The sequence below is a fragment of the Lycium barbarum genome, chromosome 12 (genome assembly GCF_019175385.1).
Source record: "Lycium barbarum isolate Lr01 chromosome 12, ASM1917538v2, whole genome shotgun sequence".
In the NCBI taxonomy this organism is placed as follows: Eukaryota; Viridiplantae; Streptophyta; class Magnoliopsida; order Solanales; family Solanaceae; genus Lycium; species Lycium barbarum.
Window position 1 is genome coordinate 106,049,850 of NC_083348.1, and position 252,624 is coordinate 106,302,473.

Here is a 252,624-nt window from a genome sequence, read left to right on the forward strand (position 1 = left end):
ATTACATAGTCATGCGTAAATATGGAACATCACCACAGCAAAATCAACAAAATAGGTAAGGCCTTCCGCATTTCCTAATATAGTACTATTACTGTTTTTAAGCGGGGCTTGAAGATCTTAAAGGACCCAACTTTTGCAAATAGGTACATCCACTGTCTGCAAAATTACTATATATAATAAGGGTCAATTTAATTTTTTTTTTAGTACTTAGTTAAAGTCCTTGATTACATTATAATTAAGATTGCCAACTAAATGTTTTCTCTTCCAAATTTACCCCTATATTTGTCTTTTATTATTTTCTCTACTATGGGATGTTTTAGAAATATTAAGGCACTTTTAAACCTTTTTGATCATAGAAAATCCCTTAGACTAACTTTTTGAAGGTGATGACATGTACTAGAACTTCTTCATATGGCTTAATTTTACTCCTACTTTATTTCTTTATTAATTAAGGTGTCACACCCAATTTTGGTAAATTTAGAAAATTTTAAGGTTCTCTTAAAACGCTTAAGAAATTGTGAATTGTGATGATGTCAATTAAAAAAAAACACGTCACTATACATAATTTGATTGAGAGAATACACCGCAATGCTTCCAAGATTTTCCGTTCTAAGTAAAAAATTAGTAGGTTCACTACCAATTATAATGTTTAGTATTGCATTCAAAAATACATATTTAATGTGCCATTAGATCATATTAATTATGTGCTAAGAAAATTTGATACAGGTTATACTTCTCTAATTAAAATATTATTAATTTTATATTTTGAGTTTAGGCCCGAGCTTAGCACGAGCTTGCAGTAACTAGTGTTTTATCTAAACTAAAAAAAATTTATACTATGATCACCGCCCAAATACTCAATGAAGTGTTTGTTCCTTTTATATTACAGCTCAATTCATGTACCTTTACTTGGTATCCTAATTAATCTATTTAACGAAGATTCACAACATAAACGTTGGGGGTGTTACATTAATTTAAACAATAAAAACATAACTCTTCTAATCCGTTCATATTTAGGCTATATAGGTAATGGGCGAAAGTCATTTACACTCCCAACTTTGCTTTAAATATCAAACTCCCCCCTCAACTTTGAACAATAGTCATTCTCACCCCTTTATTCTAATTGACCTTTTTAAATTCCTATTTTACCCTTACATGAACAACTTTTGTCTTCTTCTTTTTTTTACTTTTTAAAATCAAGATATTCTTCATTTTTTAAAATCTATGTAACAAATTCCCTATAAAAAATAAATATTATCTTCTGGGTGAAAAAAAAAGTGGGAAATATTATTGAGTATATAAGTTAATAATGTTTTATAATGAAATAAATTATCAGAATAAAAATAATAAATTTTATTAATAACAATCAAAACTCTAATATCTATTTATACAACTAAAAATAATAGGTAAAAATAGTTCTATAAATATATTTTAATGCAACTCACACACAAAAAAAAAAAATACAATAGAGACAAATTCTTAAAAATTGTTTATTTATATTATAAATGAATTTTAAATTATAATTTAAGAAATATTCCATTAATTACAATCAATTTTTTTTTATGGAGAATAGAGAATAAGAGAGACGTTAAATTTTAATTATACATAGACATGCTTGTACATACATATATTTAATGCATAGGTAGAAATAATTTATAAATATTACTACTATACTTTGGTAATAAAATTTCTAGTTAAAAAAAATTGAGATAACAATAATAAAAAAGAGCATTAGATTTCGTGACAAATTCATAAAAGTATTATTCCACTTAATATGTTAATGAAATTAAATAAAGTTATAAATACCTAAGTTAAAAAAAATAAACATTACATATAATATAAAAATGTATTATATAAATGGAGGATTGAAAATAACAAAGACGAAATAGACATTGCATAGGATAAAAGGGGAAGAAGAACTATTGTTCAAAGTTGAGGAGGGAGTTTGATTTTTAAAACAAATTTGGGGGTGTAAATAAATTTCACCCTATATGTAATTCATATTGTCCCAGAGAAAAACTTATTAGTCATGATTTTTTTAAAAATAATCATGATAAATAATAGAAAAAACTTTTTTTAGTTCAAATTAGGAAAAACAAAACCAACAAATGCGAAATAATTTTGAGTTCACAAGGTGGGTAATGATTCGTTGTTTCGCTTGAATCGACCCGTACTGTTTTGACTCCTTTTAACCCGTCAAATGTAATTTAACCTGCACCCAAATTAGGCCGAGACTCTAGATTTTGCACCTATCGAGAGAAGGGGGAAAAAGTCAGCAACTTAATGTTAGTGGTGACATAGGCATGCTATAACAGTAATAGGGGTAGATAGATAGGATTTGGTTCGAATTTTTTAAACATTAAACTAAACCAATTGCGTCGAGTTTTTAAATTTATACATCAAACCAAATCAATAAAATTCGAGTTTTCTCGGGTTATTCGGTTTCGGATTTTTCGGTTTTTTTTTTAGAATAGTCTTGACCCAAAACATATAATTTTTACTTCAAATATTTCTTTAGTCCTATAATTAAGGTGTTTCTTAAGAAAATAACATAAAATATGAGAAAAGTGATGACATTGTATTAAAATATTTAACAAAAGCTAATAAAATCGGTTAAAATAAATATTGATAATTAACAAGCCATAAAGAAAATGACCATAATCTAAAAATATTAAGTCATGCTAAAATAAGTACGACCAATAAGTATTAATTACATGACAGAAAAAAAAACTTAAGTTATGTATTTTCATTTTCTAAATTAATTATGCAAAACTAAAGAATAGATATCCAACATTATTGTCATTCCTAACGGTAAATTGAATTTCTTTTGTAAGCATTAGTGTTGAGTTGGTTTTGGTTTGAACTTTATTTGAGTTACTAACATCCATAGGATATAAAACTTATTGACGTTATTGTCATTCCTAACGGTAAATTGAATTTCTTTTGTAAGCATTAGTGTTGAGTTGGTTTTGGTTTGAACTTTATTTGAGTTACTAACATCCATAGGATATAAAACTTATTGACGTTCAAAATTCTAAGTTCAAGCTTGAATAATATGATAATAGATAAAAAAAACTACGAAAAAATTTAAGACATATTTATAAATTACATTACAAATAAATATTTTTATGTATAAAATATTTTTAAAATTGAATGCATGTAATGTCTGGTTGGTTTGGTTCTGTTTGACTTTTTTTAGTTAAAACCAAACCAAATCAATTATGATGAATTTTTTTTTTCAACACCAGATCAAGTTAAACCAAACCACTAGACGGGTTTTTTTCTCGATTTGACTCCATTTATCGATTTGATGCAATTTGTCGGTTTACTTTGTACGCCCCTAGCAACAGAGTCCCTTAATACGAGTAATTCAGCACAGCAGCAGTACCAACTACCAAACTTTGTGATAGATCCATATTGTAGCGGAGTGGCCTTTTCCATTTTTCGCAGTTGCTATATTTTTGGTACCAAAATAATAACGGTGGATCCACCTAACCTCTAACTGGAATAACAATAAATAAATCAATCCAATATTTTCAACTGGACACGAGATTCCAATAAATGTGTACAAGTTCCAAAACACTCTTCCGGTGGTTGATAAAAACAGTAAAGTATTACGTACAAAGGATAAAGGGTTGGAAGTGGCTGGCAAAAGTAGACAAATCCAGAAAGAGTGCTGCCAGAACTGCGGAGTGCGCGTTGCTTGTTCATTATTCTATCCATACATGTCAGCATCTCGTGGCTACATATCATCTTTTATCCTCACCAATTAATAATTCAATAGTATAATTTATACAATCTTACGTATTACAACGGCAGTATTTAGTTTAGGATTTAAGAGTCTCCTCTTCAAATTTAAACTCTTTCCGATATTACTACTAGGTCTATAGATAACGTTTCGAATTTAAAAGAATTACTAAAAAGATTTGATCTTATGGACGCCATAATATTTGTCGCTTCTACGCACGTCTAGCCTCGCATACTAGCTACTTATGTTTGAGTTCAAATTGGCGTTTGGCTAGAGAAATTAAAATATTTTTCATTTTATTTGGAATTTTTGATATTTGAGTTGTGTTTGGTTATAATTTTTTACAAAAAATATTTGGTTGTTTGAATATACTGAAAGTCGAAAAAGATAGAAAATTGAAAGTAAGGTGTTAGTTATTTTTCAAATTTCAAATAAAGTGAAAAAAAGTTCCGGAAAAAGGTGAAAAATTATCATGGCCAAAAAAATTCCGGAAAATTGTAGTTAATTTTCTCTATTGATACCACCAAGTATGGAATCACCAATTCCAAATTTACGAAAATCTTAAGGTTGAGTTCATCAATCATGGCAAGCAATAGTTAAGAAGCTAAGTTTATTTATTTATTTGTCAAGTCGAAAAGAATGGAGTATATTTGGATCTTAGCTGTTCATTCGCATCTGATGGGATTCCAATCCTTCTTGGTTTTTTTGTTTTTCTCCCGATCATTTCGTCTAGAAGAAGAACTAGTAGTAATGACATTCACGAGCAAGTCAAACCGCATGGATAAATTTGGGGGTGTACAAAGTAAACCGACAAATCGCACCAAATCGCTAAACCGAGTCAAACCGAGAAAAAAACCCGATTAGTGGTTTGGTTTGACTTGGTTTGGTGTCGAAAAAAAAACCCGACCATAATTGGTTTGGTTTGGTTTTAACTAAAAAAAGTCAAACCGAACCAAACCAACCCGACATTACTTGTATTCAATTTCTAAATTATTTTATACATAAAAATATTTATTTGTAACGTAATTTATAAATATTTCTTAAATGTTTTCGTAGTTTTTTTTATCTATTATCATATTATTCAAACTTGAAATTAGAATTTTGAATGTCAATAAGTTTTATATCCTATGGATGTTAGTAACTCAAATAAAGTCCAAGCCAAAACCAACTCAACACTAATGCTAACAAAAGAAATTCAGTTTACCACTAGGAATAACAATAATGTTGTATATCTATTCTTTAGTTTTGTATAATTGATTTAGAGAGTGAAAATACATAACTTAAGTTTTTTTTCTTTGTCATGTAATTAATACTTATTTAGCCGTACTTATTTTAGCATGACTTAGTATTTTTAGATTATGGTCATTTTCTTTATGGCTTGTTAATTAGCAATATTTATTTTAAATGATTTTATTAGCTTTTGTTGAATATTTTAATACAACGTCATCACTCTTCTCACATTTTGTGTTATTTTCTTAAGAAACACCTTAATTATATAGTTGTATCTTACTAGGACTAAAGAAATATTTAAAGTAAAAGTTATATCTTTTGTATCAAGACTATTCCGAAAAAAAAACCCCGAAAAATCCAAGAAAACCGAATAACCCGAGAAAACCCAAGGTTGACAAACCCGAATTTTATTGGTTTGGTTTGGTGTATAAATTTAAAAACCCGACACAATTGGTTTGGTTTGGTGTTTAAAAAATCCGAACTAACCCGATCCATGTATACCGCTAGATAAATTGATACGGTAATGATATTCAAAATTTCAAATCTTTGCACGTTTTACATCTGCCTAGTCGTCCAACGCGGCCAAAAGGAAAGCAATTAGCTGTAAGGTGACTCATTTGAAAAGTTCCCAATACTAGGTACTAGTATTAATTGTAGATATCCTTTTCAAAATAGGATCAGAATCCATTTCGGAATATAATTCGCATATGCTTCCTTTATTCTAAATGCATTGCGGTAAAATATCAAAATTAACACTATTATTATTATTTTTTAATGAAAACGCGTAACACTATTATTCAATAGAGTAGTTATTTTCATTTTACAGTCAGTGGCCTAATAACGTCAATATCATTACTCTAGAGAATTAATTACGTACTAAGATACTTTTCCGAGCCTATTGTGCCAGGTTTGATGCATGCACAGCACAAAGTGTCAGAACCATTATATTGAACATAAATTGACTTAGGAATTGATAAGCAAATATTAAATTTGGAAAAAACTAAAAATAAGGTACAGAGAAGTTAGGGAGTATTAGATTTAAGAATATAGTTTGAAAAATAATTGCTTATTTCAGTAATTTAGTCAGCAATATTGGATGGATTTTTCTTTTTAAATTTTTTCTAATATTGGGACATAACAAAGCACGACGTATTCCCCTTAAGTCTTAATTTATGTTTTGATTATTTTTTGTGGTCTTAATGTATGTCTTGATCACCAAGGAAAAGAAATAAAAAAATGTAAGTAAGAAAAGAGATGGAGAAAATGAAGATGAGTTAAGTACGCGTCTGATCTACGTGGGAATTCATAAGGAATATCCAATGGCATAACCCCGTTGTGGATTGGGAATATTCTTTCTTGGTTATGCAGATCCCATTATAATTCGAACCTCCTTAAATACCATTATTATTGCGCATTACATTCAAAACATCTCATTCTATTTCCCTTTATTTGTCCAATATATCTCTTCCCGTTTTCTCTCTTTATTATTTTTTCTATACACAAATGGCTCTTAAAGCCGTTCATGTTTCCGATGTTCCTTATCTAGATCAAGTCCCTGAGAAAGCTTCTCTTGCTTTATATTCCACCCGTTTCTCTCAAGGTTTGTGCTTATTTAATGAATCTGTATTTTTTTATTCGTATTATGGGGATGGAATTGATAGAATATTTAATTTTTGCAGGGGTTGAAATTGGAAGAACATCGTTCAAGCCATCGAAATTTCTAGTGGTTGGCCACAGAGGGAACGGGATGAATTTGTTGCAATCGGCTGACAGGAGAATGAAGGCCGTTAAGGAAAATTCCATTCTTTCATTCAATGCAGCTGCTAATTACCCCATCGATTTTATTGAATTTGACGTTCAGGTATAATATAATACGTTCTCTCTCTCTCTCTCTCTCTCTCTTTATTTTCTTGGGTTTTCCGGCGAAAAGACGTGTACGTACTTCCGCGTACAATATTTGTTTTTGTTTTTTCTTCGTATCCACCCTGTAACAAACCGAAAAGTAAGAAACTTTTTACGTAATAGTCACGACAAATTTTGGAAAGAAACAAAGGCCGTCTTTATTTTAGCCCCTTTTGAATTTGTTTCCATGTAAACCACACAAGTTTATAGCGCTATTCTGAAATGATACTGATTGGTCTCTCTTTTTCTCTGGGATTGCAAATTAATAGATGTGTAAAGCGTCTTGCATGAACTATGCCTGATTACTTGGAGTAAAAAGCCTTTGGGCTTTGACGGGAAAGTAAAGAAGTAAATGTCATTTTTTGTAGGTGACAAAGGATGATTGCCCTGTCATTTTTCACGACGACTTCATCCTCACTCAAGAAAATGTAAGCTCTTTTAATTTCTATTCCCCTTATGATGATTTAACTTTTCTTTTTATCTACACTGAGCTGATTCTCATGTTATTTTTGTAGGGTACAATTTATGAAAGGAGAGTTACCGAATTGACCCTCGCTGAATTTCTTAGCTATGGACCCCAAAGAGAAGAGGGTCTCGCTGGAAAACCTTTAATGAGGAAAACGAAAGATGGAAAGATTGTTAGCTGGACTGTTGAAACTGATGATTCAGCATGTACCTTAAAAGAAGCGTTTGAGAAAGTTAATCCATCTGTTGGCTTCAACATCGAGCTCAAATTTGATGACCACATTGTTTATCAACAAGACTACCTCGTCCGCGTTCTTCAAGCTGTCTTACATGTTGTCTTAGAGTATGCTAATGGAAGACCAATTATTTTCTCAAGTTTCCAGCCTGATGCTGCTCTGCTTGTCAAGAAACTCCAGACTACTTATCCTGTAAGTCCCATTTTGTTAAAGTTCAAAAATTTTATTTTGACTTTTTCAAGTGATTTTGACTTTTGGCATTACAATCTTGCAGGTATTTTTCCTAACAAATGGAGGTACAGAGATTTACTATGATGTTAGAAGGAACTCCTTGGAGGAGGCCACTAAATTGTGTTTAGAGGGTGGTCTGGAAGGGATTGTTTCAGAAGTTAAAGGCATCTTTAGGAATCCAGGAGCAGTTAACCAGATCAAAGAGTCGAAGCTATCTCTTTTGACATATGGCAAATTGAAGTAAGTACTAATACTATCAATATTGATTCACAATGTTGTGCCTGAATTAGTAGTATATACCCAGTACTCACACTAACTGTTTTATTTATGTATTTCAGTAATGTGCCTGAAGCTGTGTATATGCAACATTTGATGGGAATTGATGGAGTGATAGTGGATTTTGTTGAAGAAGTAACAGAGGCTGTGTGTAAGTTAGTGAAGAAGCCAGAGGATGTTGAAGATGAGATATTGCTGGAAGGGGAGGAAAAAGTTCAAAATAGACCTCAATTCTCACAAAGGGAATTGTCTTTTCTGCTCAAGCTTATCCCTGAATTGATACAATAAACACTTTCTGCTTGTATCTCAACCTATTCCAACAAGGATATTCCCAAGTTCGATGATTGTAGATAAATTTTTAAGCCTTGTTTTACAAGCCTGAATGAGTGCACTCTTATTTGTACTTCATTTAACACCCTTGTCGCTGGGATTGTCATACTTATAACAGTCTAGAGATGTAGATAGAGGATCTTCTACTTTTTTTTTTCTTCCTTTTTTCTTATTAACCTTTAATACCCCCTCTTGTTCTGTCATTTTTTATGGTCATACTGGCTACTCTGTAATCGTGTGGTACCATAACTTTGAACAAGAGATAAAGAAGCAAAGGTTCCATATCAAAATATTCTACTATTGTTTTTGTTCATAGTTTCATGTGCAAATTACGCCTGCCATCTCCATTACTATTACAGGATTCTACTATTTGTGTGAATAGTCGTCTCATCAAAGCGTTTGGGGCAATTTGCAGGATCGGCCTTGGGGTGGTCTTTAATTTTTGTCCCTCAAATTGGTGGTCTTTTAACTTTTACCAGTCCCAAGTCCTAAATGCATGGGCAGAATTCTGCCTTGCCATTTTTTTTTTGACTGAGCTATGGTTCGAACTCACGACTTCGGGGTATTAGGCGAATGGCAAAACTTAAAAGACCACCAATTTTAAGGGTAAAAATTAAAGACCACCCCAAGTGAAGGACAATCCGCACACACAAAAAATAAAAAGGCGTTTGAATATTCGGGTGTCAAATGTTTGAATTGGGCTAATTTTAGACGGATCAAAATAACGGAATTGGCCCAATTTGACTTATGAATATGATATTGGGAAATCTACATGGTGTAGATAACATTAGGCCTTATTTATATCTAGTAGCTATACTTTAATTCAATTACATCTCATAGCTAAAAGGTGTATGTCAATTACACTATATACTAAAACATTTAAACACGGTTAAAATTAAAAAGCAACCGCAACATAAGGCCTGCATTCACAATTTTCCTCTATTCAAACCATTTTCCCTCAATCTCTTCCCATTTTTTCTCCATTTTAACTATACACGATCCTCCACCGATTTTGGTTACCTAAATTGTAGTTGTGCATTTGTAGCTAAGTTGTTTAGATGTTTTATACAACTCTGTGTTTATTTTGTTAAATATCTTCTTCCATTTTTGTGATTTTAAGCCATTGTTAGGGTTTCCGCCATTGTTAGGGTTTTTACTGCAATTGCTTCGATTTTGGGTGTAATGGCGGACAAAAGCACTCCATGCAGAGTTACTAGAGGTATACCCAATTATGTACACCATTATGATGATGGTCCATCTTTTGATTTGTGTATCACTCAAAATGAAAAAGAAATTGCAGGCTCTATTGCTAGAATGGATGCCGAGAGTAGTGTGGAAACAATGGGTATACCATGACCCGGTAAGTATGGAAACAATGGGAGAGGAAGGTTCAAAATCTACCAAACGAAAAAAATGTCGTTCAGCCATCGATTGCCGGAGCCTCCGTACCAAGTATTGGAATGCGGAGAAAGGTCATCGATGGTGCTTCAGTTAGCAAGGGGAAATTTTTTGTTGAAGATGTTCCTTCAAAAACAGTGGAGGTACTCTATTTATTTCATATTTATGAATACAATGTTTATTTGTAATTAGTCTTTTATTTTGATACACTTTGTATTGCACATTTTAGTGTTGAATACAATATATAATGTGTAAAAGAAGATAACACCCCGGTAATATGATGTACTCAACTTTGTTATATCATTTCCGTTCATGTCTTTAAATTTTTATTATTTCTTTCTTTTTTCTTTTGACAAATACATTATATTTTCTTGTTATAATCATAATTATGGAAGTACTGTTTCTGACACTATTTTGATAAAATGCAGTCAAAGACACAGTGTATCAACTTTATACTTGACTATAGTCTATGTTGCATTTCTTGTTATATTCATAAATCTGCAATACATTTCTTGGATACACTCTAAACTTGACTGTAGTATATACTTGATACACTGTATACTTGACAATCTTGTATCCAAAAATAGTTTATACATGACAAATATTAAAAACTACTTATATTTTGTATTTTGATACAAGTTCTGACAGTATTAAAATGGTGCTTACGAGATGCGTATTTTTGCTAACATAGTCCTGACGGTCAATGAGAGTGCTTGTCTTCAATTGCTGTCACGCCCCGAATCTGGGCATGGACGTCACACGGCACCTGGTGCCTGACTGCATGTGACCGAGCGAACCAACTGGCTGGCTGAATCAACATGTGATATCAAAACATAACTGAATCCTGAAAGCAACGAAACACATGCTGATATACTAAAGGTCTGACTGAGATCATAATGCGGAAATACTTAGACAATTTGAAATATCTGAACGTAGCCAACATGACTAAACCAAAACAACTGAACAACTGCCAACAAGGCTAACATAATAAATATCTGACTGTCTGGACTTTGTCTATGAAACCTCTAATGAATAGAAAAAGGTAACTGTCTAGAAAGCTGTAAGAACTGCATGACTGATATCGCCCCGAAGGAAACTGGGGCTCACCAAAGTAGATGATACGAACACTCCTAAGTAGCTGGATTGTCAACCTGTATGTCGTTACCTGCATCGCGAGATGCAGGCCCCCAAGCAATAAAAAGGGACTTCAGCACATTTAAATTGTACTGGTATGTAAAGCAACTGAAGCAATAAAATACTGAAACTGAAACTGAAACTGAACTAAATAGGAAAGCAAGAAGTTGAAGTATTCCCTATTCTGGATAAAGAATCACCTGTAAAACTGTAAATATAACTGTGGCCTAGGGCCCAAATAATGTGCACAAAAATTGTGGCCTCAGGCCCAAGCAATATGTATGCATAAACTGTGGCGTAGGGCCCAAAACTACAGATACAGGTGTTCAACATTAACAATTTACAAGACTGAGACTGGCTATAACTGATAGCATGATAACTGTTTCTGATTATAGGACTCATGCAAATAACTAGTTATACACTGACTAAGACTCATCTGATAATAATGCATAAGTCTATAAAGATTACGTGTTGAGTTCATGACGTTCAAAGTGACAACCATGAACGAATTCTGTAACTGCAACCCTAGAAGATAACAGTTCTATATCATATCATGAAACTAGGGCTAAACTATATTCTGAGTCAAATTATTGACAAATATGAAGAATGAGGCGTAGGGAGAATCATGAATATTCCCTAACGTAGATAGTTAGCCTCACATACCTTAATTCCAGCCTTTGAACGTAATACAACATTCGTCAACCCTTTTAACTTTGATCTATATCAATACAAGTCAAACGGATTCTATATTAACAATAATATCCATGCTTTGGTCATCTAAGTATTTTATCAAACACTTGGTGGGCATAAAGGTGCACAATCTCCATTAATGGTGTTTCTTCACCCCATTCTCATTCTATTACTTTTAGGTGATTCTACAATCTAAATTTGATGAAAGTAACATCATTCTTCATCACCCATATGACTAGTACAATCCTAAGTTAATAATCCAAAACCCTAGCATAGTTCATATGATACTCTCTATCAAACCCATTTACGATTCTCCTAAGAACTCATCAATTCACAACTATAAGTGATTAGAGAGTAGAAGTACTACCTTTTTGAAGTTCAATCCTCTTGAATTCGGATTCTAGGGTTCCTTTGTACAAGACGAAGATTCAATTAATAATCTAGGGAATAGATTGGGATTCTAGCGTTAATCTTTGTTAGATCGATGTAATAATCAATGGGGTTGGAGTAGGAACTCACCTTGTATGATTTGTGGAAGCCCTAGAATGTTTTCTTTCCAAAAAGACGGCTTAGAAAGAAATGGGAAAAGTTTTTCAGAGTTAGGTACATATAGAATTCAAAAAGGACGTTTCAGGCATAATTTGGCTTGGTGCATCGCCCAAGGCAGGGCACTAGGCCTATACTATAGGCCCCGATGAAAATTACATTTTTTGCAAATTTTTTCTTGGGGCAGCGCCTTAGGCCATTCTGACAACGTTCGGTAACATGGGCATAACTCCTAGCACAAAACTCCATTTTGGGCTATAATATATCGTTAGAAAGATATTTCAAAGGGCTACAACTTTCATGTTTTAAGTTTTCTAAAATTCTCAACGGATTTTCACGAAATTGGGCTGGAAGGCAGACGTATCGAAAAATTAGCCGATTCTATAGAATTTGAGCACCCCTCTATTAGCCATTTTGAGACGATCATATCTCCTTGATCCGGACCCCGATTGGCCTGATCCTTATATCCTTGGAAAGGTATTTCTACGTACTACAACTTTCATTAAGGGTACTTTCCCAAATTCCCAACTAATAAAGGGTTTATGGTTTCCCGAAGTGGGTCTGTCGATCATTTTCGCAAAACGTTCAAACCTTTAGTTTTTCCACAAAAACTCTAATGATACGAGCCTAATCTTAGCTCTAAGATACGGGGTGTAACATTTGACTGTAAGGCTTGCCTTAGGGGAATCCCACATCGATTTAGGCGAATCGCACATCGGTTTAGGCGAATCCCACATCGATTGGGGAGGAGAACGAAGAGTGCTTTATAAGTGCTTAGATACCTCTCCCTTGTAGACGCGCTTTAAAACCGTGAGGGGCAAAGGCTCCAAAGCGGACAAATTCTACAAGAGGTAGCCTGGGATGTTGCAGTTGGTATCAAAGCCGGTGCCGGGCCGGTGGTGGGGCAAACTCGATGGTGGGGCAAACCTCAACGAGGACGCTGATTCCCAAGGGGGGGGGGTGAGTGTAGGATTGCCTTAGGCGAATCCCACATCGATTGGGGAGAAGAACGAAGAGTGCTTTATAAGTGCTTGGATACCTCTCCCTTCTAGACGCGTTTTAAAACCATGAGGGGCGAAGGCTCCAAAGCAGACAATTTCTACAAGCGGTGGCCTGAGCTGTTACAATTACCCCCGCTTGTCAATGGTGTAGCAGAAACTACCACTGCCCCGTCCTTGATGATGATGATTTTGCTTCTACACCACCCCATAATGACACACATCACAATCTGAATCTCCACCTTCGAAGAAAAGTAGGCAGATGTCTATTAGGAATTCATCATCATAGAAAGTAAATCTGTAGCCTGAAACAATTCCAATTTCCAACATTGCTCCCCGTAGGAAGACGCCTGTTATACAAACAAGAAAGTCAGCTTCTCCAATTGGAAATGAACAAGTGCATCCAAACACCCCATCTGTCCAGCGTGATGTCCCGACATCCAGCAAACAAGACTAGTTGTCTCTCATGAGGTAAGAACTTGATGAACTAAAGAAGCCGGTGAGTGTAATTTATAGCTTTTTCTTTAATGTGTCTCTCCTGTATTTGATTTTTCTTTCTTATTTTATGTGAAGGCTGAGTTCAAGAATCTCCGCGAATTGATCAATGACAACTTGAGAACTGTTTTTCAAGCGATTGAAGCAATTAAAGGGAATAAGGATTCTGAAAAGGTAAACGAAAAATAATTTAAAATATGTTTAATTGAAATAATCATACATAAATGAATTTTTTTTCTTTAAGGGTGCTGCCAGCGAATCTCCATTTCAGCAACATGATAGTGGCATACACGATAAATCACCGATACAAAATAAGAGTAATAAGGCTCATTTTCAAACAGAGGTAATCTTTTACAAAATACTTTGAATACATTACAATCATAGGGTTTGGTATCTGATGGGTTGCCTATATCAGTATTTTCAGTATCTAAATACTTAACTGTATCAATATTTTTTTCCACCAATCATTGTATACATGTTTTCAATTGTATTCAGACTTTCATTTTTATGATACAGTTAAGTGATTGTATTCATATATAACTGACTATATTCATAAATATAACTGCTTATATTTTACTGAAACAGTTTAAATGACTGTATTCATATTTCAGTTCTGTATACAAATAGTTGAAAGTTTTGTATACACATATTTGAAGGTTTTGTAATGCTTGTTCATTACAAAATTTTAATGTTTTTTTTTTCCTTTACATTTTAGGGCCTAGTGGGAGATGTTGGTGTGACCAAGGTTAATTCTACTGGTGATACATTAAGGGCTTCAGCACAAGAGGTTCAGGAACCATGTGACATTTTGGGAGAATATGTCCAACCAGAGGTACTACATTAATCTTTTATTCAACTCTTGGTTCAAATTTTGTTATATGATTAATACATTTCAGAATACTATTAAAAATTGTCATCTATTTGTTTATAGCCATTTGGATCTCAGATCCCTATCGAGACATATGATGTTATCATCGTTACTTCAGCAGCCATACCTATCAATGAAGGAAGTCCCATGTTAGTTCACAATAAAATTGTGCAAGGTGTATCTTCCACTTTATTTTGTGCCGGTACAGATAATTCAAATCGAGAGACGCTGCACAATGTCATTGTTGAGTTTGAGGACATTCAGGCTGGTTAGGAACTGGAACATGTGGTTCACTATGAGTTGGTAGATGAATTGCTTCCAACACAGAATACTATAACAAAAATTGTGTAAAGAGATGTCACACCCTAGCAATGGTAGGGCATGACGGGCACCCGACTCTCATCAGAGTCGAGCGAACCCTTAGACATTCACTCTATTAAAACCTGTCATTTCAAAAACTTTTGAGAATATAAAATTTTTCCAAATAGAAATCATTATCTCTATAACGATTATGAAAACTTTCAATCAATAAGTACTTTAGACCAATCTAAATCATCTAAAATACATACTCTTTTAAAATCCATAAATGACTCAACTGATATCACTTTGTCGACATCTCGACAAACATACCACAGGACACTGTCTGCAGAAGCCTCTAAGAAGTGAACTGGACATTATGAGTCAGGACAGGGCCCTGACATACCCATAATCATGCATATCTATACATGACTCAACACAGCTCCAGAATGAGGTGGAACTTGTCAATCCCAGCAGACGTCAGAGCATCCTAGCTATACACTTAACCTGCCAAACAATCTGGGGCTGCAGGCATGAACGCAACGTCCCCAGGCAAAAGGACGTCAGTACGGACAATGTACTCAGTATGTAAGGTGGTAACAAATCATAATCATAATTTGATTTAGGAGAGAAGAAATCACAATCTAGCTCAATACCTGCAGCCCTCGCTGGAAGAAACATAAATGTATACACGAAGTCTCCAAAACAATCTTTAAGTAAATAATGCAATCTAACACACATTCTTTAAGTAAATAATGCAATCTAACACACATGCCGCTTCCGACATATTAACAAAATGGTCCCTTCGGACAGCCGCTTCCGGCTAGTATCACAATAGTCCCTTCGGACGGCCGCTTCCGGCAAAATAATGATGGCCCCTTCGGGCAGCCGCTTCCGGCTTAGTATAACAATCATGTCAACACAAATTTAATCCACAAATATCAATACAAGAGATGATGCTATGGAATGTAAACATAAGTCGTAAATGAAATGAAATAGTAAAACCTCGCACCCCCTTCGGAGTGGTTTTGAAATCTAAGTAGTAAAATCTCGCACCCCCTTCGAAGTGGTTTTGAAAGTCTAACTTTATATTTCCTTTAGTATAAAACTAATTTCCTCGAAATCATTAGTAAAACCATATACACAATTCAACTGGCACCTTATGGGTGTTCCCTTCGGAACAGAATAGGAGTACATATAGAATGAATAGCACGAGAATCATGAATCACATTCGGAACCTATGAATAGAGTTACCCCAAAGTTCATATCATTCATCACTTACATCTAAGACATGCCAAAAGAAAGAAGGGTTAGCCTTACATACCATTGTCGCTTCTCAAGTTAACCATAACTTAGGTCTCGGGCTTCACCAATCTACAAACAATACCAATTATGCCAATAATCAAATTAGGATACTCTTTTAAACCAATCCTTAATTACTTAGAAATCTAACGATATTCGGGTAGCATCTTCCTTAAAAACTTAATAATCCTCATGATTCCAATTTAGCCAAAATATCAATCCCAGTACTAATATCAATATCAACAAATACATGCCCAAATAGAATCAAATCCATTCTTAAATCACTTCCCAACAACCCACATGGTAATAGTAACAATTTATCCAATTTCCAATATAGTTTTCGTAATTCTCGTCCCACGATATAATTATGACCTAGATGAATTTAAATATACGTAGGAGAGGAGAATTATTACCTTATATGCCAAGAAGTAATCTTTTTCCTCCTTACTTCACTTCGAAGAAAACCCGAATTCAACAGCACGATAAGACGGAACAACGAGATTGAAGCGACGTGCAAAACCCGTAAAAAATCGAATAGCGTCGTTGCTTAAACTTCCAAACACTGAATGTACTAGTACGTTTCTGCCCATATCCTTAAATTCACGATGCAGCTATATAAATTAGCTGCTGTCCTCATCTTTCAGAAGTGAACTTTCACGATTTAAGTTGACAAGAATGAACATATATTTATGTCTCTACACTAGCAAAAATGTTGCTGCTATGGTTCTTTTATTGGAAGGGAAAACATTGGTGCTATTGACCATATTATAGCATAGTCTTGTATGAGCAGCCCATTGTGAATTTAATATGAAAAAGAATGACCAGCACATACCTTGTGCTTACAAACGTGTCAAGGAAAGTAATGGCAAAAGAATGAATATGCCTTTTATGTAAAAAGAATAAGCGGTGGTGCAATTTCCCACAAAGGACACTTGTTCAATGATAACAATATCAAGGACAAACACTAATCAAGGTTAAAAATAATTTAACACCAATATTTAATGAATACATACACGGATAAGATTTTACATAGACCATACGTCCTTTTATCTCCATGTCTTACATAATCACTAATTATCTCCCTGTCTTCCATTAATTCAATATTTATCTAATTGCACACCTAATTAATTCCTTGATCACAATTAACTTAAATAGCAATCATTTTTAATACACTTCATACATATCATTTTAGTAAATTCCATTAGAACAAGTTGATGCATGTAACGTTTTCCTCATGAAAAGGAATTACTACACCTTCATTCTACTTGAAACTTTCTCCGGCCAAAGTAATCTCCATATAACAACCTTGCAAGTGGATTATGGGACCCACTTCTTCTTATTATAATGATTAGTGCCCTACAACAATAGGTGCCACCACTATCATATGTAGAGATAAATAAATCTACACTTGCTGTCACTTGTTTCCATACGTCAGCCACATGGGTTGGTCTATCTAACTTATCCATTGATCTAAATTTAATACTTATTTTCCACTATAAATCCCCATTTAACCAATTACATACATAACTAATTTCTTGATTTCAATTCACTTAAAGATGAACCACTTTTAACACAGTTCGTATAATCATTATCATAATCATGTGATATAGCAATAGTCCATAGCCTCATTTGCCACACATAAAATATTATTTTCAATCATTGCTGTCACATTTTTTTTTTCATCTTAAATCATTTCAGGACTTTATTCTTTTTGTACACCGAGCTCTTGGTTTTCATCCTTGGATATGATCGAATTCTCCGGGCTTGAGTAAATTTACTCATGTTGGACGGTCCAATTTCCTAGTCCAAAAAAAATACGGGGTGTAACAAGAGAGGCGTCCTGGCCCTTTCAGAATATCTCCTTACATGACAAATTTTGGGTCAGCTTCGGGTAAGTATTATGACATATTTTGTTTTTCAGATTTGTATTCCACTCTGCTTGTATTTAATGTGATTTAAGATTGTATTCCACCTTGCTTGTATTCAATCAGGTAGTTCAGTTAAGTTGATAGAGATATTTGATAAAAAAAACACCCATTTGAGAATAATTGCATCACAGGGGGACATGACGCCAAGCTATTCGGTGAATTCTCAAAATGGGTTAGGGAGGGGCTGCTTGTTAGGCATGATATCAGGTAAATTAGTTGATCTATCGTACTTAATTACTGTATAGACATAGTTTCAATAATGTTTGATATATATTTTGTATGTATTTTATAGAAAGAACAAAGAGGACCACTACAAAAAGGGGAAGACAAAACTGCCAAGATTCATGGATTGTGGTATTAAGAAATTCAATGATAAAAATTGGTTCTACCTTTCATCAATGGATGGTCTGATGTGGAATGACGAGGTGCGATATACCTTCTTTTTTCACATACAGTATAATGGTTTGTGTTTTCAATATTAACTGTTTCTATTTGTTTTTATTGCAACACCTTGATGTCATGTTTTACTACTTCCGGAAAAAAGCCAAATATGATACAAATAGCACATACAAGTTTACCGCTGTAGATTGTGTTTTCAATTCCAAAATTAATGCTATTCACAAAGCCTATGCTGACTCGAATAGTGCCATAAGCGTTGGAAAACAAGAAGATGTTTTATGTGAATACGTGAAAGACCATCGGTTGCTATGCACTGTCCCGTGGCATTTGGTTGACAATGTATTCATCCCCGTCAACACTGAAGAAAAAAATCATTGGTTGCTAGTAGTCCTTTCATTCATTGACAGACGTCTATATGTATATGACTAGTACCGAGCGTCGGGTCATGATGCAACTGTTAGGTCTGAAATAGACAAACTGTTAGGTCTGAAATAGACAAACTCGTCAATCTATTACCATTGTATTTACATATAACAGACTTCTATCAGTCCAAGAGAGGAATTGATTGGAATCATTACCATCCATACAAAGACAAAGCATCGGCTGTCAGGTTCGAGGTCGTGTTTGTTGACAATTTGCCACAACAAAGGCCTGGGAGCATGTATGTCAATTTATGATTTTTTAAACTTACATATATGAAGATAATACATCATTTTAAATACACTTTTTTCTTTCTTTCTTGCGTGTAGGGATTGTGGAATATATGTTGTTGTATATGTGAAGTATTTGAGTCAGGGAGAAGGTATTCCAGCCGAAGACCTTGATGTAGAATTACTCCGTACGAGATATGGTGCTCTTTTGTGGGATTAAGCTAAGCGAAAGATGGAATCAAATGCCGAAAGCGATAATGAGGCACCTCCAAAGTCAGTTAGACCAAAGATAGATTTTGATGAAGTCGAAAAAATTATAGTTAATTAGTTTGTAGGCAGGGGCGGTCCTAAGTAGAGTCAAGAGGGTTCAACTGAACCCACTTCGTTTAAAAATTTTACCGATTACATGTGTATAATCATCATGCAAATTGATATATAAATTGAATGAACCCGCATAAACTAAAGATGAAGCGTGGATCAGCGGTTAAGAGCCCGTTTGGATTAATTGGCTTATAAGTTGCTGAAAACAACTTATAAGTTATTTTCAGCTTTTTTGAATGTTTGACTAGTCAGCTTAAAGCTATTTTGTTCTTAAAATAATCCCAAAAAAATAATTGAGCCCGTTTGGCTTAATTTATCTAAAGCAGCTTATAAGTTGTTTTCAGCTTATAAGCTATTTTTTTTAAGCACATCCAAACAGGCTCTAAGTGGGTTCAATTATGGCCTAGTTGTCCAGGATCGAGCCTGGACTATTCTTTTGTTTTGTTTTGCAAAGTTACGAAAGAAGTGTTAAAGAATGGACAAACTCTAGTCCTAGGGCAGTGAGTAGCAGATTCTCTATTGTGTTTGTGGTATTATTTTTGTCAAATTAATTCAATGTAAGAATATATTAATATTATTAGCTAGTTTTCCTTTAAAATCTATTATTTGAGAATTATATCAAAATTGTTTTAAATTGTTAGATAATGTATTTATACTTCATAAATAGTACCTCTTATTTTACTTTGTTTAAATTCTTCTTTGATTTATTAAGTATCTTTTTCCTCCTCCTTTGGTATACATAAAAAGTTATTTAGATCGTTTTTATTTATTTTAATTTTTCGTTTGTTTGTTTTGTTTTTATCTTATGGTATTTCAAAATTTTGATATAAGAGTAAAACGTAAACGTTTAAATTGCACTGGAGAAAAATTTGCAGTTCTATAAGTGGTTAAAATTTGATACATTTTTGTTTCGGGAAAATACACAAATACCCCCCCCCCCCAACGTATACTCGGATTAATTATGACGCACCCAACCTTTGCGGGCGACCTATTACCCCCCCGGCCTTATTTTTTCTGTATTTTTGTACCCTTTTTCGGTTGACGTGGCACAATCAAAATTTGATACCCAGTTGCACAGTGGAGAGTGTTGCACACTCTCCGTCACATTGGCGCCACGTCACTGCCACGTCGTCGTCTTCTTCTTCTTCTTCTTCTTCTTTTTCTTCTTCTTCATTTCAAGAAATCAATCCTATTTCCCTCCATTAGCACACACACATTCAATTTCATCATCAATCATAAAAAGATTATTTTCAAGAAATCAACCAATATTCTTCCTCCATTAACACACACACATTCAACCCATTTTCTTCCTCCATTAGCACACACACATTCAACCCATTTTCTTCCTCCATTAACACACACCATTCAACCCATTTTCTTCCTCCATTAACACACACACATTCAATTTCATCATCAATCATAAATATCTTTTCAAGAAATCAATCAACCCATTTTCTTCCTCCATTAACACACACACATTCAACTCATTTTCTTCCTCCATTAACACACACACATTGAAGGGCAACCAGTCCATTTGAAGGGCAGTTCATGCAATTTCTTCATTGTTTATGTTGAAGAAATAAACAATGAAGGGCAGTTTGTGCAATAAACATTTTTGAGCAACCAGTCCATTTGAAGGCCAATTCGTACAATTTCTTCATACCTGTTAAAAGTCCATTTGAAGGGCAGTTCGTGCGATTTCTTCATTGTTTATTTTGATGAAATAAAGCAAACCAATATTTGTGGCAGTTCGTGCAATTTCTTCATTGTTTATTTGAGAAAATAGTCAAATGCCCCCTCAACTTAATGGAGGAAGAAAATGGGTTGGTTAATTTTGTTGAAAAGATATTTATGATTGATGATGAAATTGAATGTGTGTGTGTTAATGGAGGAAGAAAATGGGTTGAATGTGCGTGTGTTAATGGAGGAAAAATATGAGTTGGTTGATTTCTTGAAAATAAGTTTTTTATGATTGATGGTGAAACTGAATGTGTGTGTGTGTGTTAATGGAGGAAAATGGGTTAATTGATTTCTTGAGAAGAAGAAGAAGAAGAAGACGACGACGTGGTAGTGACGTGGCGCCAATGTGGCGGAGAGTGTGCAACAGTCTCCACTGTGCAACTGGACATCAAATTTTGATTGTGCCACGTCAGCCGAAAAGGGTACAAAAATACAGAAACAATAAGGCCATGGGGGTAATAGGTCGCTCGCAATGGTTGGGTGCGTCATAATTAACCCAAGTATATGTTGGGGGGGGGGGGGTGTTTGTGTATTTTCCCTTTTTTTTTTCTTGTTACAAATTTGTTTTATTTCTTTATTTTTCTTTGTAATTTGGCTAATGCATGAATGTATACAATTTATAGAATTGAAAATGGTGTTATTTTGTCTAATTATTTATTAATTTTTAAATAAAACACCACCGCAAAACGATATTTTTTAGGGGAATTAGGGAAATACAAGTATCTATGTAAAATTTATATGGCTAAGAATGATGTTTGTCTAACTATTTATTTATTGTTAGAAATAAAGGACCACCTCAAAATATCATTTTCAAGGTATTATGGGAACTAAAAAAAATATGGTCACTCCAATTGTTGACTATCGCATTGGCAGTTTCAGTGTAAATATTTGAACCCACTTGATCAAAATCCTAGGTCCGCCACTATTTGTAGGTGTGTAGATCTAAATCAGATTATGATATTTTTATTATCTTATTTTTGTAAGGAGTTTTGCTGGCTAAATGGCAGTGTTAGTATGAATACACAATATAAAATTTTAATATTTTATGAATACAATTCATTGTTTTTACATGGTTGAGTTAATCATTTATGGGATGCCATCATTTACAGATTTTGTTAAGTTTGTCCATTGTTGTATACAGAGATTTTACAATACTATATTCAAAGTTAATACAGAGCTGTATTCAGAATTGTTACTGATGCAATTGGTTTCTTACTTAGGAAACATATACATATGTTCAATACACAATATACAGTTTTAATATTTTATGAATACAAAACAGTGTTTTTACATTGTTGAGTTAATCACTTATGGGATGCCATAATTTACAGATTTTGTTAACTTTGGCCATTGCTGTATCTAAAGATTTGACAATACTATTAGTTGTATTCAGAATTATTACACTAATGTATACAGAGTTAACACATAACTATATATCAGTCAGCAATGCATACAGTTTTATTGTCTATCTCTGGTTACTTGGAAATGATTTTGCCTATCTCTGGTTTTTGAAATTGATGAACTGACCATGATGCAATTGGTTTCTCACTTGGGAAACAGATGCATATGTTGAATACACAGTATACCGGTCAAGTATAGACATCCAACATAATAAAGCGGAAATATTACAAGTTATTCATATAGAATTTCTTTATTTTCAGTCATCCAAAATCAATAAAAAAGAACATAATCAGTCATCCAAAACCAACAAAAAAGAACAGAAATGTCATGACGCTTTAAAGTTGCCTTAGTCCAATACAGAAACCAGAAAACAGAACAAATTACTAAGCAAACAACAACTACTTTCTTTGAGGGTCATTCCTACAAGAGCGCCTATTGTGCCCTGCATGTCCACATATACTGCATGAGTTTGTACGTGTATTTGAAAACAATTCAGATAAAGACTTATCGCGCTTCTTTTTTGGCCTTCCAGGAGGTCTCATGTACCTCGGTGGAAAAACTACCTCATCTGAAATGTATACAGGCACATTCCACTCACTCTGATCTGGTAACGAATAAATTGGGACATCATAAGTCTTCATCACAGTTTCTGGTTTGTACAAGTTTGAGCAGTAGTTGTCGACAGTGAGAATTTTCCTCTCAAGAACAACCCAAGCATGGGGGCAGGGTTGGAACATTTTGCAACTGCAAGTTTTCTTTTCAATACAAACAATGAAACTCCTCCCTTCATCAATTATCATGCACAAGTATTCTGTTGATGGAATTACCTCAGCAACAATATAAAAACAGATTCACATCAAGTATATATTACAAACACAATACGCCATATCAATATACAGTTTTTTTGAAAAAAATATACTTTTGTATAAGAAACATAAAGATGAAATATACCCAATAAAATAAATACATAATCAGATGCACGAAAACAAACCTTCATGCGCGTATATTTATGCTCATTAATGGATAACAATACTTGAAATTGTTTCTCAAGCGTTGTGAATGTAGACGAACCATTTTGTCGGTTTGTGCAATTCCATCATCCATACATCAACCTAACTTCCTCCAGAAAATTATATATTAGTAATTCTCTAGCAGATACGAGTTCCGCATTAATGGACTCAGCAATATTTGATGTTAATGTCCATGCTCGGTTAACTGGACAATAAAGCCTAGCCCACTTTGCCCTTCCCACTGAATCCAAGTACTCCTTCACACGAATATCCTCCTTCTCAACCTTTCCCATTAGCATAACAATTTCCTTCTCCGTGTATGCTGTTACATCCCGTACTTTTGTACGTTGGATTTGTCAAAAGTTAATCAACATAAATTCAAGGACAAGATTATTTTTGAGGTTATAAGTATTTATGCTATGTTTAACAAGTGATAAGTAAGTGTCGTGAAGGGTAGATGTTAAACGAATTGGAGAAAATAAGTTTCGTCTAGGTTCGACATTTATTTGAACGAAACACAGTCCAAGAGGGACGAGGAAATTGAACCGTCAGACATGAGAAAATTTACCTGAGCACGGAGAATATTGGTCATATTCAAGTATGCAAATAAAGAGATCGGTGGTTAGGATGAAGTCCCGAAATTATTTAAGACTCGAAAGTGGAATGACAGTGATTGGAAATAATATTTTGTGTGTTCCAAAAGGTGGTACGGACTAGCTCTATATCTCATGATCATCATTATGAGTATAGGAAGTGTGTTAAAAACAAATTGGTAAATAAGCAAATTGATATCAAAAGAGTTAATTATGTGTAAAGTTTAGGGTGTCGGGAAAGAATTTCAAAAAAAAAAATAGAAAAAGACAAGAAAGGAAACTTACCTTAATTAGGTGTGCCACCTTTCCACACGTGGGCTTGATGCAAAATATTAAAGTGACTCGTATCAATATCTTTAGGTGATCTGTTGCTATTTTAAGAGGTATACAATTCATTTATATTATTTAGGGAAAGTGGACCCCACAATCCAAAGGCTTTGGAGTTAATTTGACATAGTACTTGAATTAAAGTCATTTTCTTTTGAGAGTTGAACAGAACGCAAGCAGTGGCAACAGAAGCAATGTTTTGCTCTTTATTTCATGGCATAAACAATTTATTTTATTCCATTTTTCTTTAAAAATCCCGAGCTCTCGTCGTCCTCTCTCTCTCGTGGTTGTCGTAGTTACGTGTTTCTTGAAAGTTCAGGGTAGACTACGCGGTTGTTTGCTTGTATAAGGTATGTGTTCTTCATCCTAAGGTATGATTCTACACTTAAGTTATTGTTTTGGATTGGTTTTGGGAGATTATAGTATAGAATAATGAAGGAGATTATAGTGTAGTGTTGGAATGAAATTGTGTATATAGAATGTATATTATGGGATTATGAGAAGATGTATGGTACTATTTTCTTATGGATTGGATATTGATAATGTTGTTGGTATTGTTGTGGCGATTTGGGATTGATTCGAGATTTGGTTGGAGCAGGTTATATAGAGGAGATGTTGTCCGATTTTTTGTTAAGCCCTTAGTTAATCAAAATTGGATTATGAAAGTATGGTTGAGGGTTTATTCTTATATGTGTTGAGATTGTAGATTCATAAAGTTCGGGAAGCCGACGTTATGTTTGAAATGTGACAAGGCATGTAAGGGAAACCTTTCTTCCTTTGGCATGATTCTTGTTATTATTCATTCTATATGTACTCCATATGATTCTATTCTTAGACGAGTAAGGTCTAAATGTTTGTTGTGATGGCTTATTGATATTATACTCCAGTCTGTTCCGAAGGGAACACCCATAAGGTTCCAAGTTGAGTTGTGTGTATGGTTTTACTAATGATTTCGAGGAAATGAGTTTTATACTAAAGGAAACATAAAGTTTGATTTTCAAAACCACTCCGAAGGGGGTGCGAGATTTTACTACTTCATTTCATTTACGATTTATGTTTACATTCCATAGTATCATCCCTTTGTATTGATATGATCAAATATTCTTTGGGTAGGGCAATAAGATAAATTGAGTAGAATATAAGTAGTAAGAATTTCAGAACAATTCTACCCTTAAACCTGGAAGTATATCCTCCTAAGTCTAGTGAGATACAATTTTGATAACTTCTTATAAAAGACTAAGGCTAATAACTAGATTGTGATGACTTAATTAGTCACTTATGATATGAATTGAAATTGATATTTGTGGATTGAGTTTGTGTTGATATGATGGTGATATTAAGCCTGAAGCGTCTATCCGAAGGGGCCATCATTATTATGCCGGAAGCGGCCGTCCGAAGGGACTATTGTGATACTAGCCGGAAGCGGCTGTCCGAAGAGATCATTATGTTAACATTTCGGAAGCAGCATGTGTGTGTGGATTGCATTATTTACTTAAAGATTGTTTTGAGAGTTCGTGTGCACATTTATATTTCTTCCAGCGAAGGCTGCAGGTATTGAGTTAGATTGTGATTTATTCTCTCCTAAGTCAAATTATGATTGTGATTTGTTACCACCTTATATACTCAGTACATTGTCCGTACTGACGTCCTTTTGCCTAGGGACGCTGCGTTCATGCCCGCAGCCCAGATTGTTGGCAGGTTAAGTGTATAGCTAGGATACTTAGACGTCAGCTAGGATTGGCAAGTTCCACCTCATTCTGGTGCTATGCTGAGTAATGTATAGATATGTATGATTATGGGTATGTCAGGGCCCTGTCCTGACTCATAATGTTTAGTTTACTTCTTAGAGACTTCTGCAGACAGTGTCCTGTAGTATGTTTGTCGAGATGTCGACAAAGTGATGTCAGTTGAGTCATTTGTGGATTTTAAAAGAGTATGTATTTTAGATGATTTCAATTGGTTTAAAGTACTTATTTGATTGAAAGTTTTCAAAATCGTTATAAAGATAATGATTCCTATTTGGAAAAGTTTTATGTTTTTGAAATGACAGGTTTTGATAGAGCGAATGTCTAAGTGTTCGCTCGACTCTGATGAGAGTCGGGTGCGCGTCATGCCCTACCACTGTTAGGGTGTGACATATGCTTTTGCCATTTTATAGTACACACCACTCAACACTTCATGACTCTTCGTATAGTTATTATATACATTCTTCCAAAGATGCCATATGCATGCTAAATGCGGAACAGTAGGATAAATTCTAGCAACGGCCTTGACGATGCTTTCTTGTCTATCAGATACAATACACATGTTATCCCTTACCCCATACGCTTCTTTGAACCGTTGAAAGAACCATGACCAAGACTTATCGTTCTCAGAATCGATCACGCCATATGCGAGAGGCAGTATATTACCTACAAATTCAATTGAGAAAAGCAAAAAGTTACTGATTTTTACTCAATTGTATGCATTGTATACAAAAAAACAGTACATTTGTATATGAAACACTTGCACCATCCAAAGTGCTTGCTGAAACAATGTGCATTCTTATATGAGAACCTCGGTACGTTTTATCCAAAATGTATATGTATCCAGGTAACTTCTCGTAAGAATTTGCTGGGTCTCCCCTCAACTCCGTCATAGCCTTTTCTTTAGCACAATAAGCCTTCATGTAATTCACATCCACACCAATTTCATTTTTCACATCATCTATTATATCCTCTGGCGTATACTTCCTCTTATGATTTGTTAATTTTGGTTTAATAATGCCTGCTATAAAATCACTACTTGCTTGATTACAAGAATACACCTTATCCTTCAATGGACATGTATGTTTGTCCACAAACTCTCTGACGTTGAACACTGCAGATTTGTTAATGCTCGAAGCTTTCAATATCCACTCACATTGTTCTGATAGACATACAATGGTGTAGCTGTGAATCTGCAATTGTATACTTATACATTCAGTTGCCAACACATATCAAATCATTATGCAAAAATTGAATACAATTCATATACCGATCTAAATTAGACAGTCAGATATATGTAAGAAATATCAACTAGTTAAATACACATCACTTAATGAAAAAAGATACAATTTTATTGCTATACACAAATAAATCACAGAATGTTATTAACATGCTTACCTTATAGAATTTGACCTCTATGTACGGAACTGAAACCTATTGTCAATTGCATATTTCTTCATCAGAGCCTTAAAAGTATCCTTGTCATTGTATACCTGATTTACCATGATCCTTTGTAATTATGATTTGAAATGATCAAATCATTATACACAGCTATTTGCTGACTAGAAGTTGATGCTGGCAGTTCTATCGAATCATTTGTATTCATAACTTGTATTTGACGATTGTATTCTAATTGCGGTAGATCACCTTCAATAACACTTTCACCAGACACACTGTATTCACTCACCTTATTAGTTGTGGTGATACACAAAGGATACATCCCAAACTGCCTACTATCTTTCTTCAATTCAACATACACCATGACACTCATGTCATTGTGTATTTCACGAGGCATAGAATCACTTTCGATCATGTATTTACTATTAGTTGTTTTGTTACTCGTATCTATTCTCACCTGTTTCGCTATTACATCAACCTCCTCATACGAGGCATAATCTTTGAAAACTATTGCATCGATTGTGTAATTCACAAAACGATTCTCATCGTTCCAAATCCCGAAATGTCGAATTACTGCCGGTATGTTAGACATTTTGTTTGAATTTAGGACTGTTAATGATTAGCAACAAATTCAATGTACAACTACTCGTTTGATTATGAACATCAGCTGAACTATTATTTACCTTCAAAATGCAGAATCAATCCAACAATTTCTCTATACAACAACTCTAATGAATCCCGTAAAAACTCATACGAACAACAACAAATTCAAATAAGACAATCGAAATTGAAATCGCAATTGATTTTTGAGATTGTATTCTGAACGTATTCTGTATATTTGAATTGAATTTACTGTTAGGAGGATAAGCTCTGTTTTCTCCGTTTTTGTATATGAAATTTTGATTTTGAATTTGAGATAATTGGAATAGAAAAGAACCGTGTGAAATTTGGAAGCCAGGTCATTGAGAGTGATTCTAGGAAGATTTTATTTAGTTTGCCATGTTTAGGAGATTTCATCCCACGATTTCAGCAAAATTTAATGATTGTATTCATGAATACAGCGACGCACCATAATGAATACAATAAAAAACAAACGCTTAGTTTAGCTATATGTTTTTACTACGGGATGTAATAGGTGAATTGTAGCTATGCAGCAAAAATAACTCTTAAAAAGTAGTCATTTATGAAATTTTTCCAATGGTATTCTTAGTCAAGTCCTTGTTTGGACAAGTTGCATGTGTTCCACTTTTGTCAGCTGAGAGTATGAGATTGACACCTTAATGTAGGTGTTTTGAGTACGTATAATCAAGACAAGACAGATTTCATGTTTTTTTTTTTTTTTAAATTTCATGTTTGCAAAGAGAAAATACTCTAAGGAAAACCGGTCTTTGAAACAATGTGGACCTCAAAAATTTAAAAAAAGGGAAACATCACCCACCTTATTGACAAATGGAGAAAGCTTTTAGAAATGGTGAAAGAGGAAGAATCAATTTAGAAGAGGTAAAAAGGCTGTAAAATGTCAGAGTACCTGAAATTAATAGTCCCTGTGCATGATATTCATATTTTAAATTGACATATCTAACTTTCTCGAGAAACAAGTGTGAGTAGGACTATAACGTAATATAAAATAACGGATGTCGATTATTCCAAAGTAGAGGAAGCCGTTTGTGACATCTCTAAAGTATAGAGGAAAAGGCTATCCCTCATCACATGATAGAAATATTCACTCGCAAAGCAACTTAAACCGATGTATAGGTGACGTCCCAGTGCAATTTATACTTCCGGCCATACTATTGGAGGAATGGTGTAACTTCTAACAGATGCATGATATATCAAATTATTTGTTTTTATTAAGAAATAATTTACTCGTATTGTGTATAAATAAGATTGTAAATATATAACTAGGTGGACACCTCATAATTAAGCCAAAGGGCAAAGATGTAAATATACCCCTCAACTTTACGATTTAGAGCAGATATACCCCTCGTTAAAAAAGTGGTATATACATATTCTTGCCGTTACAAAATGGTGCAAATATATCCCTGCCTTTACACAAATAGTGCCAATATACCCTTTTCACTAACGGGATTTTAAAAAAAAATCATTTAGCTTATTTTTTAATTTAAAAAAAAGTCTACCCATTTTTTTAGTAGACATATTTTTCTAACGCCACATGGTAATTTTATTTTTCTGGTGGGTCGAGTCTGGTTCGTTTAAAAAAATATTTCTACGGCTTATAAGTCTACCGATTTTTTTAAAAGAACCAGACCCGACCCACCATGGAAAAACATTATCATGTGGCTTTAGAAAATATGTCTACTCAAAAAAAATGGGTAGACTATTTTTAAAGCCATGTGGTATTTTTTTAATTTAAAAATAAATTAAATGATTTTAAAAAAAAAATCGTCAGCAAAAAAAATATATTTGTACCATTTTATAACGACAGAGGTATATTTACACTACTTTTAAAATAAAAAATGTATCTATTCTAAATCGCAAAGTTTAGGGGAGCAGGTGCACCTTTTCTCTGAGCCAAATAATAACCTTTTGTGGATTCATTGTGCAATGCAGCAATGATTCCTTAAAAGATTTAACAAAATCAAATAGTCAACAAAATAAGGCTTTAGGATTTATTGGGCTGTAGCCTTAAGCAGTTGGGCAGCCTTTACAGCAAAGGTATGTTAAAGAAAGGATTTGTAATTGGAAAGTACTAGTACATTTTTGTGTGGATTCTCTTTCAAAGGCACTGGTCTTTAATTTTTGACCCCGGTCTTTAATTTTTGGCCTTTACCTAATAGATTAAGTTTTTGAGGTTTTGGATTCGAACTCTAGCTTAGTAAAAAAAAATAAAAGAATTTCGTAAGTCAGAGATTTATACCAAAATTAGGCTTATTCGACCAAAAGTTAGGTCTTAAGATAGAGGTAAACTTTTACTCAAAATTAGGCCTTAAGACCTAACTTTTGCCCAAAATTAGATCTATTCGGGCAAAAGTTAGGCCTTAAGGCAGAGATTTGTAAAATTCCAACTAAATAAAAAAAAATTGCCTAAAGGCAAAATTCTGTCTTGCTATTCCAAACTCTATCTTGCTATTTTTTTTTTAATTTTTAACTGACCCAAAACCAAATTTTTTTAATGAATGACAAAAATTAAAGACCAATGCCTTTTAAGTTTTAAGGGCAATCAGTGCAAATGACCCGTACTAGTACTCATGTTGATAATTAAAGGGAAAATAACCTAACAATACCTATTTAAGACTCTATATTACAAAACATAAGAATACTTTTTCTTATTTACAAAACATATCAATAAAATTACAAAGTATACCAGATTTAGGCTTAATGGGATATCCACGATTTTAGGTTTTTTTTAAGGAAGAAAATCTGATTTTAAATGTGGACTTAATTCTACGATAGTTACCATTCAACTTCTTCTTCTTTTTAAAAATATTTCTCTCTCTCTCTCCCCCTATGATAGACACCATTTTCATACCTAAAATCCATCTTCTCTCCTAGTATATTTTCAAACCAATATTACAAAGTATTTTTTATTACTAACTTGTGTATTAATTGTATATAAAAATTGATTTGCATCGTCTTGAGATATATATGATCATTGTGTGTTTTGAAAATCTGTATAAATTATATAAACTGTAGTTTTAAAAAATATTGAAAACATATATACTTTCTCATAGTCTATACATACTTTGATAAGATTTTATACAATTTATATGTACTTTATCATAATCACAATATACATACAACTTTTATATATATTTCATACGTAGAAATTATAACGAATTTATACATATTGCATACAACAATTAATATATATTTATTTTCTAATGTGTGAACTTTGTATGGAATCTGGTTTGTATCAATTATAAGTTTATTATACATATTTTTCTCAAAATTTATACATACTTTGATTAGATTTTATACAATTTATATGTACTTTGTAATAATCAAAATACACATACAATTTTTATACATATTTCATATATAAAAATTATAAGAATCTATACAGTTATTCATATTGCATACGAAAATTATACATATATGTTTTGTGGTGTATGAACTTTTTACATAAAAAGTTACCGATTATAATGGACTTTTTTGAGTAAAAGTTGGAGAAAATTAGGTAACAATATCTCTTAATTTTGAATGGTGAGAGAAAAGTGGATGAAATAAGGAAGCAAAAGTTGGAGAAAATCGGAGAACTATATCTCTAAATTTTGAATGGAGAGAGAAATGTGGATAAAATAAGTAAAACAATTTCCTTACCTTATTTAATGTGTTTTATTTGATTCTTTTTAATTTACCTAATTCGTATAGATTTTGTAACAAGTGGAGAGAGAAATATAGATAAAATAAGTAAAATAATTTCCTTACCTTATTTAATGTGTTTTATTTGGTTCTTTTTAATTTACCTAATTCGTATAGATTTTGTAACAAGTCTATTGATATATTTTGTTAACTGAAAAATATCGTCATATTCTGTAAATATACCCTCTTATCATGTACATATATGTTTTTTGCTATTAATTAAATGGCCCCATCAAATGGAAGCTCCATTAAAAACAATACTATTTAATTAATTCATAATATAATCAAACTGTGATGGTACTGGGACTAGACAGTAGTCAGTACCTATGTCTTCTTTATTTTTTATTTATTGAGATGAGGGGCATCTGAGAAGAGCACATGGCACAATACGTTGGGGCGATGGCCGGTGCTTCTTGAATATTGACCAAGCACATCTTTTGGGGCTTGGGTTGTTGTTATATACTACACGTTTCCCACTGTCTACTTATTTACCAGTAGTCAATCTTGGAGATGATGGTTATGGTCATGGTCATGGAAACCGTGTTGATACAACTTTCAACTTTGTTTCTTTTCTATTCCCTAAGACATATATAAGACCTTTGCTATTTTTCTTGCTGGAGGATGCGGTCGTTGGCTTGAAAGGAAAAATTTCAAACTCCAGTAAGCAGTCCGAAATATGCAGGAGGCAAAATCTGGGAAAGTTGGGAGCTTAAATCTGCCCATTGGATTTAGGTTTCATCCCACTGATGAAGAGCTCTTGGTTCACTACTTGACCAGAAAAATATTTTCCATGCCTTTGCCTGCCTTAATCATCCCTGAAGTACTGGATGTTTTCGACTCTTTTCCTTATGACTTGCCTGGTAAAGTTGCGCTGCTATTCTATTATTTTTTCTTGAACAAGACTGGTCTTTTGTTTCACTTTGAGATAGTGCAGTCTTTTTTTCATCTTTTGTTGTATGTCTGTGTAGCCTTTTTATTTTTAATCCAATGTTAATGTTGTACTACAATAGATGTCATTTTCTGTTTCTTTAGATGGTGCGTAAATATGCAGCAAACATTTATTAGTGAATGACATTATAGCAGGGGACTTAAGGGAGAAGAGGTATTTTTTCAGCAAAACAAATGGAGATATAAACAGCAAGGGGTGCAGCAGATTGATCGCTGGCAGGGATTGTTCTGGTTACTGGAAGGCCGTTGGCCAAGACCAGCTAATTGTTGTGCCAATTTCGGGTACTGGAACTGGAATAAGCAGCCAACAACAACAGCTAGTTATTGGGACGTTAAAAACCCTTCGATTTTACCAAGCAAAGCATTCTGGATTTTTAAGAACTCGTTGGTGTATGCACCAGTATTCCCTTGTTAACCTTTCCCCATCTGATCAGGTATGAACACTAGCCACTGCCATTTCCTCTCGTCCTATTAAGTTCACATTTTTAATATAAAAACACAACTTTGTTCGTGCTGCAGAATGTTAACATGACTCAAGTAGGAGATTGGAGCATCTTTCGCATATACCAGAAGAAATTACTAATATCCAAGAACGGAAGGGCTAAGGCTAATGTTGTTGTTGAGCAATGTAACAAAACTAGTACGCGAAAGAGGCCTATTAATGCAGTGTTGCAGGACAAGGAGGAGTTCCAATTAGGCATTCCTCCACCCTCTTCTACTTCCTCTACAAAATCAGCAGTAACTGATATCTCTTCTAATCAATCACTGGAATTAGATCAAGAAGTAACCAGTTGCCACTTCAGATTTTGATTTTTTTATTTTTTTGTGAGCATCCACAAAAGCTTGCTTTAGTTGTTTTTTTCGAATAACAACAAAAGGAAAATTGGCAGGACTCTGTGTTGTCTTATATCTATTTGGTTTTCGTTTGTTTCTTGTATGGTTGAACAATATACGTCCAATCCGATTTATTTTCTTAGTTCTTAATTTCGCGGTGGTCGGAGTGAAAGACTAAGTGGTCGTTTGGTGCATGGCCAAAATTATCTCGGGATTATAATTTCGGGATTAATTTATTTCATATCTTAGGACTATTTTATACCATCAGGATAAGTGGTATAAGAACTAAGAAGGTATATCTCAGCTTATATCATGGAATGCATTTTATACTTTATTTGGTACAAAATATAAATACCTTCTACCAAATATGATATAAAAAATTAGTGTTGGGATATCCCAGTTTATACACCAAACGACCCCTAAAAGCTTAAAAGATGACCTGAAGAAAGATGTGTAATAGGAGGAACACAGAGAGAAGGAACAAGCAACACTTTAGCTCGCAGTAGCATAATTGGACCAAGAATATAATGATAGTGGATTTTAAACAATAACCGTGCTCGATGGCATCTTTCCACTGCCATAAGAAAGCAACAATTCAATCTCTTCCATCATGTATCCAATATTTCTGCCTTTTTTCTATCAAACTTATAGCAACTTTTAGCTTTAATTTAGATTAATGTAAAGATTAAAAGGGATTAAGGTAAACGTAGTCTTGACCTAAAAGGTGGAGAGATATAGATCACAAAAATAGTGCAGGTAATAGGCATAGCTACAATGTTCGGGAGCCGCTGCGCACGCACAATAATAGTCTTCAATTTCACCAATTCCAATTATGTACAAGTATTATGTTTAAAATCTCAAGATTCCCAATGTCCAATCTTCGATTCGTGATTAGTACTAGTTGCTTAATATATGAATATTTTAAAGCCAAATAATTACGAATGTGCCAGACACGGACTGGAAAGTCAAATTCGATACAGAGACAGTAACATTGTTCTCGACTCTCCAGAAGACAGAGTGGTAGACAAAAGAGTCTCTCTGACTAGTGTGCACTAAATTTTTTTAAATTAATAAAAGTTGAAAACAGACCAGATCGATTTTTTAGATCAGAAAACTTTTGCCTCATTGGTTGTGGAAACTGGCATTTATTACAAGTACTGGATGGCTTAGCAAGGCCAAACATTTCGGATTATAGTGTATCTATGTATACGTAATTGTATTTAAATATATATATATATATATATATATATATATATACTATGTTAAAATACGATTAATATAACATTGTAATTTGTGCTCCGTATCTAAAACTTTATTTTATTCGTGTTTGCTATGAAAATTTCCTCTCTTTGAGATAAAATAATAGCAATATTTAAGCATCAGTTGATATTTTCAATTTTAATTCGATTAATTTAAAAGTGTAAAATACTTATTATTTTTTATCAAATTTTCATTTGGATAATTCTAATTCACATTATTAAATTAATTTTACATGTTTGAAACGAAACAAAATAGAAATTAATTTTCTATTTAAACGAAGAAATGCTATTTTTAAATTTATAGTAAATATTTTCGGTTTAACTATTTTACTTGTCATGTTGTCTTTTGCATGGTTTTTTAAGGAAATGTGAATTAGAATTATAATTTGACTAATTTATCTTATTCATTATTTGATCTTCATTTGATATTAATCTCTTTTCACATTTATTAAAGTAAGAATAAAAATAAAAAAAGTAATTAAATTGTATCTTATTTTTTAAATATATATATATATATTTTAAGTATATTTATTTTAGTAAACATAATAAATAAATGACATGGCGGAATAGCAAATACAGCAATTAAATATTTTGAAGAAAAGTAATAATATGAGGTCCATGTTTTTTGTTGTGCAATAATTTCATTTGTTCTCACTAATGGTTAATATACATGTGGCAATGAATCCACTCTTATTGACTTGATGGGGATATTTTGGGAATTACATGAATATTGTTTGATTTTTAGTATATGGGGTGCACCTTTTTTTTTTTAATATGGGTCCATTTTTTTTCATGAGTATTTTAAGTATGTTGTTGTACAATAATTTCATTTGCTCCCACTAATGGGTTGATACACATGTGGCAATGAGTCCATCATTATTGATTTAATTGTTTGATTTTCTAAGCATTTGTTTTTTTAACATTATTTGTTTTATTAATATGGGATTCACTTTTTTTTTAATATTGCTTGATTCTATTAATATGGGGTCCACTTTTTTTTTCCCGTGAGTTTGGATGTGGTGAGTTCCACTTTTTTTTCTTCCTTTTTTTTATTGCTCGGTGTTATTTAGTATGGGGCCCACCCTTTTTTTAAGGGACAACAGACCATGAAGCATGGGTCTAAACCCATGCTTTATATAGTTTTTTTTATTATTATTTTTTATTTTTATATTACTTGGTGTTGTTTAGTATGGGCTCGTCCTTTTGGACATTATTAGTTTGCACTATTTTTATGCATATAATATATGTATATATATATATATACTATGTTCAAAACACGATTGATATAACATTGTAATTTGTGCTCCGTATCTAAAACTTTATTATATTAGTGTTTGCTAAGAATACAAAGTCTGCATTTTTTTTTTTGACATTGTTTATTTTTTTAATATGGGATTCACTTTTTTTATTTATTTATATATATATTGCTTGATTTTGTCAATATGAGATACTATGTTCAAAACACGATTAATATAACATTGTAGTTTATGCTCCGTATTTAAAAATTTATTATATTAGTGTTTGCTTCGAATACGCATGGTGTTTAATATGGGGCCCATAATTTTTTTCACATTTATTAGAGTAAGGAAAAAATGGAAAAATAATTAAATTCTATCTTATTTTAATATATGAGTATTTTAAGTACGTTGCTGTACAATAATTTCATTTGCTCCCACTAATGGGTTGATACGCATGTGGCAATGAGGCCATCATTATTGATTTAATTGTTTGATTTTCTAAGCATTTGTTTATTAACATTGTTTGTTTTATTAATATGGGATTCACTTTTGTTTTTTAATATTGCTTGATTCTGTTAATATAGGGTCCACTTTTTTGTTCTTGTGAGTTTGGATGTGGTGAGTTCCACTTTTTTTTTTTTTTATTGCTCGGTGTTATTTAGTATGGGGCCCACCCTTGTTTTAAGGGATAACGGACGATGAAGCATGGGCCTAAACCCGTGCTTTATATAGTTTTTTTATTTATTTTTTATATTGTCTGGTGTTGTTTAGTATGAAGCCCGCCCTTTTGGACATTATTAGTTTGCACTATTTTTATGCATATTATATATATATATATATATATACACACTATGTTCAGAACACGATTGATATAACATTGTAATTTGTGCTCCGTATCTAAAACTTTATTATATTAGTGTTTGCTAAGAATACAAAGTCTGCACTTTTTTTTTACACTGTTTATTTTTTTAATATGGGATTCACTTTTTTTTTTACTACTATTAAGAAGCATGGGTTGTGGCTCCTTTTTCGTCGTCCTTTATTATATTAGTGTTTGCTATGAATACGTATGGTGTTTAATATTGGGCCCACATTTTTTTTGACACTGTTTATTTTTTTAATATGAGATTCACTTCCTTTTTTTTTTTATATATATATTGCTTGATTTTGTCAATATGGGAAACTATGTTCAAAACACGATTAATATAACATTGTAGTTTGTGCTCCGTATTTAAAACTTTATTATATTAGTGATTGTTATGAATACGCATGGTGTTTAATATGGGGCCCACATTTTTTTTAACATTGTTTGTTTTTTTAATATGGGATTCACTTTTTTTTGTAATATTGCTTAATGTTGGTAATATAGGGTCCACTTTTTTTTCCCGTGAGTTTGGATGTGGTGGGTTCTAGTTTTTTTTTTTTTTTTTTTTTTTAATACTGGTTGGTGTTTAATATGGGGCTCACAATTTTTTTTTTAATATTAGTTGTTGTTTAATATATATGGGGCCCTCAATTTTTTTTATATTTTTTTTATTAGGGGGCCCCACAACGGACGACGAAAATGAGCCCCACCCGTGCTTCTTAATTGTAGTAAAAATAAATGCAATTACAGATGGATCCTTGGGCTGGTCAATATATGTCTGCCTCCAAGGCCCAAGCCTGAAAGGACAAGTAACGGGAAAAAAGGAAGGGCAAAATACATATATGTACATGATAAGAGGGTATATTTACATAACATGACGATATTTTTCAGTTAACAAAATATATCAATAGACTTGTTACAAAATCTATACGAATTAGGTAAATTAAAAAGAACCAAATAAAACACATTAAATAAGGTAAGGAAATTGTTTTACTTATTTTATCCACATTTTTCTCTCCATTCAAAATTTAGAGATATATTTCCCTGATTTTCTCCAACTTTTTCTTCCTTATTTCATTCACTTTTCTCTCACCATTCAAAATTAAGAGATATTGTTACCTAATTTTCTCCAACTTTTACTCAAAAAGTCCATTATAATCGGTAATTTTTATGTAAAAAGTTCAAACACCAAAAAGCATATATGTATAATTTTCGTATGCAATATGAATAACTGTATAGATTCTTATAATTTTTATATATGAAATATGTATAAAAATTGTATGTGTATTTTGATTATTATAAAGTATATATAAATTGTATAAAATCTAATTAAAATATGTATAAATTTTGAGAAAAGTATGCATAATAAACTTGTAATTGATATAAACCAGATTCCATACAAAGTTCATACACAGAAAATAAATATATATTAATTGTTGTATGCAATATGTATAAATTCGTTGTAATTTCTACGTATGAAATATGTATAAAAGTTGTATGTATATTGTGATTATGATAAAGTACATATAAATTGTATAAAATCTTATCAAAGTATGTATAGATTATGAGAAAGTATATATGTTTTCAATATTTTTTAAAACTACAGTTTATATAATTTATACAGATTTTCAAAACACACAATGATCATATATATCTCAAGACGATGCAAATCAATTTTTATATACAATTAATACACAAGTTAGTAATAAAAAATACTTTGTAATATTGGTTTGAAAATTTATACTAGGAGAGAAGATGGATTTTAGGTATGAAAATGGTGTCTATCATAGGGGGGGGGGGGGGGGGGGAGAAATGTTTTTAAAAAGAAGAAGAAGTTGAATGATAACTATCCTAGAATAAAGTCCACATTTAAAATCAGATTTTCTTCCTTAAAAAAAGCCTAAAATCGTGGGTATCCCATTAAGCCTAAATCTCGTATACTTTGTAATTTTATTGATATGTTTCGTAAATAAGGAAAAGTATTCTCATATTTTGTAATATAGAGTCTTAAATAGGTATTGTTAGGTTATTTTCCCAAAAAGGAAACTGCAAATCTGCACTGCGCTATAAAGAAGAAGAAAGAAGATTGTTAGTCCTGTGTATAGAAGGTTACATCCTCATTTACTAAGAATATACGAGTTTTGAATAATTCCCATAATGAACTACTAGCTTTTAGAGTTGAATTAGTCTTGAGATAATAATTTTTGTTTTTGCTCAACTCAATTCAAGATGATTAAAACTTATAGTGCAGTATTGTACTAAAAGTTCGAATTTATGTATGCTCAGTTGGGTTCTCTCTTTACGGTGTATGTAATTGTGGAAAATTAAAATTTAGTGACGCACGTAATAATGTGTACTTAATTGTTACTTTGTTGACTAACACAAAACAAGAAAAATAAGAAGAACACTATGGCAATTCACAAGAAAACATTTCTTATCTCTCCTTAAATCAACCAAACCCAAAATACCTCACCTTTTTTCTTATATTTCATTTTTCGTTTATTTAATCCCCTCCAAACCAGAATTACGTCAACCAACCAATATGAACTAGGCCCTGCTTTGTTGAGACTAGAGAGTAACACGAGCAAGAAGCCCAGGCCCAAATCACGTGCTTGGATCCTCAACATTCCCCAAGGCTCTATTGAACCTGCAAATTCACTCACTGATCTTTATCGTTTGGCCCGGTCCATTTTCATTTTCATGTTTGGATCTTGTGGGACTTGGTCATCCGTCCAACTCTCACTATTCTTCTGACATATTCTGAGATAATATTGGCTCTTTCTCCCACATTGGTTTTGTTTGAAGTAATTGCACGGTTAATCCTTAAAATGTGTTGGTTTTAACTTTTTTCCTTTAAAATCGAACTTATATCTAGCGAATCATAGATGCTTTAAGACACTGCATAACTTGTGGATATTATAATGCGTAATTTATGCTCCTTTAGGAATAAGTTCTATTTGAAGGACCAAAATTAAAAACCAGCCATTTGAAGGACAAAAATTAAAGACAAGCACAAAATAGGGTTGCTTGGGTCATCCGTCCAACTCTCACTATTCTTCTGAGATATAGGCTCTTTCCCACACATTGGTTTTGGATGTATTGCTCTAGTGTAGTCACATGTATTTATTAGGATGCACCACTTATGGATACGAACCATGTTATATGAAAATCTTGGTCAAACTTTTCCATGCTAAATTGTTCTTGTTTAGAATGATTTCTTCCACTAATCCCCTGTTTGGATGGCGGTTTCCCATGGTTCATTAATGTATGGTTTTGTATGAAATCATGTTTGTTTCCATTATTCTTAAAATTATGTGATATGGTGTTGTAAACCCGTGGTTCATCCCATGGTTATATAATCATGAAAAGTCTCAATTTTTGTAACCACGAATTTAGTGATTTTTCCGTGGTTACATATTTCATTTTCCCATTATACCCCACCCTCCACAATCCACCCCACCCTACCACTCACCCCACTCCCACCCTCCACCATCCATCCCACCCCCACCCTACCACTCACCCCACCCCTACCCTTATCCCACAACCACCCCTCCACCACCCATTACCCCTCACCACCACCCACTACCCCTCACCACCACCCAACCCCCACCCTACCACCCACTACCCCCACCCTACCACCCACTACCCCCATCCTCATCCCACCTCAGACCACCCACCCCTCCACCACCCCACTCACTACTTACTTATTTTTTAAAATTTCTATTTTATTCTTTACCTGAGTTTTATTAATATATATAAACTAATTTCTAATTAAGAGTTAAGGGTATTTTAGTAAACTTACAAGTTATTATACAATATCATACAGTCAAACCAAACAATACAAATGTTATTAAACCACAACAAGCGATACAGTCTATCCAAACATTGTGTTCATTAATACAGTACGAGAAGATACAACACCATATTGTACCATACCATACTGTACATTAATGAACCACGGGAAACAACCATCCAAACAGAGGGTAAGGAAAGAGAAAGAATGATTTCTTCTACTACATAATTGTTGTTGCCTTGCTGGTATATGTGTTTGGAAAAGGGTGGAAATGATTTTCATCCTCCAACTTTGCTTTAAAAAATAAACTCTCCTCTCAACTTTGAGCAATAGACATTCTCCCCCCTTTATCTTACGCAATGACTATTTCACCCTTATTTTTTTTTAATCCTCTATTTATGCAATATATTTTTATACTGTATAAAATATTTATTTATTTATTTAATCTAGGTATTTATAGATTCTTATTTAAGTTCATTAACATTATAAATAGAATAATAATTTTATGAATTTGTAACAAACTCTACTACTATTTTTTATAATTGTTATTTCAATATTATATGCAATAATTATGTATATATGTATGTACATGCATGTGTGTATATTGAAGTATCACTTCTCTCTTATTCTCTATTGTTTATACAAATAAATAAGTTTTGGTTGTCAATAATGGAATATTTCTTAGGGCCCGTTTGTCCATGAGAATTATTCACTTTTTTCTGGAATATTTTTTCACTTTATGGTGTTTAGCCATAAAAATTTCAAATACAACTTGAAGTTATATTTGGAATTTGAAAAACAACCGAAACTTGTTTTTCACTTTTTTCACTTTCAATACATTCAAACAACCAAATATTCCTTGAAAAAACTATAACCAAACACAACTCCATCTTCAACTCCAACTCCAAAATACCAAATAAAGTGAAAAATATTTAGTTTTCACGGCCAAACGCCTACTTAAATTATAATAAAATTCATTTACAGTATAAATAAACAAATTTTAAAAATTTGCCTCTTTTTTTAATTTTCTTGTAGTACCTGCATAGAAATATATTTATAAAGTTACTGTTATTTTTCGCTTGTACAAATAATTAGTAAAGTTTTGATTATTTTTAATAAAATTAATTTATTGTTTATTCTGCTAATTTAATTTTATTATAGAATATCATTAACTTATATACTCAATTAGTGTTTCTCACTTTTTTCTTCGCATAGAAGATAATATTTATTTTTTATAAGAAATTTGTTACATAAGTTAAAAAAAAATGAAAAATATCATGATTTTAAAGAAGTAAAAAAAGAAGACAAAAGTTGATAATAGACATTTAAAAAAGTCAATAAGGATAAAGGGGGGAAGAATGTCTATTATTTAAAGTTGAGGAAGGAGTTTGATTTTTAAAGTAAAATTAGGGAGCGTAAATGATTGTGAGTTGTGACCGGTTTGGAAAATCCAATTAAACTGTTTGAAGAATGGTGCAAGGTAAATAAGGTTGCAAAAAGTATAGTGTTAGTATGCAGAGTAATAAAAATAAGCGGTAGAAGCGGAGACGAAATTAGAAAATGGGTCAAAGTAGAGACGTGTTAAGGAAGAGAGGCAGTTGCCTTTCTGACTTGGGCGCATGACATTAGAATTTTCTTGGTAAAACTAATTAGCTCCTTTATTTTCAATTACCAGTAATTTATTTTATTTCAGTTCCAATAAATCTAATAATTTTCTCCGGCCTCCGGTATAGAGCAGCCCGTGAAAATTAAAACAGAGAGAGAAAGAGAGAGTGTGTGTGATTAGGTGAGAAGGAGAGATCAATAGTAAATCTGATTTAGAGATGAAGTCGTCTTTGGGAATGCTCAAGAAATTTGCACTTCACAAGGAGAAGAAGGATCAGCACATTCTGTTGCATTTGGATGGCCTCTCTCAGGCTTCACAGGTCCCCTTCTTCCCAATTAGGGTTTCCGATTCCTCTTTCTTTCTTTCTTTGCTTTTTACCCGACCCGTATCCATTTGTGCCCACTGCTGGTTGGGGATTATTTCTTTTTCAGTTTTTCGCCCTAATATGTTCATTTCTGCTCAACTTACAAATCTGATTTATCAGTCAACTCCAGCGTTTCATTTAACTCTGTTGTAATTTAAGGGTATTCTCCTTTTTCCAGGATATGAAAGACATGAGAGATTGCTATGACAGCTTACTATCTGCAGCAGCTGCTGCGGCTAATAGTGCTTATGGTATTAATTTATTTGCTCTCTTCACTCTTAGTCTACTGTAAATCTCAGATTATATGATCAAGAAAGGAAAAATATGATAAGTAACATTACTTTTGTAATGGGTTGTATGGAAGCATCTAAAGTTCACTTCCCTATTTGTTCAAAGAGTTTTATCAATTGTTTGATAACAAGAGTCGCCTTATGGGAAAGATCACTTCTTTTGCATTATGTAACAGGTTCAAGAAGTGAAATCCTTTTCCCAGTTTTATTTTAGTCTTTTAAGATGGTCTATAACTGAAAGCCTTTATATGCATTGCATATTTAGTTACTTCATAAAAAGAATTCCATATTTAGCTCTTTCAATTTGCTGGATTACTTTTGCAGAATTTTCAGAATCCTTGATGGAAATGGGAACCTGCCTATTGGAGAAAATTGCATTGAATGGTGATGGAGAAAATGGTAAGTGAACCAATGTTTAGGTCTCCCTGTGTAATTCTATAGTGGTTTTCACTATGGGGTTCTGCCTGAGCAATTAGTCTGGGATCATTTTTACTGCTTAAATAAGTTATCAGCTTAACGGGCGGTTCCGTGCAAAACATATTTGAGCATTAACATGTTTGGGTAATGTATGCTTAGTCGTTTCCAGTTCTAATGAACTCCGTAGAGCTTGAACAAAAAATGATAAGGCACCAATTTTAGTTAATTCCTTGGAACTTTTCGGTTACAAAAGATATATTGGTTTGCGCTTTGTGGTTCTGGAGTGAATGTTACACTTTCCACGCTGTTATACCTGTGCCTTGCAGAAGCTCTATCTTTCACTGGTTCGGAGCTTTTTATTTGGGGTCTCAGGCTCTCAGCAGTAGCAGAGCCAGAAATTCATACAAGATTTAAAAAAGATAAAGAGTGTTATACCCTGGGTTTGAATCTGTGTTCCAAGGCAATAGTTGAACCCCCTTTCCACTAACTAGAATTTTTTCTTACGTCGAGGGGATTCAACAATTCATATATAACCAAAATAATTGTTTTTCCACAAAATTTTCCGGCGAAGAGGATTCAATTGAACCCCCTTGGCTCCTTTAGCTCCGCCCACTGTGTCTCAGATTGTCAATTCTATCACAATCTCCCCATCAATTCAAATGATATTAGGAACTGTTAGAAGTGTTAATTTCCCACTGATCATTGTGTTCTCGGAAGTCCACCCACAGTGTAAGGAATGTAGAAATGAAAAAGAATAGAGTAGTACCAAATGGAAATAGAAGCACACATTCTTGTCTTATTTTCCAGTGTCTGATGTAGTTAATTTATGATATATGTTCTGTTGTTCTCTTGTTGAAAATCTGATTGCAACATCTGTTTTTTTGATGAAGGCACACGGATAACATCAGTTCTCTTTCCATTTTTCTTCACTTTTCTGTTTGTTAGTTTTCATTTTCTTTTTTCCGTGGCAGAAGATTTTTTAAGACGTGCCTTTTGCTGCTAAAAATATTTAATCTACTGTTCAAAATGAACTCGCCTATCATTCCTCATTCTGTTTTGTGATTATTTTTTTTGGTCAAATACTATCTATATGCAGGTAAAGCATTGTCAATGCTTGGGGGAGTACAATTAGAACTTCAGAAACTCGTAGACAGCTATGTCAGTGCCTGTTCTTTCTCTCATTTATAATCATTCTACCTATTTAAAGTGAATGTGGTTATGACTTTTGCTTTCTGTATCGCAGCGTTCCCATATCATCCTAACTATCACAAACCCATCTGAATCTCTTCTTAGTGAACTTCGGAAAGTGGAGGTTTGTTCTTTTGTGATTCTGTTATTCACCTCTAGATCTTTTTGATAGCATTTAAGTTTCCTCATCCTTTTCCCCCTTTTCTTTATTAATTGTTAACTGTATATGTCTTGCTATTTCTGCACTATATTTTCTTATCCACATTTTAGATAATTTGGAGACCAAATGCTCATCCATCCATCTTGCTTGCTCAAAAGCTTTGAATATTCTACTCGAAAGCTTGCTTCTAGCTTTGGGCACCTCTGACATAAACAGACCTTTCCAATAGTAGAGGGTTGAGGCGATTGCCTTTTATTTTCTTTGTTATTCTCAATAACCCCAGTTTTAATGGAGCCCCATCCTTAGGTTCCCATTTTTTTGTACCAGTCATATGCTGCAACCAATTAGCATACCAACTCGAGTGGTTGAGTCCAAGCAATCTTGTCATAGTGATTCAGTCTAACATATTCTTAAATGAATAAGATGTCATCAAGTTAATGGTAGCCAAATTGTTTCAGTAGCTATGATGACGATGTACCAAGAAGATAGAGAGATCCAGAATGAATCTGTTCTGCATGCTATTTGAAATTTCTTTTAATCTTATTTCCATTTCTTTGGTGCATATGAAACTGATGCAGGTTTATCTTTGTTGATCTTCATTGCTAGTTTCATTTGACTCCTATAATTTGGAAACTGTTTAATTATAAGCCATGCTAATTTGGTCCTGACTGATAGTTGTTGCTCTATAACTGGTTGAAACTTTTGAAAGTAATATTGGTTTATGATGTTTCTCTCCTTTTCATTGTTATTGTCACAAGTTGTGATGAATGTGATGAACTTTTAATGCCTTTGACCTAGGTACAACTTGAGCTTATGCTGAGTTGTTACTTGATAATCTTCAGTGTCTCCCTTTTGTGACCTTAGTTGAAGATCTCCTGCATTAAGAGCTAATAAAGTCTTAATTGGGCGGGCTTGGAGTTGCTAGTAGATGCATCGCAACTTTGGCGTTTTAGCTATCTGATAGTGTTTGAAAATAGCAACAATATTTCTATTTTTATACCAAATATCCCAATAAATGAGAGGGCTTGGTTGGTTGGTTTGGATTATTTCAATTACCTTGTTGATTTCTTTTTCTCATTAATTTGGTCGCTTTAATCAGAGTAGTGTTTGCCAATCCTATTAAACATATAGCTAAGTATTACTCAATCAGATGAGCAGAAACAATTTTGTTGATCAAACCAAACAGATCTGGTAATTTGAATCAACCGCCAGACTGATGCACCTTTGGAGGCTGATTATAGAACACGTGTATGTAAGAATTTTTGCATTGTTTCCTCATTACTCAGTCGGTTGTATTGACTTCCTTGATGCAGGAGATGAAACTGCAGTGTGATGAAAAAAGGTATCCCTCTCCACATGTCTTTTGACATGGTACAGAAATCCTTTTTTCAAAAATAATTCAATCAAGTCTTGCTAACACTAGGCATGATCTGCAGGGAGGTGTACGAGTATATGGCAAAAAGGGGAAAGGGTGGAAAGGGGGAGAACTTTACTTCTCAGCAGTTACAAGCAGCTCGGGAGGACTATCAGGAAACGGCAAGACTTTGCATTTTCCGTGTACAATCTCTGAAGCAAGGGCAGTGTCGCAGCCTTTTGACCCAGGCAGCTCGTCACCACGGTGCACAGGTGCCCTTTTGCATTTTCATAGCTCCATTTATTTCATTATTGGTTATTCAACTTTTTCTTGAATCGGGTAAATTACTTGTCTGCCTAATTTCTCTTTTCCGGAACAGTTGAATTTCTTCCGCAAAGGACTTAAATCTCTTGAAGCTGTTGAACCGCAAATAAGGATGGTTGCTGGAAACCAACACATTGACTATCAACCTGTTGAATTGGATGATAGCGAGGATGGAGGCAAGAACTATGAGGCTAATGATGATGGTGAATTGAGTTTTGATTATAGAAAAAATAAGCAGGAACTAAATGACCCTTTCCCATTGAGGGATTCAATGGAGGTAAGTTACCATATTGCTGTCATTCTTCTTTTTCCCTTCGTGGAAGAGTGTGAACTGCCTACTACCTTCTATTGGTAGCATGTCGATTCTTAAACCCTCTTGCTTGTAATACTAATAACCACAATAGAACTGGCTGATGACTATATGTTCTAGTTCACACGCCACATCCAATTTTTTTGGCGTATTGGTGAAGTGACATGGCATTTCTACACAAACTGATTTCAATAACTCTACTGCTTAACCAGTTAAGCCTTTTTATTACTGCATTTGTCCTTCAGTGACATTTCATCTTTGATCAATTTCTTGTGCTCATTCAATGCACATCTGAATCTGTCTGCCTGTGTGTGTATATATATCTATAGTGATATTATAGGCATTATTGCACTTTGATCTTAGATGATGACTTGCTAAATTTGCCAAATGTTGGATTTTGGTCTAATATTGCTGAATTTGGCAGTTTGATCCCACGGATGCTCCAAGTACCCTAGCCTCTGGGATGGAGGAAGTGGAGGTAAAGTTCTGCCCTTGTGGCTGTATTTTAGTAAACATTATATGAGCTACATATTTTCCCCGTATGGCTTGTATATGGTCTTTCAAAAGGGTTCTATTAAAGTTTTGAGCTACTCCACACGTTGCCTTGAGATTTTCGGTTGGGGGCTCAGATTCTTGTGTCCTTTGTGCACTTCTTATTGTCAACTTGTGAGGCGTTGCTTGTTTAATTTGAAAGACCTTTTCTTGCAGTTGGATTTTAGACCAAACCAAGAGCAGGTTTATACCAGACAACAGCATGTAGGCAGTCATTCTGCCCCAATATTTGCAGAGAAATTGGACATTTCTGATAGAATCAAACAAGCACAGACGTCTGTCCGGAATTTTCACACATACGCCTTACCGACTCCAGCTGATGCTAAAAGTTCGGGTTCAAGGACAAGTGTTTCCCTTCTTCACTCAAGTACCACGAATACTAGTGGAGGCAGCAATAATCCGTGGCATTCTTCCCCACTTAATATGGATAAATACTCTAAATTTGCAGATGACAACTTGTCAACAGACAGTCTTGCAAAAGGCCAATCCACTGCTCAAGAGATTAAAGATCATAGTCTCTCCACCCCACTACCCCCTCCTCTTGCTGAGGGAACTTCTCTCCCGCAAAATGATTTACAAAATGGAATCGATGCCAGAAAAATAAGAAGACCTTCTTTCTCAGGTCCATTAGCAAGTAAGCCTTCATCCAGCAAGCCGTTGTTGTTATCTGCCAGCGGACCTATTGGCTTGGCTGAACGGCCTCTTCTAGAACCTGGATTGGCTTCAGGAATACCAATAACTCAGCCACCATCGACTCTAGATGTATCCCACAGTGCTTCACCTCCCCTTGTTTCTTCACCAAAAATAAGTGAGCTTCATGAGCTCCCGCGCCCCCCTGGCTTATTGGCCTCCAAGCCATCGAGTTCAACTGCATTTGGGCACTCTGCGCCCTTAGTCAACAGAAATCAAGAAACATCACCAACAAATCAGAGCCCTGTGCTGGCATCAAATACGGGTTCTCCACTACCACTTCCTCCACTAACAATTCCTCGAAGTTTCTCTATACCTTCCAACAATCAGAGAGCAATGGCACTACATGTAGCCCAGCTACTAGAATCTCCTCAAAGAAAGGGCAAGGGTGATGGGATGTGCTCTCCTCCATTAACACCTATCTCTATTTCAAACGCTTCAAATTCTGGCCAAATCAGAGGTAAAATACTTTGATTAATGATAAGTAGTTTCTTTCTTTTTCAGAGTTAATGGTAAATTCTACAGTGAACCTCGTATCTGTGATTCTGATTACGAAGATCTGCCTGAGTCATTTTGGAAGGTGGAAAGAAAGGATTATTTATAAGTATAAATGAAAAAGTTGTGTTTGAATCTTGTATAATCTTCCACCCTCCACCTGGTCAAATTTTCACTGGAAAACTATGTCAGCTTGGTCGGTTGTTTGAGTGGGGGATTGAGGGTGTGGGATAAATGGTTGTTAAGTAATTTAAGTATCTCTATGCTAAAAGAGGCTCTAGATATATCATGGTTAGGAGTGTGAATTGTTTTTTTAATGTGCGACTGCCAAAACTCATATCCTCCCAGTTATCTTTTGACATCTCATTTTTGGTGAATGCAGGTAGGAGCTGATTTATTTAAGCCTTGTAGACAGTGATGTATTTTTTCTTTAGCTTTGGGGTGTAGAGTTTGATTTCCACAAGCTTTATTGCGGGAGTGGGATTTGTATATATGTTATTAATGTAAGGTTTTATTTTGTTCATTTGAATGTTCTCCATACATCTTACAAGAATGTAATGGGATCTCCCTGCCACAATTTTGATCTCGCGGTGTTCAAATTCGCCTTCCCCACCCCTTCTAGCGTCTGGGGAAGCCCTCGAGAAGAAAAGGCAAATTAAGAACGAATCTCAGTTATGTTCTTTTAAAAGGGCTAATTTAGTCCAGTATTATTCAGTAATCGTGCATTTGGTGGATTAGTCAAAGGTATGCAAATTGATTTTGACATCACTGTTGTCAAAGAAAAAGTAGCAACGTTTAGCTGGTAATTGAGCACAATGCAGTTTGATTTTTCGTCCTTGGGAAAATGATATATGTTCTTTAAATTTAACTGTTTATTTATTTTCAAGATCCGGATGCTGACAAAAAAAATTATGCGGGAAATAAGTGTTTCAGTGAGCGGTATATATTAGAGCGGGATTTACCTTTTTGGGCAATATGAATTGAGGTAGTAACAAAGATTATTTGAAGTCTGACCTTTATTTAGATTTGAGGCAATGCAAATTCCAAAAAAGTCTATTATTTATACACCTATTATTTATTTAGATATTGAGATAAGGTAAACCCTGATTTTTTAATTTTATTTTGCGTAATCTTTTTTATTTTTTTATTTTTTTGTCGGAATGTTTTGTTTGTAGAGGGCTGGGTATGTCCCTTTTGCTAAAGAAGCATCGTCGATCGTCATGCCTATTTTATGTTAAAAAAAACGGACGTGGAAAATTTCAAAATTTGAACTTCAGTTTGCATGACTAATACAAACTACGGAAAGGGTTAAAAATATCCCTAACTTTCAAATATTATTTATTCATCCCTTTAGTTATACTTTTCATCCACTTATGCCCTACTGTTATACTTTGACACCGATTTGCTCCTAATTTAAACGAAACACGTGACAGCTTGAGAATAAAATGACTCATCTCTATTTTAATATCAGTTTCAATTAAACCCAACCCAAATTTTGACCCACTACCGTCACACCAAACCCTCATCTTCGTCATCTCTGAAAAAAGCACACCATTTCTCTCTGTCTTCTCCGGCCGAGCTCTGAACAAATGACCATGGGCACAACCCATCTCCCTTTCAGTGCTAGCTCCCTCTCTTCTCGTCTCCCAAACTCCACCACAGCAGAGCCACTTTTGTTTGCTCTCTTGCCGCCGTCGAAGCACCAGAGAAGGTAGTCATCTCCAATATAACCCTCGCTAAACTTTTGTATCACATGCTAGTTCGATCTAGTTCTATTCTTCAACGTTACAATCGCTTCCTGAATCATTTGCATAATTCAACACAAAATTAGCTAACCGGCAAATTAAAAAATTAGATCTCAATTTAGCAATCAATTTTCTTAATCTATACCTCAAAATAAGGAGGATGAGTAGGAGGGTGGCTCTTCTCCGAATCAACTGATTTTTTAGCCTTTGATTCCTTCGTTTTCTTTGGTTGATCGAACTCGCCGACGATTTTTCTTCATTGGACGGTTCAACCACTTTTAAATGAGTTGAAGATGATGAGGGCTTGGTGCGGGTCCCACATTTGCCATGTGTTTGTGTTTGATTGGTTGTTTATGAATTTAATAAGTTTGGGGGCAATTGGGTCGGGTAGTGGATCAAATTTGGGTTGGGTTTTAATTAGAACCGGATATTAAAATTGGGGATGTGTCATTTATTCCCAAGCTGTTAAGTGTCACTCCGTTTAAATTAGGGGCAAATTAATGCCAAAGTATAACGATAGAGGTATAATTGGACGAAAAATATAATGAAGGGTACGAATAAAGAAGGGCTCCCAATAAACAATATCTGAAGGTTCAGGGTATTTTTAACCCTTTTCTGTATAAACTACTACGCATAAACTTAGGACAAACCAGTAAAAGTAATTTGTAGAAAATTTAAATTTTTTAAATGCTGGCAATTTAATGGTACAAGTGGTTACTATCTTTTCACTTGTAATAATTTACCTTGAAATTAGGCTTTCCAAAAAAAAAAAAAAAGAGAGAGAGAGAGAGAGAGAGAAGAAAAATAGTGAAGTTGATAAGGGGAAGAAGAAGTGTGGATAAAGAGGCGAAAAGCATTTGGGAATAGAAAATGGAGCTGCTCCTCCAATTACCTCAGCCACTCCTCGGCAAGTCTCATACTATTTGCCATTCAATTCCGTCCTTCATGCCCCGAGCACTTTCCAACAATCGTGAGCTATACATTCTTCATTCCTTCTCTCTTACTTACTAGTTGTTATTATGCCTAGTAATTTCTTTAATCTGTCTTTTCCTATTTTCAGATTCCACGACCCAGTTTGATCTTTCCTTAACCGTGAAGGTAACAAACCAAACATTGGATGGTATTAGTCTATTCTTTTCTAACTACTCTTTACTTGTGAATTCAGAGGAAAGCATCAGAGATATCCCCTGACTTGAAAGGAACTTGTTTATTCCTTGTTGGTGGGCATTACCTTTCTCCCTTCATTCTAACTTTCTCTTTGTTTCATCTCTCCTCTCTCTCTCAATCCCAAATTTGTTGGGGTTAGCTATATAAATCCCTCGTAGTTATACTATCTTTATATTACATGTCATCCTACTACACCCCTCCTCGTAGTTATACTATCCTCATTTGTTCAGGCTTGTGACTGGTTATGCTTTGCCAAAACTCACTTATCCAAAGTTATCTCATCCAATTTGTGTTGCTTTTAATTGAAAGGCATAAACAGCTCCATCAAATCCAACTCGGCGAAACTTCTTGCAGATGCACTGCGCTATTATTATTTTGACAGGTCATAAGTTTACGTCTTTTTGCAAACAGCCTGCACTGCGATGATAACCATGTCCAGTAACTCATGTTATTACATTAATCTATTGCAGTGATAGTGTCGTTGAAGAAGCTTTGGGAGGAAAGGATGCTGTCAGGTCGTTAATGAAGACAGACTTGAAAGGCTTTCGAGACTCAGAGGTAGCTTTCAATGTTCATATGCAATGTTTTCCTGTCTTTTAAACCTTTTCCGTATTGAGATTTATGATCAAAACCAATTTTTAAAGTGCAGACAGAAGTACTGAAGCAGTTGTCATCCATGGGTCGCCTTGTTGTTTGTGCTGGGAATGGTGCAGTTCAGCGTGCAGCTAATCTGTATGTCTGCTGCTAACTATATATTTTTCTCTCCTATCATGAAGAATAAAAAAAGAAAAAGAAAAAAGAGTCACTTGTTCTTGATCCATACTTGATGTTTATAGGGCGCTTATGAGACATGGCATATCAATATGGATCGATGTGCCCTTGGATATGGTAGCCAAGCAGATTGTGGAGGAGAATTTTCAAATTCCTGCTGCTGAAACAATAAATGGATCATACCCTGAGGTCTATTTCGGATGACTTCCACCCAAAAAGCTAGACAATAACAAAAGATATTTTGCTCATATTTATTGTTAATCATCCTTCTCTAACCTGATGGTGCCTCTTGTTTGTGGATTTCGTCAGCTGTTGGGCTATGCTGATTTTTAAGCCTACCATGGTAACAGGTGTTGACTCAATTAAATGCTATTTATGAAGATAGCCGTAATGGATATGCTACAGCTGATACAACTATTGCACTACAGAGTAATTTGCTATTTGCTTCATAATCGGTAGCATTAACATCACTTTTACTGTACGTTAACAGTTTATTTTTCCTTTGCAGAGGTTGCTTCTCGGTTAGGCTATGATACATTGGAGGCGGTGACTACAGAGGATATGGTTTTGGAGGTAAAAGAAAATTCTCCATGAAGTGGGAGGATATATATCTATTTTATTTTTTGTTCTTTTCTAAGTGAAAGCTTTCTACTTTATTGTGATTTTAGACTCTGAAGGAGATAGAGAGATTGATGAGATCAAAGAAGTTGATGGAAGAAGCTGCCAGGCCATTTTAGTTTCAATCACCACCAGTACCAATTATTTTGGTTAGTTCTTATCAGCGTTGTTCACAGCGGTGTTTGGTGATTTTCTTTTAACCTCATCCTTCCAGTTAACTGGACTTTGAATTTATATGTCGTAATCTATTTAGAAAAGCTAACATTATTCTTGAGGTCTCATACCTCTTGCTGGGCTTGCTCTTTTAGATGATGGCAACTCAAGGCAACCAAACTATCAAGTCAAATGATCGTTCCACTCATCACATATTTTCAATTTCTACCAATGTTGGTGATGATACATTAGCTGCATCTAACATTATGGTATCTCGAATCTTTATGTGGAAAAAGAATTAGATCAAATAAAATAGTACATAACAGACTGTGATATGCTGAATTGTGAAAAAAGTTACACTTTTGGATGTGACTAAGTTGCTCAGAGGAGTTGGAGAGGGAAGACTAAGAAGAAGATAAAGGGAGGGTGCAGGAAGGTAAAATAGGGGTTCCCTTAAGAGGTTTTGACTACAAGGACATATTTTTTAATGAAGCTGTCCAAGAGGGATGTCTTTTTTCAGGGAAAACAGAGAAAACCAGCATTACTTCCTGGCTTCCTGCTAATTGCACTTACTCATTTAAAATTCAAGTTAACCAAATGCAGAGCTTAAGAATGAGTTAGAAAAAGTATATTGTTGACCAAAATAATCATATTGAACAAGTCTTAGATGTACAATTGGCTTATAAAAAAGCCTTAAATATACAATTGACTACGATAATTGTTTATCAGAAGATCTAATGAAAGATTTGAAGTTATTCAAATTATTATGTGCAGAATCAACACTTATTGTTTGGAGCCGCAAGTGCTGTGCTGAAGTTGGAGAATGATGCAATGCTGAAGCTCTTGTAGTTGAATGACTCTGGTATTGTGAGATTAATTCTTAAGCGGCATGTATGTTGTGAGTATTGTAAATGTCGTATTTTTTTGCACATTTGTATCTTACTTTGGTCGGATGAAACTCTCGTCTGATTGTCAATCTGCAACTAAGTTTCAACCACCAAATCTTTGTTCACTTAAAAAAAATAGCTAACCAGCAACTCCCACCTCCGAATCTTTGCCTACTAAAATGTAACAAGTATATCATCCAATCGCATAAGAGGTGGATCTAACCTTATTTACTGGTTTCAGTTTAACATTAAAATTTTAACACGGAGCGTAAATGTATGTGAATAGTTAGTAATTGCTAAAGTGCCGTGGATTCAGTGGTAAGAACTTAGAAGTTGAAGTCATCCATTTTAAATTTTGGATCCGCCTTCGGAATCAGATCACTTTAGCTTATGCTGAAATGCCTATGCTTTTTAAGTGAAATGTAAATTGGGAATATGTATGTATCTATATCCTGGTGCGCCTAGATGTATACGAGGAAATGTCATTGGGAGAATTGAGAGATTCTTATACAACCAGCAAGATATTTGATCGCTTTCCTCTACTTGATATCAAATTATCAATACTAGCTCCTTTGATGATCCTGAAGCTTTTTGATTTTACTCAATACTACTCACGACACACAGCTAGTTAAATTTTCAACTATACATATTATATGTCGTCCTTCAGATAATGTTTTAAGCCGGAACTTGACTAAATTCGTTTGACAAATTTAATAGTTTGCTTTGCGCATTATTTGACTATTTATGTTATTCTTCACCATAAGAATGCAACTCACACTTACTGATTCCTTCGCCCCCTAGTACCAACATGCTTAAGTTTCAAGAACGTAAGTCTTCCAATAATATGTTAGAAAAAGGAATTGAAACAATCAATCAAATTCCTGGGAATCATGAGCAGAAGACGCCAGAAAAATGGTTCTCTCAGGTCTTCCAGGGGTTAGTGAAAATATAGCGTTAATTCTCACGTATTGGAAGCGTTTATGAGAAGATTCAGATTTACTATGGAACTCTGACATCTATTGCTGGGTTTCACCCAATTAGATCTGGGCCTTTAACATACAATATTGATGGATAGAAACAACCGGTAAACGATTTTTTCAAAGCTAATCTAACATGAAGGTATTTAACAGAATAAATAAATTAAACTCGGCTTTTGGGTTGCATTGACATGATCATGATATGAGCTGTGTTCCTGGGCCTATCGTGCTTAGAGCTTGAGAGGCTTAGGGGCCTATACAATCTTGAATGGACCAGTCAAACCATTGGTGAAAGATGGCAACTCTAACTTTGTTCAAACCTATAACTTGATGTTAGTAACTCTGAACTGGTTGGTGAAACATTCCTTAATCCATTTTCAGAAAGGCTTGTCCAAATTCGACGTACAAGGTTCCCACTCTTTCTCTTTCTGATTATATTTTCTTTTTGGGTGTAAGCAAGAAGTGATGTTGTGGAAATTAAAGGAGATTGAAGTTCTTTCCTGGTACGTTTCACAAAAGGGAAGAGCGTAGGAGTAGGCGTACTGATCAGGATGACGCAGTGGCTGAAATTTTCACGCAGAGGCCACACAGCCTTGTGCTGATGCCAATGCTATTGAATTCCTTATTATTTTGCCTAAGTGGGTCTCTCTTTAATTAATTTTAGGCAGAATACCTAATACCCGCTAAACTTTGAGCGTTCTATTCAGATCCCCTTTAATTATATATGGTTCTAAATACCTTATGTAGTTGGCAATCACTACCCTCTCAATCAATAATTGGTCCTAATTACCCCCTTATACTTGGCTTTCTGTAATTGTTATCCCCTCAAAAGAAAAATGATAAAAAAAAAAAAGGAAAAAATGGTAGCAGTATTTTAATGGAGGAATGGAGAAGGTATATGGAAGGATATAAGGAAATAGGCGTTATATAAGGAAATGGTATTTTAGATTTTCTTTTAAGGAGATAATTAAGACCAATTATTGTTTGAGGAGGGTTAATGATTATAAACAAACCAAATATAAAGGGTAATTAGGACCAGACATAATTGAAATTTCAAATAAAACGCGTCAAATTTAAGGGTGTTTAGTTATTCTGCCTTAATTTTATATAAGCATGTACATTGGGATGGGAGGTTCAGCACACGTCACATTCACACGTCTTGTTAAGGGGCTACTTAAGCAGCTTGGTATATATATGAGTGTATAATATATGAAGTATAGGTGCTTTGCTTAGGCACATGTGAGAGGGAATATATAGCAGTTTTGGAAACTCCGACAGAAATTGGATGATGATAATTATAGGCTCATCTCGTTGTGATTCCACTTCCCACTCCCACTCACATCTATTCAGCACTAGCTAGTTACTTCAGTTCCCTCCTCTCCATCATATGGGAGTATCATTAATTTCAACTTATTTCTTAGACACGTGTCTACTAATTGTCATCTACTGTAACAAATTGCAGCAGTGGGGTGGGTTTGTACGACATAACAATTTCTTTTGTCCAGTCCTCACTCCCCCTCCACTTCCCAGTCCTTTTGTACACATCATATTCTTTTTTTTTTTCTTTTCTGTAAAATAAAACCCCCGAGACGTTTATTGATTACTGTAACTAATACATCACATATCTTTACTATAATTTTAGCTTTTCTTTTTCATCGTCTTGTAATCAGTCTTTCAATTATCGTAACATCAAAGAAGAAAATAAAAACATACAAAGTTTTAATCTATTGGCTTCCTTCTCGGGAAATTCACACCTACATTTAGTTTAGTTCTGAGAATTTTCAAAATATTGCATTATGCTTGTTAATTCCTTTAATTTAAATAATAGATTATTTAAGCTAAAAATTCTCCTTCTCGTAAAAGACTAGTTTCTGCACGCACAAACTAAAAAAAAAAAAAATGGAGAAAAAAAAGGAGGATTAGTACAGATCTCAGGTTGTCATTGAGGAGTAGGTTAACATAACTTAGGTGTGTACAGTATCACCATGCCTCTGGAACAGGTGTAGGAATCCATTTTAGGATTGTTTAGGAGTTGTAGGCATATTGGATAGGGTGTCATGTTAATGATTTTATTTGAATTCAAAGTTGAATATGATTAGACTTCGCTTCAATTTTTGTGTGTCAGAATTATAATATGGTACAAGGAATTGCTGAATACAAATCACACTAGGCAACACACACATTTCCTCACACCATCTTGTCAATCACTCTTCACCTTAAATTAAAGAAAGATATGAATGTTGTTAAACCAGTCTCACGTACTAGCCATACCTCGTACATCATTTAAACAGACCGATGCGTATCTATTCTCTTAAAGAGTGTTACTGATCTAGTGATATTTCCTATCTAAAAATGTAATTAAGAGCTTCCATAATATTAGATTACTAAAAACCCAACTATATGAATTTAAATTTATACAATAAATGTGGATTGAGAACCTGAAAATTAAATTGATAAATCTTTTACTAGTACACAACTTATTAACTACGTAAACTGCTAAACATAATAGTCTGTAGCTAGGTTGTAAGTGGTCGTTTGATAGGTAGCCAAAATTATCCCGGGATTACAATCCCGGGACTAACTTATCCCATCTCTTGGGATTATTTTATCCCATCTTCTAGATGGGATAAAATAATCTCAGGATAAGTGGGATGAGAAGGGATATCCCATCTTTTAAGTTAGGATGCACTTTATGCTTCGTTTGGTACAAAGTATAAATTTATATCTTCTACCAAATATGATATAAAAAATTAGTGCTGGGATATTCCAGTTTATATCATGCATCAAACGACCCCTAAGTATATAGTATAACTCTTTAAATGCCTAACTTTTAACTCCAGAAAAGGTTTGCTATTAGTATGAGTTCATTAGTGATTACACGCATTATGTGTACTTTGTGAAGATAAGTGTACTATTCTATATTAGGATGGGTAATTTAGCATGCATGCAGGGCATTGTAAACTATGAGAAAATAGTAAAAATGTAATGACATGCCCCTGCTGTACAGGTGTACACTTGAACAACTGTAGTACTAAAGCGGGGGGTGGCGGGGTAGAGATACAAACAAACAAAATAAACAGCCAGTGACACTCTCTCCCTCTGCTCTGCCAAAATCTGTCACCATTCCTGCTAATTCAGTGTTCTCCTCCCCCTTCCACTTTTTTCAGATAAGTAGTCTCTACAACTCCTATATAACACTACACTTTGTATCATCACCACATATTCACACATTCCTTCTTAATCTCCAAAGAGCTCGAGAGAAAAATGGCGGACCCCAGCCTAGTTTATGATTTCTTTAACCAGTCGTCTAATTCCACTGCCGCCACAGAGATGGTGATTTCTGATATCAATGTTCTGGATGATCAACACCCACACATCCCAAAACCTAAACCAAAGGTTCCATCTTCAAGAATGTTTTCTTGCCTCTACTGTTCTCGCAAGTTTTGCACTTCTCAAGCTCTAGGTGGACACCAAAATGCTCACAAACGTGAAAGAGCCGCTTCTCGTCGTACTATGTTCTCCACCACTGACTCCGACCGTAATAATAACATGGTACGCTTCCATTTTGTTCAGAACAACAACGACAAGATGGAGCCCACTATGATGCCTGAACAAAACATCATGGACAATGGTAACACTAATTCCCCTTTCACTAATTACTGCTGTCTCCAAGCACCACCTTCAAACAATAACAACTTTAACCCTTTCTCTTCCACCTCTGACGGGTTTTATGCTCCTCCTCCACCGAATCTCGGACATCATGTTTATTTTAGTACTGGTGATGCTGCTACTCTTTCGACTCCACAGGATTTGTCTTCCTTTGATGAACGCCAACTCGACCTTACTCTTCGTTTGTAGGAGAAACTGGGTATTGTGGGCTGCTCTGTGTTTTTGTTTTTTTCCTTTTCTGGTCTTAGTTAGAGGAAAATTTTCAGGGGTATTCGAGTTTTTTCCCCTTCTTTTTAGTATAGCCAGCAACTGAAGCAGTCAGGCGTCAGATCTAGTGTATTGCTCCACTACTAGCTAGGTACTAAAAGTAGAGTCTTAATTCCATGTAGTTCAGAACTCTTTTACAGAGATGATATGGTCTGCTCATTTCATGTTTAAGTTTTACATGTACTTATCCTTAAGCAATTATAGCAAGTTCTAGCTATTTAGCTAATGTCTTCTTTCTTCTCTTAATTTTTTTAAAATTTCTTATGAACTGCTTGTTCATGTACAACAAGTATATCTAAGTTCTGGAGAAACCGGGGTTTGGGGAGGGGTAGAAGGACTATAAAGCAGAAAAAGTGATGATGGTGGCTCCCACTTATTAAAAGTTTAAATTAAATTCAATTAATTGATTAATGATTTTATTTTGTTTGAAAAGAGTATTCATGAAGAAATCTGATAGTTGGGGATATAATATCAACAATTTTGAGTAGGAATAATATATTAATGTGGGTAGTTATTTATAGCTGCATGCATGCATGGTTCGGAAGGATAGCCCTGGATGTTTGTTAGCAGCTTGAACAGAGAGAGCACTGTGTAATTAATGCGAATGTGATGGTATATGTCTTTACTAACTACTTGTGTTATCAATCATGGAGCAGAGAAGTGAGTAAAAATGGTAACAGGTCGGTTGTCTTTATTAATTGATCAAGTACCACTTAATTAATTTTTCGTGTGTTTCTGCACTGGATAACATTATACAGTGAGATACCCCATTTATTCTACTCTGTCGTGTAGCCCCAAGAAAGTGAGCATTCTGTTGAGCTTCAAAACAACCCATTTCCCCCTTACTATTACAAAGTAAAAAACCAATCCAAACTTGTTCATTCTTCTGATTTCCTTTATTACTCAAATGTATACACTAGTAGTAGCTCTGAAATTCCTTAACCTGCAACACAACAACTTCCGCTACCACCAGAATAGGAAAATCAAAAATCAAATATCATGTTGTTAAGTACGTCCTATACTAGTTTCATCTTAACGGCAATTGTACTATTGGCGTTAATTAGACTTGCTACAAATGGTTTTGACCGATTTCAGAACTACTATACTTTGAACGACCGACGGAGGGACCACTTCACCCAAACGTTTTTTGCCTAATCAATTTTGGTCTCTTTTTCTTTTTGTTTCTACAGTTCAACTAGAGCAAACAATTGTCTGATTCTATTTTTTTTTTTTTTTAATTCTATTTTTGATTACCCTGTTGTTGAGGTGTGCAAATGAGATTATGTGATTATGTCCCCTACCCAAAGAGACCATCCGTGTTTTTGGCCATAGTTAAAGAAATGATTAAAACTTAATTCTTGTTATATAAGTTTGGCTTTCACTTCTCAAAACTTCGCACAAAATACAAAAACAAAAAAACTCAACTGATCAACCAATATTAACGTAAACATTTGGCACAGGTAATGGATGGTAATAAGTGGTCTTCCTCAAACTTAGCGTTTAACCCTGCCTTATGACTATGAGCTACTGACTGAGCTCTCCACACTATGTAAAGATTGATCAACTCGCTGCAAAATGCGATCTGCTTTATAGTAAATACCCAAGTAAATAACTTGTATACTAAATGATGCATAGCTTCTTATACAAAAGTAGGAGAGAGAACGGTGGGCATTATCATTATTATTTTTTATTTTTTTTGTCAAGAAGGTGCACATTTTATCCAGGGGAAAGAAAGAATTAAATATGTGAAAAATAACTATAGGTCAAATGTGGGAACTTCAGAATCAAAGCCATGGCTAGCCTGGTAAGGGAGGCGGGCCATGATGCTCCTATACGGATCTTTTTCTCTTTTCTCCTTCAGGTAACCAATGCATCTCTCAACCTCAGACTTCACTTCCAAGTATAATTCATGTGCTTTCTCCCTGCTTTTTAGTTCCTCCTTCCTCCCTGCAACAAGTAAAAGGTCATCAAATATCACCTCCAGGCTTCCCCAGCATATGTTACGTTAATACAGTGAGATACTTCAGGAATTACCTTCTGTTTCAATTGGCTTGCCGAAGTAGAAGTAAAAACGACCAGGAACTTTTGGAAGAATGATTGGAAGATGTACATCTTGGTTTGAAACCTCTCCTTCAGTGTCATTTCTGGGTTCACATGCAAGACAGCATCCCTCCGTGAAATTTAAGTATTACTGAACTAAGTGGTTTGCGAAGTGGACCAAAATAAATAGAGAGAATAACCGCAAATAAGAGACTAGTAGCATCAACTTCTATTTTGGCCAGACTATCAATGTTAAAAGTTTGACCAACTTGTAAGTAGTCCTCCTTATGCACAGGCCACTCTTTTTGCTCAACTGACTTCCATAGCCTACCTTTCTTCAAATTTTTAATGTTTTAGGCTAAGATGCAACATTGTCATTGATAAATTAAACAGTCAAATAGGTGATATCCATTATTAGCACCACCACATGCTAAGTAGATGATATCGCATGGCACAAATTATGCTTTAAGTGGTCTAAAAAGGTTGAACATGTTAGGTTTTCAACAGTAATGGACATTTCTAGTCTTCTAGCAAGAAGAAAGAACCACCATGGATTTCCACCTTGCGTGCAGCAAACAAACTTCAATGTCCATTGGCTAATACAACATATATAGAGATTAACGGCGTGGATGGTAAGAGAAGTCATTTTCCACGAAAATGTTTTCTGTGAAGAAATCATTTTCGGTGTTTGGTTGATAGAATTCAAAGGGAAAGGGGAAGGAAGGGGGGGGGGGGGGGGGGGTTGCGATGATTTCCTTCATTGATGGGCAAAAATCATTTTCTTACAACTATGTAGACTTTTAAACTTCATATTACTTGTTTCAACTTACACAGAAAATTATTAGTAATCCGTAGTTCTGAAAATTTTCATCAAACCACTCTCCGATTAGCTAATATTATTATTAATCTTTAATATATTATTTTTTCGAAAAACATTTCCTAACCACTCTCCGATTTGCTAATATTATTATTAATCTTTAATATATTATTTTTTCGAAAAACATTTCCTATTCGCCAACCAGACAACGGAAAACGTTTTCCAGGTAAACATTTACCATGATATGACTTCCATCATACCAAACACACACTAAGTCGGATAAACTAAGGAAAGAACAAACTCAGATACCTTAGCTTCTCCACTTGACCAGTTAACTCCTCTATGCCAGCCTTGAAATAGGGAATCTTCATCAGGTCATCGTAATCAAGGAGCATCTGATTGAAAGATTGGTGAGTGAACAAGAGGATGACTTTTGTGATATAAAAGTTGCTATTTCCTCCAATAAGGAAAACTATCTCAATGTTAATCAGAGCAAGTTTAGAATAACAGCCGGTCATAGAGAAGCATTATCTGTTTAATTGTTTCTTAAGGAAAGAGCTTCGGGGTAGTCAGATCTCTCCACGTGCTTGAACCAAATTTTCCTCTTTATCTTTCAACATAAAAGCAAAAGAACATGTTCTCCATGCTCAAAACTCTGTTTTGGAGGGATGTATTAGTAGATGAAAGTCTTTTTATAATGAGAAAAATATCATCACCAGCCAAACATAAGATATGACTCATACTTTATAACTCGGCCTTCTTAGCATGTAGAGCACTTTTAATCTTACCGCGAAGGTACGGGTTATTACATAGCTCATATTTCATGCTCATGAGGTTCATAACATAATTGTCATAAAAAAGAATTCAGCTTCATGATTTCTTTCTTAGAATCTTCTTATGGTAGTTACTAGACAAGTTTTAATATATCCATTTGTAAACTCTTTTTCTTTTCCCTTTCGAGCCATCTGAATTGGGTAACCTCAGCACTAGAAAAAACCTAAAGGATTCAGTTCAACTATTAAAATACAACTGAAGCAACAAGCTGTTCTGTGCCATCACACCTTATCCATTCGCCCTTCAACAATGATTTTCATCTGGTCGTCGTAAGTATGCAATATTGCTTTAGGCAATTGTTTTTATATTATATTTATGCATCCCAAATAAAACTAACTCAACTTTTGTAGTGAAACAGATCCACCAGAATAGATGTTGCATGTTCTCATTAAAATATTTCAAGAAACTATTTAACTCGAGAGACTACCTGGCCAATATCATCTTCTCCCACTGAACCAAAAGGTATAATTTTAGCTCCAAATCTAGCTGCCATTCTGACAAATTCAGACTGTTCTGGCCAGAACAATTTGTACTCCTCCCCCTGAAGTCAGAATACCAAATTATTAGAAAAGCAGGCATGCTTTTATCTTCTTGTCATTGGCTATTTAATAACCTTATTCAACATTTAGAACTGCAAGGATTACTGCTATTGTTCCAAGTCAATCTCCCATTTCTTAAGCAAATATCTTTCAACAACTTATTTCAGTACTTAACCTTGGCCTTATATGTTAGATATACACTTATCAAGCTTTCCCTAAAACCAGAGACAAAAAAATATATAGCATCTTGAGAAATCAACAGGTTTATAAATTTCAATTTTGATTTCATCAATATGAAAATGACCATTTAATTCTACATTTAGTGACCGGGTCAATTTCCTATCATAATTAGTATCTTCAGAACATGTAAATATTGACTCATTAATCGTTTCACCTGATTTTATGTTTCAAGTGGAGCAGAGACAAAATCACACAAATTAATCACAAACTTTTAAAGAAATGCAACCCTTAGATTCTTAAATAATATTTTTTTCCTGAGAAGTTAACGTTTGTTGTATATAACTATATATATGGACTGCAAGTCACTAAATATAGAAATATTTTAAGTAGAGCATTTCTAAGCAAGATGTTTTAACTAGATAATACCTTCCGGTGAAGAGCTTCCCGCATGCCCCCGGGATACAGCAACATGTGGGATTTTGATGATAAAAGTTTATAGAAGTTAGTTGCCGACACGGGAACTGCACCCATAAATCGGTAATCATCATACATTGATAACGCAGGCATATTTCCCACTCTTGCTCTCTTAAACATCAATGGATGTGCTATGCCTCGTAGGACAATCTTATGTTCATTCCACAAACGGGACACCAAAGGAACTAGTTCAAGTCCAAGCATCATGTGATAACCAACAAGTAAGACTGGGCCTTCAGTAGGAATTCCAGTCAGACCCCGAACAACATTCCCATTTTCGAGAGTTGATATCATCACAGGGTTGAAGGCAACTTCCATCCACCTGTGTTTTAATCAGTCACACAAGTACAAACAATTAAATAAGCTTGCAGTATTTGTGTTATTTATCAAATGAACAAAGTACACGTTAAATAGCAGATGCAGAAGACTTGATTCACTATGCCAATAAGAGCTTCTGATTAGCTTAGCCATAGTTAAGTAGTCCAAAGGTAGCATCTTATATAGAGAAGCAAGACCGCCATTAAAATATTTTGTCAGCGTGGAACCTCATTAACTAGATATCCTGTCTATGCACTTAGAGCACAATATACAACTGTCAGTGACTAGGAAGCAAATTATGCGTCCTACAGTTCCAACATAGAGCAGGACAATATACCTGTACGGTTTATACACGTTGTCAAACTCAGAAGTGCTTGGCGGCACAAAATCTGTGACGAAGTCAAGGTGTCTTCCACGTCGATAAAAATTGGCACCCGTCATGACAGTTACCAAATTAAAGTCTGCTTCCTGCACAAAAAATTCAACTTATCATATACCCCAGCATGATTCGGTATGAATGCTTTAAAAGTTGGAGTATTATCTTTGTGGGTACCCGAAGTAACCAGTTATATGTATGGAGCACTTAGAGCGTACAGGTAGGCTATTGCAGGACTATACAGCCTATTATACAAACTGCCATGGCACTGATTCTTTCTGTAGGACGTAAGGCATATAATATGCTACTATGTGACATATTTATGGAATCACACTGATAGAGTAAATCTGTTGGAAGGCAACATTGAAGTTTGCACTTTTTATCTTCCATCTTGGCGAAGAAGAAAAAAAGTGCAATATCAGGACTGTAGCATACCTGACCTGATATCCTAAACTACAGCAGATATTAGAAAATGAGAGAAAAAGCTACAAACTTCAGCTGATATACAAACTGCAAGGAAGACTCCAAGTTGGAAGAGTGCAGCGAATATCCCAATAATCAATAACATAAAATGAATGACAAGGACCTACATTTTTCCTAAGCAGCTAGAAAGCACACTCTTAACAGAAAATTGCAAGGGCCAAACACAGAGGGCTTGCTATCATCTTACCTCACTATGCCCATAACTGATCCTTGAGGTCCCATCTCCTACTTCACTTATTCCTAAGCCTATTCATTCACTAAGGGGCATGTTTTTTGCTCCATTTTACAAAAAAAAAACATTTTTTCTTTTTGTTTTTCATTATCTTTGTCATTGCATAAACCTCAACGAGACTTCAGGTACAGGGTTTTTGAAAAGAAATCTATCTATATTTGATGCAGAGTCTACTCAAGAAGTTCTCTGCTTTGTTTCGTTGTTTGTTGACAAAGATTACTCCAAAGAAAGTCTCTGAACTATTACCGTTTGCATTAGCAGTTATCAATCTGGTATAGAACTGAAGTCATTTGTGGAAGTTGGAAAGAGGAATTGGTTCTCAATTGGTTTGGAAAAGAAGAACAGCCTACCAGGAGAAGGACATGACCACTGTTATTAAATCTCCGGATCTCACAGTTTGGAAGCATCTGATGAAGCTTCTCAGATTCCTCAAGGCTGGGTATCAAGTGATCCTTTCCGCTGCATAGAAATATAACTCTTAGCCACGCATAGTGCAGTTGTGAAAGCTAACCAGAATTAGGTATTGCTCGAAATGTCTGGAAAAAGAAGAGAATGCAACAATTCTAGTCTACACTAATAAACTTCTTGTAAAGATGTCAATAGAGAGAGAGAAAATCAACTATTTCCCGGGAGGGAGTAGGCGTTTAAAAATCTCGCTCTCATCAAATTTTACCACTGACACACTGGAATTCTGAAGAATTACCTCGAAAGTACCAGAGTTTGTGCTTTGACAGCATGGAGGCGGGAACTGACAAAAGCTGCGGCTGCTTTGAGCATCTTCAGCCGCCAGATAAGTGTTCCTACAGGTAACACATCAGCCAGCACCTGCGACCTTTTTCATCATTTTCTTGCTCAAACTGACAACAAGAACAAACTCTAACTGAACATATCAACTAATAATGGTTATCTAAGTTAAAGTCTTCGAAGTATCAAAGCTAGAGTGGAAAAAGAAGATACCAACATGGATAGACATGGTCAACATAAGGGAATGTCATCAATGCTAAGAAGATGCCACAAAGAATAAATTGATGAAAATGTCCGAATGCAACATTTTTTTCTAGGATGACCAGACTTTAAGAGTAAGAGGGATGACTTTCACATTTAACCTACTGACTTTAAGACTTTTGGACCTTACAGATAAGTAGGATGAAAATGCTACATCACCACGAAATAACTCTGCTGCTGCTTGTTGCAAAGGGTGTACGCTGCCAGGAATTGCCACTGCCACCCTTGCAGGAACACCTAATCATTTAATTGAATCAGTTGTCAATTTCATCTAAAAGTTTACCACAAAGTAAACTCAGCTAACCAATTTAAGCAAGAAAAATGGCAAGTATCCACTGAAGTTATTTAGTTCCAATCAACAACTAACACCTCAATCCCAAGCAAGTTGGTCGGCTATATGAATCGTCACTCCATTTTGAGCACTTCACAGTCCAATATTAAGGAGGGATTTAGTCCCAATCAACATGATAAATAAAACTAAGAAGATGTAAATTTATTCTTGCAAGCACTAAAAGAACAGGTGATGATGTATTAACATTACAAATCAGATGCATATGAACATATACATATACTTCATCAAGAGAAGTTTAAAAGACAGGCTGTAATAACAAGATGAGGTGTTTTTCTAAATCTATTTCTTCTCAAAGAATTATGCATACAGCAAACATATCTGAATGATTTGTTCAATATTGGGATTAAGTTCTTCAAGTTATTGGTTTTTCTGACTCAGCAGTCAAACCTTTCAAGTTGAATGGAAGTTTGTGGTGCAAGTTAGAAAAAACAAAGACCAGAATAAGTTGCTGCACACTTTGAAGAAGTATGGTTTGTCTCAACAGATACACACATCTTTTGGAGCAAGATACAACGTGAAGTGAGAGATATGTGATTATATATAGTGAAATAGATAGGCAAGTAAAACATCTTAATTAGTGACAGGAGAGCATGTTTAGCATGTTTCCTCCTACGGCCTTAAAAGGCAACTCATACAATTCTAGTCAACAAGATTTCTGATAAAAAAATTCAGAAGAAATAAATAGTCCTGAAGCTAGGATCATTTATCTACCAAACCAAACAGTTTACATTTAGCACGGAAACCAAGTACATGTAGGAAAAACAACTTCTCTTTTGGTAGATTTCTGGAAAAACTGAGTTCGGGAGTATTTAAAAAAAAAAAAAGTTAACCTTTTCTGGAAAAATCATTCAAACAAACAGTTTTTAAAAAAACTCAAAACAAACTCCATTTCTGGGAACTTCAAAACATATGCCACCAAAATATACAACTACGAATTGTTAGCAGTTATCATAATGCTAGTTTAGCAAGTCAAAATTCCATCCACTTGAACTATAATTCTCATAAATCAGAGGATGAAGGTAATTATTACCTGTAGTCACACTTAGCATTTTAACCATGCTTGGATGAAGTTGCTCAGGAATGACTTCTGACAACGTTATCAGATTTTGCAGCTGAGACTCCCGTAAACGTGTGGCTGAGACACATCATTGCAATAAGAACTATGAAATGATTCAGGAAATATAAAATTTTCTCACATAATGATAATGACATGCTTTTCAACCTGGGTTTGACAAAATTAGAGCAAGATCAATATGTGGATTACGAGCAGCAACAGCAAGTGCTAGACATCCGCCAAAAGATTCTCCAAGAAGATAGATGGGACGTCTTGGTGCATGGTGATTCTCTGACCTAACAGTTGCTTCAACCAGGTGCACCAGGTCTGAAGGACAGTTAAGGGGAAGTATATTCCACTTTTACTTTCATTCAAATGATAAAACTAGCACACATTCACAAGTTTAAAAAGAAAAACTGCTTAAGATGGAAACAGGACAGGTTTGTCTAGTAACATTGTCCAAACTTTAAAGTGGACACGAGTTAAATTACATATTACAAAGAAAGGCAAAAATGAAAAAAGCACAAGATATCAGGGCATAGACATTTCATTTTAATGTTTAAAGAGTAACTGCATGGCTTTCCCAAATGCACCGCGTGCTCAGATTTGTTAGCTGATTCATAACTCTCTCATTCAGCTGAATCTAAAGGGATCTTTTTCACAAATTACATAAGATCTATACCTGTTATGCAACACTAAGAAAGAGAATTTGACTTCAGTATATGATAATAGTAGTAATACATCCTCAGATCATCGCTTCTGAATTTCCATGTAGATCATACAACGAGCCAAAATTTAGAGGCAACAGCTCTTACTACCATTTCTACTCTTTAAAATATTCTTATTCAGATGTTTGGTTTCCATTTATTAAAATTCAAGCAAGCAATTTTGCCTAAGAACACAACAGGGAGATGAGGAAGGAGAGACCTGAGAACGATGTTCGATCTGTAACTGGAACATGGAGACACCATATATTGAAGATCCTTCATGTACGCAAAGCACCGCCCAAAAAGAAAAAAAAGAAAAAAAGAAGAAGATAACTTAACAGGATATTTTTTTCAGGTACAACACAAATTTCTTAAGGACAGTAGTGCTGAAAATCAAACATTTTAAATTCTGACATTGTGCGAAAAAGTTCAATTCACAAACTTACCTTCCAAGTCTTCTGTGATGCTTTATAAGGCCAAGTCCAATACCATCAATCCCTGCAATGTTCCAAGTAAATAGAACCTAGCTTAATTAACTGACAGAGTAGCTATTTAGATCACTGTATGAACAGTTCATAGACGATGATATAGAGAAGGATATCTGTCCAGCGTGTGCTACATATCAATATTTGCACTATGGCTTTGTTCACGAACAATCAGTTACAAACTTTGCCATTACAGCGAGTTGAGAGGATTTTAATGTTATTATATAAGAGGATCAGTAAGCTAGAGCCTATTATTATGTCCAACAACTTAATATTTGTTTAATTCCTTTTGTAAAACCAAAACATAGTTGAGACAATAATCGAAGTCCAACATAAGATAATCCCAAAATTATTACTCAATGTCTAATAGACATACTTAACATTCTACAAACAATATTATTTTATACAATTTTCACAAGTTTGGAAAATTCAATCTATTAACTATTCAACTTTAAGAATGAAAATTTTATTTTACTATTCTTTCATAAGTACTTTTACATATAGAAGTTAAACTAATATCCTAAACTTTGTACTTACTCAAATAAGTAACATAAAGTGTGGGACGGAGGGAGAATCCTTCTGGAGCTAGGAATCTAACAAAACCACAAGACAGATATATAGTACAATATAACAATGCAATACATCAAAATTGAGGCATGTAAAATTCAAAAGTTAGCTACAATAAACAGCATATAGTTAGTGCTCTTTATTTCCTCGTTCAAATGTTTTTTTTACAGTTATGTCTTCTATATGCTGTCTTGTTCATAAAAGGTGGAATACTAAGATGTTCGGACCTTAGCTTTACTGCGGTTGTATAACAATCATGAGGAGTTGAGTATGACGAGGAAGTAATGTAAATGATAAAAGGAAAATATACTGCCTCGTCGAGATCGGTAGCAGCTATATTATCAGTGACTAATACCGTCCCATGTTTGATGATGACTGCAAAAACGTGGACAGTTAGGTAGGTAGAAGACACAATCGAAACTTTCTACTCTCACTAATTAGCATGTCCTGATCTTAGATATATATAGGAAGATTTGGAGGTTGAGGATTAGGATAGAAGTAGTTGAGTTTCGTAGTGTGTGTGAGAGATGGGGCTAGCCTTTCCATATCTTCTTCTTCCTTTTCTTAGTAGTATTATCTTTATTTTAGTATCGTGTAGATCACTATGTTTCTCTTACATTTTTGCATTTGACTATGTTTTTTTAGCCGAGAGTCCACTTTTAAAACTACACTAGCTATGTTGTTACATTTTTGCATTTGACTATGCTTTTTTAGCCGAGAGTCCACTTTTAAAACTACACTTGCTATGTTATGTTGTTGTTGTTGTAATACTGCATGTCCTAATCCAAATCGTTTTTTCCTCTCCTTTTATTGTCTTAATTTATTTGAACTTATTTTTTTTTAATTCATGCTAAAATGAACCTCTCTTTTCTAATTTAGAAATAACGGTCATATAAATTTTCAAGGCTTATTTTGAATCACAAATTTTAAAAAATTTCCCTCTTTTTTAAATATCATGTCCAGTTAAATAAATTCGTATAAATTGAAAAGGGGAGTATATATTAGCAGAAGATAGAAAATGAGTAAAGTTGGTGATTCATTTAATTAAATGACCTGGTAAATAGAGCAAGAGAGGGGAGTCTTTGATAGGTGGACCGCACTCCAAGGGGGAAAACCAGCGTGGTGGCCCACCGGAGCCAATCATATCCTTGCTCCATTCCATGTAATCTTTCATAATCAAACTTGTTTTCTCAGTTATGGAGTTGCTGCTTCCCTTGTTGCTCGACAGAGCAGGCGTCATCTGTGCTGGCGGTTGTGATGCACGCACCAAATAATTGAATCTGACGTGGAGGCATGATGAGTTCCGATATTGGAGCAGCGGCGAAACACCGGCCGCCGTGTAAGCGCCAGCAGCCATTGGACAAAAATCAAAATGCCTTTCCTTTCTGCAATAAGCTTTTTGCACTATATGTACCGTAAGAAAAAGTATTGAAATGGAAAGCTCGTCATCTTTGACTTTTACTCCTTTACTTATGAATTCATGACTACCAAATTACCAATATGTAGAGATGTCTTCTGGACCCCACACCCCACTTAATCACTTTTTCAAACTTTTGATCAAGTACGTAAAAGCCAACCTTTATTAACCCATCCACATGTTAATTGTTACTCTTAAAGGGTTAAGACAAGTAATACAAGGATTAGTAATGCAATGATTGTAATATTGAGATTATTTTTTATCAAGTGTTTAGTTCATTGTATTAAAAATTAGATATATAATGTATAATCTAAGCTTGTGTTTGGTTTAAAATTGTAAAAAATCTTCTTTGCAATTATACCCTGAATATTTGTGGGATTTTCCATTTCATGAATTGAAAAAAGGGTTTGAGGGGTAGTTTAATCATCATCGGGGTCTTATCTAGATATAGTTAAACCTGGTATAAGTAATCCCTTAATTTTCTCGGTATTAGATAAGCCTCCTCGGTTAGATAAGTCCCCTATGTGTATATAAGTAATCCATATATTAGGTATGATTAAATTGAATTGAGTAACCAAACATTATATTGGATGGATTAAATTTTAATACAAAGACTATTTTGATTAGTAAAGCCGACCAAACGACCCCACCAAACGACCCCCACCAAATAATGCTTGTAGTACTTAATTTGGATGGGCGGTACAGGCTGCTTTTATATGAACTCTGTCTAGTTGTTGCATGCCACACAATTTCTTCGGTAACCAACCTTAAAAGGCGTATTGGGAAACAACTTTCTTATTGAAACAACAACAGGTCAGCAAATTAGATTATTAGGATGAAGCATATTTCAATAAATTTGAATTTTAACCACTTGATAACTAAATGATGATGCTGTCTATTTTGTACACACCACACGCTAATAAATATCCGATTTGGTTTTTGATATATGAAGGGATTGCTCTATCAAAAGTATATGAAATTAAACACCGAGAATATTCTGCTCGAATCCACTATGAGCTATTATGCGTAATAATAGATATTAAAATTAATTTTCTTCTCAAGTGAAAGGGTAATTGGAATGGCAACCGCGCTAAAGAGAAGAGATATTAAAATATTTGTTCTTCTCTAATTTGTGACTGCTCAATAACTATAATAGAGGACAAAATCCTTCTAAAATCATATTACGAATAATTACATATTATGCGTCTGTCTGGGTCAGATATGGATCCTTTTATTTGCTTTAATTGCTTGACACTGATTTATCTTATCTACGCTGATAAGATATAAATATTACTCCAATCCAATTTAGCTTGATTTTCAAATGAATGTTACGACGAACCGCCAACTTAATAAAGGAAGCTAGTTCTCGTTCTTTGGACCAAACCTATAATTGAATAAAAATGAGTTCGGCACTATTTTTCACAGATGGGGAGAGAAGGTTACGATAGCAAGTGCTTTCCCGCCCGAAGAGCCTCCAAAACAAGATATGATGTTAGGGTTGGGTGGCCAATTTCTGGCGATCATTAGATTTTTGTGACAAGGCAGCTTGAAGATTTTATGTTAATCCACTAGAATAATCAAGATTTGGAATCCAAAATTTGGCGGTGAGTAGAATTTGTGACAAGATTACTATTCTACGGAGATCCACCAATATCGTGAAGATTTAGTGGCCATGGTGATTTTTGGTTGTAAATCTATTTTTATACTTTTTTTAAAATAAGGTCAAAACTTAAATAGTGACATGGAAGGATCACATTTGTCCAATTCACCTTATTAAATGAGAAACTTCCCAAAATAGTTGCCCGCCAAAATAATAGCCAACAAATGTATATATTAATATATATATATAAAATATACATTTTCATATATAATTAGTTGTACTTTTGGCTGGTGAATGTAATTAATTTTTACCGACGGGCCAAATGTGTAATTTATCCATTTATTAAGAGAACAACTTGAAACATGGGCTTAATCCATCATCAAGTGGCCCATATGTGTTTAGGTTCAGTCCAGTTTAGAGCAACGTCACTGGAAAAAATTAGACGAATGATATTGGAACATGTGGCTAATCTCCGATGCATAATGCTATGAAATACACGACTCGAGAAGCTGAAAAGTCTCGTCATCTTCTGTATCTGAATCTGAATCTGAATCTGAGCATGGCGGAGAAGTTCATCTTAGCTACCGTATTAGCTGTATTATGTTTGTCATGGACAATCTCAGCCTCCGACGGGCCATTCATCGTGGCACACAAGAAAGCCCTTCTTACTCGCGTCAAATCAGACATCGAACGTCTTTCCATCTCCATCGACATCTACAACCAAGGATCTGCGTATGCCTTCCCTCTTTTACTCTTCCTGCATCTCTATTCTCTTGTTAGGATCTCATGCATTGCTTCCCTAAATCCGGGTTTGTTTCCTCTTTCCATATTAGGAAAAGGATTCGATTTAGAGATAATCCGCAGTAATTAGCATTAATTATGAGAGCGAGCTGCCTCTCTCCGACCTTACTTGTGGAGTCAAAGCTAATAGATATAACCATAGTTTGCTCAATTGGTAAGGATATTAAGTTCTATGCTACATGCTAGCCTAATCTCAGTTTTCTTCTTGTTTCATTTCCAAATAGGGATACGAATTTTCTTGATCTGATTATTTTATTGGGTTACTAAATGTAATTTATGGAATTATCTTCTTCCTTTCTTGTTGTTTTTTTCCCTTCCCTATTGCTGTATAGGGGAAGTGCAACTTCAAATCGGGAAATCTGATTCTTTTCTTATCGAAATCCCTATAAGATGTTTTATTGCTATCTTCTTCTTGTTGAAGGTGAAGCATCTCTTTTGAAAAAGAGACAACAAATTGCAAAATGATCTTTACTGGAATCCCCTTTTGACTTTACCTCCCATCCTCAGTAATTAAGCATTATATTTGTATGTTGCCAGGAATAAAAAGAGTAAAAGATTCTTATCGCACTTTAGATTAGCTTTCATCTCTGTGTCTATTGTCATCTGATTTTTACGGTTTGTTGATCTTTAGGGTGTAGTAAGACCCTTCTTAATGGTTGTAATTGTAGTTTGATACAACTGATTTGTCACCAACAGGCAACAGTTGAGTAAACTTTATCAAGCTTGATGAACAAACACTGAGATGAATTAAATGAAGGGTTAAATGTTTTAGTTCCAGTCTTTGATTGATAATAGTAGGCTGTAGCTGATAGTTTGGAGTGTAAAATCATTGTCTGCAATCCTTATCTGCTAATTTTTGTGAAAAATGTGAAAGGACAACACATGGGACCAGTTAAAGTTTAATGGGCAAAAATTAAAGACCAATCCAAAATAAGGACATTCCTGCGAATTGCCCATTTATTAACGGGCAACTTGAAACTTGGGCTTAATCCATCATGCTAAAGTAAGCAATCAAGTGGCCCATATCTGTTTAGGTTCAGTCCAGTTTAGAGCAACGTCACTGGAAAGAATTAGACCAAGGATATTCGAACATGTGGCTAATCTCCGATGCATAATGCTAAGAACCCTCGCTATGAAATACACGACTCGAGAAGCTGAAAAGTCTGTCATCTTCTGTATCTGAATCTGAATCTCAGCATGGCGGAGAAGTTCCTCTTAGCTACCGTATTAGACTGTCTGCAATCCTTAGCTGCTACCTGAAGTCCTATCTTCTGAACCTTGATTCTGCTATGACATCTTTTGGTTAATGACCACCTGAAGATTTAATTAACATCTATATTTTTATGTGCGAGGAAGTATAAAGGGTTACCTCTGCATTGTGGAAATTTAAGACACTGTTTCTGTGACTTAGATTTCCATTTCATCAGGACAGATTTAAGCATCATTCTGGTTGAGTGTTAGCTTTTTCCTGGTTTCTCCAATATGAGAGGGCAATTTAACATGTGAGATCACATTATTCATGGGGCGCTTTAATCAAAGTGCTCATCTGTTGCCTAAAATAGTATAGGAGACTAGATATCTAAGGGGTGCTATATGGTGCGTGGCCCTATGACTTGCCATGTACATTGTGCATGTGGGGTTTGGGGTTTACATAATTAAGTTTTGTCCTAGTGCCTTTCTCTTTTTATTTTACCTTTGAGTATGGAAAGTTAGAAGCTGCACTATCTAACTAACTTCTTGGTTTATTTTGTAAGAAACTTGGATTTAGTATTAGAAAAAGGTTTAGTTCTGGGAAAACTGATTTTTGTTTCGTTTTTCCGCAAACAAATCTTAATATTTGGATTAATTTCAGTAGAATTGGTTCTGTTTATTTGAAGATGGTCTTCAGTCTGTTTCTTTGGAAAAAATATCACTGGAACCATTATGTATATTTTTAGTAGCTTTTATATAAAAAAAATCTTTACTACAATAAAATTCAGTCGCCTTGGAATAAAATTTGGTTGTTAAGTCTTCGGGGTAAGAGTAAGACAGTAAACCACTAGTGATATTCAGTGAAAATAGTATTTTTCCTTTTTCAATAATAATGTGTTTCTTACTTTCTTTTCACGCCGTCAGCAATCTCTCGGTACATTTCGACATGATTCAAACCTTGTGCTCGTTCCCAAACCATGTGTGGGATAGACTAGTTCCTTGGTTTCAATGTGGTGATAAGTTAAGGAATATAAGAATCTCATCAGCTAATTTAGAGAACGACTTGCGGGATTGTTTTTATCCTTTCTTGTGCAACCGACATCACTCTAAATTGTTCTCAAAATTCCACCTCTAGATTTCTGCCATTTGCTATATACATTATCATTTGCCGATGATGTGCCTTTGACATGAACAAGCTCTTTTTATTCAGGACGGCATATGATGTGAGTCTTTATGATGACAACTGGTCTCAAGATGTATTTGAAATTGTCGCTGGTAACACATCCATGTCATGGGAAAGGCTGGACGCGTGAGTCCTCTCATTATTGGTGGCATCTGACAATTTAATTTCTTTATCTCGTCTCTGTTTTTTCATGTTGGTTTGTTTGTCTGATGTCAGTGGGGCTTCTCTCTCCCATTCCTTTGAGTTGGAAGCTCAGAAAAAAACAGTGTTTCATGCGGCACCAGCGGTCATAACATTCCGCATTCCCACTAAGGCTGCTCTACAGGTTTGACATTCTTGCTTATATGCTTCTACTTGATATGCTTGATGTGGATAGGTGTTGATCAATAATGTCCTCGTTTTAGGAGGCATTCTCAACTCCAATCCTCCCGCTTGAAATACTCGCTGATAGGCCTCCAGAGAAGAAGTTTGACTGGGTAAGCTTGAATACTAGTAGCTGCAGCTGGACAAACTACATAACACATATTTTGTTAATTATAGTTTGCTAAGAGATGAATTTCCTTTTTTTGCATGGACTGTCCAAAACTCTTGGTGAATATTCACAGGCAAAGGTATGACATCTTCCTACAATAATGTTTAGATTTGATAATGCTTATTATTATTACCTGAGATTACATACAAAACTGGAGAAATAAGCCGTTACTAGGTTATCAGTCAATATCTGATATAGAAAAGACGTATCTGAATTTAGAAAGAATGAGGACTACATGGATGGAAAACATGTCTTATATCTCTGTAATAGCTCCCCTAAGTTCGACATGTTAAGTTGAATCTAGAATTTCTGTATCTTACATGTCCAATGTGTTTGCCTTTGCAAAAGGCAGTATGGGTTTTCTATGATTAAATGATGGCACTTTATAGAAATATTTGTAAGTTCTGAGAATTAGGGCCTCATTTTGTTTCACCTTGTTTGCAGAAGTTGATGGCAAAATATGGTTCCTTGGTTTCTGTGATCTCAATTGTGGTTCTATTTGTGTACCTGATTGCGACCCCTTCAAAGGCAAGCAAAAAGAAACGCTGAATACAAATTAGCTGGCTTGCAACTTGGTCATTATTCAGGGAAGAATGCTTGGAACCTTCAGGCTTATCCTGTTTGTCCTTGTTAGTCAAACAGTTTATGTACCAGTTTTAACTTTTACACTTGTAACAAATCCAAGCAGGTAATTAGACTGAGATGTTAGTCTTATCTCTTAGCTAAGATTTTCACTTCTATGAGAATTTTGTACTGGGTTCCTTGAAAACCTAAGTTTTGTTTTTTTGTCGGTTTGCTTGCTTCTTGAGCATCAATGATTTCATTTTTCTCACACTTCCAAATGTGCCTTTTCATTATTAAGAGGTGCGAAATATTGCTGGTCGGTTGGATGATGGGTCGATTAGAATTGTTTATCTGACAAGGACGACCTGGTTTAAGTAAGGTTCTAATCATTTCAGGATGTTTGTAATATTATAGGTAACCAGTATTTGATGCACGAGTTCCGTTGGATATATTATGTCTTCTGCTGATGGGTAGTTTACATCCGCAGAGCATAATTCCTTATTTTGAATGTCTTAAAATATGTTTTGGTGACGTAATTTAGATCAACTTATGAAACTGCAAGGTACTCTAAAATTCTCTGGAGTTGTTCGACTATGCTTTTACAAACAAAACTGTTAAGAAGCATTCTTGTCTTGCTCAACAGTTGCCCAAGTTTTTGAAATGAGTACTGACGAAATCCAGACCGTTGAGGAAAGAAACATCTTTCCTTCAAGCCTTTATACCCACTAGTTAAAATGCCTTGCTGCCCATTGACCTCTGCCTCGGCACTCTTCTTCCAAACCCTTACTCCTTCCTTACAAATAACAAAGTTCCCCTGTTTTACTCACCTATTTTCCAGCCCGGAATTACAAGAATGGTCATTTTGTTGATAAGGTGAACGAGGGAACAGATATCCAGAGTACTATGTCCAGTTAATTACATGTATCAGTCATATAGGGAGGATAATGCAATAAAAACTGACAAGATATTGATTGATTTGGCCCTCCACTAGAGGAATCAAAGACGAAGCAAATATGTAGATTATAGAATAAAAGAAGTTCTAATGAATTACCCAATTCACCACTCTCGCAGTCGCAAGAGCCACATCGACTAGTAATAGTACAAACACCACAAGAAATGAGCAAAAGAACGAAGAGAAAAGGAGGTGGAGTATCAGATCTCGAACTAAAGAAGTCTCCACTATATGTAGATACAAACTCTCCGGCCGCTCAATGTTATTGTAAAGAGACTCGGTCTCGAGTTAAGCTAGGGCGTCATTCACATAACGAGAAATAGTCTAGTTTGGTTTCACCGATACAAGAGATTGGCCCCAAAGATTGGCCCCGAAGTAAGATAAGGTGGGTGCCGGAAGAGACCCAAAGTTTATGAGAAGATGACTTGTACTATACAACGAGGATTACAAATCAACGTAAAAGGAGCAGTAGATATAATCAAGATTTGAGGGAAAGCTTTTATTCGACATCTCCGGAGAGGACATATTTATTGGTTTGCCGCGTTTGACAGATGTCAACAAGAGCAGGAGAAATTCACACTAAGGCCAGCTGCTTTCAACTAGCGGACGAAATCGATTCTTCTCATTCCAATAAATAAATGAAGTTTAATTCGCCGGTAGATTACGATTGCATAACAGTTTATCAAAATAAACTACACAAACAACTGCAGATGCACACGAGTTATCCTCTACAACGTCTGAACAAAATTAGGTGCATCTCTCCTTGGCCCAACCAGTGTGCGATACAAGTACATCTTCTCTATTTTATCATCATTACCATCAGGGCTAGTGATCTCCACATTGAGTGTTGGCATCTCCTGAGCCAGTGCCTTGCATGCTCCAAGGGTCACTTGGCAGGACAACATACAAAGGGATCGCATTGTTTCATACTTCCTCACGTCTGCCAGGAGTGCCACATTACCAAAAGGGCTATTCTTGATATCAAGTTTTTTCAGTTTTTTGCACCCATTCAACACATATAACATCCCGTCATCACTGTCTCCAGCAAAGTGTATGGCTAGTGTCTTGAGCTGCTCAGCATACATTCCTATGTAAAGGAATACTTGATCAGTTAAAAGACCAGAGAGTCTCAGCCGCTTAAGGCCTTTGCATGACTGTACAATCGCCCCAAAACCTTCATCAAGTGGCTCTTTAGTCATTGCATCTGGCATTTTTGGGTTCACAGTCTGCAACATGAAACAAACTAAATTGGGGCAATTTTTTGCCACAGTTATCAGTGCAGCATTAGTCATCTGTCTGCACGTATACGACAATGATTTAAGCTTAGGGCAACCAGTTGATACAGCAACCAAGCCTTCTTCAGTAACACCAGAAAACTCTGTCGAATAAAGGAAGACCCTTAATTCCTGCAACTCTTTACATGTAGAAGCCACAATGCCGAGACCTTTATCTCCAATGATATCTCGAATCTATAGAAAGAAGTTTCTGTTATGTCATGTAATTATCAAGAAAAGAAAGCAGATAAGGGGGCTAGAATCGTACCCATAGGCACTCTAGCTTCCGGCAATGATGAATCAGTTCACAAAGTTTACTACTGCTGATAGGCGAGCGGCTCAAATTCAAGGATGTCAAACTCTTGCAGACTGGATAAATAGCACGTAGGCAGGAAGGATCCACTGTACTGAGAAATCCAGACAAGCTCCTAATTGAAGTACACTTCTGAAGAGCATTCTTTAGTTTATTGTAAGTCTCTGAAACTGGATTAGTGGCAAAGGACCCCACCCCCAAGTCCACCAACTGAGGAGCTTGAAGTAAAATCCTCTGAAGAACAGGAAGAGGCACGAGACAATTTACCCTCAGACTTCTTAGGTTCGGACATCTGGCCACCAGTTTCACGAGAGCTACAAAGTTAACTTGTCCTCTGAGAGAAGCAAAATTTAATGAGACAAGGGTGGTGCAGTCGTCCGGGAAACAACTAAGCCACTGTCCTCTGGCATCATCTGCTAGAGTTTCTTGCAAGTCCAACTCTCTTAAAAACCTGCATTTTAGTGGAACTTCATCAAAAAACCAAACTATTGAAAACAAAGTGAAGTTCTGGCCAAAGACAACCTGTCCCAACTTAATTCCACTTAATCATCTTTCATTATCTGTTGTTCTAAATGTGTGAAAAATCTCGTTAATTGCTTCTGAGTGCAAAGCTCTCCTACAAATAGACATGCTCCACCAGAGTATCTGGCGGTGTGAGAGCTGATAAACAGTACTCCTTCCGGTCCAGAATAAATGAATTTTACAAAGCCCAAGAGGTTATTAATTTTTTTTTTCTTTTTCAAAGTAAACCTTCTCTCCTTGATGGGTTTTTCAACTATTTTTCAAATCACAAACGCTGACTACTTGTACCTTTAAGAAAAGTTTGGGGAACGCAGAAGGGTAATATTGCCAAATAACCCTTTGAGTAGTGTAATAAATTACTTAAGTTTCACTTATTTTGGGCAAATTGCAGCCAAATAAGGTGCGTTTCACATTAGCAATATCGGCAGGAATTAAACACACACCACCAGGAGCCCCCACGATATAGGAAGAAACAAGGAAGAGAATTGGGGTTAAAATATAGCTTGTGAGTCTGATATGTAGCATCATCATAAAGCATGGCAACAAATTTGAGGGACTATTGCAAAGCAGGGGCTGGCACAAGGTTACCTGCAATTGGAAGCAATAGCGGCAATACCATCGGTGGAGAAACCTTGACATCCGACCAAAACCAAAGATTTGAAATTAGGAAAGGATTGAGAAATCAAGTGGAGGCTCTTATCGGAAACCAGCATCCTCTTCAATCGAAGCTCCTCCAAATGAAGTCCGGTGGAGACGATGGTCTCAATCCAAGGGCGAAGAAAGCCTCCCCAGTGAGGTGGGGCCCGGCTGAACACATAAGAATCAGGCTTCCCCTTCAGGGTTAGGGATTTCAGCCTCGGAAACCGTGCAATCACCCTCTCAGGAGTGACGGCGTAGCAGTTACCGACCAAGACCTTGTCTCTGCTGAGCCTTTCGATGCTGTACCAGGACTTGCACACCAGAGACACAGCATTCCGATCCCTGTGACACGTCAGGTAATGGAACACGTGCTCCACCACCTCCTCCGGGAAGTAATAGTAGTTCGTCATAACCACGATCAACTGTTCTAACCCTAATTATACAATTCTACAAAGCGACTGACCTGAGTTACCCATAAAGAGTGGTAAGTAAAGTTGATCATCCAAAATACACATCAACGGGCAGATCTAAAACCAACAAATCTCCTTGCTAGGTAAATGGCAAACTTTTCGCGAAATATGAAATAGTAGCGGACAAGATATACATACGAAGAGACAAACGCAAAACAAGCTTTCCCATTTTTGCTCGCCTAATTTCCCTACGATAATTCTTTTTTTAAAGTTTAACATATTTTCATATCAGCCATTAACTGATTAATTAACTTAATTATAAAAGAAACTTATGTGATTTCCAAAAAACCAAAGGCTGGTTGGCCTGATATACTGTTATTTTTACCAAAAGAAAAATTTAATAATTAAAATAAGAATACATATGAGTAAGTGAGGAGTGTGTGCATAAGAAACAAATCTCTTGTATTATCCAACCCCATCAGATAATAGCTTACGACTAAGCTAGTCTTGAATACTGCCGACTTGACTACTTTATTTTTTCACCGAGTATATAACAAGATTTTTTTGGTATCTAAACTGCCAAAGTGATTGATCAAGGGCTTTCCTTAAGCACCCGCTTGGCCATATGAATTTTTCATTTTTTCCCGGAAAACGTTTTCACTTTATTTGGATATCAACGTTTAGTCATGAAAATTCTTTGATAAACTCATAAAATTTATTTTCACTTTCAGTACATTCAAACAACCAAGTATTCTTTGCAAAAACTATGACCAAACACAACTCCATCTTCAACTCCAACTTCAAAATTCCAAATAAAGTGAAAAATATTTGATTTTCATGGCCAAACGCCTACTTAATTAAATAAATAGAAGAGGAATCCCAACGCTACGCTCAACTCCATGCTTTTATGATAGTACTATAATAGACTTGGATTATTTGGCTGGCAGGGCCCCAAAATTTTTTTCCTAAGTGGCAGGAAATAGAAGAGGAATCCCAACGCTACGCTCAACTCCGTGCTTTTATGATAGTACTATACTATAATAGACTTGGATTATTTGGGTGGCAGGACCCAAATTTTTGGATAATAGACATGGCTGACTTTATTTTGGTAACATTAAGATGGTATTATAGTGGCGTTTTAGATTTAAGTAGTGGGGAACCAAATTATATAGGTAGTGAATTTACTGAATTTCTAGATGTATACGTGGATATGATGTCCTATTTTGAGTTGAGAGACTACATTAAACAACTAGGATACACTACAACTTGCACATTTAGTATTAAGCTACCTAACAGTGGCATTTTGGTAGATGTTGTGAGTGATAAGGATATTTTAGACATGTGTATGTCTTTGGAAGATGGAGACATAGTGGAGGTATATGTGCACCACATGATTGATTGATGAACCAATTCTTGTGGACCCCCCTTTATTAGAAAATGTTAGTCATGGGGAGAGGGAGGAATCTGGTTCAGCTTTTAATAAAGGGGCTGATGACATAAGGGCTTATGAAAGGGTTGGTGAGGAGCCCTTAAATGGTACTAACACGCCTGCTTCCTTTTCTACTCAAACTGCTACTAATACAGCAGCTCCTTCAAGTTCTGCACCTGCTGATAATACAGTTGCAACTACTAGTTCTGCACTGCTGATAATACAATTGCTTTTACTGCAAATGGTGCTAATGAAGATGATCTAAATCTAGGTCTAGTTGGATCTGATTTTGTAGAGGAATCTGATTACTCAACTGCTGATAGTGAACAATCTGTAGATGATATAGGTGGGGAAGATGAGGAACACATTGGAAGTGATGTGCACGAGGAGGTTAGGGAGTTGAGGGTTGAAAGAAGAACTTTTCAGAGGAGAAAAGAAGGGAGAGGGCAAAACCTGATAGTGAAGAGGTACCGACAGGTGAAGCTGGTATAGATCTAGGATTTGATGAAACTGAAACAGGTAAAGTAAGTCTTGATGGAAGGTTATGAGGTGATGAGCCTTACTATGCAAGTTATGATGATGATAGTTTTGTAATAGATGAGGGTGAGTGTTAGGATGATGAAGAAGGTGTTGAATCTGGGGTAAATGTGCCAAGAAGGGAAAGGTTTTCAAGAAGGAGGTCAGAAAAGACCAAAATCATTCATGACCCCACTGCCAAAAAGGTTGTGTGGCAGTTAGGTATGGTCTTTAAAGATGTGGATGAGTTTAGAGCAACAGTAACTAAATATGTTGTTCAAAGGAGGGTTCAAGTAGAAAAGTGGGAGAATGAGCCAAAAAGGGTTAGGGTTAGGTGTAAGGATGGTTGTCCATGACTTTTGTATGCATGTCTTGACAAAACCACAAATGATTTCCAAATAAAAACTTACATTCCAAAGCATACTTGCAACTAACCAGAAATTACTTGTGTAATGCAAAATTTATTACTGATGTGTATAGAAAGAGAATAACAGAGCAGCCAAACATATGAGTTTTCAAAATGCAAGAGCTAATTTGGAAAAAAAATTATAATTCATGTTGGAAAGACTACTGTTAGGAGAGCAAGAGCAAATTTTTTGAAAGAGATCATGGGTGATCATATTCAGAAATTTGGAAGAATTCTTGACTATAAAGATGAACTGTTAAGGACCAATCCTGGGAGCACTTGTGTTGTTAAACTTGGTGAACCTGATGCATCTGGTAGGCCTATTTTTCAGAGCTTTTACATATGTTGTGATGCAATGAAGAAGGCATTTGTGCACTGTAGGAAATCTATAAGTTTAGATGGATGTTTCCTAAAAGGGGTTTGTAAAAGGCAGTTGTTGGTTACTGTGTGTAAGGATGGTAATAACCAAATGTTTCCTCTTGCATGGGTTGTAGTTGAGTATGAAAACAAGAATACATGGACTTGGTTTGTCAGAATTCTGAAGGAAGATTTTGCACTTAGAGATGGGGCAAACTTAACCTTGATAACAGATATGCAAAAGGTATGTGTGGTTGTTTATTTTTTTATTTTGTTTCATATTCACTTATGTGTATTCATCTTGATTAATGATTGCTCTGTTTCAGAGACTGTTTGTAGCAATTCAGTATCATTTATGTCACACCCCAAACTTGGGGGGTGTGACCGGCACCCGAAGGCCCGAGCGAACCAATCCTGATATATGAACTCTGTAATATAAATCATAAGCTAACAAGGCCTAATAACATATATATATATATATATGCATAATTGAGGCCGACTAGGCCAACAAAACACATCAATACTAAATGATAGTTTGTAAGCCTCTAAGAGTACTAAAATGCAACAACTGGTCGGGACAAGGTCCCGCCGTACCCAACCTCATCTAAATATATGTATATACATGCATGCATCCTATTTGATGACTCTGACCAGCATCTCCGGAGAATGGAGTGCGAACATCCCTACTGAGAAAGGTACACCAATCCGTCTACCAGTACATGTGGGCATGATCACAGCGTCCCTAAACAAAAGGACGTCAGTACGAATAATGTACTGAGTATATAAGACATGAATAACAACATAATGAAAGTATGGAAGGAACATGAGATAGGAGGAGTAACTTGTACATCTGGTTGCCTCTTAAGGCGGATATCATGCATGCTTTTAAAAAAAAACATTTTCATACATATATAATATAAGTGTTAATGCTGCGGAACGTGCAGGCCGATCCATATATCATATCATCCCGCGTTCGGGGTATCATCATAACCTGCCCACTGCAGTGGTGTGCATAATAGGTGCCGTGCCCGGACGACTATAGCACGGCTCGGTAATGAAAATAAATAAATATATATATATATATATATATATATATATATATATATATATATATATATATATATATATATATATATATATATATATATATATATATATATATATATATATAAGTTCAATGCAAGACTGACCTCAGAAGAGATATCATAAGAAGAGTCGGAGTGACCTATCGTCGTTACCCTCCGACTATCGTTATTGTCGCTACGTTCTTTATCTTTTCAATTCAAGAAACAACACGTGGAGAATAGGAGATATACTTCAATAATGATTATATAAGTGATAAAGATCTACTCAACTGAATAAAATACCATTAGCTCAACTTGAACATAAAAAATAACATATTGAACAACCTTTTTCCCAATCGACAAGAAAGATACTAGGTGCGGGAAAGTACTACAACACAAGCCATATATAAATCAAGGAAACAACTTTCACCATTAGGGAATGAAATCAACTCAACTTTAACGGGGAAAGTACCACGATGAACATTATACTTCTCTCTGTAAACAAGAAGGATTTTCACAAAAGCCACATAAGCAGGTTGATATGTACTTCAATATACGAAATATAGGATTTTCTACACTAGTTACTAAAACGGGGGAAAAAAAGGAAAGGACTATGAAGATTTAAGAGTGAGAAAGGGGGTCCGGCCATCTCAACCATATAGCACTCGCCTGGCTTATTTTTTTGTAACACCTCGTACTTTTGGACTAAGGACTTACTTGTAAGACGGGATTATAGGGAACCAAGATGGGGAATGCAGGAATTATGTTCGTTTTCGAATCAGTGATTGGTTGAGTGGGAAGTACGGACAGGAAAATCGTTAGAATAATTATAATTTACCATTAAAAGGGGAGGGTTTTGGGGCGGATTATCTAAATAGGTAGGGGTGAGAGATGAAAAGGAAACGAAAACATACAATTTGATGCCAACATGAATATTTGAGGATTTTGCTGCAGAACGATTTTTGAGAATTGTTTGATGAATAACGAAGGTTCTATAGATATCAGAACCCACGACCAGTCCGGCATTTTGATTGGGAATTGGATTTGGATTTAGAAGAATTTTGGATCTCTTTTTCATTTTGCACCATATCTTTTACGTATTTATTTGTCAAGAAAAACAGTGTTTTTATTATTTTACAAGGTAATAAATTAGAATGTAAATTATTAAAAATAATAGGATTGCAATCACAAAATGAAGCACACATTAAAGGTGCAAAATGCTAAGAACTCTACTATAATGGACTGGACTTAAGTTTGACCTACAGTCCACCTAATCTATTTTCTGACGAGGAGGATTCCACAGATAATTATCTCAGTAATAAAATCGTGCAGTCGGCAAAGTTAGTCATATTTAATCAGTAAAGCTCGAGCACAGAATTCATTTCCTCCATTTTAAGTATTGGACTCTTCATCTTGCCTGCAGGATATGATTAACAAAAAGAAGTAGATCCTACAGTCATCCGTCACAGACAAGTTTCACACATTTGAAGAGTATTCATCCAAAATCGTGAAGCACTCAGCAATCAATGCTAGTCTGTATCCTACGCATCGCCTAAAACTTAATAGCACCAATAACATTAACTGCAACCCCACTACCAAGTTGAACAAAGGTTCTCAGATCCCGAATCCAACTTCCAAGCTCAATCTTCTCCAACTTTTACAGCCCGACAATAGACAGCAGTTAACCAGCTGCCTTCCGTTGGATCATCAAAGTACACAAATCTATTTACCGACTCCTTTATATAAAAAATAAAGCATTATCCAGCATATTTCGAGTAAGTGCACAAGCAAATGTTCCTACAGAGTACAGACTACCATATACACTGCTTACACCCATCATCCAAGTGATGGTTAAAGCACTTAACTATCATCAAAGATAAAAGTACAAAACAATTTAAAGGCTGATAAAAACTGCAGTTTTTCCGTACGTTCATTAGCAAGAAGGTAAGAAGAAAGAACCAGAGTACTACTCCACTTCATTACATGTATCTGTTATCCAAGGAGGACAATGCAACAAAAAACTGTCAACATCACGCGTTCATTCGCCCCCCTCTGGAGGAAATAAAGTCAAAGAAAACAGCTGAATTGTCGATAACTAGATATTATGATATGAAGAGTCACCCGGTTCACCACTCTCCCAGTCGTAAGAATATCTAGCCACATTGACTGGTAATAATACAACGCCATAAGAAATGACCACAGAATGAAGGAAAAGGACATTGATGTTGGTGAAAGGAAGAGGTGCTCCACTATGGCCAAAATGGTCATACTCTCATCTCTTACAGGTTAACCCACATAGTTTCTTCAACGCAATTAACTACATCAGTTTCCACATATATTCAAACTTTGATCAAAACAGATCAGCAACTTTCGTTATAAAATCCAACGTGTCACTGGAAAGACGAGAAAAAACAAATCTTTTGCATAAACAGAGTATCCTAAATGGAGCATAATCCACCATCTCTCCCCCATCTTCCTTTTTTCCTTTTCAGAAGTCAATATCTTGTTGGAAACACATATGCGGTAATTATCCTATTCCACGTCAAACTTTGGTCTATCAGTTCAATAGACTGTTATGTCAAACCAAGTTGTCAAGTGATCGTCTTGATCCCTATCAAGTTGTCAAGTGATTTAACCGACATAAGTTATCTTACTTAGGTTCAGATTAGAGCTGTTAGGCACAAACCCTGCAGTCATAACCTGTCATGTATGCGCTCCTTCTTGTAGATTTCTGCTGAGTTCCAGAATCCCAAATGCTTACTATCATATGACGAATTACTCCTTTTTCCTAACAAAAATCATATCCTAGGCAGAGGGCCTCTTTCAACTTACTGCTGATGAACCAAGAATGATAATCAGTCAAGCTAGGTCAAGCAGAGAGCACACACTTGATTTTGTAGATGCTGGCTTTCCTTGAACAACCAAAATTAGTGGTTAAGAGAAACATTATCAACAACATAATTTTTCATGAATGAAATAGAACTGAGATGACAAAATCAGCAGTTAAAGCTTGGTATACAAACTTGCTACACATCAAGAATCATATTCCATCCAAAGAAATAGTTCTGACAACACAAAACCACCTGACTGCCATTAAAGGTAACGATTGCATCAAACAAAGACCTGTTCTTCCTTTAGAAATGCATGTACATACACATGAGTGACAACATCATGTTAAACATCTGTTAGACAATTCAGTACCCAAATTAGACATGAAACTTAAAGATTGCATCCAAAAATTAGCTTTTGCGAGAAAATTTTCCAAGTGATACTCCATTTACACAATCATAGAGTAACCTCGGCATGTTAGACTATTCAGTGCCTATCATAGACAGGAAACATTGATGTCAAATAAACATTTATTTTCAGAGATTAGCCTATTACCGAGATCATATAAACATATCTCATAGACTGCATAGAAGATGCAGCACTTGCTACATATAGCAATTTGTGAAGCATATCTAGAGATTTAATATTTGAAACAATGAGGGAAATAAACAAGAGCAAGAAACCAACTGTAAGAGAGAGATTAATAACAATTGTTAAGGGTAGCTCAGTTGCTCTACTACACGAGAAATATAGATCCAAGTCGAAATACAGGAGGAGTGCAACTATTCGACCACATTGCTAAAGACTTAGGCTTATCTAAAGACTCGATTTTGTTCAAAATTAAAATGGCTTTTTCCAGAGATCAAAACTCAATTAAGCATCAGGTTTAACGGGATCATCAGATATCTTAAGGCTGGGCTGATGGGTACGCCTTCGAGTCCTGGAGGGAATGATGTTACCCAAATCGACCTCGGCCAGTAGGTCATCAGAGAGGTCAGTATCAGTGTCAACATCAGATTGGCTTCCAAAATCACTAGAATCATCATCAGCATCATCCTCCTCCTCAATCATCTTCCCCTTGCCCTTGTCATCCCTTAAAATCCCCTTTCCCTTACGATCCACTTCCACCTCACCATTAGACGGCTCATCCTCCTCCTCCTCCTCCTCGTCATCCTCACCTTCATAGTCCTCTTCGTCTTCGTCTTCTTCTTCTTCGTCCTGCGCGAGTGAAGAAGCAGTAGTGGAGAGTTTTTGCTTCTTGTTTACATCGTCGTCTTCGTGAGAGTTGGCAATGGCTTCTTCTTCTTCTACTTCTACTTCTCCAGCAGGAATATCTCGGGGCTTTCTTTTTAAGGGGAATGTTGTGTGTTCTTCTTCGTCTTGCCCTGCTTCTGCCATTTTTGTTTTACTGAGGAACCCAAACTAGGGTTTTTCCTTTGCGGAGAGTGAGAACTCGAGCCTTTGAACCCAAACTCGGTTCTCGTGTCCGGTCCCTTTCGTTTTATAAAAGTAAATATTCTAAACTCTAATAACTTCAATTTAAATCAAAGGATTTCTAATCTAGTGAGAGCTTTGAATTAGTTGCTTGTTTTGGAGCATTTTATTTCTTCATCAAATACCGCAGTTGGTTTTATACATGTCACTCGCTATCAAAATTGTAATAGCCAAATGGTGATTAGCAATTTCAGTCAGTCACACACCCTTAGTTACTTAATCCAATCCTCCACGAAAAGTAAGAAAGTCCGCATATGACTAATTTAAGGTGAAAAATTGGGTTGCTCCCACGACATTTCCACCCAAGAGAAGCAAACAAAAGACGTTCATAAAAATTCTCGTAAAATCGAGAATCATTTTGTACATGCCATATCATGATTTTTTTTTTTCATTCTTAACATAAGGTTTAAATTTGAATCTTTAATATAAAGTTACGTTTATTAGGGAGCTCTTTCCTCCAATAAAAGATTTTTCTGAAACAAATTCGAATTTAACCAAACTCAATAATAATATCGGACATCAAAATAAAAAGATAATCTCATCATGTGTTTATCATCGTGAATGGACACCAAGTTAGTAATTACTTCATTAATCCATATAGTTTAATTGACCTTTTTATGTTTATATGCACATAATATGTTTTATTTTACAAACTAAGGTTTTGTAATACGAATTGGAGTTGTCCCAAATCTTAATGGAATGATTTTATTTGAGATGACTATCATGTTAAAACTAGATCCAATTTAATTGATTTTTTTTAATGTTTGTATATTACATAAATATGTTACATATTAAAAAGTTAGATTTTAAGAGAGAAGCTAGGGTTGTCTCAAAATCTTTGAAGAACGATTTTATTTTGAGATAACCGTGAAGGTAAAACTAGATTTCGGCCTCATTTGTTTGCATGTCTGAATCTGAATAGTTCAGACCCTAAGCCATTAAGTATATTTATTTACATTAAGATCTAACCACTTATTTGGTCTGAATAGGTCTTAATCATTAAGATCTTGAACAAACTCTGAATATATTTAAGAGGTATTTTATACCGATAATTTTTACCCCCGACTCCACCCATCTCCACCCCCACTCCCACCACCCGTCACACACCCAACCCTTCACTACCCCAACCCTTGTACCAACCCCCACAACCCAACCCCCTACTTACCAAACCCACCCCACCACCCACCTACCTTACCCCCCAACCACCCCCTTTACCACTACCCAACCTCACCCTAACCCCAGACCCACCACACCACCACCACTAACCCCCTACCCCTACAACCCTCCCACCCTTACCTACCCCCACCCACCACCACGCACTCACCCCACCCTTCACTATCACAAAGCATTTCCGCAATGACTAGCGAACATAAATGTTTCATTTTTTTTGTCAAATAATATTATTATCTTATTAAATTTGTATTTATTTTCTAATATTTTGTTACTTTTTTATTTAAATTGTATATTTATTATGTTTAAAAAAATATGTTAAGCACATTCAGATGTTGAAAAACAAACAGTTTTAATCATTTAGTATTCAAATCTAGAAACAACATCTTAATCATTCAGATGTGCATTCAGATTCAGACGTCTTAGTGTTAATGCAAATAAATGAGGCCTTAGATAATTGATTTTTTTTTAATGTGACATGATGTGTTATACATACTCCCTCCGGTTTATATTACTCGGTCCATGTTGACTTGACACTCTCTTTAAGAAAGTACTACTCCATTTATTAGGGATTTAATTTACTAAATTAATCTTATTAAATATGCTTTGAAAACTCAAATTTGACTATTATTACTTTATTTAGTTATTTAATGACGAGGGTAGTTTTGGAAGAAAATAATAAGTTTCTCTTGATTTGCTAAAATGGATAAGTAAAAAAATTATTTTGAGGGTTAAGGCCAAGTAAAATGAAAGAGAAGAGTAATAATTATGATTTCTTATAGAATCACTTGTTGGTACTTTTCATTTTAATTCGATTCTATAATTAGGTATCGGCGAGGCTTGGGTACTATAATTGTTGTTAAAGCTAAAGTAACACCTTTTAGTTTAGAACATATACATAAGTTGGACTTGTCCAAAAATCTTTGTGGGACTAGATTTAATTTAGTTGATTTTCTTATGTTCATATATGCGCATAACACATGTTCTATATGACAACTATGATTTTAAAGGAAAAATTGGAATTAATTTTTTGTTAATATATGCACATAAATATTACCATATATGACAACTAACCGTTTGAATGACAGGTTAGAGTCATTTCAAATCTTCACGGGATAATTGTATTTGAGATGATCATGACTCATGAGGTAAAATTAGATGTAATTTGGTCAATATTTTTAGGCGGAATTACTACTTGAACTAGAACTACTAGAACTTATTTTAATTGAGCAGACACACTATAAATTGTTACCATTATATAATTTCGCGTCAAATTTTTAAAAAGCTTTTGTGCATGTTCTCAAGCGCCTACTATATCAATAATTTAATCACATAAAAATTATTTGTGCACATTGGACATATTTGAATTTAAGACCAAAATTCTAAAATCTTTCTCGTTTTTCTTAAAATTTATGTCTAATCAAATTAAAATGAGTAAAATGAAATGAAGGGAGTTATTACAAGCGATTTGGAAACACAGCCCGAATCAGATATTGAAACCGAATCGGGGCTCCATTTGAAAAAGAGGGAGGTGTGGACGTGGCAGCAAGAGAGGAGAAGCGGGATTGAAAATGCTGACGTCCATCATATTTGAAGCCATATATGAATAGAGAATAGGGTGAGTGAGTGTAATAGTTACAACGGAAAAGGTCCAAAAATATCCTAACTTATGGAAAATGGTTCACAAATACTCTTCATTCATCTATTGGTCCAAAAATACCTCTTCATCTATCTATTTGGTCCAAAAATATCCCAACCTATTTTTTGGCTCAAGAATACCCCTCAAACTAACACCCTAATTTTGATGGTATTTTTTCAATTTTAAAATGCCACGTGACTTGTTTTGATTGAACACATATATTATTTTTTTTTGCATTTCGTGAATTAATCAACGAAATATGTTTTTTTTTTTTTTTTTTTTGCATTTCGTGAATAAAAAAATGAAATAGGAAATTATAATTTTAATAAAAAATTTATCCTATTTCGTTTTTTAATACACGAAATGCAAAAAAAAAAAATTATAATTTCCTATTTCGTTTTTTTATTCACGAAATACAAAAAAAAAAACATATTTCGTTGATTAATTCACGAAATGCAAAAAAAAAATATATATATATGTCCAATCAAAACAAGCCACGTGGCATTTTAAAATTGAAAAAATACCATCAAAATTAGAGTGTTAGTTTGAGAGATATTCTTGAGCCAAAAAAATATGTTAAAAATATTTTTGGACCAAATAGATGGATGGAAGAATATTTTTGGACCAATAGATGAATAGAGGGTATTTACGAGCCATTTTCCATACGTTAGGTTATTTTTTAACCTTTTCCGTAGTTACAAAAGCAGAAATGACGGAAACTCCAAAGCAAAACCAAAAAACACCATTGATTTCAGTTAGCAAGATATCAGAGCTTTTTCAACACCTGGCTTCCCTCCTCTTCTCCATCCGTCCCTCACACACTTCTAAATTTGCTTTTCATTTTTCGACCGTTCACACTTACTAACAGAGACAAAATGACAACCCCTCACCCACTTAAACTTTTATTATGAACGAACCTCGTTCCCCGTCATTAAAGATTGGAAATCTTCCCAAGTCCCAACTTCCCCTGCCCCCACTCCTAGCTATATTTCTCTCATCTTTTGGCTCAATGCACAAACTCCTCCTCTAAAAATTTTAAAAAGGAAAAAAGGCTCCCTTGAATGAACATTGCACAAATGTCAGTCTCATCACTGCCATGGATGTACATTTGGTCGCAAAACGCCAGACCCACTAATCTCATCCTCTTTGGTCATAATTACACTAACCTCCACCCACTCACCGAAAACTCCATTTTTCAATATCACAAAAAGAGAGGAAAGAGTACAGACACACACAAAGAAAAAAGAGAGAGAAAAGGAAAGCAGAAGGCTTTTTACAGTAGCAGAAGCAGCATTGGCTTGGAGGTGATTATGGCGATGATGGAGATTACCGAGGCGTATGGTGTGTTGGCAGATGGAAATGCATCATTTGTTGTAGGGGACATGACCAACACTAACACTAGTCCTCCTATGAATAATGTTGTTGGGGCTACTCCTCAAAGCACCAAAAGAAGTCGCAGCCAGAGGCGTAGGCGCTCTTCCCTCAACTTCGGCTCCCTGGATTTTCCATCCTTCCCTTCCCACGTGCCACCACCTCCTCCTCCTTTGCCCCTCGCACGTGTATGCTCTCCACCCCACCTTTTTCACTTACTTCTCTTTTCCTCTTATTTTTTATCTTCCTGCCTAGTGCCTCTTCTTTACTACTACTGTAACTCTACCATTTTTTCTGATGTCAACTAAATTAGACTTTCCTTTTTATACTGCCTTTGTTTGTTGCCCAAGAGAAAACTGAAGAGTATTGGTGCTCATGGGTAAGGGGCGGATCCAGGCATAGCCAAGGGTGTTCATCTGAACCCCCTTGGGCGAAAAATTATACTGTTTATACATGGTTAAAATTATCTTTTATGTATATTTAGTAGATGTTGAACCCCTCGACTTCTTTCATGTGTTCACTTCTACAAATTTTGACCCCCTTAGTGAAAATTCTGATTCCGCCACTGCTGATGATGATTGAAATTCCTACAGACGCAGGTAGCTTATGCGCCTATGTGATATATGGAGAAACCATAACTTATTTAGTAGCCGTTTGGCCATAGATACTAAAAATAAATTCATTTTTTTTGAAATTTTTGAAGTTGGAGTTGTGTTTGGCCATAGTTTTTGAAATTATAGTTTTTGGTGAAATGTAGTTATAAAAAAGTGAAAAAAGTGATTTTTTTTTAAAAAATATTTTTTTTATATTCCGGAATACAACTTCAAGTTGTATTCGGAATATTTATGGCCAAACACCCAAAAGTGAAAAAAAAAATCCGGAATAAAGTGAATAATTTTTACGGCCAAACGGCACCTTAGTTTGTTGATACCTTTTTTATCTTTCAAATTAATTAGCAGACGCACCATAAATTAGAGTTTTAATTTGTGCTATATATGATACCTCTTCTCAATTTCTTTTCTCTTCATATATAGGTAGGGTAGCTACTACATTTTTCCTTTAATTTGGGGGAAGACTACAGTCTATATCTTGTGCTTAATGTTGCTCTTTTCTATTTTTGGAGGGTGGGGTCCTCTGCTCTCTTTGATGGTATAGAAGCCCCAGTGGCCAGTGGGTACACAGATTGGAGTGTACCGCTGATTTCTACTTTAGTAAGTATAAATATTGACAATATTGCTATGCCTCTGGAGTCTCTGCAGTCTAGCAATTTATATAATGCCTCTTCGACCCTGAGCTGCTATAGCTGTTTCTCCCATTAGTGTGACAAACTTATTTTCTCAAGACTACAGTATAGCTCACTAGACGGGTTAGTGGATGGGCCTGGACCAGCCCACCCCCCTATATAGGGGGTCTCTGTTGCACGTCGAAATTCATTTAATCGTGTAATTAAGCTCCTTCACCCTGTCCATCCTTAACTAACTGGAATAAAGGAAAGAGCAACGTAGAGCTTACTTTCCAACTTTACATTATCTTTACTACATAAATACCTTGTCTCTGCCTGCCTTTTGTTCATGCTGCATCTATAAATACCATTGTTATGCTTAACTTGGTAAAAAAAAAAAATGGATTTAAAGCATGGAGATACAATCTCCAGTGCTACTTATGGAATTAGATATAAGTTCTGTACATTTTGGATTTAACCTGTGAAAGAGTTACCTGGGAAGATTGAGATTAGAATTTTCGAGGGTTCAATATATGGGGATGACCTAGGCCGCGGCGTTAACAACATTTGGAAGAGGACCGAAAAGGCAAAGTAGGTCCTTACTTTGAAAAATCTGGCATCTTTGCGACTTTGTCGGTAATGCCCACTTTTGTAAGATCAAGTTATACTTGCGATTGTTTGAGTCCATCATTCATTGCAACTATGCAAGGTGTAGTGTGATAGTCAATTAAGCCTTTTAGAGTGGTGGAGTATATGTATAGTAAAACTTCTCATTTGAACCGATTAACAACCAGTTCAATTAAAAGATGACTAAGTTGTAAATACACTAATAACTTGCCTGGTAGTTTAGATGCTTGACTAGATGATGCATCATTGAGTTATATACGAAAGATTAGGAAGATGAATGTGCACTAAATTACTCTTACGATCAAAGGGTGAAACCACAAAGATTAAAGGCATTGCAAAATGAGCGAAGCTTGTTATTGCAAGAAGCCTGAATTTTATAGCTTAACGTGATAACAACCAATTGATGCCTCCGCGTGAAGCACATGAAAATAAGATTTTAATTTCAAGAATATCATCTTCTTGCTTGACTAGAAGATAAAGCATTAAATAATATGCCAAACTCCAATAACTGATGATAAGATGATATGGCTATCTAACCCTCAGGGGTTGGCCTGGTGGTAATTGACTTGAGCCTTGGGGTGCTCCCTTTCAAGGTCTCAAGTTCGAAACCCACTGGGTGCAAACAATTTCCGAGGGCCATCGGACTGGGGTAAAACCCTGAATTACCCGTGGTGCACTTGCGGGAAACTCCTTGCCGAGGGCCTGTGCACCCCCGAGATTAGTCGGGGCTCAAAGAGACCCGGACACCCGGTGCTTAATCAAAAAAAAAAAGATGATATGGCTATCTGCCGAACAATTGCATTAGTCATCACGTGCGAGCACATGGTTTCTTCCTTTATGAGAAATATTCATATCAATGGATCTCATCTCCCGTCATCAAGGCAAAACTCCAATTCATATCGGCCACCTCAGTAATGTTGAAATACAAGGAAAGAAGACATTTTCATACCAAGAAGATGAATAGTATCTTAAAGATGAAGCATTAATTGATGCGCCGAGCTCTAGAGCATGATAAGATGAAAGGTTTACTGAGTTCGGAAAAATATTCGATCTTTGAAATGGAGATTAGAGGATACATCTAATCGGTCACCTCTAGTCTGATACACTCCCTCACAATTATATGATCAACGGGATCAATCGGTTAGAGAGTAGTGCTAGTGACCAAATGACAATATAAACATAGAAAAGGAAGAGTCGTCATTCAGCTGAGCCACCTAGTGGTGTGGTATATATTGGTTAAGCTGTGAGTGATTAGCTTAATTTTGTAAATCAAGAACATTGATGCAAAAGAAAAGCCTGTTATTGTTGTCCGCTCGAGGCTATTTTCTCCGTGACTCGTGAGAATTGAATACCTACATACAAAAAACTAGTTAACATAGCCTATCAACTACTTCATGTCTTGAGTGTCTTCTCAAAAAATTCTTAAAGTTACAAGATGTCTAGCATATATTATTTGATGTCTTTTGGTTGAAAGATCATGTCATCTTTGGTGTTTGAGGTTCATAATAAGTGTGACAAAATGAGCCAAGATGACAACGATATCCATTTATTATTCACTACTAAAGAAAAGTCCCTTTCTTTTTCGAATCCAAGAAGACATTGGATTGACATGACTTATGAGGAAATTATATTTGAAAAAGTCAAGATCATAAATTGAGGAAGATCCTTTTATGCCGTATAAGGATGAAGATACTTTAGAATGACTTTATGGGTCGATTATGAAGCAATAACTAAATAGACAACACTTGCAAGAATGCATTATTAAGCACCCAACCTAATCTTCAAAGATCAATATCAACACCTTCCTCACCACGACCTATCCTAAAGTTGACATGATCCAAGGGGTAGCGGGCTTGATATCAATAATGCACTTACCTCCTCACCATGACCTAAGAAAATTCAAAATCGCATGAGTAATGTTTATTGAGATATTGGACTCATAAGATATGAGTAGGATTTACACAACAACAACAACAACCTACCCAGATGAGTAAGATTTACACATCAAATAGAAACCTACATAAACTACTCATGTTGGGGCCAGTTAAATTGTACCATTAGATATGTATTGGGTAGTTGGCGAAAGATATTGATAACTATAGTGTAGATATAATGGTAAAAGTAGTCGACTTGATGGTAATTAGTGCACTTCTCTAGTTCCAAGCCTTGCGAGTTTGTGCCATTATTAGTCAAATCTTGAATCGCATGAGTGAAGTCATCTACGGTCAGATTTATTTGAAGGAGTGCAAATAGAGAAATATCCTCTATTACATTTTCTTTGAAATCCTAAGCTGTCAATCAGCAAAATTAGAATCTAAAATATAATGAGAGGCTAGAAGAACTTCATTCAAGAAATAGCTACAGATGTAATAGTTGTGTCGCTACATGCTACTACCAAACTATAAGTCACAAGTAGCATCTAGTCGCCACATCCTTTGAGGAAGGTCACGCATTTGGACATAGTTGGATTCCCTTCAACGAATAACGAAAAACATGAAATACTTAGCTTATCTCAGTCCACATATAGCAAAAAGCCAGATGCAAGGTGATCCAATAATTTGGAGCATTACATGGATATAGCCTATAGGTATGATAAAAATCTGTTTTATATGTGTTCACTTCGTAAAAGACAATGAAGCTGAAAATTTAATCATTCTCAATGGAGCTGAAAATTTAATCATTCTGTTGAAGCAAACTAATTGCAGTGAATTCTTGAACATTTCGGTGAAAATGTTTGATGTTTATTTATCTATCCTTTGCAGTGTAGTTCATTTGATTCATTCCCATCTCTTTCTGGTAAGCAGACATTTTCCTTGTCGTCTGTACCATCTCTTATTAGAAACTGGCAGGTTATCTTGCAATCACAATTCAGCTAAATTTGGCCCTGGGCATTATTAAGTCCTCTAACGGGTTGTTTATGCTTCAGGCACTTGAACCAACAGGGTTCAGATTTCTCTTTGACAAGCAGCTTCATAACAGTGATGTCAGCTCCCTGAGGAGAATCGTTGTGCCCAAGGTTTGGTCTTTTGATAGCACGGTCGTTAATGCATTTAGAACACTAGTTCTTTTGCTTACCATTTTTTTATTTGGAATATACATAAGTAATAATTAATGTCGCTATCATTTTAGATTTCCATACTAATGATTTAGCAGTTGTCAACATTGTGTATGACATAGTCTGCCGCTACAGAGTAATTTTATACCGTGGTTGATTTCAGAAAGCAGCTGAGGAATATCTTCCAGCTCTTGAGATCAAGGAAGGGTTTCCCATCACCATGGATGACATGGACGGTATCCATGTTTGGACTTTCAGATACAGGTCTGAGGTTATTTTGTTTTTGCAAATTTACTTGAGCGGGTGATATTTATAAGTCAGAGAAGCAATATAAATTGAAGTGTGCTGACTAAATTGAAGTGTGCTGACCAAGGATGTGAAGACCAGCATACTTGATAGGCGCAATTAACTTTTTGACGTTGGTTATCCTTGAGCTAGATCAAATTCTTAAATGCCTGGCAATGTGGTGATATTTTGGTAGTACCTTAACAAATTGGTTGATTAAATCAGCTAATTGGGGTGGGGGTTAAGAAGAACGTAGAAAACATGGTTGCTTGTGCTATTTTTTACATTTCTGACATAATTCCCCCACCCAGTTTATGAGTCGTTAAGACATACTTCTCTTCAAAGTTATGCTTTTCTTATAGGTATTGGCCAAATAACAGCAGCCGAATGTATGTGCTGGAAAATACTGGTGAGATCTCCAGATCCCTTCCTTTTCCAAGTTTATTACTTCTGTTCTGGTTCTTAGAGAGCTAAAAATAAAAAGATTAATGTTGTTGGATTTGAAATTTGATGGTCAGGTGACTTTGTCCAAAGACATGGATTGCGCCAAGGAGACTACTTTGCACTCCACTACAATGATCAAAAGCAGATATATGTAAGCTTGCTCATTGAGAATCTTGTAGGTGTAGTTACTCTCAAAGGCTATTGTTTGTTGTGACCTATATGTTTGTGTATAGGGCATTGAAGCAAGGAAAGCTGGAAGTGGAGCAGTATTCCGTGGTTATGAAGCGGAGGACATGATTTTAACTGATTATGGACAGGCTGCAGGTGATGGGAATCAGGTGCTTATGAATGAACCAGAAATGGATATGTCCAGCTTTTACTTCCCTGCAATGGACAATGAGATGGGCATGTCCTTCATTTATGATACCAGCTTCTGGAACGAGCCAGCCTTCGATTTTGTAGGGGGTCCTACGACCTATTACTCAACTAATGTGTTCCCAATGCCAAGCTTTGGATCCATTGAAGACAGCTTCTCTGTTGATGATTTCTATTGAGGTCTGCACGGGCATAGTGAAATAGGGGGATACATACTACTAATCCTGTGCAAACCTTGTAATCTAATGCATACTCCTACCGTAATGTTTTGAAGTAAAAAGCGGATACTCCAGTTACTAGCACAAGGAACTTTACTAGTAAGTTAAGGTTTCTGTTTTTTGTTTTTCTGGTAAGGGCGGGCTGAGACTTCTTTGGTTGTTTTGTACTTTCTTTGGTTGATGGCTTCTGTAGTGAAGTTGGGGTCAAAAACTCTTTACCGCCGTAAATGTAATAAGCTGGAGACTTTAGAAATGGAAAAATATGAAATAAGAAGGTGCATAGTTCGGGCTTATGATCTTGTCATCAAGCTTTGTTTGATTTGTCATGTGTAGAAATCATGCTCTACTCTTAGCATAATCCCTACTAAAATGTTTTGATGTTTGCTTTGTCTGATGAACGTTTTAAAGGAAAGGCAGAGGTGTTTAACAATTATTTCGTTACAATTGCTGCTTTACAGCTCTATAAGACTGTCTTGTAGATTGTCACTTCCTCTTTTCTCAGTCTAAGAGGAGTTTTCATAGTTTTCCCTCATTTTTGTTTTGTTTGGCTCAAGGTAAGAAGAGGTAGGAAAAATTAAGGTAGGAAAAATTAAGTGCCGATTGAACTTTGTACCTCATCCATATAAGATAATAATTTTATCAAAAAACTTCCAGTCAATTCTCCAGATATTTTACTTCAATAACTATTTCGGTTATCCGCAGAGGAGGTTGCTGACCCTTGAGGTTCGCCTTCCTTCGAGTCTAAAGAGTGGGAGAACAGTACGGTATAACGATTTAGCCTAAACTTTTGGAAAGATGAAATAACCCCATGACTAACCTAGTCGAATTTATATAAAACCGCCTACCTCATCACAAGCTCAACTTATTAACAGCTAACCTGAAGCCTGTTAATGGTTTTTCAAGCCAACTTTTGGTGCTTACTGATTGATGCTAACCAACTAATGTAACTTGATCAGCACATGATGTTCCATGCGCAGCTAACGTTAATTCTTTAAGCTTCTTTCTACTGCTTCTAAGCTCTAACTAATGCCCGCTCTTCTGTACCTTGGATTGCATCAAATCACTAAAACTCTTGATAGATTCCGACCAACAGTAATTCTAAAGATAAGTAACTGCACCGCACTCTTTTAGAAGATTGTGTTGAGAGTCGCATTGTCCAGTCTTTTATTTCAACATGGAAGGCACTCCATTTGGTGTGTCCATCTTAGATTCGGTAGTTGATCTTCCTTCATTCCTCGCAAAATGAAGCCGCCAACAATACCTTATGAGAAGTACCATTGTTTTCTTGGCCAGTTCCCGGTCTTGTATGTTTGACTTTCCTAGATGCAAGTATGCAACCTTGGGCAGTTGACATGACACACCTTCTTGGGTCTAGAGGTTATTCGTCTTTTTTTATTATTAAATCAATTTCATTGATCATAATAATTTACCTTTTCCTTTTGCTGCATCTAGATGCTACTACAAACGCGAACTTCTGATATTCAGAGACTGGGAACACAGGAATAGCACAAGAAATGACCAAGTACCTACGGATCCATTTATCAGGTGCGAAACCCACAAACAGAGATGGGTCGCTGCAGTGGCCTCACAAAACTAGCTCCCGAAACAGAAGGATTTAGAAAACCAAAATCAGAAAACAGCAATAAAAGAGTCATCATTCAGCAGCTGCCGCTCAGGAAAGTTTTTTTTTTTAAAAAAAAAAAAAAAATTTGGTACATTGGGAAAGTGAAAATGAACAAAGCAAATATATAGCCCCAAATATGCTTGTTATTCCCATGTTCAAAAGGGAAACACTGAGCATCAAATTGATTTTGTATCTATTCTAAGCAAAAAAAAAAACATCCGCAATGCTTAAGTTTTAGGGGGACTTCCCCTCTCCAAAATCTCAAAATCAGAGAAATATAAAATTAAAGATTGTTGTGTAAGAATACTCTCCAGCTTACTATGAAAGAGCACTAAAGAAACATGGGCAATCTATGTTTATTGTTTCATCTGGAGAAGTCTTCTCTTACTACTACTTCTAGGCTTGGCAAAGAATTAGTTTGTACTCAATCCTACACCTTTGCAACTTCGGAGTCAGCAGGTGCTACAGGAGGAGCTCCACCAGTTGTTGGCCTGAAATGGCATCAGAAAAAATAAACCAAACATATCTATTAAGTTACTCAAAGTAGACAGATACGGAAAAGGCGTAAAGGTTTAGAATGTTCAGCTATGTGTTAGAAGAAGACACTTACAGCCCAACAAAAACCTTGAAAGCATCATAGATTCCCCATTGAGCACCAGTAAGAGTTCCAATCATGACAATACGTAGAGGGAGCCCACGGGTAAAGAGACCCAATACTCCCATCTTCTTCACGGCCTGAGGAAATAGTTTTTTTTTTTATCAGAAAGAAATAGGGAGTGTCACATGGCGGATTAATGACTTGAGGACATTTAAGAAAATTGAAGGGGAAGAGAAAGAGATGGTCCAACAAACGACACAAACTACTAAATGCTTACATCACCAACAGTTGCACCCTTGGCATTATTGAGGAATGAGACAAGATTGTCTGCAGGATGGGATACAATAGCACAGAAGACACCAGCTATATATCCACCAGCAAAGCTAATACCAAGTTGCATAGGTTTGCTGCACTCATTTTTAGGCTTTGGGACTGCATGCTTGTAGATCAACTCCACAATAGTCTCAAAGGACGCAAACTTCATCATAGTATCTGCAATTTAAGGAGTTTATTCCTTAGTGTCCAATAAATAGTAACTCAAACAAGGTCACATTAGAAGAACAATAGCACAACCAGATATGCACTAATAAAACAAATACACAGTGGTGTAATAATAAACGCCTCATAATTCAGGCTCTGCAACATCCCAGGATAATACTTGTATTTGGGCCGTGCAAGTAGAAGGAGAGAAAAAAGTATATGAAAGACCGAATGAAGAAGGAAAGCTTTAGGTAAATTACTAGGACCACTATACTTTAACCAAAAAGGGACCACCCTCTAATACCTTACCAATAGCAGAAAACATCATGAAATGGGCCTACCCAGCCCTTAATCTGTATTACTTTACATCACAGGGGTAGATTTCTAACCAAAAGGAAGCCATTACCACAACGAGAAAGAGGCAACTAATTTTCAACAGATATGACAATTAATTTACTGCTGCATCCAAACAAAAGCCCTTATCTAGGAATTTTCCATTCCCAGGCCTTCCGGGGCCTAATAGATCATAATTACAGAAACTTTTGCAATTCTAAGTAAGGCAATGTCCCAATTTAATAAACAGAGATGTAGAAAATCTCTATTTGTTCCATTTAATAGAGAAAGGAAAAGGTTATTTTGCTCAAATATCTATTCCAAACCAGCACGATCTTTTTTTGGGGGTAGCGATGTGAGGTCCTCATTTGGAGGGGTTCTATTTTTTTAAGACAGGTCCAACTAAACAACCATAAGTTTAATGAATTCTAGCAAACATCAAAATTTTCACTCTTTTGGATAATCATATGGACATCAAACCCCTACTCGCATAATTAGATTGCCCAGGTAATAAACAAGTTCTTAGATAATAATAATATTAAACAATAGAAAACAGATGGTTCCACTTACATGGAATTTGACGCCCCCAAAGAGGAACCAAACCTTTGTACAGGCTGCAAAAATATAGCAAAATATAAAAATCCATTCTATAAGGTACAGGCTAAGGAATGTGCAAAACAACGATAATACCATACCCCATGGTGCCTTCAGCTCTAACAAATTTCGGCATTCCATCTGACAATCCCCTAGCAAAACCAGGCTGTGTCTGAACACGAACCTTTACAGCTTCAAATGGGCAAAGAGCAATATCTGCAATCACTTCAGCAGATGCAGAACCAGCAAGGTATATCAGAGTCTTGTACTTTACAGCATTTTCTGCTCCGGCAAGGTCAGAGTAGTACTTCTTGAAGAACTCATAGAATCCGAACTTGCATGCACCCTGAGCACTGTAACCTAAAAGGGTTGGAACCCATCCCCTGAAGAATCCCCTGGCACCTTGCTCCTTAAGCAGCACCCCAAATCCAGATGATATGCTCTTGTATTTAGCTGGGTCAATCTACAAATTTATGAAATTTCAGTCAGTTTAGATCTTAATGAGTACTAGAAACAATATGATAACTAAGGGAATAGTTTCACACATAAAGACAATCCTCCCACAGTCGAAAAAAGCAAAGGGGAAAATAAAATTACACCGGAAGCGGCACTAGCTAGCAAACGAGAAACTATCCCATTGATAAGGAGAGTCAGAACAGTAAAGGAGTAGCACCATTATGAGCACAAATATCCAAATACATAACAAAGAGGCGATTTAATCACCAATCTAAGAAAAAGTGAGCCAAGTTTCATATGTCTTTTCCTATATCTAGTTGAAAGCCTTTAGCTGATGCTGCAGAGAAGACTGTCAACCACACGGTGACTGAGCAGGATAGTGTAGCAAGGTTCAGGCTTAAAAGGAAGTAAGAGTAGTGTTGAATCAGGAAAGGTGACATGGGAAACAACCAACACACCTTCCCCTTCCCATATATCTAAAGTCTAAAGATAATAGAGATATAATTAAATGAAAAGGCCGCCGAGTTTTGTGACATGTACAGGGGACAAACAATCACCATTTCACATTGAAAATCATTCAAACTACACATGATAGACTAAGATCCGCGAGTTTTGCCACACACAGAGAAACGACCAGTCACCACTTAAAACATTTACCAATAAAATGAAGATCTAGAAGATGCGCAAGTGAGATCGGATATACATAGAGACGATGAAGAAGTTGGGATCGGAACAGATCTGAAAAGGGTGATACCTGCATGTTACATTTGACGAGATCAAGAGGAGTGACAGCCATGTGAGTGAGTCCACAACTGAGGATACCACCAAAGGTGCAGGCAGCATAGAACTGAGGAGAGTACATCTCGATCTTGCCAGGCTCGCTAGGTGCGGGGATGAGGAAGCTCTTGTTGGCAACATTGGGGTTTTCAGGGACAGAAAGGGTTTTGGGAGTGAAGGAAGATGTTGGTGAGTAGAGGAAGCTTGGGAGAAGAGACCGACGGCGTGAGTTCTCCATCACGATTCGCGGCGCAGCTGACTCAGAGCCTAAAATGAAATCGTTTATTCTCGTCTCTCGCTCTCCCAATACCTCTTTGGACCTAAATCACAATCCAATGAATGACTCCATTTTCCACCTTTTATACCACCCAATCAACCTAACCATTCACTTTGCGTTATATATACGGAGTGACCAATAATCGCCCTAATGTCTCTATTTACCTTTATGCCCATGCCCCCGCTTCATTTTCATTTTTATTTTTCCGAATCAAAATCAAATGACCCACTTATCATGCCATCGTAGTGTTACCAAAATTGTTACTACTACAATTTTCCCAATCACCTTTTTACCCACTAAAAAAAATGAATACAATTGCTTTGCCTTTCTACCTTTTACTAGTAAATTTATATTTATGCTACTGCATAAGCGGCTAGAAGCAGGCAGTTGTCCGTTGACACTCCTGCTTCCGTCGAGGTTATACGGTTGCTTTTCTACCCCAATATATAATTGGTGTTCTTAATATTTTTACCAACATTAATAGTAATATTTATCCGTTATTCATTTTACGCGTAATGAGATAATTTACTATCACACAAATATATAACTTTTCAAAGCATTTCAAATAATTTGAAATATTATAACACAAATTATTAAACCCGTGCTCCCAAAACTTCTAGCTTTTCACTTGTGACTTTCAAGAAACGTCGTAGAATATGTTGAAAAACTCTTAAAATTGCATAGAGATAAAATTATAAATATATTGGCCCGTGCTAGCACGGGTTCCGGTATCTAGTACACATAGAAATATTTAAGAAAATTAGAGAAGTTGATAAAAATATTTACAATTCTACTAGGATAATTTAGGCAAGAAAGACAAGATTTTCAACGTAACTTTCTTTTTTCTTCTCTCTCCTTTCCCTTAATCCCACATGCCTCATTCGATTTTGTGCCATTTTGCTAAACAAGAGGAGTGAAGGTACCATGAATATGATATTTATGGTAACAAAGTAGGGGCGACTCAACAAATTTGATTGGTTAAAGCCAAAATATATTAAAAGTTCCTTAATTTACTCATAAAATTTATACTACAACGAGACATAAAAAAAAGTCCATATGGCTTTAATATGATCAGAGTGTAGCACCTAATGCGTGGGTTAGGCGGATGTCGCAGTATTGAACTATCTCATGTACAAAAACATGGCATTTAAGTATAAAACGGCAGAGAAGCGAGCCCATCATTTGTCGAGCTTCGGACCTTACGACACTTGCCTCGGGAATTTCTTAATTAAAAGGATGAGACACAAAATATATACTCTCTGATGTATCGATCGATCAAATATGACATAGATAATATCTCAGATGGTCACTCAACTTTGTTTTTTAACCCAAAAGTCACTCAGCTAAGGGTAATTCACTTAGAAAGTCATTCAACTTTATTTTCTAATCCAAAAGTCACTCAACTATTAGTATTTCAACTAGAAAGTCACCCAACCTATTTAAGTGATTTTTTCATTAATTTTGTTGACATGAAATGTTTATTTAAAGTCAAATTTTGAGTTAACTTTGGGATATGTAACTTTTTCAAAAAATAAAATGAAATTATTAAGTAATTCTGGCTCGAATTTGGAAAGTTCTCAGGGCTTAAGCCTAGAACGTTGGGGCTTACACCTAGGTGAACGTCCGGAAGGTTGGGCTTACGCCTCACGATACTTACGCCCCGTCAGTACATCTCATTGCGTTTTTGGTACAGTTTGTCCCAGAGCTCGCTCAAAAAAGCCTTTTAAAATATCGAGGAAAATAAAGGTTCACTAGTTTAATAGGCAAATCTAACAGGAAGAGTATTTCAATGTTAACTTGAATTTGATAGAGTGACTTGCCGCTGCCGGGACATTTGTTTTGATTTCTCGTTGCTTGAAAAGTCATGAAGTGTTTGCACAAAATACTTTTTTTTTTCCCACGGTCGGTGCGCAATACAATTGACATTTGGGCACGGCAAATTGGTAATGCGCATGATGCAGGTGTGCACTGTTTTATTTGTTAATAAATAAATAAATGACGTAAATGAGAAACAGTAGACCGAATTAAAGAACGCAAGTATGGGCACGATGGTAAATGCAAAAGAATTAAATTGGCCTTAAACGGAGGACCTTAGCAGTATATTCCTTTGGGGTGTTGCATTGGCAGAATCGATACAGTTACTCCAGTGGAGCCGGAAATGCAATTGGAGCACTCACTCACATAATTTAGTAGGCGTTTGGCCATGAAAATCAAATATTTTTTACTTTATTTGTAATTTTGAAATTGGTGTTGAAGATGGAATTGTGTTTAGTTATAGTTTTTACAAAGAACATCTTGTTGTTTGATTGTATTAAAAGTGAAAAAAGTGAAAATGAGGTTTTGGGTGTTTTTCAAATTCCAAATACAACTTCAAGTTGTATATGACTTTTCATGGCCAAACATTGATTTTGAAATAAAGTGAAATAATTTTCAGGAAAAAGTGAAAAATTCTCATGGCCAAACGGGTCCTTAGAATACATTTACACAGAACCACTTGGAAGTTTTCTCTTCTTTTTTCCCCCCTTTTTTTAGATCTAATTTAGTAACGGTCATACGACATGAAATTACGATTTTATATTTTGATTTCAAATTAGCGTTGGTTTTATGCAATTTACACAAAATTTCAACTTCATATCATGATTTTAAATTCCAAATTTTCCTTGGAATTCCAAATTATGATTTCAATTTTTTTTAAGCGTAAAGCTTGAGCCATAAGTTTATATTTTGTAAAAAAGATTCATAAGCTGGTAGATATATTTACAAACCATTTATATCAAATATTAAAAGATCTGCAAGTTTCAAATTGATGTTCTATTCTTTAAAAAGTTATTCTAGTAGCGTATTGATTTTGTTATGAAACATGATTTGCTTATTTGGTAAGATTGTATAATGATTAGGAAAATTTTGATGGTTTTCACAATTTGTGGGGCTTTTATGTGCAAATTGCATGTTCAAACAAAACTTCACTTTCAAATCATTATGATTTTAAATCATTAATTTCATATGAAAATTTCAAATCATGTCCAAACGGCTCCTTAGAGTAGCCAAAAGGCAAGAGAAAATAAAGGTCAAGAGAAAGAAAAAAGATGAGAGAAAAAAAGGTTGCAATCCTACTTTTTTTCTTTTTTTAATCTCTTGAATATAGTAATATGCGACATGTTTTTATCTATTCGGTATGACAATATTCCTAGAAATTATTCTTAAAGACATGTTTAATCTCTAAATATTGGTTATTTTAATGTTCTATTCAACAAGAATATTTTGCACAAAATAGAGAAAAATGTTTGTCATTTCATATCACTTGCTTAAATACAATACTCAAAATCAAAACGATCACCAAAAAATTTACTGTTTCCCACCTTCAATGCAAATACTAATTTACTGTTTCCCACACGTAACATACTCCTAATAAAAAGCTTTCAAGGTGAAAAAAGATAGCTAATGCTGCCAGAATTCCTTAATTGATGTAACGGGATTAGCCATAAAAACCTGCAAAGCACAAATGTTTCAAACAAACATAATTCAGTGTTCTCTGCAGTGTATAAAAGAGGTTGAATAATGAAGAATAGAGTGAGACGATGAATTCACAGAGAGAAGTTCCAAATTCTGCTTATGGATCCGCTCTCTCTTTTGCTCTTGAGATACGACAGAACAGGGGAATAACGTTCGATACTAATTCTTTCGCGAATATCTTATCAGATTATGCACCACTGCTTATCATACGACAACTCCTCTTAAGTCGATTAGTAGGTGAAGACAAAATTTTGTTCAATGCTTAAATCACCAATAGTCCCCACATGAGCAAAAGCCATCCTTAAAATGGTGAAATCTCTTTGCATCTCTGACCACGATTTCCCTATTAACAATCTTGGCAATTAGCTTAATTGTTGTATGACAGTCTCCACATATCCTAAGATTCTTAATCACCTGAATTGTACTGCCAGGGACGGAATTCATAACCCCAAAAGCAACAGCGAGCTTCTCACTATGAACTCGTAATGTCAGTCCTTTCTCTTCTTCCTCAACATCATGAAGATCATATGTCGTGTTAGGTACATAGCCAGCTATCTGCAGCTTTACAGATAATTCTTCCAAATAAGCATAAATCCTGTCATGTTGAGGGTGTTCTCTATCACCGACCAGAAATACATGAACCCTGCCTTTGAGTTCAAGCAGGCTGAACCCAGGAGGTTTACTTAATCCACGATTTTTCATAAGTATCCTCATCTTGTCTACATCTTCCCACCTTCCAGCATCAGCATATATGTTCGACAGCAAAACATAATACCCACAGTTTGTTGGGTCTAATTCAAACAAGTTCCTAGCAGAAACCTCCCCAACCTCGACATTCTTGTGCATCCTGCATGCAGCTAGAAGGGAACCCCAAATGACAAAGTCAGGCGTCACCTTCATCTCTTTTATCAAATTATATGCCTTGGCAAGGAAACCAGCACGTCCAAGAAGATCAACCATACAAGCATAATGCTCCACTCCTGGCTGTATACAAAATCTAGGCTCCATGGCATTAAACCAATACCAACCTTCATCCAGCAACCCAGCATGGCTACAAGCTGCTAGAACAGAGACAAAAGTAATGTAATTTGGTTTTACCCCAGCTGAGTTCATCTCATAAAACACTTGAAGGGCTTCCCTGGCTCTCCCGTGCATACCATAGCCTGCAATCAAAGCAGACCATGATTTCACATTCTTTTCCTTCATCCTATTGAAGGCATTCCTTGCCATCCTTAATCTCCCACATTTGCAGTACATGTCAATCATGGATGTGCCCACATATATATTATCCTCTAGGTTCATTTTTATAACCTAAATAGTGAAATAGACATCTAGAAACATCAATACAGTGGAAAAATAAGGAGTCAGAAAGAATGCAGTAAATGGAACAGTGGTTAGACCTGGAAGTACCTGATCATGTATGCACTTGCCAGCCTGAAGAGCTCCTGAATGTGCACAAGCCAACAACACGGCTGACAAGGTGACAGCATTGTAGTCAACCTCTCTATCCCATGCCAGGGAACGAAAAATTTCCATTGCCTGAGCTGAAAGTCCGTGCTGGGCGTAAACTGCAATCATAGAGTTCCACGAAATGATGTCCTTGTCAGGCATCACGTCGAACATCTTCCTAGAGAAATCAACCTCACCGCACTTGGCATAGGCATCAATCAATGTGTTCCCAACTCCCATGTCTTCATCGAATCCTCTTTTCATAACAAAGCCATGAAGCCCTTGGGTAAGTGTCATCCCCGAAACACGAGAACAAGCGGAGAGCACGGAAACCATAGCAACCGAGTCAAGAGAAACTAGTTCCTGATCTTGGCCTGCTAAGAGCTCTTTAAAAAGCAAGAGTGCTTCTTGCGGGTGGTCATTTTGGACGTAGCCAGTTATCATGGAGGTCCAAGAAACAACATTCTTTTGAGGAATTTGATCAAACAGCTTTCTTGCATCAGCAAGTTGACCACACTTGGAGTACATATCAATGAGAGCGGAGGATACAAAAAGGTCGGTGTCATAACCAAAGATGAGAGCTTGTTGGTGGGTCTGCTTGCCGGAAGTGAGATCCGAAAGGGAGGAACATGATTTGACGGCGCAGGGGAAGGTGGATCGGTTTGGTTTGAGAGAGAGCTTTCGCATGGAATAGAAAGCTCGAAGGGCTTCCACGGAGTCACCACCCCGAGCCAAGTCGGCAATGATACAGTTCCACGAGAACACATCCGATTTGTCTAAGTATCTGTTGAAGAACTTGGCGACGTTAGGACTTGTAGAAAAGCCGCGTCTATACAAGTAGGAGAGTGAACCCAATTTAGTCATTCATCCAGTGAACCTATGTTGCTCTTACGGTTTGAGCTGTTCAAATTGTTTACCCAGTTTAGACGACTACTGATGTGTTTTTGAAATTTTGTTCGGATATGCCACGTAGTATTAATGAATACAATGTTGGATGGTTGTTTCTCGTGGTTCATTAATGTATAGTATGGTATTGTATTAATGAATATAATGTTTGGATAGACTGTATCGTTTGTTGTGGTTTAATAACATTTGTATTGTTTGGTTTGACTGTATGATACTGTATAATAACTTGTAAGTTTACTAAAATACCTTAACTCTTAATTAGAAATAATTTATATATATTAATAAAACTCAGGTAAAGAATAAAATATGAACTTTAAAAAATAAGTAGGTAGTGGGTGGGGGAGGGGTGTGTGGTGTGAGGTGGGTGATTGTGAGATGAGAGTGGGGGTAGTGGGTAGTAGGGTGGGGGTGAGTGGTTGTAGGAGTGGGGTTGCGTGGTGGTGAGGGGTAGTGGGTAGGGGTGGTGGAGAGGTGGGTAGTGTGGGATGAGGGTGGGGGTGAGTTGTTGTGGAGTGGGGTTGGGCGGTAGTGAGGGGTAGTGGGTGGTGGGGGTGGGTGGCAGAGGAGTGGGGTAATTGAGGGTAAGGGTGAGTGGTAGGACGGGGGTGGGGTTGGGGTGAGTGGCGGGGGGTGGGTGGGGGTGAGTGGTAGCATGGGGCATGGGTGGGGGTGGGGGTGGGGGTGAGTGGTAGGGTGGGGTGGGGTGAGTGGTGGAGGGTATAATGGAGAAATGAAATACGTAACCACAGAAAAATCACCAAATTCGTGGTTTCAAAAATTGAAATTTTTCATGGTTATATAACCATGGAATGAACCACAGGTTTACAATACCATATCACATAATTTTAAGAACAATGAAAACAAACATGATTTCTTAGAAAATCATACATTAATGAACCACGAGAAATCACCATCCAAGCAGGGGGTTAGTACTAGGCGCCTAATTACTACTCAGATTTGGGGGGTTCGAAATTTCTCAAGCATTAACCTTTACAAGTAAAAGATCGCCAAGCCATTACTACTAACTAGTAAGTAAAAATCATTAATAGGAAGAAAAAGAAAAAGAAAAAGAAAAAAAAAACTGCAAAGGACCAAACTCAGCCTGATTTACTCAACAGCTTATTATAAGAAAGCCACACTAGAAGTGCCCTACAATATCAAGAATTTAAAAATGCTACAAATAGAAACAATAATCCACAGACGTGGTTCCAACTCCATCTCCAGTTCGGCATGCAGTTGGAGAAGTGGAAATTAATTTTGCAAAAGAAATTGAGAATCATCAAAAGTATCATGCCGTGATCTGACTCTAGTTGTAGAATACACAATGCTTTGAAAAATTCCTTAATCGAGCCAGAATACTTTAAGTGTTCTCAGCTGCCAAATGGAATAATTTACTAGAGAAGTCTAAGATGTGCAGTATCGTTCATTCTCTTGATTTGCCATCCCATTTTCCAGGAATGTTGTAGCACTGTAACAGAAGAATCATCTATGCATATCTTACTTGTCATCATTGCACTGCAGCCAAGGAGGCCAGTAAGAAGACACTTAACCGGAATTGAATGTGTAAAAATACCGATGCATTGAGAAACATTAGTAGTGATTTGCACATTTAAATCACGGATGGAGTTAGGATTAATGGGTTCTCGAGGTGACATCTCATCATCAGCCTCATGATCCCCAGTAGTTGTCACGATCTGAAGCCTACTCTTTCCAGACTTCTTCCTCGAAAGTCCTTGTCGGTTCCTGTGGTGCGAATCCCAATGGGACGACGAGAAAGAGGGCGGCCCATCTCGGTCATGAACTGAATTGACAAGTGCATGAGAACCACGATTTGAGAAGCCCTGGTTCTCACCCTGATCAGGTGGAGAGAAATCAGATCTGAATTTTTCAGGCAATGCCATAACAGTTCCATTTAGGAATTGTACCATCCGGAATTCCACCTGCCTCAGTGACTCTCCAGATGGTGCTGAAAAATCAGGCTGGAACTTTTCCATTAGGCTAATTGTTTCGGGTGTAAAAATATCTGAGCGGTGGCATCCCTCCCAATGCCCCTGACTCATTTCCAGTAGTGCATCAGAGGATTGTATACGTTCCTCTGAAAAGTTTAATTCCTGCACAATTAACAGAGATCCATTCATTACCAAATTTGGAAGTCCTTAACACAACATGCAAATAACATGTTACTCTAAATCCCTGCAACTTTGTCAATTCAGTTGTTCTACTTACAGTCAAAATTGGAAAATATCTCAATTTCTAAATCAATTCTTCAACACACAATAGAGACAAGAGAAAGTAAGCTCTTATTGCTCGAAGTTGGGCTTCCTTTTATTATTCTGAGATGTGATGCTAACTGTGGCTCAGCTGTTCTGAGAACAGTAACATAAACTTTGGATTTGCTAGTGGTCAAGACAGCAAGAATGTGTTTGATACATAAAATCTGCTGAGAAGCCAATTATGCCTTACACAAATGCAGATTATGCAACTTTTTTTCTGCAGTACTGTACATTAAGAACAAGGCCGATATTTTCCAAGCACCGTGTGGAAATGGAACATAGGATTATCATATAGTATACTCTACCTATCCCAGAAAGATTTAATTACTTCCCTTTCCCGATTTAAATAATATCTGTTTTCCTCGACTACAAATCTTATTATTTATACTATAGGAATTGGACTAACTTTTATCCCCAAATTACTTCAAAAGTATAGTATACTCTAACTATCCCAGAAAGATTCGATTAGTTTCCCTTTCCCGATTTAAATAATATTTGTTTTCCTCGACTACAAATCTTATTATTTATACTACAGGAATTGGACTAACTTTTATCCCCAAATTACTTCAAAAGTTGGACTAACAGTTATCCCTAGAACATCTGAAACCAAAAGTTACCTTCAAGATTTTGTTTGGGGTCACCTTTGTTTGAACTATTAGTAGTTTAGTACTACAAAGTTCCATCTCCAATGTCTGTCATAGGCTGCTAGACATTCAAAGACCACAAACTTGCAAAACCCAAACTACTGTGACAGTTAGCCATATAAATCCTCAACCTAAGCAGCCAACAAATTCAATGGTTTCTTTCAGGGCAGAAGTCACTATACCTCTGACGACAATTATCAGAGAACTATAAGACTTGAGAGGGAAACCTCACAAGTAACAAAAGGAAACATGCGTCTACCTAGAAATGAAGAAATCTTTTTCCCACACAGGTAATAATCTATGTTGCTCGAATCCTCCATAAATACTGCCGCATACATATAGAATCCTCAAAGAAAGCACAACTTTTAAAGTATGTTGCTCGAATCCTCCATAAATGCTGCCGCATACATATAGAATCCTTAAAAAAAGCACAATTTTTAAAGGATCCGACACACGCGCAGCAACATTCTTGGAGGAATCAAGCAACATAGATGATAATGCATAGGATTGTATATCAATTAGTTGGCGGAGTGCTTCATTTTTTTTTTCTTTCTGGCCCGCAAAAATAGATACTGGAAGCAAAAGGATTTGATCTTTTCTATTTCATACCAAAATCCAAAAGACCAAAGCTTAATACTAAGAAAATCATTATGTTAAGACAAAGAAAGTTCAACATTCATATCAAATCAACGTTAAAGACAGAAGTAGTGTAGGAATGAAGGATACCTGGCAAACAGAGAGGGCAGTAGCTCGTGCGCGATCCAAGGGAGACGTATAGATAGAATTGAAACGAATCCCTTGAGACTTGAGAAATACAGCCAAAGCTCTTGCTTGTCGCTTGCCATTAGGGGTAAGTGCAGCCTCGGGGCAGCGGCCAGCAATCAAATCAGGCCTTAAATTCGAATGACACTCTCCATTACTAATCAAATAGACCTCGGTGAGGGTCCTATCCTCATCCACAGAATCAGAGGAGAAGGTGCGGTGGAAATGAGGGGGAGGGGGAAGTGAGGGAGGTGGGGCAAGAACATTATAAGGATCCCACACCTTGATAGAAGGGCCCAAACGAGGGGTGCCGAAAGAAGAGAGCTGAGGGGAGAGAGGCGATGCGGAGGCGTGGCAAGGTAACATCTCGGGCTCTTGTTCAAGAACCTTCTTGAGCAGAGCTGTGTCGTCACCAACTAATCGGCCATCAGGGGTGTCGTTCTCGTGCTCCGCATTTTCTTCTTCATCTTCTTGGTCTTCATCTTCAGAGGGTACCTCTACCGACTGAGAACCGCCCATTTATCAATACTAATATGGATCTTTCCGATCTATCCACCGATCGTTAAACTTAATTTAAAGACAGAAAGACAAGAGCTTTTCTCGGTTTTGGTATAGGATTCAGCCACCGGAATGTTTTTTTCTCGGTAAAATCCTCGGATTTAAAAAGATGGAAGCTTTTTTCTGTTGTGTTGTTTTGTATTCTTCAATTTGGGATTGGCAAATGGAGCTAGGAATAGGTAAGAGTATAGTTGTTTAGGAAAGGGATAACTGTATAACTTAGATATAAATAAATCCAGAAATGGGAAGAGAGATCTGAGAAAGATGGAAGCAGTTATATTTTCTTACTAACATACAACATAGAGGAAGAATAGTCCCATTCTCATCCCATGGGTAAATGTAAATAGGAGGATGCGCAACCTTCGGCTACATGCTAATTAAGACCACTTATCATTATTATACACTGCTGCTGCTATTACCATTACTGGTACTATACTATTTTATTCAGCCAGATCGAGTCAGGCCTTTCACTTTTGGTACTTGACACTCAGCCTGGGACATCACACATCCCTCTTATTATGGACATTTTGCTCTTTACCTTTTTTGTCACAAATCAGAGTCCTTTTCTACTGGTGCTTTTATTTTTCGCAAATGAACAATTTTACTCCTCTTCTTGTAACTTTTTTGTTTAAATTTATGACAGTGATGTTCGGTTAACTTGCACGCATCTCAACTAATTTCATCTACTTTTTATCTTCATCTTTGTAACATTTTTTTATAGGCTAGACTAGATTGTCATTATTTTAGATTTTCCCTGAGGCTTCTAATACTTTTAGTAATAAACCTTTTATAACAAATCCTGAAAAGACTTCACATACTATATACTCAAGCAATTAAAAAAAGGCTAAATTTTGAATAGTTTTGAAATGTTGTTTACTTAGCTGTCCAGAAAGTGGCTATTTGCCAATTGCATCACATTTTAATGCGAAAACAAAATTTGGACAAACTAGGAAAGAGTAGCTTCCCCACTCAATTAATTAGCTAAATTTTAAATACTCGTGCAAAGAGTCGCTAGCGCGCCTAATTTTTACAAACTTGACGGTGAGAAGCCCAAACAGTGGTTAGATTTGGGCCGGCCCAAAAAAGTGAAAAGCTGAAAAAAAAAGAAAAAGGAAGTGACATACAAGTATATTAGGGTTTGGGAGATATAAATTAGATGGAGAGGAAACAGCTACCTTACTAGCAATGGCGTGTACTGTGGATTTTCGGTGCCTGGATGAAGGCTTCGGAGGAAAAACATACAAGCGAAAGAGAGCAGAGAAAGAGGTAGATAATGATGCCATGGAAGTAGAACCAACTCCTGCTTCGAAGAGACAGGCTGTTCCATCTGCGGATGACCCAAACAAGCCCGTACTTGGAAGGCCCACGTACGACGGAGTGATAGCAGGGAGAGTATCTGGAAGGAATTGGAAACAGCCGAGGAAACACAGGTCATCAGCGGCGAAGGTGAGCGTGAAGGGGAAGCCGTTGGAGCAGAGGATTAAAGAGAAGGAGATAAAGAAGGCGTATAAGGAGAGAATCAATGAGCTCAAGGAAGAGATAAGGCAGAACAAGGTCGACAAGAGGAAGCAGAGAGAGGAAAGAGACAAGAGGAAGCAGGAAAACATTCTCAAGTCTGGGACCAAAGTTCAGAAGATCACAAATCCAAAGACGCTCAAAAAGATTGCTAAGTCTAAGCAGAGGAAGCAACTCAAGGTTGTCTCTGACGATCTTCTTAACGGTGGAAACAAGAACAAGTAGAGCTCATGACTCGAAATGTATTTTTTTGGCAATGAGATATACTCATAATAGTACTCTTGTAGTTTTCCTTTTCGTTTTGCTCTTTTAAATTACATCTGTTTCGAAATTTTGTTGTAGTTTCATGATCTAATTGATCAGTTATGCTGCAGTTTTATGATTTAATTGATCAATTCTGCTGTGGCATTACCTTCCGTTACATTCTCAGTTATTGTAATGCTATGATAGAACAAAAACCCTCCAGTCTTCCCTTTACACTTTTCTCACTGAGTTTATATGGGAAATGATTATCACAATTCACAGTGCGAAGATTAATAAAAGCAACAGATGTCCCTAACTGAGAAAGGTTATATAACAAAACCAGGTAAATATGGAACATGAAATTTCTTTACTTGCAAAATCAATGTGTAATTTAAGAAAAGTTAAAGGACAGCTCAGAGTATAGTCCCTTCTTTCCTCATTCCTTCAGATCATTAGGTATATGAAAATTTCAGTCAAATTTGCAGTGCGCTTCCAATGGATGATGGTTAAAATGTTCCCAGTTAAGCTCTTTGGTGGCCGTCACTAGTTTACACTCCAAGGGAAGCTGCTTGAGGCCAAATCACTTGGTTCTCTCGTGTTTGTTCATGTGAAAACATTAATTAGGTTCTACTCCAATGGATCCATCATATCAAACCATTGTTTCATGCCTCGGATTTCACGCAGACTAAATCATCCAGCTTATTGCCATCCATCTTGTACAAAGAAACGCCTTCCATCTGAGTGTAGTGCTTCTGCGCTTCGTCCCTCAAGCTCTCAAAAGGCATGGCTTCCCATCGGTTGTAATTTGAATGCTTCCTGGTATCTGTCATGTCTGCGGAACCGGATATAGGCCCAGTGCCATAGGGACCTGATTTGCCCCATACTTTACAGTTAACAAATTGTCCCAATTCTCCCTCTTGCCCAGCTTGCTTCTTTTTCAGACGCAATGCAGCTCTGTGAGCGCTGTTTATCATTTCTCTACTAGGCAAATCGGACCAGTCTTGGTTTCTCTTTGCTCGCATAGGAGAATGGATTCGTATGACCTAAAATATAAATTCTTAGTGAGAGCATCGCACAACAAATGAACAAGTTGAAAAATGAACTTTAGCTGAAGTAATCAGATGTCCTTACTCCAAGGCATTCTAAGAGTTGGTAATATGCTCTCCCTTGGAGTGGGTTGTGCCCTTTCCTTGGTGTAGAAAAGTATCGAGTCCTATAAAACAAAGTTTTCCAACAACCATACAGAGATAATGTTTAATGGTCATTAGATGTACGAAATAGCAGGCAAAATTTATGAAAGGTAAAGTAGAAGATGGAATCCAAGTAGAAGCGTTGAAAATTCCAGAAAGATGGCAATCTTTCAACATTAGATAGATTTGCAAAGAGAACTTGATTCCAAGTGTTTCAAGTGTGTATACGTTAAGTTGTCTAATAAAGCTGAAGTTACAAAGGAAAAGATGAGGCATAGTAGAACATACCATTCTGTGTAACCAGGATCAACAGTGAAACCATAAATGTCAACAATGTCACACATGGAAAGTGCTAGTTCTATTGATTTCATCCCAGTTCCTTTGGCACCCCTGCGTAATACGATACCTTGGAACAGATAGACCGGATTCCGGATTTTCTGCAATGAATAATGGAGGTCTGTCATTTTCTCCTCAAATGAATTTGATGCTACCAAGTCTTGAAATCATAGTAGGGCTTCTTTTATAATCAAGCATACAGCTTTACAAGTGGCTCATGGCCTAAATAGGGTAAAACAAACCACTGCCACAAAATGTTGAAGATAAATAAACAAATCCCTTATGCTCATAATAACACCTTGAATCAATAAGCAATGCAGAAAATAAAATTGCATCAGCGAAAGGCATTCTTAATTTCCAGCTTCTATCCATTATAATGCAAAGCCAAGCTCTTTTCCGAATAAAACTACTTAGTCATCCATGCTGCAATCAAGTTTGACAATATTCTACACACATCCCGTACAAACCACACACCCTTGTTGACCTCACCCTTCTTTACCAACGCCAGTATTCAGAATCCTAAACAAATCTCTATTTCACCACCTACAAGGCTACTGCTTAATTCCATCAGAGTTTCCTTAACATGCCTCCGATGGATTAGTGTTAGAGTAGTTGCAAATTGATATAATGGTGAGTGTATTAAGCACAAGAAGCCATGGTCAAAAGCTGCAGAGTAAGGAGGACGGCATAAAACTCGATAGACAGAAGGATAGAGCAAGTATCCCATACTTCAAGGAAAAGAAAGATCCTGCCATTATGCAGAGTTCCGTTCATATCAGTTCGCCGGGGAGGGGGGTGGAGGGGGGGGGGGGAAGTGAACTGATATGCAATGAATTTTCTAAACAGTCCTACTCTGATCATTCACTAGTATCACTTGATGAATATGATTGAGAACAACGAAAACTAACAATACAACTTTAAGAAGAAAAATAGCGGAGAAACAAATAATTAAAAGCATTCATCTGAAACAAATATTACCTTTATCATTGCATTGAAGTCTCTATGGATGACACTTTTAATTATAAGCACCTCATCGTCTGCAAATAAAAAAGGAATAGCAAAAAATAATGAGTAAAAGTTTCATCAGTCTTGCTTCCAATATCACAAATCACAAACATGTCATTGCTAATAATCATAAAAAGAACAGTAATCATTGCTGCATTTCCTTTTTCATACTGCTTTGAAATGCTTTTCTTGAGCCGAGGGTCTATCAGAAACAGGCTCTCTATCTCCACGATGTAGGACTAAGGTCTGCATACGCTCTACCCTCCCTAACCCACCTCTGGGATTACACTGGGTATGTTGTTGCTGCTCTTCATTAGGATAAGAATTACCCTGACCTTATATCTAATGAGAAATAACTGAAATTGGAACATAAATAGCAAAAAGTTATTAGCCAACATTTAATAGCCTTCAAGTTCAAGCTAATCAAAGCCATGTTCAAGCCCTTCAGCTATTTTTATATTCAGCTAACATTTTGTAATAGACCTTTAGTATATCCCAGAGCTATCTGCTAAGAAAAGCTAACGGACCTGACGACCATGGTCCTACAACTTATGCTAAATAGAGGGAGGTACTGAGGTTAATTTTCTTAAGCTTGGTTGGAACCATCATCTTCCTCCTCTTTTTGCTCTCATTTCTATATCTCTTTTCTTCCTTTTTCCCCCAAGGGGAGCTAACAATAAGGTTAATTTTATTCACAGCAAGAAGACTGTTTTCTTTATAACAGGTGAAAAATTGGAGGAGAATCCCTTTGTAAGGAGCTGTCATCTATATGTAACAGTTAACTACCTTGCTCCTTCCTCACACCCTTAGGGGTGCGGCCCTTCTCCATACCATGGTAACGCGGGATGCTTTGTGCACCGGAGTGCCCCCTTTGTCTGAGAATTTCCGAACTAAAAACAAAATAGCAATAAGCTGAAGCCACAAAAAGCGAAACATGCAAGGCTTGAGAATTTTTCTGATTCTTTTCTCTCCCTCTCCTCCTCCCTCCCTTTATCTCTTCCCCCTCCTCTCTAAATAAACAACTTTTGGTTTCGATGAACCATTCAGGTTAAGAGAGTTGGCGTAGCCGATACTCTTCCCCTAAGTTCCAAGAATCACCAAGCGTTGATTAAAATCTTGAGGTGTCTGACAAAAGTAGTAAAAATAGAAAATAAGAAGAAACAAGAAAGCACCAGACACTTAGTTAAAACAGCCACAAGAAATCAAGTCTCTCTGTTATTATAGAATTCAAGATTTGTTTATTTATCCATGTGTTGGGAAAGAGAACAAACAATATTATTTTGGCTAGACGTCGTTTTTGCCCCCTAAATTAAGGGTCTGTTTGTTCTTCTTAACAGAAGGGCAAAACCAAAGATGAAATGTTTGTTGAATCTAACAATATTTAAAGGGCTAGGTTGAGACTCTCGAAAAGCTAAAGGGCTCTCAAAACTTGAATCCGTCATCAATAAAAGTAATCATGCCGAATACTGCAATTCTATTGGTCATGGACAACCATTATATCATTAAAGAGAGTTGATTATTCTTCACGAGAAACTATTTCTAGCTTTTAACTTTCAATAACAAAACTCATACACATGGCACTGCTAATATGCACTATACTAAATTGAAGGCTTTTTATAGTCATCAAAGTGCGCTCGTCACAATAAGTGTACCTGACATCCTAATATGACATACTGTATCAACAACATAAGACCCACTACACACTGCAACAGATAACAAGCATGAACTTCCCCATGTCACATGTTAAATAACAAAAAGAACAAAAATGCTAGAGTTTTGCTTATCTACATTAAGACCAAAATCCTAAAAAAAGATCTTGTCAATCATAATCAAAAACCAATAATTGCCACTAATGGTAGTGCATTTTTCTTGTTTTTTTTCTTTTTGGTGATCAGTAAACAAAAGGTAATATTGAAAGATCGAATCCATACAGCAAGAGGTGATTGGACTATAAAAACGTGGGGTAGGCCACTACACCAAAAAAAAAAAAAAAAAAAAAAAGGGGGAAGAAAAGAAAAAAGCAAAAGAAGGGGAAATGAGGTCTAAAATTGTGTGTGAATCATATACATCTTGAAATTTGCACCAACGAGCAGCAAAAACGTAGGCATCTGTATGTCATCTCCTGTCACTGATTATTTTGCCTCAAAACACCTAGAGTTTCTTTCTTTTTGTAGAACCCAAAACACCTAAAACCACCACTCAATGGTAGTGTTCAATTAGGCAAGAATGAGATCATTAAAGAAGTTTTGTTTGGTTGATGTTCATAACATTGGCCCCTTAGAGCTAAGTACACAACATCAACAATTGAAAGACATCATTCTGTCTTGATGTCAATATAGGGAAACAGAAAAATGGGAAGAAGCATGATATTAATCTAAATAAAAGATAAACACAGAAGACAAAAAGTATAAGATTAAATACTCAGGAAAATAGAATAGGTTTTCCGATAATTTACCAGAACCATTGAGAATTTTAATCATGTTTCGAGCAGCACCTCGCACAACTAAGCGGAAATCTCTCTTCAGGCCAACATGCTTGGCATATTTCTGCATAACATGTTTATAAGCAGTTATTTTCACAACAAAATTCTGGTTCTGATAACATAAATGTGAGATCTAAAAGGGCTTTGTAGCTGGATTGATACCACTTTAAAGATATTTTGCAGATTAATGACTAAATAAATGCTGGTAGTCTTCAGCACTCTCAGATCTCAATTGCAAGGCTAGAGCTAGTTATTCTCTAGACAAATAGAGTTGATCAAACAATAAAAATACCACATGCGCTTTGCCAGTATTGCATGGAGAGAAATACTTGTAGCAACACGGATAATGACATAAGAATTTCAAGAATATGTGAAATACAACAGAATGAGGACTAGAATCCAACTTAAGAGTGCATGTAAACATATAGATATCTACCTGTTCTTTAATAAGTACTCCCTCGCTTCACTTTATATGTTACATTGAATGGGCACAAGTCTAGGATGTTAATTTAACTTACATACTATATTAGTGATAGCGGAAGAAACATATTAAAGTAATGGTTGATAAGTTAGTTTCCCACTTGTGGGATGGGTATGTTGTTGTTGTTAGTTGATAAGTTAGTTTGATAGGGGAAACATCACATCAAAGTTCAAAAGTTGAATATAAAGCTGTGAAAATAGTATACAAATAGAATGGTATTCAAAACATTTTGGGATGTCCCAAACTAGAAAGTGTATCATATAAATTAAAACAGAGGGTTTAACTTAATTTATTCTCATAATTAGAGAGTATTGTAGAGAGTATTGTATTTGATAGAGAACTCTAATTTAGATAACACCTACAATGCCTTAAAAACAAATTATTTATTATGGAATGAATTGGGCCTGAATAGAGTATAACAAGGATTCACAGAACGAACCTCAACTAGTCTAGGATTGAGGTGCAATTAGTTGATTGAAAAGGAGTATCATATTGACAATGAGATCTGGTACTAAGTGGGTGGCACATTAATACAGGATGTCCAGGACAAAAAGGACTTGCCTTAATAGCCTATTATAGGGATATATTATCCAGAAAAAGTCTTTTCATAGGTACTTTATATACACAGTAGTATCAATCATCCGTAGGCAGTATCTACATATTTTAGTTACAAGTTGTTAACTCTCTCATCTTGCTTTCTCAAGAAACGTATACCCTCGAAGATTAGAAGAAGAAAAAAATCCGAACTGATATTACATGCTACGCTGAAAGCCAATTAATTCGATAAGAGGCATGAAGGACACCAGTGTCTGATGGCCAACTTCAGAAAAAATAAATAAATTAGGATATTCACCGAAGGATTATAAAATGGTCAGACAGCAGACAATGAGACGCAGCTCCTTATGCCCAACCGCCCTAGTGTTCAACATGGATTCTGACATGACACAGTCCTTGGGAATGCTTCTAGTCATAAAGTATGTTTACTTTCAACAGAGGAAGGGCAAATTTACCTCATTAACGGGGGCCTCATTGTCTCGTATTACTGCATCATGACTATCAATTTCTTCTCCAAATTGCGTCTTCAAGAGGTCTCCAGAATTACCAACGACTGCACATCTTTTGAACTGTCGAGGGTGAAAGGGAGGCTTAGCTGGTAAAATTAGATTGAGATGTTCTTCACAAAGAGTCTGGTTGTAACACTTGTCTGCTCCACTGCATACAGGAGTAGAAAACAAAAAACGGAAATAATGAAATAAAATATGAAGAGCTAATCACATTAGATCTATCATTAATTGATTAAGAGGCTGAATGATGATGATGATGGAGCCAATAACTTACAGCTGTGCAATCCTTTTTGCTGCATAGTCAAACCATCCGTCAGGTCGAGAATCCAAATATTCTCTTGTCAACACTGTCGTCATGTTACGATACTGCATTTCAGATAATCGCAGTTTATTTAATGTACTACTAGTGGAAGCCCTGAAGCAAGTTTAAAAGCATCAAGTAACACGAATGACTAGTATTAGTAACCTGCTCCCACAGAAGTATTGCTTCGCAAACATCATACTTGTACTCCAATGGTTCAAATATCTTGAACTGCTCATTGTACTGCAAGTGAAATCCACACACATCCGAAGGGATGGGGAAATGCATTTCAGTGTCTTGTAGATAATGGACAAGGTAAACAATACGTAGGAGACACAAACCCAAGTGCTATTAGTTCCTTGTGGAAACTTGAGAATCACATTGCAATGATCAATTATATGAGCCGTCAATCCCAGCCCTCGATTAGCCTGGAAGCAGAAGAGACAATAAAAGACTAACATGGGGAGCAGATAGAGATGCTGAAAATGCATATCCATTGCATCCATTCAGAAGTTAAAAGAAAACCATAGGTTATAAGTGGAAACAAGCTTAGGTAGATTCAGATTGGCAGCAAATATGGTAAGCCAGCATACAACAGCTGTGGAGTGAGCCATGGTAATCATTAAGCTTCAAGTAGGATAAAACAACAGAGAGACATAAGTAGCAAGTAATTTCAGAAAATGGGAGAGGAGGAAGGTAATTACGACGCATTGCTGAAGGTTAGACTGGAAGTGGGACAAGATCCGAATATCCTCTGGGTTGATAGTCCGAGTAGCTGCATCGACATTCTAAATAATAAGCTTTAAAACAATCAAAAATAGAGGAGAGGGGTTAAGGAAAATACGAGTGAAGAAAGAGGACTGAATGGCCACAAGGATGATGGAGAAGAGTGCAGCAACACACACAAGACGAACAAGACCTGGCTTCTTCGCAGGTCTCATTTCATTCCCCACCGACTCACTACACCAAGATCTAAACACTCTTCTTCCTCCGAACTTATATCCACTTTTGCTATTAAGCTCTTGCCCTACTCCCTTTACAAATTTTCACCTCTTGCTTTCACGCATCACCTCTATTTTTCAACTCAGCAACCTCCAATTTCTTGGTAAATCTTTTGAATAATGTTTTTGTCTAATAAACAACAAAATTTACTTGTGGTAATTTTGGGCTTCCTGTCAATTTAAAATGGATGCAAACCTCAAATTATGCAATTTAACTGGGCTACATGTCTTACATTCATTAGTTAATATAAACACAAAATTCATTTGTTTGATGGTCAAGTTACATAGCACCTATGGCAGAGATGACAACTTTTAATTATGCCTTACAAATTGCGATTTTTTTTTACCAAATGGGAATTCGAACCCAGAAGCTTGAGGTATTTTTAGTCATTTTTTTAAGCTAAGGGCAAAAATTAAAGACCACCAAAAGAAGGACAATCCCCGCAAAAAAATGCTAAACTTTGGCGTATTGGACCATAATTCATATGGTATGTTTCTGTTTTGTTATTTAGAACTCGATGACTTGGTAAATTATTAGGTCATAAGTTATTATGTTAGATCTTTTCATTTTTTTGCGCGGATTGCCCTTCTTTTGGGGTGGTCTTTAAATTTTGCCCCTCATATTTGTGGTCTTTAAATTTTGTCCCTCATATTGCTGGTCTTTAATCTTTGCCCTTCGCGTTGCAACCTTGAGCTTCGCACAGAAATCATGAGGTTCTGGGTTCGAACCCGCATTCAAGCATAAATTAAAAAAAATTGCAAGGTAAGGTTTGGGACGCGTGTATGCCGGACCCGACATACTCATGCCTTATGGGAAAACTTGGCATAAGTATGCCGGGTCCGGCATAACTTTAGTTATTTCCTAACAAGTGTATGTCGGGTCCGACATACTTATGGGCAGACTTTTAGTTAAGCCTTAACTAAAAGCCTTTTCCTAGTTATGACTTATGGGGCAAACTTTTAGTTAAGGCATGACTAAAAATATGCCCCATAAGGCATAACTTTTCCTTAAGACACAGATTTTGCCTTATAAGGCAAACTTTTAGTTATACCTTAAGGAAAAGTTCCACCTTATGGGGTATACTTTTAGTTATGCCTTATGAGGCAGACTTTTAGTTAAGACATAACTAAAAGTATGCCCCTAAGGCGGAACTTTTCCTTAAGGCATAAACTTTGCCTTATAAGGCGGAACTTATAGTTATGCCGAATCCGACATAACTTTAGTTATTCCTTAGGGAAAAGTTCCGCCTTATGGGACATACTTTTAGCTATGTCTTATGGGACACACTTTTAGACATAACTAAAAGTTTACCTTAAAAAGTATATATATATATATATGCCTCAAGGCAAAGTCTGCCCCCATCAGCAGACTTTTGGTTAAACATAACTAAAATTCTGCCGGTGGGGGCATAGTGAAATTCAAACTCTGCCTTGCGAATTTTTTTTAGGTTTTTGACTGAGTGAGAGTTCGAACCTGGAACCCATGGATTTTAGCCGAAGGGCAAAATTTAAAGATTGCAAATGTGATGGGCAAAATTTAAAGACCACCCCAAAAGAAGGGCAATTCGTCTTTTTCCGTTTTTCAAAATTTCACAGAGTTCAGTAAGCATTTGGACAATATTTGGTTGAAGTTCAAAAAAAAATTATTTGAAGTTGAAAGTTAAAACGGAAAAGGGCCTAAAATACCCTCGAACTATTAGAATTGATGCAAAAATACCCTCCATCCACCTTTGAGCCCCCAAATACCCCTGTCATTCACCTTTTAGCCCTCAAATACCCCTGACATCCACCTATGGGGTCTAATATACCCTTATTTCTAACAGTCCCATGTTGACGCCCAATTTTGTCCATCCTTTCGTCCAATTTACATTGTTGAGCTTCTATTTTATTAGAATAGTAATTATATTTTTTTATCACAACCTTTAGTTAAATTTCTTGATGATCTCTATATTATTATTATTATTATTATTATTACTACTACTACTACCTTTTTGTTTTACTAGAAAAAAAATCACTCATGCATTTATTCTCCTTCTGGCTTAATTGCAGTGTTAATCCTATTCGTATCTCTATAAATATTTATTTAAACATATTTTTTGTATTAGCGTCACACTTATAGTTGTTGTTATGTTTCTATGATATTATTACAAGTGATAAAATTATTTACCCAAATATTTTGTCCCTCTACTTTTATCATCATTATGAAAATCGAGAAAATCTATTTGAAATTACTATATTCCCCAAATAAACCAAATAAATTTTTTCACCCATTTCCTAAAGTTTCTACCCAGCCCATAATCCCTTTCCAACTAAAAATCCCTAAAGGCATCAGGTTACCCTCAAAACCAAATATCCATAACTCATTATTATTTACTCAAAATTCCTAAGACCCCGTTATCTCTATATTTCGTTAAAATCAAACATTCCCCGATTATCGTCGAAATTCCACAGCTACAAAATCCCTTTCTTTGTGCCTTTTATATTCTTTCATTTATTCTAATTTGATTTTCTCTTCTCTTCTCTTTTCCATTCCACTTTATTTCCTTAATTCATTCACCTTAATTTCTTACTAGTAATCATAAAAATCATAGTTTAATATCTACCTTAATTGCGAAATCGAAACTTTCCTCTTTTCATCTAATATGCCAAGAACAAAATGACAGAAGTTTGGACCCGAATCTGTTTGAAAAAACCATCCAAGTTCAAGATTATTATTAATAATAATAATAGTAGTAGTAGTAGTAGTAGTAGTAGTAGTAGTAATAGTAATAGTAATAATAAAAGTAATAATAGTAATAGAGATATCAAGAAATTTGACTACAAGTTGTGATAAAAAAATACAATTAATAATCTAATAAAATAGAAGCTTAACGATGTAAATTGGACGAAAGGACAGACAAAATTAGGTGTCAACATAAGGTTGTTAGAAATAAGGATATATTAAACCCCATAGGTGGATGGCAGAGGTATTTGGGAGCTCAAAGGTGAATGATAGGGGTATTTGAGAGCTCAAAGGTGGATTGAGGGTATTTTTGCACTCTTTCTAATAATTCGAGGGTATTTTAGGCTCTTCTCCGAAGTTAAAAAGTGTATTTGGAAGTTCATGCTTGCTTCATGTTTTAGTTTTAACAAATATTGGAACGATGGGAAATGGCCATCAAAGGTAACGGACTAAAACTAAAAAAGCAAGATGTAGGAAGCAAAAACAGTTGAACCTACAACTTCACAACTCATTACCAAAACACCATGCTCAAATCTAGGTGAGTAACTAACAAATCTCGGTTCCTAAATAAAAGGTAAAAGATTTCTTAATATACAGATACATGTCCTTATCAGGTCCCTTCAAAATTCAGTAACGCCTACCACCAGATGTTGACATTAGGACCCGATTTGGCTTCTTCCCCTTCTTCCCTGCATCATTTGACTTAGACGCGTTGGGACCTTCAACAGCTTTTGCCTTGGACGTTACATTTGCAAAGGACAGAATTCCAGAACTCCTTGTTCCTGAAAGAAATGAAGTCCACTGGTTATGAACACTAATCCCCATATAAGCAAAATCAAACAATAACAGTTTACAGCAAACTGTGATGAACACGTGATCAAGAAGAATTGAGATTATAGCAGATATTCATGTCAAAGTCAACTACGAGATTTAAAAAGATACCAGCCGCAACAGAAGAATCACGCGTGGACTCATCCGTTTTCAGAGCTGGAGGATCACATCCAGCGGCAAAACCAAGCCTTGCAACATTCGAGAACAGCTGTCTGCCTCCAGGCACTGGGGAGCTTGATGATGTTACAGCTGTACTCGTACTTCCCAAAGCTTATCACAAGAACAAACACAAGAACAATCATTACAACTAACGGGAAGATGGTCATAGTACCGAGTATTATAAAACTTCGAATTTGCGAGGCTTTTTCAGTCATGAAGAGGAGCTTAACAGTTAATAGCATCAGTGTCAAAACTGCAATGGCAGTCAAACTTACTGATAAAATCAAGCTCAATTTAGCTTCCTACGGTAACCATTTCTATAACAATCTGAGTCACAAAATAACTGCGCTTTTAGATGGTATCAGAGTAGGCAGAGATCCTGATTCCAAGTCCCACTACCACCCATTATCAAAAACGAATTCCATGGCCCATGAAATTGAACCAGGCTAGCAAGCGAGAGAAAGGGGGGGGGGGGGGGGGGGGGTACTGAAGAGACAATTAAATGAATAAAAGTGCACTCTCTGACAACTTATGCTTTTCGATGAGATGATCATACACTTCAATAGTATACACAAGTTAAGCATTGTACAATAACAACATACCCAGTATAGTCCCACAAAGTGGGGTCTGGGGAGAGTAGTGTGTTCGCACCCCTATCTTCTTTAATGAAGATAATGTACTTAAAGGAATATAGTGGTCTATAACCAGCCAAGTAATGGCATGAGTTGGGGGATTAGCAGATATACTCCAGGATGGTTAAAATTCCAAACCATGTCAGATGAGAAACATAAAACTTATTACACAATTACTCCCCCCGTCCCAATTATATGATTTTTAGTCGGTCCCAAAAAGAATAACACATTTCTATATTTTGCAACAATTTAACTCTAAAACTTTCATTACCCTTAATGAAATGATTTCTAGCCACAAAAATTTCTTTAGCTTATTTTAAACCGCAAGATTCAAGAGTCTTTCTTTCTATTTTAAACTTTGTGCTCAGTCAAACACCCACATATAAATTGGGAGGCAGTAGCAATTATCGACATACCTTCAAAGTCATCGCTAGTGAAAGTAGGCTGTTCTGTGAAAGATGGTTCTGAAAAGCTAAAAGGCAAAGGCTCTAAGTGCATGCCAATGGCGTCAGCTTTAACTTGTTCACGCCGTTCCTGGGAAAAAAGAAAAATGTCAATTTTGACGAATTCATCAATAAAAGGAATCATCCAAACCTAGCTTCTTTTTAAATCATGTGCACTGCCAACTTCGGGTATCATGAAAATGAGAGGCAATAAGCTACGAGGAGCTTCTCAGAAACACTTTTGGACCTTAAGCTAATGATTTGCCTTTGCTAGGGACACAATAAACATGGTCAAGAAGGGAGGACACTCTGCAAGCCTCAATAATTGATAGGTTCCTTATCTCTACATAGTGGAATGAAATCAAGAGTTCAGTTCAGAACACAAACCTCTTTTGCTAGAAAGTGGAGAGTGGGACTCAACACCATCTTACTTTAAGTTTGAAAATATGTGGCTTCAACAAGAGAGGTTCATTGATTCGGTGAAGGGATAGTGGCAGAATTACAGAATAGGTGGCACTCCAGACTTTGTACTCATTCAGAAGTTGAGGAACTTGAAAAAAGGACATCTCCAACTGGAACAGGGAAGTATATGGTAAGAAGTAGAAGGAGGGCTCTAGTTGAACTTTCAGCTTTAGAACAGGCAACAGGCAAGAGAAAACAGAATTCCAAGTCAAGGTTCCTGAATCCGAAAATGGAGTTGGAGAAATTGCTAAAGCTGAACTGCTGAAGATACCTCATGGAGACAAAAATCAAGATGCTTATGGTTAAGAGGAGTGGACAGGAATACAAGACACTTCCAAACACTAGCCAACTCACATAGGAGATTCAATTCAATTGACAAGCTCAAAGTAGACAGTGAAATCACCGATGATAAGGAATTGATCAAGGGAGAGATCCTGAATTACTACCAGAATCTTTACAAAGAGAATGAAGAGTGGAGGTGAACTTCCAGTTTTGACGATGCAGCCAGACTCTCAGAGGAAGATAAAAACACTAGGTGATTTCGTCTCATTTGTCCAAGCCTTGGTGGACAAAGTCATCCGGTACCTGTAATGGTAGGAGGTGTGATGGTAGGAGGTAGCAGATATCACATGGAATCAGTCGGAGTTACGCGCAAGCTGGACCAGACACTACGGTTATTTAAAAAAAGTAGAGTAATGCACATTTTCTCTCTAAAAAGTCCCTCCATTTTAAGCATGTCTTTCTTATATCCTGCACTTGAATCTTTTAACACTTTCTGTTGTTCACTCTGTGGGCTTTTTTAAACATCATAAACTCATGATGCTAAACCATTAAATTGAGCAAGAAAAGCAAATCAACTGTAATTCTGTGAGAAGCATGAGCTACAAACCTTCCTAGCCTGCCACTTCCTTTGTTTTTCCCTACTTTTGATTTCCTCCATAAATGGAGATAGTGCATCCATGGGCAATATCTTGCTGAGATCAATTTCACAGAGCTGAAAATTACAAGTGAATATAATTAGAGTGAACAAGTCAACACACCTCCAGAAATAAGCATCACAGCAAGTACCTGAAATGTTGTCGTCAAAGAAAAATGACTTAAGAAGCGGTAGCGCCTTCTCATGGCCTCCGATTGCGTCACAGACTCCATTTGTAAAATCTTTCCACTAATTCTGTATCCAAGATTTCCTCTTCTAAGTTGTTGCACGATAACAAACGGCATATGGTCAAACATATTCACACAGACAGGTATATAGTGTTATTTTCGGGTAAGCATGGAATTTACCACCCTTTAGCCTCTGTTGTCCGTCCCCACTGGTAGACCCATTCCCTCTCTCAGGTCACTGCATAGTTCACCACCTCAACTCTCACCCACAATAGAAACCTGTCAGAGCAAGCGGATACTTTGTGCCTTTTCTAACTCCCATCCATCCCCTGTGTCTTTTTTTTTTTTTTTAGTAAGAGTAATGTTAGCTCCAGCACAACATATTGACTAAGCTAGGGATAAGGAGCTAACAGAATCCAAAAAGTTCACTGGACTCCATCTTTCCTCTTTGTCATAGCAAACCCATCCTTCCTATGGCCTTCGCAAACCAAAGGAAATCACCATCCTCAACCGCTTCTGGTCAGTTTACCACCAGCACCTACAGCTCCTCTAGGATAAGTCCAACACATATGACTCCCCTACCCAAATTCAGTTTGAATCCCAGTTTGAGAACCGAAAATGAAGCTAGCTACCATTTGTTAAATAGGTGAGAGAAGGTAAAGGGGGTTGAAATGAGATTTAAGCTGAAAATTTGAGGGGTGGGCAACTCTCCCCTTCATGTCATGTGCAAGCCCTTTTTTCCTTTTTATGTACCTTAGATAAATTGGCTTACTAATACGCCCCACTGCATATTTTGGAGAAAGGGCCGTATAGAAAATGCATACATAAAAAGGTATTCTTTTACAGGGATGGAGGGGACATTAACATAAACCTCAGTGCTCTTACTTCCAAGAAGCACATATGGTAAGATTCGTCTTTCCACAATGTTTGACCTAAGTCGCGATAGATTCACCAATTTCCTGATTGTGCTAATTTCATAACCAGTCTATGATTGGTCTTTAGATGAACCCAAAAATTTGACCAAGGATGAAATTGCACAAGCTAAGATATGGTGAATATTAAGAATAAAGTTGAAGCAAGAAAACCTTTTTTTTGAAACTGTAAAGTTGGAGCAAGAAAACTAACCAGTAAATAAAAGGGAAAAAAAAAAAGCCAAGAAAGAGGGAAAAGAAGGAGAGGACCCCATTCAACAGACTGTTGACACTACCAGTTAGCCACTCTATTCAACAACATCAACATACCCTGTGTAATCCCACAACTTTTTTTGGGGGGGAGGTTCACGCCCAATGGGACTCTGTTCACGCCTGCTTTTTTGAAACATTCCTCCATTTTCACAGAAATTCTCCCCTCAGTGCCCCTTATAGTTCTTACTCTCACACCCGCTGAGACCCCCTGCCCGCCCTAGCCCTGCGCAAACTCCTCTAGACCCCAAGCTTAGCATATACCCTGCTCCTTTCCCGGTAACTATTCAATATCTATGTCCCTCCCCAGAACTTGTTGTCAACATTTTTCTACCTGTGATTCAGATGCATCATCCGCCCTTTATTTGCTTACCAAGTTCATCAAAACCTCCCCCTTCACACAACATCTCTTCCAGAATCCCTTTCGGAACTAGCTTTTCTCTGATGAAAAGTGAGTTGGGGTTTAATCTGTTTGTTGTCTTGCCAACTATCTAGCAAAAGAAGGGTTTTCAAATTATACCTCCGAACTTTGTCCGGTGAGGTCATATGTTCTCAAAATAAAGCTAGATTTTAGTAGCTAATCTCACCAAGGACCACCCGAAAGAGAAGATATCTACTATCAAGGGCAGAATAGAACCACAGAAGAATAGGGACCATATTGCAACTTCAATCAAACAATTGGGAACAAAAGGATAACATAATCCACATAGGACATTTGTAAAATCTGATACTTGCCTCCTTACAAATGAAGGCAAAGTATGGGACAACCTAAATGTATCAAAACTGATTTCAATAGGTCCTCAGATGTGCAGTTTGTCTGAAACCAACAAAAATAGGCACAACAAAACAGAGACCCCTTTGCCACCTTTTACTGGAAAAAGTATAGCATAACTTATAAACTTAACAGTAAGAATGTAATTATCTTTCAAACCTGTTAGGAAGACTATCATAGCCACCATAGTAATGCAGAAGACACTTCATGTTCAGCGGATGAAGGATAAGGTGCTGACCATCAACTGCCTGAAATAACCAGGCAACTATAAAACATGTATAAAGCTGTGCATTACATATCTCACAGAAAAAAGAGAAGGCTATTGACAAAATGCATGGAGTGGCAACATGATAAACAGTTGTGAAACAGTTCCCAACATGTGATGTTGTTGACAAAAGAGATTGTGACACTAAAGCCGTCAAAAACTATGTTTAGTTGGAGTTGACAAAAGAAATTGAGGCAGCAACACTGTCAGATGTTAGCTTAGTTTGAGACAAACTCTGTTATGCTAGGATTCATTAAGGAGTTTCCACGAAGCTGAAGGGAAGAAGCAAGCAGAAGCAGAACAAAGTATGAGAAATGACCCCCACGCTATTAAGTGGACCATGAAGGAGAGGCTCAAGAGGGCATTTGAAGGTGTCAATAACAGGCATTCACAAATGGGAAGTTTGCCGCTCTTTTCAGTCTATTTTGAACCAGCCAAAGCATTCAAGTTTCTATGGAAGATCAGATGACCTTCATGGAAAACAATATCTTTGTACGTACATCTTTATTCTTTTGTGTACATGGGCTTCCCCTTTCTCTTAATGAAATCCCATCACTAGTTGCTATAATATACAATTTTATCAACTACCTATGTTGATATATCAAAAACTTAATAGCACACATATTTAAGAACGGAACTTTCTTTGTGGAAATGGTTTTACCCCACTTTGCCTGATGTATTTAAGTAAGGGAAATAATATATATTCATGAATAGTTTTTGCTCAGCAGCTAAAAACCCACTGAAGAACTTGTTCATCAAAAGGTAGATTCAACTGAATGAAAATAAATCAATTAGAAAGGACAATAAAGCCTGAAACTTGCACCTAGTTATCCCAACCACCAGCAACGAACTGAATGCTTGAAAACAATGGAAAGAACTTTTCTTTTATTCCTCCCTTCAACTAAACAATGTTATAAAGCTTTTACTCAAAAACTAAACAATGTTATAAAGCTCAGGCAAGGGATAAGTACCACACAAACAGAAAAGAACCAAATATCTAATAAATATTGGTAACGGCAACAAAAAAAAAATGGGATGTTTTTCCATGTGGGCATGGTTAGCTAGTACCTGTGCTTGGCAGGTACCCAGTAAAATAGTTCACACCAAGCAGAACAACCTTGATCGGCATGGTTACCTAGTACATGTTCTTGGCAGGTACCCCGTAATATAGTGCAGACCAAGCTAGACATGACACCATCGTTATAAGAAAATAGTTACCTTTTTTTAATCGTAAAAAAAAAAAAAAAAAAAAAAAAAAAAAAAAAAAAAAAAGAGAGAGAGAGAGAGAGAGCGCAGAAGGGATCACAAAACAAAAATGGTATCCTATCCAGCTTGGTGTGCACTTCGGCTATTTCACTGGGAACTTGTGAAGCACAAGTGATCTGATTACTTTTGTCGTTAAGTATCCCACATTTGTTGAAGAAATAGGTTATTGTCTTCTTATAAGTTCTAATCACCTCATGAGCTAACTTCTAGTATGAGTTAAGCTCACAGTCCACTTTCTTATCAAGGCATCAGAGCTAGATTCATCTCTATTCTGTGTTACTCAATGTACAATATTTTGTTATCTACTCTCCAAATGTCCAATCCTTGACAAACATGGGTAGGACGGGAGGAGAGGGGAGGATGTTAAGTGTCTCATATTGGTTGAAGAAATGAGTTGCTGTCTCCTTGTATATATCTGGGTAATCCTCACCACATGAGCTAGCTTTTGGGGTGAGTTCGGCTCAATTTCTATTTTCTTAACAGTACACATGCATCTAAATGTAATACACAGATACTTGCATAGAAAAAACAACATCTTCATATGAATTCACCTGGTAGAAACTGTAAGAATTGATGTCTTCTCTGTTTGCAGTGCCACTACTGTCTTTCTGTGGGCTCTTGTCATTGTCACATAAGGACAATGAAGATCCAATACAATCTTCTATTGATTCAACATCTGCAGCTTGAATAAGCTGAGAGTCCCTCACTACCTTATTGAGAGTTGACTTCTCCTGCAATATTGGCTTATCAGTTAGATGACTGGATGGCATTTCAAGAGTAGATTGACCAGCAGAATGGACCTGAATACTTTCTGTTGACTGAGCTCTATAAGAACACTTCGCCAAAAAATTATCTTTGTTAGATTTGCTGTTTTGGACAGAAATATGTTGCCCATTCCAGTACTTCTTCCTCTGCTCCAATTGTTCCATTGCAGCACAGACAAAGGGAAGTTTCTCCATGTCATCAACTAGGCCTGAATCTGCTCTAGCTAACCAACTATCAAGATCAGACATTGCCTCTCGGACAGAAAGGTCAACATCTGAAGTAAATATGAACTTAGAAAATGACTTCTGAACCTCCTCTCCACCAACAATGCCATCATTATTTTTCAAAGATGAAGTAAATGAATCCTTGTGACGGGTTAAAAGGACAAACTCAATGACATCACCAACACGAAGTTGCTTAACGTTCTCAATTTGGATGGTGTACAAATCTTTCGAAGATATCATCATAAAGCACAAGGGGCATTTCTTCTTGAAATCGTCTTTATGGTCATCTTCTTCGGAGATCATAAAATATTGCATAATACAGGGAAAACAGAAGATATGACCACATGAAGTTATCTGAGGACACAGAGGATCCTCTAAGCATATGGGGCATTGCACTTGAAATGGAGTGGAATATCTCACACAAACAATATCCTCCCATTGTAACATTTTGTCTGGATCCATTGATTCAGGCGTGTAATTGCCTGAATCCAACAGAACAAACTTGTAATTTGCTTGAAGAAACAAGTCTTTGTTGTAAGGTTTTCTCTTCACGTATCTCCTTGGAGGAGGCATCCTAGGTTGTGGACGAGAAATGGGATCATACTGAAAATTCAGCAAGTGATTTCCACTAACCATTTGGGCTCTTCTTGGAGCTGAGCGGGTAGCAATTCCTTGAGGACTGTTGGAACCAATCTGGTCTCTTCCACTGGAAGGGTCATTGGTCCTAGCTGATTTTCCTTGTTGGTGCAGTGAAATTCTATCACTGTTATGGGGTCGTGAACTTGTGAAACCATCTTGACCGCTACTGGAGTTGTTCACCTGCAAGCACACATCATCCAAGCAAAAATGAAAGACGAAATAAGATAGAAATTACAATTAAAGGAAAAAAGAGCATAACAATTGGCGCCAAATGAGTGGATTAGTTAATTGGTTGAAGAGGAGAAGTCAGAGCTTACAATATGCAAAATTTACCTTTTTGGAAGATCCTCCAGAAGCATATGCAGTGGGAGCCATATTTCCTGAGAAAAAAGAAAAAGAAAAGCATAAGATGAAAAGAATATCCACATCGGCCAAGTTGAAGAGATGATAGAGACACTCACTCCAGTGAAAAAACAAACAAACAAACAGAGGAAAAAAGGAAAATTAAATACTAAATTGAAAAGAGGCGCCCAAGGGTAGAGGGGGGTGGGAAGAAGCATCATATTCATACCTGAGAAGTTGTGGGGAGACAGGGAAGGGGGAGAGGGTTGTTGGTGGTGGTGGTGTTTGGATCCATGATTGGGGTTAGGGTTTGGAGAGCTTGGTGAAGAGGAAGAGGAAGCTGTATGAGTGTCGCTATGGGAAGACAAGATGGACATGAAATTCCACAAAGATTTCCTGGGTGAGAGATTACACAAAGGACAAATGGGGGGTTTGCTGCGTTGATCGTTTCGGGTTTTTGGCTGCCTTAGCACCAATATATATATATATATATATATATATATATATGTGCTTACACGGTACAAGACGGGAAAAACTTCGGAAAAAAATGTCCTAAGTTTAGTTAATTTAATAATTCTGGAATTACTACATTACTTCTATGAATAACATCACATTCATTAAAAGAAACTCCTTTAATTATTACAACTAGTTTGAAGTTAACTTTTACAGCTTATAGTTTAACCTTTATTTGTTTTTCCTCCTTGATCTGTTCATACTTTAGAGTAGGGTTGGGCATAAATATCGAGAAAACGAAAATCAGACCAGACCGAATTCATTTGATTCTTCGGTTTCGGTTTTCCGTTTCTTCTATTCAGTTTCAGTTCTATTTTTTCTAAAAGTTCGGTGTTCAATTCGGTTCTGATTTTGGGGTCTTGATTCTTCGGTTTAACCCAACTTTTATTATATAGGTTTAAAAATATAATACTCAGCCACTGCCACTTATTTTAGGCCCAAAATATTTCCCATCCAAGCCAATCCCAATAGTTTATTTCCTAATACCTAATTATGTGGTATTGATCTTCACACTTTATTGTTGCCTGCTACCGCAAAGGTTTCAGCTGCTCTTTGGAAGTGGAATTTCAAGCTGCTGCATGCTGCTTGCTACATGCTTTGATAATACTAGTTCAATAAGATGTCGTGAGAGTTAGTTACTATAGTGGACTATGGAGATTTAACTGACCCTTTAATCCTTTATGTATCTTTTTTTTTTTTTTTTTGAAAAAATCGAAACCATTTTAGAAAACCCTTTAATAGTTCGGTTAGGTATTCGGTGCACATTTTTCCAAAATCGAAAATCAAATAACCGAATCGAAGTTTGAAAAAATCAAACTGAATAATCGAACGCCCACGCCTATTTTAGAGTGTCTTGAAGTTTCTCAAAAGCTCATTTTAACTTAATAATAACACATAGTAATAATTTACACAAATATGATGACATGAATTATGTATTAACTGATTTAGTGAGTAATACAAGTAATTTGGTTTAATCAATCATTACTAATTTTTTATGCTCCAACACAAAGTTATACCAATTTAGCAAATGTGCATACGGTTGTTGAATAAATAATATTAATATTGTTATTTTGATCGAGATGTCATAAATTTACTTTTGTGCGGTTGAATGGTGAAGAATTTGAGTTTTAAGCAAATTACTCAAGCTTGTAACACCGAGTTGAATTTCACCGATGTGATATTTATCGTATCACAATTTAAAATGTACTAAAATCTATTTTAAATAAGAAAAAAAACATCTACATTAATCAAAACCAAACTAGATTCGAGGGAATGATTAACATTAGTCGGTTGAATACCCAAACAAGTATATGGCAATTAATTAAACAAAATAAGTTAAAAGGAGCCATTAAGATTGGTAATACGATCACTTGATTAAATAGTATGAATGAGCTTTTATGTGTTCTAGGTGAGATTAATCAAAGTCAATGTACTCAATTTTTAATGAGTAATGAATTAGGAGTAATACAATTCACATTTGCAACACAAATACATCCAACGACTAATCACCCGAAATCTACGTACTCAATTAAAAGCATAATCACATTACTGATTAGTGTCACAATATTTTGGTGGATCAATAAATTCACCTTGTGTCCTATGTATACGATTTGTAGATTTACTAGTGTTATTTTAAGGGGAAATAATCCATATACCCCGCTCACACATCTAGTTTGCAGTCAATCTAGCCTACTGTATCATTCTAACCCACTACTGTATCGTCAATATATAGATAATGTATATGTTCTTTATAGCTATATATAAACATTAGGTATACTCTTATATATTATGTATATACTTTGTATAACATTGTATAAACATGAAACCAATTCAAATTGCAGTGTATAAATAATGTATATGTTCTAAATAGCTATACGTAACTTGCTCAACTTTTTTTGTAACTTTTTCGGGCAATTCGCAGGAATGACCCTTATTCGAGGTGGCCTTTAATTTTTGCCCCTCAAATTGCTGGTCTTTAATTTTTGTCCCTCGCCTAGAATGCCTGAGTTCTGGTTTCGAACTCCGGCTCAGGCATAAAAATTTTAAAAAAAATTGCAAGACAAGACTTTTGAAAAAACCTGCCTTATGTGGCATATGTTGTTTTAAGGCATAACTAAAGTTTTGCCAGATCCAACAGAGGTTGCCTTATAAGGCAGATTTTTAGTCAATTTTTTGCGCGGAGTGCCCTTCTTTTGGGCTGGTCTTGATATTTTGCCCTTCATTTATGCCTTCTTTAATTTTTGCCCCTGCCGCTTGTTTAATGAATATTTTTTGACGAAATTACCCTTACCCCATTAAAACCCTTTCTATTTCGTCATTTGCCCTTTTCTTTTCTTTTTTTGCTTCTTCGTTCCTCATCTTCTTTGTGTCTGTCTTATCTGTTCTAAAATTTAGGTACGAATTTGGATATTTTGCTCGTTTCAATATTTGTTTTTATGTTGAATTGATATCTTTGTCTTCGTCGTTTTTTATATTTAATTGATCCTTTTTTATTTAAAATTATAGTGTTTTTGTTACAGTGTCTGTATGATTTTTTGAACTTTAGTTTCGTTCCCCATGTATATATTCTGGTTTTTTGAATGTCGTATTATGAATGTCGTAATATGTTTTAGTTGATTTTGATATGCGTTTTGGTTTTCTCTTTGTTGAATCTTTGAAGTTTTGTCTGTGAACAGCTGTTTTATGTTGTTGCTGTTGTTTTTGTTTAGTAATCTAGGTTTTGTGAAGAATGTGTTTGTTTGAGGCAACTTATGCCGGGTCCGGCAGAGTTGTTGCTTTTTGAAACTGAAGTTATGCCGGTTCCGGCATAAAGTTATGCATGTTCCGGCATAACTTCATGAATTAAGTTAATTTATGCGTGTCTTGATTTTTTGGTGTTGTCTTGTTAATAATTTTGATTTTTATGCAATCTTTATGTGTTTTGGTGTTGTTTTGTTAATAATGTTAGCCTTTTATGCAATCTTATGTGTTTTGGTTCTTTCTTCTATTATGCAGGTATTTGTGTACCAGTCTAGGGGCTGATTTTTTATCATGGTATATGTTAATTATTTTCATTCTCATTTTTGGTTTATTCTTATCTAAACTCTTGATTTCTGTTGACATTAATTTTTCTTTTATAGGAGGAACATCCCTTGGTTAAGTTTGAACATTGGGTTGAAGGAGGTGGCATGTCGAGTGGTGATTTTCATTTTCGGAGTTTGATTTTGTCCTTTTTGAGTGTCTCTCAATTGGAGTTGTTGAAAAAGGGTGTGTTTGGACAGTTTATGGATTTGGTTGATGTCCGCCTGAGTGATAGTATTTTCCATTGCTTGATCTTATCACAACTTACATCTAGTAATGATAGTGCGTTAAAGTTTAAGATTTTTGATCGCGTGTGTGTATTTGATTCCGAGTCTTTCCGTCTTATTACTGGGTTGGATTCTTGTGTTGGCGATTTTAGTGTTGTGTCTAGCAGACCAAATAGATTGTTGAGACTTTATTTTCCAAATCAGGATAGAATAAGGTTGTGTGATCTCAGGAGTTTTTTACAGATCAAGTCAAGTAATCGTACTGGTGGTTTTTGGGAAAGATCTAGTGATCCTGTTAGACTTGCTGAGGTCTATATATTGGAGAGGGTTTTGTTGGGTCGTAACGAGAAATGTGTTGTTAAAGGTCATCTAATGAAGATAGTTGACGATGACAGTCTTCGGGTGTCTTATCCTTGGGGTTCTCTTAGTTTTAATTGGTTGGTACGGTCGATTCGTGGTTGTGTGAAGACTTTCAAGAGCACGCCATCTACACGTTATATGATTAGTGGTTTCCCTTACGCTTTAAATGTGTGGCTGTTGGAGGTTTTCCCTATCTTTCGAGGGTTTTCAAGTTTTCATGGTCTGAAGTCTCCTCGTATGTTGTCTTGGGGTCCTTCAAAGCAAGTTGATTATAAAGTTATTACTGATAATTTCTTCCATGCTGAAAAAGTATGTGTTCCCCTTTTGTTGATGCTTCTTTTTCTTGGTTCTTTTTCCCTCTTGTTATTTTTTGTGTTTTTGTCTAAATTGATGTGTTTATATTGTGTTATAGAGATTCAAGAAATTTATTGTCCATGCTGTTGTTGTTGGTACGGAACAAGAGATGCTGGATTATCCAGTTGCACTTAAATTTCCTGATGATTCAGGCCCTTGTTCTTCCCGTGCGGTTTTGCCATCTGAAGTTACTTCTCAGATAGTTGATGTAAGTTGTACTTTGCTTTTTGTGTTTTTGGTTGGTTAACTGAATTCTGAGTTAGAGGCCTTGTGGTATAGTATTTTAGTAGGAGACATTTTTGTAGCCTTTTCTGTTTTGGTTATGGAAATTAAAGTTTATGCCCCTTGAGCCATACTTTTTGGTTTTGCAAACGTAGAATCTGTCCCTTTCGGCATACATTTCTCCTTTCATATTTTCAATTCTGCCCCTACCGGCACACTGTTCTCATTTTGAGACTAATTTTTGTAGGTAACACATTTTGCAGTCTTCTCTGTTTTGGTTTTGGAAATGAAAGTTTATGCCTCTTGAGGCATATTTTTTGGTTTTGCAAACTTAAAATCTGCCCCTTCCGGCATACAATTCTCCTTTTATATTTGAATTCTGCCCCTACCGGCAAACTGTTTTCATTTTCAGACTTCAGTTCTGTCGGTTCCGGCATACTTGTTCAACATTAATTTAGTGACATCAAAAGTAATGTGTTGTTTTATTGATCTGTTATACAGGGTGTTTTGTCTAGTGTGAAGAAGCAACTTGATGATGAACGATCTACAATTGTCAATCAAGTAAAGGTATGGCCTTTTTTTTATTTTTTTTATTTTTGAGTTTGTTAATATGATATGTATACTTTGCATGCTGCATTTGTTGTTTTTGTTTATTCTCATTTTATTTTCTTCTTTGTTTAATTTTTTTTTTCGTTTTTTTGTAGTCTTTGGATAGCCGTTTCGAAGAATTGGATAAAAATTTTGTTGGCGCGATTAATGCTGTGAATAGCTTAGTTCGTGTACATGATGAAACAAAATCAGGTGTAGCAGCTTCTGAAAGTGCTAAAAGAACTTGTTTAGAAAGTAGACTTGACAGTTTGGAAAGTAAATTTGATTATGTGATGCATTGTGTTGAAAGTTTAGTTCGACTGCATAGCGAAAAGAAATCTTGTAAAGCAAGGTCTACAAAAAATGAGACATCTCTCATGCTCGATATGCTCTGTGATGCTGCTGTTTCTTCATCAAGTCAATTGTCTGATAAAACTCAAACTATTTCTCAGTTTGAAAAGGAATATGTGAAAGAAAATAAAGACCGCGCAAAAAAAGAAGCACTTAATGAAATTGCTGCAATTAATGATGCTTTTCAATGCGGAGATATTTTTTTTTCTTCTAATGAAGCATCACAAAATGTATAATGAAGTAGCAGCTGCTGTTGAAGATAGTAGAAAACGTCCAAGATGCGAAGATGAAAACAAAGAAGAAGATGGTAGTAGAAAACATCCGAGATGCGAAGATGGAAACAAAGAAGCTGATGGTTATCCTAATTGGTATTTGCTTACACCAAGCAGTACTCCAGTTGAGAAACGGTTGAGTTCTGCTGCTGAAGATATATACTGTACTGCAGAAGAGTTAGGAAAGTGAATTGATTTTTTTGTTGTTATTTACGGCAAGTGTTATGTTATTGTGTTTCTCCCTTTTTCGAATGATGTATATGTAAATTGGTCTTTCATTTCTGTACATATAATGAAGTTTCACTTTTTCAAACTGTGTTCTGTAGTCTGCCTTAACGGGCATACTTTTGCCATTTTCTCAATAGATGTTCTGCCCTTTCCGGCATATTTCTAAGATGGAAGTAACTGTTTTTCCTAAAAATAAAAAAGATAATTAAAAAGTGACTCTTGTTCCAAAACATCTCCAATAAGTGCGACAGTTACTTCCAATTAATGTATTAATTATTTTGTTTTTTTTTTTAAAATGGAAAGAAAAACTGAAAAATTCTTTGTATTTTTGTCAATAGTTGCGACAGTTACTCCAATTTAAATTTTAGTAACTGTTTTTGCTTTTAAAAAAAATCAATAATTTTAATCTTGCCGCCTCCGGCATAAGTTTACCCGTTGGGAACAGAAATTATGCCCCTTCCGGCATACTTCTAAATTCGTAGTAACAGTTTTTTTTTTCGCTAGAAATAAAAAAAGATCATGAAAAAGTGACTCTTATTCCCAATATCTCTAATAGGTATTTCTACATTTACTTCCAATTGAAAATGTATTAATTCTTTTCTTTTTAAAAAAAATAAATAAATTGAAAACTCTTTGTATTTTTGTCAATAATTGCAACAGTTACCTCAATTCAAATTTCACTAACTGTTTTGGTTTTTTTTTTTTTTTTGAAAAAACTGCAAAACTCCCTGTATCCTCATTCAATTGAAATCCAATCGTTTCAACAGTTATTCCAATTTAAAATGCACTAATTTGAACTTCTATATAAAGCCACACAGTTATGCCTACAACGGCAAACTTTTATTCCTAACACACTTATATTATGCCACTTTCGGCATAAGTTTTGTCACGTGGTTAGCACGTGTGCAGTTTTAAATTATTTTTTTTTGTTCAATATATATTGTCCGCTCTTCCTGTATTTTACTTTTTATGTTCGTTTGTTCACTTTAAAGTTGAAGAAGGCAGTTGCTTTGTCACGTTTCCTATATCATCTTTATCATTCATTGATTTCTCTTAGTGGAGTTTCAATTTCATCTGTAAGTTATTAGTTATTATTTCATTACTTGTTGATAAGTTATTTCCTTCAATTGTTTGTGTCTGTATTTTATTTGAATAGGGTTTTTTTTTCCTTTTTACGTTTTTGGTAATGCATTTTGGTAATGTATTTTTGTTGGTAATGTTTTTTATGTGTTTTTTTTCCTTTTTTTTTCCTGATTGAATTTTATGTTTTGCTCATGTCAGTGTGCTAAATCATGAGACGACAATTTGGACAAGTTGCTGACTATTTTATTCCTCTGGAAGAGTGGGCGGACACACGCATCAGTGCTGTATGGCGAGGGGATGAAAAGTTTGTTAAATTTGTTGAGAAATTTCTTACAAAAGAACAGTTGGTAATTTTGAAGAATCGTCCTTTTGGGAAATTTATGGAATTACATAATATAAAAATGTCGGGTATCTTGGTGAATTTTATGTTGTTGTCGGAAGTTCAGTGTTCTGAAACCAATGAAATGCATTTTAATATACAAGATAAACTTGTGACATTTACAGAGCAATCATTTAAGAGAGTCACTGGGTTATCAATTACTGAACCTCCTAGATCTTTCTATGCTAAATATAACAAAACCAATGGCAGTCGTCTTTTGAGAAGATATTTTGGTGTTGGAGATGGTAAAAGGAATTTGGAAATGAGGGATTTGAAGAATGTGATGAGTGCTGAAAATGTAGATTTTGAAGATGACCTTGATGCGGTGATGCTAGCAGAGGTATACATTCTTGGTCGTGTTTTATTGGGCGGTAGAATTGATAAAAAGGTGTTGTGGCAACATATTGTATACATAGAGGACACCGAATTGTTTGAGCAGTTTAATTGGGGGTCTTTGTATTTTTCCGAACTCCTGAGGTGTTTCAAATCAATATATTACCAAGGGACAAACAGACATACCATTGATTATGGTGTTGTTGGTTTTGTTTTTGGCTTTAGTGTTTGGGTTTGGTCTAGGTTCAATGACTATCGCAAACAATATGTTGATATTATTGGCAATTGTCGTGAACCTCTGATGTTGTTGTATGTCAGCAAGAAATCTCCACATTTCAATGAGGTGAAGAAATTGCTTGTATCCGAAGAGTACACGAGTGGAAAGGTAATGGTGTTTATTGCCCTTTACTTTTCGTTTAACTTTTAATGTGGTTTTTCTTTTTCTATTTTGATGTCATTATTTATTATTATTGTTGTATGGATTTTATTTCAATAGCGAGATAAAGGGGTGGTTGATGAATCTCCGAACAATTCAAGTGCTGATGAAAGTGAATCTGAAGATGCCAATATTGCTGGCAAATCCAGTGAAAGCTCTTCTCTAGAGCGTCGCATTGAGGTATTTCTCACGGGTCCTCTCTGTTTTTCCTGTAAAAGTTTTGTTCCTTTTTTTTTTCTTGAGTTTAACACTTTGTTGTATTTGTTTATATTCACAGTTCCTGGAAAATGTTTGTGATGTTAAATTGGATAGGATTTTGAATAATCAACAGAAGGAGAAGGCCCGGATGGATCAACTGATTTCTGCTTTGCAAAAAGCAGGGTTAAATTTTGAATCCCAAACTGCTTCTCATGCTGAAAATGTTCGTCGACATGTTGATTCTCCTCGTCATGTTGAAAAGGGTAGGCGCAAGAGCACAAGATCTGTTCGTAAAAGTGCTGCTGCTAAAAGGAAAACTAAACAAGCCATGCCTCCTAAAAATGTTGAGCAATCTTCCGTTGGGCAACGAAAAAGATCGGTGCAGTCTGATGTTGAGGAAGATGTTGCTGATCTTGAACAGGCATTTTGGGAATCTGAAACTGCCACCGGAGATGAGGGGGGCAACGGTGTTGATTTGTCTAATGTTGAGGGTGAAAGTAATCAAGAAATTCAGATGGAAGATGTGCAAGCTGGTTCTAGTGAAAAAACCGTTGATGAGACAGAGTTGGGAGGCAAAATCCTGTTTTACAAGACAAGAAAATTACGCAAAACATTACAAGATGCAAATGCTTCTCTAAATGTGGCATTTGAAGATGTTTTTGGAGAAGGCCAAGCAAATGTGACATGTCCCATGGAGACAGATGTTGAACAAGTTGAATCTCTAAATGCAACCGAAAATGTTGAGGCTGAATTGCCTTCGCTAATTTTACATTTATACTTTGTTGTTTTCTAAATCTAAGTTGCCTGGCACACTTTTCTGGTAGTTGACACTTTGTGTGCTCTTTTTTGTTTCCCCATATGCAAATGATAGTTTTTCCCGTCCTGGCATAATCCCCTTTTTTATTGCAACTCATGTTCTGCCTACTCCGGCATACTACCTTTTTCACAAAGTTATATTTCTGCCTACACTGGCATACTTTCACATTTTATATGCAAACTCATGTTCTGCCTCCTCCAGCATACTCATCTCTTTTGGAAAGTTATTTTCTGCCCAATCCGGCATACCTTTACTTTTTGAAACTTAAATCTTGCCCCTTCCGGCATACTTTTCCCTTTTTCAAGCATAAGGTTTGCCCCTTCCGGCATATTTTTTCAAAACTTGTTCATAAATCTTTTACCACTTTCAGAATTTGTTAATTTTTTATTTTAATATTTTTGTTTCGATGATGGATGTTGTGTTTCTTAATTTGTTACTTTATGTAGGTTGTTGTGGAGGAACAATTTGCCATTGAACAGTTTGGTGACGCCAATCGTGAAGAATCCAACGTTTCTCCACCGAAAGAACATATGCTTGAAAATCTTGAGCAAATTCAAGATGAAGATGTGGTGGTTTCTGATCATCTCGAACGAGATTTATCTCCTGCCAGAGATGATAGGATAGAAGAGGGTGATACGTTGGTGTCGCCTCATCATGATGAATTCATTGTATCTCAAGCTGAAGGAAATGCAACTGGAAATGTTGAGGCTGAATTGCCTTTGATAAATTTACATTCTATACTTTGTTATTTTTAACACTTTGTTTGCTCTTTTCTGTTTTACTTATGCAAATGATAGTGTTGTCCCTCCTGGCATAATCAACCCTTTTATTGCAAACTCATTTTCTCTACTCCGTCATACTATCTTTTTTCGCAAAGTTATATTTCTGCCTACACTGGCATACTTTTAGTTTTTGAACTTAGCTCTTGCCCCTTCCGGCATACTTTCACATTTTATATGGAAACTCATGTTCTGCCTTCTCCGGCATACTCATCTCTTTTGGAAAGTTATTTTCTGCCGTCTCCGGCATACTTTTACTTTTTGAAACTTAAATCTTGCCCCTTCCGGCATACTTTTTTCTTTTTCAAGCATAAGGTTTGCCCCTTCCGGCATATTTTTCGAAATTTGTTCGTAAATTTTCCTTTTTGTGAACCTAATTTCTGCTTGTTTCGACATAATTTTCAATCCTTTACCACTTGCAGAATTTGTTTATTTTTTATTTTAATATTTTTGCTTTGATGACGGATGTTGTGTTTCTTAATTTGTTACTTTATGTAGGTTGTTGAGGAGGAACGATTGGGCGTTGAACAGTTTGGTGACGCCAATTGCGAAGAATCCATTGTATCTCCACCAAAAGGAGATATGGCTCAAAATCTTGAGCAAACAACACTTGAAAATCTTGAGCATATAAGACGTGAAACACCTGAAGCTCAAGTTTCTAACGAGGGTGATGAACATGATGTTGTTCCTCATATTGGGGTTATGCCCGAGCCTATTAATGCAGTTGAGCCATTGAGGAGCGAACCAGCCAATGCAGACCTGCCCGAGCCTATTAATACGGTTGAGCCATTGAGGAGCGAACCAGTCAATGCAGACCCGGTTCAAGTCAGTACTCCAAGGGAGTCCGCTGTTGTTGATGGAAAGGGTGAGAACTCTCAAGGAATGGAGGACAATTTTCGATATGTGTCCTTTGAAGATATTGTAAATGTCGCTTCTTCCGCTGTCAAAGAGAGTACTGTTAGTCAAACCCCTCCTATTGCTGAAGAAGAACCTGTTGTTGAAGTGGCGGAAGTGCTATCTTCCTTGAAGACAAGGCGCCAGAGGAAAAGGAAAGTAGTGGGTGATACCCCGGCACCCGGATGGATGTTATATTCTGGATGAAACGATCTTTCTTTTGGGTCACGGAAGGACGAAAGTGACTGGGATGAACAATACAGAAGGATGTGCCCATTCCATTACTTCAAAAGCAAAATTGCCGTGAACTCTTGGAATTTTTTTATCAATCCTCAAAATCTTCCAGCAAGTAGATTTCGACCTACTGGGTAAGTTTTTAGTTATTGTGTGCTTTCTTAAAAGTTATTTTCTGCCCACTCCGGCATACTTTTACTTTTTGAAACCCAAATCTTGCCTCTTCCGGCATACTTTTCCCTTTTTCAAGCATAAGGTTTGCCTCTTCCGGCAAACCTTATTCATAAAATTTCCTTTATGTGAACCAAAATTCTGTTTGTATTTTTCTAATTTTTGTTCCCTTTTCTTTAATCAGGGAAGAAGATGAGGTAATGTATCCTGTAAAGTTGAACCAACTGAGTAAAGTTTATAAGTTGGGTGATGTTGAGCCAAAATATAGGATGTTTTTTTTTGGAGCTGTACCATGATGTCTATGCGCTTAATGATGAGGTTCGTGATTGTATTTTACTTTTTCTTTTCTTATTTTTCTATTAGTTATTGCTTCTTGCATTTTTTTTTCTTTATTGCTGAATCGCTAATTTTTTTTCCTTAACACAGCATATTGATGTGATGCTATATTATTTGAGGAAGAAAATGATGTATCATCCTCCAGCTGCCAATGCTGTTAAGTACACAACCGTAGATATGATGTTTGATCAGCTTGTGCAATTTGACATCAATAGATACTACCAAGACCCGGTTAATTACCACTGGTACGCTGGCGGCAGTGATGGTGCATTTTTGCTGAGTAATATTGTGTATGGGCAAAGAGGAAAATGTGGTATATCATGGGAGAATGTCGACAGGGTATTAATTCCTATTCGCCCAGGATCTGATGATCCTAAAGCAATTTCTCACTATGTACTTGCTGTTTTTATGATTGATGAACATAAATTGGTAGTTTATAACTCACTCAATCATAATGATGATCGTTTGGTTCGCATTCTCGAGGCCTATTGTGGTATGATCCCTAAGTTGTTGGAGGTCAATGATTTTCAATTATTCAGGCATCATTCAATAACTTCATTAATCTGACATATACCTGGGCTGCCTGTCCAAAGCAAGGATCGTACGTTTCATTCTTATCTTTTTTAGCTTTTTCCATTGTTTTTTGTTGATTTTTATTTTTTATTTTTTGTTTATTGTTTTTGGTTTTCTGTTGTTCCAAAACATCTCTCTTTTATGACTTTCAGAGATTATAATTGTGGTCGTTTTTTGATCAAGTTTGCTGATATGCTGATTAGTGGTGAAAATCCTGCTGATTGGGATGGTTCTGGTTTGATGGACTAAATGAAAGAGTGGTCAATCAATTTGGTTTCTCATGGGAAAGATAAGCTGAAAAAGGGTTATCACACGCCACCAGATACAGCTGGAAGTGATTATCATGAGCATAACAATATGGAGTGTGATTATGAGATGAAAAAGAGAGCAAGATCTGTGAAGAAAGCAAAAATATAGTTTGTTTTAGTTGAGCTAGATCTGTGAAGAAAGGAAAAAAATAGTTTGTTTTAGTTATTTTTGCACCATGTAATTTTTTTTTCGTGCGCCTTTTGTGTTTTTTTGTAAATGTTATAAGATTGTATAATTTGTTTGTGTTATAAATTTCAACTTTAAGCCCCTTTGTAATTTGATGGTGTTCATTTTAATCTCAACTTATCTGTGTCATAAAAGCTGTTATTTTGTTGAAAATCCAAGTTATGCCCTTTCCATCACAACTTCATGGCGGTTGTGTAATAGAATTTTTCCGGGGTCGGCTTAGTTTCTCATTTTGTAAATAGAATTTCTGCCCATTACGGCATAATTTAAGTTCAGAAAAGTTTCCAAAACCAGCAACAAAGACAAACCCTTTGAAGTTATTGACCAGCCAAAATGCATTTATTGAGGATTATTTGTCACGTAATGCTGTTATTTTGTTGAAAACCAAAGTTATGCCCTTTGCATCCCAACTTTATGGTGGTTATGTAATATGAGGTTGCCGGGGTCGGCATACTTTGTCATTTTATGAAGAGAAGTTCCGCCCTTTCGGGCATAAATTAAGTTCAGAGAACTTGCCACAATCAGCAACAAAGACAAAACCTTTTAACTTTTTTGACCAGTCGGAATGCATTTTATTGGGATTAGTTGAGACGCCAACTATTTGGGCAGTCAAACGCATTTATTAACTTTAATTAAATGTATTTTGACTATACTTATGATTTTACACTATAAATTAGACGATTTTTACATTCACTCACATTTTATCTCTTTCTTATACAACTTTTGCCACATAACAATGGATGTGAATTTCGAGAAAAGGTTAAGCAGGTCCTATGTCCTTAACGATGACTTTGTATGTGTAAATGTTATCAAGAATCTTTTTTGTTTTCATCTGGGTTTTTATTCCATTCATCCTTATTTTTAGTAATAATTTTGTGTGTTTATTTCGTTGCAGATCCTTCCAAATGACATCTCAGACAGTCTTCCAAACTCTGAATGTGAAGCCTATGTGCTTTATGGTCGGCATTACTACAAGATGACTTACAAAGTTGGTGCATATCGGCGCCTTTGCCAGGGGTGGAAAGACTTTGTTGATACCAATGGGCTGCAGGAAGGAGATACTCTATGCTTTAGGCTTGTTGAGTGCAATGCTGGCATAGGGATTATTGTTAAGAAGGAGGAGGAGATTGTAGTTATAGACTAGATCTGCTCATAATATTTGTTTTAGTATGAATGAATTTTTATTTTTAGTCTATTTTTTTTTTGTTGCTCTCCAAACTTTGTATGAATGAAATTTTACTATGAATGAATGAAATATTTTACTTAATGTTAATTGTGTTGTGCTGAATGTTTTTTCCAATTTTTCATCATTTTAAAATATTTTATAAACAATAAAGCACATAAGTATGCCCCTAACAGCATACTTATTTATTTTGTAAGCGGAAGACATGTCAGTTCCGGCATAAATGTAAAACTTGAAAACAACAGAGAGAAGGAATATTGTTATGTCCCAAGGCACACATTTATTAAACTTACCAGGATGTAGTCTTTGAGATACCATTTTTTTTTTTGCCATTTTCCCCGGCAAAAACTGTTATACCTGTCAGAGGAGGCATAAATTATAAAACTGGATAATTAAAGTTGGTGATTTTTTTTCTTTTTCCTCAATGTTTTATGGTAGAGAATTGTAGATTTCATGTAGGGACATTTATCTGTTGCTATTATATAGTCTTTTATTATCAGCAACAAGAAGATAACAACTTAATAAAAGAAAATAATAAAAGAAAGAATGGACAGAAGAATAAATGAGTGATAAGATGCTTGAAGTCTCAGTCTTAGTAATACCAAAGTTTTGCCATTTCTTTCAGGAAGAGTGTGCATTATGCGTCAAGAAACATAAGATAAATTCATATAAACCATGTATAAGAGTGTGATGTTAGGATGACAATTTCCTCTTCCTGTATCTTCTTGAATATGGATTGAGAGCTGGACTGTGGTTACAAGTTGCCCTAGTGTGTCTAAGGAACTTGCATCTACCACATCTGTATGTGTACTTTGTTGATTCTCTTCTTGGGCGATATCTTTTTGTTTGTTTTCTTCCAGGTCTTATTTTAACATCAGGCGGCGTTATTTTAATATCCATAATGTTTTGTGGAATAATCCATGAGTCTTGATTTCTAACTGATAGTATTTCACCTTTGTATGTCTCTTGGCAGGCTTGTTTCTTGAACAAGTCTGCACAGTATGTAGATTTTGGCAAACTTCTTTTGTCTATAACTGCCATGGCATGTGTGCACGGTAACTCATCAGTTTGGAACTCCAAGCACTCACAAGTCATATTCTTCAGGTCTACATTGTATTGATATCCTTCATCTTTCACAACAAATTTGACAGGAGTTATGTTTTCTACCTGTGGAAATTGACAATATAAATGAGTGATATTTTTTGTGGCAATTTTCAGATTATATGAGAGTTATGCCCTTTCAGGCATACTTCCTGTACAATGAAAATAAGATTCTGCCCCTTCCGGCAGAACTAAGTATAAAATAGGGTCATAGTTGTTCCTTTGTCCAGCATAACTTTTGTGTTTGGTTAATTTTAAACTATACATTGCTCATAAAACTAAGATTGAAGTGTGTGTTGGTAAAATCTACTTACTTTCATTGTGAGCATAAAAACAGTGTAATAGTTATGCCCTCACCGGCATAATTCCATGCTAGTTAATATAAGTGTCTGCCCTTTCCGGTAGAACGAAGTATAAAAATAGGGTGATAGTTTTTCCTTTATCCAACATAACTTTTGTGTTTGGTTAAAATTAAACTATGCATTTCTCACTAAACTAATATTGAAGTGTGTGTTGGTAAAATGTACTTACTTTCATTGTGAAGCCTCTACTTATCTTTTCAAGCAGAATCTTTTCAGCCCAACATGTCAGGTCATGGGACGGTCCTGTTGCGTCCAATTTTCTCTGGTAAAACCAATTTTGCAGCTTGTTCTGGATGTAATCAATACATGCCATTATTGGCAACTCCCTTGCTTTCCTCAATACAGAATTCATTGTCTCGACATTGTTTGTTGTGAGCATGTTGTAACGCCTGTTGGTGTGGAATGAACGTGCCCATCTCTCCGGTGGTTCTTCTTCTATGTATTCTGCAGCTTTTGGGTCGATTTGTTGTATCTGTGACATATAGGTACGAAACTCTGCCTGTTTGTAGGTAGTTGCTGCATTGTAGAACAGTGATAGGATCGCTTCGGATGGGAAATATTTCTGCAAGTTCTTCTCCATGTGGTAGATGCATATTCCATGTTGGGTATCTGGATACAGTTCTTTGATTCCAGTTGCAATTGACGAGTGGCGATCGAAAATAATTGATAGGTCTTTGCGAGTGCCAAACACCCTTTTCACGTGTCTGAAGAACCACCTGTAGGATTCATTATTCTCAGAGTCAGCAATACCAAATGCGAGAGGAAATATGCTGTTGTTTCCATCTTTTGCTACTGCTATCATGAGCACACCGCGGTATTTTGATTTCAAGAAGGTTGCATCCACCATCATTACTGGTCTGCAGTGTTTCCAACCCTCAATTGATGCTCCATACGCGAAAAAAGCATATTTAAACTTATTGTCATCGGTCCATTTGATCTTAGCAACTGTTCCAGGATTTCTTAATTTCATCATGTGAAGATATTGCGGTAGAAGTGTGTAGTTATTTTCTGGGCTTCCTCTTATGACATTATAAGCGTGTTGGAGGGAACGCCATGCTTTGTGGTAACCAATGTGCAAGCCATATCTGCTTCTCATTTCTTCAATGACAAATTTTGGTGTTATCTCTTGTAGTGTATGGCGTACTAGGTCTGTAATGTATTCCGCTATGACTTTTGAAGTTGCATTCCTCGTGTTAGAGGTGATGAAATTTATTGAACAACTATGTCTCTTTTCAAAGTTAACTACTTTGAAAAGTTCTGATCCTCTGAACCTTGAACTGTGGAAACGCCAAATGCAGGTTGGATCAACACATCTGATGTACTATCGTTGCGTGCATGACTTTTCTATCTTGTACTGTTGATGACGAGTAATTGCAATGTTATTCATGCACTTTTTCACGGTATCTTTGTCTTTGAATAAAATGCCAATTTCTATTTGATCAATCGATGCACTAGGTGTCAAAATTTGTTTATCATTTTGTATCCTCTTCCTTTTTAGTGTCTTTGTTTTGTTGCATGGCTGTGTTTGTGTCTCTTCAACTGTCATGCTCGGAGTAAGTGATATAACATTCATTGAAGTTGGATGCTGAGAAAGGTCATTGTTTACAACTTGCTCAATGTTTGGTGGTTGCCATTGTAGCTGCTGAGGTGTCTGGTTAGGAGTTACTATCTCGCTCTGCTCAAGTGGAATCCCAAGGTTATGTCCAATAGGGCTGTGTTGTTTGTCATCCAATCCAACTTCAGACATGTTTTCTTCATAAGCAATGCAGAGTTGTCTGTCAATTTCCTCTATGGATTGTCCTTCTGTCATTAGGATAGATTCATTATGATGTTCTTGTAATGGGTTGTCCTCCGCATCAGCTGAATCGAACTCTAATATGAAACGGGAATTCCTGAAGTTGTCATTGTTGTTGAGCAGGTACAAGCAAGTGTGAAGATCAATGTCGTTTGTTACACGCATCCCTTTGGATGTTTTCTCACTGGTGTCAAACCATATGTTGGCCTCTTTTTGCTGAGTATGTTGTGTATGCCCCGCAAATATCTGTTGAGTGAATTGTTGAAAATTTACACCATCATTGACAAGTATTAGCTTGGTTTCATGATTAACATAATTGTAGGTGGCGTCCCATTTGCCGTTGGAGGCTACGTAGATGCATCTTAGTGTCATTTTTTTTTGTTAAACTTCCTGCATAAAGAGAGATTCACTTGAGAAAAAACCAAAATGAAATGTATTTAAGTTGTTAGTTTTGAAAATTTAAGTTCTGCCCTTCCCAGCAGGCTTTGTATGTAAAGTCATGAAGTATGCCTGAAACGGCATACTCTACGATTTTGTAAACAGAAGTTCTGCCGCTACCAGCATTCTTTAAAAACGGAGTAACTGTTTCTGCAACAGTTATTCCAATGAAATTGCAACAGTTATTTTCATGAAACTGAAAAACCTCCTCTGTCTTTATCCAATTTAAATCAAATCCATGCAACAGATATTCCAATTGAAAATGGACTAATTTATACTTCTATATAAACCAACACAACTTTGAAGAAGGAAAAAAAAACACTTTACTTCTGAAAACCAGATATAATCACATACAAAATGAACCAAAATCAACATATTGTACATGTTAATGGTGGCCACGGGCAAGCACATGAACATGCCCGTCCTCATAACCAAATCCATCCTAATATTGCAAATTTGCAAATTACTCATGAAATTGCTGATATCAAAAGAGATATAGATTTTCTGAGGGCTCTTTACGGTGCTCTAAGTAGAGAAAATGATGTTCTGCGAAGAGAATTACGATTTGTAAGGCAGAGGTTATTCCAGCACACTGGCCAAGTTGACGATGGGGCAATTTGGAATGGGTACACGTGAAATTAGAACTGATGATGGTAGTTTGGTACTTATGAAGTTAGGATTTTATGTTTTGTATGTTTAAATGTATGTTAATGAAGTGTAAGTTTCTTTAGGTTTGTAGAATTTTACTTTAATGGCTTCTAAAGAGAAGTATTGCCTTCTACGGCATACTTGTTCAGAAGTTTGTTCAAAACTTTGCCAGTAACGGCATACTCTACTACTTTGTAAATTGTACTTTTGCCTTCTCCGGCATACTTGTTATTAAATTGGTTCAGAACATTGCCGTTAACGGCATACTCTACTCCTGTAAATTGAACTTTTGCCTCCTCCGACATAAGCACTTTTTGTTTTGCTGATGATAATGCAGTAATTGTTTTTGGTTAAAAAAAAAATAAAAATGAAAACCTCCTCTACCTTCATCCAATTTAAATCAAATGCCTGCAACAGTTATTCCAATTTAGAGGATTGACGCAACTGGACTAATTTATACTTCTACATAAACCATAACTTTTGCCTTCTCCGGCATACTTGTTATGAAATTGGTTCAAAACATTGCCGTTAACGACATACTTTACTCTTTTGTAAATTGAACTTTTGCCTCCTCCGGCATAATTAATTTTTGTTTTGCTGATGATAATGCAGTAACTGTTTTTGGTTTAAAAAAAAATGAAAACCTCCTCTATCTTCATCCAATTTAAATCAAATGCCTACAACAGTTATTCCAATTAGAGGATTGACGCAACTGGACTAATTTATACTTCTACATAAACCAGAACTTTTGCCTTCTCCGGCATACTTGTTATGAAATTGGTTCAAAACATTGTCGTTAACGGCATACTCTACTCTTTTGTAAATTGAACTTTTGCCTCCTCCGGCATACTTGTTCTAAATTTGCACACAGTTTACCTTAATTCAAGTTTAAATCGATAAGCATTGCCTGATTTAAATTGAATTTACTATAATTACAATTTCAAGTAAATAAGCATTGTATACTAATTTAATTAAGGTATAAAGTAATTAAAATCAGAACAAAGCATTAAATCCAATCGATTCTATTTTGCTGAATAATTTTATCATGCGTAATGTTCAATCTGAGCTGTATGTCATCTGTTTCTTAATAATCAGGTCGTAGAAGATGATCTTTTTCAAATATTAACAATCTAAACTCAATAAAATCGTTAAATTGAGTTGAATTAAGATTTTGTACCTTTTACTGACGTTGTAGCAGCAAAATCAATGGAGAAATCTGGCTTGAAACAACGATTTGAATAATTGAGAAAATCTGGTTTTGGGAACGAAGTTGGGCTGGATTTGAGAATAACGATTTTTTTCGTGTTTTATATGTAACGGTTAGGGATAGTAATGCCTTTTTACTATGTTAGTTTTGCTCGGAAGGGCAATAATTAAAGACCACCATTTTGAGGGGCAAAATCTAAAGACCAGCCCAAAAGAGGGGCATTCGCGCCAATTGCCCATTTTTAGTTATGCCAAGGCAACAACTTTATAAGACAGACTTTTAGTTATGCCTTAAGGCAACCTATGCCGGATCCGACAGAACTTTAGTTATGCCTTAAGACAAAATATGTTGTATAAGACAAACTTTTTCCAAAGCCTTGCGTTAGATTATTTTTTTTGGTTAAGTGGGAATTCGAACCCAGAATCTTAAACTATTTGTAATCACTTTTTTAAGCGAAGGGTAAAAATTAAAGATCAACAATTTGAGGGATAAAAAATAAAAACCACCCAAGAGACGGGAAATCCGCTAAAAAAAAAAAAAAAAGGAACTTTTTTATACCCAGACCATCTGTAGAGTTTCAACATCACCGTTAATGGCCCGTCGAGCCACAAAATTATTATACTACTAGAATACAAAACATAGACTTTATACTGTCAAGAGAACCACAAATATTGCTCTCTTTTCTTAGTTTGAAGGCAAATTTTGCTTTCTGTGTTAGTGATACACCTGCTAAAACTCCTTATTTGACAAAATTAATGTATATGATCTATACCAACTTATGGCCTTTTCCGACCTACTGCAACTCTTATGAGGTTTGTGCCTACGTGAAAAGAAAGAAGAGTCTTTTTCTCTTCCCTCATCCATTACTCTTTGCCACACTTAATTCTCTTTTTCAATCTCCTGACAATAATTGTATCCCATGATCTCTCTTTTGAACTATTTTAATGATTATAAAACCGATTTTAATTATTTCTTGCCCGATAAATGGTAGACGCATGAGAATAAAAGAGATGATGAAGAGGAAGATAACACTGCCATGGGGATGGCAACACAGATGTGGGTCTCGAAGCAGTGGGAAAAGGATGCCCGAATCTCAAGCAGTTGAAGGGAAAACTAGAGTGCCGAAGGGCCTAATCGGGTAAGGAGTTACATTGTTGGGCTAATTTTGATAAATTAGATCACTTATGAGTATTGAAACGTAATTATTCCTTATTTTAATGCTGATGTCTTCTCTCTCCAAGGCCATTTCAATGTCTTTCTTTTCTTATTTCTTTTAATTTTAATTTATTTAATTAACTCCTAAAACCTTGGTTAGAAATTTGTCGAGAAGAAGGGAAGAGGAAAATTAATGGCCTGTTTGGAAAGCCACCTGGTAATTGGAATTGGTGTAAATACTAGGGTAGTAATTACACAATCTAGTAATTACACAGTAGTGCAATTACAATGACCTGTTTGTTTGCCATAACGTAATTACAGTATAATTACAAGCGTGTTGTTTGGTTGCACAAGTGTAATTACACATTTATTTTAATTTAAAAATAAAATTTAATTATGAAAAATTTAAAATTAATATTTAAAAAATATTTGCCTTTATAAATAATTAAATTAGTTATTTAATAACACATTGTTTCTTGAAAATATATTAATTAATAGTCATATATTTGTAACTAATATTGTAAAAAATAATTGATATGTATTTTTCAAATTACTAATATTTAATTTTAATTAATTATAAAACTTAAAAGAAGATTTTTTTTTTGTGAGAACGTCATGAATTGGATATTTGACAAAAAAATAACATTTATAAATATAATGCCATAATATTATTCAAATGTTTGACACAAAAAATTCAACAAATGTAAGTGAAAAATAAACAACATGCAATGTGTAAGAAAATAACTTAAAATTGAAAATATAATCTAAATTCAAAATCGAAAAGAAAAAGTTTAACGTAATACTCTTATGTCAAATTCCAACATTACATAAGTAAGTTCCAACATAACTTAAATAAATAATTCAAAAAAAGAAAAAATATAAATCTGTAACCTCATTCACAATGAAATTCTACTTTAATGGCGTCACTCATTATATGCTAAGAGGTGTAGTTTTAAAAATAGAATAATAAAACGGTTATGCTAAATGAATAAAATAAAATACGAGTAATTACATGAAACCACAAGAATTAAAAGTTGGGAATGAAAAGAAAGGAAATGAAAAATAAATAATATAAAAAAAAATAAAAAAAAAAGAAATTAAAATAATAGAACTAAAAAATAAATTAAAAATCAAAAGAAATAAAAATAAAATTAAAAATAAAAAGACTTTAAAATAAACAAAAAAGAAACAAACTAAAAAGTAACTGTATAATTACAGGGATTCTCAACCCCCCTTGAGAATTGGAGAATGTAATTACACCTAAATTTTACCTAACTATGTAATTACTTGATCAGATAAACAAGCTAAATTGTGTAATTACACTCAATTCCAATTATTGGGGTGGCTTTCCAAACAGGCCCTAAGTAAAAGTAAAAACGAATTTATTAGTAGAATGATTTTCCGTATCCAGTTGGGAGTATATTTTTATTTTACTTCCTCTTTCTAGGCAAAGGACAACAGACAGCGGGCAACCCTATTCATGTGCGGCTAATTAAGCACATACGCTGACAAAGGGGGAGAGGCGCAAATTTAACAAGTGCGAGAGAGTTATCACCTCACAACAAGAATGGATGACAGCTTCAGTGTACGGGTTGACAAGGTGTTCGGTTCTCTGACGGCGACCTCCAATTTGACTTCTCTCTGGTCTTTAACCGACGATGAGATTGCCAAAAGGGAATGGGATAGGGATGCCCCCTCCCGAGAGCTACTCGACTTTGATTCCAAACCCTGCCCTCCCCACATTGACGGCTTCTTCGCTAAAACCCTAGATGATGATGATGAATCCGCTATCCGCTCTGCCATTGGTCTAGACTCCGCCCTTGACCATGAGGTTACTAATTGCTATTCCCTTCTTTTCTCCATTCTTACAATTATACTTTTGGATTGCACTACTTCAGTTTTTTAATAAATCCTAGTTAATTGTTTGTTAGCTAGCTATCCCTAATTTCTAGTAATTTGTTAGTTACTAAGACTCCGTTGGAGATATTCTAGGCTAGGATAATGATCGTATTTTTCTCCCAGCTTTTTCCCCTGAATTTCTTTGTTAAAAACCGACGTCCATATCCTCCATGTGTTAGTCTTATGATTGCTCCTTCTTATTATATACGTACCAGGAGGAGGAAGACGAGTTCGACAAAGTGGCTGTCGATAGCGAAAAAGAGAAGCAGCAGCCTAGTGACCGCTTCTACATGCGGGACGTCTCCGACTATGGAATTTCTGCAGACATCTACGATGAGCTTCCTCTTACTCTTCAGGACGTTAAGAGAGATCCTCGTGCTAATCACGAGGCCGCCAAGCTCAGGCTCAAGGAAGATGCTGAGGCTGCCTTGAGAGAAGGTCATTTGGCTTCCATGCCACCTCCTCATCCTTCCAAGACACAAGGCCACGATGATGCAGAGTCTCCTAAAAAACTCAAGTTGAAGGAAGATTCTAAACTGCCCCCTCATTCATCCATTCCAGATTATATAAGGAATCCGGCCAAGTATACTTGCTATACACTTGATGTCTCGGATGATATGGATGAACAATCCAATAGAAAAGCCTACATGGACTTTCTCAGTCTCATGAAGAAACAATCGCAGCTGGACGATGATAGCTCCACTAATTTTCAGAAATCACCCACATTTAACTCGAGAATGAAGCAGCCTGCTGGCACTATCACCAAGCATGGCATTGAGGCAGAGCAAATGCAAGTGAAAAAAACAGTTCCCCGTGGCATTGTTGCTGTGGAATCCGATAATGCTCATGTTTCTGCCCTGGAAGAAGATGAGTCGTCTATTGCTGCCGACAGAGCTAGACCTGGAAGTTTGCATAAGAGCGGCAGACGTTATAGAACTAGGGCCATTATGATGGATACTGACGACTAAAATGTTTGATTTTCACTTGTGTGTAATTCATTTTGGAAAGTCTCTTCTCGTGTTCTGTCTTGTTCTTTTTTTGAGACTAGAGGGAGATTTTTCCTACCAGTGAACGTTAGTACAGCATGAGGAAGTGAAAGTGCAGAGCAATTGGCTATTGTTGTGAATCAGAGAGATCTTCCAAGGTAGAAATTTGATTGCCTAATCTAATGCATCCATAGTGCCCAAGTCACCACAATAGAAAGCCTTAGTTTCAACATATTAGGTGAGGAACCGCCATTACTAATTCTCAATACCTGCCTCACTTCGAAGAACTATCAACGCATTAATCAGGCGTCAAGACTATTAATCTTCATTACCTGCGATGCTAACACCGTAATTAGCTGAATTCACAACTATGAATTCATAAGTGTGCAGTCCCAAGCAAACTGGAAAATGCCTTCAGTAACATAGTCGAGATAACAATCTAGTTTTACTTTGCTGACTTAACAACTTTTAATCAAAACATCGACACAATGAAAATCATCATCAGCAACATACCCAATATAATCCCACCAGGTGACGTCTCGGGAGGGTGGAGTGTAGGCAGCACTTACCCCTACCTTGTGATGGGTAGAGAGGTTGTTTCCGATAGACACCCGACTCAAGGAGATATGAAAGAGCATCAGTAATAATACACAGTACTAATTAAGCAATAATAGTAGCAAGATAAAAGAAAACTTAACCTATTACATAATGTAATCTCGCGTGATTACCATGAACTGAGTCACAGGAGCTTGGTAATATATATTTAACAAAAGCACGACACGTTCATAATGAGCAAAAAATCAAATGAACAAGTTGTTTTCTCATTGAGCAGTAGAATATACAACACCAAGGCAATTTCCCAACGTTCCGTAACCACTACGCAGAAGTGCAGATGATGAGAAATCAGCATATAGAAACCCAAAAAAATGTGTTGTGCTAAAGATAGCACCTAAAGAATAGTTACATATCCCATCAAAACAAGCGTTTACGACAATCAGCAGCTCCACAGTAGCAAGCCATTTGTTTAACCTTGCCATCACGATCCATAACACTATCCAGGATGTAGCCGTAATCATATGTGAGTTCCTGCAGGTAAGCCACAGACAAATCAATGAACAATTTTTTTTTTCCTGATGTCCAAGGAACCCGCAGCCGCTACCCTTTGGGTGCGCACAGGGTAAACCCCGCTTCTGTGCAATAGCCCGCAAATCACACAGGAGAGATAACCCACACTAGGCAAGCCATGTGCGACAAGCTAGGCCCAGAAGACAATCTCCTACTTTCGTATGCAGGGGTTTCGAACCTGAGACCTTCATTATGAAGGCCCCGCTCAACCAACTGAGCCACCCTTGCCGGTTCAAATCAATGAACAATTTAATAGTATAAAGGCTGCTTTTCATAGTATATAAGGCTCAGGCTAAATCTGAATCATACAATCAAACCTGACTGCTGTCCAAATACTCTCAATGACCACATTCCACCTCAAAAAAGAAAAGAAAAGAGAAACACCTTCCACCTAAACACGACGAACAGATGTCTTGTCCTTTTCTTGAAGTAAGAAGCAATTTTTTTAGCTTGTTGATAGGTCTAAACAGGATGCTAAAGCTAGAGCTCTCAGTGAGTAGTTTTTCGTGCACAATTGACAACTCTATATAGGTTAATTTCTTACATGAAAATTTTCATGCACATTATTCAACTTCTGGATAGTGCAAACTGATGGCATAAATTTGGAGAGGTTTTAATTCAACCTGTCTAATTCAACATTTTTTTAATATTTAGAAAAGCTGCAGTTCTTTCTCACTGTTTCCTCTCCAAAAAATCTATCTCGTGTAACCCTTTAGTGGATCTTTTACATTTTCCGTGACTCTTGATCACAATCTTCTTATCGAAACCCCACTTTCAATTATGGTTGGACACCATGATAATCACTGATATCCAATTAGAAACAACTAGAATAAATTTTATTGAGATCATTGAACACACGAGTAAGATTTAGCAGAAACCTGCAGAGGTGGTATGTTGTCAGCTGCCATTAGCACCACTCTTGCTAAACCGATGTCGAGATGGGTGCTTAACACACACTGAACAAATAAATTAGGTTGACAACTATGATTAATAAACCTCGCAACATTGCCGACAGAGACTGCATCAATGCAATACTCTGGTCCACCATCTGACGTCTTCTCAACATCCTTCTGCCAGTTTCCCGGCAAAGAAACCTCACCCAACCGTCTCTGCGGGAGAACATAAGGAAGAGGATAAGAAAACAAAACCAAACAAAAGGACTAAAGCCCAAATGGGAGAAAACTGCTATTATCATGATGCATGATCTCTGAGAAAACTGCAACAGCCAAAAAATATAGGAGAGCACGAAAGTTGGATGATTTGTTCCCGGCTAAATCTTAATTTTAAGTCCAGGAGCAAATAGTAGTTTTGGGAATGCCCTTAAGCAAATCCTAGAAGAAATGTATATGACATAAGAGGAGAGGAAAAGGAAATCTGAGCAATCAAATATCTTAACACTTGCCTCCCTCCCGTCGAGCCCTTTCATTGTTTGCAAGCAATCAATGTCAAAAACATAGTTGTTATCTGCTGCAGGGTCAATCTGATCTGTCTTCTTTAAAAACCCGATGTATTCACAAATGGTTGCACCAGAAGGAATATAATCCCATGATCGCACACCCCAACCCTTGTTGGGAGTACGAAATACCTGCTCCCATTAACAAAGAAACAGCCACAGATATGAATTTGCAGCACTCTTCAGTATAGAAAAATCTGAACTCTGTTAATGGACAAGTGAAAGAACCTCAAGCCGATATCTCAATCCTTTCTGAGAAGTGCGGTTGACACAGGCAGGTCCACATCCACAATTCGGACCACATTCAAAAACAACAGCCTTCGGCTCAATAAGTCTACAAAGAAAGATATACCCAAAATAAAAGGCACGTTGAAGGAATTCTATTGCAAGTCAAACTGCAAACAGAACATTAATAAGCTCTCCACTTTGCTGTAAAGTACCAGACAAAGCTCAATCACCGCTTGTCACAAATAAAACAACACTACTATCATTGCATTATGCTATCTCATATAACTACACTGAACGGCAAGAAATTGTTGCTCAGAGTTATAACTTATAAGACAAACCAAACAGGTATCAGATAAGTGAAATACATATAAAAAGGATCTTGAAATATTCTTTGTTCTATTCACAGAAATATTTAATAACAGGGACCATAAAATACCTTTACAATAAGCCGGGGACCTTAAACACTTCTTGGTTCTGTAAGCAAGAAATAATCTATTAAAAGTTTAAAATAAAATGACATACTTGTTGTTTAGTGACACAGCTCTTCAGGATAACACCCGTAAACAGTGATACATATGCCTTAAGAGTCTTGGTGACTGCACTACCTGCTAACCTAGGCTTCCGCAAAGCGGTTAACAGGTTTTGCAGCTAGTTTCAGGGTTATAGAACCATAATAATGTTCTGCATAGCCTAAGGCCCACAAAAATAAAAGCACCATGAGAGAACGGTGAGAGATTAAAATTCTCTCCGCTACACTAATGCCTACAACGAATACTCTGATTAAACCACCTTCCACATTTTTCTCAGTTAGTCAACTGAGGACTTTATCTTTCGGAAACAGCCTCTCTATCTTCTGAGATGGGGGCAAGGTCTGCGTACACTTTACCCTCCCCAGACCCCACACAGTGGGATTTCACTGGGTATGTTGTTGTTGTTGTTGTAGTCAACTGAGGACTTTCAACACAAATAGGAAAAGGAGCAGTTAAATGAGGTACCTTTGCTAAATCCCATAGAAATCCCAAGAGAGCGAAAAATATTTGTTCTTCTTAATTTAATATTAAGAATAGATAAAGTGTGAAAGGAGCATTATTATATGTGAAGAGATGATCAAAGTGCAAATATCATCATAAAGAATAAAACATGTAGCATGTAGGTCTAGATATATGAGTCATGACTTGAAAGTAGGCGATTCGTGTGCAAGAAAACATGTAAGATCAGCAGCACAAGTGGATGTTAGAAACCAAGGTAAATGAAATTCAACTCCAAATTAAACTAACATACTCTGACAAATTATTGAAATACTGCACTCACCTTCCACCATCCTTGTGAACATAAGGAAAATCAGAACCATTTAATTTAGCGCAAGAACACTCTCTTGGATCAAGACATGAACCACGGCAGTTGCATCCTGTGGGAGCTGAAGGGAGCTTTATACCTTTGGCGTATATAATTTCCCTGCTATAAGTGAAACCTGAATGTTGTGTAAAGTTTTAACGTTAAAAAGATAGGCACAAATGGATATGAGTAATACTTCACATTAGCAAGATGTTTACAGGCATGACATTGCCTAAATTTAAACCTCAATCAAAGACCTACAGCAAAAGCAGCCAACTAACTTATTGATATCTCCACTAACCATACCACTTCCATTAAAAATCATATATTAAACATTCACATAACACTGAAAAGAATCAGTGAAAGCTAAAAATCAGAACACAAGCACATGTAACTAGTTACTGTAGAAATTGATTAAGCTTCAAGACTTCCAGACAGGAGATGTTTTAGACACTGAAGGGAAGATGAAAAGAAGAAAATCATTGGCCAGGCAGGCGGCACACATTGGCAGGCACCACCAGCCAGTAGCAAAAGCTATTTGAGTCTATGAAAATTTAGAGATTTGTGATACTATGTAAGGAAAGAAGAGATTGGAGAATGAATTGCTTTATTATTGCCTCAAGCATGTTGGATTTATATGGTGTTTATAAGTAATCTCAAAAAGGAAAGGAAAGTGTGCAAGTAATTCTTAAAAGAAAGAAAAGCAATTCCTAAAAGGTCTTATTCCTATGTACACATTTATAGGGGTTCTGAACCTTTTCCCCTATATACAAGGAATCGTTTCTTTCCATATTAACAATTTCCTCTCTTAAGTCTTAACAATATTTTTAGCAAAATGTGCATGAAAACCAAGGGATATGCCTGTCTTTTAAGATAACTTCCTTCAATGGATTAAGAACCCTAATCATTCGGACAAAATAACGTAACAACAAAAAGTAAGGAAAACCCCGCAAGGGTGGCTCAGTTGGTTGAGCATGGGGCTTTCATAATGGAGGTCTCAAGTTTGAAACCCCCTGCCTACGACAACAGGGGATTTGCCTTCTGGTCAAGCTCGTCGCACGGGGCTTGCCTAGTGCAAGTTATCTCTCCTGTGTGGTTTGCGAGCTATTGCACAAGAACTGGGTTTACCCAGTGCGTACTAGAAGGGTAGCGGCTGCAGGTTCCCATGTCATCATAAAAAAAAAATTAGGAAAAAACTGACAAAGAGTTAGGAGGATGGGGATGATGTTGCTTTTAAGGCAGACCTTTGCAGCTGCCTTAAAACAAGCATGTAAGGCTGGCAATTTTGACACAATACAGGCAGTGAAAGTATTTGGAAGGAAGACTGTATTTGTGTAGGAGAAATGCCACAATATTTTGTGGGAAGGGGATATATACACAATGATCGCTTATCCTCGAAGTTAGATGATCATCAATGCTCTGAAAATACACAACCAAGTAATTCATCCTCCAATATAAAGCTTAAGGAAGATATATTTCAAGTCACGCATTTTCAGGCTGCAGCCTCATTTTTCTGTGGAATAAAGTTGCTTAAATGTGTTTGAGGCATCTCAACTGTCCTGTTATATTTTTCCACTATCTTATCGTCAGATCAAGCTAAAAGGTAATAGTACAAACAAGTCTAAATTTTCTATAGCCACAAAAACATTTCGCACATTAACATGAAAGTCATTGCATACGAGGAAGGAAGAATGATGAAAGCCATCAGAACAACATAATATCAAGAGATAGGTACTTGCCTGTCGGTGCTACCGGTGGATCATCAACTAAATTGGTTGCGGGAATGGGAATATTCTCCAGTCCACCAGAAATGTCCTCACATACCAACCTATATACTGAAAAAATAAGAGTTTGCCTTCTCTTAATTCAATTCAGATTATTTATCAGTTTTAATTTATTTACCCTCGTATTTCAGATATGGAGTTGGGAATACAGCCTCGAGTAAAATGTACCTGCATATGACAGAAGAAAATTAATATGGAAAGTTAACATTTGATCAGTCGAAGGTAAAGAAGAGACTGAAGGTGCACGGAGAAACAAAATAAAACGACATCATTTAGCTACAGGATTTTACAGCGCTAAGCCAACTAACAAGCCAATTGCACAACTGAATCAGCCATAGTTGCAGAAAAGGCAGATTGATACTAAGAAAAACAACCGGGTAGAGCTTTATGAAGTGAGGAGATGAGCAGTTCACACATCACTAATGACATAAGACAAGGACACCAGCTTCAAAGCCCCAACAGAATGGTAGGCAAGATCAAGGTGACTAAATTATTTAGCTATTTATGCTCGGCACCTGAAAAATTTATTTCTGCATGAAGGTAATTGCACCATAGATCGTAATACAACATGAAATCCCTTCTGTTGTAGTGCAATAGTAGCACCTAGCTCAAAATAGAAAGCGGTTGCGAGTAGAGTATCGAGGGGAAAAATTATGCATGGTGACGAGCGTATATGTGGATACCGGGGTTATAAATGCTACACGGGGTATAGGGTGTTGGGGTGGGCGTTCGGATTAAACGGTTAGAATATTTTGGATTTTTGGTTTTGATTTTTGAGCCTTTAAAGCAGGCTTATTAGGAACGAAATTCATGTGCCCCAATTACCAAGTTACAGACCTTAGCAAAGAGTTGTTACCACTAAACCAAAACGTATCAAGTCACATAGTTCAATTCTACATTATTCCATTTGTTTCGTTCTAAGCTGCCTTGTTTGAAAAGTAGTGAAGAAAACTCAAGCTTTGCAAGCTATATTATATTTAATTTAGTAGAAAATTCCATATTGGACTTAATATTATAAAGGGTAGGGTCGCAGGGCACTTATCTATTGGACATTTAGACTAATTAGTATTGGCCACATATCATATGGGTAGGGCTAAATATAAGGTATAGAGATTTTAGATTTTTGGATATGTACTAGATTCGATATCCAATCCGACATTCAAAAAATTTAAAATAAAATTCGAAGTCCAATCCATAATCCAAAAACCCAAAAGAAATATCCAAAAATTCGAATTTCGGGTTAGCCCAAATGCCACCCCTAGTTGTTCACATACATGTTTTTATGTTGGCATGACTACCTTGAGCATCCTACCATGCTAGGATAATGTTATAGGCATCATGATCCATGCTAGTTTAGCATTATGAGCTATGTGCAGGTTTGATTACATGTTTAGTTGCTTAACCATGCACTGTACACATGTCTATTTATTTGCATATGTGATTCATATCTTGACATGTGATTTGCTACTCTGGTTATGGCACGTGAGTTGTCCGTGCAGACCAGCACATGACATGTTCGTGCAGACCATGTTATGGCACATGAGTTGACCATGCAGACTATGTTATGGCACATAAATTGTCCGCGCAGATTATGTTATGGCATGTTGAGTTGTTCATGCGGCGTGCGGATAAGGATCCATCCGTCGTGAGTCATTGTATCACCCAAGCCACCCGATAGTCTGCACGCAGTTGTGCTAGGAGCACTCTTACGAGTAATGTTTGAATCTTTATCATGCATATTGACTTTTGGCTCGTGTATATCATTATATATGTTGTTGGGTGCATTCAGTACAAGCAATGAACTTGGACAGTTATGGATTATGGATTCCAGAGGTGCCAAGAAAGGTGTGCTTCTTCACTTGGCTAGCTATGAGAGGAGTGATCTTGACAACGGAAAATCTCAAAAAGCGGAAGGTTGTTTGCGTCAGTTGGTGTTACATGTATAAGGAGACGGGCGAGGACGTGAATCATCTTCAATTACAATGCGGGATAACCATAAGGCTATGGTGGGATATGTTTAGGTGGTTTGGTACTCCTTGGGTAATGCCAAAAACTTTGAGAGAATTGATGTTCAGTTAGAAAAGCGGAAGAAAGAAGAGAAGACAAAGGTCTTGGAACGTGGTTCCACCTGCTTTAATTTGGGTAGTTTGGAGGGAGAGAAATATGAGAGTTTTTGAAGGCGTAGAGTTGAGTTCCTCTCTATTAAGGAGTAGTATATGTTCCCTAATTTACTTTTGGTGTGAAAAGAAAGCTCCTTGTTGTATAGATGATTGGGTGGAGTATGTTGAGAATCATATCCTTTTGTAGATTCTTTAGCTTTTGGTATACCACTTGTATACGGCCAATTTGGCCATGTTTATGAATGAAAATATACTTACTTGATCAAAAAAAAAAAAAAGCGTGCATTCAATACATGCTCTAATTGTGCATATCTTTGTATACTTTGGCTGTTCATGCTTATTTGTGTTGTTTCTACACTTCATTATTATTGCTTTTGGAGATATAACTACACAGGTTGACATTGAGTCTTTTTTTGGTAAAGCCTTATCACTACTTCGTTGGAGACGGTCGACGATAATTACCGAGTACGTGTTGATTTTGTAATCATGCTACACTTACTGCACCCTTGTGTGCAAGTGTGAGTTTGAGTTGTTGCAGAGTTCTTTGGAGATCGGTGTTCTAGTGTTAGCTGTCAGATAGTTCATGGTAGCTTAGAGTCACTTATCGTTGTTTGTTCTCCAAACGAACCTTGTAATATTCTTATACTACTAGTACTTTTCCATTCTTAGTAGCTCATGACTTGTGACACCAGTTCTGTAATAACTCATTTTTTTTAAATAAGGGTTTGTTTGGTAATTGTTTTCTAAAAGGAATTAAAAAGAAAATAGAAACGAAGGAATTTAGTGGGCCAAGCCCAAAAAGGAAAAGGAAAAAAAAAAAAAAAGGAAGGGCTGAAGCCCAAATTTGAAAGAAAAGAGAAGAATGATTTAAAAAGAAAAAGGAAGCCTATGTAACAGAAGCAGAAAAGGCAGAAGCAGCAGAAAAATACGCAGAGAAAGAAAAGAAAAGGGAGAAAAAGAGAGGAAAAGAAAAGAGAAAAATAGAGATTTTCAACCCTAATCATCAAGGTAATGCTTCTAATCTTTTATTTAAGTTTATTAAGTAATTATGGGTGAATTTTTGTAGAGAAAACATGGGGATATTTTGAGGAATTGAGAAAGTTTAGCTCTAGAGTTCTTCAACCAAAATCATTGATTTGAAAGGGCAAATAGCGTCGGATTTTAAACTTTTATATACCGTTGGAATCCTCTCGCTAAGGCCTTTCCGAAAACATAAGTCTTGTCGGGTTTTGAACACATTGATCAGAGGGCATTTTCATCCTTTAAAATTTGACTTTAACCGTTTAAGCCTCTAAAAATATAGAAGTGGTTTAGCCTAAGGGTTTTGATCATTCTAAATTCGTTTTTGTGTAGTTTGAGGCAATCCGGAGACTCGAGAACGCAGTTTCGATTTATTGGGAAGTGTGCTTAAATTGTGAATTTGAGGTAAGTGAGACTTTAAGCTTTGGGTACTTGCTTTTCAAAACCCGTTTTAAAAATATGTTTTGTCTGCCTAGTCCATGTGTTGGGGCGAGCGTGTGCTTGGCAGAATCGGTGGTCCTTAAGAAAAACCGCATATACTTTATTTTCAAATAATCCAAAACTCTCTTTATAAATTATTTTGTGATGTGATATAGCAGTGAGCCATGATATTGGGGCATTGTGTATGCTTCCCTTAGCATTGTGTATGCTTCTTGATTATATTGGGGCATTATGTATGCTTCGCTTAGCATTGTGTATGCTTCTTGATGATATTGGGGCATTGTGTATGCTTCCTGACATATTTGGCACATTGTGTATGTTGTCGTGGATTCATAGTGTTGACTAATTCTTTAAGTGCCACTTATGACGGTTCGTAGTGTAAATTGTGTTGAGATATATAATATATTTGATAAACAGTGGTTTGGACCTGGTTGCTATTATATAATGATATATTCATGTGCATAATATTTTTGTGCTTGTTGTGTGTTTGTATTTTCTAACACTTGTTCCAGGGGTATTTGAAGTGGCGGGTCGAGGATCTTACTGGGTTATATTTATGTATAACTCACTCCTTACCTACATGTCCATGTAGATACTGTCGTTGAGAACGAGGTTGGTAATTGAAGACTTCGTGAGTGGATTCTGTTGCTGAGGTGAGCCACCGCATTGTTCGTGAAGGCAGCCATTTCAGCTTTATCTAGTTTATTTCTAGTTATTTCTTTTATTTTGGGTTTACATGCCCGACACTCAAACTCATGTAACTCTGTCAGATGCTCCATGGTCTTAGCGCGGGATGTGGGCTAGAGATTCTTTTTATCTTAGCGTTGGTTGGTTTTCATAAATCGATTATGGATTTGGTTGGCGACTATTTCGCATTTTTATCATTAATAACGTTGTTGGACCTGCACTTATTTTCTTTTAGTGCTTTTGTAAATCATTAAGAGTATGATATATGGTTCGCCTGGCGGGTGGTGTTTGTTAGGTGCCAATCACGTCTAGCGGGTATTTTGGGACGTGACAAGTTCTTAGGGGTTGTGTCGAATAGTTGTATTTGACTTTGTAGTATACAACAACATACCCAGTGTAAATCCCACAGTGTGGGATTAGTTAGCATGAAGGGCTAGGTTAGGTGTCATCGCAGCTTAGATGGGATTTGGTTCATGACATAAGTATATGCAGATAAATATATATATTCTTATTCTATATTGCATACCAGAATTAGTAACACATCATTTAGTTTATTCCTCCAAAAGTTCCAAAACAAGTGTGCCTAAGACTTCCGGAAATTATGAATCAACTTGGAGAAATAGATTCTTTTTCCCCCTAATTAGAAGAAAATCACAAGTGTGTAGCCTACCATGAACTCAAAACCATGTGAAATCTTCAAATTTGGAGGGCTTCAAACTGTTTATTCTTGTCAGTCTTTCTTCTCTACCTTCTCTACCTGTGCATATCCTTGTTTTTTTTGATAAGGTATGCATATCCTTGTATGCTTTATAAGTGACACGGAGACAATGTAAAACAAGTGGAAGAGCTAGAGAAGAACGATTGACAAGAATAAACAGTTTGAACTTCTAGATAACAAAGTCAAGAAATATAAGTATCTGGTCATCAATGAAAACGACTTTGAATTTCCTAATATAAATAGCAGATGTTCATTGTTTTGCAATCCCCCAAACTCCAAGCAAGAAAATCAAAGAGTGCAAAAAGGACATTTATTATTCAGGCCCAGGAACAAAAACTTAAAATTAAACCATAAAATACCACTGCAAAAGAAGTCAAGTTAAAAAGGAGAGAAACCTGGTTGGTGGTCAACACAGGTTGTCCTCCCATACGCTTTAATCGGAATTTATAGACGGTGAATCCAGAAATACCCTTCTCCGCCCAGTAATTTACAACCTGCAAAAGAAAGCTAAACTACTGTAATATTTGAATATATCCATGTTTTAACATTTGAACAGCACCCAAAAACTACACCACCATAATTTAAAAGCAAGTAAAATAATTGACTCCCAAAACAACAGCAGGTTGAAAAGTGACATCACTTATTTATCCCTTTACTTCTTTTAAGCGCTTTTACTTTTCAAATTGATTGCCATTCTGCCTATTTAGAGAAATATCTGATAGATTGGTCAGTCCTACATAACCAAACATGTCACAGTCAGAATCCACATTTAACCTGTTAAATGGTTAGGTATCATGAGATTAAGCACATCTAAACCAACCAATAGACCACTCAAATTCCTAAATCACCATACATAACCAACACCACAGTTCCATATGTTGCTTAAATGTTGCTTTCATTTTTCTTATATCTTCGGTTCCTGTTGTGTTGCTAGCAACAGCGGTTTACGTACACACAAACTCTAAAATGACCCATTTAAACCAGCCCAAAAGATAGAACAAAGATGGGAATCTCTGAATGACAAACCTCATATCAACAAATAGAAATATGCCTAAACTTTTACTAGCACAGTCTGCATCTACATATTTCAGGAAGAAATTTTTTGGAATTCAAAGATGATGAAAAGAGATATTGATTACCTCATACAAGCCGTCATAGGTGTACACCTTTCCAACGTAACTATTCACACACTTATGTCCACGTGTAACCCTTACAGGGACAGAATGCTCCATACAGTTCTGCAAACAGAGAGCAGGTCATGTAGATTCAACAACTTGACCACTCTTAAGGACTTCACGAAACTAATAATAAGCGTCACAATTTGTCAAAAAAGAAACATAGGTAAGTGCCAAAAAGTACCAATCAAGTCCTAAAAAGTACAGGTGAGAACAAAAACTAAAAAACAAAAAAAAAAAAAAAAAAAAAAAAAAAGGACCGAACCGAATTAGAGCCTGTTTGGATGGGCTTATGCCTATAAGCTGCAAACAGCTTATAAGCTAAAAAAAATAAGTTGGGGTGGTCTAACTTATTTTTTTTTGGCTTATAAGCTGAAACAGCTTATAAGCTGCTTTAGATAAGCTAAGTCAAATGGGCTCAATTATTTTTTTGAGCTTATTTTAAGCACAAAATGACTTTAAGCTGGCCAGCCAAACACTCAAAAAAGCTGAAAACAGCTTATAAGTAACTTATAAACAACTTATAAGCCAATCCAAACGGGCTCTTAATTAGGTTCTTTGGTTTCAGTTCTTCGGTTTTGATTTTGAAAAGTCCAGTCTTGGTTCATTTTCGGTTATAAAGTCTCAGTATATTGGTATTTCACAGCTACTACTTTAGTTGCTGTATATTGAGTTAAAAGTACAAAAGGCTTAAAGTTATGTCATGGATCCAGAATGTATTGGAAGGAAAGGAGGAGCCATTGTTGAGATATTTAGCTTTTGAATTACTTGAAAAATATTACTCCAATACATATATGGAATATCTAATGTTCGTTTTCAAAGTAACTGTGTTTGAGTGCTATGAACAGATAGAACAATAGCTGCTACTCCCTCCGTCCCAATCTATGTGAAGGAAACAATTGGGCATGGAGTTAAAGAATAAAAGGAAGACTTTTCAAACTTGTAGTCTAAAATAAGCAATAGATATTTGTGTGGCTATAAATCATCTCATTAAGGATAAAATGGGAAGTTTAAAGTCAAATTGTAACTAAAATATAGAAAGGTGTCATTCTTTTTGGGACTGACAAAAAAGAAAAGAGTGTCACGTAGATTGGGGTGGAGGGGGTACTATATAAATCACTTCAACAAAATCATCAATTTCACCAATTGATCAGTATCATATTTTAATCACACCTCCAGGGTAATATACGGAAAGAACATGATATATTTAAATGCTTAAGTCAAGTTTGCAAAAGAAGTAGAATATTGTTAATATGAAAAAAAAATAATGGGTAGGGAGATTTTTTCAGCAGGATTAGGATGTGAAAAGTTGATTTTGTAATTGGTCAAACTAGAGAATAAGAAAGGAAAAGATGCCCCTTTAGAAATATTTTCACCAACTCAAGGTGAGAAGGAAAACCTACATGAGTTGCTTATTAAAAAATATCAGAATAAGATCACCAAAAACTCACTGGAATAGTTGCTGCTGAAAAAATATTTCCAAGCTTTTGTTTTTATCTTTGGCTTTTTTAATCCTTGATATTAATTCAAAAAACAATGTACTTCACTTATTCAAATTTATGTTTTCTTTCTCAGTGACACAACCCGACCAAAAATCTCCAAACTACACAATTTAAAATTGAGCATCTTTCTCACTGCTTATTCAGGTAACTAACACTCTTCCACTCATCCCCCCTTAGCTATTATTTGTTGTTAGACAAAAAATTGACAGCAAAGGAAACGCATTAATCCTGTCCGACAAACGAAAAGGTAGAAAAGCATCAAGCGGTTAATAATTGACTTATTCAAAAAGAGTTATACTAATTGATTTTACAATTGAATTGTATCAAGTGTCTATCAGTGTTTCCAAAGTGAAAAAAATAAAAGCTCGGAGACATTTCTTATTTCCCGTACCAAATACGTGCATTGGACTCACGCAGTGTAGGAAAACTCTGTTCGCCAGAGAACAACATGCCCCTTTCTCTATAAGTATCCCTTTGTCCCGTGGGTTCTCAAGATTTTTCTTTTACCTCTTCCCCCAGGAGCTCCCCCCTTTTTGCTTCCTTGGTGACTCGGACCCACAACCTTCAAGTTGGAGGTGCATTCTCAAGATTTTGTACTTGAGAAAGCACAAAGAAGAGAGCATAAAAAAGAGTCTTTCTTTTAATGCTCATTCATAAGAGTTACAGCCTTTTTTACATTTTTTAAAAACAGGTAATTGTCTTAGCACGAATTAAGATGTTAAATATGACTTATGTAAACATAGTAGAAGAAAAAAAAATCTAGGTTTGGATAGTGTAATGTATTAGAATTCTTGAAAGATGTGAATTTTTTATAGAAATGGAACTCTATCAAACATTTTGGAGCATCCCAAAAAGAAAACAGAATCACATAAACTGGGACAAAGGGAGTGTAGAGAACCTATCACACATCCAAAACAGAAAATAATATATTAAATTCAGAATAAAAGAAGGTGATAATAAAAAAAATATATAGTTGCAAACATAGAAGAAAGCAAACCTTAAGCCCTAGATTACCCCGTTCCATGATTTGATCCTTTATTTGGCGCTTGTTACCAAGAAGATCATTTCCACCTTGGCCAGTATAGACAACTTCTTCATAGTTGTCCTGGTCGTCCTCATATTGTCCCGATACAACAATGGATACAGCAAGGGGCAATTTGTAGCCTTTGTACTCCTAATAATGTGAAGGGATCATATTTTAACAGGCAACTATCAAAGTTAACAAAACAAAAAGGAAAGGAAAGAAAGAAAAATCTAGAAGACATTCGGGAAAATGTACTGTAAATAGAGTAGAGAAGACATGTATAAGCTTCCATACAATAGAATTGCCTTCTGCGACTCATGTGGGTGGTAAATTTACAACAAAAGAAATACACATAAGTACTTCACACATGAGGGTCTATAAGAGTTCAGTATCATTTTATTATATCATCGAATATAGAGCAATGAACTGAATTACATGTAACAAGTTAAGTCGGCAGTTATAAATAATCCAATGCACCAAGAGAAAACCTTTCACATCGAAGGGCTACACAAGTTAATAGTTGATTTTATCATTTTCCTCTGTTGCTTCTCATGGAAACTTATGAAGCATATTTGTAGGGAATGGTTCAATGCAGTTCACTATTGACTGATCAAAGTAAAGACAAGGAAAATGAACAGCAAAAATGCCTAATGAAAAGACTGAGATCTCTAGAGTGTCTTAACTGTAAAAATAGACTAGGCAGTAATGGACTGTGCACATGAAGGATCAAAGTTTCTCTAACAGCAAACCAGATAATATGCATCCTTCATGATACAACTCATTTTCTTCCTTCAAGGCACCACAGTAACATCCTTTGAAAATGTTTTTTTTCTAGATTACGCCCATAAATGTCAAGTACAAAATGGAATTCTCTTGATATTTGGAGGAAAATGAGTTAGAAAAATAAAAAGTAAAATAGCATTAAATATCCTAGGTTGAGCAAGGAAGAATATCATAATTCAAGATTGAAATTCTTTTAGCTAGTCGACCGTTTCTCAAATTCAAATGCCAACAATATACCGCTTTTCTCCCTGCAGTTTGGGCAACACAATCAATGCCGTTTAGCCAATGGATATGGAATCCCACAACGACCATCTCAGCACGTGAAAAGAATTGATGACCAACATCAATGCCTGCCACAAGAAACTTAAAGCTCAAACTCTCTTACAGATGCAGCCACCCAAAACATAATTTAATTGCAGAACATACCATTAAACCATATAGATTGACTGGATTTTCAAACGTAAAGGAGAAGAACAAACGCTAATTTCATACAGGTTTCCTGGAAGTTACTTGACGCATAAGTTAAAGGTCTAATCTCTAGATGTGTTATATTAGAAACTTGTTGGTCCATTTCACTTGTCAAAAAAATTATCATCTCTAAAGCCAAAGTATGCCAAATGCAAACATTTTTATTTTGTTTGAAAACTCAGATAAGAGTAGACAATCAACCTGGAATGTGGCCTATTCTCTCAGAATTCAAAACCTCCTTTGCCGATTTCATCTGCAAGTTTTTCTCATTAAGAATCAGTAGTACTAAAGTAGATCTACAGAACAAAGACTCAAAATTTGTGCAAATTATACACATGTGAAGCAAATAGAATACAAGTTCTTGAACAATAATTAAATCACTTCAATACTACTAGCAAACAAAAGAAGATTGGTAACAATGGAGCTAAGTAATGGAAGTTGACATGAAAAAAGTAGCTTCAAGCTATGTTACTCGGACTCTCCTAAAATGTCATCAGGTGTGTGTCGGATCCTTCAAAAGTAGTGTATTTTTGAAGGATCCGACACGGGTGCGGCAACACTTTCGAAGAGTCCGAGTAACTTAGGTTTCAAGACATTGATCTCAAGAAAAAAGAAACATCCTTCATCCAACTGTTTGTTGCATGATTTCCTTTTTAGTACAATTCAAAATGATAGACAAGGTTTCTTTTTCGGTAACCGTTATTCTCATTCCTTTCCTACTCTTACTAGCAAAATTTTCCCTCAAGACCACAATAAAGCATACTTGAGTGCTAAATATCTTCATTTTTAACCGAAGTCAAGGTCAGACAAATTTAAAGATAGGTTAAGAACTGCTGAGATCTATAGAGAAATAAGTATTGACTGCCGAAATCTATAACACCTATTATTAGTCATGTAGATGGGCGTTATTAGTTTCAATATATAAAAAAAAAAATTGAATCTATACCATGCAATTTTGGAGGATCGTGTAGTATTTACCAATCTTTCCAGTTTTCATTATTTTAACTCGGTACACAATCAGACAGACATAAAATAAAAGGAAGGAGAACTAGGAACCATTCAAATTGCTGGGAAGACCTAACACTAGTGCATACAAAAGGTCCCATCATATATGTCACTTAGATTACTGAAGAAGTTCAAAAGTCTTGAACAGACTCAATATAAATTTGAAGGCACTGGTTCAAACTTTAACAGCATGAGAGTTACGCCTTCACACTTCAAAAGTTGCATTCAAACATCATTTTTTGTCTAGCTTAAGCCCAAAAGTATATGGACCTGGTCAAACGCATTCAAGTTGGTATCACATGTACTCTTGACAAAGGCAAGAGGAGTATTAATACAATCAATATGGACTTATGAAGAAACACGTGCCTTAGAAACCGCTTTTAGATCAGGCCGCTTGGAACTGCGTTTACCATCATCTTCAGCTCCCTGGACATATGTGTTACCAACCTAAAGACGTTAAGGACAAACAAGTTTTGCATAGCTTATCTGAAATGAAGAAGTTACCATCACGCAAGAAAATATAACAAAATTAAGGAGGATGGAGAAGTACATCATTGTTTTAAAGGCAAAGACACAAAACTGGTCATTTTACTTATCAGTAGTTCCTAAGCATAGGCGTAATCCCCATATATTTTATTTTTTACAATAGATTCAAATAGGAAAGATTATAGACACCTAAAATTGTATAAAGTATGTACATAAAAGAATTTCTAGTAAGATAATAGTCATTTAAAATGGTATACTATGTGTGCATAAAAATCAATTTACCTGAGAAAATTAATATATATATATATATATGAGAGAGAGAGAGAGAGAGAGAGAGAGATAAAATATTTCTAAGTGGACAATTTTTTATAGGTTAGACATTTAAAAATAAATTTTAAAAGAATGTTTTGACTTTTGAGAGTAATTAAAACAATTCAAGGCATAAGAGTGTTGGAGCATACAGGGTGAACAATCTCAATTTGTAAAGTTTGCATAAAACAAACACCCACTGATTGAAGTGAGTCTGCAATTTGCCGTTTTAGACGTTGATGATCATTATCACAAAAAAAAAAGGGGGAATTTATTGATTAATATAATAAATCAAAATTAGTAAAGGAGCAATAAAAGGCCAAACCACTAAAACAAACTTGGGCGTAAAGAGAGAATAGAATGATATAGTGAAATTGAATGTAGATATGTTTCCCTGTTGTGCAGAGTCGGGGGAGGGCTGACCTCGGATTTAGAATTTTTCTTTGCTTTGAGATCTGCTTTAGCTGTTTCACATCTTTTCTCCTCTTCCTAAGCAGGGTGAACAATAAGAGAGAAACTCAAACTGGAAATTATCATCAGAGGAAATAGAGTTTCACCTGAACGAAATGGAGATAATGCTGGTTAAATCTGCGAATAGTCTCTGTCACCCTGACGTGGGCACTTTTCTCATTCCCATTGCCGTTAAGACTCTGGGAGGCTGGATGATCGGTGCAGTCATTATCGGTTACTGTGACTTCCACATTATCAACAGCAGTATCGACCTTTCTCTTCTTTGGTTTCTTGTCAGGAGGGGGAGGAGTGGAGGGGCAACCTGCTCGTGCTCTCCGAGCTTCCTCCTCGCTCTTCAACACTTTGATTCGAGAACTGCAACGTCTCACCGGGACCACCGCTTCCTCGTTGGGCTCGGCAAGGCATGCAACCACCATTTTCGAATTTGTAGGGTTTTAGGAACAGCTGGCTAGGAGAGAGTGATAGTAGCAGGAAAGAAAATGAGATTAGCGAGGGCGGGCTTCAAAATTCACTTTTTCCCCCCCTCGATACTCGTGAGACGCTTCATTTTCCCGCCCATCACTCCTCTGTACTACACTCTAGACTTTTCCTTTTTTTTTATCAACTTCTGTCCTAGCTGTTTCTTCACTTGTTCAATAAATTTTGACTTTATTTATTATTCAACTGATAATGTAATATAATTTTAATATTATTATTATTTATGGGTCACTTAGAAAAATATAATACTAGATAATGTAATTATAAAAATAAAACAAGTTATATGTTATTCTACTTTGGTCAATAATTTTTTAGTTTGTTTTATTAGTAACTGGTAATGTAATAATTGTAATATTATTATTATTTGTGGCTCACTTGCAAATTATAATAGATAATGTAACTTGAAAAATAAAACAAGTTATATGTTACTCCATAAAAATTCATTTCATTATCACTCTATCAATAAAAGTATATATAACTGAAACTTATATTATTTTTTTAGAGTTTAAGTTTGTACATTGCCATTTGCCAATGTACAAAAAGTTTTACACCACCAGGTTAAAAAAAAAAGATAGCAATTGTAACTTTTATAACTAAAGTTTAGGAAAAGATATATTAAAGACCACTAAAGTCCTAATTGTACTTTAACCAGATCAATTCTTTCCTTTTTTGACGTAAAATCATACTTTTTCCTTTTCTAAAGCAAATTAATTATGATATTTTTTGTGGTTTATTCTGAAAGTAATTCTTCTTCATGAACAACTTAACCGTTGTTGATCTTGACGAGCCTCTTCTTTCATATTAAGGTTTTGCAATCGCATGTTTTTAACAATTTTCAGTTTTTTTTTTTATAATGAGAAGCATCTTAACCCATTAATATCACACAAAAAACTGCATCAAAATCATAAATTGTATGTGTATTTCAATCACATTAAAGAGGTCAGAGGGATCTGAGATTAATAGTCTGTTTGAATGGGCTTATGGCTTTTGACTAGGGCAGGTTTCTTGAGGCTTTTATTCTCGGCCAGCCGACCGAGGTGGTCACTCCGGTTCTTCAACCTCAGTGTTTCAGCCTCCGCTATCTAAAGCTTGCTATGCATGTGGTGATATCGAGCACATTGCTAGAGAGTGCACCCGATCGAGACAGAGTGGGGCCTAGCAGGGTTCCAGATTTCGAAGACCTATCATGCTTTCCCCGTAAAAACTACACAATCATATACAAATCGCTAATCAAAGTTCTAGCTTATGACTTTTAGCTTAAAAACACTTCTTTATTTTACCTAAACACTACAAAAATGCTTAAAAACTATTTTAGCTTAAAATCACCTATAATAAGCCAATCCAAACAAGTTCGAAAAATCAAATCAAGAGAATATGAAGGAAGGGTTCAGATGAGAGAGAGTTAGATTTGGGGGTTTGGGAAAGGGGAGACAAGTGCACTTTCAATGCTAAATATTTTAAAAAGAAAAATATACATGGAAAGCATGGTCAACTTGCAATAGCAGGTAATTTTACTTAATGGTGTAAAAATTTGTGTGCACAATACATAAAATTTAAACTTTTTTTCACAAGAAAAAGGCTCATATATGTCTTATCCATTCCACTCGTTACGCATAATAGTTGTGCATAAAAATATCTCAATCGTTACGCCTTTGACTCTTATGTGTCATTATCCACTAATGGCTCATGCTCTGTTATTATAAATCATTTTCTGGATTTTTCAATTCAAGATATGTCATGTGGCATCAAATTAAACACTCCACGCCTTTTAACACAACCCGTCATTTCAACCAATTAAAATAACAAATTAACCCGACCCATGTTTATCAAGCTCCTAAACCCTTTTCCTTCATTTCTCTCTTACAATAAATGGTCTATTCAAAATTTTGATTTAGGATTATGTGGACCTAGACCTAGTGCATGGAGCTTTTGAAAAGGTCTCGAAGAACATAAAGTTTTAAACTCAATTCCCACATAAAAAATAAGAAACTGACATGGCTATAAATCCACATGAACCTAAATTCTACACACCATATTAAAAAGCTTTTTTTCTATATTTAAATAGGCTACTAACCTTGATGAGGTGTATATCTCCATTCAGAAATTGATTTTGAAACCTCTTTCAACAATAATCTACCTCCCGTTCAAATCATAGTAATTCTAAATTGGAACCTTGATGCAGAGCCTTTGTTCGATAGAGAAAAATGAAGAGAAGGGATTGGGCAAATTTGGTTAAAAATTTTGAGTTAAAACATGGGTCGGGTTAATTTGTGTTTTAATTGTGTTAAAATAAAAAAAGATGAGTTGAATGATGTAGGGGTTTAAGTTGATGTCACGTGACACATCTGATGTTAAAATTCAAAAAAATGACTTATAATACCGGGTGTGGGAGCAATTAGTGTATAATACCACATAAGTGCAAAAAGTGTAACGGTTATGGCTTTTTTTTTGCACAATTATTAACTGGTAATATAGATGAGAATTTCAAAAAATCAATGGCATGTTAGAGCCTTTTCTCTTTTTTATATACCTATGGTCATTTTTATAATCTGAAATTTTTCCAATTATTTCAAGAATCTCATCTTCGCTTTTGTACTCAATGATTGAATAATAGCAGAAACTATTAAGTTAATAATATCTACTCCTTCCGGGTCTTATTTTTTGTACGTGATGGAAAATTTAATTTGAATAATCAGATTTTTGTCATTAAGTATATTTCTTTTTAAGTTTGAATTTTAATTATTCATATCGTAATCGTTAAATGTGTTTGTTTGTTTTACGACCACTTAAAGATCGGGATATAATTATGACCAATTAAAGGAAACCTTATCACGAGATAATGAGGTTATTTGTAATTTAATTATATCAATCAAATTAGAGAAAGTGAGTTTGGCTTTATCACAACTCAAAATTATATCATAAAGACATATAGCAATATTTTCTCTATGGCGGTGAGTATGAAGGCTTTGTATACATTAAGAAGCATTCCTCGTTGTCACGAACAAGGAGTCTTTCATACGTCAAGACGCCTTCATATGCAGTGATGAACAATGAGTCATCCCTGCATCAATAAGTCTTCTTCCTGGGTATTAATAAAAAAGTCTTTTCATTCATTAAGAAGTCATATTCTCCGGCAGTGATTAAGAAGCCTGCTGTGCAAGAAGATATACTCCGTGTTTTTTTTTAACCTCCCCCACCCCCCAAGGCTCCCCCGTGTTTGCTCCGTTGGTGACTCGAATCCACAACCTTCGGGTTAGAGGTGGAGGATGTTTACTATCTTAGCAACCCCATCTTTTCATATACTCCGCGTTCATAATTAAAGTCTGGCTCAACGTTCGTAATCAAGTTCAGTCCGTTAAGCAAAAAATGAGCTACCAAATCTTTAAACTGTTGGTACAAGGATAAAAATCAAAGGACTACGTCTTTTTAATTTGAGATTTTCAGGAGGTGATAACCTTCGTCAGTTTTGTAATTTTTTTTTTCTATTTATTTGTCTTAATTTTTCAGACACAAAATTTAGCGTTACAAAAACGACAATTGAACAAGTTTCATTTCTTTGGTTTTAAGAATATTTATCTTAAATGTCCATGATGAATGCATGTAAAGATGGAGTTTTCACGTGTTTTTTTGGATTTACAAAATGTGAGGAAGTGTTTTCAAAATAACACTCTTACGGATCGGTTGATATGAGGTATTAGAGAGAATAATACTAGTACTAGCTTTGATTTTAATTTCTTATTTGGTACTCGCTCCCTAATTTATATGACACTCTTTCCCTTTTAATCATTTCCACAAAGAATGAAGACTCTCTATAATTATAAATAACTTAACTTTAAAATTTCACTTTTACCCTTAATGAAATGATTTCTAGCCACATGAACTTTTTTGGCTTGTTTTAGACCACAAGATTCAAAAGCCTTAATTTCTTTCTTAAATTTCGTGTCCAGTCAAACATCCTCATATAAATTAGGACGGAGGGAGTAGTATTTTCAATTTATGTATAACTAATACATGTATTAGTGATACAACATATTTAGTTTTACTCTTATGCATAGTAAACCATGACATTGACAATACTAGTACTATTTTTATTTTAATACACTGTATTTAGTGTTTTCTTATTCTACTAAACCATATTTATTTAATACAACAAACCAAACAATAGATAAAGAATAATGTTAGCATAACTAATCCTAACACTACCAATACATTTGTCACGACCCAACAAGCCATGACTGGCACCCACACTAACTCCTAGTGGGCGAACCAATACGTAAGCCATCTACTCATTCAAGTCCATTTTTATATTAACCCATTCAATCAATTATTAACCATTCGAGCACAAGATAGATCAAAATTTAGTCATGCCATAAAATAAGGAAATAAATGCGGAAGTCCTAGCTATTACAACTCCAAAATTCGAAAGTCGTCGTACAAGGACTCTTATCCAAAACATGTCTAAGGAATGTAAGTTGTCTAAATAAATAACCAACAATGTCTGGAATAGAAATAGACATCATAAAAGAAGATCTTGGGGCGGCCTGACATGGATAGAAGTTCACCCTAAATCTGTCAGCAAACGGTCTCAACACTGGATATGAGGTCAGGTAGCAGTCTTTGGATCACAATCTGCATTCAAAAGAACGCAGCAAGGTAGTATCAGTACAAACACTATGTACCGGTAGATATCATAGGCCGACTAATAGTATCATGCATACATCATAAAATCAATAAAATAGACAAGCCATCCAACAACACATAATAAATTAACCCAACAACAGGACAACCAAAGATATTAACAATTAAGTCACCTAATGATATCAAAAGTCAAATCAACGTAAGCAAGCAATGGAAATAAGTCTACTAACAACAACCATATACACGCTGTACACACATGCTAACTGATGTCATTGCTCGGTAGTCATGACCTGCAAGGGACCCATGGTGTCCATGTACCACTCGTTCCGAACTCACTCCTCGGACCCGAGCTCACAACTAGGCCACATCCTCACCCCTGATCAAATGTGTCTGTTCATATCTAGGCGTCATCCTCACCCCCGGTCAACTGGGCCTTTTCATATATGTATCTGTATCTATGGTCACATTGTTTTCAATATTCAAATTATCATTTGTATCTCAATTTCACCCAGAAGATCATATTAACTTATCACCACAGCATCATCAACCTTAAGTTCCAACACAATGAATAGTGGCACGAAGCCCACATAATCACTCAATCAATAGCATATAGGAAGTTTAACCACACATAATTATGTTTAAAGACTAGACATGCTTTCTCCTATCAATTTCACAACACATATAATCAACTAATCAAAATCTAACTCAAGTAGACCGTAACCTACCTCGAATGTAAAGCTAGAACAATGCAGATTACTCCGCTACAGCCTTGCCCTTATGTAAAGCCTCGGAACGCTCAAAGTCTAGCAATTAGAATGCTAAATAAGTCACAATCACTCCAGTCACAAAATCAATTCAAATAACACCCTTCCCTTTAGCCCCATTCCCACGGGTGAAAGATTTCTAGGTGTAAATTAGCCTAACATTGGCCTTAGCAACCACCAACTATCAATCTACAAGGACATTTAATCAAAACATCTATTACAACCAGTTTTCATGGTCAAGCTACCATTTTTATGAAACCCTACGTCTCAATTCACTTAATTCGGTCTCTAATGATTCAATTATTGACTAAAAAGTGATAACCCAAGCTATTAGATGATAAATACATAATAGCAATCATAACCCATCAACTATGGAAAGTCTATTAGGTTCTAGGGTTACTATTTCTAATTCACCACTGTAGACCCATGGAAGGGATGATAATCATGAAGATGAAAGCGTAATGATGGAAGCAATGGTTAAGACTTACCTCTCAAGGATATTTTTGCCCTAGCTTGGAAATTTGCCCATCTAAGTTACTTAGGTATTAAGTCTTGGCCGATACTACTTCAATCATAAGTTATTTATTACCCACTTCTCTAGAACCTACTTGATAACTTAAACAAACAAAAAATAATAATAAAAGAATAAAAAGGGGGAGAAGTATCAGCATAGTTCCAAGGAGAAGAAAAAAAAAAAGAGCTACAGGGAAAGGAAGTGAAGAAAAAAAGCTAGAGACTTAGAACCAGATAAGAAAAATTCAAGATCCAACTAGTTTCTCCATTGTTGACTTTGCAAGTAAGTTTTTTCATCACTAAATTCATCCTTTTGTTGGGTAGGGAGCAATAACAACTAAGATTTAGAATTAAATAAATTGAGTTTCTCTTCTAGAGTTCTAAATTTGGGGAATAAAACTGAAAACCTATTGTTGGTATGCTCAAGCCAGACAGAGAATAACAGTAGCTAGAAATCAAAATTTAGTATCCTGATGAGCATAGGTTAATTGGGGCAAATTAGCATCTGATAAGCCCACACGTGACTCGAATATTGCTTTATATATTTTAGATAACTGATACTTCAAGGGGACAATTGCCGGAAGCGAATTGTAGTTATTCGGCAAGAGTACAGTGAGTGGTAATTCCTTCATAGTAGATTTTCTTTTTCTATAACATGTTTTAAAGTCGTTTTCTTGCATAGAATTGGTCGTCTAACGAAAGGGATTATTTGCAGGCGGACAAGCAACAACATGACCTTATATATAAAAACACATCAATTCACTTTTACACAGCGGATGTTCTTGAACTATGCCATTTATGAGTTGTTATAAATTCTTCTTTTTGATAAGGATGAGTTGATATATACTGCTGGATTTAAACTCTTGACACAGAAAGAATCCATTTGTATTATGAAAAAGGAACTTTCGGAAAAACTATTGCCAGATTCGCCGTTATCTAACGTCGGCATCGTTAGACGTGGTGCACCTTGTAAGTGATCTCGCATTGTACAAAGGCCCTCTAGAAGGGAACCTAGCTGAAGGGGTAGTCAGACGGCTATGGTAAATCCATAGCGTCAGAATGTATATTTCGATACTGGCATAGGGACCTCCCAATAAATAAGAACGTGATTATTTAACTAGTTTAAACATAGTTTTCATAGATGTATTGTTCTGTTGGTTTAAAGAAGATTTCTTTTGATGATTTTATATGTTGCATGATTTCTTATATGTATGCTTGTCCGAAATAAAACGCTATGGTTGATATTATTACTCACTCAGTCGATGTGACTGACCCCACTCCCTTGTTTTATTTTCCTACAGATAATTTAGCCGAAGGTGACATTCTGACTCAGACAGAGCGATAGACAGAGCTGACAACGAATCCAGTAAGCCCCGCACTTTTTTCGCGAGGGAAACCATGTTGCTAACTACTATAGTATATTAGTTTTTTTTCTTTTTTTCTAATCCTAGAGGTTTGCTCCTTAAGTCGGCCTTGTATATCTTATTTTGGCTTGTGTTAGTAAAGTATAGCTTGGGACTTATAAGTTTTGCGGAAGCCCATGGCTTGGGATTCTGATGCTCTATAACACTTAATATGTTGGTATTGTAGTTCGTTTGATTATTTTACTGGGTGTTGACAGGTTTTGATTTTTGGATTTTCTCCCGGTACAGAGGAAACTCTGCCGAAATTTTTACTAAAAAGAAATGATTCAGCCTTGTTCAGTTGGCTTAGGCTAACTGAGCGCTGGTCATGACCTAGGTGGGCGGGTCATGACAAAGCTGGTATCAGAGCTGTCGGTTTAGGATATGACTTAAGGAGCACCGGTTCAGCGAATACTTAATCGTGTATATGTTGTGCACCATATGCACGATTGGGACCCCGCAGAAACCGGGTAGGACTTGTCTTTCTCATTCTTTGTTAAATCTGAAAATGTTATTAGCGGTCCAGAGCCAAGTTAGGATCTAACACCCTTGATATGATTACAGATGGCAGATAGAGTTATGCTTCCACCAAACTTAAGATGGGGTCGAAGGAGAGGTCGGGGCCTATCGGCTAGGCAGACGATCGACCAAGTTGAAGAAGCTGAAGAGATACCACCGTCGCAACCTCAGACTGGTACTACTGCTGACGCGATAGCTACAATGTTTCAGCAGGCGATGGAGAGTTTGGTAGAAAGGATCCAGACATAACCTCGAGCCGGTATGATGCCCGGAGGGTATAATGGACATAACCAACCTGATGAACCACTCCGCGGGTCCATTCGAGAGTTTCTGGATTTGAAACCTCCGGTGTTTACGGGGGCTAGTGAGACTGAAGACCCCTTGCTGTTTTTGGATAGTATTTAGAAAGCATTAGATGTGCTTGAATGTTCCAGTACACGATCGGTTGAGTTGGCTGCATATTGTTTGCAGGATATAGCTGAAGACTGGTTTAAATCTCTTAAGGCAGGGCGGCCACCTAACTCACGTCCTTTGACCTGGAAGGAGTTCACCAATGTATTTATTGATCGATTTCTGCCTATGAGCCTAAGGGATGCTCTGGTGATACAGTTTGAGGGATTAAGGCAGACCCCATAAATGTCAGTGAACGAATATAATATCCAGTTCACTCGGTTGTCCTGATATGCGCAATATGTGATGAATGACTCTATGCGAGCTAAGAGGTTCATTCGTGGTCTAATTGACCCATTGTTCAAACTATTGGCATCACACTTGACAAAGTCTTACTCGCAAGCAGTGGACGTGGCAAGAGAAGTAGAGACTAGATGGAGAGACGAGAGGATAACAAAAGCATAGGATAAGAGAGCAAGGATTACAGGGTCTTTCGGAACGAGTATTGGTACAAGTCGAGGCTCGGGATCCCAGGGCCAACCGAGGACCTCACAGACTGGAGGTACTTCTATCGTCCAATCATCTAATAATGCTTCCACCTCTAGACATAGCCATAGAGGTTCAACACCATTAAATGGACAAGCCAGCAACACTACAGTTACCTGCTCTAGTTGCCGCAAGGCTCATTCAGGCCAATGTTGGAAGGACATCGGTGCATGCCTTAGATGTGGGCAGATGGGACATTTCAAGAGAGGTTGCCCCCGCAATAGAGGATCTAGTCAGGCATCGACACTGACTCATGGAACACCAACAAGTTCTAATGCATACGCCGTCAGGGAAAATTTCAGGCCAGCAGGAAGAGGCGCTGGGAACAAAAGTATTAACGATAGAGGGCCAGGAGCGGTCGGGAGAGGTCAATCCCGAGTGTTTGCCCTGACGAGGCAGGATGCTGAGGCTTCAAATGCGGTTGTCACAGGTACATTATCAACCTGCTCACTTAAGGAAGTTATCTAAGTAATCTGAAAATGACCTATCCGTATGTGTTAACTAATTGCGGTAAAAATTTGACGTATAACCCGATAATTACAGGTATACTTTCGGTGTGTTCATTTGATGCTTTGGCTTTAATGGATCCTGGGTCTAACTATTCATATGTATCGTTATATTTTGCAATAATATTTGATAGACCACCAGAGTTGTTGACAAACCCTTTTGTGGTTGCCACACCGGTTGGGGAATCCTTACTAGTTAAGCGAGTATATCACTCTTGTCAACTCTGTGTTGAGCGGAAAAACACGTTAGCAGACTTGTATGAGCTAGACATGGTAGATTTTGATGTGATCATGGGTATGGACTGGTTAGCTTCATGTCACGCAACCATTGATTGCTACTCTAAAACGGTCCACTTCAACGTACCGAGTGAGCCAAGTTTTGTTGTACAATGCGAGCAAGGATCACCTCCCAATCAACTGATTTCATTCATCGATGAAAAACGGATACTAAGCAAAGGTTGCCAGGGCTTCTTGGCACATGTCAGGGATACAAAGCCTACAGTACCAAAATTAGAGACTGTTCCTGTGGTTAGAGAATTTCCAAACGTGTTCCCAGAAGATCTATCTGGGTTACCTCCTGTTAGAGAAATTGATTTTGGCATAGATCTAGTACCTGGGACGCAGCCCATATCGATACCTCCGTATCGAATGGCACCAGCAGAATTGAAGGAACTGAAGAAACAATTGGACGACCTTAAAAAGAAGGGATTTATTAGACCAAGTACTTCGCCATGGGGTGCACCAGTCTTGTTTATGAAGAAAAATGATGGATCCATAAGGTTATGCATAGATTATCGTCAATTAAATAAGGTCACTGTGCGCAATAAGTACCCGCTGCCACGCATTGATGATTTATTTGATCAACTTCAGGGTGCAAAAAGATTCTCCAAAATCGACTTGAGATCCGGATACCATCAACTACGTATTAAAAGTGAGGACATCTCAAAGACTGCTTTCCGAACTAGGTACGGACATTATGAATTCTTAGTGATGCCTTTTGGGCTAACAAATGTACCTGCGGCATTTATGGACATGATGAATAGGGTGTTCAAATCGTATTTGGACAAATTTGTCATTGTGTTCGTCGATGATATCCTGGTGTACTCAAAGATGTGTGAGGAGCATGAACAATACTTAAGGATGGTATTGCAAACACTTAGGGAACATAAGCTATATACTAAGTTCTCAAAGTGCGAATTCTGGTTGAATCGAGTTTCCTTCCTAGGTCATATTGTATTCGATGAAGGGATCTTAGTTGATCCAATTAAAGTGGAAGTTGTACAGAAGTGACCACGACCAACCACCGTAACCGAGATCCGAAGCTTCTTGGGTCTCGCGGGCTACTACAGGCGTTTTGTGCAGAATTTCTCAAAGATAGTTGCACCTTTGACGAAGCTAACGCAAAAGAATGTGAAATTTCAATGGTCAGATGCATGCGAAAAAAGTTTTCAAGAACTTAAAGAACGTTTAACAACGGCTCCAGTATTGGTACTGCCCACAGGAACCGGAGGATTTTCAGTCTATTGTGATGCTTCCCGAGTGGGACTCGGGTGTATGCTTATGCAAAATGGACGGGTCATAGCTTATGCTTCGAGGCAGTTGAAGAAGCACGAACAAAACTATCCTACACATGACATAGAAATGGCCGCGGTTATCTTTGCTCTCAAGATTTGGCGGCATTATTTATATGGAGATAAATGTGAGATATACACATATCACAGGAGTCTCCAATATATCTTCCAGCAAAAAGATTTGAACCTTCGGCAACGAAGATGGGTAGAGCTACTAAAGGACTACGAATGCACGATCTCCTATCATCCAAGCAAAGCTAATGTGGTGGCCGATGCATTAAGCCGGAAGTATATGGGCAGTTTGGCACATCTTAGCCTAACCAATAGACCTCTAGCAGGAGAGATCCAGAAATTGAAGGAAAGTGGAGTAGTTTTCAATTTGGGGCATACAGGCTCATTATTAGTACGTATTCAAGCCAAGTCGTCATTGATGGAGGACTAAAGGCAAAGCAATACCAAGGTTCGCGGTTGTGCAAAATTAGAGATGAAAGTATTGCCGGCAAGAACAAAGATTTTACCCTGGATGGTGATGGAGTATTACGACTTGGTGATCGCATTTGTGTACCAGATGTCGATGGTCTAAGGCAAACGGTGCTCGGAGAAGCACATGGCTCCAAGTATTCGGTTCATCCCGGGTCCACAAAAATGTATCAGGACCTTCGTCAATTATACTGGTGGGAAGGTATGAAGAAAGATGTTGCGAACTATGTCACCCGATGTTTGACTTGCCAACAAATTAAGGCGGAGCATCAAAGACCTGCAGGATTAATGCAACGGCTTGAGATACCAGAGTGGAAATGGGAGCGGACCACTATGGATTTCGTAACTGGATTACCACGGACTCTTGAAGGTCATGATTCTATATAGGTGGTTGTGGATCGACTGACGAAATCGGCATATTTCTTACCAGTAAAAACTACCTATGATGGAGCGTGTTATGCACAGATCTATATGGATGAAATTGTTAGACTACATGGGGCTCCGGTGTCTATCATATCAGATTGGGGCTCCCAGTTCAACTCACACTTCTGGAAGGCATTCCAAGAAGCGTTGGGAACGCAAGTAGATCTAAGTACCGCATTTCACCCGCAGACGGATGGACAATCCAAGCGAACCATATAAACATTAGAAGATATGCTGAGATCTCGTGTCCTTGATTTTGGTGGTAGTTGGGACAAATATCTACCTTTAGCCGAATTTGCTTATAATAATAGCTTTCAAGCAAGTATACAGATGGCACCCTATGAGGCTTTATACGAGAGACAATGTCGATCACCCATTGGTTGGTTTGAGGCTGGTGAGGCAAAGGTATTAGGCCCAGACTTGGTAAAGGCAGCACTGGACAAGGTTAAACTAATTAAGCAGAGATTATTGGCAGCCCAGAGTAGGCAAAAGGCTTATGCTAATAAGAGACATCGAGAGTTGAAGTTTTCGGCGTTTTGAGATTTGGGAAGAAGGGGAAATTGAGCTCGAGATGCATTGGACCATACGAGGTCCTTGAGAAAATAGGCATAGTTGCTTATCGTTTAGCACTTCCACCAGAATTGTCAACCGTACATTCAGTATTTCATGTATCTATGTTACGAAAGTATATACTAGACCCATCCCACGTGCTCGAAGCATCAAATATTCAGTTAGATGAGAATCTAACCTATGAGAAGGAACCAGTGGTTATAATCGACAGACAAATAAGAAAGCTGCGGTCGAAAGAGATCGCGACAGTTAAAATGGCATGGAAAAATTATAGTAGTGAAGAGGCGACATGGGAAGATGAGGAAATAATACGACCCAAGTATCCTCACTTGTTCATATCCGTAGGTACGTATATCTTTAAAATTCGGGGACCGAATTTCCATAAGGGGGGGAAGAATATAACAACCTGAAATACTGGACCTTGGCCCATCTAAGTTACTTAGGTATTAAGTCTTGGCCCATACTACTTCAATCACAAGCTATTTATTACCCACTTCTCTGGAACCTACTTGATAACTTAAACAAAATAATAATAATAATAATAATAATAATAAAAAATAAAAAAAAGGGAGAGAAGTATCAGCATAGTTCCAAGGAGAAGAAAAAAAAAACAAGAGCTACAGGGAAAGGAAGTGAAGAAAAGAAGCTAGAGACTTAGAACCAGATAAGAAAAATTCAAGATCCAACTAGTTTCTCCATTCTTGACTTTGCAAGTAAGTTCTTTCATCACTAAATTCATCCTTTTGTTGGGTAGGGAGCAATAACAACTAAGATTTAGAATTAAATAAATTGAAACTCTCTTTTAGAGTTCTAAATTTGGGGAATAAAACTGAAAACCTGTTGTTGGTATGCTCAAGCCAGACAGAGAATAGCAGTAGCTAGAATTCAAAATTTAGTATCCTGATGAGCATAGGTTAATTGGGGCAAATTAGCATCTGATAAGCCCACATGTGACTCGAATATTGCTTTATATATTTTAGATAACTGATACTTCAAGGGGACAATTGCCAGAAGCGAATAGGAGTTATTCGGCAAGAGTACAGTGAGTGATAATTCCTTCATAGTTGATTTTCTTTTTCTGTAGCATGTTTTAAAGTCGTTTTCTTGCATAGAATTGGTCGTCTAATGAAAGAGATTATTTGCATGCGGACAAGCAACAACATGGCCTTATATATAAAAACACATCAATTCACTTTTACACACCGGATGTTCTTGAACCATGCCATTTATGAGTTGTTATAAATTCTTCTTTTTGATAAGGATGAGTTGATATATACTGCTGGATTTAAATTCTTGACACGGAAAGAATCCATTTGTATTATGAAAAAGGAACTTTCGGAAAAAACTATTGCCAGATTCACCGTTATCTAACGTCGGCATCGTTAGACCTGGTGCACCTTGTAAGTGAACTCGTATTGTACAAAGGCCCTCGAGAAGGGAACCTAGCTGACGGGGTAGTCAGACGGCTATGGTAAATCCATTGCGTCAGAACGTATATTTTGATACTGGCATAGGGACCTCCCAATAAATAAGAACGTGATTATTTAACTAGTTTAAACATAGTTTTCATAGATGTATTGTTCTGATGGTTTAAAGGAGATATCTTTTGATGATTTTATATGTTGCGTGATTTCTTATACATATGCTTGTCCGGAATAAAACGCTATGGTTGATATTATTACTCACTCAGTCGGTGTGACTGACCCCACTCCCTTGTTTTATTTTCCTACAGATAATTTAGCCGAAGGTGAGATTCTGACTCAGACAGAGTGATAGACAGAGCTGACAACGAATCCAGTAAGCCCCGAACTTGTTTCGCGAGGGCAACCATGTTGCTAACTACTATAGTATATTAGTTTTTTTCTTTTTTTCCAATCCTAGAGTTTTGCTCCTTAAGTCGGCCTTGGATATCTTATTTTGGCTTGTGTTAGTAAAGTATAGCTTAGGACTTATAAGTTTTACGAAAGCCCATGGCTTGGGATTCTGATGCTCTATAACACTTAATATGTTGGTATTGTAGTTCGTTGGATTATTTTACTGGGTGTTGACAGGTTTTGATTTTTGGATTTTCTCCCGGTACAGAGGAAACTCTGCCGAAATTTTTACTAACAAGAAATGATTCAGGCTTGTTCAGTTGGCTTAGGCTAACTGAGCGCTGGTCATGACCTAGGTGGGTGGGTCGTGACACTTTTACTTCTTTAGAGTCGTGATTTTTTTATCTCTTTAATCCATGTAACAAATTTTCTATAAAAAATAAATATTACTTTCGAGACGGAAAAGAAAAGTGAGAAATACTAGTTTAGTATATAACTTAATGTCGTTCTGTAATGAAATAAATGAGAAGAAAAGAAATTTCTTTTTATTAATAATAATCAAAACTCTGATATCTATTTATACAAGTAAATATTACGGGTAATAATAACTTTATAAATGTCTTTCAATGCCGATTATACAAAATAATTCATAAAAATAGAGGTATATTTTATAACAAATTCCTAAAAGATTATCTATTTATATTATAAATGAATTTCAAATTATAATTTAAAATATTCCATTAATGACGATCAAAATTCGTTTATATATTGACAATAGAGAATAAGGAAGAAGTGAAACTTATATATATATATATATATATATATATATATATATATATATAATGTAATATGTGAATGTGTGTATTAAAATATCAATCATAAAAAGTAACATTAGATTTAGTGATAAATTCATAAAAGATTATTCTACTTATAATATGAATTTAAATAAGAATCTATAAATACATAGGTTAAAAAAATAAATTTTATATAATATAAAAAAGGTTTAATATTATCCTTTCACACTGTAAGAACAATTATCGTTACCTGGAAACGATAACGGGTCCAAACCCGTATTCCATTTCATACGGGGTTCGCTGCGCCAATAAGGAAAAAGAAAAAAAGAACAACTACTTAAAAAAAGGTGCGGAGAAAATAAAAAGGAAAAAAGGTATCGGATAACGCTGCAACCCTTCATCGCTGCCGCCGTCGTATTGACTTTGTTTCTAGGTATCAATCAATCAATCATCCCTGTGCCTTCTTTTTTGCCATGTTCTGATCTTCTATCTAATAAATAAATTAGCCTATATTCGATTTCCCTGAAATCCTGCCGAGAATTATACCTTGTCTTACTATCACTCTCTTTGGTTGTCGCTTACCCTTTTTTTCTTTGCTTTCTTAGATATATACTAAATTTTATCCAGGTATGTGTTGTTATCCAACACTTAACCGTGTCTGCTTATATTTTCTACCTTTTCAGTCTATGCCTCCTTATCTCTTTCTGTTATTTTTATTTCCAATTATCTCCCTGCCCTGGGTGTTGGAGGTTGATAATGGAGTGAGGATTGTATGCTTCTCTGAAGCACCTTTTGCAGTAATCTCACTGTAACTTCGATCTTAAAAGTGGGCTTGATATGCTTTCCCTTGGATACCCACGCATTAACCGGGTGAATCTGTCACTGAAAAGTATCTCACGAGGCATGCCAATGAGCGCTCTTGCACTTTATGAAGCTTTTGTTTACTATAATTTATTACCTTTTATGTCGACATGCCTTTAATGAACGATTTTACCTCATCTGCGTATCATTGCATGCCAATTGCCACCTTTCCCTTTACTTTACCTTTGACGTGTAGTTGGCTCTTGCTCGTTGAGCATTTCTTTTACAGCAATTGTCAAGTTAGCTTACTTATTTTCTTTTATGCTGTTTTTAGAAGCTCTCAACTGACCATTCATAGGGAGTGACTCATTGAGATAGGATCATTATGCTCTAGTGGTAATTATTGGGGCATGCTTTGACAATGGTGGCTGATCAGTGGAAGAAACGTCTACGTGCTGCCAACAATATTGACTCTTCTCTGGAACCCCATGGATCGAAGAAGAAGAAGAAGAAGCAGGGATTAACAAGATATAATTTGAAGTTAAGACCCAACGTTTCTCTGGTTTGGGATGACAAAAAAAGGTGTGTTCTTGCCAAGAAGGAGCAAATTGGCATTTCACGGAGAGACTTGACTCCCTTTTTGGATTCTCTCTCACATCACCATAGCATATTGGCTGATGTTTTTACTCTACCTCACGAAACTTTTGAACTAAAAAATTTAAGCGAGGTCCTCTCGCATGAGGTAACAGTCTATCAAGTTGTGTATGCTAAATACTTGTTACTGGAATGTATAGTTATCCTTATATCTTACACTATGGAGATTGATTTAGGTTTGGCAGGCAAACTTGTCACAAGATGAGAGAGGATTTCTTTCACAATTTTTGCCGGAAGGGTCCGGACCAGATGATATTGTCTATAAATTATTGGGGGAGGAAAACTTGCACTTCGGAAATCCTTTTGTTAAGTGGCAAGTCTTTCTTTGCTTAATATTTCAATATGTCTGACGTTCAATTCTTCAGTTTTTTCATATTTGGAAATTTGTACTTGAGGTTCCTGTGACTTCTTTTGTTACTTTTGGCTGTAGGATTTATGGTAGACTTTTGATACTTTGTTTGCCATCTGACGGTACTCAGACTAGTTTTCTCATTTTAGGGAATCATCAAATTTTGATGGGATTATGGTTCCATTTGTTGAGTTTTATATAAATATAAAAGAAGCTAGGATACGCTTTTGATATAAATTAACACTGAGGAGATTAGAGTTACTGATTTTAGCATCATGTTCTTCTGATGAGATTGGAAATTATAGTTTTCCCACCAAGGAGCAATTGTTTTAAGGATGCAACAATAAACCGAGATTCGTGGATAAGAAAAGATGAACTAAGGGTTCCCAGTGTTTGTGGATGTAGTTTGGAATGCAATGGGTCAAAACAAAGGGATTATGAGGATCAAATACACGGATCTATCAATGGGATTATGAGGATAAAATACACGGATGTATCAATTGTATATGTGCCATATCCCCATCTTTTTATTAAATAGTATAGAGTACTTGATATTGTTAGTATGCCAGGTAGCATTTACAGAGGACCAAGTAGAGGAACCAAACATCTTAACTTTTAATAGAACCTAATATGACGTGCAATCAACCTCCTACGCATTGGCTGTATATATTTTCCCTAATCTAGTCCTTGATATTTCCAAATGTCCTTGCACGTTAGGAGTCTGGAGAAGCATATGCTTTCCCGATTATGGAACTAGCATCCTGTAATTGTTTTGGCATTGAACTGCAGTTCTCTAACCGTCTGAGACGCCTTTTCTACCTTCTTAGTTAGGCGCATTCTGTCTGATCACCCGTGTATTGCTCCTATGGACTTTTGTTAAGTAGGTACGTAATTATGCACTTATTAACCTTGTAGCTTACACCATTGTGTCAATTTTCTGAAAAATATCCCTAAATCAACACCTCAAGTTGTAAAGATGTTTTAAATTCATATTGACATGGGACAGTAGAGTTTTGGAGTACTTTTGTATATATGGTTCCAGTTCAACCTATGTACTGTTTTGCTCACAAGATATATAATACAGTTACCAGTTTAAAAAAAAAAAAAAAAAGAGGTTAGCATCGACTACCTTAAATAAGTTAGTATGTTTCATGATCATTTGCACTAGAGCCCCAGCTGCTGCATGTCGATATCTTAAGCATAATTTTTCTGCATAGCGTGTATAGATGATCTTTAACTCTTTCGGTTTTAAGTGCTTTATACTTTGATTGGAGAGATATTGGGCTATGGCTGAAGCACTAAGGATAATATATCTTTTTCTTCTGTTTCTATTTATAGTTTACTATGCAGGCCTAACTTTGCATTTATCTGGAACATGTGAGATTTAACCCTTTACATGGATGTTCTGAGAATTTCATGCTATCAAAATCTCTGGCATCTTTGCAGGGGTCAGATGATTTGTTCTGGTAGCTTTCACCCTGATAATGTTATGCGTCAGGAGCAGCTTTTCAAGGCTAACAAGAAGGCATATTACATGGAATTACAAAATTACCATGACAAGTATGCAGTTTTCTTAACTGTCCTTTTCTTAACCTTATTTCAGAACGTTTTGCTGTTTGCATTACATTCTACTTCTCTTGGCAGTATGATTGGGAAGTTGCAGTTATGGAAGGAAAGTTTGGAGAGCTGTAAAGACTCGGAGGAGGAAATGGTGGAGAGAATAACGAGGTTGATTTTCTTTCATTGTATTATGTTCTAGGTTACTTTGGTTACCTTACCTTTTCAAAAAATGTTCTAGGTTTCTTTAAGGAAATTTAAAAAGAAAGAAAAAAGAAATAAAGAAGCACCTGAAAATAAATTAGGCAGAATACGCCGGGACCCCTCATAAACTGGACACACTTTATTTAGTGTGCACTCAAACTTTGTCTAGTCCTAATGACCTCCCTGGACTTGGCATTCCAATAGCCTGGACTCTTCTAACAAATCTCACCTGATGGGCATGGGCTGACCAACATTATTCCGTGAACGTGGCATTTTTTTGAAATAACATGTTTTATTATATTTTTAAATTTGTTAACTTTTTGGATCATATTTTTTCAGGCCAAATTTGTAGAACAACTTGACTGAAACTTCCATTTTTTATTTAGCTAAAAGTAATAGAGTTTCAGCCAATATTTTCTTTTTACAGATTTGGCCCAAAAAAGAAGAAGAGAAACAAAATGTCATTGCATCTAGAAGAAATAAAAAGAAATACACAAGTGGAACTCCATTATTTTGGATTGAATTTTTTTATTTGACTAAAAATAATGGAGCTCTAGCAACTTCTTTTTAATAGATTTGGTCCAAAAAGAAGGAAAAAAATACAAAGTTAGAATAAATAGCCGTTGCATCTAAAGAAGAAATAAGGAAATACACAATTTAAACTCCATTATTTTGAATAAAAATAATTTATTCGGCTAAAAATAATGAGTTCAAGCCAATTTTTTAAATAGATTTGGCCCAAAATAGAAGATATATTCAGTTGGGAAAAGTTGTCATTGCATCTAAAGAATGAAAAGAAATACAGTTAGAACTTCATTATTTTGGTTAAAACTTTCTTTTATTTGGCTAATAAGAATAGAGTTTCAGCCATATCTTCTATAGATTTGGCCCGAAGTGAAGAAGAAAAACACAATTAAAACAAGTAGCCAATGCATCTAAAGATGAAATAAAAAGAAATACAAAGCTGTGATAAATATGCATTTAATATTAAGAAATACAAATTTGGAACATATAAAGCATTATGTATGATTATGTGGCAATTTATGGTTGAAAATACCCCATTTAGAAGCTGACTTCTTGATTTTTTCAATCCCAAGAGCCTGAAAGAGAGTGTATGCACGCTCTTTGCCACATTAGTCTAGGAGGGCAGAGGCTATCAAATTGCCAAGTTCAGGGGGGTAATCAGGACCAAAATAAGTTCAGATTTGGACAACCAAAAATAGTTTAGATGTGCACTGAATAAAATGTGTCAAGTTTAGGGTGTCCCGAGATATTCTGCCAATAAAGGATAATCCAGAAGAAATATTGAAATCGTTTGACAACTACACTAAGTTATGCCGTAGTCGGAGACTGTTGCAACGATCCTTTTGTTCTTTTTCCTTGATATTATTGTTGTTCTGGGGGTGAGCTTAACCTTCTTGATTATCAATAGATCTGTTTGATAAAAATAGCTGTAAAAGAATTGATTGAAGGAAGAAGCAAAAGAGAAGATAAAATGAGCTTACATTATGACTTCTTAAATTCTGGTTGTATGTTTGTAATTCTTAATAGATAATTGCTTTTTTCCCATTATAAGTGCCATAACAGTCACATGCCTTTTTTTTGGTTATTCAGAAAGGGCTTCATGGAAGGGACATATGGCAGTTCGCCTGATGGAGCTAAGATGGCTGCAAGATCTAGGAAAGGAGAAAAGCTAAACAAGCGCAATATCCAACACAGCGATGGTGCCAAATACATGTCTTATATTAAGGTTGGAACATCTATGAGTCTTTTGAAAATCTTCCAATGATCTTGATTTTGTTTGTTTTCTCAATCTCACCTAATACTGGAGCTCACACATGTTGGAGCCATTATTCAGCAAGATGTTGGCCCAGCCATTTTTTCATTTGAGTTCTTACATCGGATGCTTTTCATTTCAGTCCTTCATGTGTGCAAATTCTGTACAAGCTATTGGCACTCATTGAATTTATGTTATTTTCTCATCTCCAGTGGCTGATAGTCTTTCCCCATCCTTTCTCCATCATATTTCAGGTCAGTCGAGAACACTATCAACGTGTTAAGAACAGCATGAAGCATAATAGTAATAGCATTCAACCCAGGTCTCTGAGCAATGTCTTAGGTGATGTGGAAAATCTTCATGTACAGCCATTTGAATTTTATGAGGAAGAAGAACGTCAGAAATTACATGACCACTGGTTAGTTTGTGGAGAAAAATATTTCTTCTAGTAATATCATTGGTCTCCACGTCAGTTCTTAGTGTGTGTTTGTACAGGCTGCAACTGGCAAATAGGGATGTCCCTGCTGGGTTTTCACAGTGGATAAAGAGACGTTCACAGGAATTGCAAGTGAGAATATCATTATGTCAAGAAATGGATCAGAAACGGAATGTCCAAATTAAGGTCTGTCTTAGGAGTGCATCTTAGATATCCAAGTTCAGAGAATCTGCTTGGATTACCTGATGATTTGTTTTCACTTGGTTTATCAGGGTGAAGGGAAAAAGAGCTCTGATGGGATCTCTCTAGAACTAACTGATAATAAAGAAGCAGAAGAGAGAATGAGCTCTGATGGGATCCTTGCAGAACAAATTGACAAAAAAGAAGCAGAAGTTGCACTCTCAATGGAAGTAGAGGTTTATACTCTTAGCTTTTCTCCCCTTATTTTTGAGGGTCAATGTCGGTTATCTCATCACTTTTTTGAGGAATCAGTTTTGAAGATGTTTCTATGCTTCTGACATTTTTTTTTTAATTTAAATTTTTTGCTTTTCTAATGGAAGTTCCATATGGTTTATCTTAGTTGTCTAATTGTTAAATTGTCTAAGTTTGCTCTAGGTTGATCAGCAGGAGGGCAACGAAAAATATGATGGATCGATCGAGAAGCAAATGGAAAGAGAAGTAGTAAATAATGAGTTTCCTCTACAGTCAGAGGTCAGTTATACTAATAGTCAGTAGAAAAACAATTGTATAGACGCGACAAGGCTTCACCTATAATTCTTACCAACTCCTGTATGGCGAAGGGAAGATAGTTTCTTTAGTTGTCTAAATGTTAAAATGTCCAAGTTTACTCTAGGTTGATCAGCATGAGAGTAAGGAAGAATCTGATGGGTTGATCAAGAAGCAAATTGAAAGAGAAATACTACATAATGAGCTTCATCTACAGTCGGAGGTCAGTTATATAAAAACAATTGTCTAGAGGCGAATTCTTACCAACTCGTGTATGTCTAAGGGAAGATGGTTTCCTTAGTTGTCTAATTGTTAAAATGTCTCTAGGTTGATCAGCACGAGGGCAAGGAAAAATCTAGTGGGTTGATCGACAAGCAAATGGAAGGAGAAATACTAAATAATGAGCTTCCTCTACAGTCAGAGGTCAGTTATACTAATAGAAAAACAATTGTATATGGAAAATTATTTTCAACTCGTGTATGTCGACGGAAGATGGTTTCTTTAGTTGTTTAATTGTTGAAATGTCCAAGTTTGCTCTAGGTTGATCAGCACGAGGGCAAGGAAAAATCTGATGGGCTGATCGAGACGCAAATGGAAAGAGAAATACTAAATAATGAGCTTCCTATAAAGTCAGAGGTTAGTTTGTTACCATCTCAAATAAATAAATAAATTCAGAGGTTAGTTATACTAATAGAAAAACAATTGTATCGGGGCTAATTCTTACCAACTCATGTATGTCAAAGCGAAGATGTTTCTTTAGATTAAATGTTAAAATGTCCAAGTTTGCTCTAGGTTGATCAGCATGAGGGCAAGGAAAAATCTGATGGGTTGATCGAGAAGCAAACGGAAAGAGAAATACTAAATAATGAGCTTCCTATACAGTCGGAGGTCAGTTATACTAATAGCACAACAATTGTATAGAGGCAAAAAGGCTTCACCTAAATTCTTACGAACTCGTGTTTGTCGGAAGATGGTCTCCTTAAATACAAGGGTTCCTGTCTCGTTAAATACAAGTAAATGAGTGGTAGAAACTTCAGTTAAGAGTTTTAGTTCTGTTATAATTTGCCTGAGAAGAATCTTTTCAGTTTCCTATGTTCTTGATAAGATTCAAATGAACTTTTTGGTTATATGATGGTCAGGATCAGGAGGGAGGAGAGTCTGCACGCTTATGTGATGAACAGACTCCTGATAGCACAGCTAACACTGATTATGATGACGAGTCTCTCCCCGTCTCACTCAATCAGGATCTTGATCATGTTTCACTTGATGAGAGCAATCAGTTAGGTCACTTTAAGCTGGATTGTAACGAGAACCATATAATGCAGCAGGCGGACGAAGTTTCTCCAACTGTATCGGAGTATCCAGAAGGGTTGAGTAGTGTGGATGTTCCCGCTGATCAGGGGGATCCTCTTGCTTCGACTGATGATGGTTGGCCAGCAGTTAGCATAGCTACTTCTTATGGGTGTGCCACTCCCATAAGTCATGAATATTCTTCTGCTGAGGAGTTGTCACTTGTGCATCCTCGAGTTACTGATGAGCCAGCTGCTAGTCTTATTAATCTGGAAGCTGTCCCCACAGAAAAGGATGCTGGGACGGATATGTTGCCCAGGGAACCCAGTGCTGTTTCTCTTTTTGGTTCATACCCTCAGAACAGGAATGAAATATTCCAACCGTTTTTCAAGGATCCAGATAGTTCATCTTTCAACCGTGAGCAGAGACAGCCTCCGCTGGGCTTCCAACCATCAACCAATCTGATGGTGGAGCCAGGTCAATATTCTGGTCATTTTAGGGAGCAGCTTCATGCACAGTTACCATTGGAGCTACGGCACAAGGGGCTGAATGATCTCCTCATGCATCAAAACTTTCAGGGGAATCTATACCCAGATGGAGGTCGATACTCTTTCCCTAGGCATGAACAGATGAATGTTGGCTTGCAAGATTGGGCTGTCAATTCTGTTCATGTGTCAGCGCCATCTCAAACTCATTTAAGCAGTGGAGACTTGTTAAGTCAGAATTGGTTCTCTGGAGAGAATCATGCCCGTGGGGGCTGGTCTACTTTAGAAGGTGTTGGTGGTCCATCTCAGAGCATTGGAAGCGTAAACAACTCAGATCAGAGCTTGTACAGTGTTTTATCTGAGTGTAACGCACTGCATCATAGTGGCTCTTATGATCTATCAAGTTCAAGAGAACGGTTGATCCCTTCAAGGAATTTTGGTGAGATAAGCGTGGCAGTTCCCACAACGAACAATGCCTCGCAGCAACAAGCTGTTTCCCTTAGTTACATGAGTAGCCAGGAAAGTCCTGGGGGCCTTAAACCCAATGGTCTTGGATGGACGAACATGTCTACTCAGAATCCAGGGTTACACGATTCGATGGGCAAACCATTCTTGAGGCCCTGGAATCCATAGGGATGTTGCCTTGCACAATGATACGAGGCTCCAAGAGTTGGCAGAACAAAAATTGATGTAAATTTTTTACACCACAAGATGTAGGCGGTTATATTCATGCAGCCGGATTTTATTGCGATTTTTTTGAGTTGAGACTGCTGCAGGGCTTTTCTTGATGATGACCAAGCCTCATGGGCATTTTGTACATACATACATTAGACAAATCTAATGTCGGGTGTATATACTAGATATCTATAGATATAGGGAGATTAGTTTAGTTATGGAGGTCGAATGGTTCTTTAACTAGATATTAAGTAGCTAATAGAGTTCTTGCTCTTATTTTTCGTTCTCTTTGGCGGTAAAATAAAATGTCGTTTTTTCGTTCAATGCTTTCCGTTCAGTATAATATAAATTGTTAGGAATGAGGAATTGCGGTATGTACTTATTGGTATCTGGGTGTTGTATTGTTTTAATTTGAGCGAAAAAGACAAGTCATTGTAAAAACACTAGCAGCGAAGTAGCTAGATTCAGTAACCCATCATAATACGCTCGTTATTGTTTTCTTGAGTTTGGCATTGACTAAATTAAAATTAACGAGAAGAGGGGGGGGGGGGGGGGGGGGGGTTTGAATTATGTTTTTAATATGTTATACTTCACTTTAATTGATACGCATTAACATTTAAGTTGGTTAATTGACATATTATTCTCCTCATTCTCGCTGTCCTCACATTAATACTCCTTCTGTTTCAATTTGTTTGAACCTATTTTCTTTTTAGTCCGTGTCAAAATGAATGATTTCTTTCCTAATTTGGAAACAAATTCACTTTATGAATGATTTACAGTCACACAAATTTTCAAGACTTATTTTGAATCACAAGTTTTAAAAGTCTTATCTCTTTCTTAAATGTCGTGTCCAGTCAAATAGGCTCATATAAATTGAAATGGAGGGAATATTTATTTTTTGTTTGAAAAATTATGTCAAATTTTAACTGTGATACTAAATTAGAATAGATTAAGGCACAAGTAAATAAAAAACTTTTTTTTTTGCGCGGATTGTCCTTCATTTGGGGTGGTCTTTAATTTTTGTCCTTCAAATTAGTGGTCTTTAAGTTTTGCCCCTCAAATTGGTGGTCTTTAACTTTTGTCCTCTGCCTTAAGGCAGAATTTACAAAGGCAGAGGACAAAAATTAAAGATCACCAATTGGAGGGCCAAAAATTAAAGACCACCCCCAGCGGAGGACAATCTTGCAAATTGCCCAATAAAAAAAAATTCATGTGGGAAGTGGTCCAATTTGTGAAGAGATAAGGGTTAAAAACACACCCCAGATATTACTTTTTTTGAGTTTATACCTAAACTATCAGAAGGTTAAGAAAACTACCTAAACTATCACTATCTAGTTTGTAAAACACACCTCAAATTATTTTTGAATGACATGTGATCTACACTCTTCATTTTATATAAAAATGTTGCCAAGTGTTGTCCACGCGGATAAATAATGTCACAATGGCACCTACATGGAAATTAAAAAAAAAAAGTACTTGTTTTAAAAAACAAACTGAAAAATAATGATTTTTGTAAAAAAAATATCAAAAATTATAGAAAATAAAAAAAAAGTTTAAAAAATGGAAAAGTTCTGATTATTTAGTTTTCACATTTTTTTTTTAAAAAAATCAACTGTTCTATTTTTTAAATCATTTTTTTTTCTGATTTTCTAAATTTTTTGATATTTTTTTACAAAAATTATTATTTTTTTCATTTTTTTTTAAAATCCAGATTTTTTTTTTAAAAATGCTGATTTTGTTTTTAAAAATACAGTTTTTTTTATAATTTTTGTTTTTAATTTTCATGTAGGTGTCACCATAGCATTGCTTATGCCATGTGAACAATTATTACTCTCGCAAGTGCTCGACATGTAAGCAATTTGGGCATGATAAGCGTTTATATGGGCAAAACTCCCGTGGTGGCAGCATATTTGGAAGTAGAAGAGTGTCTACAACTTGTTTTTTTTTTTTTTAAGTTTATTGTAATTTAATGATGTATTTCGTTGCTAATGGAATGAAATATTTTTCAATTATTATGAGCCTCTCGTATTGGAATTATTTTTAAATATTATATTTATTTTTGCACATTCAAAAGGTGTCGATTACACAATACAATAACAAAATAAAAAAGGCATAAAAGAAAAAAAAAACCTAATACAAAACAGAGTAATTTTTTCTTTTCTATCTTTCTTGAACCAAAAAAGTACTTTCATAGCTTTGGGAGTAAAACAAAAGAGATTAATCAAAATCCTATAAAATATGACACTTAAACCTAAATATAACAAGTTTTCAAACGTACTTCGGAACACTTTACGACCCCTAAAACGACGATCCAAATGTATATGTATACTTGATGTAATGAGCCGATATTATTATACACTAAAAAAATTATGAAGTTCTATATAAAATATTTATATTTCGGTGTTTTAAAACGTGACTAATCTTTAATTAAAGTATGAAAAATACCTTAATTTTGAGTCTGAATTTGAAAGAATAAAAGGTTGGGGTTGGGGGGTTTTTGGTATGGGTTTCACGCATAGAATCTCAAAATCTATTTTTTTTTTATTTTTTAATAGGTTAGTTTGATTTCATTTTTTTTTTTTGGGTTACAAAAAATGCGGGTCCTTGAGTAAAGAGGGCAAAACGCAGGACCTACCGAGGCTTTATTTCGTCGGTTGAGCGATTCCTACCGTTACACCTTTTTATTTGCTTAGCGATTTGTAATAGTGGTTGCCGGGAGGGAGAATGGAGAAGAAGAAAGAGGTGATCCGATTGGAGCGGGAGTCTGTTATTCCAGTCCTCAAACCCAGGCTCATCATGGCCCTCGCCGACCTTGTAGGTAATTAATTCTCTTCTCTATTTATCCACATCTTCTAAGACCACAATTTCAGAAATACTAACACACTTCCACTCAACTCAAAAGTTCACCACTTGTCTCTTGAATTCTAAGAATTAGATGCTTAATGGACATTTTACTTTTTGCAACTCCACCTCAATTTCTAACTTGTTGGACAAAATATGGGGTTCTCTCTAACCAGGAATTCTCTAAATGTTGCACTTCCCTTACATGCTCCCCCGAGCATATATACTCTAATCTACCTAGAAAGGCTTCCATCTTTTCAACAATTCCTCGCGGATTCCAAGAAATTGTAAACAACTTCCTTCTTTGTGATTTTTTTCGATAGGTAAGTAAGTAGAATATTTTATTCACAGTTAAAACAATAAGTTAGTTTTGGACAAATCAAATGGTGGGGAGGCCCCTGATCAAAAGGAGGGCTCCTGTACGAGAAAAGGACCAAAATCATCCATAATGTTTGGGTTTGGATCAAAATCATGCATATTCTTTCACATGGTGCACTAATAGTACATTATGTTTGCATAAGTGGTGCACTTTTAGTCACAATCCCAAATAAATTTAACGGAAAAGAACAAAAATGCCCCTGAACTTTTAGAAAAGGTATAAAAATACCCTTTATTCATCTATTTTGCTAAAACTACCCCTCAATTCAACTTTTTGGCTCATTTATTCCCCTTGACTAACGGACAACACTAATTTTTTTTTTTTTTTTTAAAATTAAATTGCACATGACATTTTATTACTGAAAAATTGATTTATTCTTTTAAAAAGAAATCTGAAAAATCGTTATTTGTAGAATAAGGAAAAATAATTTTTCAACATCCATTTCTTTAAAAAAACAAATGTAGTAAGCCTTTTATATATATATAAAAAAAAAAAACAGAATTGGATTTTCATTAAAACATGTGGAATTTTTTTAAGTTTGGAAAAAAAAATTTAACGGGTGGAAACCCCTTTTTTTTTTTTAGAAAATTCAATTTTTAAATCTGAAAAACTGATTGTTTTTTTAAGTAAAATGTGCAAAACTAATACTCCATAATTTTCTTCTAGATTTAAAAAAAGATAGTTTTCTGTTTTTTTTTTTTAAACACAGTTTTTCCATAAAAAATTTAATTTTTTCATATTTTTATAAAAATCCAATTTTTCACATTTTGAAAAGAAAAAAAATTAGTATTGTCCGTTAGTCAAGGTTTTATTCGTTAAAAAAAAGTTTTCCAAATTTAAAAAAATTTCAAGGTTTCAGATTTCTTTTTAAAAGAATAAATCAATTTTTCAGTAATAAAATGTCATGTGCAATTTAATTTTTTTTTTTAAAAAAAAAATTAGTGTTGTCCGTTAGTCAAGGGGAATAAATGAGCCAAAAAGTTGAATTGAGGGGTAGTTTTAGCAAATAGATGAATAAAGGGTATTTTTATACCTTTTCTAAAAGTTCAGGGGCATTTTTGTTCTTTTCCGTTAAATTTATTTGGGATTGTGACTAAAAGTGCACCACTTATGCAAACATAATGTACTATTAGTGCACCATGTGAAAGAATATGTATGATTTTGATCCAAACCCAAACATTATGGATGATTTTGGTCCTTTTCTCCTCCTGTACACCCTCCATCTTGATTTTACGGAGACACTTTGTGGATCGAAATCCCAAAAAGATTTCTGTACTGTATAAGTTTTGACATCTTTTATGTTGGAGCTTTTAACACAAATGTTATGTTTTTCCTGCTAGATGCGCGTTAATCATGTCTGTGTCTATGCAGCTTATTTCTTTTCCTTCTTAAATTTAAAATTATTCTCATTACTACCTTTCTGAAATCTGATTATTGCATAATGTGGCTTGAATCTCTGTGGTTCTTATTCTATTTAGTGATTTTTATGATTGATTATTCAAGTGAAAGTTTTTTTCTTGAGATTCTAATGATCCCACCTTCCTCCTTGCCCAGAACATAGTTCTGACCGGGCTGAATTTCTGAAGCTATGCAAGAGAGTTGAGTACACAATTCATGCTTGGTATCTTCTACAGTTTGAGGATCTCATGGTAATATAATTTTATGTTGCTTTTCATTTGATCAAATATGCTTTCGCAACCATTTTACTGCAAATGATATGATTTGCTGATGTTGATATTGTGATTACAGCAATTATACTCGTTGTTTGATCCTGTGAACGGGGCTAAAAAATTGGAGCAGCACAAGTTATCTCCAGATGAAATTGACATTCTTGAACAGAATTTTTTGACATATTTGTTTCAGGTAAAAAAGATGTAGCTTCTTTTAAAGTTTTTTCTCTCTGGTATCTGAGTCAGCTATATGAGCTGTTTAGTTAACATGCAAGCCCAAATTTCCTAGTTAGTGTACTTGAGAGCTAGAGACTTGAGTTTTCATCCATTGGCCCTCAAACATTCAGCTGGCCCAGGTGTCACTCATAATATATGAACTGAAATCTGGATATCACATGGCAGTCGGGATTTCTTTTGAGCAACTTCAAATGAAAGCATTTCCATTAGATAAAAGAGGACTTCTCGAGATTAAAGATAGTTAATCTTTTAGCATTAAAATTTTTTTCCTAGAAATTTTTTCTCCGCAAGAACAGGGTTGACATATCCTTGCTAAACACTTTGAACAACACATTCTTCTATGAAGGATTTGGAAGTTGATTGAATCTATTCCTCATTTTGTCTGGCCGTTTACTGATCTAAAAGTTTGAATAAGAGAGTCGGAAACATGGAAGGCGGTGGAGGCTACATCTTCATTTCAACTTTCAAGAACACGCTACTAACTCTGACGATAGGGGAAGGCCGTCACCCATCTCATTCTTTCCGACTCTCCAGTGACCTCTACCAGCTGCTATAATCTATTGTATCCGCATATCTTTAGTCATGATATTAGTGTTTCATTTATAATTTATAAAAATTCCAATCTCATATGTGTGTCTGTGTGTATATGTAGAGTCTACATGTGTTCATACAAAGATATCTCTGTGTGTGTGTGTCAGTATGTGCGTACCCATGGCCCAGCAGTTCACCAAAAAAGGGAAGTTAGAATACTTTGGATCTACAACCCTCTATGGAGGGGCCTGACCTTTACAGACCTTCAAGTGGAAACCCCACTTGAGGACAAAATGTGCTATCCTCTCTTCGCTGACCCTAGAAAAAATAGGAAGACAACCAGTGAGGTGAACATAAGAGGTCAAGGTTTTTGTCTTCAGGGAGTGGGAGTTTCTTCTTCCTCCGTTTTTCCATTTCTCTTCTTCTTTGTTTTACTTGTCACATGTTTCCCATGTGCAAAATTGAATGGAAGGTTTGTCTTCAGGGAGTGGGAGTTTCTTCTTCCTCTGTTTTCCCATTTCTTTTCTTCTTTGTTTTACTTAACACATGTTTCCCATGTGCAAAATTGAATGGAAGGGGATATTTCTGTGTTTCAATCACGGGGGGCTATATATTAATTCATTTATATAGGAGTGCATTTGATGGGGTGGAGCAAGATTTTGTAAAGTTGCAAAGTAGTGTGTTATCTGATCATTAGTTTCTTTTTGGTGTACTTATGGGGTCCCTATTTGTATAGAGGATTGAATCTCTTTTGTTAAAATACTTACCTTATCAAAAAAAAAAAAAATTCATTTAGCTCTAAAGACATTTCTCATTAGTTTGCACTTCATTCTCTTGCTATTGAGACCAAGCTTGTAATGGATTTTTAAACTTGCAACAAGCTTTAAGAGCTGTGAATTCTGAACGTTTCTCCATATCTAGATGGAGGATTAAGGGAAAATGGGGATGAAATTTGTGTTTTTGCGCGCCCTTAGTTGATTCTGCAGTTTCTATCTTCATTTCTCTTATGCTGATGCAGATTATGGACAAAAGTAACTTTAAAATAGCGAGTGATGAAGAGATTGATGTTGCACATTCAGGGCAGTATCTTCTAAATCTTCCAATCACTGTTGATGAATCTAAGGTCTTTACCCAGCTGCTTCCACATATAATTTGGTTGCAACGATTATTGGCTCTCTTGATATAGTTTCTTTTTGGCATGTTGACTTTGCGATTCACTCTACCTTATCCTGGATGCAGCTTGACAAAAAACTTTTAAAGAAGTATTTTGCAGAGCATCCTCATGAGAGCCTTCCAGAGTTTGCTGATAAGGTATCACTCTTACTGTAGCTTCAAGTTACCATTTAAATTGAGGCGTTTACTTTTGCTGGAATGTTTGGTATGGAGTTAACGGCTTCCCAGATGCTCGGTCTACAAGTGTAGTTTCTGGTTATATTTATTACATTTTTACCAAATTGAACATTTCCCAATTTGTTTCTTGTTGGTGCCGTAAATTGTTGGGAATTCAAGAATGTGACCTGGTTCCTTGATATCCACATATGGTTTCATTTGTTTCCCTACCTCTGCCTTGCTTTGCAACAGTTATGGTCGGCTTTTAAAGTGTGTGCATCACCACTACCTCCACATGTGATGCTCTGAAACTACTATTTCCATCAATAGCAGATCTTGACATCCTGTGGATTCGGTGTCGCGATGTTCATTACTGCCCCTTGATTTTTGGCTGAAGGAATTTGCACTCAAATCAAAACACGAACAAAAGTTTACGACCATTTAATTCGAGTAACTTTAGTGTTATATTGTGCTTACTGGCCTTTTCTTCTTTTTCTTTGTGTGGAGGATAATTTTTATTCAAAAAGAAGGTAAATTTTGCAGTCAATGGTTCAAAATAGTGTGTTACGAGTTACAACTGAGGACAAACTGGGATCTTTTACCCTCTTGTCTTCTTGCTTGTTTTTATAAGATTGATCATCATTTAAGGGCTGCTCCTCAAATCTGTAATAATGCGCACAAGCAATTAACAAAGGTAAACAGTGACCTGACTATTTCTTTGAACCTGCAAACCATATCATGGATGGACATGGATATATTTGGCCGTTCAACTTATATGGTTTATCAATGTTTTACCTTGTCCTGAAATTTATTAGGTATATCAATGTGTAGTATGTATCTATGTTTCTCTTAAGTCAATTTTATTGACATTTCCTGATCTGATTTGAATTGTATTTAGTGCCACCATGTTACTGTCCATATTTGTCCATTTTATATGCAGTATCATCTGTATTATCCCTTCTCAAGGGGAAAGGATGAGAGTGAACACTTTGATCATGCCACTGAATCTCTTTACACATACTTTTTCTTTTCCAGTACGTAATCTTTCGTCGCGGCATTGGATTTGATAAGACTACTGATTATTTTTTCTTGGAAAAAGTGGACACGATTATTGCACGCACTTGGGGATGGATTTTGAGGTGTGTGGCTTTTAGATACCAAAAAAGAGTGTGGTAAACCTGTTTACTGTTTGCATTGTACTCAAAATGAATTTTCCTATGTTTCTGAACCCTTCTGATAGACTGTTTTCGAGGAGATCAAATTCACGGCGCAAAAAGGATCCAAAAAAGTATGATGATCTCATCAGTGAAGCAGAAGATCAGGAATTATATGTTGAACGTATCCGCATTGAAAATATGGAACTCAGGTCTAATAAGTGCTTTTTTATGGTCTGTATCTGTATTCTTTGCATAAACTGATATACTGCTTTAGAAAGTTCATAAGGCACTTTTGTGTCTTGTGAATCTTTTTATCAATAAGTTTCATTAACCGCCGACTGGTATATTTACATCATGAGACGTATTACGTCATCCATTATGGAGAATAGAGATGATCCAATTGTCTTGTAGGAGCTGATATTAAGATTTCAATGGCTAACGATAGGTCTCTTGGATTTGTTGCAAAGGGACTATGTTTTCTGTATTAAAATTCTATTGACTCCCACAACTCTGTATTAACAAATGGAATCTGTCATGAGATGGACAGTGCATAGCTATGAAAAAGTTGTCATTTTTCTTCTTCGAGTGTTTTTGTTCTTTGTTTATAAAGCAGTTGAGCATTGTGGTGCATTATTGTCTCTGCTACAGATTGTTCATTTGTCTGTCTAATTGGACCTGCTTTAGCAATGAACTGTAATCGTTTTTGCACTGACTTTTGTCCTTTTATACCAACTTGTCTTCGTAATGCCAGCACTAAAAAAAATTTCCTTGCATCAAGTGAGAGAGTAGAGGCCAGGATCATATTGATAGCCAACTAGGAATACATATGAAAATAGTAGGGATCACTTCTAACTGACGTTGATAATGCCTCCATCCTTTTTGACCTCTACTAACTGAGTGACGACTTGGATAACCCATTCTATCCGATGTTTAAGACTAAAACATGACATCCAAGGCCTTATTTATTCAGGGAAATTTGAGGGCTACCAAGGGCAAAGCATTTAAGCCTTCAAACAAAAATCTTTAAGGATATGGGTTGAATAACCTAGAACCAGTATAAGCCCTTCCCAAACCACGCATAACGAATGCGTGAAAGGTTCATTCTCTGTTCTTGGATTTACACATATTTTCTTTGTTGTCCTTTTTTTTTTTGGGGGGGGGGGGGGGGGGGGGCGTCTTTTACCCTTTACAGACTAAAATGACCTCGACATGCTAGAGAGTGGGCCTAATATAGAGAGTTAGCTCAACAGGCTAAAGAGGAGCAAAGTTATAATGGCTTGACAGGATGACTCGAGTGGCATTAATAATTATGAATTAAAATGCCACTAGCATTAACAATGTTTGCTTCCTCCTTTGTGTTCCTGTTACTTATTACCGAGTTTTGCTTTTTTTATTGTCTGAATCCAGTTTACGTAGTTTGCTGAGCAAGATAACAATTCAAGAACCTACTTTTGACAGGATAATTGTTGTCTACAGGTACAAATTCACTTTCTTTGTGGAAATATTTTTAAATATAAAGTTAAGTAATTTGGTTGAAGCCCATTTTCTGCACAAAAAATGCTCGTGTTTATCAGATAGCTAAGTTATTGAAATAAGTTCTTTCGCCCCTGGTTCCTTTATTTTTCACTTGTTGTACACTGTTGTGTTGTTTGAATAATGGATTCAAGCTGTAATTATGCAGAAGAGCTGATACGTCAACAAATTCGGACCGAGGAATTTATGTGAAGCATTTCAGACACATTCCAATGGCTGACCTGGAAATTGTCCTTGTATGATTTTTTTGTTTTCTTTCGGCCTACTAATTCTGTACTATGTGTACTTCTTCTCTGGGGGACTGAGCTTCTTATAAACTGTTACATCTTGATGATTCTTTCTCTTTCTTTTTTAGCCAGAGAAAAAGAATCCTGGTTTAACTCCCATGGATTGGGTCAAATTCCTTGTGTCTGCTATAGTTGGTCTGGTTAGTTATTTTACCTTAGGATTTGACTGCTCGACTATTCTTGTCCCTTTAGAATTATGTTTTGAATTCAGGTACTCTTTCATTCTTTCAGGTTGCTGTTGTGAGTTCGCTTGAATTGCCTAAAGCTGATATATGGGTCATGTTTGCTATCCTCTCCACAGTGATAGGCTATTGTGCAAAGACATACTTCACGTTAAGTGTTCTGTTGATCGCAGTACTCTCTCTATCAATATTATAAATAAACAAAGTTTTATCTGTACCAGTGCTTGCATATCGTTTTATTCTTAGTTGCTGACTGTATTCTGTACTTCAAATCTTTCTTCACTTGTATTTTGTTCGAGGGACTTCAACATCATGAACTTAGTTGTGTAGTCAGCCCACCTTTCTAATGTTCATCCTCTTTTTGAATGGATTGCCCTAAATTGTGCATCTTGTCATGCCGAGATACCGGTTTTATACGTTGAATGCCTCAGATGATTGGGAAGAACGTAGCAAATTACTAAGAACATCTTCAAGCTGGTATTTCAATGGAGCTGATTTCCTTGACTTGCATGCAGGTTTCAACAAAATATGGCTACATATCAAAACTTGATTACACAGTCAATGTATGATAAACAGCTAGATAGTGGAAGGGGTACTCTTCTACATTTGTGCGATGATGTGATTCAGCAAGAAGTATGTAGCTTCTGTCTTCTTTTCCCCTTCAAATGCTTTTCCATTTGATCATATGAATTTCCAGTAATATTGTAACCTACCTCCTTCCCCGGGGAAAAAAGGATAATAGAGCTGAAAATAAGCTTTTCTATTATCGGAAACGGAAGGTAGGGGTAAGGTCTGCGTACACTCTACCCTCCCCAGACCCCACCTTGTGGGATTATACTGGGTATGTTGTTGTTGTTGTAGTGATATGGAAGCAGTCTAACATAATTAACGAGATTCATATACTTCAATATTAACTTATTTATACTGGAGCAAAGAAAGGAAAGAAAACATATGATGGTCATCTTGATTTCATACGACAGACTAAAGATACAATTGTGAACTCAAAGAAATGGAAGGAAGATATTTGTGATATTGATGTGCCATTATAGGAATCTCAGAAATGTTTAAATATATTCTCAAGGTTCCTACTTTTAATGAATATTATTGGTTGGTAATTTGAGACTGCATTTAGTACTGAATGTAGCTACTGATTCTGATACTCAATATGTTCTATAGTTTAGTTGAACAAGTTACAGCTGCCAGCCGGTGCTTACGGTGTCTATGTCAATTTTGCAGGTAAAGGAAGTGATTATATCATTTTTCATTTTGATGGAACAGGGTAAAGCTACTTTGGAGGTATACGACACTTGTATCTCTCTGCATGTTTGGCATTCGTATGAGTTTTATCTTGTGCTTCCCTTGATGCATGCTTCCATGGGGTCCATCCATTATTGTGCTACTAACATAACCTTCCATTAATCTGAGTGATGGTATAGGATCTTGATCTGCGGTGTGAGGAGTTACTGAAAGAAGAGTTCGGTGTAAGCTGTAATTTTGATGTAGATGATGCTATTCAGAAGTTAGATAAACTAGGCATTGTTGCTCGGGTAAGATTGGTCTTCCATGCCTTTTGCTTTCTGTTCTTTTCAACCTAGTAACTTTCTTTTCTTGCAAGCTTGCCTTGCTGCCAGATATTTAGATACAGACACTAATATGGGAACCACATATAGAAATCTGCCACTCACTGTGTATATATATATACACAAGTAAGAGGCAAGATTAAACCACTTGAAAAAAGTTTATGGATCTCCGTATTTGGACCATACCAAACTCGGACAAGCCATTTGTTTCCTATTGCTTGCTCATTTCTTTGCTGACTAGATGATACTTACCAGACACCATGTATATCTTCTTAGAAAATTTAACCGCTTTTAAGTTTTAACCGGTGAATGTTTTAAACATCATCCTTTGGAATGGCAAGATTGAGCTAGTTGGTAGACCCTCTTTAAGGAAAAGACCAAGGATCTCAGCAGGAATCTTTATTTACTCTCCAGTTTTAAACCACTAATTTACTGGAAGTCTGAAAACTTGTAAAGAGAAACTCCTCTTGGTCATTAGAAGCATTACAACCAAGATGGCGTTTTCCACAGGTAGATAGAATAAGATACTCTACTAATAGCCTTCCTTTTTTTAATGACCGGGTTGAACGATTCAGTTAGTTTAATAAGAAAATGAGCATTCTCTATTGATATATTTGGGAAGCCCTGAAAACTCTTTTCCAATATGAAAGTGGATATTGTACAAATTCTACACTGATGAGACTGGAGTATGCCTGCCTGATGCATCCAGGAAAATGTGAAAGTTTACCTTCGTTGAACAGGATGTAAAATAATCTTTGACACATTTAGATTTTTGGACGAAGAGGTTCTATGTAGAAAAGCATTATGGTCTATTTTGGGCCTTTGAGCGCTGAGCGCAAATAAACGTGGCTTTACTGAAGAAATGTGCTACAATTAGACAAAATGTATGAAGTTAAAATCATGCTGAAGTTTAAAAACCATTTTAAATTTCTTATAGACATAAAGGGGCTATCCCCCTGTAAATGATGTGATTTCCCTTGTAGATTTCATTAGCTCCCTCTCAATTGCTTAACAGCTTTGAGTTTTTGCTATAGGTTTTAACTCCCAGATCTTTTTTTTTTTTTTTTTGCAATTCTGGAGTTATCATCTATGTTCTTTGTAACTCTCTTGCATCTTCTTGATGCCTTTTCAATACAACCTCTTACTTCATCAAAAAAAAAAAAAAAAAGGGGCTATTTATGTTTTTCATGACTAATTTTCTTATAATAAATTTCTAATTTTGTATTCCAAATCACCAAAAAGTCATTATGTTTTGTTAGTAACAATTAATATATCACTTCGCAAGACGGAACAGGGGATCCCCCTTAGCATCTGTTTGATTGTGCTCACCTATATCTAGTGTCTAGTGTTGGCCTCTTGAAGACAGGGCCCATTGGCCACGAGGCACATGGATTGGTGCTTGCGCTAAAGCACTAAGTGAGGCGAAATGCCCTACTTGGGCTTCAGCCACTATCATAATTTTGAGTGAGCCTCTAACAATATGCATTTATTGGAAGCTGGAACATTAAATTAGGAAAATTAGTCCTTTTCTGATATTGGTTACCAGAAAATGTTTTTCAGGGAAAACAGTTTTCACCAAACCCCCACTTATGGATAGAAGGATTTTCTTTCACAGCTCTCTCAGCTTTTAACTTAATATCATTCTGCTTACCAACATTTAGACATTATTTTTAATTTTAATGCTAGTAAGTTCATGAAAACACTACCCCGTATGCTAACATTACTATCAATCTTTGATAAATGCTTTCCAGAAAATATTTTTTACTCACCAACCAAACACTAGAAATTTGTGCCAGAAGATGACTTACTTTTAGGAAGATGTCTTCCTACGACGCTACTTCGCATTTTCTTAAGAGATCCATTAAATAGCATATAAAAGCTAGGTAACTTAAATGTTACCTTCTAAAAAAAAAAAAAAAAAAAAAAAAAAAAAGCGAGGTGACTTAAGTTTGACAACTGTTGATAAGATTAGAGAACACAGATCTAATCATTTATGGAGATATAAGGAAATAATCATTTTCCCAACTTGGAGAATGAACAAGTTATTGTGCTATAGGCTGGGATCTGGGGAAGTATGCATCAAATACACTTACGTAAGTAGTATGATAAGTCCCTTTCTTGTTGGTTATTGAAGTCTATTGCTACCATAAGTTATCCTGAAGTGAATTTTTCTATGTTTCTCTCGCCTCTAATATATTCTGTTCCCAATTCAGGACACAATTGGACGTTATTATTGTGTTGGTCTCAAGCGTGCAAATGAGATAATTGGGACGACCACGGAGGAGCTTGTCCTCAAAGCAAAACAGGGTGCGGTTTCTTCTTGATGTTATATGCCAGATGATTAGCTTCTCTTTTCTTTGTTTCTCCTCCTTTTGGCTTGTAAGAAAAATTTGATAAGCACACATGAGGTGTTGTCATGCTTTTTTATTCATTAGAAATCTTGGATGCTGCTAGTCTCTTGGGCTTTCAATGTCATATTCACTGTTGAAAGAGTGAAGTGAATGCGGAAGCTCATGGATGAGCTGTATAGAATTCATGGCGCAATGCCTGAACTCTAGGCCTAGAAGTCCTTGTTGTGCTTTATAAATGGAAAATGTTGGATTAGGGAAGGTGAGCCAGGTGATGGGAAAGTATTTTCATGGGCGTGCCCCGTTGAAGGTGATCCTAAAACACTGACGTTTTGGCTCCAACTATAATGAGAACAAATTCCGTTTCCATCGTCACCATGATTCTTCTAGAAGCAGAGATAATAAAGAACAGCTCCTACAACAAAGTGAAGCTCGAGAGGAGAAAATGGAAGAGGGGTGTGTGGCACTCAGACTAGTGAGGGAAAAAAAAAAATCATATTTCTCTTCCATTGACATTGATTTTTGTTAAATGACATTTAATACCATGAAGAGAGAAGTGAAGTGAACAAGAGGTGCCTTCTGGAAACCGAAACTATGAGAAGCTCTTCCTCAACTATTTGACCTTTCCTCACATGCCACCGCTGCCTACTATATAAACTATTCAACTTAGATACTCTCGCTTCTTCTGCCACACTGTGTTCTCGATTGGTATACTCCTTGCTGCAGTTATCATCTTAATCATTGTGAAATACTAGTAATCTAGCTTACAGGGCAGGCCTTGCTCTAATGGGCGAGCCTAAGATTGAATATGGAATATCAAACAAGATCAAAAAATCACGCCAGAAAATCTTTATCTATTATCAACAAATAATTGCTTTATCACAAGGTTTCCAGTACATTTATCGGATGAAAAGAATAAAAGAAAAAACACAGCTGTCATTTTTCTTTTTTTACAGTTTACAAACAGCTGGACGCGTCTCTCTTTCCAATCTGGTGTTTCTGTAAATAATCTGACAAATCACACAAACAAAAGAATAAATACAACCAAGAAGCTTAATCCCACTTCATCTTATTTTGAAGCCCGAAAAAGTTGGCTTCCGAGAGTCACAACTGGAGTTCCTTCTCCCATGATTGTTGTCAAGCTCATTTCTTTCTCCAGTATCCGATCCAGTTCCATCACCACATAACTCATGGTAGGCCGCCTTTCACTCGAAGGGTCCACGCACCGGACAGTCAATTGCATGAACTCTTCCATGCCTTCTGTGGTGAAGCTATTACCCAATCTTTGATCAATGATGGCAGATATGTTTCCAGAATCTTGATAATTCTCCACCTGAAATGAGAAAAATACTCCATTAGCAAGTTGCATTCACTCAGCAGCTTAAATTATTTCAGTGCACATAGCATTGGTCATTAATTGATTGTCTGTCGGGGCCCCAATACCCTTGTCAATATATTTGAGAAAAAGCAGTCTTTATGCATCAGCTAGGTCTGAGAAAGGGTATACCCATTCAACTATGTTTACATTCAAATCGGAAGATAGCAAATCCATTGCTTCACGGCCGCTAACTAGCTCCAGGAGAAATATACCAAAACTGTAGGCATCGCTTTTCTCAGAAAATCGTCGGAACTCTCTAACCCTACAGAATAATGAGAAAAAGTCACATTGGATCTTCACATCAATCATATACCTGCTGAGCCAAATGAAAGGAAAGATGTTCTGAAAAATAAACACTAAGAAGCAAGAGGACTACTCTGCAGCAAGAAATATTTCATCAGCAGCCACTTGAGAAGATGGACCTGCAACCTCAAATCTTCCAAGAAAATTGCGTACTCCCGCATCTGCAACTTTAGCTATGAAATTTTCATCCACAAGAACATTTCCTGTCTTAAAGTCTTTATGAATCAAGCGGGGACTTAGTGAGTGAAGATGAGCAAGACCTGCATATATATATTGAGCGAGAGGAAGCATAAGAACCAATATTGTAAAAGTATTTCCACTCAAAGTAGCTGATGCAGGGCCCTTAAGTACTGTGAAAGCTTATCTTTGCCAGACAACTACTAGGACGGGCATAATTCTTTTTCTAAACAAAAGATAAACCAATACCAGGGGAGCCAAAATGCTCACTGATTTTGCAGAGCATCACCTTTAGCTGCCCCTAGAGCTATAGAAAGCCTATGCTTGAACTCTAGCTTCTCTTGTGTAACATGACCGCCGCCTACAAGAAAAACCCATGGAATGAAGATCAAACAGAAAAATACACTGCACCTTACAAAAAGTTCACAACAGTTTCTAAGTGGCTTGAAGTCGAAACCGAGTAAAAAGCAAGACAGTTTGGAATAACAAAGAGGGATTAATTTGTTTGTTGTGAGTGTGTGTGTTTGTTTGGGGGAGGGGGTGGGGAAGAGGTGAAGGTAAACTTGGAAATTCAGGTCTTCTCCACAATGTACTGAAATCAAACTATTACAGAAGATGAGGCAACTCGCTGCATAGTCAAAATTTGTCTGGGACTAAATATTGGTATAGAAAATATATAAAATGGAAAGGGATGAAACAGAAGTTCTAGTAGAAAGATCATTACCATATAAGTGAATGGATACACTTCCATTCGGTATGTACTCATAGACAAGAATCTGCTGATCATTTTCCTGGCAGTATCCTAAGAGGGTGACTAAGTTCCGGTGCTGAATAGATGAGAGATAGCGAACCTGATAGGAGATAGAGTCTGAATACATCAAACCATAAACAACGAACACATAGTCATAAGAAAAATCATAAGTCATTTTCTGATACACCTACAACAACAACAACAACAACAACAACAACAACAACCACCCAGTGAAATCCCACAACGTGGGGTCTGGGGAGGGTAGAGTGTACGCAGACCTTACTCCTACCAAGGTAGGACGACTGTTTCCGAAAGACCCTCGACTCAATAAAAAGCATAAAAAGAGGTCATATAAGGCTAAGAAATTCAAAGCGATATGGAAATGCAAATAACGAAAGCGACACAGATAAAATAGAATAATCAAAGTACAGGAAATAACACCTACAACTGACGAGAGTGGCAATTATAGTCTGCTACTTACGTATATAATCGTTGATTTATCAGCATACCAACTTAATACTTACCATTACCATCTGTAGATCTTCCAAGTATATTGGATATATGATATTGGTAGGGAAAAGAATTAGGGCCCCAGCAACAACCCAAAAGATGATGAAATGATGACAAACATGTTATAACAGGAGATAAATTACATGCCAGGGGTATGGGCCCATGGTGTTCAGCTTACTTGCATTGTAGGCCCCAATTCATGGCCAAGAGGATGGCTATCCGAGTAATGGGGATCTGTTTCTAGGGGTATTCTATCAATTTCTTTCCATTTGTTTCTCTTTAACTTTTTTTGATAAAGTAAAATTTAGTTGATGTGGGTAGAAACAGGCCTGTACAAAAGGAGAAAACAGAAGTAAAGATTGTAAACAAAAAGATGATTCTCCACAAAGAGAACTCAATCGTCTACCGTAATTGGAATCTCGGAGATTCTCAAAAAGTTTAAAGAACTCAATTTTTCCATTTGTATCAGTTGAAAACTTGAAATATGTTCCAATTTGATTCAATTAAGTGAATCATAAATCATAAGTTAAAACTTTAGAAGTAATATCAACTACCATGACAACCAAGGAATTAAAGTGTGCCTCTGACACTATTAGTGGTTGCATATTCAATTGAGCACGTGACAGCGTTGTTTGTACCTAAGCTCGAAAAAATTCTTTACAGTAATCTAGTCTTCTCCATTTCACGGGGAATGGGTGAAGAGAAGTTTCTATGTTACAAAGAATGCATTGTCATGATAACTTAATTTGTCCAGCAAAATCCTTAGGACTCCCGATGTCAGCAAGAATGGAATCAAATACCATTGAGACACACTTCATTCCCCACAACTATTTTTCTCAGAAATGGACCTTGGGCCTAACTCAACCCCAAAAGCTAGCCCATAGGGGGGAGGATTGCCCAAGACCATATAAACAGACCTCCCATCCCTAAGTGAGCCAATGTGGAACTCTACATCCCCCCACACGCCCAGGACTGGACATCTGGAGCGTGGACAATTTAAGATGACCATCATCGGTAAATAATGATCGGGATAGGTCTGACTCTGATACCATGTTAAATGGACCTTGGGCCTAAAGTAACCCCAAAAGTTAGCTCATGAGGGAAAGATTTCCCCAGACCATAGACAGAGACCTCCTATCCCTAAAAGAGCCGATGTGGAACTCAACAGTGACTACATTATTTACCTTATAAAAAAAACAGTGACTACATAACCCACTTTTTTTTTTTCTTTTTTTTCCTTTTCCAATTGCCAGTTGTGCAATGCAAAATTATCAATCTGTGACCCAGCATAACCCCTAGGTCCCTTCTCCCATTTCAAACACAATCATAAAAAGGAGAGAGGTAAAGACTTTACCATTGATTGCCTTCAAGTTTCGTTTCATCCTCCTAATATCCAGGTTCACCAAGATGTTCCTTTAAGTTAAAGCCGAAGGGACTAAAATGTTGTGTAAGTTAATTTCCGCGTAAAACACAATGGAACAAAAACCCAAACCCGTCAGCCCATCTCAGTTGAAGCTTGTACTTGCCATGCCTTATTCCCATCATGTTGATCACATACAGAAGAGTGGTCCAAGGGAAGCAGCTAAAAGATGCTTCAAATATAACAGAAAAGTTGCTTGCTTCTCTTGTGTTTGGATTAAATTTTTAAGGAGACTATTCAGGTAAAAGGATTTGGGCTAAGAGGCGCAAAACGTAATTCTCAGATTGGAAGGTGTCATTGACAACTTAAAAGGGTTTATCGGTGGTTGATGACAGTTTAGGAAAGAGACAAAGCAATGATATAATAGCATGATTGGGCGAAAAGTAATAAATATTTTTACTTGATGATATTGACACAAGGTAATCGGCAATATCTCAAAGATTTTACCATCAAGAGGCCAGATATTAGCTTAATCTCCTACAGATCCAGTTAGAATCTGAGATGTAATTTGTTACCAGAATGTGATCCTTGATGCAGTTTGAACTTAGAAAACTGAGAGAAATTAGACAGACAAGTAGATGTGGATAGTTGGTCACTGCCTCTTAGAATATCTAGAGAATGTATCAAGATCCATATATTTTTAGATTCATTGAACTTAAGTAAGGAAAATCTTACAAAATATTCTATAGGATATCTTTAAGTTTTTTTTTTTTTTTTTTTGATCAAGTAATAATTTTCATATAAATATAGAATAAAGGATAGCAGGATATTCTGTATTTAGTTATAAAATATCTAATTTCCTTTTTTTTTTTTTTTTTTTGAAAACTGGTAATGTTAAATTACCTTGTTAGCATTGAAATTGAATATCTACCATATTGTGCGCAGCATGTGACTCCTAATAAGGAGCATCTTTTGTACATTGTTACTTAATCAAGTCAATAAGAAGTTTTTCGTTTCACACGGTATCAGAACCTCTAAGATCTTAGTCGAGATGCAAATAGCTTTCATAACCGACGAGCAGTGCAGGCCAATGTGCGGTGCTCATCTCGCCCTTATTTCTCCTTTTCTTCTTCCTCTTGGTGTCTGGCACCGCTTGTCTTTCCAGCAACCAGTGCCGCAACCATTCATGCATTCCTCCTCTATGGCATTGTTCAGGCGCTGCTCCTTTCTATAAGATCGTTAAAGCAACATTCATATGTCCGGTGACCGTACATTTTTTATTTTTTTATTCTATACTTATCAAAAAATAAAAATGTCCGGTGACCGGCGCTGATCTACGCGACTGATGCCCTCCTCTAGACCTTGAATTTCTTCTCCCAATATTCTGCCAATTCAAGTTGTGCTAACAATGTCCTTGAGATCATAACCTTCTCTCTTTTCAATGATTAAGAATAGGTTCCTTTCTGTATGTAGTGCAAGAAGCCCTTTCTTTCGTGATGAGGTTATCAACAACTTTCTGGAGGATTAGTTCCAGCATCGCTTTCTTTTTAGTGATTGTGCATCATTCCAGCGTGACTTCAAAGTCTACTCTCTATGTTTACAAAATAAGCAAACTCAAGTTAGCTTCCCAACTTTGAGATTGAAGGGGCCTAAGGAATATCAAGAGAATATGTTGGAGCTTTCCGATATTCAAAGATGATTGCTTGCGTTCCCCCTCTTTCCACATTTATGAAGTCTAGTTGAAGTGTGTATGGATGATTGGATGTCGTATGTAGAAAACCATATCTTCCTGTAGGTTTTCTATTTTTTGGGTAAACTTCTTATATTCGGGTTTTTCATGTCCAAACTTGTTAATAAAACTATTACCTTATCCAAAAAAAAAAAAAAAAAAAATGAAGTCTAGCTGAAGTGAAATTTTGCCTCACCATCAATTTCACTTTGCTAAGAGGAACATCTGAGCTTTTTCCTAGCGAAATTGGATGCCCTTGAGTTCGGGAATTTCTGCACTAATATGAATCTAAGAGCGAAAATAGGCTGTGTTATGAGTGCGGTAAGTAAACCTCCAAAAATATTTCACTCAATAAGACAAGTTATACAGGCATGAAAACGCCAAGCTCTTCGGGAGGTAAGCTGATGGATTTAGTGCCATTTGTCTGTCAATTATAGCAAATAACTTTTCAACCATTTTTGGTGACTCAGGCTCTAGTTAAAGGATTACTCTTGCCACTTCTTAGGACGGTGAACAAAAATTTGGATAGGCTCAAAGGGACCAGTATGCTTTAAAAAAAATCTCAAATAATATATGCAGTACTTCCCATAAGATGTACATAGGTACTATTACCTCATCAATAAACTCGTGACTAGGGCCAGCAGATCGCCTTTTTATTGCTACAAGCATACCATCATGAAGCAATCCCTTGTACACCTCCCCAAATTTTCCTTGGCCAATCAAACTCTTGTCACTAAAACCTTTTGTCGCGGAAGACAATTCTTCTATCCGGAAGCGTCTGGCATCTCGTAAGGTCAATTCAACCCCAGCAGTTTTTCCAACTGCAAGTCATCCAGATAGTTGAGGAAGGGATCTTAATAAACATGAAATGTTTCGACTTAAATTAAGAAATGAGATATGACCTTGAACAGATGGATCAGAAGATCCTGTCTCAGAAGTTCTTGAAATGGTCCTTTTATGAAAAATACAGAAGCATAAAATGACAAGGACAATCACCACTAATGCCACGGCTCCTGCAGCACCTCCTACAATTGCTGCAAGAGTCCTTGACATTTGGCGACCACTTCAGCTGCAAAGGCGACTACTTTTGGGATATATATTTTGACACATTGAAGCTGAAATATGAAGGATGTTAGCTGATGAATGAGCAAATAATGGTTCCTAATAATAACATTGTACTTGTTTGTAGGTAACAAACAAATCAGAGGTGCATGCAGTTATATTAGGTAATCGCAAACACTATTTGTAGAGAAATCATATGTTTCAGCATAGATTGGAGGACACTAGAAAAGCATATGCTCGACGAGAGCCTAATGCTCAAAAACATAAACCAATACTAGTAGTTATGATTTTGTGCATAAAACTTGACGAAGGTCTAAACTAATTCCAATTCAAAATTAGAGTAAATAGTTAGGGCACAAAGAATAACCTGAGTTGGAAGAAGAATGGATTAAGATGAGTGCAAACTTCATTAATCTGGGGCTAGTTTCAGCCGCATTCCTATTTAAATGGGTTGGTGGAGGGGAATACTATTTAATTTATTCTCCTCCTCATCACCATTGTTGTGTTGTGTTGTGTTGTGTTGTGTTGGATACGACAGAAAGCGACCTGGCGCCGACAGATTATTACTCCTCTCCACCTTCAACTAATTAAATAAACAACACACTTTTCAAATCATTGCCCCTAATTAATAAATCCCCACTTTTTCAATAAGCAAGATGGGAGCTGTAAGGAAGAAGACGGAATTATTCTCTCTACTCCTACTTCGTGCGACTAGAGAGCGTTTTGTTTTGTTTTGTTTTCAAATTGCTGATGAAAACTATTTACGGAATATATTTTGGTGCCAACAGTGTTTCTGTGGGTTGTAAGGTATCTTGTCCTCTACCGCAACTTGTGCACCCTATTTTTACATTTTCTTTTCTATTGTATTCTTTCGTGGCTAAGCATGACAACAATTCTTCGCCAGACTAGAGGCCATATATCCATATTATTTCTCACTATGTTGTTGTCTTCCATATAAAATTATATTTGGATTCCAACAAGTAATGAAAATTTTACTATCAAGTTAGCGTATGAAATTGCCTGTAATGTACTACCACCCCTGAATTTTGATGACTTGTAAGATAAAAATGCTTGGTAGGATATTGAACTAAAATAGGAAACTTTATCAACATTTCATATGGCTTGTCAAACATAATAAACTTACGTCTAATGAGCTTAGATAGATTCACCAGGAAGCTACTTGACTCACCAAAATGCAAACGATACACTTCACATATTATTAAGACATGCCCAAAGTCTAAACAAATATGGAAATAGTGAGATCGAGGTCATGAATGCTAAATCTATATTTGAATGGATTGATGATATTATTAGTGATGTTTGTCAATTCCCTAATCGAGTTACAATTATATTTTCAATTATGTGGCCTAAATGGAAAGAAAGAAATAAAAACTTGTTTGAGAAAAATGTCTACCTGTAGAACTTATATGCAAACATATTATGATTGTTCTAGGGAAATTGTTGAAGTACTTCCTCAACAAACCTCTATATCTAAACAAGTCAAACTAATTGCTTGGTCTCCTATTTGTGTAGGGAAGATTAATTTAAATGTCGATGGCAGTGTGAAGATCCAAACTGGAAACTTTGTGTTCGGATGAACTTTTAGAGATTATCAAGTAAAGTGGATATTGAGATATTCATGTAAGATGAGACGTACTTCAAGCATCGTCACAGAACTATGGAGCATCAAACAGGGGCTCTAGTTAGCAAAAACAATGAGATAATATAGAGTTAGAAGTGAAAACAGACTGTTTGCTTGTTGTCAAAATTGAAGATTGCAGATACCTACTATAAGTCAACAAGGCGAACATTATCCACATTTGGGGAGAAGCAAACAAGTGTGCAGACTTTTTGGTAGATGAAAGCCACAAACATGAAGAAGATTTGCTTGTATGGGGAAATGCAACCAAGTAAATAGAGTTTTTGCTTCTGTCAGATTTAAGCAATGTAGCTTATGAAAGATTTTAGTACCTTTTAGTATTTCCTATTGTATCACAAAAAAAAAAAAAAAAAAAGAGAATAAATATGGAAAATATGCAAGCTCTCTCTATGCAGGTAATTATATGCATGATCAATAAAATATGTCTCAATTTGGTGCCTGCGGAGATCACCACTGACTCGACTGAGGTAAATGCAATGTTAAAACATGAACACCTACCTTACAATGCTATTATCTTTGACTGCAAGTCATTTATGAGAAGGCTGGGACATCCGTTGGTAAGACACAACTACCACGAACAGTACAAGGTCGCTGATTTGTTGGCAAAAGAGGGTGCAAAAAAATAACTTTTTAATAGGGTGAAGATCTTAGTAGTTGCCCAGTGTTTGAAAATACTATGCTCTGATTAGACATTCTAGAAACTACTTATAAGCGTCAAATTCCTTTTTTATAGTTATCAGAATGTGATCTCCCAGAACATGCACCGGGCACAAATGCCCCGGCTCTTGTGTAATTATTTTGTATAAAAATATATAAGTAGTACCCCTTTAATAAACAAAAAATATCTCAATTTTGAATTAGTTAAGTTCATCTATGCACATCCTGTGTATCCATTAACTTTATAAGATACATACACATTTCCTATATAATTCAGTCATTCTAAAATAATTTTTTAAATCTATCACATAAAGTTATAAAGGATTTTACTTTTATCAAATGTTTTACCTTTTCTTTTCCTCGTCCTGCCTCCCTTACTCCACCATCGAGTATTGAATACAATCTTTAATGCACAAAGTAAACCATTTTTTCATTTCATTACACGTTATAAACAGATTGACGAAAGTTCTTAAAATGTGAGGAATTTAAGGAGTTAGTAATCGCAAAAGTTCTTAAAATGAAGAAGAATCTATTAGGACTCCTATTCGTTGTATTATACTTTTTCTTCCTATCAAAATATACTAGTGTATGTGCAATTAAAAGTTTCAATCTCATTCGCCTCATGCTTCAGCTCTCCCTATAGTATGCATTTCCTTGTTTTCCTTTCCAGTCCCTCTTTTATATTGCCTTTTTAGATAAGCTTATGTCTAAGTAATGTGTATTAGTTATTGGTTTATATTTTCTCACCTATGATATACTCTGTTATTTTTCTAATAGCTAACTTTTCTTGCAGTGTGTCTCGAAATATAATTCATTGGAGAGCCACGAATTTAACAATAATAAATATCATATCAAATGTTGCCATGTTATATCTACTTTATATAATTTTTGGTATCACTCTTTTTCTTTAGAAAAAATTTCTTTCTCATAGAGTTAAAAATTATTTAAAGGATATGAATTGCATCTTTCATGTTGTGATTTGAAACACTATCAAATCACAATTTTTTTGTCTTCTCATGAATTATGTTTCTTGAAGAGAGAGAGGAGAGAGTGTGGGAGAGACGACTACTAACCCTACACCTCAACCACTGTACGCTGCCAAGCTATATCCCAAAAAATACGTCCAAGTCATACCAAAAACCAAGCTTAAACCGGTAGAATATATACATGGTGAACCTACTGTTCAATTTACTTTGAAGGAAGTGGAGCAATTCATTATTGAGGAAGGCTTGCATCAAGCTATAATCATGAAATTCTCATTCAGGCATCCCAATATTCATGCACTACGTGATATTATTCCTAAGCAATTAGGTGCACATGGAAATTGTGTGATAGGGTGGCTTGCGTATAGGCACATCCTCGTAAGGTTTGATCTTTATGAAGACTATGTAATGGCTGTTTCAAGATTAATTAGCTCGTTACATAGTAAGGGTGAAGATTATATGTATAGAATTTTCCCTTGGACTAGGAACTTCAAACCAAACGAAGAAACTTCGAGGGCTTTTGTGTGGATTTCACTGCCAAATTTGGCACCGAACCTGTTTGCTCGTGCTTCGTTATTGTCCATTGCATCGGCAGTTAGGAAACCAATTGCAATTGATAAGGCGACCAATGAAAGATCTCGTCCAAGTACGGCAAGGGTAAAAGTCGAACTAGATTTGCTTGATAAATTACCAAGTCGTGTTCGGGTGAATTTTTTAGACGAGGCTACTGGGAAAATAGTAGAGGAATTCCAACAGATTGTTTACGACAATCTTCCTCCATATTGTAAATTTTGTCATCATCAAGGGCATGAAGAAATCAACTGTAGGTTGATATTGAAGAAGAGGGTGTCGCAGCAGCAAAATAATGATGACGATGGTAAGGATGTTGCAGGGGTTATGGAACACCCTCATGTGGACAAATTTGATGGTGATTTACGCCAGTTTCTGAATGAAAAAAGGAATAAAGAAGCTGATGGTGGAGGAACGTTGGTTGCGCAGTCTCACGATATAAATTTTACAACAAATAATGGTGTGGAAAGTATAGAGAAATATGCGCAGGAACCACTGTTGGAACCAGCTGCCAATCTTAATGTTGACCAAGCTTTAGTATTGTCATCTGTTCTTGTTAATCCAAGGCATAATGCAAATCAATGGTATGCCCCAAAGAGGAAAAACCACAAGCATGATAATGGGCAGAACCAGTCGTGTTTACAACAAGGAAAAGTAAATGACAACAACACTGGGAAGGAGCTAGTTTCAGTTGATCCAAGGAGGTTACAAAATATTAACCAAGTTAGTGCAACATGAGGAAATTCAGCTGCTGATAACAATCAAGAGCAGCTGGAATTAATACAAGTTAAAAGTATTGGTGGAAATAATGTGGAAAATGGGAAAAATGTTACTGGTTCAGTGCAGTCTAATGCGATTGTAATAAATAACAAATTTGTAACACTAAGGAATGGTGAAGATGATGATGTAGTTGAGGTGGTAGATGGAGAAGTTAATAAACAACTGGTTGTTGCAGAACCAAACATGGTAGATAGGGTGCAGCCAGTTAATGCAGTTGGTGGTAAGTTACAGCAGGAACTAGTAGCAACATCAGTTTCTTCATTACAACCAGAGGCTCCAAAGAATGCAGAAACTGCTGCTTTTTCAGTTGTATCTGGTATGGAGAAAAATCTGGTGGAGCAAGTTAATGCAGTAGATGGTAGTAACAAGTTGCAGAAAAATTGGTCGCAGCACCAGGGGCTTCATCAGAGGTACCATTTCTTGGTGATGGTGTTGTGAAACAATTAAATGTGAATGCAAAAGTGTTCACCCCTAGCAAAAAGATGGGTTCAACAAAGCAATGGGTAGAAAGTTCTTTTCAAAAAGCAGTGGAGACAATGGTCACTACTAATAAAGCGTGTGAAGAAGTCCCTTCTACTACTTTTGTTAATGATAATGGCACTAGTGGTGAGAGGAAGCTTTGGAGTGAACAAATGGAAAAAGATATTGAAGAGGGTGAGATCTCAGGAGATAAAGCAGTTGGTGAGCAATTTCCTGATTCAGTCGACTCATTAGAAGAAGCAGTAGACTCATTAGAAGGAATGAAAGCCATGTTTACCGAGGCTGCAGATGATTCCGAACATGTTCACGAAAAAGCTCATCAACATCTTGGTACCACTACTTCTAGTACTAATATGCAGAAACATATTGCTTTGGTGCCAAGTGCAGATGGACATGATGCTAATCAGATGGCTATTCTAGGCACTCAAGGGCATCTGCAGGTGGCTATTCCTAAGGGAGATGGTCCAAAAATTGATATGGATGAAGAGTCGATTGCACAAAACTTCCGCAAAGCTGCAAGGGATGGGGATTTGTCTCCTAGACAGGTGGAAAGTGTAAAACGACACAAAACTCATGCAAGGAAGGGCAGCTGGGATGGGAAAATGACTGAAGAATTTGTCCCAAGGCATATACCAATGAGACAAGCAAAGAAGAATGTGGCAGCTCCTGCCACTTCAACAAAATTCACAAGATCCAAGAAGAAATGATAAAGTTTCAAGACTTTTTGGAAAGGCATGAAGAACAAGACAAGGTGGAAAATTCAATGAATATAGAAGATTTTACAAGTACAGAGATTAAGGATTCTGTCTTTATTCTTGTATTAATTTCTCATTTTTTTAGCATTATCATGTGTAATATCATCATAGAGGGTGTTATAAACTCTGTGGTGATCATAGCTTATTTGATCATTTCAAGTTCCTTTTTTCTCCATTCTGGTTAGTTTAGAGTTTCTTGCCTCATAGGATTAGTAAGGTAAGGCCTAGTCCCCTTTACTTGTACTCTCCCTTTGGGGTATTTTTTTGTTTTCTAGAAAATTAATAAAACTAGCCCTAGGCCCAAAAAGCCTAGTGGACTTTGCTTAAAAAAAATGTTTCTTGAAGAGCTTACTTCTTGTATACTCCACATTTACCAAAGTTAATATAAACTTCCGTCATAAGTGTCATGTTTATTTTTCCAGCATACTACAATCTAATATAAATTATAAACGTATGTATTAATTTTGAAGTATTAATTTTGAATTAGGAATTCAGCTTCTTCTTTTTTTTGGTAAATAAATGATTTTTATTAATACCAAAAGTGATAGTTACAAAACCAAACAGGGCAGACCACCTGTTTCTCAAAACAGAAAACCAAAACAGACTCAACTTACAAAGGAGCCTATCTACAAAAGACTATGAAAAACAATACAATTCAACTTCTGGCAACCAGTTACTTTCAGTGACCTTTTCTACCAATGACATATATTGAGCTATAATAAGCTTCTTGGAGGAGAGGGGGACACCCAGGTATTTAAAAGGAGGTATCCCTTCACAGGATCCCAGGGTCTGAAGAATTTCAAGCTTTAAGTCCTCCTTCACACCAGACATGTAGATAAAACTCTTGTCAATGTTTGCTTGCAGCCCAGAAGCTGCTGAGAACCTTTGAAAAGCCTCTTGGAGAAGCTTAATAGATTGAGTCTCAACTTTGCAAAACATGAGAAGATCATCTGCAAAAAAAATGTGCATTATTCCCAATCTCTTACACCTAAGATGAAATTTGAAGTTGTCAGGCCCCGAACCTGGGCTTGGACATAACATGACACCCGGTGCTTAACTACATGTGACCGAACGAATCAACTGGCTGACTGAATCAACATGTGGTATCATAACATACTGAATGCGAAAAATAAACTAACACATGCTAATATACCGAAAGTCTGAATGATATAAATCAAAATGCGGAAACGCTATAAAGTCTCAAGCATAAATTGTAGCCAACATGGATTAACATTGAAAGCCTGCCACTCTGTCTAGCTGTCACTCAATTATATGAAGCCTCTAATGAAGTACTGGCAACACTTACTGTTGCAGGGACAAGGCCCCAGCTGTCACGACCCAAACCGGAGGGCCATGACAGGCACCCGGGCCCTACCTACTGAGCACCTCTAAAACACACTTTCACATCATAACCATAAAAAATGGTGGACCACGAGGGTCATGAGATGGCAACCTGCTAGATCATAAGAGAACTGTACTGAAAAGGAACGAGCCCGAAAGGACATATGTATATAATCATGCTGGACACAACAGTACGAGCCGACAAGGTTATCATGGACATCTATACAACAAAATATAGGCCGAGAGGGCTATACAACGTCTAACTGTACCACAACTGTTTACAAGCCTCTACTAGAGTACATGACATAAAAAGGTCGGGACATGGCCCCGCCATACCCTTATGTACAACAAAAACATACCGTACCAAGACACGACATCAACGCCAAGACAAGTAGAGTGCTCTAATATCAGTTGAACGACAACCTACTGAGGCGGGTCGTCAACTTGTCTACCTGAACCTGTGGGCATGAAAGGCAGTGTCTCCCATGCGAAAGGGGCGTTAGTACGAATAATGTACTGAGTATGTAAGGCATGAAAGTAACATAAAAGTACATAGGATAAAAGGAATGCAACTTGTATATCTGAACTGCCTCTGAGGGCCAATGATCTGCATAAGTACTATATATATATGAGTATATAACACCTGCTTATATATATATATATATGCGTATATAATGCTTGTCAAGCCTCTGTGGGCATCCCATCATATCATATCTGCCTCTGTGCGCATAATCATCATCATATGACCAGCTGATCAGTTGGTGGTGCGTATATAATGTTGTAACCTTCCCCATAAGCCATATAGATATAATATAAGTATACGCGTATATAACGCCTATGGGGTCATAGCAGTTTCATCAACATGTGACTCTATGAAGCATACTGAATCTGGAGAGAAACTTGCTAAGAACAATATTAATGGGACATAAATCAACATAAAACATCCCTAGTTGCTAAGAATAGAATCATTATGGAGTAGCGTTACGTTTACATTTAATTCATATGGATCATGCTAAAAGAAGGAAATTTAGCCTTTACATACCTCAAGTCATCAACACAATCCCACAGCGAATCCATCGAACTAGTATTCCAATCCTATAACAAAGGAAGGCATTTTCAATCTTAGATAGTACTAGTATATCACGTATATCAAATGATAAATCGATTCTGAAATGAACGGGCTGCATTTCCCCTATTTCTTAATCATCACACACATCCAACAATCAACACAACAATATCATATGATCCTCTTTAAACTCATATCCTTAACATTTAGAGATGTACAATAAAATAGTGATATACGCTTCGCATACGACACCTATATACTTCCTTCTTCCAAATACACCAAGTATAACTACCTCAACATCTACTACTATCCATACAATGAGATTTCAGCTCAAAAACACATTAACAACATGGCTCAAAGCAGATTACAAAGCAACATAAACTCAAGTTCATATTTGAACCTTCCCTCCAACTTCTTCCCCTCCAAACCTAGTATCACCATCACATAAACTCATAAACATGGAAATAAGATGAAATCTTGCCTCAAGAACCCAAGAACACTTCAATTCCAAGATACTTCACCTTGAAGTATCCTCCAAAGCTACTATAAAAAGGAGAAACAAGCTTCAACAACACTTTGGAAACTTTAAGCACTTGATCTTCTCTTTTAATCCTTGATTTCACTTAGGGATTGATTAGTTATGTTGGAGAGGGTTTCTAGAGGTGTTAGAGGTCAGGGGAAATAAGGAAAATAAGATAAAAAGAGTAGGGTACGAATTATATTTTTTTTAAAAAGAGCTGTCACTGATATAAAATACGGCCAAAATATACTGGCCGTATAATTTCTCCAACAAAAATTTTCCCTCTTTGTCTTAATGGAGTACGAACCGTATCCTAAAGTACGGTTAATATATTTAATATACAGTCCGTATTTTCCACTTCCCAAAACAAAAGTTTGACGAAATGTAATCTCTTCGATTCATTTTTCGTCTAATCCTTCCAACACATGCCAAACATGAACTTAAAACTTCGTATACTCAAGATAAACTCGTCTAATCTTGTAAAACCTCAAAGATAATTACGCTCTCCAAATCTGTAACAACCAACTCCCGAAGAAACCTAACGTACAAAAGTACGGGGTGTAAAACCGGCATACCTGACTATCTGTAAATACTGAAAGACTGTAAAATAATGATAAAGCCCTGAAAGACTGGAGCTTACCAATCGGCTAATACTAGAAATCCTAACGAGCAGATTCATCGTCCTGTAAATCATTACTTGTATCGTGAGATGCAGGCCCCGGGCAAAAGGGACGTCAATATATTTGAATTGCACGGGTATGTAAAGCAACTGAAAGAAAGAACTGTAAGTGTGGTGTTCGAGAAAGGGAAACCCAAATAATATTATATATATATATATATATATATGAACTGAAATTGATAACTGATAACTAAACTGAACAAGAGAAGTAAAGTAATAGGTACTCCCTGTTCTGAATATGAATTCACTTGTTTTAATCGAATTAATCATATGTGGGGCCTTGACCCAATATAGTGTACAAATCAGTGGCCTTGGTCAAGTAAGTGCGTCAGTCAATGGCCTCGGCCAAGTATACGTATACATGAGACTGTGCCATCGGGAAAAATACAAATGTTCAATATTCATTAATTATTATTAAGGAGTTGAGATCACTAAAATAATGAACATTACTATACTGAGACATGCATTCAAGGACTGATTATAAGGTCTGAAGCCTTAACTGTTTCCAAGCAGGCTAAGTTTCTAGACTGAGACTCATGGGTATCAAATACGAGTTTATATAGATTACCTTATGAGTTCACAACATTCGGAATGAAAGTCATGAATGAATTATGAAACTAGAGAATAGAGGTTCTGCAACTATTTATGAAACTAAGGTATAACTATAATTTTGAAGCAAATCGTAATAGTCGATAAACCGTATCGTAGGGAGAATCATCAACATTCCTAAACGTAGAGAGGTAGCCGCACATACCTTAATTCTGGCCTTTGAGCATAATACAATGTTCTTCAACCCTTTCAACCTTAATCTATACTAATACAAGTCAAGGGGAATTAAGGTTAGCAGGGATACTCATGTTTTTGTCATTTGCGCATTTTATCAAACACTTGATGGGCACAAAGTTCCACAACCTTCATTAATGGTGTTTCTTCATCCAATTACCCAACCTCTTGCTTCTAGGTGATTCTACAATCTTAAATTAATATAATTAATTTTATTCTTCATCACCCATATGATTACAACAACCCTAAGTGAACAATCCAAGTCATACAATAGTTCATATGTTTCTTATAATCTAACCCATTAACTTATCTCCCAAGAACTTAGAGTCCATAATCACCGATTTAAAGCTATAATGGATTGGAATACGAAAGTCTTGCATACCTTAATCGCTCCAAAACACTCAGACAAGAACCAACTTTTGTAAAAGAATCCAAAAAATCTGAACTTGAACCCTTGAGAAGGGTTTTCTTGAGAACCTTAGGATTGTAGAGTAGAATCTTGCTAATAATCCATATATGGATGTTACTCCTTATTAATATGAAGGAATAATACTTGGTATTTGAGGAAGAACTCACCATAGGAGGTTTGGGGAAGTTCTAGGGTCTTTTTTCCTAAAAACAAAGTCGGCCAAAAATAAAGTAGAATGAAGATTTAAGAAAATTTCACGTTTTGGGATTTTTATAGCCGAACAAGGCCCTTGACATGTCCTAAGAATCTCAGGATTGACCTGAAAAACATAGCCCTAACGCACAACATGACAATAAGACATGGTTTTTGGTGTTCAACCTGCGAAACGCAGATTGAGCCACAGACTGGTCCTGCGAAACACAGGTTAGTAAAATTTGCATAACCTTTTACTCACGGGTCCATTTGATCTATACCTTATATCGTTGGAAAGATATTTCAAAAGGATACAACTTTCATGTTTTGAGTTTTCTCAAATTCTCTAACATATTTTCACAAAATTGGGATGGAAGGCAGACCTACCGTAAACTAGTCGATTATATCAAATCTTAAGCACCTGACTATTCTTCTTGACTTCAAAACAACTATTTCCACCCAAACTCATCCAGATAGTACTTCACATGTCTAAAATGTCATATTAATACTCATTTAACACATCCACACCCAATCTGAATTTACGGAGTGTTACAGAAGTGTGGATTCTCAGAGAAGGTGTTTAGTTCTTTTTATAAGTATTCCATGACAATCACAAAGAGATAAGGTGACATGGGGTCACCTTGTCTAATTCCTTTTTTGCCCCGGAAAGGATTAGTCAGACCACCATTCAGAACCAAAGAGTAGGAGACTGAAGTGATGCATTCCATAACCCACTGAATGAACTTATAAGGGAAACCCAGTTCTACCAGCATGCTTCCAAAAAAACACCATTCTGTTGCATCATATGCCTTTCTTAAATCAACTTTCATACCACACCTAGCAGACAGGCCTTTTCTAATGTACCATTTTAGCAATTCATGACTAAATAGTATGTTATCCACAATGCTTCTACCCTCTATAAAAGCAGATTGGGCAGGGCTAACAATGGTACTGATTACATACTTACTCCTGTTAGTTAAGATCTTTGTAATGATCTTATAGATTGTAGTACAACAGGCAATAGGCCTATAATCTTTCACCATGGAAGGGGAGGAAATTTTGGGCACAAGTGTCATAACAGTACAACTAATAGCCTTTAGTAGCTTACCGGTGCAAAAAAATTCTTTAACAGCATGAATTACATCAGTCTTGACTATCTCCCAATGTTCAGTAAAAAACTTAACGGGGAAACCATCAACACCTGGGGCTTTGTCATGAGGCATCTCCTTTACAGCTGTAAGAATTTCCTGATCAGTAACTGACTTAATTAGAGAACCTTTCTATTGGTGTGTGAGGCATGGTCCTTTCTTTATGACAACAAAATTTGGATAAGGCAGCTCTTCAGCTGTTGAACATATCAGGTTAGTGAAAAAAGATACAAACTCTATTTCTACCTGCATGGGATTAGTGATTTTTGTACCATTTGCAACATGTATAGATGTGACATTGTTTTGCTAGCTTTTATTTTACAATTGAGCATGGAAATACCTTGTGTTTGCATCACCAAACGATATCTAACATGCCCTAGACTTTTTCCTAAGAGCCTGCTCCTCCACCTGACTCCACTTGTTTGTCTCCAGTACTGTGTTCTTTTTAGCCTCTATCAAGGATTGGTTTAGAGGTTCCATTGCCATCTGATCTTGTATAATAAGCAAATCCTGCCTTGCATGTTGTAGATTTTGCTCATAAGAGGCCAGATAGGTATTTAGATATTTTAATCCCACCTTTAGGTTCTTGAGTTTTTGCCATAACTGATACATTCTTGTGCCCCTGCATTCATGGCCCCATTTTGTCTTCAAAATACCAATGAAATCAAGATGATGAAGTATTGTCTTGAAAAGTTTAAAGGGTTTTGGATGTAGTTCCACCTATGGGTTATACTATATCAATATTGGAGAATGATCAGAAATTCTTGCTCTGAGAAAATCTGCTTCTACATGCACATAAGTTTGCAACCAATGAAAATTTCCAAAAGCCCAGTCAAACTTGGAATAAACTCTACTATCCTGTTGTTGCTTATTGCAAAAGGTGTATTGCCATCCTTTTGCTCTCAGTGGTGTAAGTTGGGGTTTGTCAACACATTCTTTGAAATCGTTTGTCTCAGCTAGAAGTACAGTGGAGCCTATCCTATCAGCAGAAGAGAGAACATTGTTAAAATCTCCACTCAGCAACCATGCACCCTGAGTTGTGTTTATCAGCTGATTCAAGTCACCCACATAGAGTGCAGTAAAGTAAGTGGAGAAAGAGTTTTCTGGATCCTCTACTTGGCAATGAATGTATTGCTCCTTCATTGTAATAACCTGCAACTGCACATAAGGTTTCCAAAACAACTATATTCTACTATTTGTGGCCATTGGATAACTGCAGCAAGTGTTCCACCCTTGTGCTACCTTACTCAATATCCTTTTAGACTTGTGTTCCTTTACTATTGTTTCCAGACAATCAAAAACCTCTACCTTATACTTTTGCAAAAAAAGTTTCAGCTCCTTCTGCTTTAGGGGCTGATTAGCCCCCTTATATTCCAAGTGACAATAATCATGGGGGGTTAGTGACCCAGGGTCCCCATTCAGTCTAGTTGCATCATTTATGGACTTTGTCTTGGAGACTGTCAAACCTGTTTGAACATTGACAGTTGCAACCTTTGTTGTATCCTTGGCCTGGCTTGTATTGGGTTGTGTGATTACATTTGGCAATCTAGCTCTTGGAGATGGACTCATTGATGTTCTAGGTCCAACTTGATCACCAGAAGCAGTCTGCATAGCATCAACAACCAGGGGAGCATTTTTTTGAACTGCTGCTACCCAATCTTGTCGCACCTGTCTTCTTTTTCTCCTTATTTTTTTTGGAGGTTCTTTGAATTCAACCTCTTTCAATTCCTCTTGACCCCCATTCCAGTAGTCCTCCATCAGATTACCAAATTTTACACAATTTGTGCAAAATCTTGGTTTCCATTCATATTCAACAGGTTGCTGAAAACTACCAGTAGGAGTACCAATCTCAATTGTCTCTACCAAAGGTTGAGAAGCATCTACCTCCACCAGAATACGAGCATAAGATATTTTGTCCGTTTCAGTTGTGAACTTATCAGTGTAGAGAGGACGACCAATTGCACTTGTAAGTTTACTCCAAGCCTCAGTGGACCAATATCCCACAAGTAGCCCAGGGAAAATCACCCATAGTGGAATTGTAGTGATGCAGTCAGGATCAAATTCAAAGTCAATTACCCAATTCTGTACTATGAAAGGTTTGTTATGGAATGTATATGGTCCTCCTATAAGAATTTTATCACAATCCTTCGCTGATTCAAAACAAAAAATAAAGTACCCAGAATCGTGCGCAAGGATTTGGGGTTTTCTGACAAAGTTCCAATTGTGCGTTACATAGCTATCTATAGATTTCATACAAGGTGTATCCCCAATTACAAACCCAATTAGTGCATTTTTCCAATAGCTCTTCTGAGTTTGCAAGTCATCCTCAACAATGTTAACATGAAGTTTTCCTTGTTTTGTACTTGGAGGAATATAGGTTAGGGTTTTACCTTTTTGGGCCAGGCGATTTTGTCTGAAATCCGGCTGTTCAGAAGGAGTTGGTTGTGTTGATGTTGCTGCTTTAGAGAACTGCAGTCGTCTTGCTGCAGAAGTGGCATTTGAATATCCAAAATCCTCTAGCCGAATAGATGTTTGCGAGTCTGTATCAGAGCAGAAGACATAAACCTCCTCCGGAATAGATTGAAATTGTGGAGGGAGGAAGCTTCCAAAAGTAATTAAAGGTAGTTTGCGACTAGTTCCATCTACTGGTGTTACGAGCTTCAATGGCATCGTTGTTTTTGTTGGGGTATATACCATTAACCATGCGTTTAGATATAGTATATTCTAACAATTGTCATGGTTAAAAGTCTAAGTGAGAGATTGTTAGGATATATATTATTAACCATGCGTTTGAATATAGTATTTATTATAGAACAATTATTTATTCAATTTTTAATAAAGAGTTAAATAGATCATGTACTAGTATGTGTGTCATTTACTTATATAGTAGATGATTTAGTGTATAGAGTTTAGCTTATACACGGAAGATTAAATCATTGGTTGTTATAAGTATAAAGTTTATGTTCACAATCTAAGATGGAATTTGGACAAAGCCATCGGTATGATTGTAGCACAAGATTAATATAATGTATCTTCATTGTGGGAACAATATAGTTCCGTCTTCTTGTGCTAGTACATTTTGTATGTATTGAACGGACCAAGTAGAGCTAAGTGTTTTTGTACTGAATATATAAAACAAATTCTCTAGTTCATTAAATGTACTTATACTCTTAATCTTGATATAATTATTATGATCAATGTGATTTGTTCATTATTTTGATTTATTAAATGGTACGACTCAATTACGGGTCTATGTATTCCTGGTAAATTAGATAATGGCAAAATACATTTGTGAAATAATAATTAGTTGATAGAATCCATGTCTCGACTTTGAGATTGATGATACCCCTTTATGAATGCTTATAAGTCTCATGTGAAAACCCTGTAGGTGGATTTTATATCCGTCACATGATATAAGTTAAGCGAAAATATAAAGGATTCAATTAGTCAATGAATTAAATTGTCAGTAATTTAATTTAATTGGTTGGTATCTGTAATCTTAACATGGGGAGTTAAATAAGATTTAATGAAAGATTTCGAAATTGAACTAAGGAGTGCAGTTACGATTTTTAGTGGAATAATTCGTAATTTATTATAGTAGCATTAATTCAGATATTTCGAATTAATTCCATAATAGGAAGCCTCGTTAATTAAATTATGTGGTCCCTGCTGTGCCCGAATAATAAAGAATTAATTGAAATATTATTTCTTGGCGGAAAATAAAGACCAACAGGTTTTGGAAAAGAGTGAAAAATCCTAAACTTGTAGTTATAAAATAGGGGTCTTATTGTTATACCCCATTTAAACCGGGTCAAAGTAGAGTACCACATATTGGTGATTCCTATTTTTTTTTTATTTTTAAGGAGTCGCCACCTAATTAATTTAATGGTGAATTAGGGCACCTAATTATTAACTAAGGTAAAGCTAACTAAACCTCCGTTAATGGTCTGCTTAATTTTTTTTTCTAGGTAAGGGTTCTGATTATCCTAAAGGGAAGGGGTTAGACATCCTTTAGAATCCGTTAACTACGGTTAACCGGTCAAACATAGGTTAATTAATCGAAAAATATAATAAATAATATTTTATAAGTAATTTTAAGAAAGATGCCAAAATAGTAAAACTTTGTAAATAGACAATATAATGTGTTTCTAAGCTTGTATAAGAAAAAATAATTATTTTCAAAAGGCCAAAAATCATTCTTATAAATCATACATCTTGATATCATCTTATTTTAATAAAAAGTGTTTTCACCACATCTTGCGTGAATTTTGATAAGGAATTGCATATGAATAATAGCTTTTAAAAGAAGACTTAGCAAATTTGAACTTTAGATAAAAATTATATTATATGAATATGACGATGTAGAAAAAAATCTAGACTTATTTTATAAATATGATGCAAAAAGACGTGAGTTTTCTTTATCCTTTTTATTATTTCTTATTAACTATGCTTAGCTAAAAAAATATGTGTGATTGATTCAAACTTGAAGAGTTATCTATAAAATATACTTGAGTTCATATTTACGTCTGAGTGACGTTTCAAAAATTTCTAAGATAGTAAGAATAAAAACGTGATCTTAATTCAAAATATATGTTCACGGCTTCACGTCCTTGAAAATCAATTGTTTTAATAAAAGTATATATTATAGGTACTATAAACAATTTTAGAAAGAAAGAAAAAATAGAACAAAACCGGTAGAATTAACTAATAGTTTTCCCTTAAAATAACTACCCATTACTTCTAAAACTATCCATACTAATTCTCCTATAATTCATCTAAGCTAAGTAAAAACAAAAATAAGATAAAGTGTTAGTCAAACAATACAAGTCAAACGCACAAACGAAATAGAATAGAGAACAAATAATTGAATGGATCTGGCCCATTTTTAGGGCCTAACTGCTGCGAACTGTTCCTGCTATTGGGCTTTGGCCCAGAATTTCCGTTTTTTTATGTTGCGGACAGGGCTGGTGTGATGGAGATTACGTTGGGATTTTAGCCCAACACCAAATGCGGAAGAAGACGAGTCCCTCGGACTCGTATGCGATGGTCATGCATAAAAACGAAAGAAAAGGATTAGTACGCAACCAATAAATGAGGCTAAACATGTATAATGTAAATTCAAAACAGACCAGTGGACTATGTATATACTGTGTATATTTAAGTATACCTCATGTATACACACTCAGAAGGATGTATAGAAGGTTAATATCAGAAAGCTTTTGCCCCCGTCTTCCCGATGTTGCACAAGTTCCAAGGGATTTCATGAATCCCAGGAATGGCTAACACCGGGGAGGGTTCAAGCTTGATCCATAATGACCAACTAACCTCCTTATCAATGTGCTAACCACAACATACTTGTAATATACATTTATATACATACTTCAAACGAAATATGTTTGCAACACACACGAAATTTAAACAAACCAATGTTGATAACGCAGACTACATGCAGAACCTACTAAATATATTTCACTCACACAAAAATGCATAGAATCTAGACAATGGCAGATTGGCAATATACTAACACCTACTGAACTCATGAAGGACATTTGTGGCATTCGGGCATATTTTCAGTTCACATTCTTTATATTAACAAGGCAAAACACTAATGACTATAGCAAAACATCACCCTTGCTAGTAGCTAGTAATTCTGCTCAACTAAACTACAAAGGGTATCTTTTTAAAACCTTATACAAATCACAGATCCATACATGTTATAATGTGCAGATTTTAGAAGTTTTTAATTCTCTTTTAATATAAAAACAATAGTGTCAAACTTCACGCTTAGAACCAGATTATACTCGATTTAGCTTTAGAAATGAGGAAGAAAAATTATCCCTTTCATCTTCAAGAAACAGATTTTCAGCCCAATGATATTAATTCTGATTTCAATCAACATAATGCATCATTTTGAATACAATATCTAACATATCATGGGATATTCCAACAGAAACGCGAACTATACAGGGCATATGTATCTTGGCCAAACATGACATTTAGGCAAACATCCTTAGCAGGGTTCTAGGTCGATATATAGTTTAAGCTCGAGTAGGACAAACAACAGATTCTAAAAGACCAAACATTCACTATGCAGTCACTAATTGATTCACGACACACATATGACATATGAACCATGATTAACCACAACAGGATACTCTACATATGCTTAAACATGGGTAAACTTAGGCTAGGATAACGTAAAAGCATACTTTGACTAGGCTAAGCCAAACAAATATCCCATCATGCTTAACTGTAAAATAACTCATCGTATAAAACTTCATTGGATTAAACTAACTTAAGCAGGCTAGGCAATCCAATTACTAAGCAAAACAGGAGGGTCTTTCTCTTTCGACTATGATCACAGTTTCAGCAACTGAATCAAAGTAATGTATATCATCTTTATTAAAACAGATCAGGATAAACATGGTATAGTTCTTCAACAAATGAAACAATGAACCTACATTGGCATAGCAACTAGTCGCGGCTAACCATATAAACAGCCAGTGATGAATAAATACCAAGACATTTAAGCATGCTTAGCCAAATAAGATCAATATATTTAAGATTTAAATAGCAGCGTTTAGACCATGTTGAACTAACTTAATATATCAGACAAGCTTAGCCATTCTATATAAGAACATTATTGATCTGATCAGCATATTTAATAACTAGGTAAATTATTTCACATAATCCTATTCCTTTTAATTAAGTCAAACTGAACACGAATATGATTCATACACAGAACCCGACTATCCTAACACATATACATATATTTAAACTACATATACAAATCACATAGAAGCAGTAAAAATGAACTAACACAGAACAAATAAACCTAAAAAAAAAAGGGAAAGGAGAATCACCTGCTTCGGGTGCAGCGAAATGAGGCTTCGAATCTCCGATCTACCTCGAAACACCACAAACTCCGAGTTTGTGAACACTCGGATCCGAACAAATACCAAGTGCCAAAAACATAAAAGGATTTTGTATTTTGAGACTATATCAAGAAAATTAAAAAACTAATATTTTTTTAAAGGGGAATTTGAGCGGCTAAAGACTTGTATTTTCAGGGGGTTCCAGGCAGCTTAAAACTTTTTTTTTTTTAGGGAATTTCAGCGACTAAAGAACTTATCCCTAAACGACTCAAGAAAAGGATTATATATAGGGATCAACTAGGGTTTTGCTGGAGTTCAAAAATTTGGGCGGGGTTTTTGGTGGTTCAACGTTCAGATTTGTAGGTATTTTGACTCCTTGATCAGAAAAAGAAAGGAAATGGACAAAAGCCATTAAAATTTGTACCCGAAAATGAAAAAGAACTAATAAGAAAAACGTTTTTTCTTCACAAACGGACGAAGTCCATTAAAGTGCTCTCAGATTTGAAAGCAGAGGGCTGGAAAAGAAAACAAAATCCAAACCTTCAACTGTTGACACTCTGGACCGATCATTAATTTCTTTCCTAAGATGGCCATGCACGGCCTGTCATCGCGAAAGGTTCACTGCGATTTGCTAAGACCGTCGATGAGAGAGACCGGGTGGAGAGAGAGGGAGGAGAGAGGAAAAGACGAGGAGGGTGCGGCGCTGTTAGGGTTAGTTTTAGGTTTGAGGGGAATAAAACGCGAGATGGGCCGGGTCGGATAGGTTCGGGTAGTGGGCTGGGTGAATTAAAAATGTGGGCCGAGTAGATTATAACGAATGGTGGGCTGGTTTCACGAATTAGGCTTTAGCCCAAATAGTTTTTTAGGGTTAATTACAGACTGAATTAATATTTTGGGCTGCTTATTTATTTTGGGTGCCAATGGGCTGGTCCGAAAAACAATTGTGGGTTGATTGGGTTCGGATTTGGGCTCAAAATTTGGCTGATGAAAGAAATAATTTGAGCTTCTAAATTTAAATACGAGACCTATTTTAACTAACTATATACTAACGTGTGCTAAAATATTACCTAATATAAAAGTATGTATTTATTAGTGCTCAGATAAAAATAAAATTATAAAATGTCGTAATGGTCGTGCGAAAATATTTTTTTTTTAAAGTTCAACGGTAAATAAACGCTATTATTTAATTGCGCGAAAATAAATGTGATGCGTGTGCATAGGATGGTAGAAAATGCTGAAATGATTATAATACGAATTATAATAATACTGGTAATAATAATAATAACAATAATAATAATAATAATAATAATAATAATAATAATAATAATAATAGTGGTAGTAGTAATAAAAATAATAACAGCTAGTGACTGCAACAGAATAATGAAACTCCGGTATTAATAAAAAGCTGATAATTATAGTAAAGTATAAATAATTATTCGGGTTACACAGTAGAAGACTGTGGAACTGGATGATGAACGCATAGATGGTTTTTGCTCGTGCTTGAAGGCTAGATTCGAGGAAGCATTCACGCTTCAAGAGATAAGTATCAATTTTATGTTTGATTAATATCTTGATTATGTGTTGTCTATATTACATGCAAGTTGATCCTGGCTATTTGCTTCCGCTGTTTATGCCTGTATTCCATCAATTTTCTGATAGCTTACAGAACTGGAAGAGGAAAATATGGAATAGAGAATTTAACAGTAAAGGGAAATTAGCATAGAACATCAAGCATAGTCAGTGCAAAATGCACCTTACAGTGTATATAGCTCGGCTTCATGATGAAGAAGCTGAGTTGGCATAACTAACTCTTATCCCTCTCTCTAATTACACAATAACTAAAGGACTAAACAGCAAAATATAAAATAGTTATTTAACCCCTCAACTAACTTATTCTTCTAAGTCCCTGTATAATACTTAATGCATCAAGTACTCCTCTCTAGCATAAGTACTCTATAACATAAGTAGATTGTAACAGGTCCCCCCTGTAAAACAACTTCCTTGACCTCAAGGAAGGAAGGCTGGAAATCTGAGTTTAATAGTGTGAGCATCCTCCCAAGTAGCTAAATCTTCTGGTAAGTGCTCCCATTGAATTAAGAACTGAGCAGTGGCTTTGTTACCTTTCTGGATTAGTCTTCTTGCTAACACTTTAAAAGGTTGTGGACAAAAGGGACTAGAAATGTGTAGCACAGAAGGGTGGGAGATTTTAGTAGGTATGGTATGACAAAGTTTGAGTAAGGAAACATGGAATGTAGGATATATCATAAGTTCAGGTGGTAGTGACAGTTTGTAAGCCACAACTCCTACTTTTTGTGCTATCATGTAAGGGCCATAGTATTTAGAGGATAATTTGCTAAAATGTTGTTGGGACATAGTGACCTGCCTATAGGGTTGCAACTTCGCATAAACCCAATCACCCTCCTTAAACTGCCTGTCAATTCTGTGTTTATTTGCTTGATCTGTTATTCTTTATTGAGCTATGGCCAAGTGGTATTTAAGCTGTTGAAATTTAAACTCCCTAGCTACAAGACTCCTATCCACCTCCTCCATAGCAGAATCACCAGCAAGATAAGGCAAATGAATAGGTGGCAGTTGACCATAGAGTGCCTCATATGGAGTTCTATGAATGGCAGAGTGAAATGACGTATTGTACCACCACTCAGCAAAGATCAAGTACTGGGCCCAATTCCCAGGTGCATCAGAGCAAAAAGATCTCAAATAGGTCTCTAAACACCTATTGACCACCTCAGTATGTCCATCGGTCTGAGGGTGGTAAGCAGTAGATGTGCTCAATGTCACTCCTTGTATAGTAAAAAGCTCCTGCCAAAATTTGCTTGTAAACATAGGGTCCCTGTCGTTGATGATCTCCACAGGCATACCATGTAATTTAAAAATGCTTTCCATGAACAACTTTTCTATATCAGATGCTGAGTAGGGGTGAGATATAGCCACAAAGTAGGCAAACTTGGTTAACCTATCCACTACTGCCCTTGGATTTGGGAAGTCCCTCAATGAAATCCATTCTAACACTGCTCCAAGCAGTAGCAGGAATGGGAATTGGTTGCAGCAAGCCTGGATAAGCAATAGTTTCACTCTTACTTCTTTGGCATATATCACAATTTTTCACATAAACAACCACATCAACCTTCATTCCTTTCCAATAAAAAAGAGTTGATATCTTCCGTAGTGTGTTTTCTACTCTAGAATGACCACCTTGAAAAGAATCATGCCATAAACGAATGATCTCTTGTCTCAGTGTAGTATTGGCACCCACCACTAGCTTGCCAAATCTCCTCAACTGCTGGTGCATAAAAGTGTACCCCTTGACATTTTCCCTAGGTTGTTGTAGTTGCTCAATAATAAGCTGTAGTTCAGGATCATCATCCCAGCTTTCCATAACATCTTGTAGTAAGTCAGTTCTAACAGTTGAGAAGGTTAGAACTGCTAATTCCATGGCTAGCAGTCTTGACAAAGCATCAACCACTTTATTTTCTCTTCCCCTCTTATACTCAATGGTAAAGTTGAACTGTAACAATTTTGTCACCCACTTCAATTGTGAACCAGTATGTAACTTATATTCCAAAAGGAATTTCAATGCTTTTTGGTCAGTCCTAATGATGAAATGTTGACACACTGGGTACTGAGCCCATTTGTTTACTGCCATAACCAGTGCCAAAAGTTCCTTGTCATACACTGATAGGGAATGATGTTTAGGGCCCAACCCTTTACTAAGGTAAGCAATAGGCTTCCCAACTTGCATAAGAACTGTACCAATGCCCACATCACATGTATCAGCCTCTACTACAAAAGGAATTGCAAAATCGGGCATACTCAGAACATGAGCTGTTGTCAATGCCTCCTTTAAAGCTATAAAAGCTTGTGTAGCCTGATCAGACCATTTGAAACTGTCTTTTTTCAACGAGTCAGTCAAAGCTCTACTAATCACCCCATATCCCTTTATAAACCTTCTGTAGTACCCTGTTAATCCCAAAAAACCTCTCAACTGTTTAATGTTACTGGGAGTAGGCCAATCCCTCACGGCTTGGATTTTCTTGGGATCTGTAGCAACACCTTCAGCAGAGATAAAATGACCCAAATACTCTACTCTTGTTGTAGTAAATACACACTTTGCCTTCCTTGCAAACAATTGGTGTTTTCTGAGAATTCCAAAAACAGTCTACAAGTGCTTCATATGATCATCCACATTATTGCTATAAATTGGTATATCATCAAAGAAAACCAAAATGAATTTTCTTAGATGCTCTTGGAATATGTGATTCATGAGTCCTTGGAAACTAGAAGGTGCATTAGTTAATCCAAATGGCATCACTAGGTACTCAAAATGACCTGAATGAGTCCTAAATGCAGTTTTGTGAATATCTGTATTTTCCATTCTTATCTGATGATATACTGATCTTAAATCTATCTTGGAATAGATTTGAGATCCACCCAGCTCATCTAACAACTCTTCAATCAAAGGTATAAGAAACTTATCCTTGATGGTTACCTGGTTAAGAGCTCTATAATCCACATACATTCTCCAGCTTCCATCTTTCTTTCCCACCAAAACAACAGGTGAGGCAAAGGGACTACAGCTGTTCTGAATTAACCCTTGCTCCAAAATTTCCTGCACCATTTTTCAATGATATCCTTTTGAACAGGGGAATATCTGTAGGGTCTGCTGTTTACAGCTTTTGCCCTTTCTATCAAAGGTATGTGGTGGTCAAACAGTGGCCTAGAGGGTGGCAATTCTGTAGGTTCACCAAATATATCTTGGAAGTCATTCAGTACCCTTTCCACAATCTTAGGATTCTGATTTAAGGCCATGTAAAAATATACTAATGGCATGGTGAGGGTCAAGACTAATCCTAGTCATGGCCCTATCAAACACCTCTTGAAATTCAATTACACCTCAAATTTGTCTAAGTTTCAACAGTTCAGACATAGGGTCATCATATTCTACACCAAATCTATTCGATAGTGCCATTACAAACTCCTCCCAAGATGGAAATGGGAGATGAACTCTACTTCTGAGATATGCTTGATGCCACTGTAATGTGATATCATCAAAGTGAATTGCTGTAACTGTCACTTTTTGATGGGGTAACACCTCATCTAGGGAGAAATACTGCTCTACCCTATACCACCAATCCTGAAACCCTTTGCCATTAAACCTAGGAAATTCCACTCTGGACAACCTAGTTAAAGTTTGGATGTTAGAGATCTGGGGCATTGAATGAGACTGAGGGTAAAAATAATTGTTATTAGGTGGATATTGATGGGTTATGGGAACTTGGTTACGTGTGAAACCTGTGTAATTATGCATCACAGGATTGGTAAATGATGTTGTATAAGGTGGTATTTGGTGGTTCAATTGGACTGTTTGAAGAGGTGTGGAGTGAGGGCTGAACGAAATAGTTGTTGGTGTAGACATAATGGGGTTTGGAATGGTGGTTTGAGGTATGGGTAAACTGGTTCTCGGTGGAAAATTGGAATTGGGATTGAAGGGAGCTATCATCGGAGTGGATTGAGGAAGTGTAAGATTGATGATGTTTGATCGTGAGTTTGGAGGGTCAGTGGAATTTCGAGCTGGCGCAGCTAAATTCCTAGGGAAGGTCAGGTACGAAGTGTTTCTGAACATAGCTGATATGTTTTCCGGTCCCCTCGTCGGTGAATAAAGCTCCGGCGAGTCCATATTAGGATGCCGTTTGTCCTTGTCCCCATTGTTCCTCGACACCATCGCCTTTCGCAGCTCCTTCACAGTTGATTCATGTATTATCTCTAATTGGTCTTGCCGTTTTGCCATTTGATCTAATCGATCGATAATTTCTTTGATTTCACCGGACATGGCGGTGTTCCACAGAGCAGAATCATGCTTTGATACGACTGATAGCTAACAGAACTTGAAGAGGAAAATATGGAATAGAGAATTTAACAGTAAAGGGAAATTAGCATAGAACATCAAGTATAGTCAGTGCAAAATGCACCTTACAGTGTATATAGCTTAGCTTTATGATGAAGAAGATGAGCTGGCATAACTAACTCTTATCCCTCTCTCTAATTACACAATAACTAAAGGACTAAACAGCAAAATATAAAATAGTTATTTAACCCCTCAACTAACTTATTCTTCTAAGTCCCTGTATAATACTTAATGCATCAAGTACTCCTCTCTAGCATAAGTACTCTATAGCATAAGTAGATTGTAACATTTTCCCCGTGCCAACCATTGTTACTAGGAGCACGTTAGCAATCCTGGCTAAAATGTGCCGAGAGAGAAACACTATTGGAGTCTAAAATACCCCCATATTCGAATTCAATTATTATTAAATGTACGTGTTATCAATATTTGAATTGATATTTCTGTTATTTGTTATCCGGACATGAATCTCTATGTAAGTCTATTTATTAGCATCGACGTGAATTTCAGTTTTTCTAGTTATGTGTATGAATTGCTTTTATTAGAGGATACACTATGCTAACCATAAAAAAATGATTGTAAAGTGATTCTTCATAATGTCTTGATATCAAGAAACACAATCCTTTCTCGATAATATTTGTTCAGCTATCAAGATTCGAGTTTAACCATATTTCTATTGACTAAAAAATTAGTTTTTGTATGAAAAGACCCATATAGATCTTTTCCTATTAAATATTAAAAAATTATTTATCGAATGAATAGTCGAAGACAAATTATTACTCTCCAAAAATAATTCTCCGAAAAGTTATTTGATAAAAATACTTCTCAAAATAAGTAATTTTTGAAAAATTGAACAAACAAGAATGACAATATTGCTTCCTTTGGATCTTATTACGATGAGTTGACAACTTCTGAAGCAATGGAGCAAACTGGAAGAAGAACGATAGAGCGAATTCAAACGCCTAATAGAATTACTTACATTTAACAACTTTAAGTATAATATTTTTAATTTTAAATTTTTAACTCAAATATCATTTTTAATGTAATTATGTCATTTTAAAAATTATTTCTTATTAATATGAAATACAACCGCAGTGTGTGTGCTCAAATCTTCTATATATAATATAAAGCTAGGCATTAGGGAAGTGATGTGACACCTCTAAGAGGCTAGGATTCACATTTATCCTTTTTTCTCAATTTTTTGAATTGTTCCCTTTCTTTTGGTCTAAAAAACGATTAAAGTACTTAATTCATCTCTCTTCTCATTATTACTACAATTCACTAATTTTCCTGAAATTGCTCTTCCACCCTACTTTTTTCTACCGTTTTTTCCCCTCAAAACTTACTTGTCTAGTTGTCTTGCACAGCTAAGTGGCTGTCCGTAACCGGTATTAAGAGTCTTTGTGGATAGTAAAAAACTGAAATATTAACTTCATCACTTAATAATGGAATTTAAAGGGGTACAACACCATATATATATATTCTTGCACTCATGCCTCTAGCGTAGGAAAACAAATCAACTTACGAATTTTTTTGGTTCAATACCAAATAGTGATGGTTCCAATTTTTTTATCATCAAGAGTATAAACAATTGCTGACAGCATTGTTATCATGACTCCAAATACAAAAGATGTTAACTGCAATGAAATATTGCATCAATTACCACAAACTAATAGCTAAATGGAGGAGGGATGCCTCTCAAGGTCAGAGATCCTGGTTACCTCACCAATCAGGATTAAGTTAAATATTTCTACAGATGAATTAACAATTTTTAATCAACATATCATTGTTAAATGTTTCGATAGATGACTTTAGCAATTCTGGTAACTTAAATTAACATATCATTGACTTTAATCAAGGTTTGTTAGTGGTGCTTCAATCTTTCCTTTTATTACATCAGTATATTTTATTATATGCAGATTTAAATTGTAACTGATTTTACAGAGGTACAAACTTTGAGATTTGTGGAGATAAGATGTGAAAAAGAAGTTCTCTCTTTAAGTGACATATTCAAGAAGATGGAATCTTACTTGTGTGTCGTGATAGCGAATTTTTCATTTTTGCTTCACGGGAAAACTTATATGATAGTAAACACTTCAACAACCACAAACCCAGTGTGATCTTACAAGTGGGATACGAGATAGAGATGTTGTTTCCGATAGACCCTATCGATAGTAAACACTTGATTTTCGATTTTCGATTTTTCATTTTAGAATTTCAATTATCATTTTAAAATCTTGCTTCATAATTCAAAGTAATAGAGCATCAAGTGAACATTCTCGTGCAATTTAATTTAATGGACATCTCTTGCTGTAATATGTGGGTTTTTAATTAACAAACACTAAGTTCCATTATTTAATTGTAAGGATATAGAATAAAAACTTTGCCTACAAGTTTAATTTCAGAGAAAATGAAAGGAAGGTTTAAAAGTTTTATGTGTTTATTTTTCATTTTTTTTTGTTACACCTAAACCTGATACGTATATGGATCTGAATGGTAAAAGAAAAACTCTTTTTCCTCCATTTTCTTTTTCCTTTCCTTTCCTTTTTCTTCCTTAATTTTCAAGAATTTTTTGTCTCCACTAAATACTATTCTGAGCGATTTGTAATTTAGGAGAAAAAACCCTTGAAGGATTATTTGTTGTGAATTTTGGTGTGGCTCATGAAAAAACTTCTTTTCTCTCTCTATTGTTAAAAAAGAAGTGTAAATCTAGTATTTCCATAATTTAAGAGAGAACTTTAAAGGATTTCTTGAGGTGGATTTGGATTTTTTGTGGAAAATGATTTTTTTTTTGTTATTAAAGTATAAGGAAAATATGTGAAAAATTTAGAGTATATTGTTCAAAAAATATAATTAATTAGGGGAAATATTGGTCTTTTACGCTCGTTTAACTCTTTTCTACATTCTTTATCTGTCGTTTAAGATCCATAGAGAGAACTATTTTACTAGCATTGATCATAATCTTCCTTAAATGAGCATATGCCTTTTTTGGAGCAGTAACTGTAGACAATGAAATTTTACCCTGGTTGAAATAGGAGATGAGTTCAATTCATCTTCAAACTCTAAGATTGGTTAGGGTTTCTTGGATGCTACTCTACCCTAAATCCTAGATTATATCTTTAAAAGGGGACACATATTCCCTTGAAAATACATCTCGAATACCCATAAACTCATGGGTATTTACAAGAAGATCAATTCTGCATGACGTTCTTAGTGATCAAATATATCTCAAGGAGGTCCAAATCATCATACGTTCGAGAAACACGCTACTAACTGCCCTCGAATTATAGAGAAAGTTTAGGAGAGAAGAATCAAGGGAATATACAGATTTGTACTCACAATCTTGATAAATGAAATTACTCTTTTATTTATTTTGTGATTGCAGTTTATTTTCTGTATCTTGAGAAAATTTGTTGCAAGCAGTAACTATTGATTTTTTTTTAAAAAGTAATTAATGCCTTCTTGATTTTCTCAAATGACAAATAATTCATACCAGTTTTTTGTACTACAGTGATATATAAAAGGGACCAGAGAGTATCTCTTTTCCGGGGACTGACCTCCATTTTTGGTGTGGCTTGTGAAAATACCTCTTTTCTCTCTCTCTCTCTCTCTCTCTCTCTACTGTTAAAAAGGAAGTGTAAATCAAGTATTTCCATATTTTAAGAGAGAGTTAACTTTAAAGGATTCCTTGAGGTGGATTCAGATTTGTCGTGGAAAATGATCTTTTTCTTTTTGTTATTATAGTATATGGAAAATATGTGAAAAATTTAGAGTATATTTATTATGAACTTTTCGACTTCTTGTATCCCATTCATAGTCCTAAATGGCAGTGTAATTTTGTAAAAAATGTGACAAGCAAAAAATAAGATAAAGGGTAACATAGAACTACAATAAGAAGTTTTAAGTTTGATGATGTCCTTGAAGAAGAAAATGATTAATACGCAACCGGTCAAACACTATTTGAAAATAGTTCTTTTACTCCGAAACGATCTATTCCAATGTTTCTAAATTCCTTGCTCTCATTGAACCATTTATATCTATATGCATCAAATTTTTCGCATTATTTTCTTCTTTGATTCTTTTATTGGCTTATTTATCCCTTTGAAGAAAACTTTTGGTAAATAAAACTATCACCTTATAAAAGAGTATGAAAAGAGTCTAAGTTACATATACCGGTTAATATTTTGTTTCATCCGATCACCCTTTTAACACTTAAAAAAAATTATATTATGTAATTATGATATAGAGGGCGTGAGATGACACATCTGATTTTGGCCAAACAATGCGATAATATTTTTTTTTTCTCTCAAATTTTTTTCTTCCATATTTTTCTATA

At 36.0% G+C, this 252,624-nt stretch overlaps 22 protein-coding genes and 1 long non-coding RNA gene across 38 annotated transcripts; 11 read left to right on the top strand and 12 right to left on the bottom strand.

The window, feature by feature from the left end:
- Positions 1–6,390: 6,390 nt before the first annotated feature.
- LOC132622133 (glycerophosphodiester phosphodiesterase GDPD1, chloroplastic) lies at positions 6,391–8,708 on the top strand. The gene is made up of 6 exons (XM_060336673.1): positions 6,391–6,578; positions 6,658–6,839; positions 7,249–7,308; positions 7,396–7,773; positions 7,856–8,052; positions 8,151–8,708. The coding sequence occupies exons 1-6, from the start codon at positions 6,482–6,484 to the stop codon at positions 8,374–8,376; spliced, it is 1,140 nt and encodes a 379-aa protein (XP_060192656.1). The 5' UTR covers positions 6,391–6,481; the 3' UTR covers positions 8,377–8,708.
- A 6,324-nt stretch (positions 8,709–15,032) lies between these two features.
- On the bottom strand, positions 15,033–16,979 carry LOC132623089 (uncharacterized). The gene is made up of 3 exons (XR_009576099.1): positions 16,560–16,979; positions 16,169–16,218; positions 15,033–15,369 (listed from the first exon to the last, which is right to left on the bottom strand). It is a non-coding gene; the product is annotated as an uncharacterized LOC132623089 (long non-coding RNA).
- Positions 16,980–22,983: 6,004 nt separating this feature from the next.
- Positions 22,984–23,888, bottom strand: LOC132624778 (uncharacterized). The gene is made up of 2 exons (XM_060339504.1): positions 23,745–23,888; positions 22,984–23,412 (listed from the first exon to the last, which is right to left on the bottom strand). Exons 1-2 carry the CDS (start codon positions 23,886–23,888, stop codon positions 22,984–22,986), a joined length of 573 nt encoding a protein of 190 aa, XP_060195487.1.
- Positions 23,889–32,332: 8,444 nt separating this feature from the next.
- Positions 32,333–33,905, top strand: LOC132621998 (NAC domain-containing protein 83-like). 2 transcript variants are annotated; one of them, XM_060336508.1, is made up of 3 exons: positions 32,333–32,841; positions 33,062–33,363; positions 33,449–33,905. In XM_060336508.1, exons 1-3 carry the CDS (start codon positions 32,658–32,660, stop codon positions 33,737–33,739), a joined length of 777 nt encoding a protein of 258 aa, XP_060192491.1. In that variant the 5' UTR covers positions 32,333–32,657; the 3' UTR covers positions 33,740–33,905. The 2 variants fall into 2 exon arrangements, with proteins under 2 accessions (XP_060192491.1, XP_060192492.1); XM_060336509.1 differs by having other exon boundaries at positions 32,340–32,841; positions 33,065–33,363.
- Positions 33,906–42,467: 8,562 nt separating this feature from the next.
- Positions 42,468–49,251, top strand: LOC132622504 (uncharacterized protein At2g33490-like). Its single transcript, XM_060337117.1, has 11 exons — positions 42,468–42,843; positions 43,067–43,139; positions 43,503–43,577; positions 44,692–44,753; positions 44,839–44,907; positions 46,257–46,285; positions 46,380–46,569; positions 46,677–46,898; positions 47,356–47,409; positions 47,640–48,633; positions 49,051–49,251. Exons 1-11 carry the CDS (start codon positions 42,742–42,744, stop codon positions 49,059–49,061), a joined length of 1,881 nt encoding a protein of 626 aa, XP_060193100.1. The 5' UTR covers positions 42,468–42,741; the 3' UTR covers positions 49,062–49,251.
- Positions 49,252–50,261: 1,010 nt separating this feature from the next.
- On the top strand, positions 50,262–54,124 carry LOC132622505 (probable inactive shikimate kinase like 1, chloroplastic; the record flags this gene model as incomplete). The annotated part of the gene is made up of 11 exons (XM_060337118.1): positions 50,262–50,379; positions 51,474–51,511; positions 51,579–51,633; positions 51,890–51,962; positions 52,051–52,138; positions 52,230–52,312; positions 52,417–52,540; positions 52,702–52,780; positions 52,860–52,924; positions 53,020–53,118; positions 53,897–54,124. Coding segments are annotated over 10 exons (792 nt in total), but the record flags the coding sequence as incomplete, so codon positions are not given.
- A 3,955-nt stretch (positions 54,125–58,079) lies between these two features.
- LOC132623380 (zinc finger protein 8-like) lies at positions 58,080–59,123 on the top strand. The gene has a single exon (XM_060338125.1). It carries the CDS (start codon positions 58,251–58,253, stop codon positions 58,842–58,844), a length of 594 nt encoding a protein of 197 aa, XP_060194108.1. The 5' UTR covers positions 58,080–58,250; the 3' UTR covers positions 58,845–59,123.
- Positions 59,124–60,508: 1,385 nt separating this feature from the next.
- LOC132621533 (phytyl ester synthase 2, chloroplastic-like) lies at positions 60,509–70,870 on the bottom strand. Of its 3 annotated transcripts, XM_060335843.1 has the most exons (14): positions 70,439–70,865; positions 68,780–68,831; positions 68,554–68,609; positions 67,795–67,953; positions 67,603–67,707; positions 66,351–66,457; positions 65,919–66,040; positions 65,566–65,674; positions 64,462–64,592; positions 63,759–64,128; positions 63,041–63,154; positions 62,089–62,174; positions 60,957–61,066; positions 60,509–60,869 (listed from the first exon to the last, which is right to left on the bottom strand). In XM_060335843.1, exons 1-14 carry the CDS (start codon positions 70,740–70,742, stop codon positions 60,679–60,681), a joined length of 2,016 nt encoding a protein of 671 aa, XP_060191826.1. In that variant the 5' UTR covers positions 70,743–70,865; the 3' UTR covers positions 60,509–60,678. The 3 variants fall into 3 exon arrangements, with proteins under 3 accessions (XP_060191826.1, XP_060191827.1, XP_060191828.1); XM_060335844.1 differs by lacking the exon at positions 67,795–67,953 and having other exon boundaries at positions 70,439–70,866; XM_060335845.1 differs by lacking the exons at positions 60,509–60,869; positions 60,957–61,066 and adding an exon at positions 61,073–61,297 and having other exon boundaries at positions 70,439–70,870.
- A 1,981-nt stretch (positions 70,871–72,851) lies between these two features.
- On the top strand, positions 72,852–76,943 carry LOC132622144 (uncharacterized). Its single transcript, XM_060336688.1, has 6 exons — positions 72,852–73,134; positions 75,605–75,703; positions 75,794–75,902; positions 75,982–76,053; positions 76,183–76,188; positions 76,554–76,943. The coding sequence occupies exons 1-6, from the start codon at positions 72,878–72,880 to the stop codon at positions 76,656–76,658; spliced, it is 648 nt and encodes a 215-aa protein (XP_060192671.1). The 5' UTR covers positions 72,852–72,877; the 3' UTR covers positions 76,659–76,943.
- Positions 76,944–78,225: 1,282 nt separating this feature from the next.
- On the bottom strand, positions 78,226–81,311 carry LOC132621841 (protein AUXIN SIGNALING F-BOX 2). The gene is made up of 3 exons (XM_060336294.1): positions 80,323–81,311; positions 79,168–79,663; positions 78,226–79,094 (listed from the first exon to the last, which is right to left on the bottom strand). Exons 1-3 carry the CDS (start codon positions 80,781–80,783, stop codon positions 78,354–78,356), a joined length of 1,698 nt encoding a protein of 565 aa, XP_060192277.1. The 5' UTR covers positions 80,784–81,311; the 3' UTR covers positions 78,226–78,353.
- A 6,744-nt stretch (positions 81,312–88,055) lies between these two features.
- Positions 88,056–88,990, bottom strand: LOC132622865 (uncharacterized). The gene has a single exon (XM_060337536.1). It carries the CDS (start codon positions 88,780–88,782, stop codon positions 88,258–88,260), a length of 525 nt encoding a protein of 174 aa, XP_060193519.1. The 5' UTR covers positions 88,783–88,990; the 3' UTR covers positions 88,056–88,257.
- A 3,403-nt stretch (positions 88,991–92,393) lies between these two features.
- Positions 92,394–99,575, top strand: LOC132623326 (B3 domain-containing transcription factor FUS3). Of its 2 annotated transcripts, none has more exons than XM_060338067.1 (6): positions 92,394–93,246; positions 97,834–97,923; positions 98,126–98,226; positions 98,610–98,656; positions 98,766–98,842; positions 98,925–99,575. In XM_060338067.1, the coding sequence occupies exons 1-6, from the start codon at positions 92,749–92,751 to the stop codon at positions 99,243–99,245; spliced, it is 1,134 nt and encodes a 377-aa protein (XP_060194050.1). In that variant the 5' UTR covers positions 92,394–92,748; the 3' UTR covers positions 99,246–99,575. The 2 variants fall into 2 exon arrangements, with proteins under 2 accessions (XP_060194050.1, XP_060194051.1); XM_060338068.1 differs by lacking the exon at positions 92,394–93,246 and adding an exon at positions 97,058–97,703.
- Positions 99,576–101,010: 1,435 nt separating this feature from the next.
- Positions 101,011–104,492, bottom strand: LOC132625179 (mitochondrial phosphate carrier protein 3, mitochondrial). The gene is made up of 6 exons (XM_060339998.1): positions 104,124–104,492; positions 103,015–103,376; positions 102,890–102,933; positions 101,784–101,998; positions 101,519–101,643; positions 101,011–101,399 (listed from the first exon to the last, which is right to left on the bottom strand). Exons 1-6 carry the CDS (start codon positions 104,382–104,384, stop codon positions 101,339–101,341), a joined length of 1,068 nt encoding a protein of 355 aa, XP_060195981.1. The 5' UTR covers positions 104,385–104,492; the 3' UTR covers positions 101,011–101,338.
- Positions 104,493–107,677: 3,185 nt separating this feature from the next.
- LOC132625177 (pentatricopeptide repeat-containing protein At3g26782, mitochondrial) lies at positions 107,678–110,547 on the bottom strand. The gene is made up of 2 exons (XM_060339997.1): positions 109,347–110,547; positions 107,678–109,247 (listed from the first exon to the last, which is right to left on the bottom strand). The coding sequence occupies exons 1-2, from the start codon at positions 110,247–110,249 to the stop codon at positions 108,204–108,206; spliced, it is 1,947 nt and encodes a 648-aa protein (XP_060195980.1). The 5' UTR covers positions 110,250–110,547; the 3' UTR covers positions 107,678–108,203.
- An 850-nt stretch (positions 110,548–111,397) lies between these two features.
- Positions 111,398–115,555, bottom strand: LOC132622854 (uncharacterized). Its single transcript, XM_060337527.1, has 2 exons — positions 113,935–115,555; positions 111,398–112,402 (listed from the first exon to the last, which is right to left on the bottom strand). Exons 1-2 carry the CDS (start codon positions 114,487–114,489, stop codon positions 111,686–111,688), a joined length of 1,272 nt encoding a protein of 423 aa, XP_060193510.1. The 5' UTR covers positions 114,490–115,555; the 3' UTR covers positions 111,398–111,685.
- Positions 115,556–115,671: 116 nt separating this feature from the next.
- On the top strand, positions 115,672–116,459 carry LOC132622855 (rRNA-processing protein CGR1). Its single transcript, XM_060337528.1, has one exon. It carries the CDS (start codon positions 115,714–115,716, stop codon positions 116,266–116,268), a length of 555 nt encoding a protein of 184 aa, XP_060193511.1. The 5' UTR covers positions 115,672–115,713; the 3' UTR covers positions 116,269–116,459.
- A 134-nt stretch (positions 116,460–116,593) lies between these two features.
- Positions 116,594–124,357, bottom strand: LOC132622853 (sialyltransferase-like protein 1). Its single transcript, XM_060337526.1, has 11 exons — positions 123,990–124,357; positions 123,850–123,920; positions 123,487–123,573; positions 123,311–123,388; positions 123,119–123,210; positions 122,791–122,992; positions 121,273–121,363; positions 118,791–118,849; positions 117,765–117,913; positions 117,418–117,499; positions 116,594–117,329 (listed from the first exon to the last, which is right to left on the bottom strand). The coding sequence occupies exons 1-11, from the start codon at positions 124,084–124,086 to the stop codon at positions 116,949–116,951; spliced, it is 1,389 nt and encodes a 462-aa protein (XP_060193509.1). The 5' UTR covers positions 124,087–124,357; the 3' UTR covers positions 116,594–116,948.
- Positions 124,358–127,355: 2,998 nt separating this feature from the next.
- Positions 127,356–136,428, bottom strand: LOC132623999 (uncharacterized). 3 transcript variants are annotated; one of them, XM_060338815.1, is made up of 10 exons: positions 136,183–136,426; positions 135,945–135,991; positions 134,784–135,791; positions 134,535–134,714; positions 132,612–132,700; positions 130,464–130,566; positions 130,285–130,389; positions 128,907–129,024; positions 127,811–127,969; positions 127,356–127,650 (listed from the first exon to the last, which is right to left on the bottom strand). In XM_060338815.1, the coding sequence occupies exons 1-10, from the start codon at positions 136,328–136,330 to the stop codon at positions 127,496–127,498; spliced, it is 2,112 nt and encodes a 703-aa protein (XP_060194798.1). In that variant the 5' UTR covers positions 136,331–136,426; the 3' UTR covers positions 127,356–127,495. The 3 variants fall into 3 exon arrangements, with proteins under 3 accessions (XP_060194798.1, XP_060194797.1, XP_060194800.1); XM_060338814.1 differs by having other exon boundaries at positions 134,535–135,791; XM_060338817.1 differs by lacking the exon at positions 127,811–127,969 and having other exon boundaries at positions 134,535–135,791; positions 136,183–136,428.
- A 19,791-nt stretch (positions 136,429–156,219) lies between these two features.
- On the top strand, positions 156,220–159,770 carry LOC132625062 (uncharacterized). 2 transcript variants are annotated; one of them, XM_060339837.1, is made up of 4 exons: positions 156,220–156,402; positions 156,582–156,728; positions 158,193–158,576; positions 158,860–159,770. In XM_060339837.1, the coding sequence occupies exons 3-4, from the start codon at positions 158,313–158,315 to the stop codon at positions 159,610–159,612; spliced, it is 1,017 nt and encodes a 338-aa protein (XP_060195820.1). In that variant the 5' UTR covers positions 156,220–156,402; positions 156,582–156,728; positions 158,193–158,312; the 3' UTR covers positions 159,613–159,770. The 2 variants fall into 2 exon arrangements, with proteins under 2 accessions (XP_060195820.1, XP_060195819.1); XM_060339836.1 differs by having other exon boundaries at positions 156,220–156,728.
- Positions 159,771–160,430: 660 nt separating this feature from the next.
- On the bottom strand, positions 160,431–178,359 carry LOC132625061 (histone-lysine N-methyltransferase, H3 lysine-9 specific SUVH4). Of its 3 annotated transcripts, none has more exons than XM_060339833.1 (15): positions 177,851–178,359; positions 177,717–177,782; positions 176,865–176,945; positions 175,695–175,746; positions 175,263–175,375; positions 174,216–174,392; positions 171,681–171,779; positions 170,937–171,035; positions 165,674–165,723; positions 165,511–165,599; positions 163,748–163,907; positions 162,437–162,542; positions 162,158–162,340; positions 161,634–161,864; positions 160,431–160,716 (listed from the first exon to the last, which is right to left on the bottom strand). In XM_060339833.1, the coding sequence occupies exons 1-15, from the start codon at positions 178,178–178,180 to the stop codon at positions 160,603–160,605; spliced, it is 1,950 nt and encodes a 649-aa protein (XP_060195816.1). In that variant the 5' UTR covers positions 178,181–178,359; the 3' UTR covers positions 160,431–160,602. The 3 variants fall into 3 exon arrangements, with proteins under 3 accessions (XP_060195816.1, XP_060195817.1, XP_060195818.1); XM_060339834.1 differs by having other exon boundaries at positions 176,865–176,924; positions 177,851–178,358; XM_060339835.1 differs by lacking the exon at positions 177,717–177,782 and having other exon boundaries at positions 176,865–176,924.
- Positions 178,360–193,447: 15,088 nt separating this feature from the next.
- LOC132624107 (uncharacterized) lies at positions 193,448–202,450 on the top strand. Of its 4 annotated transcripts, none has more exons than XM_060338932.1 (15): positions 193,448–193,605; positions 194,308–194,715; positions 194,804–194,940; positions 196,423–196,536; positions 196,621–196,704; positions 198,352–198,487; positions 198,769–198,932; positions 199,010–199,136; positions 199,223–199,366; positions 199,566–199,661; positions 199,804–199,899; positions 200,004–200,099; positions 200,217–200,312; positions 200,469–200,564; positions 200,816–202,450. In XM_060338932.1, exons 2-15 carry the CDS (start codon positions 194,395–194,397, stop codon positions 202,082–202,084), a joined length of 2,976 nt encoding a protein of 991 aa, XP_060194915.1. In that variant the 5' UTR covers positions 193,448–193,605; positions 194,308–194,394; the 3' UTR covers positions 202,085–202,450. The 4 variants fall into 4 exon arrangements, with proteins under 4 accessions (XP_060194915.1, XP_060194918.1, XP_060194916.1 ...); XM_060338933.1 differs by lacking the exon at positions 193,448–193,605 and adding an exon at positions 193,644–193,799; XM_060338934.1 differs by lacking the exon at positions 193,448–193,605 and adding an exon at positions 193,867–194,073.
- A 2,262-nt stretch (positions 202,451–204,712) lies between these two features.
- Positions 204,713–216,461, top strand: LOC132623716 (uncharacterized). 2 transcript variants are annotated; one of them, XM_060338513.1, is made up of 15 exons: positions 204,714–204,944; positions 206,901–206,995; positions 207,096–207,209; positions 208,803–208,907; positions 209,024–209,095; positions 210,149–210,252; positions 210,354–210,479; positions 211,678–211,746; positions 211,952–212,039; positions 212,159–212,230; positions 212,322–212,422; positions 212,788–212,905; positions 213,509–213,568; positions 213,709–213,819; positions 216,066–216,461. In XM_060338513.1, exons 1-15 carry the CDS (start codon positions 204,851–204,853, stop codon positions 216,174–216,176), a joined length of 1,440 nt encoding a protein of 479 aa, XP_060194496.1. In that variant the 5' UTR covers positions 204,714–204,850; the 3' UTR covers positions 216,177–216,461. The 2 variants fall into 2 exon arrangements, with proteins under 2 accessions (XP_060194497.1, XP_060194496.1); XM_060338514.1 differs by lacking the exon at positions 211,678–211,746 and having other exon boundaries at positions 204,713–204,944.
- A 573-nt stretch (positions 216,462–217,034) lies between these two features.
- On the bottom strand, positions 217,035–224,296 carry LOC132623717 (proline-rich receptor-like protein kinase PERK1). Of its 3 annotated transcripts, none has more exons than XM_060338516.1 (8): positions 223,838–224,296; positions 223,311–223,523; positions 223,021–223,229; positions 218,783–218,909; positions 218,348–218,419; positions 217,955–218,141; positions 217,726–217,840; positions 217,035–217,533 (listed from the first exon to the last, which is right to left on the bottom strand). In XM_060338516.1, exons 2-8 carry the CDS (start codon positions 223,459–223,461, stop codon positions 217,270–217,272), a joined length of 1,125 nt encoding a protein of 374 aa, XP_060194499.1. In that variant the 5' UTR covers positions 223,462–223,523; positions 223,838–224,296; the 3' UTR covers positions 217,035–217,269. The 3 variants fall into 3 exon arrangements, with proteins under 3 accessions (XP_060194499.1, XP_060194498.1, XP_060194500.1); XM_060338515.1 differs by having other exon boundaries at positions 217,708–217,840; positions 223,838–224,271; XM_060338517.1 differs by lacking the exon at positions 223,311–223,523 and having other exon boundaries at positions 217,708–217,840; positions 223,838–224,276.
- Between the last annotated feature and the right edge of the window lie 28,328 nt (positions 224,297–252,624).

Bases quoted from the DNA above. Each gene is read 5' to 3' on its own strand.
- LOC132622133 (XM_060336673.1), top strand. From the start codon at position 6,482: ATGGCTCTTAAAGCCGTTCATGTTTCCGATGTTCCTTATCTAGATCAA. The intron at 7,774-7,855 runs GTAAGTCCCATT...ACAATCTTGCAG, and splicing joins AACTCCAGACTACTTATCCT to GTATTTTTCCTAACAAATGG. The intron at 8,053-8,150 runs GTAAGTACTAAT...TATGTATTTCAG, and splicing joins TTGACATATGGCAAATTGAA to TAATGTGCCTGAAGCTGTGT.
- LOC132624778 (XM_060339504.1), bottom strand. From the start codon at position 23,888: ATGGGAAAGGTTGAGAAGGAGGATATTCGTGTGAAGGAGTACTTGGAT. The intron at 23,413-23,744 runs GTATCTGCTAGA...ATTGTTGCTGAG, and splicing joins AGTCCATTAATGCGGAACTC to GTAATTCCATCAACAGAATA.
- LOC132621998 (XM_060336508.1), top strand. From the start codon at position 32,658: ATGCAGGAGGCAAAATCTGGGAAAGTTGGGAGCTTAAATCTGCCCATT. The intron at 32,842-33,061 runs GTAAAGTTGCGC...ATGACATTATAG, and splicing joins TTTTCCTTATGACTTGCCTG to CAGGGGACTTAAGGGAGAAG. The intron at 33,364-33,448 runs GTATGAACACTA...TTCGTGCTGCAG, and splicing joins ACCTTTCCCCATCTGATCAG to AATGTTAACATGACTCAAGT.
- LOC132622504 (XM_060337117.1), top strand. From the start codon at position 42,742: ATGAAGTCGTCTTTGGGAATGCTCAAGAAATTTGCACTTCACAAGGAG. The intron at 43,140-43,502 runs GTATTAATTTAT...TTACTTTTGCAG, and splicing joins TGCGGCTAATAGTGCTTATG to AATTTTCAGAATCCTTGATG. The intron at 46,570-46,676 runs GTGCCCTTTTGC...TTTCCGGAACAG, and splicing joins CTCGTCACCACGGTGCACAG to TTGAATTTCTTCCGCAAAGG.
- LOC132623380 (XM_060338125.1), top strand. From the start codon at position 58,251: ATGGCGGACCCCAGCCTAGTTTATGATTTCTTTAACCAGTCGTCTAAT.
- LOC132621533 (XM_060335843.1), bottom strand. From the start codon at position 70,742: ATGGCTGCTGGCGCTTACACGGCGGCCGGTGTTTCGCCGCTGCTCCAA. The intron at 68,832-70,438 runs GTCATTTAATTA...GGAACATTGCAG, and splicing joins TCTCTTGCTCTATTTACCAG to GGATTGATGGTATTGGACTT. The intron at 63,155-63,758 runs GTATTATCTAGT...TTCTGACTTCAG, and splicing joins GGGAAGCTCTTCACCGGAAG to GGGGAGGAGTACAAATTGTT.
- LOC132622144 (XM_060336688.1), top strand. From the start codon at position 72,878: ATGCATAATGCTATGAAATACACGACTCGAGAAGCTGAAAAGTCTCGT. The intron at 75,704-75,793 runs GTGAGTCCTCTC...GTCTGATGTCAG, and splicing joins TCATGGGAAAGGCTGGACGC to TGGGGCTTCTCTCTCCCATT. The intron at 75,903-75,981 runs GTTTGACATTCT...TCCTCGTTTTAG, and splicing joins CCACTAAGGCTGCTCTACAG to GAGGCATTCTCAACTCCAAT.
- LOC132621841 (XM_060336294.1), bottom strand. From the start codon at position 80,783: ATGACGAACTACTATTACTTCCCGGAGGAGGTGGTGGAGCACGTGTTC. The intron at 79,664-80,322 runs GTAACCTTGTGC...ACTAAAATGCAG, and splicing joins GCTATTGCTTCCAATTGCAG to GTTTTTAAGAGAGTTGGACT. The intron at 79,095-79,167 runs GTACGATTCTAG...TTCTTTCTATAG, and splicing joins GGAAGCTAGAGTGCCTATGG to ATTCGAGATATCATTGGAGA.
- LOC132622865 (XM_060337536.1), bottom strand. From the start codon at position 88,782: ATGGCAGAAGCAGGGCAAGACGAAGAAGAACACACAACATTCCCCTTA.
- LOC132623326 (XM_060338067.1), top strand. From the start codon at position 92,749: ATGAACATTGCACAAATGTCAGTCTCATCACTGCCATGGATGTACATT. The intron at 93,247-97,833 runs GTATGCTCTCCA...TTTATGCTTCAG, and splicing joins CTCCTTTGCCCCTCGCACGT to GCACTTGAACCAACAGGGTT. The intron at 98,657-98,765 runs GTGAGATCTCCA...TTTGATGGTCAG, and splicing joins GTATGTGCTGGAAAATACTG to GTGACTTTGTCCAAAGACAT.
- LOC132625179 (XM_060339998.1), bottom strand. From the start codon at position 104,384: ATGGAGAACTCACGCCGTCGGTCTCTTCTCCCAAGCTTCCTCTACTCA. The intron at 101,999-102,889 runs GTAAGTGGAACC...CTTAAATTGCAG, and splicing joins TTGGGGGCGTCAAATTCCAT to ATACTATGATGAAGTTTGCG. The intron at 101,644-101,783 runs GTAAGCATTTAG...CTATTTCCTCAG, and splicing joins AGGGTGCAACTGTTGGTGAT to GCCGTGAAGAAGATGGGAGT.
- LOC132625177 (XM_060339997.1), bottom strand. From the start codon at position 110,249: ATGACTAAATTGGGTTCACTCTCCTACTTGTATAGACGCGGCTTTTCT. The intron at 109,248-109,346 runs GTACTTCCAGGT...TTCACTATTTAG, and splicing joins GCAAGTGCATACATGATCAG to GTTATAAAAATGAACCTAGA.
- LOC132622854 (XM_060337527.1), bottom strand. From the start codon at position 114,489: ATGGGCGGTTCTCAGTCGGTAGAGGTACCCTCTGAAGATGAAGACCAA. The intron at 112,403-113,934 runs GTATCCTTCATT...TTAATTGTGCAG, and splicing joins CTGCCCTCTCTGTTTGCCAG to GAATTAAACTTTTCAGAGGA.
- LOC132622855 (XM_060337528.1), top strand. From the start codon at position 115,714: ATGGCGTGTACTGTGGATTTTCGGTGCCTGGATGAAGGCTTCGGAGGA.
- LOC132622853 (XM_060337526.1), bottom strand. From the start codon at position 124,086: ATGAGACCTGCGAAGAAGCCAGGTCTTGTTCGTCTTGTGTGTGTTGCT. The intron at 123,211-123,310 runs GTTACTAATACT...TCTGAAATGCAG, and splicing joins CAATACTTCTGTGGGAGCAG to TATCGTAACATGACGACAGT. The intron at 117,330-117,417 runs GTAAGGACATCT...TTTATATTTTAG, and splicing joins AACTCTTAGAATGCCTTGGA to GTCATACGAATCCATTCTCC.
- LOC132623999 (XM_060338814.1), bottom strand. From the start codon at position 136,330: ATGTCCATCTTGTCTTCCCATAGCGACACTCATACAGCTTCCTCTTCC. The intron at 135,792-135,944 runs GTAAATTTTGCA...GTGTGCTTGCAG, and splicing joins CTGGAGGATCTTCCAAAAAG to GTGAACAACTCCAGTAGCGG. The intron at 130,567-132,611 runs GTTTGAAAGATA...TCTTGGATACAG, and splicing joins TATGATAGTCTTCCTAACAG to AATTAGTGGAAAGATTTTAC.
- LOC132625062 (XM_060339836.1), top strand. From the start codon at position 158,313: ATGGATGACAGCTTCAGTGTACGGGTTGACAAGGTGTTCGGTTCTCTG. The intron at 158,577-158,859 runs GTTACTAATTGC...TATACGTACCAG, and splicing joins ACTCCGCCCTTGACCATGAG to GAGGAGGAAGACGAGTTCGA.
- LOC132625061 (XM_060339833.1), bottom strand. From the start codon at position 178,180: ATGGTGGTTGCATGCCTTGCCGAGCCCAACGAGGAAGCGGTGGTCCCG. The intron at 174,393-175,262 runs GTATATTGTTGG...TCACATTATTAG, and splicing joins AAACTGCAGGGAGAAAAGCG to GAGTACAAAGGCTACAAATT. The intron at 161,865-162,157 runs GCAAGTGTTAAG...GTTCTCCCGCAG, and splicing joins AAGGGCTCGACGGGAGGGAG to AGACGGTTGGGTGAGGTTTC.
- LOC132624107 (XM_060338932.1), top strand. From the start codon at position 194,395: ATGGTGGCTGATCAGTGGAAGAAACGTCTACGTGCTGCCAACAATATT. The intron at 199,137-199,222 runs GTCTGTCTTAGG...TTGGTTTATCAG, and splicing joins AACGGAATGTCCAAATTAAG to GGTGAAGGGAAAAAGAGCTC. The intron at 200,100-200,216 runs GTCAGTTATACT...AGTTTGCTCTAG, and splicing joins AGCTTCCTCTACAGTCAGAG to GTTGATCAGCACGAGGGCAA.
- LOC132623716 (XM_060338513.1), top strand. From the start codon at position 204,851: ATGGAGAAGAAGAAAGAGGTGATCCGATTGGAGCGGGAGTCTGTTATT. The intron at 206,996-207,095 runs GTAATATAATTT...TTGTGATTACAG, and splicing joins TACAGTTTGAGGATCTCATG to CAATTATACTCGTTGTTTGA. The intron at 207,210-208,802 runs GTAAAAAAGATG...ATGCTGATGCAG, and splicing joins TTTTGACATATTTGTTTCAG to ATTATGGACAAAAGTAACTT.
- LOC132623717 (XM_060338515.1), bottom strand. From the start codon at position 223,461: ATGTCAAGGACTCTTGCAGCAATTGTAGGAGGTGCTGCAGGAGCCGTG. The intron at 217,841-217,954 runs GTAGTCCTCTTG...ATTATTCTGTAG, and splicing joins GAAATATTTCTTGCTGCAGA to GGTTAGAGAGTTCCGACGAT. The intron at 217,534-217,707 runs GTATACCCTTTC...TTCTCATTTCAG, and splicing joins ATGTAAACATAGTTGAATGG to GTGGAGAATTATCAAGATTC.